This window comes from Necator americanus, chromosome II (genome assembly GCF_031761385.1).
Source record: "Necator americanus strain Aroian chromosome II, whole genome shotgun sequence".
NCBI lineage: Eukaryota > Metazoa > Nematoda > Chromadorea > Rhabditida > Ancylostomatidae > Necator > Necator americanus.
Window position 1 is genome coordinate 27,618,481 of NC_087372.1, and position 283,984 is coordinate 27,902,464.

The 283,984-nt window shown below is 40.7% G+C and overlaps 32 protein-coding genes across 53 annotated transcripts; 18 read left to right on the top strand and 14 right to left on the bottom strand.

Annotated features, from left to right (window-relative positions):
* Positions 1-6,676: 6,676 nt before the first annotated feature.
* Positions 6,677-37,705, top strand: RB195_019666 (uncharacterized protein; the record flags this gene model as incomplete). Of its 3 annotated transcripts, none has more annotated exons than XM_064187619.1 (16): positions 6,677-6,723; positions 7,000-7,137; positions 9,212-9,295; positions 9,351-9,410; positions 21,042-21,135; positions 21,427-21,529; positions 21,583-21,659; positions 23,625-23,765; positions 24,563-24,733; positions 25,879-25,983; positions 26,146-26,289; positions 26,350-26,449; positions 26,935-27,089; positions 35,746-35,868; positions 35,950-36,132; positions 37,544-37,705. In XM_064187619.1, 16 exons carry the CDS (start codon positions 6,677-6,679, stop codon positions 37,703-37,705), a joined length of 1,887 nt encoding a protein of 628 aa, XP_064043500.1. The 3 variants fall into 3 exon arrangements, with proteins under 3 accessions (XP_064043500.1, XP_064043501.1, XP_064043502.1); XM_064187621.1 differs by having other exon boundaries at positions 9,251-9,295; XM_064187620.1 differs by lacking the exons at positions 9,212-9,295; positions 9,351-9,410.
* Positions 37,706-39,085: 1,380 nt separating this feature from the next.
* RB195_019667 (uncharacterized protein) lies at positions 39,086-39,439 on the bottom strand (the record flags this gene model as incomplete). Its single annotated transcript, XM_064187622.1, has 2 exons — positions 39,086-39,271; positions 39,326-39,439. The coding sequence occupies 2 exons, from the start codon at positions 39,437-39,439 to the stop codon at positions 39,086-39,088; spliced, it is 300 nt and encodes a 99-aa protein (XP_064043503.1).
* Positions 39,440-40,647: 1,208 nt separating this feature from the next.
* Positions 40,648-50,768, bottom strand: RB195_019668 (uncharacterized protein; the record flags this gene model as incomplete). Its single annotated transcript, XM_064187623.1, has 18 exons — positions 40,648-40,768; positions 40,834-40,928; positions 41,001-41,090; positions 44,295-44,381; positions 44,433-44,535; positions 44,647-44,750; positions 44,804-44,870; positions 45,422-45,502; positions 45,566-45,676; positions 45,757-45,926; positions 47,303-47,406; positions 49,230-49,361; positions 49,422-49,493; positions 49,542-49,599; positions 49,679-49,796; positions 50,372-50,444; positions 50,496-50,605; positions 50,668-50,768. The coding sequence occupies 18 exons, from the start codon at positions 50,766-50,768 to the stop codon at positions 40,648-40,650; spliced, it is 1,797 nt and encodes a 598-aa protein (XP_064043504.1).
* An 8,868-nt stretch (positions 50,769-59,636) lies between these two features.
* On the bottom strand, positions 59,637-60,965 carry RB195_019669 (uncharacterized protein; the record flags this gene model as incomplete). Of its 2 annotated transcripts, none has more annotated exons than XM_064187624.1 (1): positions 59,637-60,965. In XM_064187624.1, one exon carries the CDS (start codon positions 60,963-60,965, stop codon positions 59,637-59,639), a length of 1,329 nt encoding a protein of 442 aa, XP_064043505.1. The 2 variants fall into 2 exon arrangements, with proteins under 2 accessions (XP_064043505.1, XP_064043506.1); XM_064187625.1 differs by having other exon boundaries at positions 59,637-60,872.
* Positions 60,966-61,015: 50 nt separating this feature from the next.
* On the bottom strand, positions 61,016-61,327 carry RB195_019670 (uncharacterized protein; the record flags this gene model as incomplete). Its single annotated transcript, XM_064187626.1, has 1 exon — positions 61,016-61,327. The coding sequence occupies one exon, from the start codon at positions 61,325-61,327 to the stop codon at positions 61,016-61,018; it is 312 nt and encodes a 103-aa protein (XP_064043507.1).
* Positions 61,328-61,418: 91 nt separating this feature from the next.
* Positions 61,419-62,078, bottom strand: RB195_019671 (uncharacterized protein; the record flags this gene model as incomplete). The annotated part of the gene is made up of 1 exon (XM_064187627.1): positions 61,419-62,078. One exon carries the CDS (start codon positions 62,076-62,078, stop codon positions 61,419-61,421), a length of 660 nt encoding a protein of 219 aa, XP_064043508.1.
* Positions 62,079-65,200: 3,122 nt separating this feature from the next.
* RB195_019672 (uncharacterized protein) lies at positions 65,201-74,316 on the top strand (the record flags this gene model as incomplete). 4 transcript variants are annotated; one of them, XM_064187631.1, is made up of 15 exons in its annotated part: positions 65,201-65,220; positions 66,540-66,555; positions 66,614-66,734; positions 66,960-67,099; positions 67,161-67,264; positions 68,600-68,615; positions 68,702-68,731; positions 68,804-68,873; positions 68,930-69,059; positions 69,119-69,265; positions 69,336-69,410; positions 72,766-72,900; positions 72,954-73,030; positions 73,082-73,263; positions 74,179-74,316. In XM_064187631.1, 15 exons carry the CDS (start codon positions 65,201-65,203, stop codon positions 74,314-74,316), a joined length of 1,401 nt encoding a protein of 466 aa, XP_064043510.1. The 4 variants fall into 4 exon arrangements, with proteins under 4 accessions (XP_064043510.1, XP_064043509.1, XP_064043511.1 ...); XM_064187630.1 differs by having other exon boundaries at positions 68,600-68,726; XM_064187629.1 differs by lacking the exon at positions 74,179-74,316 and having other exon boundaries at positions 68,600-68,726; positions 73,099-73,190.
* Positions 74,317-79,495: 5,179 nt separating this feature from the next.
* Positions 79,496-84,157, top strand: RB195_019673 (uncharacterized protein; the record flags this gene model as incomplete). The annotated part of the gene is made up of 11 exons (XM_064187632.1): positions 79,496-79,586; positions 79,651-79,793; positions 79,897-80,000; positions 80,848-80,974; positions 81,386-81,585; positions 81,847-81,993; positions 82,047-82,118; positions 82,176-82,310; positions 82,440-82,516; positions 83,761-83,942; positions 84,002-84,157. The coding sequence occupies 11 exons, from the start codon at positions 79,496-79,498 to the stop codon at positions 84,155-84,157; spliced, it is 1,434 nt and encodes a 477-aa protein (XP_064043513.1).
* Positions 84,158-85,646: 1,489 nt separating this feature from the next.
* RB195_019674 (uncharacterized protein) lies at positions 85,647-91,758 on the top strand (the record flags this gene model as incomplete). 4 transcript variants are annotated; one of them, XM_064187636.1, is made up of 13 exons in its annotated part: positions 85,647-85,687; positions 85,760-85,816; positions 85,895-85,985; positions 87,282-87,354; positions 87,445-87,505; positions 87,588-87,648; positions 87,762-87,848; positions 87,912-87,980; positions 89,882-89,971; positions 90,109-90,180; positions 90,231-90,302; positions 91,473-91,553; positions 91,687-91,758. In XM_064187636.1, 13 exons carry the CDS (start codon positions 85,647-85,649, stop codon positions 91,756-91,758), a joined length of 927 nt encoding a protein of 308 aa, XP_064043514.1. The 4 variants fall into 4 exon arrangements, with proteins under 4 accessions (XP_064043514.1, XP_064043515.1, XP_064043516.1 ...); XM_064187635.1 differs by lacking the exon at positions 87,912-87,980; XM_064187634.1 differs by lacking the exon at positions 87,912-87,980 and having other exon boundaries at positions 85,760-85,804.
* A 6,251-nt stretch (positions 91,759-98,009) lies between these two features.
* RB195_019675 (uncharacterized protein) lies at positions 98,010-98,330 on the top strand (the record flags this gene model as incomplete). Its single annotated transcript, XM_064187637.1, has 1 exon — positions 98,010-98,330. The coding sequence occupies one exon, from the start codon at positions 98,010-98,012 to the stop codon at positions 98,328-98,330; it is 321 nt and encodes a 106-aa protein (XP_064043518.1).
* Positions 98,331-101,294: 2,964 nt separating this feature from the next.
* RB195_019676 (uncharacterized protein) lies at positions 101,295-107,251 on the top strand (the record flags this gene model as incomplete). 3 transcript variants are annotated; one of them, XM_064187640.1, is made up of 17 exons in its annotated part: positions 101,295-101,310; positions 101,386-101,401; positions 101,460-101,641; positions 101,723-101,804; positions 102,260-102,368; positions 102,707-102,831; positions 103,389-103,486; positions 103,560-103,688; positions 104,172-104,269; positions 104,323-104,447; positions 104,504-104,621; positions 105,103-105,236; positions 105,307-105,433; positions 105,557-105,652; positions 105,728-105,804; positions 105,860-106,012; positions 107,116-107,251. In XM_064187640.1, 17 exons carry the CDS (start codon positions 101,295-101,297, stop codon positions 107,249-107,251), a joined length of 1,821 nt encoding a protein of 606 aa, XP_064043519.1. The 3 variants fall into 3 exon arrangements, with proteins under 3 accessions (XP_064043519.1, XP_064043520.1, XP_064043521.1); XM_064187639.1 differs by having other exon boundaries at positions 105,866-106,012; XM_064187638.1 differs by lacking the exons at positions 101,295-101,310; positions 101,386-101,401; positions 107,116-107,251 and having other exon boundaries at positions 101,470-101,641; positions 105,860-106,079.
* A 6,233-nt stretch (positions 107,252-113,484) lies between these two features.
* On the top strand, positions 113,485-120,751 carry RB195_019677 (uncharacterized protein; the record flags this gene model as incomplete). Of its 3 annotated transcripts, XM_064187643.1 has the most annotated exons (14): positions 113,867-114,035; positions 114,116-114,197; positions 116,595-116,703; positions 116,835-116,959; positions 117,642-117,739; positions 117,805-117,858; positions 118,599-118,631; positions 118,689-118,693; positions 118,749-118,873; positions 118,930-118,986; positions 119,037-119,058; positions 120,267-120,400; positions 120,471-120,597; positions 120,659-120,751. In XM_064187643.1, the coding sequence occupies 14 exons, from the start codon at positions 113,867-113,869 to the stop codon at positions 120,749-120,751; spliced, it is 1,233 nt and encodes a 410-aa protein (XP_064043523.1). The 3 variants fall into 3 exon arrangements, with proteins under 3 accessions (XP_064043522.1, XP_064043523.1, XP_064043524.1); XM_064187641.1 differs by lacking the exons at positions 118,689-118,693; positions 118,749-118,873; positions 118,930-118,986; ... (2 more) ...; positions 120,471-120,597; positions 120,659-120,751 and adding an exon at positions 113,485-113,546 and having other exon boundaries at positions 113,857-114,035; positions 117,828-117,858; positions 118,599-118,617; XM_064187642.1 differs by lacking the exons at positions 113,867-114,035; positions 114,116-114,197; positions 116,595-116,703; ... (3 more) ...; positions 118,599-118,631; positions 118,689-118,693 and adding an exon at positions 119,162-119,189 and having other exon boundaries at positions 118,839-118,873; positions 118,930-119,058.
* A 200-nt stretch (positions 120,752-120,951) lies between these two features.
* Positions 120,952-121,291, top strand: RB195_019678 (uncharacterized protein; the record flags this gene model as incomplete). The annotated part of the gene is made up of 2 exons (XM_064187644.1): positions 120,952-121,062; positions 121,136-121,291. The coding sequence occupies 2 exons, from the start codon at positions 120,952-120,954 to the stop codon at positions 121,289-121,291; spliced, it is 267 nt and encodes an 88-aa protein (XP_064043525.1).
* A 2,680-nt stretch (positions 121,292-123,971) lies between these two features.
* Positions 123,972-124,421, bottom strand: RB195_019679 (uncharacterized protein; the record flags this gene model as incomplete). 2 transcript variants are annotated; one of them, XM_064187645.1, is made up of 2 exons in its annotated part: positions 123,972-124,217; positions 124,389-124,421. In XM_064187645.1, 2 exons carry the CDS (start codon positions 124,419-124,421, stop codon positions 123,972-123,974), a joined length of 279 nt encoding a protein of 92 aa, XP_064043526.1. The 2 variants fall into 2 exon arrangements, with proteins under 2 accessions (XP_064043526.1, XP_064043527.1); XM_064187646.1 differs by lacking the exon at positions 124,389-124,421 and adding an exon at positions 124,265-124,276 and having other exon boundaries at positions 123,972-124,193.
* A 4,491-nt stretch (positions 124,422-128,912) lies between these two features.
* RB195_019680 (uncharacterized protein) lies at positions 128,913-145,283 on the top strand (the record flags this gene model as incomplete). The annotated part of the gene is made up of 23 exons (XM_064187647.1): positions 128,913-128,999; positions 129,180-129,304; positions 133,189-133,285; positions 133,337-133,458; positions 133,518-133,643; positions 133,703-133,811; positions 137,246-137,506; positions 137,575-137,662; positions 137,720-137,953; positions 139,015-139,241; positions 141,290-141,471; positions 141,555-141,668; positions 141,726-141,931; positions 142,259-142,352; positions 142,421-142,580; positions 142,674-142,739; positions 142,994-143,341; positions 143,474-143,574; positions 143,671-143,755; positions 144,556-144,720; positions 144,806-144,886; positions 144,941-145,068; positions 145,127-145,283. 23 exons carry the CDS (start codon positions 128,913-128,915, stop codon positions 145,281-145,283), a joined length of 3,363 nt encoding a protein of 1,120 aa, XP_064043528.1.
* A 4,527-nt stretch (positions 145,284-149,810) lies between these two features.
* Positions 149,811-150,086, bottom strand: RB195_019681 (uncharacterized protein; the record flags this gene model as incomplete). Its single annotated transcript, XM_064187648.1, has 1 exon — positions 149,811-150,086. The coding sequence occupies one exon, from the start codon at positions 150,084-150,086 to the stop codon at positions 149,811-149,813; it is 276 nt and encodes a 91-aa protein (XP_064043529.1).
* Positions 150,087-152,082: 1,996 nt separating this feature from the next.
* On the bottom strand, positions 152,083-154,128 carry RB195_019682 (uncharacterized protein; the record flags this gene model as incomplete). The annotated part of the gene is made up of 9 exons (XM_064187649.1): positions 152,083-152,151; positions 152,218-152,334; positions 152,390-152,590; positions 152,643-152,744; positions 152,888-153,028; positions 153,088-153,206; positions 153,671-153,785; positions 153,853-154,007; positions 154,092-154,128. The coding sequence occupies 9 exons, from the start codon at positions 154,126-154,128 to the stop codon at positions 152,083-152,085; spliced, it is 1,056 nt and encodes a 351-aa protein (XP_064043530.1).
* A 1,551-nt stretch (positions 154,129-155,679) lies between these two features.
* Positions 155,680-156,081, top strand: RB195_019683 (uncharacterized protein; the record flags this gene model as incomplete). Its single annotated transcript, XM_064187650.1, has 1 exon — positions 155,680-156,081. The coding sequence occupies one exon, from the start codon at positions 155,680-155,682 to the stop codon at positions 156,079-156,081; it is 402 nt and encodes a 133-aa protein (XP_064043531.1).
* A 159-nt stretch (positions 156,082-156,240) lies between these two features.
* Positions 156,241-157,797, bottom strand: RB195_019684 (uncharacterized protein; the record flags this gene model as incomplete). 2 transcript variants are annotated; one of them, XM_064187652.1, is made up of 3 exons in its annotated part: positions 156,241-156,732; positions 156,788-157,561; positions 157,606-157,797. In XM_064187652.1, the coding sequence occupies 3 exons, from the start codon at positions 157,795-157,797 to the stop codon at positions 156,241-156,243; spliced, it is 1,458 nt and encodes a 485-aa protein (XP_064043532.1). The 2 variants fall into 2 exon arrangements, with proteins under 2 accessions (XP_064043532.1, XP_064043533.1); XM_064187651.1 differs by lacking the exon at positions 157,606-157,797 and having other exon boundaries at positions 156,241-156,671; positions 156,730-157,531.
* Positions 157,798-163,652: 5,855 nt separating this feature from the next.
* RB195_019685 (uncharacterized protein) lies at positions 163,653-183,215 on the top strand (the record flags this gene model as incomplete). Of its 2 annotated transcripts, XM_064187654.1 has the most annotated exons (27): positions 163,653-163,783; positions 163,842-163,899; positions 165,360-165,491; positions 165,781-165,880; positions 166,348-166,397; positions 166,456-166,617; positions 168,185-168,306; positions 168,386-168,529; positions 168,632-168,713; positions 168,766-168,891; positions 169,643-169,729; positions 169,794-169,924; positions 170,030-170,087; positions 170,144-170,284; positions 170,343-170,489; positions 170,542-170,703; positions 171,436-171,546; positions 171,600-171,748; positions 172,956-173,037; positions 174,873-175,013; positions 179,282-179,397; positions 179,549-179,771; positions 181,770-181,863; positions 181,923-182,089; positions 182,771-182,882; positions 182,941-183,038; positions 183,096-183,215. In XM_064187654.1, the coding sequence occupies 27 exons, from the start codon at positions 163,653-163,655 to the stop codon at positions 183,213-183,215; spliced, it is 3,246 nt and encodes a 1,081-aa protein (XP_064043534.1). The 2 variants fall into 2 exon arrangements, with proteins under 2 accessions (XP_064043534.1, XP_064043535.1); XM_064187653.1 differs by lacking the exon at positions 179,282-179,397 and having other exon boundaries at positions 179,565-179,771.
* Positions 183,216-190,580: 7,365 nt separating this feature from the next.
* On the top strand, positions 190,581-196,754 carry RB195_019686 (uncharacterized protein; the record flags this gene model as incomplete). Of its 2 annotated transcripts, XM_064187655.1 has the most annotated exons (5): positions 190,581-190,601; positions 190,670-190,800; positions 194,202-194,305; positions 196,442-196,542; positions 196,704-196,754. In XM_064187655.1, the coding sequence occupies 5 exons, from the start codon at positions 190,581-190,583 to the stop codon at positions 196,752-196,754; spliced, it is 408 nt and encodes a 135-aa protein (XP_064043536.1). The 2 variants fall into 2 exon arrangements, with proteins under 2 accessions (XP_064043536.1, XP_064043537.1); XM_064187656.1 differs by lacking the exons at positions 194,202-194,305; positions 196,442-196,542; positions 196,704-196,754 and adding an exon at positions 191,860-192,013.
* Positions 196,755-200,226: 3,472 nt separating this feature from the next.
* On the top strand, positions 200,227-202,604 carry RB195_019687 (uncharacterized protein; the record flags this gene model as incomplete). Of its 2 annotated transcripts, XM_064187657.1 has the most annotated exons (4): positions 200,227-200,264; positions 201,968-202,198; positions 202,278-202,444; positions 202,510-202,604. In XM_064187657.1, the coding sequence occupies 4 exons, from the start codon at positions 200,227-200,229 to the stop codon at positions 202,602-202,604; spliced, it is 531 nt and encodes a 176-aa protein (XP_064043538.1). The 2 variants fall into 2 exon arrangements, with proteins under 2 accessions (XP_064043538.1, XP_013294963.1); XM_013439509.1 differs by lacking the exon at positions 200,227-200,264 and having other exon boundaries at positions 201,969-202,198.
* Positions 202,605-203,080: 476 nt separating this feature from the next.
* On the bottom strand, positions 203,081-203,458 carry RB195_019688 (uncharacterized protein; the record flags this gene model as incomplete). The annotated part of the gene is made up of 1 exon (XM_064187658.1): positions 203,081-203,458. The coding sequence occupies one exon, from the start codon at positions 203,456-203,458 to the stop codon at positions 203,081-203,083; it is 378 nt and encodes a 125-aa protein (XP_064043539.1).
* Positions 203,459-204,778: 1,320 nt separating this feature from the next.
* On the top strand, positions 204,779-205,045 carry RB195_019689 (uncharacterized protein; the record flags this gene model as incomplete). The annotated part of the gene is made up of 1 exon (XM_064187659.1): positions 204,779-205,045. One exon carries the CDS (start codon positions 204,779-204,781, stop codon positions 205,043-205,045), a length of 267 nt encoding a protein of 88 aa, XP_064043540.1.
* A 5,187-nt stretch (positions 205,046-210,232) lies between these two features.
* On the top strand, positions 210,233-217,650 carry RB195_019690 (uncharacterized protein; the record flags this gene model as incomplete). Of its 2 annotated transcripts, XM_064187660.1 has the most annotated exons (8): positions 210,233-210,304; positions 210,382-210,510; positions 210,599-210,738; positions 210,800-210,870; positions 213,497-213,602; positions 213,671-213,776; positions 213,840-213,870; positions 217,586-217,650. In XM_064187660.1, the coding sequence occupies 8 exons, from the start codon at positions 210,233-210,235 to the stop codon at positions 217,648-217,650; spliced, it is 720 nt and encodes a 239-aa protein (XP_064043541.1). The 2 variants fall into 2 exon arrangements, with proteins under 2 accessions (XP_064043541.1, XP_013294962.1); XM_013439508.2 differs by lacking the exons at positions 213,840-213,870; positions 217,586-217,650 and having other exon boundaries at positions 213,671-213,839.
* A 4,958-nt stretch (positions 217,651-222,608) lies between these two features.
* RB195_019691 (uncharacterized protein) lies at positions 222,609-226,137 on the bottom strand (the record flags this gene model as incomplete). Its single annotated transcript, XM_064187661.1, has 8 exons — positions 222,609-222,702; positions 222,778-222,875; positions 223,032-223,214; positions 224,405-224,590; positions 225,498-225,656; positions 225,716-225,811; positions 225,863-225,940; positions 226,000-226,137. The coding sequence occupies 8 exons, from the start codon at positions 226,135-226,137 to the stop codon at positions 222,609-222,611; spliced, it is 1,032 nt and encodes a 343-aa protein (XP_064043542.1).
* A 3,141-nt stretch (positions 226,138-229,278) lies between these two features.
* RB195_019692 (uncharacterized protein) lies at positions 229,279-233,402 on the bottom strand (the record flags this gene model as incomplete). The annotated part of the gene is made up of 10 exons (XM_064187662.1): positions 229,279-229,434; positions 229,570-229,710; positions 229,792-229,878; positions 229,934-230,090; positions 230,147-230,265; positions 230,830-230,922; positions 230,996-231,118; positions 231,187-231,340; positions 231,884-232,062; positions 233,319-233,402. The coding sequence occupies 10 exons, from the start codon at positions 233,400-233,402 to the stop codon at positions 229,279-229,281; spliced, it is 1,293 nt and encodes a 430-aa protein (XP_064043543.1).
* Positions 233,403-237,545: 4,143 nt separating this feature from the next.
* Positions 237,546-237,767, bottom strand: RB195_019693 (uncharacterized protein; the record flags this gene model as incomplete). Its single annotated transcript, XM_064187663.1, has 1 exon — positions 237,546-237,767. The coding sequence occupies one exon, from the start codon at positions 237,765-237,767 to the stop codon at positions 237,546-237,548; it is 222 nt and encodes a 73-aa protein (XP_064043544.1).
* Positions 237,768-241,019: 3,252 nt separating this feature from the next.
* Positions 241,020-241,295, top strand: RB195_019694 (uncharacterized protein; the record flags this gene model as incomplete). The annotated part of the gene is made up of 1 exon (XM_064187664.1): positions 241,020-241,295. One exon carries the CDS (start codon positions 241,020-241,022, stop codon positions 241,293-241,295), a length of 276 nt encoding a protein of 91 aa, XP_064043545.1.
* A 434-nt stretch (positions 241,296-241,729) lies between these two features.
* RB195_019695 (uncharacterized protein) lies at positions 241,730-262,347 on the top strand (the record flags this gene model as incomplete). Of its 3 annotated transcripts, XM_064187665.1 has the most annotated exons (45): positions 241,730-242,152; positions 243,194-243,280; positions 243,653-243,773; positions 243,890-244,073; positions 244,141-244,242; positions 246,552-246,622; positions 248,721-248,812; positions 248,888-248,963; positions 249,035-249,198; positions 249,257-249,338; positions 249,400-249,542; positions 249,602-249,729; positions 249,796-249,900; positions 250,495-250,622; positions 250,678-250,730; positions 250,886-250,981; positions 251,157-251,276; positions 251,363-251,491; positions 252,093-252,247; positions 253,704-253,797; positions 253,882-254,009; positions 254,071-254,224; positions 254,288-254,421; positions 254,476-254,629; positions 254,683-254,748; positions 254,931-255,083; positions 255,536-255,678; positions 255,738-255,833; positions 256,063-256,227; positions 256,283-256,466; positions 256,527-256,660; positions 256,752-256,878; positions 256,935-257,042; positions 257,121-257,207; positions 258,589-258,674; positions 258,862-258,925; positions 259,130-259,221; positions 259,658-259,793; positions 259,845-259,991; positions 260,046-260,129; positions 261,047-261,235; positions 261,293-261,396; positions 261,465-261,609; positions 261,673-261,797; positions 262,296-262,347. In XM_064187665.1, 45 exons carry the CDS (start codon positions 241,730-241,732, stop codon positions 262,345-262,347), a joined length of 5,610 nt encoding a protein of 1,869 aa, XP_064043546.1. The 3 variants fall into 3 exon arrangements, with proteins under 3 accessions (XP_064043546.1, XP_064043547.1, XP_064043548.1); XM_064187667.1 differs by lacking the exons at positions 241,730-242,152; positions 243,653-243,773; positions 243,890-244,073; positions 244,141-244,242 and having other exon boundaries at positions 243,228-243,280; XM_064187666.1 differs by lacking the exons at positions 243,194-243,280; positions 243,653-243,773; positions 243,890-244,073; ... (39 more) ...; positions 261,673-261,797; positions 262,296-262,347 and having other exon boundaries at positions 241,730-242,221.
* A 5,740-nt stretch (positions 262,348-268,087) lies between these two features.
* On the top strand, positions 268,088-277,336 carry RB195_019696 (uncharacterized protein; the record flags this gene model as incomplete). Its single annotated transcript, XM_064187668.1, has 10 exons — positions 268,088-268,155; positions 268,898-268,987; positions 270,683-270,775; positions 270,839-270,958; positions 271,370-271,445; positions 271,504-271,650; positions 276,270-276,364; positions 276,423-276,549; positions 277,033-277,146; positions 277,205-277,336. The coding sequence occupies 10 exons, from the start codon at positions 268,088-268,090 to the stop codon at positions 277,334-277,336; spliced, it is 1,062 nt and encodes a 353-aa protein (XP_064043549.1).
* A 374-nt stretch (positions 277,337-277,710) lies between these two features.
* On the bottom strand, positions 277,711-279,880 carry RB195_019697 (uncharacterized protein; the record flags this gene model as incomplete). Its single annotated transcript, XM_064187669.1, has 8 exons — positions 277,711-277,821; positions 277,882-278,016; positions 278,075-278,143; positions 278,201-278,275; positions 279,146-279,244; positions 279,297-279,423; positions 279,515-279,605; positions 279,850-279,880. The coding sequence occupies 8 exons, from the start codon at positions 279,878-279,880 to the stop codon at positions 277,711-277,713; spliced, it is 738 nt and encodes a 245-aa protein (XP_064043550.1).
* Between the last annotated feature and the right edge of the window lie 4,104 nt (positions 279,881-283,984).

Genomic DNA, 283,984 nt, shown 5'->3' on the forward strand with positions numbered 1-283,984 from the left:
ACCTAAACCCAGATTATTAAATACAAACTGCAGCTTTGAACGAAAATAATGTATCACAACAATATTGAATGCAACCATGAGTACAGCATTTCAGCTAAAATGGTAGTTCGATTGAAAAGTAATTTGTATTTGTGACCACAAAAAGACTTATACAGTTCAATTATTTTAAGATTAGGGGATAGGCCAAAATCACTCCAGGAAGAAATCGGTGAAGTATGTAGCTGATTTTATCCCGGTTACGCATGATTTTTATAGCTACCATCTTCGTCTTCATTCTTTGTGTAAAGGATTCCTTTTTGTAAGTAGATTCTGGTGTTTTTATTGTTCGCTCTAAAAGTACATATTTTTCGAACTAGAAGTTGCTTCAGTGAAGGTGAATGTCAAACTCACTTCTTTTTCAACTCTTTTTCCTTTCCCAACGTGTATTTATGTACTTAGTCCCGGAAATTCTTTCGTTGCGTCGTGTTCCGTCTGCCGTCCTCAATAGTAGCTGTATAACTTCAATGCTTTCTACGACTTCCTCTGTGAGTTTGTGTGTTATGAATTCAAAATGTGTTGAGCGATTTCTCGAAGCAACTTTTCTTCTCAAATCAATCAATGCAAGTCAAAGCCATGTATAAATAACGTATATTATAGAATAGTGTCATGTTATAGTAGATTTATTGATAACAGTTAATATTTACTGTATAATTGTTTCCTTGATGGTTATGTTCCTCTTCATTATAGAATGAACACGGATTGAGGGCTGAAGTAGTCGAAAATGTATAAGTTCGTGAATGTGTGCTGCTTCATACTTGCACTGGTTTATACTTGACGTGCAGTGATAGGAAGTTTCCACGCCGTTCCCACGGTATATGGTTCGGCAACGCGCAAGGCCAACCAAGTTTTCTTCATCTTCCTGGGGTCAACAACTTGACACTTGTTCAGTTTTGGAGGATAAGGTGACTAAGTGGTTTCAGCTGTTGATCTTCGCGACTCCTCATTCTGACCGTCATTTCATTCCGCGTTCGATTTAAACGATTACTTGGCAAGTTTAATCACGGTTCAACTTTCTAGAATTCAGAAAAAAAAAGACTTTGGGTGCTGTTTTTAGTTTGTTTTGTTGTTCTTGTTGTTTGTTCTTTTTTCGTTTTGCGTTGTGCCAACCTTTCAACTCGTAATTATAACACGGTGACATCAGTTTAGTCAAAACACTCTTGAAAATCGAAATGGACTCCTTCAAATTATTTTAATATGTATTTGTCCACCTCTAAAAAAGGGGGAGTCCATTGAAAATACGGCTCTTCATTCATTCCATGAAAGACTAATGGATAACACGCAAACATTCTTTTTTCTTTCTTCCTAAATTTCCCGAGAAACTACAGCGCAATTTCAACGAATCCAAGTTTTGGTATCTAGACAATGAAATTTCTGTTTTGTTTAGCGTTAAAACCGAGAAGCAGAGCAACGTGAATGGAGTTCCGCCTTGGTGTAGCTTGTACGGTACTGAGGGGGGACACGTAGGGACCTATTTTCTACGCTTCGTTTTCGTTTTCAAAAGTTTAACTTCTATTTTGGCATATGGAACTCTAAACGAATCCCAATATCAATGAAATAAAAAATAATAGAATACGAATATCATGCAAAGAAGATCAAATTGCGAAAATCCACGTTTCATATCGTATTGGAAATCTGTTCTCAAACTCTAAATATTGCTCGATTTTGGAATATCTAATTGCAGTGTAACCGCTGGGGTTGCCCCATAACCTTTTATCCTTCTTTCGTCTTCTTCAGCCTTTTTTTTTACATATTTCTCTATTCAACAACAAAGATGTTTCAAACAATAATGAAGTTCGCATGATATCAGTCAAAGTCCTTAGTTCTTCGATGGAGTAAACAGATCCTTTTGGCCTGAAACTCAGGCTACTGCGAGTTAAAGAGGATAATCATATTTCTGAACTGCACGCTGGATGCTCTAGAGTTTCGTAGCTCAGTTCTTCTAACTTTTAACGAGCAATAGAAGATAAACGGGTGTGCCATAAACTAGTTTGCCTCAGCTTATTTTCAGCACTTTTCTTCACTTTTTTTCAAAAGATTGTCCGCCGCATACCCAAGCTATAGAAAGTTCTGTGATCCCCTACATCGTAGTCGACCGTTTTCACCGAATCTGATTACAGTGTCGTATCTTTAAGAAGAAAAACTCGGACGCTACAGTCCGTAAGCTATTTGAGGAGGTTTTCTATGCGATTATAGGATAAGTAACTGATATCAGCTACTAGAAAATGTTGACATAGAGTTATTTAACCATTCCTAAAAAAATCTTCATTAATAATATATAATAATGTAATATTCGACTATAATAATGTAATATTCGACTATAATAATATAATGTTCGACTCGATATCTTAAATTCGTCTTGTTTTTACGCCTGTTCAAGGAGTAGAAGGAAATAAAAAATTTAGTTGGCCAATTTATTTGATATTTAAGATAAGTGTATAAGACAGTTTGAATAAATATAGACTATGTGGATGTAAAGAGAATATTTTTTAAAAGCTTTTCCTCTTAATATAATGTGGCAAGAATGTAAAACTTGTGCGTTAATTGTTTTGCTTTGCCCTATAGAGAACGTTTTTATCTACCGTTTGTCTCTGACATTTGGATAACTTTTCGATTCGTTTTTATCTAAAACTAGGACAGCTGCGAATCGAACAACTGAACGACTTCCTTCTCTCGATTGTAACCGATAGCCCGCTTGTCGAAGAGTTCTTTTTAGCAGGTTGCTGCTTGGACCCAAATCTAGGAATCGAGTTTAAATACTTAATACTCGCGGTCTCCTGCTACGAGTATAAACATACATGCGTAGCGTAAAAAGGTGAAAGTTATCAGCAACTATGTAGGCTGCGGCGTTAGAGACCGAGTTCTTTCTCATACTCAATTTCCGCCCATTTCCCAGCATACTATGTCTTACCGTAGCGTACCTGTTAGAAAAGGAATTCAGGTACTGCGAAGTGTTATTGTCGTTGCTTTTTATTCTTCACTCTTTTCATTTTTCTACAAAACCACTCATTAAGGTAGTTGCTGGTCTCCCAACGAAACGGCTGGGATCTTCAGGTTTATTTTGAGTCTCTAAAGACCCTGTTGGAGGTTCAATCAAACGCACAAATAACTTTCAAATTCAAACATATCGCTACTTTTCTTTGAAAAACACTGCTGGTTCGAAAACATGCGCGGAAAAAAATGTAAAGATACAGGTGACAGGGGCTTTGTGCTGGATATCAGGTTAGATACTTTTTTACACACACGTACCCATTCCAATTTTATATTTCCCAATCACACATTGATGATCGTTCTTGGATGTGTTCTCCGTGAGTGTTTGCCACAGTGCTCCTTATTTCTGGGAGGCTTAGGACTTCTCCGCGTCCAAAACATGGGAGGGAGGGGAGTTGCTGGGACCCAAAGAACAATTCGATAGCGGATTTGAGGTCGCTGGAAGAATTCAGCGGTTTTGTGAGCAAGCGACCTGAGGCCATCCTACATGAGCCTCTCGCCGCTAACGTGGGGTCCTTGGTTGGGAAACGGTCACCCATCAGTATATTTCCCAAGCTTCGTTTAATGAGACTGGCATTTGTTTCGGGCTCTTGAGCAAATTCCCTGAAGCAAATTGACATCAAATTCACTTTCACTGACCCTGAATCTGCTATTGATTTCCTTTTTGAGTCTCACCCCCTCAGATTCGCGGTAATTGCGACCCTCACTTAAAGATAGAACATAGCTATAGACACTCAGTAATAATAATACATCAACAAATGATTGACGTCAAAAAAAACGTCACTGGCGTATCAATCCACTTGGGATGCCCAACGCGTTTTACTGGAAATCGTAATCGTTGAGGTTTTGGAACGCGTTCTGTCCTATACAATGACTTTCGGGGCCAGCCGATGATCAAGTCAGTGTTTTTATCCTCCCAGACAAGTCCGGTACCAATTTATCGACCCCGGAGGGATGAAAGGCTTGGTGAGCACTAGGGCGGATTCGAACCCTCGACCGTGTGGCTACAACGGACCTCTAACTGACTGCGCCACACCCGCCCCTTAAAAAATGCCTAATAGTGTGTAAATTAAAAACTACGGATTTGTAAAGGGAATGCGTATGAAAAAGTCAACATACAAACTGATAAGAGGTATGTATTGAGACGAGCGAGTTTCGGAGGGATTCGGCAACTTTTGCTCTCTTTATGACATTCGTGCAGTTGATTTATCGTCACACTTCAACTACCTCTGGAGCCTTTGGGCGAAAGTGAAGCTTCGAAGACTTTTCGATTTTTTTTTTGAATGCTTTCTATAAATGTATGAAAAGTATGCTTATTTTAGGTAATACAGTACTGTTTTTTCACATTATAAACTGAGCGCTTGAAACAGTACAGTAACTGGTACTCCTTACGCAGTACCCAATGCTTTATGTAAAGAGCGCTTATCTCTCACGGCCTCGATGGGGTGAGGTCTGAGTAGAAAAACAAAAAAAGCTCACCTAAGCTAAAGCACATGTTGAATAGCGTTTCCGGTAATTATCTATCTGTTTTTCCACGTTCGAACAAGGTAGAACAAAGAAATGGGATTTTAACTTGGTGCACGTTCTAAATAGCGGAAAAGTTCTAGAATTTGAAAAAAAAAGCTCAAGCTCAAAAAGCTGCTCTTCGGTCATCTCAGTCATCGATTGTGTTGTGAATGGCAAAAGACCGCATCACGCACGAGAGAGTGCTCATTAAGTACGCAACTACACAGAAAATAACCGACACCTAATTAACTGAGGACCACTATCAAATTAATTTTCTTTCACGTAGACGCATACGCGATGCAAAGCAATTATGTTGATATACATAAATAGTAGTTATGTTGCTTGAAGTTCTAAATTTGTAACTAAGGTAACTGTTCATTTTTCTTATTATATGTTATCAAATCTTATTTTTCTATGTAATCATACTGTAAATAAATATTACCATATTATATCAGATAAGCTACATTTATAATCGAAAGTTATGCAGTTTTTTCTATCAATGAAAAAACCAACACAACGTCCAGTTATAAATAAATAAATAAATAAATAAATATATATATATATATATATGATACATTATACATAAAGTAGTTTGTGAGCAAATCGAGTGAACAGAGAGAATAAGCTTGAACCTCCTCGAAAACTTATTCTTTTTTACCTCAAAGTTTATTGTCAACATTTGTCAACAAGCATAAATTTCTATAAATAGCGAAAAGCTTTCAGGAATTTTCCTATAATAAGGCGTATATTCTCTTGCACAGCTCGACAAGAGCTATTTGGCGGTATTTTTCCTTTTTCTAATAATTGTCCTTTAGGAAGTTTAAAAAAGAACGACGTTGAGTGACGGTGACGTCTACAGACATCTTTTTTACTTAGTCTGTGCGCAGTATTGTAGGCGTTCTCCTCCTAGACGTTTGAAACACAATTCACTTCCGCCTATTGAGATCATTTTACATTTCGCCCTTCAATTTGTTGATCTATGATGTTGTTCTATTCGTGGGAAAAATGAGCACAACATAAAAGTATCGGAAACTAGTAGTAATAAAAAAATAAGGGTAGTGAGAGTGCGAACTGAGATGTTTTCCTCATTTTTTTTTGCGTTTATTACGTTATCACTGTTTGTTTATTGTTTTTTTGGGCTCATTATGTTTATCTTTAATATTTTGTTATTTTTTGTTGTTGTATTAATATGTATGTTTCTTACACTGACAAATGTTGTAGATTTTAGTTCAGACTTCATTAACTCTAGTGATGTTCACCACTCTTCATGTGAAAAAGCGTGTACTCACATCATCTGCTTTATATCATCTTTATCATCATGAACAGAAATTCCCTCTCTCATTCACATTTCCCCCATTTCCTCTTTTTAGTTCCTCATATCATTATTATTAAGTATTGAATATTGTATTTGAGCAGGAGTCAGCGTTATTCACTGAAGAGATCGTAAAGAGTTTCACCCTCATAAACATTCGTATTCAGCGTAGTCAACGCTGGAATTTATACGATCTCCGTTTACGTAGGCATCTGCCTAATACACATTTCCTGAGTTATGCGTGTTCTGATATCATCCACTCATCGGAAACCGCTTGTCTTTTTTTTATAGACATGACATACATGGGACGCAAAACATTTTTTCAAATAGTACCAGCTACTTCCATCTCGCTTCCTCTAGACACCAAAAAAATTTATTATTTTTTTGGTTTTTTCAAAAAATTTTTCATGTAGTTTATTTTAATTCTGCACGGTCTTTCAACTCTGCTGCAACCTGCACCTGCCCTAAATAATTCGAGTTTACTTAAAAACGTTTCGTCCAACTCAAAGTTCATTTGTTCCTCCATTTTTTGTTACATTTCTTCTTTTACTCTGTCTCCTGCACATCTTATTCCTCGTTTTCATGAACATCCTCGTTTTCGATAGCCTCGCTTTCTTTGAGTTCACGCACTTGACGTCAATCTTTTTTTGTCCACTTGATCTCAGTTTAAACTTCTTTTGCTCAAACATGAGTTCATTTGACTTTTTTCTCCACCTTTTTTTGACGGCTGTTCATCGTTCTGCTGTGAACTGAGGTGTAATGAGGGTGTGACAAAGAAAGAGGTATATCTTTTAGAAACACCAAGAGGAGGTCGCAACCTGTTGTAGGACCATGACATCTCGGCGACACACCGTTTGGTTCGTCCCCGGCTCGAGAAGGTGGGTCAGCAGAGAGCTTCAGGCGGTACGAGCTCGGGCGAGGAGAGAGTGGGTGTGCCCTAGGGCGATCAGTACGAGTATTGAGAGGGTAGAGAGGATGCAGTGAGGCAGGGATAGAGAGGAAGCCGAGAGCAGTATGCCGCGCCGTCGTGGCGGGTTTGGGCTGGCCAGCCTGCGACGGGAGCTGCACCTCCACAATCTATTCCGTGATTCGCCGCGACGCGACGATTCCGCGTCGCAGCGTGAGATTAGCTTGCCTGTAAGCGCGACGTTTAGCGCGCATCTGACGCCTTCGTCAGCGACGTCGGTGCACGCGCGTCGTGAATCCTTCCTGTACCGGCCGTCAGAAGACACACGCGATGTCGTTCCACGGCCGGTCAGTCGCGCCAGCTCCATCGCCTCCAACGACCACGGGTACGTTTCAATACTTTGTTTGTTCTCTGTTTTATTTGTTTACTTGTAACTTCGACAGGTTCAGTCCTATATATTAGTAAACAAAAGGGAGCAGCATTAAATTTCCAAATTCCTGCAGCCGCGCCGAAATCCGCGTGGAGCTAGCTGCTCAACTTAATGTCTTTTTCTTCACTGACTGTGAACGAAAATAAGAGGCTCTTCAAGAGTCGCGGGATTACTAGTGCACTTCTTTTGCCTCTCAATCATATGAGACGAGGTTATCCAGTTTCCTAGGAAATTTCGTGGACTATCGGCTAGATACCTCAGAAATGGCTTGCTTTTGATTCACATGGAAAAGTGATAATGCCTTAAACTGATAAACTATCCATGTTTGTACAAATTTTTTCTCTGGATTTTTTTCTCTTCTCAACTGATTTACTGACCAATGCAATGTCAAGAACAACGTTTTGACAAGTGTTCCGAAAAAATTAGCCCAACGCCAGACAGCTTCCGTATGTACACAAAGGGTTAGGAAGTGGCGAGAAAGGATCTCAGCGAAGGATGGCATTTTGATTAATATAGCTCGGCCAGCAGCAGTTGTTTCCATCGATTCAACTCCAAACGATACATCTTTGTTCGTGGCCAGGATCTCTCTGTCCGAAATCTTTTCTCGACCGAAAGCGAGCGCAAACGACTCTCATCATTCGGGTCATTCAGCCTTTCGCATTTACTCAGAGAAAGGTTAATGTTTTGAAATTGCTGTATACGTTAGTATCTGCGCTTGAAAGCTTGAATTGAAAGCTCGTTTACACCTTATTGCCGGAAACATAGGAACATTGTCGTCCGTCAATGTTAACGGATGAGGAGAATTCATAAGGGGCATTATAAGGGGCATTATATAAGCTTAAGAACGCCGAATGACTGGACGAAATCACAATGGAGAGAGCGGTGAGTCCCATATGGGACCACGGTTGCATGACGTGGTGACGCAAACGCATGACGTCAGTTGACTGCCAGCGGCTCTGCCCGCCAAATGTCGATTACGCTTCTTCGTTCACATGTGTCTCATAGAAACACCATCAGACAAAGAGAAAAGTGAACAACGTAAAGAATGAATACCGAACAGTAATGGAGTGAAAATGTTTTTTGATGACAATTTGCCCAGCAAGATCGCTCCGACCCGTAAACTTCCTTATGTGCAGTCATTTGCGCGCAAGAAATGAACAACACAAAGAATGAGGTGCTACCGTGTTGTGAAGTGCACGCTACTTTTGAAAGTAATTCTTCCAGTCGCTTGCTAGAATGTCGCTTGTCTGCCTGGTTTTATGTGCTGGTGCTGCAACGCAAGCGCGGTTCCGCATGAGTTAATGCCCTGCACATTTAATTACTTTCGGTGCAGAAAATGCAAACCAAGTCGTCAAGACAGTCAATTACCGGTCTATGATGCTTCACAATATTTCTAGTTATTAATTTCTCAGAGAAGTAGCCTTTTTTCTCTGTTCTTGAAGGATGAACAGCCGAAAAGTCTGTTAGCATACAAGCGAAGGACATGCGGGTTTGGTAAGCAATCCGCTTTTCTCTGGTTTTTCTCCATTTTTGGAAAAAGTGATATTGAAACCTATCCACTTCCTCGGGACACATTACTGGTTTGCTGCGCATGTTTTGAGGATTACGACCAGATAATCCATCAATGAGGTGTCCACCTGTCAACCTGCACAGCGAATTTTTTACTGCGGGGCAGCAAGTTGGTCTTCCATGAGAAGGAATATCAGCTCTGAATCAGTAAGCTGAGGCAGCTATGCCCGCCGTTGTTCCCGAAAAGCTGAGTCATTCGGATATGTCGACTTCTGCGGATTTCGTGAGCGAGAAAATCTTGCACTTGTTTTTGGACACGTCGGCCTTTCGGGCACTGCATCATATTCTCATGGATTTGCGCCGCTGTTCGAATACCTTCCTTCGTTCGTGCATTTTTCGGTCATTGCTGACACGTCGACTGTCTTTGTGACGCCGCTTTATCGCGAATTCAGCTTATCACTTTCATTGTTCGTCTTGCCCGCTTTGTGCTTGCTTTTCTTTCTGTTTAACTAAAGTGCAGAATGATACGGAGAACGCAAAGCTCTAATGTCCACTCCAGTATGAATGTTGATCGGCAACATTCGTATCCTCCTCGCTCCTCGGAGTGAGTTTTTCTTATTCTAAATATTCTATCAGTTCCTTTTCACACATATGTTCAGGCTTTCAAAGAGACGTCACAGCTTTTTTCAAATTGCCGAAGAGAGCGACATCGCGCCGAGGTAAATCCATGAATGTTCGCTGCAGTTTTCGCTACTGTCTTAAAAGCTCTAGAACGATGTTGCTTTTGCACGAGTCGACCGACGTTTCACGGCGCAGCGGGCGCTGGATAATGAGATCCGAAGGCGATGCTGCTATGTAGACGCAATTGACCACTCGGCCGCGTAGGGGCTTCATGTAACTTGAGCGCTAGTGTTCCAGAACGACGGCCATCCTTCGAGAATGACATCACGCATGTGCGTGCTGCGACAGCGACAAGAAAGAATTAAAAAGCGAATCCATACGAGATTGTTATCTTCTTTTACCGGCCATTAAAAAGCACCGAATCATTCCCTCAGTGGTGGAGTGATTTTGAGCGTTCATGGCATTGAATTTTGGTGTTGGGTATCCATTCTTTTGATGAACTTACTGATAATTCTTCGTTAGCGCCGCTGCTCCTCAAATTATGACCGCTAATTTTGTTGTTTTTCCCATAGGATGGGATCTTGCCAACAAGTCGATACTGCTAGGAGCAGAGACGTATGTAGATGTGCTATTGTGTTGCAGAAGCTCGATTTTCTTTGCGAAAAAAAATTCGCCTCATTTCAATAAAGGCTGCTCTGCTCTGATGAGTGGTTGAACAATCTATATCTAACTTATAGTCCTATCTGAAGAATGGGAATTCAACAAATTGAGGCTAACCCTATTTTTCAAAGTTAACTGAGAGGTCTGAGACAAGAAAAGCCTAGCGGATAGAATTACAGAAGCACAATTACCAGGACCTCTGGAACTTCATTACTTATTTATTTCAATTAACAAAATGTGCGCAGTAAAAACGGAAATCGATCGCAATTTCGACTGTCTAAGTTTTTGTACCCGTTCTATAAATTTATTTTTCCAAATAAAAAAATTTCACTTTTTTCTATGAAAGTCTTCCATGACATTTCCTTCTTCTTTTTCTTTCGAATCGAGGGAATCCGGAATTTTTGGCTACCAAAGAAAGGGTTTCTGAAAAAGTGAAGTTGTTTCACGCGGTGCTATTACGTACATAGTTCATATGGAGATTATTTTTCGTTACTTTATCGAATCTAGTTGGATAAATATAGATAACCAAAAATATGTAGCTATATTCTTTTCGGTACTTCCTCTACCGAGATGTTGGTGTTGGACGGGTAATAATTCAAGAGGACCACCTGCTTTTTTCGTTTCGAGCAGTGATTTGACAATATTTATTTTAGCTACATGAGGGTTTGTAGTGTCTTTATATGGTATTAAGCGAATCTGCAGAATCTTTTATGGAAATTGCAAACAAAAACATGGACACTACGCCTTGAAACTCCAGCATTTCCTGTGCAACGCACTCCTTTTGCAATCAATCCATGGATGAACGACGTTTGGCGATTTTTTGGAGAACTTATCAGCATGCTCAGCGCACAGCGCATTGCTTGCAGCCCGTGAATTACGCATGCCCGATCGTGCAGCTGTTTTCGAGCGTGCCAAGGAAATGGAATCAGCAGAATATCCGAAGCTATTTCTTTGATGGGACCTCGAAGACTCGTTTTCGTTTTTTGGGGAACAATAAGACATTAAATTTAGATTCACAAATACTTGTTAGAAAAGACTTGTTGAAGTTTGTGAAACGATGCATGCGAATGCAGAGCAGAAACACTACCAGTCAGTTGGTGAAATCCGCGAAGAAATTTTGCCTGCAGCTGCTAACCATCACAAAGAATCGACGAATCACAAAACCGTTTGAAGAAAGGCGTCCACTCTCAATTACTGTAATCGAATGATGAAGTTGTCCTTCAAAAAATCCCATCATGAATTCGCTCAGAAAAGCGATTTATCCGTATAACTATGAATATATTGTGCCTGTTGTATAACCTTACTTCAAATACTAAATATACTTCAAATTTTGGGCCCAAAGAAGAATTAGAAGAGTTAACTGCCATCCCTGTGGAAATTCGATCCAGCCTTGGTTTAGAAGCAACATTCAAAATTTTCGACATCGGCTCCTTTTTAAAAATGTAAAGTTTAAAACGTAGTTGTTAGGAATTCCAGCAAAAACGCGAAGTGTTCTCGAAGAAACAAATAACAGAGGCTTCGCGAACACCAAAGACTTCAGTTTATCCTACGGGGCAACTCTTTATTCGGATTGGAGTAACGAAACGAAAGCACTAAAATGAATCACTGGCCAATTACAGGAAGAAAAACATCCTAATCCAAATGTAGATTCTAAAGCCGGATAGACGAACAAGAAGAAACAGGAGCAGAGTGATTATTTTCTTTGACGAAGTAACTCTTTACACCCGTACAAGTGACCTAATCACTTCATAAGCCTTTATCACATACACGGATGTGAAATATTGTGTTGTTTTATAAACTGCAGCCTCCAAGAGCATCCTCAGGTCCTGTTATGCCATGATTTGTAGGGGTATTTTGAGTTTTCGCTGTCTTTCTTGCAACCTGCATCCCAAACCCGAAGAGTTCCATAGAACATGGAAGAAGATAATAAACATAGAGAATCTGATTATGATTGAGGTTATCGTCGAAGAACGTATTATTTTTTCTCTGGGCCTCCATTTCACAACTTGGTATGCGCATCAACATTTATTAATTAATTCGAGAAGGCAGCGGGCTGCCAGTTCAGTAAGGTTAGGTCGAACTGAAACTGTCGTTACGAACTTTCGTCCTGAATGTTCGCACTTCTTTTAGCGAACTCCGATTTTGTAAATTCCACAAAACCGCTAAAGACCCGTAACAGAAGTCAGTTATATGAAAATCTTATTTCACATCCTATTAGTTCCCTAAAATGTTACCAAGCGGAAACGGTACACTTGAGCGCTTTTGCGAAAACGCTCCCGACGACGTATGTCGTCAGTGTGAAGCAAAAACCTTAGACAGCTCTTATATGACTCCTTCCTATTTGTTTATGAAAATGTCACGCAATCTTCGTTATATATGTTGGTTAAGGGGTGGAATTGGTAGCATACGTGTCGAAAATGTCGCGTATGTGCATGCGGAATCGGCCGTCACTTATTCTCATTCTTCATGACGTCGTAAACGGACGCAATTTACATTTATTTGTTCTGTTCTGTTTCTGCGTAATCTCATTGGCTCAGGCCAGAAACGCGCAGATGCATAGCACAATCGCTTCGGATATCAGGATTCGCTGTCCTAGCTGCCTTTCTCTAGAATATTTCCACCAACCAGCTTCTTTCTAACAGCAGAATTTCTCCAATCAAACACACCTAACCTAACCTTTACAGCGCTTAACAGTTTCCCTCTATCTTTCAGGAGCTATTTTTCTGTTCTCTGAATAACAGCTGTTCATATTATTGTGCTTAGCCTAGTCATTTTTACACATACATAGATGTGGCCTTACAAGAACTGCCGAACTTCATCTTTCAAGAAAATCTCCACAACGTTCCCGAGCACTTATTTGCTTTACCAGTCATGCTATAGCTTGCCGTGAGCTGAGCAGTTTTTTCAATCGAAAAAGTGAGCTCCCTTTGAACTTTAGTACAGCATTGAGGTCTTCGGGAGAGATCGAATTTGAGCAGCTCTAAAATTTGAGCAAAATTTACCTGTCATCATTTTTTTCTCTAGAATTTTGTGCTCATCTCTTTCCGCGAATAATGTTTGCTCTATTCATTACCTCAAAAGCGAATTTGGTTTTTTGTTATATTATTTCCATCAGTCACTTCAAGATATACAGTTCTTCTCCTAATAGTTATATAGAAAGAATCAGACCAAGAACATATATTGGGAAATTTTTTCGGACGATTTTCGATGTAAGGAAATGATGCTAACCTTTGCACTCTTTCTTTCATATTCGAAATCACTCAAATGCTTCATTCGTTCACCACAATCCGTAGCAGAAGGCTCCAGCGCACACTCGTCAACCACTCGCCACCAGCATTTTCAGAAACGTGTGAAATGGGATGTGACTTGCTGGACGTACTTGACATAATCGTGGGTCTGACGTTATCGCCTGAAGCAGCTCCCAAATCTTCTCCGAGGCGTATCGTCCTTGAACATAGCTCCGTTTAACCTCGTTCCTCCATCGATAGCGAGCTCGCGCAGAATCCATCCATTCGTCACTGTTTCGCGCAGTGCAAGATTTGGGGTTACGCGTGTACTACCTGTCCACATCGAATGACCCGAGTACCTTAGGTCGAGTTTCAGGGAGTTCAGCGGTGAAAAACGGAGGGATGTCACCAAAGATTCCACGGTCCATCAAAGCAATTGACCTGTTTGGATTGGCATTTGGGAATGTGTTGGAAAACAGCACATTCTTGCAATATGTGGTAACTTCCACAGTATAAGTACGAGTAGTACAGCTCGTGCGTGCCCAGAGCGAATACTCAAGCGTCTGAGCGCATTTAGTGCACTGCCGCAGCAAGCAGGTAGAGTCGTTCACGCGATGTAAAACAACAGGGAGGAGACATCACACCTTGCTGAAAAGTGAAATACAATACTAAAATACTTAAAAATGCGTAATACGTAAAATACTTAAAATGTACCACGAATTTGAAATTGTCTCTCCTCGAATAGAGACGTTTAGGGATGCAATTGGTGAGTTTGAGCGCGATCAAAGGTAAAGTTGGACTTCGGACTTTTTTTTGATGATTACCACAAATAATTTAGAAAAACGCGTTGTCTACGAGGCACCTGATAACGTACCATGTCCGCCGCAAACGGGAGCATTCCATTGATTGTCCGCACGCTCGCGAAGGGGGCACGCATAGCTGCTCCCGCGTAGTTAGCAGTTGTGGGGTTTGCATCGCAGGAATTTTGGTCAAGATGGCTGTTTTGCACGCCGTTTCTCAGGATAGTTAGGGGGAATTGATAGATCGCTCCCATACTCGTGAACTGCACCCCTAACCCTATCTATTCGTGGAGAGGACCCAACACACTCGATTTCTGGCTATGGTACCCTCATGAAATTAACAGGATTTTCGGACTACCTTTTTACTATTAGTTTCGAGAAGGAGAAGGAATCATGAGTCGATTGAAGTGAGAAATGACCATAAATGTTAGGAATGAAATCCCTGGATGCGTGAAAAGCATGGCTATTTTTGCAAACTAACTCCGGAATTCTCTCGTTTTCACCGTTACGGATAAAGGTGAATAATGTGTTTTTTTACGATTGTCAACATTGCTTAGTGCTAGTCAGGTGATTTCCTACGCCAACGTTAAAAACGCCAGAATATTTTTTTGGAAGTGACTTCGTTACTCCTTCTCTTCTCTACCTGCTTGCGATGCTTTGCAGATCAATTTGATTTTTATAATATTCTTTCTTTAAATATCAAATTGAAACCATGATTATCTAGAATTGGACATTACAGTTTATTAAAGTTCCGAGAGGGTGGAATTGTGAGGCCTATCCGAATATTTGATGTCTTCGAATGAAAGAAGTGATTCCCAGGTTTAAATCGCATAATTTTGTTTCTTCTGATTTAACAAATAGAAGGAAGAGACGGTGTTACTTGACAGTATCCCTAATATTTATTATTCGTCGTCTATTATAGTATTTATGGAAAACTGAGTAAAAACGGACTAGACAAGGTTAGCTATAATCAGCATTATTAATCAATTAATCTTAGTTCGTTTTCCAAATAAAAATCTCTGCTACGAAATAGCATTCTTATTGGGATCTTTTGAAGAAATGTAAGAATTCCCATTTAGTTTGTACTAATTTAAATTTGTCATGATTGTTACATGATTTGCAGTAAATAACTCTAATTACTTTCATTGCTGCTAAAACCTCTTGAAATCAAGCTAAACTGGAAGTCATTAGTGGTACCTCATTCCCCCCAACCTAATCCGATTAGGTGGTAATCTTCAAATACGGGAATGTTAAAATCTTCTCCTCTTCTACCAACTTCAAAGACAAATTTTTCTTAAAGATAGCTCTCTGGGAAATTTTTGATAGTGAGCTCACTTCACTTATAGACCAAGTTCAGGATGTAATCTGCCAAGGAGCAGGGGAAAGGGAGAAAGGAACTCCGCATGAATCTAGAATAAGATGGCGAGAAGAACTAGATGATATTAGTTCACCCAACGAAGCAACTTTTCACTCCGACATTGGAATCGAATTGTGGATTGATAGTTCGGAACCAAAGTCACGGCGATTGAGCGGTTCTGGAGTTGATTTCTTATGAAATTTGGCGCGTTTTGCATTCGTTGTAAGATGCCTTGATTTTATCATTCCAATAGCTTAAACGGTTGCCTTGTCGGACAATCTGATGTCTCTGAGTCCTTTCTACCCTGGGATTTTCGGATATGCGCAGAGATCCTTCGTCTTACCTGCAGTCTTCGCAAATTACGTCACAATTTTTGGTCACCTCTTGGAGAAGTCAACATTCGAAATTTCCGCGAAACCCCTTTAATAAATCTCTTTATTACTAGCTTTCGAAACCGCTTTTCACCATTCCGGGATGATTTCTGTCTTTCGATGTTTGCAACTCATCGTCAGCTAAGATTTTTGCTCTATGTCCATCATAAATATTAATTTCTGGCCACTATTACTGCTTATCCTTTGATCGCTTACCACTTTTTTTCTGACTGCTTCTAGCAACAAACCTCTTCATTCTTTTTCTATTGCTATGTCTTAGACTTGATTAATTGTCAACAAAACGGGAAAAAAGGAACTGAGGAAGTTTTGCCTCCAGCACCAGTTTCGCACCACTTCTCAAGATTTACCTAGGGATTATTCCTGGCTATGGTAGATTATTTTATACTATCTTCGTAGCGTTCCTGCTGCTAAGAATGAAAAAAGAAGAAGTGCAGTCCTTTTCTGGAGGAATTCCCGAATTTCTGAGAAATCGTAGCAAATCATTCATCCTTTTCTTTCAAAAAGAGAAAAACAATCATCGTCATTCAGCCATACAACATTCATTTTTTGTTGCACCATGATCTCTGTCTTAATTTTCATTGAGTTACAAACATCTCATCCTACATGAAAACGTGTTCCTCTCATTGAATGTGGTCGTCAATTTGTTTTGTATGAAAGTTTCAAGAGTGAGTAACAGCTGTGCTGGTGGTGCTGGTAGAAGTAGAGGAGGAAGCACCTGCTACCTCGGTTTTACTTTGTGAGTACATGACGTCAGTCGAGGCATAGTTACAGTAGGAGATTTCTTGTTGATCGACACGAATGTTCCATTACACGGCTAAAGGACAGATTTTCTAGTTTTTCTCATCGCTTTACACTTGTTTCCCTTCGACATAACAATTGGCAGGTTTTTTTTTTCTGGAGCGTTCTGTCTTTGGAAAAAAAATGTCGCTCGGATACACAGATGTTATTATTAACATAAGGGATAACTCAGAAAAGGTTGTGGAACCTCGAAAAATTCTTTGGAAGACGTCCTGTACAACACAATGGCACAAAACCCTTTTGTTTGAGGTCCCCATATCGTTCTCAAAGGGTCCCTAACGGACTCGTTTATGCTTGGCTGTGTTGGTCATCGAGAAATTGGAAGCTGTGGTCCTATTACGGCATTTTGGAATAATGAAAAGGTTCCGTTTGGAGTATTCATCGTCTTCTGAAGAAAGAGAATTACCTGTTGACAAACCATAAAAAATCTGCCAGAGAAAATATCATATATTTGCTGTGTAAACTTTTGATGGGATTGTAATTGCTCCTGCCTAGTTTTGATTCTATTTATGATAGACCAGTGGTTTTTTTGAAATGCATGAATAAATAAGTAAGTGAAGAAACGTCGATTCCCCACACCTTAACCCCTAACAGCAAACATTTCTGTGCCACACATTCAGGTTAACTCTGTCAGGTGTGCGAGCGAGCGTATGTCACCAGGATTGATCCAAGCTACATAATAACAAACAATAAACCTTCAACCAAACATTTGTGGTGGAATTAGCAAATGAAATTAAAAACCTATCTTTTAAACGTGGTTAATGGCGTTAGAATACGTTTCTCTTTCTTCAATAATTTTTAATGATTATTTCCCTTATTCAGTGTTTTTGCCTCTTCTTTCTGGAACTTTTCGCATAATTGGTCGTCTTGTTCGCAATCATTTCAGTTTGTCATGTTATTCTTTGGCAGTTTCCTGTTAGTCACAATTTTAGATGTTTACGTGAAGAACACATATCCATCCATACCATATCCCTAAGATGTAATTTGTTCCGAAATTACAAAAAATTAATTAATTAATTAGATTTCCTTACGAAAAATCTTCATCCGTTTTACACTGATTGTATCTGTTCCTTGCCATTTTTTGAAAATTTTTAAGACGAACTGGTTAAAAATCAAAATTAGGCAGAGCACTCCTATCTTCTTGTTTCAAGTATTTCTGTCTGCTTCCTCGGAAGCATACAAACAAATTAAAACGAGTTGAATAAGAATTAGGCAATTAACTAATTGTGCTATGATTATTGGTAGAGAGAAAGGTTTTCAAAGAAGCAACATTTTTGACTTATTAAGTTGATGCTTAGGTAATTGCTTTGTTCTCTTTTAAATCTAAGGCACAAAAAAAGTTTAGCGCTATGTAACTCGTCATTTTGAAGAGCATTTCTTTCACTACAACATAGTTTTTTTTCTGGTTCTGGTTCACGCAGAATGTATACTCAAATGCTTGATTGCATTTCGCAGAAGCAGGGCCATCGTGACCAGCATCCAGAAGGTAGCAATCATACTCGCGGCCTATTGGAATCATTTCTCCTCCTACCGAGGTTGATTGCAACCCAACAATGCTAAATTGCACTTGTAACTGGGGTAGTAACACAATTTTCCGCGCTTAAGCACGCAAAAGCTTCGTACATTTTTGATGTAGCCACGTATATCTTGAATTCCCCACTTTTCCCTACTCTGAAATTTCCACGGAATGGCCATGCAAAATAAACGAGAAGAGAGGATCTTTTTTTCTTGAAATCATTTGTGCATTTATTACCAAGAATTCTCACACATCTTCTAACTCGTCTACTTTTCAATCTGTTTTTTAATTGTTGATGCAGCTATCATATCTCGGTTATTTTCTTCTTTAATTTCTTCCCAATTTTTTCCCACAAAATTTTGATTCAGAGAGGGAGAGGGTGAATGTTGAGTTGTGCGCGGTAATGCAAGTGTTTTGCTGAGGAGCGTTGCTAAACATTACCAGTTTATGTTTACTTTACTTTACCACTTACGGCGATTGCGGCAACACCGTTTTTATTCTTTGCGTTCTACGCTGAAGTACTCCTCCATAGGTTTATGAGGGCTATTTTGACCCATTTAATATCATTCCGAATCAATACTCCTATTTAAAGCAGGAAATATCCAAACGTAACAAACCTATCTCTCTTCTCTCGTTGAACAAAATTAACAAGTAGATAAATGTGGAAGAAGTCAGGCGCACTCTGCCAGGAACCGTATGACCACAGTATTTCAACAGCTGAGCGACGATGATCATTAAACCTTTTCTAAGTAAACAACGGAATATTCTTCTGAAGTGTGCGCCTTCAGTTGCCAATACGATGAATTTGTGAATCCATCAAATACTGTTCGAAAAAGCCGACGCGAGAAAAAGCGATAGGATCTCGAATCTTGACCTTCCATCACGGAAGAATTGGTTGAGGAGTACTGGTCAACGTGACATCCTCTCCATGGACCACGGAGGTGCTGGACACGGAAATGCTGTCTCTGCCGGGGCGTGCGCAACGGAAAGGGAAATCACTCGTTGAACTGTGCATTTGTTCTCTGATTGTCCGTATCTAATAACCACACATCATCGCGAAATCTGTAGTCGTTCTGAGTCGCTGGTAATTGGCTGTTTTTTTTTCTTTGCGGAGCGTTAATGGGAACAGAACCGCGGCGTATAACACCGGAAACGGCGATTGATAGGGGTAGATTGCAAAGCGAGCGCTTGTAACACAAGAAATGACCTTGACTGTGAATCCGTTCTTCAAAATCATGTACCCGTCGCCTGACACTGATCCGTTGAACAGGTAGGAGTGCGAGCTATGTGGACCAAGAACCCTCCAGCCCTCCTCATCCCCTCCTCTGCATCTCTAGCCCCGGTGCCTGTTCGTGTGCAACATTAGAAATTTAGTCCGTTTGCGAGTGTTTGCTTGTGCGGATTGTCGCACACGCATATGTCATTCCTCTCAAAGACGCCCAAGTAAGTCTTATTGATACTTCTGATGAGTTTTTCGGATAACTTCTTCCTCCCAGCGTTCTCCCCATCTATTTTCTTCCACGCAGTCGTTCGACCGTTGTTGTTCGGTAGGCTCAGTAAAAAAATAAACGAACTCTGGATAGCTCTTAATCAACAGCGATGAGATTACTCGCTGCTTTGAGCATTTCTTCAGCCTCGCTGGTCAACTCAGATGAGGCTTGGTGCTTTGTTTCCGCCGTAGGAAAACAGCAGTAGGTTCTTTTATGTGCTGATTTATTGCTGAAGAAGTAATTTGGTCGGTGAGGCTGGCGACGACTTCACTCGCAGTGTGTATGGCTCGGAGTCTGCCGCCAAGCGCAAACACTCGACAACGATACATCCACACTATGCTTGGAAGCGTCATCCGACCATTCTCGGCGATTTCGTGCTGATTCGCCTCTTTGCCAACAACTGCGCCCTCGGGCAGACAAAGGAATGCACTTCGAAACGGCTGAATTTATCGATTGCAACAAGTTTTACCTCAGTAGTATTCTGACGTACTTTGGTCATTCAGTCTTTTCAATGATCATCTGCTCGTTAATGCTTCGAAGGCTTGTTTGTCCTGTCACGCGATCCTCTGCTTTTTTCCTACTAACTGAAGCTTATTCACAACGATTTTTTGAAACCAATTTCTGCTCCTTTTCTGTATTTGTATGGTTTACGCAAAGGTTTTTATTGATGAAATGAAAACACTTTCTGGATTTTGGATTTCACTACGTAAAATTTTAAATTTGATGTGTTTCCAAAGAAATTCATTTGAACATGTTGCGTTGTATGTCCAAAATTGTTTTGAGTTGCGAGGGGTTACCGTATTCCTGTAACTTTCGGCAAATCGGGATATTTGTACTTACTTCGCGATTATTCGACACCTCACCAGCGATAGGAAAAAACTACAAACTTACAGTTTTGCTGTGACTGAAGCAGGAACGACTTTCTTTAAATAATTCCAAGTGCATTTAGCACTTTCGCACTAGCTTTTGATAAGTTTCCGGCAATTATTTGACAGTCACGATTGACCACAGCAACAAAGGCGTGAGTGCATCCGGATTGCTACTCCATTAACTTCCAGTTTCCCCCTTCTTACCTTATTTATGATTCCAAGAGTCAGAAGCATGTCACACTCCTAAAATCCCCCTTAGACGCATTAAAGAGGAATGGATACGGCCTAATGGAGGCGGAGATTTCCTCATATGAACCTCACTGGAGGGCGGGTCTTTTATGCGATTGCCGTTCCTAGTGCATGCGGCTTGACCCTCTCTTACGTTTCCATCGCTGTTCTCTTTTCCGTACACTTCTTTTTTTTGGAAAACACCTGAAAAGGTGCGTCTTGCCATCCTGTCAACCATATGCTCCGAAGAAAATACGGACATGCTGGATTTAGGTAATTTCATGGCTATCGTTTGTGGCTAGTGATAGTGCAGGAAGTGGACGGGGAGGGTAGGGGAGGGGTTGACCGTGGGAAGATGACGGAGCTGTGTTCGTGATGCAGACTTTGTTTAGACATGGCGATGACCTCATCGTAACCCCATTCGCTCAGCTCCTAGCCAGCCTCCGCAATGTTCGCGCCAACCTCATATCCATCGCGAACATTCAGGTGAGTTATTCTTCTTGTATGTTTTTAACAACTTTAACCACTCTTTTCTGGCTAAGCTTGGTAATCCTGCCTATATTTAGAGGGATGAAAAACAAATACCGCACACAGCGATTCTGGTGATAAATATCCGTAGGCAATTCGTACTGCAGTGGTTTCGCAAACATTGTTAGCATGGTGCAGAAAACTTTCCGCTTTGAAGGCACCGGGCACTTTTGCGGAGATTTCAAAAAATGCCTAGGCAGCGCGGTGCTTCAATCTGCTATTTTCTTTGCTTGAATAAAGATGTTGAAGACAGCGGAGGACGGTCGTCACGCCAATAGAACCACGAAGCGCCCTCCACTCCACAATACACCGTTGCCTGAGAACGTCGTCACATGCGCTCAGGAAACGCTCGGTAATTAACAAGACTAATTAGGTGATGCCTTACTCACTTCCACTAAATTTCAGAGGAGTTGGACTGGTGTTTGGATCAGCTGGAAACCATTCAAACCCACCGCTCCGTATCAGAAATGGCTTCCAGCAAGGTAAGACATCTTTCTTGTTGAAGAGATTACTTGAGAGATCTTTCACAATCTTGACGAGGGCAATTTGCAGCAATCTCGGGAAAACTGCGAGTATTTTTCAAAACAAGCAGCATTAGGTGAAGTAAAGCTTTCTCGGCTAAGCCCATGCCGCCCTAAACAGCCTTTTATGTGCGATTGCTCGGTTATAGAAGTAATTCGAGCTCTCAGAACCACATAAATCCACTACTTCCCAACGAGGATCCAAGTTTTATGCTCTCGTCAATCTAGCTATGTGGTAGAGAATAGATCAAGCAATTACCTCAATTCGGGGAAGAAGCGTTCGCTCACCAACGTTTTGCTTAAGGAAGGGCTTGCATTACAAATGACATTAAGGTCTCCAATTCACGAATTCAAGGGCTCTGCGGCTTGCCTGGGCGCAGCTCAAAGTGGTCGCGAACTAAATGAAATTAACGCTGTTTAGTTTGCATTAACCGTTTCCATAATAAGTGAGATTTCAACGGGCACCTTCTTGTTTCAATGAGAAACGTTGAATTCCATTGTGACATTCAGAAGCAAGCATCGCATTCCGCTGAAGCATAAAAAACTGAATTCTTCTCTTCTTCAGCCATTAAAGAGATGAAAGAAGCTGAGCCAAAAAATGAGTGCCTCGTATGAGTCAGTAAATAACCGGATGCTCACATCAAAATTAGGAAAATGTCACGGATAATCACGGATAAAGACTGCTTGGCATTGCTTAATAAATCCCCAACTCTTAACATTATTATCTACCTTCTTTCGAAAATTTTAGTTGCAATCACTGTATAGCTTGGAAAACAGTTCATACTCTGCTTTTTTTCTCGCCGCATTTGTTCCTGAACGCTTCAAATTTTCGTCATTTCTGCACATAAAGTGGTAAGGATTTACATTCATGCGAGACTGAATATTTGGGTTCTAAGAGCACATACTCAAGGGATTCTTGTTTGTTTTTTTTTTTTTGCATTTTTTTTTCGTTTTTATTGTAAAATCAAATGAAATTCTTCGGAAATTTCTGCATAATTGAGAAACATCCAAGACTCTTACGTGAGTTAAGGAGGAACCATGAGTGAACGTGCCGAATGTTTCTACGAACGAAACAGCTGCTATCGGCATTGTCGTTAAAAGCGCGAGCGACGAACCGAAAATTCACGCCGGTATCTTCTGTCTGTTGGTGAGTGCGCGCGGGTGCGCAGGCGGCGCCGAGATGACATTGATCTATGAAAACCTTGACGTACGACCCGGAAACGAAAATCTCATCATCGTCGTGGTTGTCGTCGGATTCTGTGACATTCTGATCGCACACCGCTATTGCAGCGTTGCGCTCGTCACAGGATCCCCCTTTGCAGCAGCGCATCTGCAACGGCTGCGGCCAGTTACTGTAGATCACCTTTAAGAGTGGCGATGGTCGCGCGCACATGATTGCAACTTCCGGCGAATGATGAATCGTCGCCGTGATCCACGAAGGCGACACATTGATCGCGTCGCGACAAGCCTATGTCAGCAGTATTCAATATCGTCCTCACGTTGAATACCTTCTCTTTTCGTCTATGCCAATTCCGTCTGGAAGGCGAGAATAAAACAAAGCTTTTTTCTGAGCCGTTCTTCCTCCGAATCAACCGGAAGTGTTCCCTTTTCGTTGTGTTCAGAAGCTTTCAACCAGAATCTAAAACAGCATAGATGGGAAACACTGCATTTTTTTCCGACGAAAGTTTGTCCTAGACATTTCGTGGCGGGGGTTAGTACAAGACAAGAGGATATCATCAGTTTTACTCTTTTTTCAGTTGGATTAGTTACATTTACATTACTGTGCGTGGCCCGATTATGCCATTGGCAGCTTCAATCCCCGTTCTACGTATCTTTCTTCCCCTTTTACCTCGTTAAACAAATCTTTCCTCTATGATAGAGCAGCTCCAGCTTTCACATGTCACTTTTGATGATCGATGCTTCCAGTTCCGAAAGATGCTCAACAAAGAGCTCAGCCATTTTGCTGAGTCCTCAAAATCCGGTACTCAAGTGTCAAAATTCCTCATTACCACTTATATGGACAAGGATGACGACGATCCAACTATAGAGATTGAAGTGCCCGGAGAGGTATGCTCATAGTATTTTTTTTTCGCTGACAGAGATTCAATTTTTAAAAAAAATTCTTCCTTCTCATTCTAAGATAGATTGATTGTTCCTTAGCGAAAATCAAACATCCATACAAAGAAAAAAATAATAATTTGACAGTTGCCTTAGCTTTTTGAGTACGGTTAGTGATAAGAAAGCTTTCGTTGTTGTCGTTATCTGGACCTATTCCCATTAACAACACCGTCTCTGGACAACTCTCCTCCTACGCAGCTTTTGCTAACCATTTCATAATTTACTTGTCTTTCTCTATGGAAGTTTGGATTTCATCGCATACTTTCTTACAAGTTCTTAATCCACTTAATGTTTATTTTTACAACGATCTCAAAAAAAAATTTGAAATAAATATCTAATCTGGAGTTTATGTTTATTTTGCGATTTTGAAATATGAGGAAAAATAATGAACAAAGTGAGTATTTATTCTTTCGACCAGCATATTTGCGTTTAATTGGGATTGTTTTTGAACACGGTTTTCATTTTTTTTTCGAACATTAAACACGAGAAAATATGGAACAAGCTTTAGTTTCTTTCTTGGATCAACCACTCGATTTAAGCGCAAGCATTTTGCTTTGATGGCAGTTAAAACGACGACTCTTCAAGCCCATCGCAGTTTTTGCATCACAACAACGCCCTCAGCCCCAAACCACTTAAGAAACGACGCTAATTCATACGCAATCGAACGGATGTGCGAATAGTTAGCGTAGCTAACGATTCCTTTGGGATTAAAAACGCTGACGCATCATAAACAAATGTCCTTTTAGGGTCCATCAACGTCATCACCACCGCTATCGATGGGTCTTCTGAAGAAGGCGCAAACAGCGGCAATGAACCGTATTTCGGGAGTTCGAAAACTTCGTGCACCATCACACGAAGGCCACCTACCTGAATACGGAGTACCATGTGCCATGGAGGTTGCCGTCTATATGCAACAGGTTTGTGAGCCTCACATTCTTATAGTTTCAAAGAGACGTGTGGGTTGAGGAATTAATAAATCCTTATAGCACTCAGGGTCCGTAAATAATAACTATCAGGGGATTTTTGAGTACCAATTCATTTGATCAACAAGAATAGTACATAGTTTTTGCTTTTCCCCTCAAAATGTTGGCTTGATTTTCAATGTAATTTTTTGTTGACATTGGCAACTGCGGCTTTATCAGGTTGACGTTTTTCTTTCATAAGGACTTTTAAAGAGAAGTAATAGGCTTTTTTTAGACCAAAGTTAATCAGTGAGGTGTTAACTACATCCTGGATACTGTAGGCAGCAAATCAATCTTATGAGGAGATAATTGTGACATCATACATGCAATTAATTACGTGACAACCGTACTGCTCGGTCGACGGCAGCTACCAGGAAGCATGCATCTTCTGCGGTGCGATTAGAACTGTGTCGAACTTGTGACGGTCTCAAGGTGCAACATAAGTGCAACCATGTCCACGATGCGCATGTGATTGCGATGATACGAGGTGCGGGAGCACGCAGCAAAAAGTGAAGAAGGCGCGTGCGTCGCGGCAAATGCGTCACGGTTATCCGGTTAGACAAAAGTGCAGGGGACCACATTTATTTCGACATCTTAAGAAATTTTTTTTCCTCTTCATCAAGGTTTCTCTTGCAGTCATTATTTTCACTGGATTTGTATTGAGAGTTTGGAAGAAGAACCAGCTCAGATTTCAAGCCTATGGTGCGCGTGACTTACGCGGCATGCGTCAAGCGTCTACAACGACGCATGTGTCACGCAACCAGCGACTCGTAGTTCTTGGTTTCCTATTTCAAACCTCATTCGATGTATTACGATGTGGTGTTCGGCTTTAATCTCGTCAGTGCCTTCGCACTATATGTTTGCGACGTGCACGTCATCTTCGACGAACCACTCGATGCTGGTTTTCAGAGCTGCATACTAATTCAGAGGAAGGCAGAAGGAAAGCTGGCTAGCAAGCCCGCAGCGACAACGTATTGATTCATGTTCGCGAATTACGCTGTGCTGAAAACAACCTTTTCTTTGAGATAGCTGGGGACTGAACGATTCTGCACACCAGTGGGTACACGATTCCACACGAAAAAATCCGTTTTTCCTTACAGCTGAACGACTGGGGACCGGATGTGTTCAAGATCGACGAGCTCTCCAAGAACCATGCACTTACAGCGATCACCTATGCACTGTTCAGGGAAAGAGGATTGATTAAGGTTGGTTCCTCGTGGTATTCTCCTAACTACTTAGTCTATTAAGAAAAAGTCGAAAAAGCGCCTCCGCAGGAGCGATTTTGCTGCGCTTCCGCAACGAACTGCACACTATTCTCTGATACTGCATTCTTCTACAGTACGGTTGTCATAACCGGATCATTTAAGACGTTCGAAATTCCGTCATCCGTGTTCGTCACGTATCTGCTGAACCTCGAACATCATTACCGAACCAATCCCTACCACAACCATATACATGCCGCCGACGTTGCTCAGTCAATGCATGTCTTGCTCACTTCTCCAGTGCTCACCGTACGTTTAGTATTCACTAGACTCTACTTGACATCAGCTCCATGAATCCTTGATTTTCAGGAAGTCTTCTCCGATCTCGAAGTTATGGCGGCAATATTTGCGGGTGCAATTCATGATGTGGACCACCCGGGCTTCACCAATCAGTACCTTATCAATTCTAGTAGGTTTTCTTCGCATACCTGTAGCGAACCGACTCAATTTTCTTTTTGATTCCTTTCGTCTTTTCTTTCGGAAATTTGTCTTCTTTCCTTGTATCCTCTCGCGCAAAATTCCTTTATTCACTTGTAAAATTCTCTTTCTTCTTGTTACCTTCCAAATCTTACTGAGGACAGCTTCGTTACCTCCTAATACATATTTCTCATTCTTAAACCTTTATGATCTCTATCTTTTTATGTAACCATAGAGACAGTGGTGCGCTTTTTCGTTTCAATTTACCGCCACATCAACCTAAACGCGAATCGAAAAAGCCCTTCATCTGCCTTTGTTAATTCCATTTGCTTGCTTCAACTTCAGCTTTGAAGTTAACTCGTTTTTCAAGCAAAGCTTCTATGTTTTCGTGTCGTTTAATTTCGTTTAGTTTTAGATCTTTAATTTTTGCTAAAAACTAAAGTGCCTCTTCAGGTATCAGAAGTTGCATTATTGCAGATAATGAGTTGGCCATTATGTATAATGACGAAAGTGTGCTCGAACAGCACCATTTGGCTGTAGCATTCAAGCTTCTGCAGGACTCCAACTGCGATTTCCTATGCAGTCTCTCGAAAAAACAACGGTTACAGTTCCGCAAAATTGTTATTGATATGGTACGTTTTTGTGAACTCACGGTTTCGTTTCCGTTTTTTTTTTAATTGTTTGGTTTGTTGATGCAAAGAAACTCTGTTTATATGAAGAAATTGCATCTGAAAACTCAGTAGTTTTTCTTCTGTTCCACGTTAAACCATTTTCTTTGCCATATTATATGGACATCAACGGACTCTTCTCAGTCTTACTCTTTCCTTTTTCCCCTTTTAATAACTCTTAAGCATCGGTTTTTTTATTCTAACAAGTTTTGGGTTCTTTTTGCTGAGGTTTCCACTCTGGACAGAGCAGAGCTGATTGTTTACTTCCTGGATATTGAGTCGCTAGCGATTTTTTAATGTATTTGAACTGTGTGAGAGGATTTCTCCGTTCCAACAGCGCTCTTTCTGGGCATCTCCCAGGCTCGTTTCGAACTCGAATGCGCTTTGCAGCCAGCGTAAAAAAAACGCTGCAAATCCACCGCGACCACCTCGTCAGCCATCTGCATTACTGCATGGCTTTTACACAGCCGTGACGTCAGTCTACGAACCTCACTCTGCTCGCACTCTGACGTCTTGACGGTTAGCAGCCACTCGTCTACACGTAAGGGGCTTCCGCTGAGGAGGTCTTCCACGGTACGAGCGCGCACGATCGTGAAACTCGTTACCGTCGACAACTGGTCGCTGCAAACGGCCGGAAGCAATCCATCATTGTCGCGCGCGACTCGTTCTTTATGATTTGGTGAACGATTCTGTGTTTAATTGTACTGAGGCCAGAAGGTGGTCCTGACCTTCAATGAACCTCGACATCGATTTGCTTATCATCGTCTGTTCACATATCGATATGACATGTATGCCAAACTGAGTCATTTCCGGTCCTAATTCAATAGTAGGTCCACGAGTGCTGGCGTCTCTTTGGCGCGAGAAAAGAAAAGGGGTGAATGTAAATACGATCCTGTCGAAATTTTGTGAACACTATCGATGTGCAGGGGATTGTTATCATGTTCGGTGACTCTTGTAACAATAATGGAGCGAATTGTGCTTCAAAATTTTGTTGGGATCACATTAACCAGGCGTATTTTATTGAAATGTTTTTTGGAATGATGTTTAAAACGAAACCGATCTGAGCAGAAAAAAAAACAAAGTCGAGTATTCGCAGGTGCTTCCTGGAAAGAGTTTCGAAAGTGTCCGAGTGGCTGAGCGCTTGTTAGAAGTAGAGCAGGAAGACGTAAGCTGCCAGATGCTGACATGCTAGTCTTCATTTGAAAAGGGTTTTCCAGATGCCGAGCCCTTAAAATGTCCATTATCCGGAGATTAGAATTAGAGAATAATTCGAAAGATATGGAACACATGCACATTTCTGTTGCCTTATAAAATGAAAAAGTAGATTCAAAATCTCATTATTTTTCATCTCACCTGTATTTTGTGCATTTAGCTTCCTTTTTTTCACACAGACTTCTAGTGTATTTAAAACAGTATTGAAGCCTGGAATTGCCGTAAAGTTCCAGATACATTCAGAAAATATTTGCAAGAGTTGTTCAGTTCCAATCTCTGAGAAATTAATTGAGGTAATTATGTGGAAAATTTTGAGCATAATTCACTGCCTTTTTTTCAACAAGATCAATCTCTCATTTCTCAGGATCTTATGCTATAACGAGAAATTGAAGGATAGGAAAATATTATTATATATTAGATTAGTAGGTAGTATTATTTATTGTTACATAAGGGCTGATTAATGCTTAAGACTAGAATCCTGTGATTCTTTATGGAGGGTGAAAGCGTGCAGTTAATTTGTTTGACTGGTTGTTGGTCATCTATTTTCGACAAAATTTCAAACACTCACAGCGTGCATTATAGTAAAGCCATTCGAATATCATTTGAAATCTCTTTTTGATCGTAATAAAGAAAGAGGGATAAATTGTCTGACCTTAGTCAGTCCGCTTGGGATGCGCCACCACTTTCACTTCAATTCAGAATCGTCTGAGGTTTACGAACGTGTAACTGGTCTTTGCAATCACTTACAGGGGCTAGCCGATGTTTTTATCCTCCCAGACAAGTCTGGTACCAATTTAGTCGGTCCCGGAGGGATGAAAGGCTTAGTGAGCACAAGAGCGGATTCGGACATCCGATCGATCGTGCTGGTAGCGGAATCTCTAATCGCGCCCACAGACCGTTATATTAGGATTATATTCGAGAAAACGGCATATGCAAAAAAAAAGAATGAGGAAGGAATGAGGAAATTTTCACAGCAGTTTTGAATTAACTTTTTTGTTCTATTACGACATAGAGATACCAAATCTTTGTCCCAGCGAGGAACGCCTGGATCGATAAGGGAGAGCGATTTTAGTCAAACTTCCGACGAACACCCTCCACAAAAAGAACATTGAATCGAATCTTCCATTCTTTCTTCGGTCACTTCTTCGAAAAATTTCGGAGAGCACGACATGCAGTGAATTCACTATCAAAGACGAATATTAGCGTGATAATAGGAACAAAAACACCTTCACTTCTCAATAGATCCACTCGCATCTCCGCGCTCAAGTGATAAATAAACTTTTCTAGCAACTTTCTTAATAACCATTCTTGAAAATGTGTATTCCGAAGTTAAGAAAATTTCTGTGAACTCGTCTTTTCACCTTTGAATATCAAAAATTCAAATCCGAGACCACTGTTCACGATATTCCATCCTCTTTGCAACACTTGCTATTTTCACTCGTCATTCTTATCCGACAAAACAAAACACGTTCTAGGTGCTCTACAAAGGTACTGTAATATATTAAGCAAGTAGGCTTCATCAACCATTGTTTCCACCTGTATTTAGCACCAGATATACCCTGCTGTACATATTTGGTAACGTCCCATTCTCTGCCCTCCACTTCTTCACAAATCCATTCATATCTCCGCCTTCCGCTGATAACAAAGCATTTCTGGCAATTTTCCTAATAACCATTTTTGGAAATGCATTACATTGATTACCTTGACTCTCGTTGATCTTCGAACTGATCGAGCGGGCGCCAGCAATTCTCCCATTTGTCCCGATCGCGTACCAGAGTCACCCAATGATTCCTCCCTTCGCGTGGGACACGAAGAGCATCATAATTTTCTTTGAAGGACTTCGTGAAGAAATCTGACCATCGGGTCGGCGGTGTTCCTGTTGTGCGTTTAATATCGCGGGGAACTCAGTCGCTCATGGCTCTGGTAAAACGGTTGTCGTTAAAGAGTATCACGTGTCCGACCCACCTTATTTTACTTTCCTTGGCAAACGCGGCGGCGTCTCTAATTTTTGATCGCTGACTTAGGAGAGGACTTCGAATCCCGTCCCTCTCTTGCGTGAAGCGGGATAATGCTAGCATCACTCTCTCATTTGCGCGTCCAATACGCTCATCGCGTTTTCTTCGTGCTTGCGAGATGCCCAGGTTTTCAAAGCATAGGTCAAATCAGGAAGTCGTGTCCTCGTGCCCACCTCGGGGGCCAGGTTGTTCTTTATGTTCAATTACCGACCCAGATGAACGTACCTAGTGCATTCGAACATGTTCCTTCCGTTGAGCGTGAATGGGGCACCCGAGACCCATCCGTTACGCATGAACATCGTCTTTTGCAGTTTCAGCACAAGACCGATGCTACCACCTGTTTCGCCGAATTCGCTCAGCATTCGATGTCATCAGCAAAGCGCAAATGGTGAAGCTGCATCATCAACCTTCACTCCCATGTCGTCCCATTCCAACTCTATCGCATTGTGTTCTTGTGAGTGGATGTAAATATACTGCTGTAAAGTCGTGAAGTTGTTCTACAACTTTCGAAGTACCTTAGTGTACTAAGTAGAGACGCCTTGGTTGTCCAACGCATCCATGACCGCTTCTGTCTCAACTGAGACGACCGCCTTCTTCAAGTCGATGAAGATGAGAAAGCGGCATCTTGTACTCTCGTGATACCCCGATGAGTTTCGAAACAGTGTGAATGTGAACAATCGTGCTCAACCCTTTTCGAAACCTGCTTGCTCGCATGGGTGTCCTTCATCCAATACTTTTTCAATCCTATTAAAGACCACTCTTGTAAAGAGTTTGTAGATGACCGACAGTAAGCAGATTGGGCGAAAGATGCCGATGTCATGTGGATCTCCCTTTTCGTACAACATGGTCTTGCTGGTCTTTCACTTTCCGCCAGGTTATGTGTAAAGAGCCTCGCCAGTGTGTTGATGAGGACTGGCGGAATGTTCTTCAGGTGTTCTGGTCTTATTCTGTCGGGACCGGCTGCCGTATGATTTTTTACCGACATGATAGCCTGTCGTACTTCGGGCGAGAGAACCTCTGGAATGACATGTCCGTCTTCCCTCAGATGTTGAGGACGCAAGTGGACATGATTGTCGAAGAGATCAGAGTAGAAGTTGTAGATGATTTTCCCCATTCTCCTTCTCGATGCAATGGTTGTTCCCTTTGGGTTTTTCGACGAGCATGGCGAATGCTTTTTCTTGCCTCTGCAGCTTCAGCCAGCACTTCTGCTCTTCTCTCTTCAAGGTTTTCTTTTATCGCCTCTCTACAAAGTTTTGCGAGCTCGAACGTGAGTTTGGAAATGCATATTACCTGGCAAATCCTAGCAGAAAATATGCAAACCAGTCTTTTGTCTCTGAACCTGCGTCTTCTTCCTTTGAAAAATATGCATTTAGATGAAAAATCTACTTCAGCACTGGCTAGATCCAGTACACTCGTCGCTAGATGTAACTCACTTTGAAAGGTGCAGCTGTGGGTGTCCGCTAATAATCATAACGCGAATAAAAGCGAGGTTCTCGAGTTTTGTGGATGATAACTCGTAAGTACGTAATAGAAATTATCCATAACTCCTCCTCTCCATGGAAATTCGCCTCTTCTTCATTTTTCACGTTTAGCTCCTGTAACGAAAAAAAGAATAGATGTAAATTTTCCACAGGGCTATGACCAACTAATGTCACATTATCAAATGCTATTAGAATTCCCGCAAATCCTATTTGCTATGAATTTCATTGAATATTGAGCTAAATAACGTCATGCAAAAAGTTCCTTGCGCCACATACATTTCTGCTATTGACTTTACACCTTTTGCAAATAATTTATTCGCTACCACAAGGCAAAACTCATGAGTCCACTTGTAAGGCACATAAGAACGCTCAAATTACTGCAAGGCTACGAATCCTTCAGTTGGAAACCTAGAATGCTCGCTCACTTCTCACTGTCCGTAGACCGACCTCAGTCGATCTCAGGACTTTTGGGTTGATCAGATCTCTCTTTGAGGTACATGCTACAACACACCAACGTATACTAACCACTGTTCATCCCATCTTGATGACTTTGAACTTGTTGGCGCGGAACTTCGTCGAATGTCATAGCGCAAGGCGTGTAGAAGTGAAGAGTTAGAAGCAAAATACTCAAAAACGTGAGACATCCCCCGCTCCCTGTGGTGATGCTTCCGACGGCTCTACAGTAGATTTCCGCGTGGTGGGACCATCTTTTGAAGCATCTGATGCTCGGAAACCAACCATCCGCTGCATTACAATTATGTGTTGGTGGGCAATTGAACAACCCGTAACAGCTAACGCGATTTTACACCACAAATAATATTTTTTCGGCTGAACTCTATAAGAGCGACTAAAGTAAACAAAATTGCAAAAATGGCTTCTTAACTATCACTAGAGTATTTATGACGTAACGGGCATTTTTTCTTCACTTGGCGATAAAACTAACCGCTTTTGCAGGTCTTTTCTGTCATCGAAGACAGACACTTTAGACACTTCGTCCTTTTATCAGCTTTGTGAAGAGGTTTCGAGAATTTTCGAACGGAACAAGAACGAAAACTACGTAGAACGTTTATCTAATATCTTGTAGTTCATTATCGATGTTGGATTTGCTCAGACGGATGAGCGCACCTTTGATTTGAGCAGGACAGAAACAAGGGGGAAGGCCGAACAGAGAAGGAGCGTCCATTTTGCGAGACGGTTCGCTCCGTCTCGGTCGAGCAGATCCAGCGCCGTCTTTTCATCCATTCCTTCCTCCTAATAACATCACCAATGCAAGAACTGCACGGACAACGACAAATTTTGCCAGACTGTGAGATTGGTTCAGATAAAACCATAAACAAAATTCAGATAAACTTGACCTAGATTTTATTTATACTATTCTTTTGGTTTTTTAAATAACTTTTTCACTTAGATAAACCTAACATAAATTTGGATAAAAATTCAGTGACGCAGTGACACAAAACAGCTAAGGACATATAGAACGTGTGAGAACTTTAAAAACAGCTGAGATTCTGTAGTTGACATCAGCAAAAAATACAAAAAAATAAATTTAGTAAATGCAGAATATAAGTTGCTGAAATACGATTTCTGAATTTCTATTTCAAAATCAAGACGTAGAAAGTTTGATATGGTGAGAATAATAGCCTGCGGACAATCAGTTGTGATCTGTCAGCCCGAACTAATGATGCGATACTCGCAGACGTACTCTCCAACAACGAAGTTTTGTTTAGAATCTACCGTAGTCGGCTGAACTTCACTTTCTGCTGTGGAATACGAGTGCAAAGTGAATAGTGGGATGAAATGCTCTGCTGTTTCTTTAGTGTATCTAGAAGTGCTCATTTCTTCGAAAAAGATCTTTGATTTCTCAGTTTTGTTTCGTTTGAATCGTTCAAATATCAGTTACATACAAAAATACTCCTTCTAGAGATCAAAGAGGAACTCACTGACTTTTCAATGTTTTTTCAGTTTATTCAATGCTTTTTGTCATTTTGCCTATAGTTTCGGAGGTTCGTTCCAACAAATCTCATCCCTCTAGTTGGGGGCCTTCTCAGGTGTAATTTTGCTGTTCTTCTTTTCAGGTGAATAGAAATCAGGTGTTCAATTTATTTCTACATTTTGCTCTAGAATAAATGTGCATGCAACTCGTGGACACTAGCAAAGAACTAAATTACGCCGTTCTCATAAAAACGTGCAGCGGCGCTTGCTTGCTTGCAATTTCCAATTCCTTTGCTCTTCTCTTCAATATGTCGACGTTGACCTGTCAATTTTTTCATTATGAGATGGCTTTTGAATATTTGATTCACGAACGTCTCCGAATTAATTCAGTTTCACTGAAATTCCCAATTATATGGTAAGAGATAAACTGTCTAGCGTTAATAAACCCGACTGGATTGCGCCACCACGTTCACTTAAATCCAGAATCATGATCAAGGTTCATGAACAGTTGTCTAATCTACAAAATGGCGAGAAAAACGCCCTAAAAATTGCCCTAAGAAATTAATTTTTGCTAAAATTTTCCATACGCATTTTTCTAATAGTCATTGAAATCATTTTCCATTTTTCAATTTAGCACACATTCTTTCTCACAACTTTCGTTTAAAAAACTCTCGACGAGCTGGCAAAAGAGCGAAATATCTGTATTTCCACTTTTAGCAAGTATTTTTCTATTAGAACGTAATTAACGTAACGTGATTTCCAAAAAGTTGCGAGCTTGAACATATTTCGGAACAGACTTTTTCCTCTAACGAGAGAGAAAGGAACGCAGCTTTGCACCAGTTCTACATTGGATAACAACGTGTTCAAACCACCGCACACTAAAATTTCACTTTTTTTACCGACTGAACATTTTCTCAGCCATAAATTTGTATTCCATTGTATTTGTCCCGTATTTCTTCCTCGCACAGAACCAAACAACTTTGCGACTTTAGAGTAAAAACATAGTAAAGAGAAGGGAACAATACTCAAAGCCCAAATTTAGTAAGGGATTCTTAGATAGATTCGAAAAGAGAAATTAGAGTGGATCAGATAATCCGGAGTATATCGCGAACTTGGGCGATTGGACTCACGACTGTGGTTGCTGACGCTCAAACACCTTGCTGTCGATCAGAATCACAAAAAAAAACAAGCAGGCATTACTTAGTCAGTAATCTTTTCATAAAATATCGTAGTGTTCTGACTCAACTATAAATTAAAGATGAAGTGAGCTTTTTTTCCATTCTAGTACCCAAAAAAAAAATAAAGCGGAGATGGGGGAGGGAAAGGGTGCTAGTTTTGTGTAGAACACGTTTTAAAGTTGTCACTAGGAGACCTTGAAACACCGTATTTATTTTTTTTTCCACAGTCCTGACCGAGGCTAGGGCAACCATTTTTTTTCATTTTTCTTCGCACTTTTTTGTACTATTCAGAACTTCTACTCTTGTAGAAGTGTCAAATACTGTTTGGCACGATTTGCAAGTGTTTTTGTCACCAGAGAATTTTAAGGCCAGCCAACCATGTGTTGCATACACGCTTTATTTGACTACCGTGTAAGATCGAAAACAACGTAATCTTATCGTTGCGTATTGCAAATAAGATGTTAGAGTTCTGTCAACAAACCGGTGAAATTGAAAATTTGAAGGGTTAAGTTCATAAATTCCAATTCAAAATTCAGGAGTTTGTAATTTTAAGGAGTAACATATGTAGCTGTCATTTTTTTTCAATTACTTCCATATATTATAATTGTATGTGTACAGCTGCAATGCATACACACATGCAATACATAACTATACGTCATAATATACATATTTAACTTTCTAAGTAGAATTATGCATTTCTGAATCCAAGGAAGTTCTCGAAAATTCGAAAAAGCTGTCTACGTAATCTACGTACACAATTTGATGCCAGCATTGATTCAGCAAAAGATTCCGCTTTATTTAGGTGCTTGCCACGGATATGTCGAAGCATATGTCCCTGTTGGCCGACCTGAAAACAATGGTTGAAGCGAAAAAAGTCGCCGGGAATAACGTGATCGTCCTGGACAAGTACAACGACAAAATACAGGTACCCGCGTAGCGCTTCACGCGCGTTGTTGTTCACGGTGCTGTCGCTGTGTCGCCACTACGATCCTCCACCTCAATTCAGGTCCTGCAATCCATGATCCATTTGGCGGATTTGTCCAATCCTACGAAACCTATTGAACTGTACCGACAGTGGAATTCACGAATTTTGGAGGAGTACTGGAGACAAGGTGACCGCGAAAAGGAGTTGGGCATTGAGGTGTCGCCGATGTGCGACAGAGGGAATGTGACTATTGAAAAATCTCAGGTATGTATGTCAAACATTCATGTTCAACGGATTTCTTTTCGCATAAGAAAAATGTTTGTTCGTGAAACTCTGACTGTTAGGATAGTACTCAACAATTCAGCAATTTTAATCCACAGCCTATTAATCCTGGAAGAAAAATCCAAACGTTACAAAAAGTACGATGTTCTTCATCTGTTAGGTATTTACGCAAAAATGTGACATTTAATGTAAGTTTTAAAGAAACGCTTGTACTCTTCCAGAATCAAAGAAAAAATACAAATTAGAAGTAGATTAAAACAGATGAAAGCAAACTTTACATCTGTTTTCTCTTCACAAAAAATCCGAGCATCCCCTCTGTGGTCCTCTTGTAGCGTTTCCAATTTCCTATCATTTTTAACCTACACTTTTTTCTATAAAAAGAATAACGGTCAGCGAATCGCACATTCCGCTCTTCATCGTCACTCATTCGAGGCGTTCTTACAATAAGCCTTTATTGAAAACAGAAGCTCTCACCTTTCCTTTACGTGAATTTTTTGGAAGTTTCCAATCATGTCCAGCTGCCGACTTCAATACTTTTTTACTTTTCGCTCTTTTCTAAATTTATTATTTCGTAACGTTTATGTGCTCCTGCGTTAGTGTGCCCATTTTCTTGGGAAAATGTTGCTGTAATCCTTTCGACCGGACCAAAACAAAGGATTTCTTGTGGATTTTCGGTTTAAACATTTTCTACAGCTAATTACCTCCTCTTTTTCCTCTCTCATTACTTTTTATTTGACAATTATGGCTTTCCACCACAAATCAAACAATTAATATCCCAAAGAATACGTCCCTGCCAAAATAAAAAGACGATGACAGAATTACTATCCAATCATTGTTGGCATCATTATTGGTATTCTTATATATTCAAATGTTTCATTTTTCAAACTATTCTTCATCTGAAGTGAAATATTTACTACTTTGAAAAATCTTAAATTCGCACTCTGCTTCATTTCAGTACTTCGTACGATTTGACTCGATCTGTTTGAATATCTTCATCAATCACATTTCATCCTTATACTTTATATCCTCGTATATTCTTTCATTTTGTTGTTATATTTTGGTTTTATACCACTCTACACATAGAAAACAGAAAAGCTGCATTTAGTAACTACATAACACACGACGGCAACTCGTATTTGTTTTTCTTACCTACTGCTACCCTTGCGATGTTTTGTTTTTGTGTTGGGGCAATTTTCAAATTGAATTTACTACTACACGATACTTTATTTTGGTGAGGTCACGTCAACAAAATCGAGCAATGATTTGTTTGAGGATACCCAGAATACAGAATTCCTAGTGGTACAGAAATAAGTAAAAGAAAACTTAGGCATGAAGTGAAATTACCGAAAAATTGAAGGAATATTTGGAGTGTCTCTCAAAGCTATTAATTTAGGTTGGCTTCATTGATTATATAGTGCATCCGTTGTACGAGACATGGGCAGACCTCGTGTATCCGGATGCGCAGAATATTCTCGATCAACTCGAGGAAAACCGTGAGTGGTATCAGTCGCGGATCCCTGAGGAGCCGGAATCGGCTCGTTCAGAGAACTCGTAGTCACCAATTATTACTTGCCTGCTGTCTGTCGGGTCGTTTTGTTCACGCTTAGCTCTGTTTTCACATCTCTTTCACATCCTTATATTCGCATATTAGTTGTTCATTGCCGGGTGTCTCTGCAACCTGCGGTCTCTGCGTCTCCAAACTTCCTCCTCGTACTACGTTCTTCCTAGGATCGATGCCTGATTGTTTACATTAGATTCTCATGTAGGTGCTTCACGTCTCTCACATTCTTCGTTTTTTTCCTCACTGGGTCGCACTCAGTCTAGTCGTTCCCATCTGTGTGTTGACGTTCTACCGCGCTTTACTCGGCCAGTCCTGCCAAGGTTCTCGTTTAGCAGCCGCTGAGTTGCCATTTGTATTCCTGTATGTTCTAGCGTTAATTCATTCTCTGACAGCCTGTTTTGTGATAATTGTTAATCTACTTATCCTCCTTTCTCGCAGAAGAAAAGGTGTTGCATAAGACGAAGCTTTAATTGAAGTACCAATGCCATGCACTTAATAAATTTCTATTAAATAAAGTCTCATGTATAAGTTGTTGATTGGAACATGTTATACTACAGTATACACATTAATATCCAATAGAGTAGCGAGAAAGAAGTATAAACAAGGTACAAACATCCTATCAGAATGTTTTGAGTTATGAAGAGAAGTCACGATAGCGATAACCTGGAAGGCGAAGTTCGTTGTGGGTCCCAGAGGGCAAACGCAGTAGATCCCACACAAACACATCACAAATTACTATGAAGGTAGTCCTCGTGATCATAGAGAGGACAGCACAAGAAAACAACTGAGAACTGTTCTTCTTTTTATTTTGCTCAGGCAACAACTTACATGTCTATAGAGCAAATTACATGCATGCGGACCTTGCGTAGAATTACTGTGTTCCATCTGCCAGCTCTTGAGATCGTTGAATGTTTTCCAGTCCACGGATGAACCCTAGTTTTCCAACGATGAAAAAAGATCCATTATTAAAAGCCACACAAATTAGAGGATTCAATGCATAGCATTAACGTTCCTGAATAGCTTATATTATGGAGTGCATTTTTCCCGAGCAAGATACAAAGCTGTTGTGAAGTTCGGGAAAGCTAGAAAAATTTCCTCAATTCAGAAAAATTCAGCAGTTACCTACGCAATCTTTTTTCACAAAACAAGTTTTCAAAAACAACAAAAATTTGGCTTCAATATCAAAACAGCTGACTTATGCGTAAATACCGATGCGGAGGAGAAAACTCTGGTAGTAAAAAAAGGACAAAGGATAAGTCTCTGAGGTATCAATCCACTCGGGATGCGCCAATGTGTTTTACTGCAATTCGGCGTCGTTGAGAATTTTGAACACGTATTCGCCTATGCAATGTCTTTCGGGGACCAGCCGATGTATCAAGTCACTGTTTTTATCCTCCCATGATAAATAAGTCTAGACGTGAAGTATTTCATAGTAGCTCGACTCCTAAGAAATGAAAGGTGCTGTTTGGAGATGTGGTCCCTCCACGAATAGGTAGGATGAACGGCGTAGTTCACAAGGACGAGAGCGATTACGCTCGGTCCTCCACCCCCCAAATTATCCTGAAAAATAGGGCAGGAAAGTTCCTTATCGCAGTGAAACCCTTTACAACGCACCTGATATCTTCGAGAGCAGACATATGCGCCGTGTCTGCAACCGATAAACTGACGACACTGTCTTGCCTGTTCGCCGACAGATGCAACGTAACAATCGCCTAACAGACGTGGCATGTTAAAAATTGTCTCGTAGGAGGGATTCGCTGTGCCAACCCAAACAACCTCAATTTTGTACCGCCTTCAAAACATCTGAAGGCGCAGTTTTTGGATTCTAATTATAATCGCGACGCGCTGCTACTTTCCTTTTCATTATTCCTTCACTTTCTACTCACTGGTTAGGTTTTCTGGGTCCCATCCTCATTGAGTATCGCTAAATGATTAAGGGCATCACCCCACGAATCTGGATGGTACGGATTTCCGGTGGAGTATTCGTATTCCGGATGGTAGATTATTGAGAGAAGAGTGATTCCGTCCATTTCTTCCTAATTGCCGTAGAAAACGGCCCGGAAGATACGGCTTCGAGCGTTCCGGCGCACAATTTTCTACAAGGAGTTCGATTGGAGCGCGCCGGCCCTGTGCACGCGCCGCATCTTCCGGGCCGTTTTTTACGGCAATTAGAAAGAAATGGACGGAATCACCCCCTCTCCATAATCTACTATCCCGTGTACAAATACTCCACCTGAAATCCGCGCCACCTCAGACTCGTGGGGTGATGCCTTTAAACTTTTTTGTTCTGTTTCCGAGTGGGCAGTGTCCTGACTTCTTCAGTTTCCATCAACATGGCATTACACCGTAGGTGGATTTTTCTCATAAATTCAAATCGGGAAGGAAAAAATAAGCCTGGCTAGTGTTTAGTCTGAGCAACAGCTCCAAACTCACCCTCTCATGAGGACCAGTCCCATTATTGACGCTGGCGAACGCCACGCGTCCGCTGCAACTATGGGACACGATTGTGTAGAGGGCCGGGATGTAGTGCACCTAATGTGTTTAATGCAGGGCATCTACAACTTAACAGTATTAAAATAGTTTATGTATATTCACTTACAATAATGCATATTTAACATAATATCTATTAATTACTTCGAGTTGAAAGGCTACCATGAATTACAAGCTTTTAGCTTAACAATAACCTGAGATCTGTTGTCGTTCATCGTTGATTGCATAGAGATGTTATGAAAGGTTCTAAAAATTTCCGGATACCTCTACAGAAATCAACTAAATGCTAACAATCTTACAAGACCCTCCGAATACTGAGGACTAATTTTTTTAATGCAGAAAAGATCACGCAGAAGTTACTGAAATGGCTCTTTTAGCATCGTTGAAAAGGTCTACCATGTGATTTTGTAAAAATCGCGAAATTAAATAAAAATATCTGATCGAAATTAAATGAAAACATCCGGAGGGCAGTACAAAGTAGAGTTGTGGTGGCCCATCCTAAGCGAGCATAACAAGTCTCTTTTACAATCCGACGAACAAACGGGATCCTTTACCCGATAAGCGTTCCTGGAAATGAATGCTGCAGGTATTGAAAATCGTGAGAAAATCTGTAAAATCATTGTACTATGCACCTAAAGAATTTCTTCGAAACTCTTTCGTTACGATATATGGAATCCAGCAATTTATTCCAGCTCTTGGGTGATAAATCCAATAAATCGTACTCCTCCTTAAAGCAGAATCATTCTAAGTTATTTTGTACAGAATAAAATTTATTCCTTTAACAACAAAAAAGAATAACCTTTGCTGAATACAGCAATTTCCATTTAGGAGGACGATTTTCGTTTGTTTTGTCCAGGTTCGCATAGTAGTTTTTGATATTCGCTACCTTCTGTAATAGCATATTACTTTTAAAGAGATATTACAAATTTCACACAGCTTAGAATAAAAGAAGGATAAAAATGATGGGTTGGAAATAAAATTTAGTTTTGAAAGTTGCAAAGCCTGAATTATACCAGCAGCAGCCGTACAACTGGACACTTTTTTGCATTAAAAAAAGAGGAAGCTGCTTGACACAAGGTTAACAACGAACTAGCTAGAGAACAATAAAGATGAGAGGCATCTGCAACATCATGGATCCGTAGACTGTAAGAATTCGGTCAAATGTACGTGGAACGCCCAAAAGAAAAAGTGCTGCAATCTGGAAAAGTGTCAGGAGACGGATGCACTGCTTCCTAACTTTTTTAAAGCAACTAACATATTAACGTCAATACTATCTACGGATGGATGCATTTGGGCGTACGGACTATACGTAATTTGATATCTTATTTATACGCTATTATACGAAAAAAATGAGAAACCACTGGAGAAAAGAAAAAAGATCAAACACAGAAATACCATTACTGGAGACAGCAAGTCCAATAGCTGCTCGTTTGTCAGAGATCAAAAATAGTACTCTAGTCCAACGTGTCCGAAGAACAATGTGTTTCATCAACATTTTGTCACCTTTTCACTGAATTCTGCGCTCCGCGAGGATTTATTACTCAGAGGATAAAGGGGAGTTAATCAATACGCTCGAGATATCGATTCACTATCATTTCACTTCGATTCAATATCGTTCAAGGTTTACGAAGCGTGTCAGCCCTACACGAGGACTTGGAGGGATGAGCCGATGTCTTAAATCGGTGTTCTGTCCTCGCAGACACGTCTGGTGCTAGTTGTTGACCCCCGGAAGAATGAAAGGTTTGGTTGGCACTAGGACGAGTTCGAACCATCGACCGACCGATGATTTTCGATGCTCCAATGATAAAAGAATGCTGATGCTCGAATTCTATTTGCAAAGCATGTTACTGACATGTTTCATTCCAAAACTATCAGTGCCAAAAGTATGTTCAACTGGTTGAGCGCCGCGCATCTGCACGCGCACGCTTTTTTCTGACTAACACCTATTTTCTTCTTTCTGTCCTCAATCTCTTCGCCAATCAAGCTCGCATCATGTTCACACGAAAACTTTATTCTTTCAGTGTAGGTGTTTTTGTTTACAGTTTACCCAGAAGAATAAGGAAAATTTTTATTTCAATTTGCTCAATTTAGCTTCCTCGCAGTATGTTTTCTGCAAACTTCCATTTTGTTCTTTCACTTGCTGAAAAGATGTGAATTTTTCCCACAATTTAATCGGAAAAAATAAACACCCTGAGCTGGAAACTAAACTGAAAAGAATCGCGAAAAGTAATGCTTCTCTGTTAGAATCCGAGAATTCGTCACTAAGGCCGCAATTTGACTCTTAGTCACCTTACCAGCACAGGATTGATCAGAGCCAAGATTTTTTTCCTTTTTATAACTGCCTTGCGCACAACCAATCTGTTTGTCGAGAGGTTTTTGTTGACTAACGAGATTGATAACGATATAAATGTTCATTGGTGTTTGTAGAGCTGAACGTGTCGAATGTGTGTTAACTTTTTAGAAATAACTAAAAAAAAAGCCGGAAACTGTTCCTTCACTTCTCGTGGTTTCCTTTAACACGTGACTCGTCATCACGTTTTCCAAAGTGGTGGAGAACAAACAACGGAAAAACGTACGATAATTCATGAAAGCATGATTCCTATGTTTAGCGTTGCTAACCTTCACACCTCTCGAACAACAAGCTAATTTGAGAAAACAGAAAAAGCGCTTTTTCTCTTTCAAGGTGTATTTTCCTAATAACTATCTATTTGCTCATCGTTATGTGTACGGATCCAGGGTCTTCATTGACAGCCAAAAAAAATTGGAGAGATATGGGAATTTTCGGGTGCACTTTAATACACTAAGTGCTGTTTGGATGAAGAAAAAAACGTTCAAATAACCTCTGAGGGCAATATGCTATACTGTACTAGCTATAGTTTGCCAAAGGGCGCAAATAACTGCAACGGTAGCGGAAGACCGCGACCTCTGTGCCGCCTACGGTTCGAAACCGCCTCAAGCCAAACAAGCGTCTATGACGTTGCTTTAGGTCGCGTGCAATGATAACTACTGTAACTTGGAAGGATTTTCGGCCATTATGCAGGTAATGCACACGTGCGTTGCTCTACACATCTGAAGATCCGATGCTCTACTTCGATCAGTTTCAGCTCGTCAGAATTTTTTTAAAGGAATTGCACTTTCTCTTTTCAACACATTTCCGTGAGGTTATCCATGTGCCTCCATACCATGAACAATGAGAATGGCAAGTGTTAGCCGAAGTGGACTAATTTATACCGTATGTAGCTCTTTTAAAGGCATCACCCCACGAATCTGAGGTGGTGCAGATTTACGGTGGAGTATTCGTATACGGGATAGTAGATTATGGAGAGAGGGGTGATTCCGTCCATTTCTTCCTAATTGCCGTAAAAAACGGCCCGGAAGATGCGGCGCCGCACAAGGCTGGCGCGCTCCAGTCGAACTCCCTGTAGAAAATAGCGCGCCAGAACGCTTGAAGCCATATCTTCGGGGCAGTTTTTACGGCAATTAAGAAGAAATGGACGGAATCACCCTCCTCTCCATAGTCTCCCATCCGAACACTTCACCTGAAATCCGTACCACCTCAGATTCGTGGAGTGATGCCTTTAAGACTATCTATGGCGTGCATATATTCAGCGCATTTAAGTAGAAATCGCAAAGTAATACAAATAACATTCCTGAAAAGGTGCCTTTGAAGAGCCTCACACAGTAGCGATGGAATTAACAACAGGTAATACGCATTTTCATTTTTTCCTTACTTCGGACGCATATTTCAACTGTGAGCCGTCAACCTTCACAAGAGGTTCTACGTCACTGTGTGCACAAACAACTATGTAAAGGTGCTCGTCGACTTCTTGAACGTTGAGGTCAGCACAAAAATTTGAAACATCTTTGATGAATCGGCAAAAAAGCCTTGAGGAATACCCCAGATGTTCCTATTTTAGCGATGAATCAATTTTTTTTATACCCGATGAATAGCAAGTGGAGTGATGAGATGAGTGTAGGTAGTGAATGAGGTGAATGTCATGTCACTCACAATGTTGCAAAAACTTGCCTCGTGGGGTAACCTTAGGACGCTGAGTTTTTAAAATCTTTAGCTTAAAGCAACAGAAACACTCACAAACTGGTCAGTGTAGTCCACATCATAGATACGATACGCAGGATTCATGTAAGCGAATGTTGTAGCGCTAGGAGTTGCGTACAGAACCTTAAAACAGAAAGTTTTCCTAGGTCAACTCTGAGCTCATCCAGCACTCACTCCAATCGGGTCAGATGAGGTATTATGCATGTCCTCGTAGAATAAAGTGAAATAGTCCGCATGAATATGACCGAAAAACTGAGCCGCTATTGTGTCTGAGAATCTGGAATTTTTGAAATCTGAATCCGAAAAATAAATAAAAAAGAAAAAAGAATTTGAAGTTTGGAATCTTTGGAATCGGAAAGTTATGAAAGTATCATGATGGTTTTATTACCTCTGTATGATACGATAATAATTCCGAGCCCAACCTTCCAGACATTCTCCATCTCCCGGAGGGATATGTGACAAAACGTGCACAGATTCGCCTAGTATTTCCGCCTGGAAACGCTTCCTTTAAAGACCGTAAACCTACATCACAAACGGAATTTCACCTCAAATAATTCCTTGGCGAACCAAGACATCGTTTGATCAGGATCGCTTTGGTTTAAATAAAGGAAACTAGAACAGATATTATTACTGATCTGGTCCCAACACTGCTTCAAGAGGGTGAGTGAGGGTGCTTTCAGGAAAAAATACAACCATTTTCTGCCAATATAGCGAAATCTTTCATTTTATTTCATTTTAAAATTCCTGCTTCATTTCGTTTGCTGGAAAGGCTTTTTACTTCCCTCACAGTATATATTTTTTAAAATTTCTCCACACTTTTTCGAACTGTTCTGGTTGCTTTTAATTCGTGAAGTACCCCAAGCATCTAAATAGATGGAATAAATAAACTACAGAATCTGACGACTGAAAATGAATAATTGAAACCTGGAAGGAATAGAAGATAAATGGAACAAAATAATAACAAAAAATTAACAAGAAAAATCAGTGGCTTTCACTTCACTTCACGCTCACTTAATTCAGGTTAGCAAAAAAGAGTATCTTAGATTAACTCAAACGCTAGATTAACAAAATTCTGCAAAGTTCATGAAAATCTCATACCACCTCCTTCCATCTCATCAAACTGTTTTACTGCTAAACTTAAAAGAATCCAAAAAAAGACATACAAGTTTGTAGTTTCGCAGAATCCAGAGTTAAGCGAGATCAGACGAAGACCGTCAGCTACTCTTACTGAGTAAGATCCACGACTGAAAAACATTACGTGTAGGAAATCGGAGGTTTAGCCCAAAACGTCCAGACCAGAAATTCACTAGAGCACTGTTTTCGACGAGTCAGACGAGAGCCACGGGGTACTCATATCCACAAACTCCTGGTACAGCCATGTCGGCCAGAATCGCTTCTCCACTGTGTGCGGCGCGAAGCTGAAATCCATGCTATAATCATCTGTAAAAGAACGTAAAGAGAGTAGGACTATACGAATCCGCAAATATTAGGCACAAACCTGTTTACAGGCACACCTTCGTGGTTTCCGATAGCCCAGTAGGTGGGTGTGGTCGGGAAATACAGGCGTACGAGTGAGCTTATGTTTCTAAGCGTTGAGACATGCTCGTCAATAGTGTATGACCAGTCGAAGTGATTGATGAAATCTCCGGATAACATTATGTAGTCGATCTGAGAATCTCGATGAATTCAGTATAAGATTAAGTCTCAATAGTTATTCCCCTTATTACCCATACCTCCTTCAATTATAAATAATTTATTTAATCAACAGCACCAATAACTAATTATGATGATACAAATGATAATTATAACCAATATGTAAGTAATCTGCCACTCCTAAATTCTGCTTTTTAAAATCAAACTAAAGCAGATACGAAAAGTTCTATAAATCTAGAATCTATTTTTTTTTTTCGAATTTAAAAGTCTAAAACATATTATCTTTCATTTTCAGCACTTCTTTGCCATGTTTCTGATGATTGCTTTAATTCTCTCAAATTCTCCCTTCCAAAATTAACCTGTTTTTTTCGCCGCTTATTACGTATGAGCTGAATCTGTTGGATTAGAGGTGTCTCGTAGACTTTGTAGATGCCTTGCACCATTTTCTGGTCCTTTCTACATTCAGCAGATGTGAAATTTTATTTTTTTGTCGAATTCAATTTGAGGCTCCAACTCGTCAAAGCTGACGACGGCCACGTTGAATTGTGTTATCTCTTTGCCTATTTTTTGAACTGACTTTGCATGAATAACCCGTGGAATAATTTTTTCTTCCTACGAATTCACGTTGTTCAGACTGATTAAATCTTTCAAATCTTCTGGATTTACCGAATCGTTATTGTTCTGGAACGCCACATGCGTTCATAATTTCGAAAAGCAACCCAGAAACCGTGTTAAGTGCAAACAAAGGTATAGGAAATTATTTTCACCCTTATCACTTCGCTTGAAACCATGCAAAGCGTTTTGCAATCTTCTGGAATAGCATGCTTTCCGACAATTAAAGGCAGTATACCACGAATCTGGGGTGGTAAATCGTGAGTGGGGGAGCGTTTTCTCCTTATGTTAAAGGAATCACCCCACGAATCTGAGGTGGTACGGATTTCAGGGTGGAGTATCCGTATACGGAGTCGTAGATTATAGAGACCGAGGTGGTTGCGCTCATCTCTCCCTGAATCACTGCAAGCAGCCGGCCCCTGAATGCTGTTTTGTGCGATGCCTCCTATTGCAGCGCGCCACCTTTGCACACGTAGCGTCCCTTACTGCCTATCGGGGCAGTCCGAATTGATTTTCGACGAATCGCAGGGCGGAGGCGGCGCAAGGGGTGGATGTAGATATAAATAATAATAGATGGCGTCGTACTAAACACCATTCTGGACGTGGCTGTTTGCAGTGATGCAGGGAGAGATGACCGGAACTACCCCCGCTCCATATTCTACGCCACCTTACGCACCACCTCAGATTTGTGGTATGCTGTCTTTATGATCGATTCGAATATTCGAATCATTTTAATAAATTCCACAAACATATGCACCCACGTGTATATCTATAACTACCTCATGAGTGGCGTTGATATGTTCCAGCATGTTCTTGAAAGTCCAGTAGGGAATATCGCACTTTCCTACAGTTCCCCAGTAACCGGCTGCTCTATTTGGAGCTTCTGGAAAACATTATCGGGCAATCAGAATGAAAATACCTTTGATGGGGAATTTGTAAAAATTTCATTTCTCATCAGAATCTGTGCCATCGATAACGCTCAATGTCACAAAGGTCAATGTAATATTCATAGGATTGGTCCCAAAAATCTCGGTAGGTGAGGATCGCTGTGGATGAAGCATACATTAACGCATGTCATTGAGGAAGTACGATTCATTGACCTCAGAGACTGACAATTCCACCTCAGAGAGGGCTAGTTCTTTCACGAGAACAAAACCAAAAACCTTAGGAATAGTACGGGAATAAGCATGATTATTCAAAGGCTCTGCTCGCTACTAGAACTGATGCAGGATCGAGAATTTTATTGGAATCACATGAATTTTTGCAGCAATGGGAGTGAATTTTCTGACTGAGCGCACACAAATTGTCACATTTGTCCAAATTCTTGAGTTTTTGTGGAAAGTCTTGGATTGTAAGATTTCTGAAAATCGTATCAGTAAAGGCGTTGTCACGATAACTTCTATGCTTTTCAATATTTATTCGATTTTTGCGCAGTAGAGGGCACTAAATATGTAAACATTCTTCAAATACTAATTTCTCTGAATATGGATTTCTTTGAAAATCACTCATTCCTCCTCAACTTCTTTTTTATCCAAACTATCGCACACATTCGGAACGTCATCCTCTTGAACGAAATGAATTTCAAGAGAGTTCTTCAAGACCTCTTTTCCATTACAACCACGTGCTTTGTGCGGTGGTGGCTAAGCAAAAGAATGAACTCTTCTTAAAATAACACCCCTCAGCTTAGGGATTTTCTGAAAAGAGCCTTCTTTCAGTAGTTTACAACCAAGGAGTATACAGGGCTCAACCAAAACAAACGAACCGACGTAACCTCATTGTCGGCACACGTGACCATGCACAGCTGCGTCGCTCCATGAAGCTCCACGCTTTAATCCTCGTATGTTGAGAGGCATTGCAGAACTACATATTTTGCAAGAATGCGCAGAGCTTATTATAGAGGTAATAAGATATCAGATTCATGCATTTAACCCTATTTCTCCAAAATCATTAGATGGTTATGCCAAATGTTCGGAAATGTAACGATATCTAGGGTTCCCTATAAGTCCTTGCGTTTATTCAAATGAAAGCTTTTTGAAAAAAAAAATTTGACGATGCCTTTTAAGTAATTCGGTTTCTTTGAACGAATATACTATGTAATTTCTGTTTTTTTCACGTAATTAAAATGGAGTGTAAAATTGAGAAAGAAGAGCTTTTCGCTTTTAACAGAGGTGCCAAAGCCACACGAGGACTGTAAGTAGCAAGTAGGAAGTGTGTAACAACGAAGCGATGCTTCTTTGGACGTTCAATAATGAAGTGGAATTGAAGGCTTGACTGGATAGTTTCTCTTGAGCGGAAACCAGGCGATTCCTACCGTTGACGCATTGTACAGCTTTTTGACCGTTGGGGAGAAGTTGTAAACCACAACGGAAGTACATCACTTATCGGTTTTTGGTTCATTTCTTGTTTGTTTTAGTAGAACACTAAATCTAAATCTAAGAAAAAGCTAGAGCTTTTGGGCCAACTCACAGTGCATTCGCTGTGGACGTTCGTTAAAGGAATAATTATGATTTGGCTGAGACTAAATTCTCACCAAACGAGTTCAGTAGCCAATTTTGTTGGCAAAAAAAGGATAAGAGATTAAGGAGCATAAGAAATCATTCAATATGTAAGGTAGTGTTTTAATGATCAACAACGATTTTTGAACACGCTGCTAACGATGCGCTGTTTCATTTGTGTGAGAAAGAGAAATAAATGTAAATAACCTACGGATCTCCTCTCTACAACAGACAGGCAAACTACAATCAGCCTCCGATCCTGGCTTATAATCAAAATCCACATGCAAATCCGATAGTTGCAGCACCCGTAGATTTCTGTTCCATGCTCCTCTTGAATGGGAAACTGGAAATATCATCATAGTTAACACTATACAAAAACTAGAAAAAAAAATAAATTCTATACACTTAGATCTCTTCTTCTGCAACAATTTTTTCGTAGCCACATCTGGTTTCGGTGGAAGTTCGACGGTCCATCCTGACTCTGTTATATCATCAGGATCAGCACACTCGTTAAACAACAAACCACAGATTTTCGAAGGACTTTCATCTGATAGTCGCCGGAACACGTAAAAAAATTCGTCCTACAAAACACACAATCAATTGCAAAAAAAATAACAGCGCACATATAACCCCATGGTTTCAGAGTTCTATTAAAGTTACTCGAAATTGTCCAGAAATCCCATCGCATACGACCCAACTTTGTTTTGCAACGAGCTTGCAAATAATAGTGGCGAACTCCAAGATGACCGGCTCTGTTTTATCCCACTTCACAACAACGCTGCAAAAAAATTATGAAGAAACTTCAGGATAAATGGTTTCCAAATTACTGGTTGATTTTTTCATTAATCAATAAATAAATTTTGATGAATAATTAAATTAGACAAAACTAGATAAAGACTAAAATCAGATAAATTTTGATTATAGATATTTGTGGGTACAGTCCAGCTCCAACGTCTTAATTATTGGTCCCAACAATCCTGTGAGCGGTTCCTTCCGGCACGGTGTTTAACGAAAACAGCAAAATTTGACTGGGATATCGTCGTTTGAGAGCCAGAGGTTTCTAAAGCGGATTAACTGAGTCCTGGATGCCTCAGAGAACTGAATTTACAGGGTTCGTTCCTTCCTGGATTTCTTTTAATTCCTCTTGGATCTAAAGGGTTATTTTTAGATGGCATTTTTGAAGAATACACTGCAAATCCTACTACAGGAAAAAATCTGGGATCTTAAACATTTGCAGATGCTGCTTTTGAAGCATCTTCATTTTTGAAGTTCGAAAGTTTGTTTGACTCAACTGTTTAACTCTGATAAGGCTTTAATAAATCACAAACAGTGAAAAATCCAGAAAAACCACACCTCATAGCCGCAATTGCTGCGGTGCATGAGACACACAATGGAGAAAACTGCACGGCATTCGTTTGTAGATTTTCTGGAAAGACTCTCACCAATTACTGAAAATCTAGTGACTCGTGCAACTCACTTGACTTTGCTTCTCCTGAGTTCTTGCCCCTAATCGAGTAGGATTGCGAACGAAATGTAATGAGTGCCAGAACGCTAACTGTGCGGATCCACCAGAACATTCTGACGTTACTGCAATTCAAATACCAATGTAAATCCGTCCATCAAAGAGTGAAATCATTTTATGCGCCCACGGAACGCAAAGTATGTCCAGTCGGCGTCGAGCATGTTCATCCGAGTAAGCGGTGCGCCGCCGTGTCGGGTAGGATACAGGGAGGTGGAAAGCATGAAGCATAGAAAAATGGGAGATGTTTGCTCTGTGCAGCGCTCACCTGGTTGAAATCATTCAAAACCGAATGTAAAGTAACTATCTTTCACTCTTATAGAACAAAAAAAGGAACGAAGAGTATGAACGAATACTTATGCACGAATTGGAAGCTATTTCTTCTAAGTTCCACAACAATAAAGATTACACAGAAATAGCTGGACTTTTTTTGAGAAAAAAGTAGAAATTTGATTGAGTTTTTTCCACGTCATGTCATTGCGTGGATACTCAGACTATTATTTCACTTACCGCACAGACTATTTTTTCTTTAGCGGTGAGCACTCAGGATCTAATCCTCGGTGCATTCATGAGTTCACTTTCATTGAGTGTCTCAGTTGCGTGCGCTGTGTTGTGTACCAAATGTGGTCAGTCGAGTAAACATGAAGAGCCTGCTACAATGCACAGACCCTCTTAGTTCTGCTTCGCCCAATGGAGGGCGCGTCGCGGTCATTCAGCTGAACACATGCGTTGCGTACAATACAACACCGCTTCTAACTTGTGTCCCAAAATCCGTCGCAAACCGTCGGAATTCTCGGAAGTGGGCAAAATTAAGTTTCGAAAATACCATTCAAAAGTAAACGAGCTGCAGATTTCAAACATACTTCAAGAACTTACTTCTGACAAATGTGTGGCCTGAAAACGGGCAGTTTCCTCAAGCCCCGTTAATTACTTTACCACCTCCACGATCCTGCCATTGGCATATCCCTCGGATACATCTCCATGGAAGGAAGGGATGTTCATAGGATTTTCGCTTATTTCTCGGAATTGGACAAAATGTGCGTGTAGTGAGATGCTAATGTTGATAATGGTAATATGAGGGTCAGTGGAGAAAAATCATAGACATTGGCAAATTGTGGGAAAGTAGACGAGTTACGAACATGGACAAGAATTATTCTCAAATGACACATTGATCCTAACTTCACCTGCTCAAATATGTACTAGAGAGCCTTACGCAGAGTCTTCTCTTCTTGCGCCCATTCATCTTTTTATATAAGCAGATTTCTTCTTATTTTCCTTTTTTTGCGACTGATTTGCCAACTTTCCAATTTGAACACTAATAGGAATTACAAAAATGTGATAGAAGGACAAGCGGACTTGGGTTGTGACCAACAATGAAAGAAAAATGCAACGTCGTTTTTACCTACAGCTGTGCGCTTCACGTTTTTACAACTCAGCTACATAATTTCCTCTCGAAGCCCTTGAAGATATTTCTGCAGGTGAGAGTGATTCATTTATTTTCCTTTTACGAACAAATCTCCTTTTTAAAATATCCTTGTCTGAAATGTGAATACCAAAATCAGAAAAGTTTCATATTCGAAACTGTATCCACATCAGTTTCGGTAAAATTTCCGAATTCCAGCAATAAAGGATACAACAAAAGAAAATAAATAAACGTTGACGGATATTTCCCAGTGTTAGAGCCCATAATTATTATTTATGTGCTTTAATTTGACCAAAGAACGCATTACCTTCTACATATAAATTCTGGAATTTCACTGCTCCTATCGCTAGTCTTTAACAAGTTTTTGAGACATTTTAACATCTTTAAAATTACATTCTTCAACATGTCTAGAAAGAATTCTTCGTAAGTTTTGTAATTCTAATTTTAGAAAAAATTCTTTCTTCATCTAGACTGGACTCACGTTAAATTTTGCCAGGTCAGGTCCACTTGGGGAAATGCTATAAAAGTTCTCACCATAGAGATAGAAATTGAGACTTTTTCACATATCGACACCTCGAACCTCAAAAAACGGAAATAATAACTAACACAAAAGAAAAGTGAAGACAAAATGAAAAAAATACGATTCCCTTGATATAAGAGTCCAAGTTTAGTATGAAGGTATAATCAAAAAATCCTGAAGATACAGGAAAACGTGTCTATAGGGGTATTTCCAGCTAAAAACTGCACTCTGCTGGGGTGACCCAGGAGTGATAGAAACGCAAGCCGCCATATGCCAAAATATGCACATATCGCTCAGGTCGCGGCAACAGCAATGACCGATTTGGGAACCGCACTTTGAAATTTCACTCCACAAAATACATGTTTATTGGCTAAAGTGCTCTTCTTTCGAGCTAATCGAGTCTTTTCACTACGCTGCATGATTTCCATCTCCTTAAGAGTTTACGTAGTAGTCTCTAGCGTATCAATCCGCTTCGGATGCGCCAACGCGTTTTCTTTCAGATTGGAATTGTTGAGATTTTAGAATGTATACAGTCTATACAATGACTTGCAGGAGTGAGCCGATGCGGGGTTTATTTTACTAATTTAATTAATTATTTAATAATTATTTATTTATTTTATTAATCAGGCTTTATTAATCAGGGGTTTTTATCCTCCCAAATAAATCTGGCAGAAAGTTATCGACTCCGGAGGGATGAAATGTTTCGTTAGCATCACGGCGGACTCGAACGAGCAACCTTGACACAGCGGACCTCATATAGACCACGCTACACCAGTCCAGCACTTTAGGTTGTAATTTTCCAGAAATCCTCAATGTTTCATAACCTGTCGGAACATCTCTAGCGGAGTCAACTTGTCTTAGATTTTGTTACGCTCCAATTATAATTCTAGTGCATCATTCTATCTTTAATAGCTCTCAGTTACCGAACTAATTATGTGGAAGTTCTGCTGCGATATCCAGTGGTTATGGAAGCAGCGAAATCACCAGCTTCCAGGAATTAATCGTCAATTTATACACAGAATCTGTCTCTTGTCCGTTTTCTTCTGAATAGAGAGATTAGGTGAAACAGAATTCCAATCTCTTGGCTGCTCTACAGCGTCTTAGAGAAGAAAAATCAGGCTTCTCATAATTACTGTAAAAAAGAATAAAATGGTTGATGATGTTGATGAAACGGTGACAAGTTTTTGGGGAAAAAAATTGATTTTTACGAAAACAAATTGAGGATGATGCCGGGTGCAGTTGTATAAAAAAAGTGAAGCGTTAAAAACAAGGCAGTACGACCTTTTATCCTCGCAAATAACAAAAGCTTACGTTTTTGAACTTCAGAATATAATAACTTAACCTATAATCTATCTCTTGCTTATAAGGGTTCCTGCTTGTCTCTTTATCAATAATACTTCAAACACTGGAGAAGTACATATCCTATCCTCAGGTCGCGTTAGCATACTATTTGCAATTCGACCAAAAATCTCGGCCCTCAAAGGAACATCATTATTTATATAATTCGCCTCAGCCATATTTGACAAGCGTCCTTTCTTCTCGTGGAAAGGTTTTCTGTTACAACAGAATCCTAACCACGGCAGTGAAACCACTAACGGAATGTTATCTATGAATAGGCATTAATGGAAGCATCTACGAGAAGAGCAAGATGCGACAGTGCGCAGTCGGTCCAAGGATTCGCGCTCGAAAGCTGGAATCGGCGGCGAACTTGAGCGAAGGTCCCATCACACCTTTGAAGCGCAACAGCACAATTGCACAATGAACAAGTCGTTCTGTTCCAACTGCACGTATTTAGCCAATGTTCAAATACCCTAGTTAATTAATTTGATTTATGAAAACGTTGAGAACCTGGTAAATTTCATTACCAGGTTCCCGAGGTTTCCGTAAATTAAACTTCGTAAATATTCACAGTTCCTTTTTATATCCGAGGAACACTGCACTTTGAACAAGCTACATTACACTACTATTTACTTTCGAAGCAGTTTTATATATGCGATGTGAGTGTTGAGCACAAAATTGAAAGTGCGGAAGAGACAACCAGCTTTCTTCTACCGAAAAGGACTCAAACTCTCATATATACAAGAACCTGCGAGTCGCTCGAACTACGTTGAGTACAGCCGAGAATTTTCTCCGACTTGTTCACTGTTCACGGAAACTGTTACGCTCACAGCGCATTTTCTTCGTTATTATTAGTCTTATCTTATTCCCGTTCCATGTAGGTAGCGGGTATTACAATGACGGGACAGTAAACATTGATAAGAAACACAGATAAGATGTTTGTGGCAAAAAGAAACTTATCTTTTCAACGAATTCTGGCAGACTCACAAACAAATTATCTGATTTGTCCGAGAGAAGACTCAGTTAGTGATGACCTACAGTTATTGTCCTAGTCCCAGCAGCTCATTAAGAATTTGGTTTCCATTATTTATTTTCAGGTAAAGGGATAAAAGAGAGGTGGAAAGTCAATAAGTAGCACTACGAGGAACTTCGATCGGATCATACGACTCAGTCGACTAAACGATGGCGCGTGGTGTGGCGTGTGTCCTAAGCTTCCCAGTTTGATTGGAGTTAGCAAGGGTCCCACCGCTAGTATAATTGCTTACTCAATAGCACCACAAATCACATCGTACAGATCCGACAACAGGCATCTGACTAGCAGAAAAAGAGCAGGAAATGAATCACTGGAGAAAGTTGTTCAGATTTTTGAGTTCAAATAATCTCAGAGTTCAAGTAACTGATAGGAAGAGCGGTCCACTATCACTCAAAATTCCCTCAACATTCAAAATCAAAGGCACTTTCGAAGGAATTTGATTTGAAAAAATATGCATGGAGATTGTAGTCGAATGTCCACATCACAAACTGACACATTATTGAGTTCGAACGCACAAACCCGACCGTGTAGTCAATAAAACGAGCACGCGACGAACAAGAGACTACTTTAAAATCAACAAGACGGGATCGAATGAGCTACACTTTCGAATCGATAATCGAAGAAACTCGATTTCGCAATCGCTATGGATTACACAATCCACGATTTCTCGCCCTTCTTTCGCACCCATTCTTCCTACCCATTTCTATGTGTACATGCTTCGGTTTACAATACTATAAAAATTCTTGGGAACCATTCCAGCTATTGCAAAGATCATGTTTAGTTTCATTTCCCGGAAAGCACTCACTAGTTTTTCGTTACGGTTATTGTGGTCAATGCGGCGAAGTTACTCAGGCACTACTCCACACACTCGTTACTTCCATTTATTTTTTCTACACCTCAGCGAACTAAGCAACTCCATCCATAAAAAAAAAGACGTGTTAGACCTTACGTAGGCGTCTTGACCCACCATAACTGAGAAAACGAACGCTCACGAAACCGACAAAATAAGACGAAACGACGAAAGAAATTTTAGTGCTCCATTTTTATTATTTCGCATTTTTTTGTGAGATCACCCAAGAGCACTCGTAGCTTAACATAGAAGGTATAATTGCATTTTTTTAGCTTTTCAAAATAAACACTGAGCCCCTAATGTATTCAAAGAAGAATCCAAGCTGAAAATGCAATAAAGTGGGTTACAAAAAAAAGAAGAAAAGGCATTAGCTGGAAACTGTGCAGGGAGTCTTCACACAAATACCAGTGCATAGTATAAAAGTGGCTGTTAATGTCACTTATTAGTCAGTGTTAGTAAGGATGAAAAATTCATTTTCCCGTTGAAAAATAAGGTCCGTTGTAAGAATTGAACTAAGCAAACAAAAAAAAATTTTGACGTGATAAGGTAATTACAAAAATAGGAGCTAGGAGTGACACAAGCACAAGTTTCTGATCAGAAGAATTGCTAGAAGAATCCTGGGAATTAGAAGTACGTTGAAAATCGAGAAGAGACAGTCCCAATCCACATAGTTCTACGCTCCGAAACCCAGTTCAGCGAAAATTGCCCTCTATTTTCTTCAAACGAAAGAAAAGTCCAGAAGAAATATTGGAACACATTGGAGCTTTCGACTATGTTTCCTGTAAATTTTTATACGTCTCGCTTCTCGCCCATCCTTGAGAAATGAGCGTGAGTCAGCTGCCTACGCGAAAAATAAAAAGAAAAAACGGTTGAGAAACTGGTAAATGCAGATAAATTATCCGAAAAAACGAGAGAAGTGAGAGCAAAATGAAGATCACCATCTCTCCTTCCTTTAGCTTTCTTCCTCTTTTTTTTAAAAAGTGAAAGAAGGAACACAAACGTAAAAAAATCTATTCAGAAACCTAAGCTTGAACGAATCCCCAACCATTATTCACTGCACTCAGAAATGGACAAAGTTGAAATTTCGGAACTTTTCCATAGTAATTTTAGAACTTCGATTCAAAGCAATGTTTTGCAAAAAAAACATTACTTTGGATCGAAAATTTCTCGAAGTAGATACTAGATCGAAACGGAAATCCCGTACATTTTTTTTGCTAAGGGCACAGATCATTCTATTGAAATATCCGAAAGTTTTGCTGATCGAAATTTGGGAGAAAAATTTAATTTTTAGGGAAGTGATGAAACATAATATTTGTGGAAATCGATGATGTTCAGCACTACATTGTGTCATTTCGAGGTGAATCATTAAGAGCAGAAACGAAAACGAAACTTATGAGTCATTTTTCACCATCGCATTGTATTTTGTACTGTAAATTAAGGAATAATGTCATTGTCAGATAAACAAAATCTCACCACTGTATTTGTATGTGCAGTGGAGATTTAAAGGCATCGCCCCACGGATCTGAGGTGGTACGGATTTCAGGTGGAGTATTCGTATACGGGGTAGGAGATTAGGGAGAGGGTGGCGATTCGGTCCATTTCTTCCTAATTGCCGTAAAAAACGGTCCCTAAAATACGGCTTCGAGCGTTCCGGCGCTCTATTTACGGCTGACGCGCTCCAATCGAACTCGTCGTAGAAAATAGAACAGCGCACCCCTCGAAGCCGTATCTTCTGGGCGGTTTTTTACGGCAATTAGGAATAATGGACGGAATCACCCTCTCTCCATAATCTACATACATGAAACAATGAAGGGTAAATAGCTTGGCATTAATCATACCCTTCAGGATGCGCCCACGAGTTCGTTTCCAACCCAGAATCATAGAGGCTTACGAACCCGTATGCAGCACAAAAAGTATCTGCAAGGCCAGTCGATGCATCAAGTCAGTCCTATTGTCGTCCTGAACAAGCCTGGCACCAATATGCCTATCCTGATGAGATTAAAACCTCGGTTGGGCTGGCACGGTACCGGGCCAACCACCGTTGAAACGTTCAGTGTTCCATTCACTACTGCGCTATATGCACCAGATGAAACATAAACAATGGCATTTTTGTTTGTTCGCAAATGCTTCTTTTCAATATTGTTCAAATCTGTAATTTGTCTACTCCTAATTTTAAGGTGTTATTGAAAACATGAAAAACAAATTACAGAGGATGGGATTCTTTAAATTACGTAAGATTTTAGTGAGAAGATTATTCGGTGTGGAAAAAGTATCTAATTCGAGGAAACGAAACAAATATTAACACAAAGTGTTTGCACGTCACTAAATTCCGAAGTCATGCTACAGCATAGAACGAATTTTATAGCACCAACTTTCACCTTTCTTTCTTTTTATATTTTGTTTTCGATTTTCCATAACTTTTTCCTCGAATCATAGGCGCTTTTAATTGATGATTGAATTGTTCTTTAAATGAAGTTATTTACAGTATTCTCAAGATCCTTGAAACAATAAAGGAATGGAATGTAGTAGGATTTATGTGGATAAATATAGTATAACGAATTAAAATGAATTCAAAAACCTTGAGTTTATGGTATATCATACTAATCGTTGGGATACTCTTTTACATCCTAAAAAAAACTTTAAAACATGCAATGATCGGCACCTTAACGTCAAAATGAAATGGCATTTTACTTAGAAAAAAGCTAAAAGTTGTGTACTGTAACCTCCCATACATCAGTGATAATTGTGGGTGGTTTTTGAATTTGAGTTAACACAAGAGGTGGACGATCCCGCAGTGACACATCATGTTAAACCTTTTAGCAATGTCAGATGACACAGAAGTACGTCATTTTATCGCAGAGCTCAGATAACCACGAAAACCTGCCCATTGATTCCGTACTCTCCATAATTCTACCCTGTGAGGTGATCGTCAGATTCTTTCGCACTCACGATGATCAGGACATCTTGTCAATACTAATATTCTGAGATATGCGCGAATTAAATAGACAAAGAGAAATCATTTCCCTGTATTTTTTCGATACCACTCAAATCGCCTTTCGAACACAAATTTTCCTACCGTCTCACACTCCTAGGTTTATGAAGCTTCGCTCTCAACCACATGAATTTCCTCCTCTGCCAACAGTTGTTTAGCTTTTTCAGTTGCAAATGACAACATAGAATGGAATTGCTGGCTTTCCAGGTTTTATGTATTTCCTTCTATCCACTGTTTCTTGGTTGCCCTATGCAGTTCATTTTTATTTTACAGAGTTATAAGAAATGGAATGTTAGTTAATTATTAAAATTGGAATTTGCGTCACTGACACCGCAATGTAAATGTCATAACGAAAGCGCCATCAACTTCTGTTCCCCCTTCGAGTTTTCCACTCTCTCTTTCTCGAAGAAAGAACAAAAACAAGAAGAAAATCGTTTTTTTCCCCTGGATGAAGGAGGTCTGCATTTCCGAAATTCAAACGTTAGTATATTATTTCTCCATGAACATTAGCATTTGCGAAAATCACATCTTCAAGAAAATATGTGACAGATGTTAGTGGCTCACGCTACTAACATTTGCCACGAGTGTGCAGAACAGGAAGAACAGTTTTTCCGGAAAGAAAATTTTGTTAGCCTATGCACTTTGACTGTGATCTCTTTTTCACTGCCTTTGCAGTCGCAAAACAACGCTTAATATAGGCATAGCAAAAATGTTTTCGATTAGTTGCACGAAACAACTATTTGTCGGAGTCGCAGGAAATAGGGGATATAATTCGAAGTACAGTAATTGAAGGAGCGACTTGAGAAATACCATGTAGCTGTCAATTTTCTAAGCACCACATCAAAATAATACTAGCACATCCGACCAATAAATAAAATAAGCTGCATCACACGAAACTTCAAAGACCTCTCCGGGAAACTCGTTAAGGAATGTACTACCTTGATTACCTTGACTCCCGTTGTTCTTCGAACTGGTCGAGCGGGCGCCAGTAATTCTTCCATTTGTCCCGATCGCGTGCCAGAGTAGCCCAGTGGTTCCTCCTTTCGCGTGGGACACGAAGAGCATCATATTTTTCTTTGAAGGACTTCGTGAAGAAATCTGACCATCGGGTCGGCGGTCTTCCTATAGTGCGCTTAATATCGCGGGGAACCCAGTCGCTCACGGCTCTGGTCCAACGGTTGTCATTAAAGCGCATCACGTGTCCGGCCCACCTTATTTTACTTTCCTTGGCAAACGCGGCGGCGTCTCTAATCTTCGATCGCTGACGTAGGAGAGAACTTCGAATCCCGTCCCTCACTTGCGTGAAACGGGATACTCCTAGCATCACTCTCTCAATTGCGCGTTCAATGACGCTCACCGCGTTTTCTTCCTGCTTGCGAAATGCCCAGGTTTCCGAAGCATAGGTCAAAGCAGGAAGTACAGTGGTGTTGAAGAGGTGAGCATGGAGCCGGGTGTTCCTGGCCTTCTTCACTACATCCTCGATGCTCTTGTACGCTCCCCAAGCCGCTCGTCTCCTCCTGCCCAGCTCGGGGGTCAGGTCGTTCATCATGTTTAGTTCCCGACCCAGATAAACGTAGCTGGTGAATTCGGATATGTTCGTTCCGTTGAGCGTGAATGGGGCATCCGAGACCCATCCGTTCCGCATGAACATCGTCTTTTGTAGATTCAGCTGAAGACCGATGCATCCACATGTTTCGTCGAATTCGGTCAGCATTAGTTCCGCTTGGCTGATGCTAGGTGTTATCAGTACGATGTCATCAGCAAAGCACAAATGGTGTAGCTGCCGACCATCAACCTTCACTCCCATGTCGTCCCATTCCAACTTTCGCACTGCGTTCTCGAGGGTGGCTGTGAATATTTTGGGTGAAATTGTATCACCCTGTCGGACCCCTCTCTTCACGTCAATGATGATGTTCTTGTAGAATGGCGAAATTCCGGTCGTGAAGTTACTATACAACTCTCGAAGTACCTTTATGTACTGAGTAGGGACGCCTTGGTTGTCCAGGACTTCCACGACCGCTTCCTCCCAACTAAGTCGAAGGCCTTTTTCAAGTCGAAGAAGGTGATACAGGGCGGCATCTTGTACTCTCGTGATACCTCGATGAGTTTCGAAACAGTGTGAATGTGAACAATCGTGCTGAATCCTTTTCGAAACCCGCTTGCCGCAGCTGTCCTTCATCCAGGACTTTTTCAATCCTATTAAGGACCACTCTTGTAAAGAGCTTATAGATGACGGACAGTAGGCAGATTGGACGATAGTTGCCGATGTCATGTGGATCTCCCTTTTTATACAACAACACGGTCTTGCTGGTCTTCCACTGTTTAGGAACCTTGCACTCCGACAGATAACGTGTAAAGAGCCTCGCCAGGGTGTTGGTGAGTACTGGCGGAGAGCTCTTCAGGTGTTCTGGTCTTATTCTGTGGACCGGGTGCTGTACGATTTCTTACCGACATGATAGCATGTCGTATTTCGGACGGGAGAACCTCTGGAATGACTTGTCCATCTTCCCTCAGGTGGTGAGGAGGCAAGTGGACATGGCTATCGAAAAGATCAGAGTAGAAGTCGTAGATGATTTTCTCCATCCCCCTTCTCGATGCAATGGCTGTTCCCTTTGGGTTCCGGAGAGCAGTCATCTGCGTCTTGCGACTGGCGAAGTCTCGACGGGCATAGCGGATGCTTTTCCCCGCCTCTGCAGCTTCAGCCAGCACTTCTGCTCTTCTCTCTTTAAGGTCTTCCTTTATCGCCTCTCTGCAAAGCCTTGTGAGCTCGGACGTGAGTGCTTGGTTCTCTGCGGCTCGTGCTGCTCCAAGCTGGCGTATCAGCTCTGTTGGTGGATTTAAAACTCTCAGCCTTCTTCGCGCAGTCGTGAAGGTGTTCAACGAGCCGATCATATTCCTCGTCGATGTTGTCCATTGCGGAATTTTCCCAAAAGCCAGCTGACGTAGCGAAGAGATCCCAGTTGATGATAGTCCTGGGATTTCTCCCTCTGAACTTGGCGGCTTTCTCTGCTCTCCTTGTGAAGGAAAATCTTCCTCGAAGGAGGCGATAGTCCGATCCCGTATTGAACTTTGGTACAACAGCGACGTCCGTCCGACAGAACCTTTTATCGACAATGATGTGGTCTATTTCATTACGGTACCCTCCACCGGGTGACTCCCACGTCCAACGTAGAGACGAGGGCTTCTGGAATTGCGAGTTCCCATGGATGGTCTTAGTCGTCATGATGAACTCGGAGAGCCTCTCCCCCTGGTCATTCCATTGTAGGCCGTGGGTCCCGATGTGAAGTTCCTCCGGCGTTCTTCTTGGGCCAACTTTGGCGTTGAAATCGCCAATTATGACCTTGTAGAAGGCATGATCTTCTCGGTAGAACTTCTCCAGGTCCATGTCTCTGGGTAAGCACAAAGCGACAAGGTCGCTTTGTGCTTGCCCAGAGACGCCAAGCGACAAGGAATGTATATTAAAACGAATTTTCTAAATTTGTTCCAGATTTGCTACCTCTTTTTCGAATGAAAACTCTAACTTTTTTATAGGTTTCGAATTTTTTTAAGAACTATATAGTATCAATTCAAATGTATATATGTATGCAAACCTCTTTTTTAAAAACAAACTCTCAATTCATTTCAAACCTTAGAAACTTTCATTTGGATTTTATTTGCGTCTACACTTTTTCCGATGTACCGATGTAACTCAGCAATCACTAACAAATGGTCGAAGAGTTTTAGGCTTTGGAGAACAACCTACCTAATTGTTGCGACAAATGAAAATCTGACATAATACCTAAATCTGAATTTAATCTAGATTTGCAGCCTATTTTTTTATGCTCATGCTGGATGATCCTACATTATGACCGTCCAGTTCGTTCTCGTTAAATTCCGCCTTTTAGGAGATTACAAAGATTACATGGAGATGTACTCCTAGCGCTTGCTTGGAGATTAACTTAAGAAGCATTTGCTTATTCTCAGCATAAATCTCAACTTTTTTCTCCTGCATTTTACAGCTCAGTTTAAAACCTATTGAAAGTCCCTTCATGAATAAACTGCTCTAGATGGATTCGCGCTACTTCTGCACTTGAAGTGTTGCAATCGTATGGCAATGCTTTCGCCTTCTAAACTCGAATTGTGTAGCCTTCCTAAGTATCGGAAAAATATCAGCATAGAGTGAAATGTACGTTATATGATGCTTTTATTTCACGCTTTTATTTTTTTTGTTTTGCCGAGTCCATCACACTGCAGTACTTAAAACGTTTATTGAAGTATTATCGCCAAGAATTATTTATATTGCTTTAAAAAATTACAAATGTCGGTTCATCCCTCATTAGTCTTATTTTCTTCTTATATAGTTTAAGCGTATATATTTTTAAATAAAGAAGTGTTGTTGTGAATGTTAAGAAAGGTTGAGAATTTAGGCGTTTTATTTTAGGTTAATTTATGCAGTTAAAATGCTTTTCGTTAAAGTTTCGTCAATGTCCTTAAATTTTTTTAAAGGTGTATATTCTAGTTGATTTTTTAAATTTTAAAGGCATCACCCCACGAATCTGAGGTGGTGCAGATTTCAGGTGGAGTATTCACATGCCTGATGGACTATGGAGAGGGGGGTGATTCCGTCTATTTCTTGCCAATTGCCGTAAAAAACCGCCCGGAAGATGCGGCGCCACACAAGGCTGGCGCGCTCCAGTCGAATTCCCTGTGCAAAATAGTGCGCCAAAACGCCTGAAGCCGTATCTTCCGGGCCGTTTTTTACTGCAATTAGGAAGAAATGGACGGAATCACTCCCCTCTCCATAATCTCCCATCCCGTATACGAATACTCCACCTGAAATTCGTACCACCTCAGATTCGTAGAGTGATACCTTTAAATTTTGAGGCCGCAAGCACATACCACTAGTAAAAACAAAGAGCTAGCGATTAGACTGGAAAATATACATAAAATAATGTGCATAAGTGGTCGATTACTGCATTCTACGTAAAAGCCCATTTTTTAAGAAGTTCTTCATTCAACACGGTCCCTTTGATGTTTCATTGTGGCTGGCGCAGGATTCTTGTTAGGCATTCTATTCTTGAGTTATTTCCTTCACAAATCCGTTTCTTGGCTAGCACTTTAGTTGTTTGTTTTGTTTTACTGCTAGGAAAAACTTCGTGTGGCACTTTGATTTTCTAAACAGTTCCTTTATTTCATTCGGAGCTTATAACAGTCGATATTTTTTTGACTCCTACGCAGGTGTCAATTTTCTGAAAAACATGGAAGAATGGTGCTGTTCTCGTAGAGGTAACAAATCGAAAAAAAAAGAGGAGAGGAGAGATAAAGCAAAAAGGCGAGAGAGAACAAGCATAAAAATTATGCGGTGAGTTTTCAAGTGTGTGATTTCTACGTAGTTGAGACTACTCTACGAAATTTGTCATTGGACTTTGAACTCACTCAAAAAAAAATGCTTATATCAAAGGAACTACATCGACCGTATCTCAATTTCAACACGGTAATTTATGCACTTTTCTTTTCGGTCTGTGACTTAAAAAAATTCAAAGCAAAATATGAATATGAAAGGAAAGAAGGGAATTTTCTACCACAATAAAAATTTTCATTAGACAAGTAAAATTCTGCAAAAAAAAGGCGGCTGAAGAAAAACTGCCAAATGAAAACTGCTGATGATTACATCGTTATCAGCATCACACGGTTGTCTCTCTGGCTTTATCATTTCATTTCTGGCCGCTCCTCTGCTGTTTTTTATGAGTTCAATTGATTTTTAATAGAACTAGAATTTCTAATGCTTAGATAAGATTAGATGAAACAGTTTCGTTTAAAGAAAGTTTTAAAAAAAGTTTTAAAGAAAGTATAGAACTTTGTTTATTCAAATACGTTAAAAAATGTCACCACTAACAGAAATATGGGAACCTCTCCTTATTGTGGAATGAGAATGAGCTCAATTTTTATTCGATGGGCTTGATCTTCTCAGAGCACCTTCCATTCGCTCAGCTTGTTTTTTTTATTTAATCCATCAGTCAATGCCGCTAACATATAGTGAAATCCTATTAATTATTAACGAATTGGATGGAAAAGCGCGATTCACTCGAAGTTCAAGCTGAATGTTAGTTAAACCTGAAAAGTATTACCGTCTTTGAAATCGATATTTAGCAAATATTTGATCGTGCGGTCTTTCTCGGTAGCAGTATCTGTTATTAAAATGGAGAGTTTCCCCGATATCAAAGGAATTCAAACTAATAGATAGGTATTTCGTTTGAAATCGTCTTGGTGTAAACCGAGCCATTCATCCCTCAACAGATCGCTGCCAGGCTCGTCTGAGAGGATAAAATACTGACTTGACACATCGGGCAGCCTCCATAACTCACTGTATGGGCTGCACATGTGTTCATAAACCCCGAACAAGCCTGAATTGAAGTGGAATACGCAAGTGCATCCCAGGAATTGATTAAAGCTGTATATTATATCCTTAGTCCTTTCAGCTCGTCCAGAGGTAACGATAGATATAACGATAAACAGCACGGCTGTACAATGTTCGTATCAAGAAGCGCGTAAGTTAAACTATTCAACGCTTTTGACCATCCTAGAATCCAAAGATATGATCAAGGAAATTTTAAAACCAATGCTGAAATTCGAAAGCATCAACACAAAGAACGACGTAGACAAGTTTCAAAACTGAAACAAATTGATAATAGTTCATTCATATTTGTTAACGTGTAGAAGACTTACATTTATTGAATAATATTAATGTACATTGTTGAATAATAATAAAATTGAGTAATTTATTGAACTGAGAAACGTATTTAAACACGTACCACTGCACCACATACTTTTTGTTACGATTAAAATCATCACGTTTTGAATTTTCAAACAGTGTGGTCCAAATCTCCAAGGGTTTAATCTCCGGAATTTCCAGATACCCGCATGGATTTCATTTAAATATCCCAGAGGTTATACAGGGAAAGTTTGAGCACTTGTTGGCAAGAGTAGCTAATTCATAATATTACCCATTTCTAACGAAGGTTCCCGAGAACGTGGTAGGAGATCTGACCCCAGCAAAAATTAAAATGTAGGAAATTTTGTCTAACTTTTATCTACAGCACCAGAGCTCCATCTATATCGTATTTTCAAAGTTCGTCCACCATGTGAACAAAAAGAGAGTATTGACGATGAAGTCAAAATTATAAACCAGTTTGCGCATGCTATTTGTTGTCTTCTCACATCATTGCTGACAACAAAATGATGAATTGACTTGACAGATTTATCATTCACTTATTTCGATCGATCCGCTCTTTTCTCCGTCAAGGTTCACCGCTGGAATCTTCGGTCATCTTGTCGCAGTTCGAATCTTTACTCTCTTACAGTATCCCAGTGAACGGAAGTGCAAGTGAAAAAAGAGGTCTTCGCAGAATTTAGTCTGCAGTCTTGGCCCCACTGGTATTCGCCATTCACGACGACTGTCACACTGTAATAGACCTCGTCGAGTTTTTCTCCCTTGTACGCCGTCATCACAATAGTTCATGCATCTATGCTCACAATTTAGGGATCACTCGGTGTTTCCAGTCTGACAGAACCATGAAACCATGTATCTGAGCCATCCTATCTCATAATCCTCTCTAAATACTCAGCACTTTCTTTGTTGTCAAAAGGCATTCCTCATGATTTGTTTCCAGTAGCACTTCTTCTCTTATCTTCTCCAATGACTCTTTTTAATTGATCTGTTATCCGCAGTAAAAGCTGAATGACAGGTATGTTTCTAGAGGGGAACGCAATAGTTTCATGGCACTGAGAGTCTAAAGAAGTCCTCAGGAAATTATCCGCAACGAACCAGGAAAACCTTTCGCCACATCCAGTTGAATTGAAATTTAAGAAGAAGAGAATTCTCGGTATTGTCGTCCTGCGGTTATCCTCAAGCCAGTTCAAAGAGTGTTGCAAGTTTTTCAGATGACGTTCAAACACGAGAGCGCCGAAAAACTGTCTCAATCTGAAAAGGACTGGGAAGAAGTACAAAATCCACAGTGTACTGACAAGCTAGTCACTCCTGGAGAAATCTTGAACGAACTTGGTATGATGTTGTTTCGAAAAACTTCTGAACTTTTCCATTGCTGTGCTCATGCCTATTTTTGGTTGTTACTTGTATCTATTTTTCTTCGTTCAAATTTCTTAATATGTTATTGTCCTCTTCTCACAATGTTTCCCTGAAATGATTCCCGTTCAGGAATAGCGTCAAAACTCCAAATGATGTTGTGGTTTCGGATTGTGATGATCTCGGAAAATATTGTCTGTTTAGGTCCACGCAACCCATTCCTCCTATCTTCTGTCCTCATCACAGGGCTTACATGGGCAGTGGTTGCAATGAATGGTATGAGCACTGCGTTCATTGTCCAGAGCTGCGTAAACTGTTCAGAAATGGTTTCGCTCGTCGATGAGGTTAATGATATGACGTGTTTTGAATTTTTTAAACTTCTAATTTTAAAATACACAATTTCAGTTTGATCTACGTGAGAATAGGGCGTACATCTCAGATGCAACAACTAGCGCCTTCATGGTGGGAAACGCTATTGGAGCGACGTTTATCTCGAAGGCAGCTGATAGGTAAAAAATTTAACCACTATGATTGATGGTATGGTACTGCTGTTGGGTACGGATTGTCCATACCTAACCGCAGCACACTTTTAGCTACGCCTTGCTTTCATGGCCGCTTACCCTTTTGAGCCACCGTACCTAAGGAGCTGGCGTTATTAGAGAGCAACAAGTCATCAGCTCTTTCTTTTGTTTCATTTCCTGTCCTTCATTTCCCTCTCAAAACACTTGAACAGCAAAACTAACAGCAGCACTCTTTATTCGTCTTTGTATTTTACATGAACCAGTGGTTTTCCAGAGTTTTCCAAAATGCATCAGTAGTTTTTCTGCTGTTTGAACACAGTAAAATCGCTGATTCTTCGACAGAAGACAAGAAAGACGCAGATCCTCCCTTTTTTCAATTTTTTTTTCATAAGAGAAAAATTTTTAAACTAGTAAGCTAGGTCGACCGTTTCTGGAGTTCGAACATGTTACTTTATTAAAATTTTTAATATCCTCAATGGTGTGGGATTATGCATGTGAGGCATAGCAAATCATCCGCAGTAGTATGCAGAGCAGAGCAGCTAATCCGTAGAACCAAGTGATTTTTTCAAAAAGAGTTTTAGTGACAAGTTTTAAGAGTACGAGTTATGATCAATCGATGGAGTTTGCTACTTTGTTTCGAAACATTTCGATTCTGTTACTATCAGCGTCCGCCGTAACTGGTGGTGAGGAAACGACCTCTACGCTCACCACAGTCGCCCAGTACCTCAGATATATGCTGAGTTTGGTTGCACTACTCACAATCTTCTACGCACACGATGCTGATGCGCTCACTTGGAGAAATACTCCAGTCTCTAATTAACCGCCAGTCCATGCATGGAAATTCAAAAACATTTTTTTTTGATTTACATACTCACTAGCGTGGAAAACTTAAGGACGAGATGGGTAAAGTAACATAACGTATCAACAACTCAGTGGAAGTTAATGAAAGTGCGGGAGTATGTTGCCAGAGGTGTACCGGTCCTGCACAGCGACCTCGACCTGACTAGACAAAAAGACTTCTGAAAACATACCTCTGCCCTCTCATTCACTTACACCGAGTTGTCAATTCATTATGTCACTTTACTTATCTCGCCCTCCAGTTTTCCACACTAATGTTTAAACGGGATTTCATGCTGTCTCGAATCGTTTTGTGTTGCCCTTGTATTCTGCTTCATAATAATGGTATTTTTTCACTTACATTTGCATGTAAACTGAATCCTTCACACACACATATTATTGCCTAAATGTCGTTTCTTTTCTCTATCCTAACAAATTTTGAGGAAGCAATTGTTAATGAAAAATATTTGTATTTTTCTTTGCCAGGTACGGACGAAAATATGTTCTTCTGTTTTGTTTTTTAATGATGGCATTTACTGGTGCAATAGCTGCTTTCTCTCCTTCCGTTGTAATTTACGGTGTACTTAGGCTACTGCAAGGGATTTTTTACACAGTGAGGTATTACATACTCGAATATGCTTTTTTTTCCTAGTTTTGAACGTCAACACATCATTGTCCTTATTCTTCAAGGGAGCAGCATTGGTTGGATGGGTCCTTGGTTACGAGTGCACTCCTGTGAAACTTCGCTTTTTCACAACAGGTAGAATTCTCTAAAATGTGTAAACATCAAAATCGCTCAGTACCGCTAAATTCCAGTGTATTTCGGAATAGCATGGGTGGTTGGCTACTGTCTTGTTACCCCCATCGCTATGATTTCGCCAAGCTGGCGATGGCTGATTTTTTTCGTCTCCGTGCCTCACCTTCTCACTGCCACTTTATGCTACTTGCAAGTTGCACTTTCTTCTCACTTCAATGAAACTCAACTTCGAATCTCGACTGGTTAAGGTTCGTGCCCGAAAGTCTTCATTTCTTAGCTCTTGAGCGCAAGGAATACTCAGTAGGAAAGTGGCTTGAAAAGGCAACGAGCAAACAGGGGGACTTAGCGCAGATCGACCCAAAGAATGTCGTGAGCACTTTGGAAGTGCAGCCACAGTACGTTGCATTGGAGTTCTATTGAGATGAATTCTACTGAGAGATCAGTCGTAACGAGTTGAAATTACAGAGCTGAGAACCTGTTCGTCGAATTATGGGCAAATAAAGTATTTCTGCTTTACACACTCGTTTTGATATACTTGTGGTAAGACTAAACATTTTTAAATAAAGATAAAGTTAACATTGAGTCACCAGTTCTATTTCCTAGAGAATATAAGTGCTTCGCTTGAATACTCTAATGCATGACTACATTCCGTTAAGAACCTCCGCCTTCTGACCTCTGCACATCTGCAGTTCGGCGGCCCAATTTACTTTGTAGCTTTGAACCTTCGTATTTCTAACCTTCGCAAAATCCTGATCTCTTAAACTAATATGAAATCTCCGTGTGCGGCTTTCGATAAACCTCGGCATGTTGATGCTTCAATAATTGTTTTCTTTGATAGAGCCGGTTGTTATAATCCTTTATTCGTGGCTAACGTTTCGGCAATATCGGCTTCTTCAGAGCCTGAAAGGGTGAAGTCGAATGTGATTAATCCGGTCAAACGCCTTATCCACCCAACAAATAAAGTCCTACGCTTACTGTTGGGCCTCATAGCTACTAGTAGAAGATAACGACGTACCTTAGGATCAGCTGACTATCCTGCCACTGCTAGATACCTATTGTGAGGTGACTAGCGCAATCAAATATCAGCCTTAAATAGGGCGCGAGTTCCCGCGTAATGCAGAGCTATGAGGCCCAACAGTAAGCGTAGGACTTTCTTTGTTGTGTGGATAAGGCGTTTGATCGGATTAATCACATTCGACTTCATCCTTTCAGGCTCTGAAGAAGGCGATATTGCCGAAACGTTAGCCACGAATAAAGGATTATAACAACCTCGTGTCCGGCTCTATCAAAGAAAACAATGACATTAAATCGCTATTGACGGGTCGTATACTCTGAAAGTTTTAGCTTATTTCTCTACTTTTACGAAGTAACATTTATTTATTTCCCTCTCCTCTTTCTGTCGACATATTGCAAATTGAGAAAGCACTCATGCTACACATGAAACACAACGGCATGAGCCGGTCCGCTCCTAACAACTTCAGTGGTGAGATATGAGGACCTTGGTCCAGAGAGCTCTTACTGCTGAGCCACTATTACGATCTAGTGGGTCAACTAGTATGTTTGTTAGTTGCCCACTAAGGACACAACTAACAAAGATATTGTTCTCGTGCCTGGATCCGCTCCAAGGAATGACGAGATTCAGTGGGTCTGACTCGGACACGACTGCGCCATTCTAGAGGAGCCTACGCTGGGATAAACACTATGCACCTCCGAGAACATGTGGCCAGGATCCCTTTTTCTATCGCGAACTCCTTCCTCGAGAGCTTTGGAACTGCCCTCTCATACCTCAACTTCCAATCCAGGCGTGCCCTTCGCATTCTGTTCAGATTGCACTACTACAGTAGTGGCTCATGGTTTATCCCTAATACACGAACACCACAATGCGCTATATAGCTCAACAACAACGACTGTACGAATCGTTTGAATGGAAGCAGAATACATATACAGCTATTAAGGAAATGTTTAAAGGTAGAGTACCACGAATCTGAGGTGGTGCGGATTTCAGGTGGAGTATCCGTATACGGGGTCGTAGATTATGGAGACTGGGGTGGTTCCTTTCTCCCTGCATCACTGAAAACAGCCACCAGAATGTTCTTTTGTACTACGCCATATATTGTAACGCTCCACCACTTGCGCCGCCTCCGCCCTGCGATTCGTCAAAAACCAATTTGGACTTCCCGTGATAGGCAGTAAGGGAGCCACACGTGCAAGAATGACGCCCTGCAATAGAAGGCATCGTACAAAACAGCATTCAGGGCTCAACTGGCTGCTTGCAGTAATTCATGGAGAGATGGGCGCAACCACCCCGGTTTCCATAATCTACGACCACATATACGGATACTCCACCTGAAATCCGTACCACCCCAGATTGGTGGTATGCTGCCTTTAAGTGGTTACATGAACACATGGTGACACGCGGCTGAGATCCACGCCTTACACGTAATAAAGCGGTATGGCGATTGCTCTTCTGCGTGCGGCCAACCAACGGTTGCGGTTTAAGTGGCTTTCAAATTACTTCCGAAATTACATGAAAACAAGGGTTAAATCCAAACGCAAGTTTAAATCTGAACGCAGGATGTGCAAATTTGAAAGACTTCTTTTCTTTGGATATTGGAAATGGGGTTTCAGATTGAGCGGAATCCTCAAACAAAGAGTCTTTATTCTTGTATGCTAGTCGGCTATGGAGATACTACAGTAGGAAGACGCCAACGGCGATATTCTCGTCGTCGTGCCAACTAAGAGTCGCACGCAGGCATGAGAATGGCAAAACAGCTGTTCTTACGCAACCGATCGAAGCCATCTTAAAGGCATCACTCCGCGAAGCTGGGGTGGTGGGGATTTCAGGTGGGTTATGCCTATACGGAGTCGTAGATTATGGAAAGAAGGGTGATTCTGTCCATTTCTTCCTAATTGCCGTAAAAAAACGGCCCGGAAGATACGGCCTCAAGCGTTCCGGCGCGCTATTTTCTACAACGAGTTCGAGTGGAGCGCGCCAGCCTCGCGCTCGCGTCGCATCTTACGGGCGGTTTTTACGGCAACTAGGAAGAAATGGACGGAATCACCCTCCTCTCCATAATCTACGACCCCGTACAGGAACTCTCCATATGAAATCTGTACCACCCCGTAGATTCGTGGGGTGATGCCTTTAACTGGGTATATTTTTTCGATGTGTAGAGGTCAGAAACGGTTGACAAAGAGGAGCAGATTCTATATGTACGTATAAACATTAGGAAAACAATCAAAGATATAAACGTTCAACCTACTATCACTTCCAGTGATTTTCTCCGGCCTTTCGTACCTAGTCTTAGTGATTTGTGGTAGTTGTGGGTTTTGTTGTTCTGGTTCATTCTCATGCCTTGGCACTGTTTCGACAATGAATGGTGACGCTAAAACCTTAGCAACGAAAATGGAGATTTGTGTGCGCCGCGATTGTTACAAGTACCGCTGGAGCACACAGGTTGGATATCGGTGAGTGCCGGCGATGTGTGGAGTCTTTCGCAAGCCATACCATTCCTTACGGTTCGGCAAAACATTCACGATAGCGGCGTACTGTTCCAATCTGCTTCTGGAGACGTGTGCGCGGTGAACTTCCAAAACAGCCCTCTTTCCGGGCCACCCGTTACCTACTCTGCAATGACTTGATCGCCATCTTCTGTGAACGTAAAAAGCCGCTGCTTACACAACGGTCCACGCAGTCTCGAACTACTAATCGAGACGTCTTCGCTGATTTGCCCCATGTCAGAAGATTTTTTTTTGCTGCTGACCACACCGGAGTTATGCATAATGCGCATCAGTATTGGAGTAACTACTATTGCATGCTTGGAGACAAAAAGAGTATTATATCTTAGCTGGAAAAATTTCTATTGTTATTATTTTCTTTCATTTTCGATTCCAGGAACTGTGATACTTTCATCTACTTCGGTCTCTCACTCTACAGCACTCATTTTGCTGGAAACATCTATTTGAACTACTTTTTAGTGGGATTAGTTGAACTTCCAGCATATATACTTTCACCAATGGCCATGAATAGGTTAGTCTCTCTCCTGTGAAAAACTAAGATGATGAAAAGTTGTTAGGTTTAAGGTACGGAAGAAGGATCGTAGTGGCCTCATCACATTTAGCAGCCGCTGGGACCTTTTTCGCACTTGTTTTTACTCTAGGTTTGATTCCTTCTTTTCTCGTAATTATGCAATAATTCCGTTTTCATCCAGAGAATGCTTGGCTACAGACGGCCCTGTGGGCGTTTGGAAAGTTCGCGATCTCCTGCTCATTCATGAGCCTTTACGTGTATGCGAGCGAAATTTTTCCGACCAATATTAGGAATCTTTCAATAGGATTTTGTGAAACGATGTCACGAATCGGCGGCATTCTTGCCCCGTACGTCATTGCTCTGGTAAGCCCCTCGAAAATTCTAACAATTTTAAGCTGAACCATCTCTCATAAAGGTCGAGCGTAGCATTTCTGGGAATACACGGATTTTAAAACCAATTATAATTCTGTAACCTCGTTATCTATCACGATTCTGACTCATTTTCACTTTATTTCCGCATCTCATAGCTCATGTGTTATAAAAAGTCAATGAGGTAAGATCGAGAACTAGTATGTCACACATAAAGAAACAGTCTTGATCGAATTTTTTCTGGTAGTGAAGGTGTCGAGTGAATCCCTTGATCCCTTGCTGGAAGTTGTCCTAATGCAAAAGATCTAATATCAGCAGGAAAAGAAGACGGAATTGATGAAATCGAGCAGCAGATTGTTAGCTGAGCTTCTGCAGCATAAAAAACGCATGCATAGAAGAACTCAAACTCCAATAGCCAATGACATAACCAATATTGCTTTCTCAAGTAAAATATGTAATTATTTTTATTTTAAGCGACAATGTAATTGGAAAAAAAACGCAGTTGACAGCGTGCCCACCTTCTCTAAACTTCTCTAAACTTTGAAACTGAAGAATGCTTTGTTTTCATGCTGAAGAGCAAATTCCTTTCAAGATTCAGGAATAACCCTCCAAAAATAAAAAGAGCATAACAGCATTATTCTTAGTGGAGTTTGATACTATGATTTCAAGAAAATGCAAGGGATTTTTACATAAACATAGCTACTAAGAACTTCTATTTACTTATTATTTATTTTTTCAATCTTTCAGCTCTATCTTACCGTTGAGTTCTATCTCAGTCGTTCTTACTTGTTACACTGCTTTTGTGACAGAAAACGAGAAAAATGCGATTCCTTGTTTTGGTTACGGTATCTAAGGAGTCCTCTTTGTGAAGCTCTTTGCGAAACGGAATTATACGTACCCTGATTGCAGAGCCGGATTTCTCCCATCGTGCCCATGGTGCTGCTATCATTCATATCATTAGTAGGAGGACTGCTATCGTTCATTCTTCCTGAGACGCTGAACCGACAACTTCCGTCCACCATTCGAGAGTCCTCTCAACGACGATAAGCGGATAAATCCCTATGCTTCCGAATAATGCACAAGGCGACCAGTAACGTTGACTGTTATGCTGGGTGCCATATTCGCATAATAAAGCTTTGCACCAGTTTATTACAGTGTTCATTGTGAACGTTTGATGCTCGCATTGACGGTAGAATGAATATCACATAAATGGCCTTGGTGGTGCCACCACTGCAGACAAGTCTTCTGATTCCCGAACCGATAGTGCAGAACAACTGCGTTCATCACCGCCTCGCAACCTGAAATTGGTTTTCTGACACTCTGCGCCACAAACGGAACTCGCGCTATTGCCAACGCTTTGTTATGCCCTTTTTAAAAAATATCTTCTCCATTCCTTTCATAATAATACGAGGTTACGGAAATTTCTGAGCGTGGCTTCTTTGTTCCTGGATCTTTGAATAAATGCACATTCCGAGAGCGATCTTTGCCCTACGACTGAGTCTCCTCCAGTGCACACATCCGTCTTAGTATCCGAGTGCACTCGCAGCTGTTCTCTGTGCTCTCTGCGCTTTCTTCCCATAACGTTTATTTTCATTTTCTTTCGAGACGAATACATCTTTTCATGATGCACCCCGGAAACATGGATCATTTCCCATAACAAAGTGAATTCTCATTGAAGCCGCGACTCGCCCGCATTCTTTGCACTTTTTGTTCATGAACAATCAAGTATCATCCATTGTGAGTAGCATGACACCAATAATCACATCTGGTTTCTTTTCGGATGAAACAGGTGGTTGATTGAATTTAGAAAAATGATTCTAAAAACGATTTGAGAAAAACAAAATGACAAATATTAATGAAAGAAATGATTGAAAAAGTAATACAGATGTTTATTGAAATGGAATCTCTGACGCGAAAGCGTCGTCCATCGATCACACACGGCGAAGGTCCGTCCATGCCAGCAAACAGCAAATGTTTTGAGGAGCCGAACTGCTGCTTTTTCCTCGCGACGTCGTTTACTGAGAAATCTATTCTCCACAGGATCCTCATGTGTTATGTGTTGCCTCCTCCCATATTATTCGAAGTGCTGATTGAGTAAAGTGGAGTTTTTCATCGAACTATAACATTGATGAATAAATTACGAACCAACAGAGAAACACTTTTAAGTTAGATAAACTGATGAGTTGATCATGTGAAATGAGTAAGTTGATATTGTGGTCTTATAGGCGCTCGAAGACAACACCTCTGCTCTTAAAGGCATCACCCCACGAATCTGAGGTGTTACGGAATTCAGATGGAGTATTCGTATACGGGATAGTAGATTATGGAGAGGAAAGTGATTCCGTACATTTCTTCCTAATTACCGTAAAAGATGATCCGGAAGATGCGGCACAAGGCTGGCGCGCTCCAATCAAACTCGTTGTAGAAAGTAACGCTCTGGATCGCTCGAAGCCGTATCGTCTGGGCCGTTTTTTACGGCAATTAGGAAGAAATGGACGGACTCTTCTCTCCATAATCTATGATCCCGTGTACGAATACTCCATACCACCTCAAATTCGTAGGGTGATGCCTTCAAACTCTGTTATTTCGTTCTGGATGCGTGAAGATAGGAATTGGGCAAAAATGAGTAGATTATGTTAATGCACGTAATCAAGAACATAATTTTATCTTTAAGGCATTCTCACTAAACGACACACACTGCCACAAAGAATGAGGCTGTCAAGGAAACAAAAATTTCCAACAAAAAAATTAGAAATATAAAGAAAGACAGAATTTTGAAAAAAACTTTCTGAAGTTCTCTGGGAGCTCTATCCTCCCAAACTTGTTTACAAAAATACGCAAAAACAACGCATTCGTGCTAGCATCTCGCTCAGCGACTAAACAGTAGGCGTGGTTTTTTTGCATCCACATTTTTTTTTGTTTCAGTCTCATCAGCTTTCTACTTTTCTTCTTTCAAAACTATTGCGAATTTCTTCTCGGGGTCCTCGTCAACAGCGTTGTACAATTTTTCTTTAGGTCCTCTTTTTTTTCTCCACTGTGTTTCATGGCTAATTTTCCTGTTTTTTTTTATCTTTGAATCCTTACATGACACACATTTACCGTCAACATCAGCTACATTACTTCTTTTGAGCGTAGTATTTAGAGCTCCTAAAATTACAAAAAATAAGCAAAGCTATGAAGAGTTTTTTGGTGCAGATTATGTAGTATGTAGTCGTATGAAAGCAAAATAATTTAAAAGTAGAGACAATGAAAAGCATTTCTCGAATCGCGAAGAAATAAAAAAGACCTTCTTTTCTAAGAGATCTATAAGCTTGCTTACTGCCTTAGTAATGATTCTTGAATTTTCGTCGATACTTCTTCCTATTATCGGAATCTAAACTTCTAATCCATAAGTCTCAAGAAGTTTTATCCTGCAATATCTCAAATTTCTTGAAAATGAATGTTTGAGAACCGCATTTAAGAGTTAATACATTTCTATCGGCTAGCGCTTATCATGAGCGATTTGCAATACATTTCCAGTTCAATACATTTCCAGAGTCTAATCTTTACTCCTCTGGCTTTTTTTTTTCTTTTTCTCTTCGATTCTTGATGTAGAGAAGAACATGAACAGAAGAAGTAGACGGTAAAGAACGTGCATTAGAGATAGTTCTTTCAAAGTTGCCTATCGTAGCTACTTATTTCACGTTTGATCCAACCGCAATGGTTTCGAGAATATTGCAAAAGAAACAGGCCAAAATACCTGTTTTTTTCTTTTTCAGCAGTCGTCTTTATTAGTTTCTTCTTTGTACGTTTACTACATGTTTGCAAAGCTTGCTGTAATAGTTTGTTAGCACTCCACTTCACTGTGATGATAGTAACAATTTTAAGGAAACACTGCATAATTTTACCTATGTGTTCTACTTCTACCGCATAAAAGACGTAAAACAGCAATCACAGAAGAGAAGCCCAGTCAAAATGGAAAGTTTTTGTTGAATTGAATTGAATCGAAATTGAAAAAAAATCTAATTTACAAGGCTATTCACTCTCTTTTCCCATCTCTGTAACCCTCCAAGAAAATAAACGGTTGTCTTAAGAGTGTTAGCCTTTTTCTGTTAGATAGGAAGCACATTTGCACCTTATCAAACTCAAGGAAATGTCTATTCTAGTCTCTTCCTGTGATATTCACGCACTTGCTTTTCATGATTATAAAATAGATTCTGTAGTTGGGACGGAATGTTTTTATAGCATTTCGAGATCGTATGGCATAGAGGTTGAAGTTCCGTACTCTTTTTTTGAACAAGCACAGCAATAGTCGTAAGCTTACGGCAGATACTCCGATGCCACTGCCCGTGTTCTCCTCACAATAGTTGTGTCCTGTTATCCTAATTCCCATCTCTTACAGTATCTCCAAAAAACTGATGCTCTTGTACGCCTTTATTCGCTGCATTCGAAACTTCAGTGCGTTCTGTACGACTATGGCAACAAATTAAACTTCCATACGCTTAGATTCAGTCAATTGAGGTTCCGAACGTAACTAAGGGGTGTTTTGAAGATTGTTTTGCAACATTTTTGAGATTTTCGTTTCTGAAATGCAGAGCATCCGAAAAATGAGTTGCAGCGGAGTCATTAGCAACCTCAGGTTATTCGCAGAAAGTTGCTCCGAAGAAAGATTCAACAGTGGAGGTTTTCCTATGTTCTTCTGAGTCGGACAACGAAACAAAATCTGATTTTTGTTGGGTACATAACTGTTCTTGGTGGAGCAACCTAACGATCTCTTCTTCCTCAACTGAGTTCAGAAGAAGTAGCAGCCTGTACGATTATCATCACGAAGAGTCTCGTGCCGTATCCTTGGATTTATCGACTACGGAAGGAGCTCGGTTGGCACTATGGTGGTTTCCAACCACTGGTCGATCGCGCAGTCACAGCGGAACCTCTTGGTGTTCTACTGTTACTTCTACTGTTCCACACCCGCTCCTGAATTCTGTTCCTAGATTCTAACATATGAGTATATACGTAGACAGGTTAACACAAATGCACAAACACAATACTCAAAAAGCATTAACATGGCGAAGAACCTTTTACATTTACGAGTATCAATTTAAAAATGAAGAAGGCGATGGCGGTTCTAATTTAGGATATGGATAGCAAAGCCAAAATTTTTGAGTGAATTTCCCCCAATTCAAACACTCTTTGTAACTTTAGGTTGTAAACAACAAAAACTTGTGTATATAAATGAAAAATTATCTATTGGAAGTTCGTAGAAATACCTTCAAACTCATTAACCTTATCATTTACTCGAATACACCAAATTAAAGGCATCAACCCACGAATCTGGAGTGGTATGAATGTCCGGTGGAGTATTTGTATACTGGGTCATAGATTATGGAGAAGAGGGTGATTCCGTTCATTTCTTCCTAATTGCCGTAGAAGACGGCCCGGAAGATACGGCTTCGAGCGTTCTGGCGCACTATTTTCTACAAGAAGTTTGATTGGAGCGCGCCAGCCTTCTTCACGCGCCGCATCTTCCAGGCCGTTTTTTACGGCAATTAGGAAGAAATGGACGGAATCACACCCCTCTCCATAATCTACGATCCCGTATACGAATACTCCACCTGAAATCCGCACCACCTCAGATTCGTGGGGTGATCCCTTTAACATAAGGAGAAAACGCCACTCACGATTTACAGCGAATATCTCCAGGAAAATAATCGTTGGTACTTTGCACGTTGCACTTTGCCATCAGGTTTTATGGTTGTTCATTCCAGTAGTGTTTTGTGTTTTCGTTCTCACTACGGTGAAATTGATGGGTTTTGTGGGACTCAACACAGCGTATGGCTATTTCTCACATATTGTCTGGTTTCGTACAAACTCTCCTCTCTCTTTGATTTCCTCGCTTTCTCACCTTATTCTCAGAGTTTTCAATCAAATCTTACCTTTGTGTTTATCTCATGGCTGTGGTTCCAAAAAAATTCTAAGGCACACTGATTCAATCAATTGTCAATCACCGGCCATTATCAGCGTAAAGAAAACAAAATGTCAACCAACTCTCAGTTATTCAATGTAGTTTTGATTTCTGATATTCTGATTTCTTTATCATCGAAAATACCGTCTTATACACCGTTCATTGCCCTTGTTTGTCTCAATTAATGGAAAATACATAGATGTGCATGAATTTTATCGCCAGATTTAAATGATTGGTTGAGTTGGTCATTTCATTTCTGAAATATATTCATTGAAGCAACAATAGATGGTCACAACGAGGCTAACTAATGAGGTTCTCGATAACTGCACCGGCTTGGACATTATCCGTAAACCAGAGGATATACTGGACAAGCTAGGTGAATAGTAGAGTAGCTTTGTACAGGAATTGCATTAATTTTTTCGAAACTTTACCATTTTAAGGAACTCGTCATGTGGGTTTAATTGTTGCAATAGTGTCTTGTAGTTTTGTTTGGGGTTTTGGTGCACTTTCAATCATGTCAAGTGCATTCACATCTATCGACTGTGGTAACTGTACAGACACGATGGTCACAGTTGTTAGTGAGGTAAGTTAGAGTAGTTGATTTGTGAAAATTTCAATATTCGGAATTTTTTCTTTTCATTTTCCTTTTCCATTTTCATTTTTTTTTCATTTTCATCATTTTCCAGTTCGATCTTCGCGGTGAAAGGTCGTATTTGATAGAGTGGAGCACGTCGTTCTTCATGATTGGCAACATGATCGGAGGATGCACGCTATCCCATGCTGCTGATCGGTCCGTGTTATCACGTGGACGTTTCAGAACTATTAATTAATCCTCCGGAAACAGCGCGCTTTTCTTGCATATCACGCCTGTACGACAAGCCAATCGAATTTTACGAACTATATTTGTATTAAATTTGAAGATAATCACGCACTCTATGCGAAAAAGTTTTTGAAAAAATTAGGAAATTTTGAAAAATAACCCTTGGCTAGTGTGAGGCTTAGAGGTGAGCCATACTGTCCAAAGTGACTAGAAATAGCACCGCCCACCGTTATGCCGCACATCGAAGGATTGAGGAATTTCAGGAGGCTTGATAAACAGTTTGATCACTGAAAATGTTAGAAAGGATCGGTTTTTACGGAACAAATAGTCGCGTCAAAACGAGCTGAAGCCTGGTGGAGTTGCAGGGACGAAGCGTTGAGGTATCCGTTAGGGTGAGATCATCTCCAGCTACTTGACAGATAAGTGGAACTAGATGCGGTCCCACCTCGATCTCAACCGCTAGCTCCGCCGCTTCGTGTGCATCCGCCTATGCAGCTTCGCCAACCCTCAGGTCGTTTTGACCCGGCAATGCTCCACACCTCCCACCCTTTCCTTCGTTTATTGTAACTTGTCAACAAGGAAAGAGAGTAAGACTGCACCGAATTTGTTGGATCGGGTGTTTGCCCCTGTAGTAACAAAAATGTGTTTGCCTAACTCTGCTCAAGTCGTAAGACCGTCGCGCGTTCGAATAAATCCAGCTATGCCTACTGCTTCAATGTCTTTTTTGGGTCATACTGTAACATTGGGTGTCAGCGAGAGAGACCACTCCCTCACCACAGTATGGATCCTTGTCTTTACTTGACGTTACGTGATTCAGATTTGGAAGACGACCTATAATGCTGCTATGCCTCACATTCCAAGCACTAAGTGCTCTACTGGCTTCATTAAGCACCTCAGTACATATTTTCTCCGTTTGCCGCCTTCTTCAAGGAACATTTTATACGGTGAGAAGTTTCGCTGCGCTGTTGACTGCTAAAAGGCAAGGACAAGAGGGAGTATTAGTGCATCTACAGTGGCCTGGTCAAAACGACATGAAGCACTACAGTAAGCACTCGAAGCTGTGCGGTGGAGCGTAGCTGTTAGGATCGTGGAGGGACCTTTGCTAGCACCATTCATCGCTGCAGTTCGCGATGGTCCTTCCAATGATCCTAACCAATACGTTCATCGTGCCGCTTCGTGCACAACCGCTTACGCAACTGCACTGACCTTCATATCGTTTTGACCCGACTAAATCTCACTACTTAGCTACAGTATACTTAATAAACTTTCTTTGTAAACTTAATGTAACGCTCTATCTGCTGCTTTTCGGCTTTGGAAAGAACTGTCTGATCGAAATGATTGCAGGAATATTGCAGGGAGCCAACCTCGTCGCATGGGTTGCTGCTTATGAGAATACGCATACCGATTCCCGATCCTTCACTACTTTCCTGTTCGGAGCTGCATGGGTAGTTGGTTACTCCGTAACGGCACTGATTGTCTACCTGTCGTATACTTGGAGGCGCCTGATGATTACAACTTCTCTGTCCACGTTGGTTTTCACGGTGTGGTGTTGGAAGTAAGCTTTTCAACATCGGCCCAACAACCCAAAACCGAGTTCCCCACAACATCGTACCTTATTTTTATCTATTTGCATTTACTACATTTCATACATTTTTTACTTTTATTTTTACTTTTATTATTAAAATGTTCTTGAACTATGTTATTATTGTCAATTAAAATGTGTTTATTTTATGCATTTTTGTATACATTGTGTTACATATTTTGAATTCATTTATCTTCTATATTTGAACCTTGTTAGTCACGACATCGTTTCCAGATTTGTTCCAGAGACACTTCATTTTCTTGTTTCGAAGCGTAACACTACGAGAATCCATAAATGGTTTATGGGGATCGACTACTCACCACAGAACACGGATATCGCTAACCTCCTTGATCGGGACAACGATAGCCCATCGTCACAAAGGTAACACGTACGAAACACTGGGTTTTCAATCACACTTCCAAATGCAGCTTTAGGAGCTCGTTCTTCCATGAGATCTGGAATCACAAAATCTTCATTGTGTACTGCTTCATTCAATTGTATTTATGGTCTGGTAATATCATTTTAATAGTATTATCAGTGCAATATTCCTTGTTCTGTTCTAGGACTTGTGACAACTTCATTTATTTCGGACTATCGCTCTACAGTACACAGCTGGCAGGGAATACATACGCAAATTATTTGCTAATGGGTCTCGTTGAGCTGCCTGCATACGTTCTTGGTCCGATATCGTTAGAGAAGTAAATTTTTTTTTTATTTTATCCTTACCACTTTCTGTGTAAAATAGGAGGAGGACAAAATACATTTTTCTACCGTTCAGCCAGAAATAAGCGCAGATTTTTCGGCATAATTACATTCAAGATGTTTAGATTTGGCAGAAAAGTAGTTGTTTCTGGAACACATTTCCTCGCAGCGGTGTGCTTTCTTCTTCCGGTCTTCTCAGAAGGTGAGCTTGTTTGCGCCTTATTTCAATTTCAATATGACAACCAACAACAAACAAAATGAGGAGACGAGAGTAGCATAAGAGAGATCAGAGAATAAAATGTCGTCCCTAATCCATCTTTTCAGGAGGCACTGACGAGTTCGACTTCACTTCAGAATCGCTTTAGGTTTATGAACACGTGTACTGCCTATACGAGGAATTCTACGGCTAACCAATATGTTATAATAGTGCTTCTACCAATACATGTTTGGTACCTCGGAGAAAGAAAGGCTTGGTTGACGGAGTGCGGTTTTGAACCAACAATCGTACAGTCGCAACCTCTAGCCAACTGCGCTACACTCATCCCATTAGACAGACAAACCTCATCAAAAGATTTACCTTGAACGATGTACGAGAAAGAACAAGCATAGGTGTTGGAGCCCGTGCCCTTCCTGTGACTTTTTTGGTGACATCTTTCCAGTAGTTGTGATTGATGTGTACCTTTTCTATACAATATAATAGTACAATATTATTCCACACCATCCACAGTTAACTATTTCTGATAATTCAAGTGAAACGCATGGACCCCAAGAGATCTAACGGAGCATGTTAAGGTTCTTTCTTCATTTTTATTGGCGAAATGAAGATCACTTGATTTATTTTTGAACCAAAGACCATTTATCTATATACTTACACACGTGAAGTGCCAGAGAATTTGAAAAGAAGAACTTCGAGTTTAGCTTTGTTAGAAATCTTAATTATGTAATTTTGTTTTGTACAAGATGCATGTTCTTTTGGAGGAAAAATCTGCTCCACCATTTCTCAATTGGGGTAATTCCTTTAAAGGGTTGAGTAGTAGTTAGTCAAAAATATTTCTAGCCTTAATTTTGAAAATCAGAAATGTTCCACCTAAAATCAGCATACCACGAATCTGACAAAGTGAGGGAAACCACGGGAAGAGCTAGGGATGAGGTTGTAGGTTGCTAGATGGTCTAAAACCACCTCAATGCCAACCAAGCCCCTCATCCATTCGGGATTGATAAATTTGTGCCAGACTTCTCTACGAAGGTAAAACACATCAATTTTTAAGCTAATTTTAATAAACACTTTTGCAAAGCTGTGCGCTATCATAAATCTCAAACGATTCCAAATCAAAGTCGAACGCGAATGTGCATCCTCACAAGAGACTGATCCCCGCAGGGCACTTCACCCTTTTATTCCTTATCATCAATGAAAAATATGTTGGCACAAATGAGAGTTTATTGCAGCCGGTTCTTGGATATCACTGTGTTGTTGGTTGCTGGGGAAGTTCTCGATCAGCTGCTCTTTCATGTCACTGTTTGTTTACGCCAGCGAAATATTTCCAACGCCAATTCGAAACGTATCTGTAGGACTTTGTTCCGTCCTTTCAAGAGGTGGAGCGATAGCAGCTCCATACATACGGCTTCTAGTGAGTCCCTTATGCAACAATTTTGTAGAATTCTACAAATGTTGTGCACTTTTTTGCAGGGTTCGATTTCTGCGACATCGCCAATGTTTCTTCTTGCCGCCCTTTCATTTCTAGCAGGTGCCCTCACCTGTTTGTTGCCAGAAACTCACCGAAAACCTCTACCAGCCAATATCAGCCAGGCTGCACCTGTCTCATCTGATCTACTTCCATCATGATAAACAAATGTAAAGGAGAATACACAACATTCAGAGGATATTTACTCATGTGAGCATGAACAAAAAGGAGGGAACAATTTTAATCTGCTCTCCGTTTAAAAAGTGCACTCAAGCGATACTAATCTTACATATCATACTGACAAGTAGTTTAACAAACTTAAGGTCCACTTCTGAATCGAAGAATTTGTTGGTTTCAGACAGGCAGAATATTATTTCTGCATTTTAGTAACATTTTCACGTTGATTCTGTAGCAGTCGCATCTCTTTTTTGGATTAATTCAAGGCCCCAGACTTAAAACCTACGAAGGGCCAGGTACAGTAAACCTCTGCAACAGTTCCATAACCAGTCACCTCTACATACTTATCCATGAACTTACCCTTTTGCTCCAATGGACGCCAGTAACGTTTCCAGTTGTTTCTAGCGTATGGAAGACTTACGATAGTAAGTACTTGTTGTACAGCTATGACTCTGTCTGGTACTGCACACGTATGTAGATTGAATACTCATTTCATCCAACAGTAATTCGATTGCTCATTCGACGCTACCAAAGACTTTAGTATTTGAGTGTGGAAAAACTATTAACGCCCACGACATTTAAAGGCCGCATCTCATAGAATTGGCTATCTTGTGACTTCTCCACGAAAATATGGGGCTGGGGAGATCATGAGAAAGAGCACGATCGCACAGCGTTCCATAAATGCATCCATAAATGTTGCATGTTGTTAGGTGCCTAGAAATACTCCATCGACAAGATCTATTTCAACGCTGCTTTTCAGGATAATCAGAGGGAACAGGTCGCGATTACGCTCACTCTCCTAATCTACACCCAATTTTTTCGTGGAAAAGTCAGAACATGGACAAGTTCATTTAAGGACCGACTAAACCCAAACAGAGCACTTCAGGAGCTTGCATGAGTTCTTTTTTTTTTGGCAATAAAAGAGAATGCCACTAGTGTTTGGTTCCCTTCGGATACTTAAGCTTTGTCGAGTGCCGAAAACAAATAACTCCCAAAACATAGTTTCCTAAAACGAGTAAGAATATGTATATGCGACGAGAGATAGGTTTTCATGGTGATCGTTGACAAAAGCATGAATGAGAGGGTCCCAATAAATAAATATGACAGGAAAACAAAATAAAAAGGACGTTACAGTTGTATTTGTTCAAGCCCTTCAATGGAAAATGTGATCTTTCTGCCTTCCAAGGCTATAGTGAATGATACGGACGAACGATAACGTGGGCGTGCTCAGGTCAGCCGACAATCAACGGAATGAAGGATGAGAAGTGTTATGTCATTCGTGAACTAATTTTTATTGTCGATGTATGTACATGTACAAGTGATTTCAAAAAAGATGTCTGTTTCTATTGTTCACTTGATGATGATGAATTATCAATGATACCAGACGAATATTCCCGAGTTTATAAACAGGATTACTTTTCAAGAAATAAGGATTGCTGATCAGTGTTTTTTTGTGCCCATTACTCCTTGCAAATGCGTGTGAAAGTCTCAAGTAACACAGACGATGATGCTGTGTCAGTCGTTTAATGAAAACAAGATCACTTAGATAGTCTCGTGCAAACAAAGTATGTTCGACTCTATTGTAGTTTGATCTGTTATCAACGTTCGCGTACAGCTGGTTTGCTGCATCGGTACGCATTTCGGTCAATAACTACACATACGACCTCTTACGTTTCTACTCTCACTACGTTTCAGTCTTCTACATGATTTCTCGTTTTAAGAATGTCTCATCACATTGATACGAAAAAAGTTGGAAATGTGTATTGGATTCGTTTTAATCGTCCTGAAAAGTACAATGCTATTAGTTCGGAGGTGAGTTCCAATTCCTAATCGTAAAATTATTCGTGATTTGCCTCGAACGTTGAGTACTGTAGTGATTGTGATGTTTCTTTCAAACATCTGCTATTGAGACGGGCATCTTCTGTACGTACGTCTTCGTATACGGGATATGTTCTGGAAAATTTCCTTTCTTTTCCTTAAATTTCAAATTTATTTTGGCAACCACAATAATTGCAGTGATAACAAGAGATAAGTCGACGTCAATTTCCTTATCCTCAAGGATGAAAAATTTTCAACTCTAGGAAAACCTTTTCCTTCCTGAAACTAACTTGGATTTGGAGGCCACCCTGCCGCTACTCTGACGACGGAACTCAACCAAATATAACATGGATATTTGCATAAAATCATAACCAAAGTCTTTGGTTTGACCCCTAGTTTGAATATATGACTGTATTGAAGCTGACAAAGCGGCAGCATCACAAGCACCTAGACCCGAACGTGTTCGACCAGGGTCAGCGCAACGCTTCTTCTCTGCTTGGCACTTAGCCCCTCTTCTGACCTCTCTCCTGCCCAAACAGAAATTCGCACTCAATCTGTTTAACACATTAAAGTAGTTACATACCGACATACATATTACATAAGTATCCAAATATAGAAGTGAAGGATAAAGTGCCTGGCGTTAATCAATCCGCTTGGAATGCCCCAACGTGTTCGACTCCAATTCAGAATCGAATGGAAAGAAATGAAAGGCTTTGTTGGCCTTGAGCGATACCGAGTCATCGACCGTGGAAACCCCATAGGGATCTCTTTTGCCCGTGCTTGACCGCTCTACAAACGTATTCATGCACACAACACTTTTAGCAGGAGTAAGAGATGAATTTTTCACTAAAATATTTCTCAATTAAGTGTTTTATGTTGCTTGCATTTTACAGATGTAACAGAATAACACACTAACGTTAATTCCAGAAAAAGATCTTGCAAAGTGTTGTTAAATTTTTCGTCTTACAAGTTTTTCGACGCATCTTTTTGGCCCTCTTCCAAGTACTCTTCTTCCGATTATGTGCACTATTCTTCATGCTCATATTAACTCACGGAAGCAGATTTAAAAATTCGCAGAAGTAGAAATAGTAATTGTAGTAGTAAAAGTAGATGCTACTAAAAGGGAAAATTTATTTTAATAGGACGAAGTTGGTACAAAACCATGCAAATGTAACAAGCATCTGATTTGTGCATTTTACTAAATTGTGTTTCGGTACCAAGCATTTCTTAAAAAATTTGTAGTTCTGATTCTTATTGCCTAAAAACGCGCCTTATCGTGAGTCGTTTCAGATGTACCGTGACCTCATCACTGCCTTTGAGGAAGCAGAGAATGATCAGGAGATACTAATTACGGTGCTCACAGGTACGCAAAAGTGTGGTCTCTGGACTCATACATATGATTCTCTCAAATTTAACCGCAAAACCGTCAAACAACTAATAGTTCATAGCTAAGGAAACGGCAAGTACTACAGTGCTGGATCCGACTTTTCATTTGCTGAGTTGGAACATATGAGGTGAGGAGGTCAAGTTCCTGAATCATATTGGCCAGAAATGACCTCGTCTACATACGAGCGTTCTATAGTTTCACAGTTCCAGAGAGAATGATGAAGAGCCGCTGTACAAGCAATGGGTGGACAAGATTATTCGTCATTCGAAAGTTAGTTTAATCGTTAAGAAAAATTTTCCTTTGGCTGTAAGACGATAAATAACGTATGTCACTTTTCGAATGGAAAAAAAAACATCGCACGTTTCCCTATCTCAACTTTTCAGCTCTTAATGGCGCTGATCAATGGACCCGCCATTGGAGTTGCCTGTACCACACTCGCGCTTTGCGATGTTGTTTTAGCATCTGACCAGGTGATTACCCATTTGCGTTTCTCCGTTTTCAAACCTTCTTACAACGTCTAACGTACTTTGTAGATGTTTCTAATGCCTAAAAAAATTCAACCGCAGTCAGAATTGATCAAGCTGCTCGCGCTCTTTACACAGGTGAAGGCACCACACCAAACGCTCGAAACGACTTGAAATTTTCGAAGGAAGGATTTAACTAGAACAGACTCCCTCCAATAGGTAAAGCATTACATAACATACATTACATATTAAAAAGAAAAGAATAAAGAATATAAAGAAAGTGATTGGTTGGAAAGGACAGACGTAAGACACACATACACAAAAGATGGGACGCAAAAAAGAAAGTTCTAGAAACGTAAGGCAAAAGGGATCGGCCTCACAACAGCACTGGCTTAGAATTTTGTGAATACAAGAAGGCAATTTGTTATGAAGAATGTGAAGAATCTAAACAGAAACACCAATACCACTTCAAAATCACAGAGAGACACGTGCATCTAGATAAGAATCTAAAAGGGTGCAAAATTGCGATTAAGGAAAAGAATTGAGAATAAAGGCCCACTTGGAACAGTAAATTTACAATGTGGTCGGGTTAGGTGCTCCAGAAAAACATTGTCATAGTCCCTTGAACATGTGTATGCAAACGAAGACAAGTAGGAAGGAAATTCTTAACTACCGCGCTTGCTTTGTGGAAGTTGTATAGGCAAAGAACTTATTCATTCCAAATTCTCTCCAAGATTTTCCCTTCCTCTTGAGGGCGCATTGATCCTTATTGATCTCTTCAATGAAAGACCACTAGTGCCACTACACTATGTATATGTGCAAATTATGGGAAGCTAGCTAGAAGTACCTTCACTCTTGGTCAAAACAATTTCTGAAAAGTTCTTTTTTAACCCACTGATAACCGATAACTTTTTTTAATTTTCGTTGAACATTATTTTTTATTGGTTTCTTTAGTTGAGCCCATCTATCGAGCTTGCTAGGAAAATTGTAGTCCGTGACGGCTACATACCTATGCGGCCTATGAGTAAAAGATAACAACTACGAAACAAATCTGGTATGAAGGAAGTACCTTTTTGCGTACCGTTTATTTACGATGAGGTTAGCGCTGCCACCCGGCGGTGTCTGAGGAAAGCTAATCTTGAAAAATCTGTTGCTATCGTGGAGCTTCCCCCTAGTAATCACAAGCAAAGGCTCATTCACAATCGCCTATGATCGTATTTGCACTACGCCTGAGTGCAATATATGTCCGGATAATAACGAGAGTGACTGCATGAGTTCATGTTTTGTTGTTATGTTGTTTATCTGATTTCCTGTGTGCAGTGTGGTGAGGAACACATTGGAGAAACAGCTAGACCACTATGTATACGAATCAAAGAACACCTAGGCGGCAAAAGGAAATCATGTTACTTCACTGAATTAGGTAATCATAAAGTACGGCATCAAAACGGAAAAGAATTTGAAGCTAGGACCAGAGGCTTTCTGGATCCACTCCAAGGCCTCAAAAACGAACCGCAAACAAGAATGCCTCTACATTACTCGAGAACTCGCGTCCCATTTAAGGCTGATATTTGATTGCGCTGGTCACCTCACAACAGGAGTCTAGCAGTGGCAGGATAGTCATCTGATACTAAGGTGTCCTGTTATACTTGTTGCTACGATACCCGATAGTAAACTTAAAACTTCCTTTGTTGGGTAAATAGAGCGTGTGATCGTATAAATTATGTTTGATTTCACCCTTATAGACCCTGAAGGGGGCGATATTTCTGAAACGTTAACCTCGAATAAAGGATAATAACAGCCTCGTGTCCGGCTCAATTAAAGAAACCAATATTGAGGCATCAACATGGTGAGGTTTATTGAAACTCGTACATGGAGATTTCTTTTATTACTTGTTTATTGTGTTACTTTCTTTATTGCGCTCTTACTTGCATTTATGCGTGTTTTTTAGCGCTCAAATACGAACTCTCTGCCTCGTTTTGTCATAAATTCGATAAAGTTCTTCTATTTTCGCTTTTACTTCATATATTTCCTTGTTTCAGGCGTACTTCCACTGCCCGTTCACTGATCTGGGATTGAATCCTGAGGGTGCTAGTAGCTACACTTTTGTACAAATTATGGGATATCAAAAGGTCTGAGTTTGTTTCGTTTGTTTTGAAGTATCCGTTCTCCAAATAGAAAGATACCAGATAATTTTCTATTCGATTCCAAGCCGTTAAAGCGTGAAAAATGAGAATTCACTCCGATCACACTATTTTATAATACTCAGGCTGTTCGCCTTGCTCTTCTGGCAGAAAAAATGTCTGCTCACGAGGCTTGTGATGCCGGACTTGTCACAAAGGTAGGCAAACTCCATAAGTTGCGTTCCTTTCTGCATTCATCCTGCTTTAGGTGATTCCTCAAGCTCGATTCGAAAAAGAAACAATTGAGCTTATTACCAAGTACAGCAAACTTGCTCACCAGGTAACCAACACTTTTTGAGATCTTTTATCGTATCACGCAAAAAAGATGTTGCTCTCTCAGTGTTAGAGTAGTGTGATCTGCGTTTTGGGACGTGTTCTGTCCTTGTTCGCGCACTTCCCACCCACCAAAACCACTACTTCTCACTTCCTCTTGACGTGGAATCCAGATTTTTTGTGTGAGCTGATGATGTATGCACATGCAAAGTGTATATCGGAGTTCAGCCAATTGTTCCATGGATGTTTGATCCGTGATTTACAATCCACATGCCAAATTAAGAGTAGCAACAAGTATTCAGTGTAATAATATGGCATCACACGTTCCTGAATAGAGCCTCCATTTTGCTCATCGATCTAATGATTCGACGCCCATCTATTTTCTCAATCTCTCATTACTTTTTATCTTGCTGTTCAGAAGTATAGAATGTTATTCTGTTTGTGGGCTGGAGTCTGCAGCCACAAATGTTGAAGTTTCCTACACTTCTAGTTCAGTATACTGGCATTTGTTCGGGTCCACTTGGAATGATTCTCGAATAAATTACACACTAAATTTCAATTAATTCGTCCTCCTTCTTGAGGACAATGCCGACGTTGGTATTTACTGTGGATGTTTTTCCCATGTTGCTAGATCCTGATCTGGTTTGTGATTGCATTTGGTTTACGGTTCACGTAACGATACGCAACGAAACGAAAAAGTCGCTGGCTGGCTGGAAAACAAGGTTCTAAGGACATTTCCAAAAAGAGGACGACGTATGTGTGACACTCTGCACTCACCAAGAGCTAGAGTAGTAGCAGCCGAAGGATGTGATTTGGAGTTGTAAACACTTCTGTAGTAAACAGTTACAGACCATTGTCAAGTAGTCATTGCCTTCCCTTAGCACTGCCTGAGAGTGTCAACACTCTCAATCATAGGCATAGTCGTGTTAAAACGATCCGAAGCTCTGTGCAGCTGCGTAAGACCCTGCGCGCGAAGCGGAGCGGTTGGGATCAAGGTGGGACCATCGCGAACTGCAGCGATGCTGCTGGAAAGAGTCCGACTGGCGAGCTTCCTTGCTTCAAGCGCAATGCGACCATATAAGTGCCCGCGTAGTTTCGTAATAATTTTTTTGATCTGGGATTTTTCCTTTACACGATCCCGCGATACCGCGTCAAAGAACTTTGACCAGCTTTGCAGAGTGTTATCGTCTCAAAGCGACTACTACGAACTTCGCACATCGTCGATGATCTACTTACGATAAACAGGAAGGAGTGCGAGGTAAAGTTTATTTTTTTAGCCGTTTCTTGTTTTTTTTTCGTCCATATCTCACTGATCGATTAACCTTCTCCTTCAAAGAAGGGCAGCAAATTCTTCAAGGGTTGTGCAAGAAATTATTTTCATTTTTTTTCAGGTACTTATGAAGCAGTTCACTTCTGACGAGACAATTGAAAGGATGACGTCAAAGTTTCTGTCTAAAATATGATTCTTTTTTATTAAAAGTGGTTTCAATAATCCATTGTTCTGTTTGTGATTCTTAAAAGTGCCGCATTCACATCGTATCCACTATTACATCGGAGAACTGCTTTGATTTGTCATACATGTGTGAAATGATTCATGCTGCATTATGAACTACACTTTCATCATTTCGAACGCGCACCTAACCATAGAGAGGAGAATTTCCGTGAATATAACTTCTGAATTAATATGACTTTTTTCCAAATATGACAGAGTGAGATATGGTTAGATCAAAGCGACCTGAACTTTTGCGCTGTTGCAGTTTCATTCTAAACGTGCGCGGCGGTGACAGCAATTGGTAATGGGATCATTACTAGCTTCTCTCGAACTGCAGCGATCAGCGATGCTAGCGAAATTCCTACCTCGACCTCACTATGATACATCACTGCGCCCATCCTCGCTGCTTGGGCAACTGCAACGAGCTTTTGATCGTTTTGTTCCGACTTCAAAACAACGGAAGAATAAGGTATCAGAAATGAGTGGGCGTAGCGGCTGTAGCGTAGTCGGTAAGATGTTTGGCTGTGACTACACGATCGATCAATTAGAAGAGCTCTAATCCCAAGCAAACCTTTCATCTCCTGAGGTCAATAAACAATTAGGAGACTTGTCCGGACGCCCGGAAACAGTAACTCAATGAGGATGCTTGCCCCCGCAAGTCATTGTTACAGAGTAGTCCACATAGGTGCGGCGCAAAAACTACCAACGACTTTGCAGCAACTTGTCCAGATAAGGATTTTTTTCTATATAATAGTCACAAAATTCTGTGCAAGTTATCACACATCACCGTCTTTAGCTTCAATACGAGCATCCAATCTTTTTCGGAAATTTTTGAGGATGCGCGCGATCATTTCCCGTACCTCACACCTTCTCCAAGGCTCTTTTCAGCGAATTCAGTGACTTATGCTTACAAGACCAGACTTTTTGTTATAGAATCGAACAGGCATAATCCAAAGGATTGAGATCAGGCGAGTTTGACGGACAACACCTTCGTCTAGAAATTCGGAAGATTGATCTCACGCCACTCCAGTGCCTTTTTTTTTGCCATTGGTTGGCGGCCAATCTTGCATCTTGGAAGGCAAATGTCATTAAGGTTCTCTTTGTCCAAAGGAATCGCCGCATCTCTGGATTTTCCATAGCCGGTCACACTTCATATGGACCATCGTATATGCAGCGAATTCATAGATCGAACGATTGTGAATTGACGTCGAACGCGTGGGCGCATCCCCATTGGGATCGATCGATACAGTGCTCTTTATCTTTTATCAGAGATGCACAGAAATATATTTACAAAGCCGAAAAGAAAATAGACTCTGGAACTTACACTACTTTGACTAGTTCAAGCTTATAGACCTCATCCTTGCAAAGCTAAAAGCTGAGCCACCTCTGTTAGAGGTCAAACATTTGAAGGCCTCCACCTATATTTTCGAAATGGAATATTCTCCCAAGTTCTCCAAACGTCCTCCTTCAAAATTCGTGAAACGTCTCCAACGCTATGAGACACACCACAACATTAATCCTTACCTGCATCAATTTCAATGTATACTCTGTGCTGTACTCTTTAGCTCATCTAATCTGTAAGAAGTGAATTTCGTTTTACAACGCTTTAAGTGAAAAAATCTATTGGTGTTAATTCACGTGAGCGTGACGAACAATTTGTGCAATCACTTTTTTTGAACCGAAGCAGTAGAAACGTCTGCTGTGCAGTTGCCTACTGCCTACCCATTAAGGAAAGTGGCTACACTTTGCTGTCACAACCATTCGGCGAAGGTAACTCTGCTTTTGAGTTGTGAACATTCCCATGTTACTAAACGACTTCAAATAATTCGTCGCATCTGCGCTTCCACCAAGGAGAACCGATACAGCTGGGTCACAACGACAAAAAACTCGTCGCAGTTGTGTAATGGTGCGGTTGCGTTCAAAGCGGCACTGGCGAGCGAGCAGTTGGGATTTGCTCGCTGGCTCCACTAATCCTTGTAGACCGAGTAAAGCTAACGACGGTCTCATCTCGATAACAACCACCCCCTTTAAGCGTTTAGATATTTGCGCAACTGCACCGAGCTTTAGGTCGTTTTAGCCTGACTATATGGCAAATTTTTTGGGAAAAAGAAGACGGGCAGGTGTGACGGCTACCTGCTCGCCGTGGCCCTGCCTATACTAGCTGCAGTCAGATATTTGAGTGTACGCTCTGGGCACGTACGACCTACACAACTTGCACAGTTATATGGAAATTCCCCAGGGATTCCCAAAAGCCCAAGTCTGGCAAGTTAAAAAACTGTGACTTGAACGAGTGACTTGGATTGACTGGGGTTCTGTGCAAGAAGAACATTGACGTTGGGTAGAGCTGTGTTCAAGGATGGGACGCCTCGGCGAAGATGTGGGTAACCGAGTCAGACGATAACCCACGTTCGCCTAATGAAGTCAGACTGTGCACTACACAACAACCTTTCTGTTTACTCAGAATACTTTTTATGTGGCACCTTTAAGAAAGTGTATGGTAACGAGGACAAGGTGACAACGCAAGAAATTTGAACCTTTCCTCCAAAGCTTCATTTGTATTACCATGTCATTTCTATACGATTTATGTCCTACAGAGATTTTAGAACAATAAATATTTTGCAGGGTCGAACGGAGATTTTCATTTGAGATTCGAAAACTAAAAATCGTAAAATTGCTTGTCGTAGAACCAGTTATAAAACTTTGTCCCAGATCAAACAGATAAATTCACGGGTTCGAGTTGTTGCACAATTTTGACTTGATCACTGCACAACAACACTGTAATTTTCATGTCTACCTTCAAATCTCTCTCCTTCAAGGAGAAAAATCAGTGAGAAACAGCTTCATTCTGACAACTCCATAAAGATTACTTGGGAGTTCATTATCTGCTGCAAAGAAAAGGGTTTCGACAAAGTCAACCAAACTTTCTTCTGTATTTTCATCAGTTAAAATGCGTGTGTAATGGAAGAATAACGACTCTTCATTCCCTCTGAATCATCGCTCGTCAAACGAGAGAAGGGCGCTGTGGGCAGTATTTATACACGCATTAGAATTCTGCTCGAGACTTACCACCACCACAATCACGAGACCATGCATTTCTATTCTATGTTGTTCCGAAAAAAAAAGACCGTTTCACTGTTTTACTGCGATACTATAAGTGCAATCCGCAGCACTGGTAGGGCCAGAAATCCGTGGTAGTGTTTGCTTCCCATTTTTTGCCCTTTTTTATCACCATGCAATCAATACTCATCATTTTGTCCCTTTTTCTGGACTCCATAGTTAATTTTTTATTTGGCAGATTATCCAGTGTAGTACTTTTTAGTGGCAAAACCTTATTTTTTTTAGCTTCGATGACTAAACCTATTAGGAACTGATGTAGTATGTACGATGCTTCTAAGAAAGCTGGAACTTAGATGGAAGCTTTCTGAGGATTATGTCATCGTGTCGATGAAAAATCCCATTTACTCCACTCGTCCAGTAAAGTAATCGGCAATCGGCTGGCTTTCTGAACGCTTAGGGAGATTGCTGTGAGGTTCACGAGCCCCGGAAAAGCATAATTTTGAGTGCTTTTAGGAGAATCTTCGAATCTTTCTCATGCAGCTCTTTCAATGTTTTCTATTGTGCTCTTTAGCAAATCACTCTTGATGTGAAGAATTCCCCTCATCACTGTGCTAGTTTTCTGTCGTCTAACTTACCAGCAAAATAAATTACGCATGTTGCCCATTGATGGCTTGAAAATGTATCGTGGGTGGACACTTTTATAATTCGCCTCCTTTTAAATACTTACTGGGCATAAGCGCTTACAATTACACTTATCGCTTCTGAAATCTAGGAGTTTATCAGAATACTTAAATTGTCTATCTAGAACGCGTGAATTGTAGATCTTCTCTCTGATAGCGAATACTATCTATGATCTTCTTCAATTATTTTTATGTCGTCTTCTTGCCTTGTTGATTTTTCAACTTTTCATTATGGCCAATGTTTAGAAAACTTGCGCTGATTTGAAGCAGTGTATTCCTTTAGTGTCATCACTTCAAAAATCAAAAATCAAAAACATCATTCTATTCCACATAGTGAAGAGCACGGTAATGATGAATCTCTTTGGGATACGTCAACGCATTCTTCTTCTATTTAGAATCGTTCGATGTTTACAAATGTGTTTGCATCATATGGAATGGATTGCTGGGGCAACCACCATCATCAAGTTACTATATTTAACCACTCAGAAGAGCCTCATACTAAAAGGCATCGCCCCACGAATCTGAGGGGTTGCAGATTTCAGGTGGAGTATTTGTACACGGGATAGTAGATTATGGAGAGGGGAGTAATTCCGTCCACTTCTTCCTAATTGCCGTAAAAAAACGGCCCGGAAGATGCGCGCGTGAACAAGGCAGGCTCCAATCTAACTCCTTGCGGAAAATAGTGCGCCGAAAGCCGTATCTTCCGGGCCGTTTCCCTCGGCAATTAGGAAGAAATGGACGGAATCACCCTTCTCTCAGTAATCTACGACCCCGTACACGAATACTCCACAGCAAATCCGTACCACCCAAGATTCGTGGAGTGATGCCTTTAATGCTCGACCCGAAGAGATGTAAGGCTTGCTTGATTCTAGGACGGTTTCTCCGACTGTTCCATAACGGTGGAACTGCTTATCGGCTACGTTATATCCATCCACATGAACCATAACAAATCGTGCGAGCTACCAATCATATAAAAATTAACGGCTTCTCTGAAATCCTCGGCGTCTCGCCTACGAAGAGAATCTTATCGACCGCATACCTCATAAACCTTCACGACTCCGAACTGAGGTTGCAGTTGTCTGAAGAACGCGGCTCACCAACCCCAACTACTTCTATATTGACTTGCTTCAGCTGTGGCCAGGATTGGTAATGATCTTTACTAATAGCTAAGGTTTCGGCGCTATCGACTTCGTCAGAGCCTGGAAGAGTCAAGGTCATCAAAAATACCAAGATTCAAAGACAGTCTAACGTTGTCAACCACTTTTTCTTTTCTCTCCCTTTCTCTATCTTTTTCATTTGATCCCGCTTGCGGAACGTACCATTTAGTAAAAGAACCACACCTTCCTTCGAGGTTCATTCGCAGAACTTAGAACATTCTCCTATTTCCTAGTTGTGATGTCCTTTTTCTACTTAACTACTGAACCATTATGTTCCTATCTCGGAACATATTGATCTGTAATGTTTATTTTATCATATTTCCCTCTCCTTGTAGGACCATATGGCAAGAAGGCGGTTCGCTTGTGGCAGGAGCTGTCCTTTCGCATTCGCCGGAGAAAACCAGCAATTTTCCATGCATTCATTGCTTCATTTCAATGAACCTTATCCACTGAATCCACTGAACAACTCTTTACTCCATTGAGTAGGGAATCCCATTTATCTCGAGGAACCTTAACTCACGCGCTCAATTTTCTAGTGCATCGGCCAAATTAATGGCAGCAAACCACGAATCTGAGGTGGTGCGGGTTTCAGGTGGAGTATTTGTACACAGGATAGTAGATTATGGAGAGGGGTGTGATTCCGTCCATTTCTTCCTAATTGCCTCAAAAAATGGAACGGAAGGTGCGGCGCGTGCACCAGGCTGGCGCGCTCCAATCGAACTCCTTGTGGAAAATAGTGCACCGGGCTGTTTTCTACGGCAATTAGGAAGAAATGGACGGAATGACCTTTCTCTCAATAAGCTACGATCCCGTATACGAATACTCCACCGGAAATCCGTACCACTCCAGATTCGTGGGGTGATGCCTTTAAGTGCGCCAAAGTGCAGCAGTAAGTAAGCCCCTCAGCTGCCCACATCAAACCCCCTAGTTGTGTGACATCGCTAAAGATTTCTTTGCTTTTCCATGTTAAACCTGTAGCGCATAACGCCAGAACTCTCTTGCTACTTCTGGAAAAGTTCTCATTCTACAAAGAAGAAAGCAACCAAAATGGGCGAGAAGAGGAAAGTTTGAGGAATATTTGACTTCTTTCCACCTAAGAAGTACCTTAACGACTATTAAATAGATCAAAAACTCACTGCAGTCACTGATAGACAAACTGCAGAAGGAATACAAAGATTCCAAAAGAAAAGGCTACAAAAAGGACCTCCAAAAAGAAGCTGACGATATCGAAAGAAAAACAAAATTCACTGATACCATGCAAGGAAACTTTTGAAAGAAACTGAAAGAAAAAGAATGAAATATAAATAAAGAATGATAAATAATAAAGAATGGAAGCAAGAGCCACAGAAGCAGCAAATCAAGCTGAGAAATTTGCACAGAAGTTGGGAATAAAATTACCAGGATACCAACGAATATTCGCGGATCATGAAGATGCAAATAATCGATCGCCACAAACGGGAAGTTCCAGAACGGACACAGATAAAAGTAGTCTCGAAACTCTCAACACAGATGACGCAATATGGCTGTCACAGAATCATTCCGATACTAGCAGAAATCCGCTCGAGGAAGAGTTCATATGCAGAACTATCAAACCAAGTCAAATGAATAGATTTTGGGGAGATGAAGAAGAAGTACTGTACAGTCTATGAAACATTGGCACATCAAAATAAAGTACTCAACACAAGTGAGGAAATGTTTCTTCTTAAGGATAGTCTTCGAGAAAGAGCGGAAATGTCCATCAAAGGGATACAGTTGATTACAGAACTACAGGTAGTTGTCTGACACCATAAAGAAAAAATATTATTTAAAAAAGACTATATATAGATCAAAGATCGTACAGAAGCCAATCTATCTTCCATGTACAAGCAATAATGCATATTCGAAATGCAATAATATATATTCGACAAGATAAGAATGTTGATTAAGCAAATAGTGTTGGCGGGCCAGGATATACCCAATACGTAAGATGTTATGTGGATGGAAAGAATACTGATGAAGTTCCAGTACAATACTGTGAAAAATGTTCCTTTATCAATCCAAGAAATGGAGGATGTAAAAGTAAAAAGCGTTATGAAACAACTCGAAAAAGAGAAACGCTAAAAATTGGTTGAATCAAGGTCGTTTTAAGACCGAAAACGCAGAAATCAAAAGGAATAAAACTCTCCATTTGTCAGAGACAGAGAAACATCGTAGACAGTACATTTTCTGTAACAGCTCTGAGCATTCCGAGGTCAAACCCAACGAGATCTAATTTTGAAGAAAATCACTGAACCACCTACTATTCATTGGAACAATACGCGCCAAGATCTCAAGAGTCTCCGCACCCTACACAATGACTCTGATCTCGCTGGACTCATTCTAACAGATTTGCATTTTGCACATTTTGCTCGCTGTGGTAAGGGTTACAAACTGTCTCTGCCCTAGACAGAAATATTAGATTCCACAACCATCAAGAGCAATTAAGAAGTACATAAAAGATTGTACCATTTGTAAGAGATGCCAAGGTATGCCTTTTGAGCTCCAGAGATGTCACAACTACCATCACATAGGGTGACAATAAGCAAACCGTTTCAAAACGTAGGATGTTATTTTATGGGACTATTTCTATCCAGCAGAAATGAAAAAATGTAGTTTTATCCGATTTGTATCGCGTAGAAGTGTACCTCTTTTAATGAAAATAGATTGCGGATTAAACTTCAAACTTGGTCAGAAAATAACTGAAAAATTATTCGTGAGAGATGAAACAACAGGGAATTCACTAATGAATTACTGCGCTTCTGAAAGCATTAAAATAGATTTTCAAACCTCCACCTTCTCCATCTCCATAGATGGGTGGTGTACGGAAAAAGGCTTGTTGGATTTGTGAAGAGAAATTTCCAAAAATCAATTGGAAGAAACTGTCATTTGAACAGATGGTTACTGTAGTCACCAGTATAGAGGCAATTATAAATACACTTCCACTCACAAAACTCTAAACAACTCATCTTTCTTTCATTCATTCCAGTCAGACCTACTGATTTTCTACAAGGAAATTTCAAATTTTCAATTCCAAACTCAGAATTGTCCGATTTCAGAAACGATCCTATATTTGAGCCAGAGTTTATAGAAACAGCTGCTCAAGCTTACGAAGCGCTTACATTGTCAGAAAACATTTCAAAAAAGTTCTGGGAGAAATGCGCCACTCAATATCTCATTATTCTACGTGATAGCCACAGGTGTCAAATGAATCAAAAACATCATGTGAGTAAAATCTCAGAAATTGGCGAAATTGTATTGGTTGAAAGTAGATAAGCATGGCCCCTGCACAAGGATGACACGCAAATTCGTGAAGCGTTCAAAAATTTTCTGGGATCGTAGTCTTTTTTTTTTGTTTTTGGAAAGTTTCCGAACTAGAAAAGCCATTCCTAGTCGTCTGTCCAACACCAGGAGAAGATATTCATACCAAACAGCGCACTATGACCATCGATGCTGTTATAAAGCACAGATTGGTATTCAAAAAACGACCAAAACCTCTTTTCACAGAATTATCTTCTCCGAAACAGCAATCAACCATCATCATTTGTAAATTAAATTCAAGCAAACAAAAAAAAGAAGATTTAGTAAGAAGCGCAGGTGGCATGATAAGGCCCTCTAAAATTCTAACGCCTGGCCGCAACATTTTGCAAGGGCCAGTCAATAAGATATACCCTCTAGAAATTTGTTCAGTGCCTGACAACCTACGATCGGTTGAACAAAGCTCTGAGATCATGGATAAGGATATCCATATTCCAACTGCAGCTCAATCTAGAAATCATCCAGCCAGAACCTCCAAATATCGCGCTTCAGACGTTATTCGAGAATTTGATCAAACTTCGTCGGATCAATGACATTTACTTCCGCTCGATCAACAAGTATCCTGCCCAATAACGGCAATGTTAGCCTTGTTTATTCTGATAGAGGTATCGTGTTCAACTCCTCCAAGAGGAGAAGTCGAATTGTGCTTTGATCATGAATGCAAGCCATTCAAAAATGTTACGAAATAAATTATGTATACTCTTCCAGTTCCACCGTTGGCCCAACCTGTAACGATAAAATCACGTCTCTACTCGAGAAATGAAGTAATCACGGTAGTAGAAAAACGCGAGTGCCAGAAATTCTGCGCGGCATCTTCAGCAATCTTGAGTAGAGCACTCATAGGAAATCCACATTGCTGGCCGTTTGGCGCGCCATTGGTCTATCTATCCATTTGTTTCTACTCTATTCTCGTAGCAAGGGCTAGTGTGGTGTGGTCCATATCCAAATGCCGAAAACAACGGCGCAAAAGAACTAATGTACAAGTTGAGCGCGAATTGAATACGTTTCAACCATATCCTCCAATCACGAACGCTTTAATATCATATTAACACCATGTTCGCTTTACCATATCCTTATATAAGAAAGGGTAACGCTATGACTACTATGCACTTCAAAATCCCATGCTATGAGCAATGCAAATGTACACAATGTACTGCGCTAGATTACGGCTTCGCTGCTCCAGTTCCAATAAAGAGCGCGCGAATCATCTAATTTCAAACATCGCGCATCTTAATTCAATTGTTTGCATTGGCTTTAATTCCTAGTTTGCGGGATTCCAGATGGCTGTTGAATTAAGTAGTTTCGAGTGATGCCAGTCTACACGAAGAATGTTGTCGACCTAGATTTTGTGGATATGTCTTTTTTGCTCAGGACGTTGCGTTGTTTTGTTTGTAATTTGACTTATTCGTCCTCCGTGAGATATCTCAACGTTCACCTTATTTCAGCGAATTCCAGATGAGCACGCTAAAACGCGATAAGCAATCACAAGAAATTTCCGCTACTTCAACCGGTATCTTTCCTCCCCAGAAACCACCACGTGGTTACCCTAGAAGAGCACCGATTCGAATCGAACCCTTAAGAAATGTCGAAAACGATGAGTACCATCAACAAATGGTCAACTCTCCAGGTGCTATTATCTATAAATTTCCGTATCATGTTTTTGCTCACTGACATTTCACCTGCTCCCAAATTGTTTCTATGGTTCCAGCCACTTCGGAATGCAAGTTTTCAACTACAGAGAAATACCAAAAGATGAAGAACTACTTTCGACAGCAAGTAGAAATGTTAAGGTTAATTGATCAAGCTTATCCTCTATTGGTTTTTTTTTTCTTTCTTCTTTTCTAGAAGGCGTATCCTTCCTATAAGTCCTCACTGTGTGTATGACGATTGTTACGATTCTGGTAGGTGATAAGACTGTGCGTCACTTGGTGACATTATCGTCTTCAGCAGTCAAGGGTTTCAGAAGTGAATGGGACATCATGATCCAATACCGTATTTTAAGTATACTCCAGAATTTAGGGAACTTCTGTGAATTGGTGTCAGTTTTGTAGCCCATTTTATGTAAGGAACAACACCGTTCTGTTCTTCACCCGGAAAATCTACGAGCTGTCCACTCTTAAAGATTCCAGGATTTGAAAAATATGATTTCCCTCGAAATAGCTTTGTATCTTCTCAGCTGTGATGTAGTATTGAGTTTTTACGTTTAGAAAGTATGTAAACATGCCTATTTTATTCGCTCTTACAGCAGCTGCGGATTTTCCGGTCATGAGGCAGTTAACATATTGGACAGCTACCTTCAAGCAAATCGCGAACAATTTTCTGGTCATATTGTGAAGCGAGAGAATGCTATTAGGGTAAGCTCATGGTGGTTGCTTTATTTCTGAATCGTACACAGCTTATGCATGCAGAGGCAAAACAAAAAACATGAGATGCAGAGGCAAAACTTTTTTTTCTATTTCCGCTTGTTTGTGCGTAATATTTTTATTGCATTCCAAGGGTGCTGCCAGAGAGTAGTAAGAAATTACAATTTACAGTACAATTTCCCAGTACTACCGTCCAGATTATAGGAAAAAAAGAAGATTTTAGCAGCGTTTTTTCCTAGTTTCTACTTAAGCGTCGCCTTTGAAGCAAACAAATTTAAATGTCTCCTTTTTTAATCTTTTGCCTTAATCTTACTACTTTATTATTTTAGGTTTTAGAAATGTGGTTACGTGAAAACGTCATCAGCCCCGCGCAAACTACCTGCAAAAGTTCTTCGCCTAATTTTCAGGACAGCAAGAAAGTTATATACATTATGAATCGAGACGAAGACCACAAGTATGTTTCTACTTCAGATACTTCATATGTGTTACTGGATATTGAGAATGATGAGTCTGTATTGTCCTAGATCATTCACTTTCACAAGTACTTCGTAGTTCTCTCATCTCGATATTGCACCGTCGCGAGTTGCGGCAGAACCAAACGGTTGTCCCATTGTCATTAATACTCAAACTAACCTCACGAGAATAACGGAGTTTTTTTTTCAAATAGCAGTTCTAAAGAGACTAAAGAAAAGGATCCTAGGATGTAAAGAATATTTTCCTCAGGTAGCAGATCGTGTTTGATTAGTGAAATATGATTCAGTTTTCGCGAAGTTTGTACAGACATATGTGCGCTATCATCACTCTTGGTAAATCAACACTGAATCGACCGCCATTTCTCTGAGCCTGGTGTTCAATGGGTTCTATGGCTACCCTGTTGATCACAAAACGCTTCCCACATCTGCTCTACCTCCGTCATCATCTAACTACTTCATTGTTATTGTTAACAGAGATTTCACGTCATTTTCTCCAGAATTTTGAAGTTTTCAGATTATTTTTTACCTGTATTTACAGATTATACATTTGCCCTTCTCCTATGAATGCTAACAGCAGTAGTGGTAGACGTCCATCAAGAAGTAGCTCATTCAAACGATTTTTTTCTCCAAGCCGAAGTGGGTTCATATTTGCTGTGTTTGGATTTTTTTCGTGTAATTCAGTGTTCATCACCAATTTTGAAGTGTTAAGATGGAACCTTAAACAGCCGCAATGGTGTTACCCGATCGCCATCGTCAGTTAGTGAACAATCAAGCAAATCATACAGCATTGCTGATTTTCTGCCGATTCGGAAAAACTCGGAAGCTCGGCCATTAGTCGGTAATATCCTTCATATCGAATATATATTAAGTGAATAAGAATATGAATAAATAGTGTCATGAGTGGAGGAAACTCTGATTCGTTATCTATGTTGTTTGAAGTTAGTGCATGCAAGGGTGTCCTCCGGAGAAAATATAGTCGGCGCTCTAACTTACTTTTTTTCTCTTATTAACATTTGCTTACATGTCATAGATCCTCTAAGACTGATGTCTAGGCCCCAGGCCCCCGATTGAGTTAATTATTTATTCAGAGAAATAAGGGCGCCACTGTGTTCCACAGCTACATTTACCCTGCACTTCTAACGAAGAGATCCCTTTTTCCCAAACCACTTATATATATATATATATATATATATATATATATATATATATATATATATATATATATACACATATATATAATATATGCTTTTCGTGACTTCAACTTTTTTATCTTGTACATAATCCTTTTTAAATTTGGCTCTCCATCACTTATCCGATTCAGAGGAAGCTCTCCTGCATGACGCGGCCTTATTTCGTCTTTTAACCATCGTAGAAATTCCTATGCTTGATGATCTAACTACTGTGCGTGGGCAAGAAACGGTTTGTTTTTTTCTATCTTCCGCTGATTGGAAATCTGAGCTTTTTTCTTGCAGAAGAGTATATCGATCTTATCTTCGATTCTCTCAAAAATGGGTCTTGGAAATGTTTCAACGGCTGCACTGCTGTTCAAGGATGAGGAAGAAATGGATGATCTTTTACAGAACACACAGACCATTCGGTACCATAATCTTCCGAATATTTCTCTTGGTCAGCCGTTCTATGCTTTCTCTTTAGTCCTGTTTTGCCATGGTTTCAACTAGCACGTATTTGCGCACCGACTCTTCACATCAAGTCTGGTGGTGGCTGTGGTAAAACAGAAGTGCACAACTGGGCCAAGCAGTCTCTACAAGCTGTATGTTTTCCAGATGATTTACTGTATTAATGATGATGGGATTTACAATGAATACAATTGCGTGCATTTTTTTTTAGAACTAAGATCACGGCTAGAGTTTCATTGGGGCTCAAAGATTTTTGACCATTCCTAGCGATAAGGGCGCTGGAAGCAAAAGTTTTGTTTCCAGAATTTGGGGACAATGTCGATAACTCTAGATTGTAGCTATTGAAAGTTTGATACTGACTGCTGCAACAACATGACGTATTCTTCTTCTTTTGTTTCAATTTCAGTTCTTCAATGTATACATCTACGTGTGCTTGCAGTTGTTTTGTAGTTCTATTTTTTCACTTCCTTTGATTTTGTTTGCATTATTTGATGCTTTGGCGTTTCGAATAGACCTCAATCAAAATAATGGAGTCATTATTTTGATTGAGGTTAGAGCTTTCATTTATTGTTCGTACTTGGTTTTGTCCACACCACTAAAAAAGCTGGTTAACAGGTATCCGACCGCTACTCTTCGATCACTCGCCGCGGCTCATCTCCACTTATACCAACGGAATTCGCTACCGTGTTAGATGCCATTGTCCATCAATTGCTTGGTAGGAAGCGAAAGAAAACAAAACTAGCTTTGCAGTGAGTTCTGCGTGTACGTACCTCAATAGGATTAGTTTTCTGGCATCCTGCTTTCAACTGTTTTGTTCAGGTATCTTTGCTTGATGATTCCGCAGCAGCTTCGTTCGCACCTTATTAACGTGGTCCATTTCCTTGGAAGGACAGTTGGAACAGATGAGTGGATGTCACTCAGGAGTCCTTTCTATTTGGGAAGAAAGGTGATATCTTTAGCATATTTTTGACAGCAGTACTGAACTGCATTTGAAATTTGCCGGCAGTTGTTTCAAAAACTTGTTGGAGTGTTGATTTTCTTTCTTTTTCAAATGCATCGCCTTCGTCAGGGTGACAACGAGAATTTCGAAGTCGTTCTCAATGAGCTGCGTTCTTTTATCTTTCCACAAACTGTTGCTATATCTGATCAGAACAGTATCGTTGAGGTAACTAAATAGTTCCCTTCTCGTTAATTATATTTGTGTAGTCTCATGGATCTCAATCATATTCGAGCTAACCAGGTGCTGATTGAACTACAAAGAGAGGGCGTTTTGGGAAAAGAACCACCAGAACTGATAGTTGATTTAAAATCATTGAGGTATTTTCCTTTTCAAATGATTGTCTAACTAGCTATTTTATAGTTTTTACTATAGTTCCAGGGAGAACGCGGACAAAGCGACAGTTCCTGTTCGATTTTGCGAAAATGAATCCACGTCGAAGGGATTCGATCCAGAAGCAGAACTCGCTCGTGCGCTAACTGCTATTATTGATGATGCTCGTATTCCTCTCGCTGAAAAGCAGAAAAAGTGCGAATTGTTCAAACAACATCATCCAAAAATGTACAGGAAGTATTTTGCCCATCTCTCATGGTAGTACTAAAGTTCGACCACGTTGTTTTCTATACATAAATAATGGATTATTTGGGAGAAGTAAAGTCATTCTAACTCACATTTTTCTCGCGTTCTTCCACTTGTCTTGATCCTTTTTTCGTGTGTAAGGACTTTTTGCACTGTCAGTCCACTTCTCATTACTTGTATACGGAGTTTTTCCCAGTTGCTTGTTGATTATTTTAATAATCTCACTTGTAGCTAAATCTATCCAAATCTCTTCTGAAACATTATTCTTTGCAACTGAGTGCGCTTTCTATTATAATTCATGAGTGCACATATTTATTTTTTCATATCAGTAGTATGGAGCATTTTACAGGAATGGATGAAATGCCAAATCTGGTCCGTTCCTGTAAAATGCTGCATACTACTGATACATTTCACTTTCAAGGGAGCCAAGCATTACAAAGAAGGAGAAGGGTTTTTGTCGGGGTAGTAGTAAAAATTAGGTTCTGACACCGCTTGCGCTCCCAACGTAGCGCTCCACAACCACATATCTACTTGCTCGATGCCTTTCCTTCTAACTCGTATTTTATTCACCTCATGTATTATGATTGTGAAAGTAGTCAAACTTATTGACATTTTAGAACTCGTGCTATGCTGTCCGTTCTCCCCGTAGTATTGTAGTTTGCGCAGAACGTAATTGATCTCTTCCTCAGTAGCATTTTGGTATGATTATGGTGCTATTTCGAGGTCTTGGGGATCATATTAGGAAAAGTTTTGGTACTTAAGAGTGAAGTATTTTATCCTAACAATTAATATAGTATTAATAAATTTTTTTGGATATGTACAATTTGAAAGATCGAAATAATTGTATTCCAAGCAGCTCAAAGAGATGACGAAGAATAGTAGCAGAAGCTTTGCGTAGGAGAGTTCAAATGAGTGGGAAAACGGTACATGAGAGGAATTGAATCACGCTATGTTATCCAATAAATACACTTGAGGAGGATCTGCTGAACGAAAAGAAGGATAATTGCGCAGTTTCTTAGCTAAAAAAAACAAGAAAAGTGACGAAATTTCAGGGGAGTAAAGAAAGAAAGGAAGAAGGATGGCAAAAGAGAATTAGTTGTTCAGTTCCGCATTGATGGAGGTGTAAGATCTTCCCAACTTTTGCCATCACAGAATGTTCAAGGAAATGAGAGCGCAGATGGTGAATAAGTGCTTAAACCATGTGATCACAAACTGCAGTTCAAGTTCCATGTACTGAGTCAACAATTCTTGAACCTTGTTCTATATAAGTTCTATTTCGCTTTGATAACACAAAAGCTGAACCCCTACCTGTTTCAAAGAAGCGTGAGCGGAAAGTTTCTGCTATTTTTTGTTCTTGCGTAATGTAAACTAAATCTACTTTTTAACACCTTTATCCGTAGGTCTAAAATATTACATCGGTTTCAAACCAGCAAATTTCTAAGAAACAAAGAACAAAATACATACATGCATTTCTCCTCCTCCAACGATCCTGCGATAGTTCTGCGTTGCTGCCAATTCAATATTGTTAATATGTTGAGAATTTCAGGAATATGTTGAATAAATATATTAATAATTAATAAATATTCTAATAAATACAAATATTCAATATGTTGAAAATTTCAGAAATTTCGAAAAAGAAAAATCGAATATTATCTGAGGAACGAATGACGAATGGCAAATGAGAGAATAGGTAGCTGACAGTTGACAGGAGCGAAAAAACAACAAGTAATAAACAACAAGTTTTGAAATGTTGCTATTGAAATAATTTAATTTTTATTATATTCTACTTTTATTCTGAAATCTATGAAATATCTCTAAATACTCATTAGAGAACATAATACGGCGAAAAAAAAAAGAGGAGAGACAGGTAAATAGGTCGAATTACAGAGGAACGTCAAAAAAAAGCACGAGAAAATCAACATCTTGTTGCTACAGTATGGCAGTGGGATGACACAGGTTCGACACCCCACTGAGTCTAATCTTTGCAAAAGAGTAGAAACTTGGACCACTTAGAAGTGGTTTCAATTTTCAAACCCTTTTGCAAAAATTTGTCGGGTGTTGAACCTAAGAGATCTCATTGTTACATTGTCAACACGTTGTACATTTTCAAAACAAAGTGCTAGGACTTCCATACTGTCCTACGCCTGGAACTAAATATAATATTTTGTAATTTGTGCAATCATTTGATATTATTTATTGTTTTGCTTTGCTGGTTACTCTTACTCTTATTGTATTGTTTATTTTATAATGTATGTAATTATCTAATACTACGTAATATTTCGTCGTGGTTATCATGCCATCCTCCATTCACTACTGCTCACCGCAGACTCCCTTACGACCTCCATCTGGAACCTCTTCCCTTTACGAACCCCGATGATGGTGAAATCCCACCACACGCTTGACCCTGATTATGGGTTATTCGACACTGAACTGAGCAAGTTCTTCTTTCCTTTAAACGGGTAAAAACTAGTGGGCTTCGAAGTGCAATAAACGTCATAGCAATCATCTCGTTATCGTTCTATGAGTTTGTGATATCACGTGTTTGCCAATGGCGCCTTCATCGTCCGTCTTCTTGCAGAGAATGCAGACGTTGACACTTACTGCGATTATGTGAATGCTTTTCGAATGTTGCGCTGATCTATTTTGCTATTGCATGTGATTTACGCCTTACATAACGACACGAAACGAAACAAGTCACTGGCCATGTAAACATGGTTCTAAGGACATGTACACGAAAAAGAGTACGTATGTCTGTGACACTCTACACTCATTAGGGGCTAGAGTAATAGCAGCTGAAGGATGCGACTTTGCATCTCAGGAGCTCTCTGTAGTAAACGGTTGCTGACCACTTTTAACTAGTCATTGCTTCCCTCACACTGCCTGAGAATGTAAATACTCGCAAGCACTCGAAACAATCATAGGCATAGTCGTGTAAAAACGATCTGAAGCTAGTAAGTTGCGTAAGAGCTGCAAACGAAGCGGAGCGGCTGGTATCGAGGCCCGCGCTTTTCTACTTGTATAATTATAATAATATACAATAACTATAATTGTAGCAAGTGAAGACATGATGTCTGGGTTAAGCTGGCGAACTGACGTTGGCATGAAAGTTTTGATATGGGGTTTTACCCGTATGCGAGAAAGACTTTGAGCAGCTTTACAGAGGATTATCGTTTCAAAGCATCTGTTGCGGATGCTGCAAGTCTCTCTGATAATCCCTTTAATCAGGGTTCCTGAAAACCTATTAGTAGGAAGGAGTGCGAGGTACAGTGAGCTTTATTGTTAACCCATATCTTTGTTCTTGATTCCTTTCAATACTCTTACAGATCTCACTGATCAGAAAGTAAGTTCGCCCAGGATGAGCAGCAATTCATCCAAAAATGGTGCCAAAAATCTTTTTTTTTTTTGGTTTCAGGTACTTATGGAGCAGTTTTCCTCTGAAGAGAACTGAAAGGATGATATTGAAGTTTCTTTCTGAAAGATGACTGTTTTTTATTTGAATAAACATTTAGAAATTCACTGTTATGTCTATAATTCAAAAGCGCCACGCTCCCATTAAATAAAAGTTAGATTCGTCGTTGCATCTAATTCTATTGAGCTGGACACTGTCATTACATCGGATAAGTGTAGTAGTATATCATACATGTGTTAAATGATTCAGGCTCTATTATAAACTACATTTTTATCATTTGAGTGCGTACCTGACTGCAGGAGGAGAGGGCGCTGTTTCCGTGAATATATCTTCTTCTAAGATAATATGACTTTTTCACAAATATGACAGAGTGAGATACAGTTGGACCAAAACGACCTGAACCTTTGTGCTGTTGCAGTTTCACTCTAAACGTGCGCGGTGGTGATAGCAATTGATAGTGGGATCATTGTTAGCTTCCACTGTTCTGTCTGTGATTCTTTGATTCGAACCGCAGCGATGAGCGATGCCAGCGAAATTCCTCCTTGATCTCACCATGATACATCACTGCGCCCATCCACGCTGTTTGGACAACTGCACCGAGCTTCATATGGCTTTGACCCGACAACAAAATAGCGAAAAAACAAGTCAGAAATCAGAAATGCGTGGGCGGCTGTAGTGCAGTCGGCAAGATGTTTGGCTGTGACTACATCGATCGAAACCGTCTTAGTCATGAGCAAACGTTTCTTCCCTCTGAAGTCAATAAAAAATCATGAGAATTGTCTGGGAGGATAGAAACAGTAAGTCGATGACGTTGGCTGCCCCCGCAAATCATTTTATATGCTGCACACGCATTCTGAATTGACGTTGAACGCGTGGGCGCATCCCCATTGGGATTGATCGACGCAGGTAGTGAACTCTATCTTTTATCACAGATTTGCAGAAATACATTTACGAACCCGTAAAGAAAATAGAGAACTAAGGCGACTCTACAACTACTCTGACTGCTCCATACTCATAGACGTTACGCTACCCTGCAAAGTTAAAAGGTGAGCCTCTTCTGTTAGAGGTCAAACATTTGAAGGCCTCCACCTATATTTTCGAAATGGAATATTCTCCCAAGTTCTCCAAACGTCCTCCTTCAAAATTCGTGAAACGTCTCCAACGCTATGAGACACACCACAACATTAATCCTTGCCTGCATCAATTTCAATGTATACTCTGTGTTGTACTCTTTAGCTCATCTAATCTGTAAGAAGTGAATCTTGTTTTTACAACGCTTTAAGTGAAAAAATCTATTGGTGTTAATTCACGCGAGCGTGACGAACAATTTGTGCAATCACTTTTTTTGAACCGAAGCAGTAGAAACGTCTGCTGTGCAGTTGCCCACTGCCTACCCATTAAGGAAAGTTGCTACACCTTGCTGTCACAACCATTCGGCGAAGGTAACTCTGCTTTTGAGCAGCGACTTAAATGAGTGAATGGGATTGACTGGGGTTCTGTGCCAACTTCTCATTGAGGATGGGCAGCGCTGTGTTCAAAGACAGCACGCCTCGCTGAAGATGAGGGCAAGCGCGTCGGACGATAACACCATTTCGCTGATTCACAACAGCTTTTTGTTTACTCAGATTGCTTCTTATGTGGCACCTTCACAAATATATAATATAAGTGTATAATATATGTATATAATATCGAAGACAAGGCGCCAACAGAAGAATTTAGAGCCTCTCCTCCGAAGCTTCCTTTGTATCACTATATCTTTTCTATTCGATTTACGTCCTACAGAGATTTCATACAATACAATTAATTTTTTTGATCGAATAGGATCGAACAAAGATTTTCATTTGAAATACAATAACATCAGATCATAAAATTGCTTGTCATAGAATCATGAGATTAAGAGTCATCAAACTTTGTCCCGGGTCACACAGATAAGTTCACGGATTCGAGTCGTTGTACAATTTTGACTTCGTCACTGCTCAACATCACTGTAGTTTTCATATCTACCTTCAAATCTCTCTCCTTCAAGGAGAAAAATCAGTGAGAAACAGCTTCATTCTGACGACTCCATAAAGATTACTTGGGAGTTCATTATCTGCTGCAAAGAAAAAGGTTTCGACAAAGTCAACCAAACTTTGTTCTGTATTTTCATTAGTTAAAATGCGTGTGTAACGGAAGAGTAACGATTCTTCATTCCCTCTGAATCATCGCTTGTCGAATGAGAGAAGGGCGTTGTGGGCAGTATTTATACACGCATGAGAATTCTGCTCTAGAGTTACCACCACCACCGTCACGAGACCATGTATTTCTTTCTCATGCTGTTTCGAAGAAAAAGACCGTTTCACTGTTCTACTGCGTTACTAATGCAGTCCGCAGTACTTATAGGCAGCACATAGGAGTCAATTGCAATGATGGGAGGAATCCCTGGCAGTGTTTGCTAACCGTATTTCTGCCCTTTTTTGTCACCATCCAATCAACACTCGTCATTGTCCATACTCCATATGATACCGAATACTATCTATGATCTTCTTCAATACTTTTCATGGTCGCCTTCTTGCCTTGTTGATTTTCCAACTTTTCATTATGGCCAATGCTTAGAAAACTTGCGATGATTTGAAGCAATGTATTCCTTTAGTGTCATCACTTTTGTAATTTATTCCGGCGAAATGTTCGCCTACATTATCTAAAAACATCATTCTATTCTACATAGTGAAGAGCACGGTAATGATGAATCTCTTTGGGATACGCCAACGCATTCGTCTTCCATTTAGAATCGTTCGTGCTTATAAATGTGTTTGCATCATATGGAATGGATTGCTGGAGCAAAAACCATCATCAAGTTACTATATTTAACCTTCCAGACAAGCTTCATACCTAGTGCTCAGCCCCGAAGAGGTGTAAGGTTTGCTTGATTCTAGGGCGGTTTCTCCGACTGTTCCATAACGGTGGAACTGCTTATCGGCTACGTTATATCCATCCACATGAACCATAACAAATCGTGCGAGCTACCAATCATATAAAAATTAACGGCTTCTCTGAAATCCTCGGTGTCTCGCCTACGAAGATCGACCGCATTCCCCATAAACCTTTACGACTCCGAACTGAGGTTGCGGTTATCTGAAGAACGCGGCTCACCAACCCCAACTACTTCTATATTGACTTGCTTCAGCTGTGGCCAGGATTGGTAATGATCTTTACTAATAGCTAAGGTTTCGGCGCTATCGCTTTCGTCAGAGCCTGGAAAAGTCAAAGTCATCAGTAATGCCAAGATTGAAAGACAGTCTAACGTTGTCAACCACTTTATCTTTCCTCTCCCTTTCTCTATCTTTTCTATCTGATCCCGTTTGCGGGACGTACCATTTAGTAAAAGAACCACAACTTCCTTCGAGGCTTAGAATTCAGTATTATAGCTCTGTTTTCTGTCCTTTTCCTGATCATTACTTATTTCAACAACTACAATCTAATCAAAGATGCTTGCTTGACCTTATTTTCTCATTTTCGCATCCTAAACAAAATATAAGAATAGATAGTAGTACAGTACTCACGAAATCCTGAGAATTGAGGAACCCACTCCTTTCTAAAGTCGGACCGTAATCCGTAGCATTTAAGCGTAATGTACAATGTTTTGTACGCATTACATATATTACATTACAGTGCGCTAACGATTACGACACGTCAAAATAATACTACGGGTAAAATGTAGTTGGGGGAGCACTCAGGCACCCAGTAGAGCCTTTATTTCCCGAAGTAAATAATTAAATCAATAAGGCTCTAAAGCATTGCCGCAGTATATGGTGTAATTTTCGATGCTGACGACGGGCCGATCTCTCATGTTGTTTGTGTTTCTTGCAGTGCAGCAAAAGGCACACAGAGATATCGCAGAAGTCTGGATAGAGTGGCTTGTTGGAGTTCACTCGACGGTGTTCGGCAGTTTAGTGTGACAAAACGAATGGTTGTTGCCAAAGATTCCATGCTCCCTTCCGGCAGTTGACCTTTCAGGTTGTGGGTTTCAGCAATGTGCTGGACGACGGCACCTTTTTGCAATGTATGGGAAGCTTTCGCCATACAACAGTGCAGGTTACATAGCATGGAACGTTCCCAAATTCCTGTATCAATAACTACTATCTCTATTATCAAGGATTCTTGTTTATCGTTATTTTCTCATTTTCACACTAAACAAAATATTAGAATAGATGGTACTGCAAGACATGCGAAATCTCACGAAATCGTTGGCTTCTTTTTTATAATTCATAGTTTAACGCCTTTCTACGCCTCCCTGTCCCTCAGAAAATCTGCCCATCGAACACAACATTTGCTTTCCGTAGTTTTGTTTGTAATTAACATTACTCGTCTCTTCTGTGATATTTTACCGTTCATCCAACTTTAGGGAATTCCAAATGAGCACGCTAAAACGCGATACGCGATCACAGGACATTTCCGGCACTTCAACGGGTGTCTTTGCTCCCCAGAAACCAAGTGGTTACCCTAGAAGAGCACCGATTCGAATCGAACCATTAGGAAATGTTGAAAACGATGAGTACCATCAACAGATGGTCAATTCTCCAGGTGCTATTATCTATAAATTTCCGTTTCCGTGTTTGCTCACAGACGTTTCACCTGCTCTCGAATTATTTTTATGGTTATAGCCTCTTCGGAATGCAAGTTTTCAACTACAGAGAAATACCAAAAGATGAAAAACTACTTTCGACAGCAAGTAGAAATGTTGAGGTAAATTGATCAAGCTTGTTCTTCATTGGTCTTATTTCTTTCTTCTTTTCTGGAAAGTGTATCTTTCCTATAAGTTCTCACTGAGCCTGTGGCGATTGTTACGGTTCTTGTAAGTGATAAGACTATGCGTCACTTGACATTATCGCCGTCAGCAGCCACGAGTTTCAGAAGTGGGTGGGACGTCATGATCCGATAGTATCGATACCGTATTCTATAGTGGAGCATAGCGGTTGGGATCGTGTGAGGATTCTCGGTACCGCTACCAATTTCTGCAGATGGCCATACTCTCACCCAGGGTCAAGCGTGGTGATGGAACACAACCCTCTCGAATATGACCCCCCTCTACCCTTGTTTCTCCTTTTCCGACGTTCCTGCGGCATTTCTTGGTTGTTGCTAATTCAATGTATAAGTAATTTCATGTGTTTCGAAAAATCGAGAATTAGCCGAGGGACATATGGCAAATGTGAACAGAACCGGAGAAATACCATTCACCTGAAGACACAAATTTGCTGAAATGCTGTTGAAATACTGGTATCGAAATATTTTCATTTTTATTCTATTCTATTCATGCTCTGAAATCTATGAATTAGCTCCTAATTCTGATTAAAGCACATAATGCGATCAAAAATTGGGGTAGAGAGGTGCATAGGTCAAATCACAGAGGGGCGGAGAAAAACAAAACGAAAAAAAAATCAACATTTTGTCCCTGCAATATGACAAGGGCCTCCTAGATTCGACTCCCGGCTGAGGCAAAATTTTGCAAAAGATATAGAAATTTGAAACAACTTTTAGAAAATGAAGAATTTAATTTTACGTAGTATACAACAGTTCAAAAGTGAATTTAACAAAATTTAATGACCAAAAAGCTCAGATTTTGTGCACATTGGTAGGTCTGCGAGATAGCGAATAACTTCGTCAAAAGAAGACCAAAAGAAAAAGTTCAAATAGTTTTTGAGAGAAGAAGGTTTGCCTAAAAAATCAGTCACATCGCTGTTTTTTTCCTACCTTTTAGTTTTTTTTTGGAGTTTTGATGGGACGAAGTTTGAAATTTTCCGACTTTTTTGGATTTGTCCCATCTAAACTTTTGAGACCACACGATCCAGAACGGAGAAATTTTGCACATAGGGGTTCTCTTAGTCTCTCCATTCGAATGCATGGGTGATTTTTTTTAAACGCCGTCCCATTTTTTTAGAGTGGAAAAATCGCCAAAATCCCATTTTCCGCTCACGCGCCGAAAAGTGAGTGATTTTGAATAAAATTCAATAGCCCGAAATAACTCAAAGCAAATCATCTCCAAGTATGTTATAGCCGAGGATTTTCTCTATCAGAAGTTGCATCAACGGACCTCCAGCCTCGTCGTTTTTCCAAATTCTTGATGGGACAAAGATTGGATTTCTCCATCCCATTTTTTTTGGTCATTAAATTTTGTTAAGTTAACATTTAAACTTCTGAACTAAACCACGTAGAAATTAAAATATTCATTCTTTGTTTCAAGTTTCCATCTCTTTTGCAAAAATTTGCTTCAGTGGGGTTTGGAACCTACGCCTAAAACTAAATATAATATTTGTAATTTATGTAATCATTTAATATTATTTATTGTGAAATTTTGTAATGTACGTAATTGTTTAATTACTACGTTATATTTTGTGCTGGGGCGGGTGTGGTGTAGCGGTTAGAGGTTCCGCTTCCTGCACGATCGATCGGAGGTTCGAATCCGCCCCAGTGCTCACCAAGCCTTTCATCCCTCCGGGGTCGATAAATTGGTACCAGGCTTGTCTGGGAGGATAAAAACACTGACTTGACACATCGGTTAGCCACCGCAAGTCATTGTATAGGCCAGTTACTCGTTCGTAAGCCTCAAACGATTCTGAATTGAAGTGAACGTGGGGGCGCATCCCAAGCGGATTGATTAACGCCAGAAACTTTATCCTTTAACTTTTATTTTGTGCTAGTTATCATGCTATCCTCAATTCACAACTGGCCATCTTACACTCCCTTGCGGCCCCCTTCCCTTTACGACCCCTGATGGGAAAATCCTATCACACGCTCGACTTTGGCCCCACCCCGATTCCAGCCGCTGTGTTCACCACACCGCTTCGAGCGCAGCCGTTTGTGTAACTGTCCGCGCTTCATGTCGTTTTGACCCCACTATAAGTAAACTACCGGATTTAGGGAACTTGCATGAATTAGTGTCAGGTTTGTAGCCCATTTTTAACATAAGGAACACCGTTCTGTTCTTCACCCTGAAAAATCAGTGAGTTGTCGACAGTTCTTTTCTGTACAGATTTCAGGACTTGAAAAATATGGCTTAGCTTTGTATTATCTCAACTGTGATGCAGTATTGAGCTTCTGCCTTAAGAAAGTTTTTAAACATGCATGTTTTATTCGCTCTTACAGCAGCTGCGGATTTTCCGGTCATGAGGCAGTTAACATATTGGACGGCTACCTTCAAGCAAATCGCGAACAGTTTTCTGGTCATGTTGTGAAGCGAGAGAATGCTATTAGGGTAAGTTCATAGTGGTTGCTTTATTTCTGAATCGTACACAGCTTCATGTGCAGAGGCAAAACTTTTTTGAACCTTTTAAAATATTTCCTTTTTCAATCGTTTGCATTAGTTTTACTACTCTATTATTTTAGGTTTTAGAAATGTGGTTACGTGAAAACGTTATCAGCCCTGCCCAGTCTACCTGCAAAAGTTCTTCGCCCAATTTTCAGGACAGCAAGAAAGTTATATACATTATGAATCGAGACGAAGACCACAAGTATGTTTCTACTTCAGATACTTCATATGTGTTACTGGATATTGAGAATGATGTGTCTGTATTGTCCTAGATCATTCACTTAATGACCAATTAGGCTTTCTGACCAGCACGAATTGTTGACCATTTCCAATCAATCTAATCTGGTATATGATCGAATACCTTTACTATTGGTATTTCGTGGTTGTTCTTTCAAGTACTCCGTAGTTCCCTCATCTCGATATTGCACCGTCGCGAGTTACGGCAGAACCAAACGGTTGTCCCATTGTCATTAATACTCAAACTAACCTCACGAGAATAACGGGGTTTTTTTTCAAATAGCAGTTCTAAAGAGACTAAAGAGAAGGATCCTAGGATGTAAAGAATATTTTCCTCAGGTAGCAGATCGTGTTTGACTAGTGAAATATGATTCAGTTTTCGCGAAGTTTGTACAGACATATGTGCGCTATCATCACTCTTGGTAAATCAACACTGAATCGACCGCCATTTCTGTGAGCCTGGTGTTCAATGGGTTCTATAGCTACTCTGAGCGCAAACTGAGCACTGATTGATCAAAAAACGCTTCCCAACATCTGCTCCAACTCAGCCATCAACTAACCACTTCATTGTTATTGTTAACAGAGATTTCACGGCATTTTCCCCTGAATTTCGAAGTTTCCAGATTATTTTGTCACTGCATTTACAGATTGTACATTTGTTCTTCTCCTGCGAATGCTAACAGCAGTAGTGATAGACGTCCATCAAGAAGTAGCTCATTCAAACGATTTTTTACCCCAAGCCGATGTGGGTTCATGTTTGCTGAGTGGACTTTTTTCCGTGTGATTCAGTTTTCAAAACAAGTTTTGAAGTGTTAGGATGGAACCTTAAACAGCTGCAATGGTGTTACCTGGTCGCCATCTTCGGTTAGTCAGCAACCAAGTAAATCACACAACATTGTTGATTTTCTGCCGCTTCGTCGCAGCTCGGAAACTCGGCCATTAGTCGGTAGTTTCCTTCATGTCGAACGTATATCACGTCATGAATAGAGGAACCTCTGATTCTTTATGTATGTTGTTTGAAGTTTGTGCATGCAAGACTGTCCTCCGGGAAAAATGTGGTTGGAGGAGGCACTCAGTGGCTCCCTTATTTCTCGGCGCTCTAGCTTACTTTTTTCTCTTAGTAACATTTGCTTATATGTCATAGATCCTCTAAGACTGATGTTCAGGCCCCAGGCCCCCGATTAAGTTAATTATTTATTTGGAGAAATAAGGGCCACTGTGTGTTCCACAACTACATTTACCCTGCACTTCTAACGAAGAGTTCCCTTTTTCCCAACTTATATATATATATATATTTTTCGTGACTTAAAGTTTTTTATCTTGTACTTATAGTAGGGTCAAAACGACATGAAGCATGTACGCAATTGCGTACGCGACTTCTCTCGACGCGCTTCAGTGGAGCGTAGCGACTAGTGGTTTGGTGAAACCCTTGCTGGCACCACTCATCGCTGCAGTTTGCGACGGCCCTACCTCGGTCCAACTGCTGCCTTCACCGCCTTTCGATCATGTACGCAAATGCACCGCAACTGCACTCGTGATTCATGTCGTTTTGAACCGACTATACTCCTTTTTAAATTTGGTTCTCCATCACTTATCCTATTCAGAGGAAGCTCACCTGCATGACGCGGCTCTATTTCGTCTATTAACCATCGTAGAAATCCCATGCTTGATGATCTAACTGCTCTGCAGGCCAGAAACGGTTTGTTTTTTTTTTCTATGTTTCGCTAATTGGAAATCTGAGCTTTTTTTTGCAGAAGAGTATATCGATCTTATCTTCGATTCTCTCAAAAATGGATCTTAAAAATGTTTCAACGGGTGCACTGCTGTTTAAGGATGAGGAAGAAATGGATGATCTTTCCCAGAACACACAAGCTATTCGGTACCATAATTTCACGAATATTTCTCTTGATCAGCCGCTCCATGCTTTCTCTTCAGTCCCGTTTTGCTACGGTCTCAACTAGCGCGTATCTGCGCACCGACTCTTCATACAAAGTCTAGTGGTGGCTGCGGTAAGGCAGAGGTGCACAACTTCTGTTTTCCAGTGCCAAGCAGTCTCCACAAGCTGTATGTTTTCCATATTATTTACTGTATTAATGATAAAGGGACTTTCAATTAATACAATTGTGCGCTTTTTCTTCTTCCTAGCGTTTCTCCCTCGTTGTTGCAGGGTCCGCCTTTCCATCTATCATATAAGGGTATTGAGCTTCACGCAGTCCAACCAGCGAATCCTTGGCCTCCCGCGCATAGACACGAATTGAACCATCCTCTCTTTGGTCCGCACTCCATGTACTCAGTTTTTGATACATTGATTGCTATCTATGTTGCTGCAGCCGATCCTTCCAAGACTGTACTTGGTTTTGAAGATCATCTCGAGACTCCGACGCAGTGGATGTTGTTGGCGATGGCGGACTTACTTCCTTGGCCAGCTCCGTCCTCTAGCCGGCAGCCCTCGCATATTTGCCACATTATCCGGGCGCGGACAATGTGTCTGGGGAACGCCATTGTTTCTGAAGAACACATAGTAGATATTAGCAGTATGAAGCGATGGGGGTGTTGTCTTCGGTCGACTTGTCGCACTAGCACGCTAGCAGCATGGCACCAGAATCGCTTCCTCACCTAGCTAGCTTGTAGCCTCGCCCCTAGGACCGGACACTACTAGCCGGACACGTTTGTGGCATGGTCAAACCTACCGAGACAAAGTCTCGCCACCATAGCTGCCCGAAGACAAGGGCCACCGCTGCGCCGCTTTGAGGCTTGAGGTAGGATTTGCAGCAGAAATACAATTGCATCCATTTTTTGAAAATAAGATCACTGCTAGTGTTTGATTTGGGCGCAAGAATTTTTAGCATTCCTAGTGACAGGTGCGCTGGAAACAAAAGTTTTGTTTCGGAAAAAACGCCGATAACTCTAGAGTGTAACTATTGAAAGTTTGATACTGACTGCTACAACAACATGTTGCATTCTTCTTCGTTTGATCACGGATACCATAGGGTGTGTATAAGTCTTTATTTTCGTACATAAATGTGTGCTTTGTTTCAGTAAGTGAGGGTATGGAATCTTCCATTCCCTCACTTACTGAGACAATTTATACGTCTATGCTTGCAGTTGTTTTGTAGTTCTATTTTTTCACTTCCTTTGATTTTGTTTGCATTATTTGATGCTTTGGCGTTTCGAATAGATCGTAATGTAGTCATACTTTTGATTGAATTTAGACCTTTCATTTATTGCTCGTACTTGGTTTTGTCCACACCACTAAAGAACATGGTTAACAGGTATCCGACCGCTACTCTTCGATCACTCGCCGCGGCTCATCTCCTCTTATGCCAACGGAATTCGCTACCGTGTTAGATGCTATTGTCCATCACTTGCTTGGTAGGAAGCGGAAGAAAACAAAAATAGCTTTGCAGTGAGTTCTGCATGTACTTACCTTAATAGGATTAGTTTCATGGCATCTTGCTTTCCACTATTTTGTTTAGGTATCTTTGCTCGATGATTCCACAGCAGCTTCGTTCGCACCTTATTAACGTGGAACATTTCTTTGGAAGGAGAATTGGAACAGATAACTGGATGTCACTCAGGAGTACTTTTTATTTGGTAGAAAAGGTGACAGCGTCAGCATATTTTCGACACATACTGCTGAACTAAATTTGAAATTTGCTGGCAGTTCTTGAAACACATGCTGGGGGAGTGTTCACTTTTCTTCTTTTTCAAATGCGTCGCCTTCGTCAGGGTGAAAACGAGAATTTCGAAATCGTAGTCAGTGAGCAGCGTTCTTTTATCTTTCCACAAATTGTTGGGATATCAGATCAGAGCAGTATCGCATAATTCGTAGTAATAACTCGTATTTTATTCATCTCATGTATTACGATTGTGAAAGTAGTCAAGCTTATAGACATTTTAGAATTCGTGCTATGTTGTTCGTTCTCCCGGTAGTATTATAATTTGTGCAGAACGTAAATGATCTCTTCCTCTGTAGCATTGTGGTATGGTTATGGTGCTATTTCAAGTTCTTGGAGATCTTATAAGGGAAAGTTTTGGTTCTTAATAGTGAATCATTTTATCCTTAAAGTTGCTATAGTATTAATAAATATGTTTTTTTCGATATGCACAACTTAAAAAATCGAAATAATTGTATTTCAAGCAGCTCAAAGGAATGACGAAGAATAGTAGCAAAAGCTTTGGGCAGGAGAGTACAAATGAGTGGGAAAAGAGGAATTGCCTAACGATATGCTATCCAATAAATACGCTTAACGAGGATCTTCTGAGCGAAGAGAAGGATAATCTTGCAGTTTCTTAGCTGTTGGTGTATAGTTTTTTCGTTGTAGTTATTGTCACGTCAAAACCTGAAACTCTGCATCATTGTGTACGCTGATGTGATTGAAGTGGCAAAAGGCCAATGAGACGTTGCAACCGTTCCATGGTTGCGGGCTCTGGCCGTGTAGCGTTCCAACTCTGTGACTCCTCTGCCTCTCTGTTCCTTACCACGTTTGTCTCACGTTGGTAACATGCCTTTTCAGAAAGTGGAAACACGTATGCCAACGGCTGCTTATGCATTAGAGCTACTAGGGCGGTGCAAAAGAAACTGCCGATGGATATCTCTCGTTTATCAGAAAAACGATGTTATCAGTAAGACGTAGATTGGTGCAGCTACCGACCATCAACCTTCACTTTCACGTCGTCCTATTCAGAAAGGCCGCGATAATTTGAGATGAGACTGCATGACCCTGAAGGACCCACGTCGAAAATGATATTTTTATAGAATGGGGAAATATCTTAATTGCTGCTCGTGCGGCTTCACACTTGTGCATTAGCTCAAGAATTTCCGATAACAGACTTCTTTTCTTGTTTTTAAAAACTTCAGCTTCTTCGTGCCGTTGTACCAAAATGCCTTACCAAAACCCTGCTAGAAGCCAGTTAGCGTAGCGAAAAGATCCCATGCAATGATATTTCTGAGACTTTGCTTTCTGAATTTTGCGGTTATTCTCCTTTCCCTGTGAAGAAAAGTATTTCTCGAAGGAGGCAGTGATCAAGATTTTGAGGACCTTCCACAAAGTCATTGTTATGATTTTTTAGTTGTATAGTGCGAGTGCCGATTTAAGGTTCCTTAGACGTTCTTTTGCGGTCATTTTTCCGTTGAAATCACCAACAGTGACTTTGTAGAAGAAACGATCTTCTCTGTAGAACCTCTTTAGGTCCATAATGAAAGCTTCTTCGTAACTTGATGTTGCTCGTAAGCGACGAAGGTAGTAAAACTGATGTCCAACCACGTTTTCTCATGCGCAGACATTCGGTTCGGAGAAGTAAGGTTTTTTTTTGTCATACTTGTGTTCGGTACGAGTATGGCAAAAAAAACCACCAATTTCACTGGCTTCTCTACTGCCGCATATTCCTCAAAAGTCCTCCTCCAGTTCCATATACTGCGCTCAATGGGCGACGTTTCGTTTAGGTTAGCCCGTTGACGTCGTACTTAATCTTCCTAGCTTGCACATCAGGTCTTTTTTTTCGTTACCGTTTTGGCAGCCTAGGTAACTCCTGCAAACCCATTCTTCTTAGCGCTACGGTGCCAAACGTCTCCCTGCTTTCTACTACCTGCACACTTGAACATACTTACGTATGTTTAAGTGTGCAGGTAGTAGAAAGCAAGCCTCTCCTGATTACTTACGTATGTTTAAGTGTGCAGGTTGCAGTCCTCTGATCCCACCGTTTTTGTGCAAGAACTTCGGACTCTCCCGGAATGGAAAAATGGAGCTTATTTGTTGGAGGTGACTCCAAACCGCTTTCTTCGCATCTCCCATTCACTTGATTGCAAGATTTGGAAAGGCCGACATGAGGAATGGAAAGTGATTCGTTCCTGACAGAACAGAGAAAAAGGAGGGTGGGAACGCACGCTCAATCCACCTCAGGGCAGGCAGAAGGTCGCTGGTCTGCGGTTAACTCCTTATGCCACCTGGAGACGCGCCGTAGCTTCGCGACTAACGTTTGCGACCCCTCTAATAAGAGAAAGTCGTGGCCTATGAAAAAACATAGCTCTCATTAAATCTGGAGAAATACACAAACGATAGAGAGAATGTGGAAGACAGAATAACATTATTCCGCCAATTCGAAAAACAGTATTTGGACTTATTCTTATCTCCACAATCTTTGCGAAGAACTGTATATCTAACGAAAGATGTACCTAGTCATAACTCACTGTTTTTTGACCCAGTTATGACCACGTATCTGCGACTCTTCCAATATTTCTTTTATGTTCGGGATTTCTGAGAAAGACTACGTCGAAGAAATCCTGGACTCCGAGTGAAAGTCGCGTCTCTCAAGCTGTGCAACGGAATCAAGTGTCGGGATGTTTAAACGCTTTCCAATGACTAAATATTGACAGTTGTCCTAGACTTAGGTTTAGTGGGGTTTAAGAGGATCCACACAGAAGAAGATCCCTTCGGTTATCCACTTCGATAGAATGGACGTAACACAGCAATGCTGCTATTTCCAATGCTCACATTATCTTCGTGATGAAGATGAAAATGTTCCTATTAACGATAATAGCCTCTTGCAGTGCATTGGAAGAAAGAAACAAGGATATTAGAACATTGATAGCATCAGGAATTTTGGACAAGAATGGGTGCGTTCGATTAACAGTGTCTTTTTGTAGATACATACCGCAGACCCAATTCAATACTCTTATGATTGAAGGCTTTTGCGATTCACCTGTGTTGTTGTATGTTACGAGTTTACTAAAAGGGTGCTAGTTCTTAGTTACCCGTGGAAAGATTTGAGTTTTCTTACCTCCTTCTTGCCAGTGGCTCTGATGTGCACTGATAAGGATTTAATTGAGTTATTCTAGAAACAGAGAACATAGTTATTTTGCAAAAAGCAGTATTGTGTTTTGCTTAAATTGCTCTTAAATTTTTTAGAACGACTTCAGATAAGCTCTCAAGCACACTAAGTAGAGATTTAAACACAATGGAATCTCCAGCTAGTTTTCAATTCGTATACTTAATTATTGTTTCCTTTCCTTTAATTCTTCTTCTTCTTCTTCTTCCTTCTTCTTCTTCTTCTTCTTCTTCCTTCTTCTTCTTCTTCTTCTTCTTCTTCTTCTTCTTCTTCTTCTTCTTCTTCTTCTTCTTCTTCTTCTTCTTCTTCTTCTTCTTCTTCTTCTTCTTCTTCTTCTTCTTCTTCTTCTTCTTCTTCTCCTTCTTCTTCTTCTTCCGGTAACACTCATTTTTGTTCTGATTGCACGGAGGGCTGCCCAATCCTTCTCTTTTTCAAGTAGTACAGAAAGAGTCATATTTTCAAAGTTTAGGAAGAAATTCGGTCAGTTTTGAATCGGTGGTCCTCTTGTCGTCGTCACGGAGGTCGTGCTTTTTCTATATTATGGATCCTTCTCTTTGCTAACTCACCTTGCCAAACGGCGTATCGCCAGGACGAAACATATGTGCGTGTAAGTGCTTTCAATGATAAGCAGATAATTGATTTTTGAGAAATTATACACTATTAATCCGTGAAATAATATGAAAGATGCAAAAAAGTGGTGTCGGAACTACCTTCTCAAGTTGAAAAATTCTTTTCTTATACATTCTTGTATCTTTGAAGATGATTTCTGCATGTCATCCATGTAAAATACACTGTCCAGACTTTCTGATGATTACAATGGCGAGATCTATTGTTATACCCTATCTGTGATGTTCTGGAGACAGGAACCACCTTGGATCAAATTCCATGTGACAGTTGTATTTTGTGTGCAGAACGCATGGAGCATCTTCTATGATTGGAGCATATCTCTCCATTAATCATGTGTGGGCGAAGAAACCCTCTAATGTCAGCCAGAATTTGAGTGAATGGTGCTGCTATACGTCAGCATCGTAACACTACTGGTTAAACGACAGTTTATTTGTGGATCTCGTCAATTTTTTGCTCGTAACTCATCTCATAGAGGGATTACCTCTTCTATGTGGTTGATGCACGTTACTGGCTTCCACATTTTATACAGTTATAATTATAGCTTATACTTATAGTCGCTATCGACTACTCAACGACTCCTCATTCAACAACTTCTTTTACCTGTTCCTTTGCTGCATCACTGATCCGTACAACTTCTTTTCATCTAATCTACATTAATGAGTTGGTGTTTTGAGTATCTCTTCTTTCTTATAAGACATGTAGTCCGCACTTTGGACGTGTTTGGTGACTAAAAATCGTTTTTTCTATGAAGAAAATGGAAAAATAAAGTAATGTTGAAGATTCGGTATAAATATGTTCAGGAGACTGGAAAAATTCCGAATGATTTCTGATGTCTTAGCGAAAACTGTGGAAGTATTCTTATTGCAGTTCGTGTTCAAATTCGCGTTGTCCTAGGTCGTTCCGAGAATGCTCGTACAGGTTTTGCGCCTCGTTGAAAGAAACTACGCCAGACCATGTTCATCCATCAAAGTTCAAAAAACCTTACTTAACTCGGATTTTTGCTTTTTGATTGCCCACATTAGGGTAGTATGTGAGATCCCGTGCGACCCCATAATTCTCCTTATTAGGGGTAGAAAATAGTGCACTAAGATAAAACATTGCTAACCACCTCACTAGAAAGGTGAAATTCTCAGTGAAGGCAACAATTCAACGACAATACTTGACAAGATTATCTTTTTATCTTTTTATTTTTTGCTTCATGCTTTTTATTCGTTTAGTTCTATATGAAATCTTGGCTGATGTCTATATTTTGTCCTTCATTCCTTTTTTCCAGTTAATAGACTATTCGTTAGTATGCGTAACAGGGTGCATCCACGTATTCTCCACGCCCCCCTTCCAGGATAGGATATTCCAGGATAGAAACTTCTTAAAGTTGAAAGAAGTGTAGCTGATAGCTCACAGACGATTGCTGAGGGTGGAGATGATGTTAGATTGAGATTCAAGCTTTCAAAGTGATCTTTTCACTGAATATTTGGCTACTGATGTCAGAAATCTCCATTTCGAATCTGCCTACTACGTCAAAGTTTTGATATTATCCTTTGAAGGTTAATATTTCGAGTTTAGAAAGAGAGATAGAGAAGAAGAGAGGGGACATAGGAAATGATACGGTTACCCACACACAGGCAAGTGACATAATAGATTCGTAACGAGTAACTTCAGCAAGTTACATATATCTAAAGTGTACAGCCATTCTCTTTGTTTCTATGTGGCTGTCGAAATACATTATTCGTGAAAAGATGTTGAATCTTGCGCATATTTGGCGATGTTAAGGATGAAAATTATTCCATATATGTCTTTGTTATCTGTTATTCCACAAAACTAACAAATCCGGAGAAAATCGTGGAAATAATCATCAGTTGACATCTGCGATTCAGGCGATAAGAGTGATTCATACCCTGTTCTCGGAAGAGATATGTTCAGAAATATTTACATAAATTGAAAAAATGGAATGCACTCGCACCCATATGTTTTATCCTATACCTTGTTTTTTCTTTTTTTTCATTTTTTCACTTTTCGGTTTTTTTAAATGAAATTTTATGGGACGAAAACCGCACCTTAGCCTTTTTCAACGATAAAGTATTGCTTGACAAAAGAGATTTTAAAAAGTCGATACACGTTAGTTTTTGTGTTTGGAATTCCAAAATATACAAACTTTACCACTGCAGCGATGATGTTCATATGCTACTGCATCCTCGCTCCACTCCACCTTTTCATTTTTCAAATTGCACACTGTTTCGAACAACGTGAGCAGTCATAGGTTCAGAATTCCATTTCTTCCAAACATTTATCATCTACTTTTTCATTGGCTTTATGCCTGATTTCTCGTGAGAACAGGTTCAGATACGTTCCCTAAAAAGATCTTCGCCGCAGCCAGTAGACTTCTTTCAAAGTAAATGGACCAGTAAATGTGTAGATATGTATAGTATGATATGAAACCGTTCAAAAAATCATCAGCTTATGATTGTTGCGCTGGAATGAGAAGGTTTCATAGTAATTTACAAAATTGAAGCAAATATTTTCGGCAAAAGTACTCTTTCCGAGTAACCTTGTTCTCTCAATGAAATTCTTCACGAAATTTGTGTAAACATACGTGTGGTGAAGTTTTGAAAGCTAAGATAATTCCTGCACCAAAGGATAGAGGATAAAGTGTGTGTCGTTAATAAATCCGCTTGCTCCACCACGTTCACTTCAATTCAGAATCGTTTGAGGCTTACGAACGAGTAACTGGCCTATACAATGACTTGCGGTGGCTAACCGATGTGTCAAGTCAGTGTTTTTATCCTTCCAGACAAGCCTGGTACCAATTTATCGACCCCGGGGGGATGAAAGGCTTGGTGAGCTCTAGGGCGGACTCAAACCTCCGATCGATCGTGCTGACAGCAGAACAGTACTCTTACCAACTGCACTAAATCCGCCCATTCCTCCACATATGTCAATAGAAATGCTGTTACTTTTCTTCAGCAGAATTTAAAGAAGCAAAAATGAAAATAAGTGGAATACTTCATGTTCTTTTCAAATTGAGGTGATCGTCTAGTTCTTGCAAATTCCTTCTCGTGAATCAGAGTTCGGAAGAATCTTCAGTTCCATGTTCTTCTCAGGAGTAAAAAAGATTTTGGAGATAATTGCCACCTATCAGTGTGAAAGTGCGAAGCACCTGAAACACATTCAGAAATTTGACGAATGGGAGCGCTAGAGCTGTCAGTTCATGCAATGACAGGGCTCTTTACATTGGAACGAATGAGACTTCTACTCATGCATTCTCGGATAACGATTCTTGGATTAGTTTCTGTAGTGGGGTGTCCTTACCACATGTAAGCTAGGTTCCTATAAACTAAGTTACGTTATATATTATTTTTGGAGCTTATTTCAAGAAGCGCTACTTTTAAAGTGGTTGCCGCTGCGTATTTTCACCGCGCTTTTAATACTTTAATTATTTTATAGATCTTAATTATGACTAGCACTGAGCAATAGATATCTCTATTGTATTCGTCACCAAGAAGATTTGAACAGTAGATTTTGCATGGATTACGTGTAAAAGAAATTTTTAAAGGGCCAATAAAGTATAAATATTGATATTTCCAGGTTGAGATGTCAGTTTGCACTAGTTTTATTTTATCATATATTTTTTTGAATTAGATAATATATTAAGCAATTTGCTGTGCGTTAATATACTATGAGCTGCGCTGCAAAGAAAAGAATATAAAAGTTCAGTTCCGGGGTTTTCTGCGGTGTATTAATTACTACATGAAATGATCGCATCAACAGCTCTGAATTTCCGCTTGCGAGCGTGATTTTCAGGGGGACATTGCTGCGTTTGCCGTTTGCTATCTCACACATTTATCTCACCTTTTCCGGTCATCCAGGGCTGAACCAGAGATTACCAGATCGTTCCGCCTTTCAACGCTTTCACTGCTGGCACAAATCTACCGCCTAATGCGATTTGTTTCCTTATCCACTTGAGAAAACTGCAGAAAAAAAACTGGTTTTTCCTTCTCTTTCTAATATATACATCTGTTTATGTATTCGCTGAAACAATTTTTCAAATGATGTGCTCTTTTTCTCCCTAAGAATTCAGTAGATTTTGGTTTTTTCTTCTTGTTTCCGCAATTTTTTTGATGATCTCAGATATAATCCCAGTTTTTGTATTCATCGACGTGGTCGTCAGGAACGACGTCCAACTTAGCGAGATCACAACTTCCAATTCCTAGGCTATTCTTGTACGGGAAACCACGGAAGAAGAAGCTGTTCCTAACCAGTCCTCTGCATTCGTCACCTCACTGTCCAACCCTCCTGCGTCTTTGGTTCTCCTGCGATAACAAACGGTGGGCTGCTCCGGATACTTGTTGGTTTGTTGTCCTCGTTTTGACTCGTACTCTTAGAGGAGAAATACTATTCGCCAATGCATCTTATGCTATTAATTTTTCATAGCCTTTCTTTATAGATAACATGCTCCAGTCCTCGTAATGAATCCTTCAAATCAGAAATTGTACAATAAGATTCTTTTACTGCTTCTCTTCCTTCCTTTTCAGTTCACGAATGCGGTTCAAAAGGTTGGTCTTTACTTTTACACTGGGCTTGTGTAATTTTTCTAGTGAACAGCAGTAATTCGATAAGGAACGATATTTTTGAATATTTGTTGTATTTACGGTACCTCGACGAGATCCATTATGTTTTCTTCAAATGTTTTCTTTTAATTTCGTTGCTACTTGAGACTTAAAGCGTCGATTAAGAGCTCGAGAGTTCTGTGCGCGGATTATCTAAGATGCAGGAACGACGAATTAGAAGAGCGATGGAGATGCAATGAAGCAAGCAGACGAGTGGTTGCCGACGTGTGTCGAGTTGAACGTCATCTCAGGTGTAGACCTTTTTTGGTTACAGTAGTAACTGCTGTTACCCGCTTAAGCTGTAACTACCTGTTTAAGCTGTAATTGCTTCAGCCACATGTTCCCCACAGGTTGACAGCTCCCATAATTTACCGGTACCATGATTATGGGTGCTTGAGGAGTCCTGTCGCAAGCTATCATCATAATTCTTCGTTAAATGTTTTCGATAGTTGCTGTGAATGCTGTAGGCGCTAATTTTTTTTCGCAGTTTTTTCTATTTCTTATGTAGTGAAGCACATACTGGTCCAAGCCTTTTCTCATTCGAAGGAAGAAAGTTTAAAATTCTCAAAGTTGCAGTCTAGATCTTACCACAATCGTATGTGAGATCTTCCGACTTTTTTTGGCGTAATTGCGTCAAGCAGCAACTAACTGTTAATTTTTGCGAACCAAGGCACGAATGAGGCATAATCGAATCCCATGGGATCATCCTACAATGTGGTGTTCTACATTTACTTTATTTCTACCAAGTTATGAGAAGCAAAATTTCTCTCAATGTAAAATATTCTCTAAAGTATTTTTACAACCCTTTTTCGTTTTTTTCCTAACAGACTTGCAATATTCCTCTTCCAGAATCTTCCTCAGACTTTAGCCTTTGTAAGTGAAAAAAACAAGAAAATCATTTATGGGACGATCCTAGAAATTTTAGCAGAGAGCCATTTGGAGCTGAATGCCACAATATCTTGGAAGGTGTTGCAAATCAGTAGAGCACGAACGATTAGAAGACATTCAATCCACAATTCTTTTGTTTGGAAGTCTCATACTACAACTTTTGTTGGTTCAGAATCCATACCTTCAATTGCCAATAAGTCCTAAACATAAAAATTCGGCGGTAATGTCGCGAAAATTCAGATCTACAAGGAGGTTCTATGAAAAATCCATAGACATGGAGATCTGGAAATAGTGTAGTGAAAGGAACGATTTTGACTGTGAGTTCTTGAGAAAAATCGAGAAATCGAAGTGAAACCATCCTAGAGTTTACTGAGGTATTCGTATATTTAATAGCACGACTTGAAATTATTGTATTCTTACTTGTCCATGTGTTAGAACTGTCCTTTGCTAATGGAATCTTCTGGAAACGCTATACTATAATTCTGGGCTTTTGCTGCATCGCTTTATGGAACTGGTTCTCTTTATTATCAGCGTTTCCAGTTTCTAGATTGTTCGTTATCCTTCTTTTGGAATACGTCATATATGCCGAATGCTCTTCTGCGATTCGCGCAAATTTCCCGTGTGGCATGGTCGTAATTCAAAAAAGTGAAGTGTTCGCCCACCTTTGGGTATACATAATGTGGTTGGGACGAAGTATGGCCTGATGCAACTGCTCAAGCTTCTGCGCTCGAAATGGCGCCGTGAAGCTGGACGTTGCGATCAAAGGCGGGACCTTCCACTGCTGCAATCGGATTGCAGGGATGAGTATGGCTCCCAATCTCCACTGCGCCACTTCAACTCCGCTCCACTGTGCAGCAGCTTACGCAATAGGCTCCAGGCCGTTTTGATCCGACCGAGGGAGTCCCGAAAAAAAGTGTTATCACACTCATTGATTGTTTATGAAGTGTTCATTAGATGTCACACAATTCCAGCGTATTTCTTCTGTCTTTACTTCAGATTTTCCCAGTTGGTCATAACTCCACTCTGTATAGACTCCAGGATTCGTAAAATTAGAGAGACATCACTAATGGATCCAAGTTTTGTACTACAAGCTTCTTAAGGGAATTTGGCAGATGGAAGTTCTGTCGTATTCTTGTGACTCTACTAAGTGGATCAGTGTGAAGTTCTCTTCAAAGTCGTCCTTGCACTTCTATCGAGTTTTTGCTCGTCAAGTAGCACTTCAACACGCACTTTACTCCTCCAGAACTCAGTCGGCCATTATTTCTCGATCGTTAGCTTTGCTATGAAAATGATATTCGTCGTTCCACAAGCTAAGAAGCCGTGGCGACATCTTTTTTGTGACCCTGTTCTCAATAACCCACAAAGTTATTCGCACAGTCTCGAAGATTATATGGGAAGAAACCCCTTACAGTACGCAAGTATGGCACCTAGTACCTTTAGTATTTCCATAGTTGCTTCAGCAGATTAGCAAAGTATATTCTAGTCCAAACTCTGCTTGTACCTGCTTAATACCAGCCAAAATGAAAAATGGATAATGAAAAAACCAAAAGAAAAATACGCTCAAAGTTAAACTGAAGTCAAATAAATAATGTGCAAAACAGATGGTTTGAATAAACTTTGGATTTTCTGGGGAAAATCTCATTAAGTTTGCCTCGGAATCACAGGTATGTCATCCCATGATCGAATTATCGTTCTTTGTCGCGTCAAAAACAAAGAATGCGCAATTACGATCGCTTTGGGAAAAGAACAACCATGCCTAAGAAGTTCTTCGTGGATTAATTGAGGAAAAGATCCTACGAACGCCATGAAAGCTGCTTCGTCAGGATCTTAGAATCGCCTAGTGTTGAAGCGATAAGTCTTCGTTATCAAAGATACATTTCAATCCCTGCTTTTGCTCTAAATTTGAATCGTGCTACATACTTCTCTTTTTGAGAGGAGATATGCGTGGGTGTGGCTAAACTGATGTATCTAGATTGCTGAGTTATCGGAACAAGAACCAAAAAACACTCGTGTTACAGCACAAAATTTCATACGGGGTGAATAGATCGAGTGCGCCATTTACAAGGCACATGCTCAGTCAAAATGTAATCCATCTATTTAGAACGACTTTGAGATGAAGGAAAACATTCTCTTGTTCGTTTGTTAAAGTAAGACTTGAATTCGATAAATGCAAGCGCTAGTTTTATCGCTGTCAATTCTGTAAAAACCCATCATAAAGAACAAAAGATAAAGTGTCTTGCGTTGACCAATCCGTTTGGGATGCCAACGCATCCACTTCAATTCAGAACCGTTTGGGGTTTATGATTTTATATGATTGCATGTCTACCCTACACAATTACTTGCGGAGCCTCATCAATGTATCAACTCAGTGTTTTTATCCACCAAAAAAATCTGGTACCAATCTACTCACTACTCTTGGGTTTGGATGGTTCTGAGGCGGTTTCGAACCATTGGGCGGCAATGCAGTCACAGCGGAACCTCTTATCGATTGCTCTACACCCGTACCAAAACACACCACAATTGTAAATTTTTCTAGCGGAGCTCGGAAGTGAAACCTCCGAAACGCAGCAGCATGGTAGACGAGCTTGTATTTGTACATACATTTGTGTATCAAATGAACGGCAAAGCGCAGAAGAAGAACTGCTTGAGTTAAATGTTTGTAAAGTGTGATTTCAAAGCAATTTTCACTCCCATTCTCAACTGAGTAGGAGTTTTGGTATAATGATAGCGCTTTTAATATTTGATTGCAGTGCATCGCCACTTTTATAGCGCTACAAAATCTAGACCTACCGGTGCCCCTGTTTAGACTTCTGACTAAAAAGAACAAAACTAGCTCAGGCTTTTCTAGACTTTTAGAAAGGGTTAAATAGCTCATATAATACAAGTTACTTTTTGTTTGTTTCAGTAGTTGTTCCTCAATTATTATTGCACGCGAATAACTGTTGTAAATAATGTAATCAATGAAATTCAGAGTTGCTCACTATGCATCTATAACAAGCACCATATATTCGCTGTTACAGATTAACTTCCCATTCTTTTTTCTATAAAAAAAACAGGACTTGTTTTTTTGAGTGGATGTGTTTACATTGCAGTCCTTGTCTGGTTTGACTTTTTTTTCTACTTTTTGGAGGTCCTAAACGCAGTTGCGCAGCCAAACGTCTTCACTCGTTTTTTAATTTAGTCTACTAAGTAAGCAAGTCACTTTTGAACACAAATTCATCGTACCATTACGCTTTTTTGGTTTCAGGTCGATCAAGAGACTAACGTTGAAGAGGGAGAGGAACTTCGCTGTGTGCGTAGCTGAAACTGCATCAGAACTTGACGCTTTCAGTGAATTCCCGCTGGTAATCGATACTAGGACATCATTCGAACAACAAAGAAAAAATTACATCCAGGCATCTTGCGAGGACATTACGCGAGAATCTTATAGTCGTAACGATTCGCAGTGCGATTTTCACGATGATCCATATGTTAGCCGTTGTGCTGCTCTTAAGCGCTGTTGCATAGCTGTTTCAAGGTCCTTGATTATCAGCTCATCCTATAAACTTCTTCTTTCCAAAATTGATTTCCATTTAGCTGCGAGAAGCGTGTACAGTACGCAGCGATGTCCTCGATGGTGTCCATGCAGAGAACAGCAGCCGAGACACTTCTTAAAGCTTGCCGCTCAGATATGAACGCCGTCGTCGTGGCTAACGTCACCAAGTAGGCTACAAATGCTGCAAGGCAGTCTTGAAATCATTCTAATACAGCAATCGCTTCAGAAGTGATCAAATCATGGCGGCAACTGCTGTTAATGCGGCTTCGGCTGCACTGGAACTTATCTCAGCATTAGATTCTGGATTCTACTCTGCTTCTCAAAGTCAAATTCAGGTAGGAATGCAGTGGTTGGTTTATGATTGTCATAATAATTTACGATCCACTTCCATGTTCTTGTTCTCTTAAATGAAATTAATTGTGGAAACAGCAGTCCGATTGGTGCCCCTTAACTACCCACTTCTCGACTAGTATGGACTCCTGTTATTAGGGCCAAATTCATCTCTGACAAAGACGCGAAATTTGTAACATTAGGTAAAAGTGGAATAAATCTATCCTCTGTAATAATTAAGCTTAAAAACATCATACCACGAATCTGGGGTGGTACGGATTTCAGGTTTAGTATCTGTATCCGGGTCGTAGATTTTGGAGACCGGGGTGGTTCCGCTCATCTTTCCCTGAATCACTGCAAGTAGCCGGCCCCTGAATGCTGTTTTGTACGATGCCTCCTTTTGCAGCGCGCCACCTTTGCACGCGTAACGTGCCTTACTGCCTATCGGGGCAGTCCGAATTGATTTTCGACGAATCGCAGGGCGAATGCGGCGCAAGGGGTGGAGCGTTGAATAGATGGCATCGTACAAAACAGCATTCTGGAGGCGGGTGTTTGCAGTGATGCAGGGAGAGATGAGCGGAATTCCCCGTCTCCATAATATACGACCTTGTATACGGATACTCCATCTGAAATCCGCACCACCTCAGATTCGTGGTACGTGCAGCATTACTCTGACTTGTGGAGACCAACCGATGTATCAAGTCAACGCTTTTATCTTTCAAGACAAATCTTACCCCAATTTTCGACATAAAAGGTATGAAAAATGTCAAAGGATAGAGGATGGTTCAATTCGTGTCGATGGCACCGAATTAAACAAGGTGAACTGTTTCAAGTACCTTGGATCCCAAGTGACTTCCACAGGCGACATTGATCAAGAAGGTAGAGCACGTGTTAATGCGGCATGGATGAAATGGAAAATGGCAACAGGCGTACTGTGCGGCAAGAAAGTCCCTGTTCGACTGAAGTCGAAGATCTACAGGACGTCGTTGTGCGTCCTGTTGCCCTTTACGGATGCGAGTGCTGGCCGACGACGAAAGCCTTGGAAAGAATGTTGCACGTTATTGAGGTGCGGATGTTAAGGTGGACGATATATGTAACGGTAAAAGAGAAAGTATCCAACGACACTGTGCGCTCCATCTTCGGCGTCGTCCCGATAACTGAGAAGATGAAGGAGGTCCGACTGAGATGGTTCGGTCACGTCTTGCAGCGAGAGGAAGATTCTGTTGCCAAAACCACACTGAAGCTCGACGTTTCAGGAGTGAGGCCGCGTGGGAGGCCGAAGATTCGCTGGTTAGACCGTGTGAAGCTGGATATGATAGATGCGCGTTTATGTGCGACTAATGCAATGGATAGAACCAAATGGAAGACAAGAAGCAGAAAGGCGGACCCTGCAACAACGTGGGACAAACGCTAGGAAGAAGAAGAAGAAGGTATGAAAAACGTCCTTGGCATTTGGACGGTTTCAAACCATCGAATGTATGGTAACAACAGATCTGTTACCAGCTGCGCTGCACCCGAACCGGAACCGGATAACGAAGCTACTCTAGAAACAGACGTATGAAGTTTACAAACATATATCGGTAACCATGTTGACTACATTGGTTACATCTACATCTAAATCTTCAACTCCTTTCATTTCTATTTTGAAAATCCATAAAGTTTAAGCAGTTTAAGTTCTCTTTGCTGCGTGTTATTTACGAGGTATTTTAGCGCATTATCCTGGACCGAGTCATTAAACATCGCGAAGTAACAACGCATGACGAGCAAGCTGGCTTTCGTCCTGGCCGATCTACGATTGACCAGGTGTTCATCGTCAGGAGCGTGATCGAAATCTGCCAGCGGTATTCGAAGCCAATACAACTAGCGTTTCTGGACTTTGAAGCCGCGTTCGACTCTCTTCACCGAGCCCGTCATCTCAACGCGCTCCGCGCCCGATGGAGTACAAGGAAAGTTCGTTCGCTTGCTTGATGACATGAAACAACGAATAACTGCTGCAGTTCGAACACTAGCCGGATGTACAACACCGTTCGAAGTTGTAACTGGAGTAAGACAAGGGGCAGTGACAGGATCCTTCCTGTTCAATTTCGCCATTGACGACATTATGCGAAGAACGGTCGACCAGTGTCCTGCCGACATCATCTTAGCACCATCAGAGAGCCCCTTGACTGATCTCGAGTACGCCGACGTTCTTATATTCACGGAACGCAGTACGAAACTTCAACATGTTGTCAAACTTGTATCGAAGCCGGCTGATAAATGCAAGCAGATGTGGATCTCTTCGAGACCTCGAACGGGAATCAGGGTGGACGGACAACCGATAGAGCTCGTCGATGAGTTTTGATACCTGGCACGTACGCTGAAGAACAACGACAACAGTATTCAGCAAAGATGCGCCAAGGTCATTTCTGCATTTAACTTTTTATAATGCCTGTGGTTGACCCCCATCACCAACGAAGTCAAGCTGCGAGTCTACCTATCCGCTATTCGCCCCATCATGATGTACGGATCGGAGACTTGGGCAGCACCATCGACGGTTATGGAGAGGCTTGATTGCACGGAAAGAAAGCTGCTTAGACGGCTACTTGGCTAATTTTAGCCTAGGGTATGCCACAATGAAGATTTTTACGCAGAAATTGATGTGGTATACCGGTGAATGAGACGTTGAAGATATCAACATCTTGCACCGCCCTCGAAAGTGGCTAAAGTAAATCGTCTTCGCTTCTCTGGTCATTTATTAAGGAGACCGGCAGATCTCCTTGTTCAACGAGTTCTCAGGATTTTGTCTGGTTTGAGCTGGAAGAAGCCACCTGGCCGAAGACGGAAGTTCTGGACTTAGGTGGTGAAAGAGGACCTGAGGGAACTCGGCGTGGATAGGAAGTTCAGGCGAGACGTAAAGTTTCGCAGAATATGGAATAGCGACGAATGGATTGATTCTGTGCGAGCTCTCGCAGAAGATCGAGAAGGTTGGGCAGAGCTGTGTTCAAGGACGGCACACCTCGGCGAAGATGCGGGTAATCGCGTCAAGCGATGACATCAGCCCGCCGATTAAGTCAATAAGTCATTAGTAGTGGCAATCAGACTCGTATACGCGCCCGCTATTCTGAGTAAAATACAATAAAAATCTCAAAGTTCTATTTTTTTATTTTTGGCCTATTTCATTCATTTATTTAAATTAAATTGGTCAACGTGGATAGGGAAGAAGCATTAATGTGTGTGATGCCGAAGCAAGATGCAAGCGAAAATCATTGATACTAGCAAAAAATAGCAAAAGACTGTGTGAGCCATCTAACCACATCCAAAAATTATTATATCATATAATTTACAACTCGAATCTCACTTCGTTTTATAGCTTTTTGTTAGGATCATATAATCTTATTCGAAATCTCTAAACCTTATAGATACTTACTTTGTACACGACTCAAGAATCATGTGATTTTAGGCTCACGATAGACATACTTTGGAAAGCAAACCTTTGAAGACAACAAGAAGACATCCTGATATTCCTGCAACTCCATTATTACCGCTGTCACAGAATTCAACGTTACTACAGCGAATTGATTCCATGTCGCAGAGAACAACGGAGTTAACCGCAAATTCCAATCCACCAAATTTATACCGTAGTCGCTCATACTTACTTTCCAAGCAGCGCTTGAACGGAACTACCGATAATCTTGGCAGATCACGTGCGTATGGATTCCCAGTGAGTTTTAAGATGCTTTTCACCGGTCCCTACCCAGCTCTCTGATTGTCTTTCCTTATTTTCTGCAGACGAAGCAACCCGCTTCTTTTGGAGCCTCTAGTCGTTTAATTGAAGCCGTAGACAGCGAAACAATGAGGAGACCAAAGTCTTCGCTATGTTAGTGATTTACTCAGATCAACAACCATAGATTTTCTTAATACTTCCTATTTTTAGTGCAAGACGGTACGGCAACAGTAAACAAGAAAATGCGAAATCGTGGATCCCTCTTCTCTAAGCATGGACTGCTGGGAAATGCGGACAAAAGCGATAGTTCCAAATCTTCCGTCCAACCATCCTATAATGTCGATGTCATTATCGAAAGGGAAACACACATTCCTATAGATGTGATCATTGACAGATCTCAGAATCCTTCCCCATTTTCACCACACTTCGCAGAGGACTTCGCAAGTTAGTTTTCATTATTTTCTTCATGTCTCAGTTCGACAACAAATCCAAGAGGTAGAGAAACCACTGCAGCTTTCAAAATGAATGTCCTTTTTGGCGAAAAAAAAACTTCTTTCATTCGAAGCCGCATTAGAAAAAGGAAAAGGAAGGGAAAAGAGTAAAGGTGATAAAAAAAATGCACTAAAAATAGGAAGTATCAGGAAAATCAATACAATATGGTTGTTGATCTGAGTAAATCACTAAGAAAAAGAAAGGAAAAGAGTAAACCGCTCCTTTTTGTCTCAGTCATTGACGGCTCGACAAGATTCAAATATTGTGGCCAAAAACATGGTCGATGTCGTCCTACAGTAGAGATGTAATCAAGAATACAATTCATTAACACTCACTTACATTGAATAACCCTAAGGGGAACGACCTCTCTAACTTCTTTTTTTTCTCGAAAAAAATGCTTTAGGTTAAGCCATACAACAACGTCTAAATAGATGGTTCTTTGAAGGCAGCACTCGCGATAAAAATTGTAGTCTATTTTCTCTTATTAATCTTCGCCAAGGATTCGTAAGTAACCGATTCTTAAGACGAAACATCACAGAAAGATTAGACTGATGAAATAAACTTCAGTTTCTTTCTCTCACATGACGTTTGCCGAGAAATAAGGGAGCTGAACAGAGTGTAGCTAACGAAATATCTCTATCAACTCGTTTTCAGCTGACAGTCATTGCAATGGAAGAAAATCAACATCATTTTGCAACCGGATTACTGGTTAAGGAGCGAGTAGCTGGGCGTTTACTTTGGGAAATGTGCATCTTTCGATACTGCAGAAAGAGGAGATAAGAAAGGGAAAAGCCGCTTGAGTGATGCCATTGAAGACCTAATATCAGTTGCCAACGGGTTGTTCTTTTTTGCTGAGAAGAATTCACTGTAGACGTTTTACTTACAAACTTCAGAGTTAAGTTTTACCAGGGTACTTAAAATTCCTGGATAAAGAAAGCCCTCTGATCATAGTGAATCAGGTGTTGGAAAAAAGTGAGAGTTCCTTGGTCGATTGCTACTAAGAATCTGTTCAGAAGGACCTGCACTGCAGCCGCTAAAGAGCGCCGAATCGGAAACAACGTTGCCAACAACTATTTCAACGCTTCCACCTTTGGGATCTTCCTCTCCATCTCTGGGAACATTGAACCCTTTACCTCCTGCCATCTCGCAAAAAAGACCCACTATAAGAAGGCCGTGGTCGAATCGGTACAAGTGGATAAAGCGTGGCAGAAAAATTTGGAAAGGAAGTTCTTTGCCTAAGGTATGTTACAAAACCGTATTTCAGCAGAGAGGGATTGCGGTGCAAAGGAATTAGCGCATTAGGGTGCCCATTCCGTGAGCTCAGGAATGAACCACTGCAGGGGTTAATTAACCTTAATCTAAGCAATTTTTAAAAATAATGTACAGTTTAGAGAAAGCCCTGTTGTTATTGTTGTCACAGCGCGAGTGTATCGCAGTCAGTAATTGACCCGGGCCATTTAACCAACCAAGTCTCTAGCGCTTCTGGGTCAATAAATTGGTAACAGAATTGTTTGGGAGGTTTAAAAAAACTGGCTTCATTTATCAGCTAAGCCCTGCAATTAATTGCATAATACTGCACCCACTTTTACAATTATGAATTCGACTCGAAAGCGTAGGCACATTTCAACTGAACAACGCCGAACACTTCACTCTTAGTCCTCTAGTTCTTGACAAAAAACAGGTAAAAGTTTATTGACCCCTGTAGTGTATCAGACTCTTTAGCCTTGTTTGCGATCTCTTTGAACCAATCAGCAAATCTGGATTTTTTCGTGCGATTTTCATATCTGACAAATCGTGGGATCTTGAGAAACGCGGTAGAAGATGGTGGCGTATACTGCGACCATCCATATACTGTATATTTGGACTATTTTTTTGTAACGATGCGAGATAAACTGACGTTATGCAAGGTGGCAAACAAAAAATTCTTATTTCACAATCACTTACGCCCCCTACAACATTAAGATTAAGAAGATTACTTTTACATGAACTTTTTTGTTTGTAATCTTGACAAAAAAAATGTCGAAATAAGCTTATTTCACCCTATATAATGTTTCTACCATTTAATTAATTTAGATTTAATCTATTAAACCATTTTTTTTGTGCTCTGAGAGTGGGCCGTCGATGCAGCCTAAAGGCAAAAGACAATGAAATGGACAATGTTGAGATTTCTACACAAATTGATGGGGCAGGGGTCGTGGATCACAAGCATAAGCGTGACTACGCTCATTTGTTCTGGACAGGAAGGCAAATGAGCGTAGTCACGCTCAATTGCTCTTTGTTGTCAAGAAAAAAACGTCGTGGTAAAGTCTTTAGCGATCGAATTTTCCTGGGAGATACCAAGTAACCTGCGCGCCGTTTTTCATGGCGATTAGGAGTAAATAGACGTTGTCGCTACCACTCTCGCGACCTACACTAAATTCTATCGATCCTTTACTTGGAGAAATAGCAACTTTACAATTACGTGGTCTACTGCCTTCAGGGATATAGTTAAGGTCGACTCCACATATCAATGGTTTTTGCTGCTTAAAGGCATCACCCCACGAATCTGAGCTGGTGCAGATTTCAGGTGGAGTATTCGTATACAAGATGGAAGACTAAGGAGAGGGAGGTGATTCCGTCCATTTCTTGCTAATTGCCGTAAAAAACGGCCCGGAAGATGCGGCGCCGCACAAGACTGGCGCGCTCCAATCGAACTTCTTGTACGAAATGGTGCGCCAAAACGAATGAAGCAGTATCTTCCAGGCCGTTTTTTACGGCAATTAGGAAGAAATGGACGGAATCACTCCCCTCTCCGTAGTCTCCCATCCTGTATACGAATACTCCACCTAAAATCTGCACCACCTTAGATTCGTGGGGTGATGCCTTTAAACTAGATTTTTGTACTAGACCACACTTTTGGAACCACTTTTGAAAGTCTTCGATTCCACACATTCATCATCAAATGAATCCAAGAAGAAAAAAGGATAGCAACGATGACTATGATTTGTATATGTATGTACTGCTGTTTTTAAAAGGTCGTTGTGCAGTATTGTAAAGAACCCCGATACTTCGCATTCGTTCCAATTCCATGGCGTCCACGGTTGAATTGGTAAAAATATCCATGTTTGAGATGAGAGGAACTTTTCCGCAATCGCAAGCGGTATTCCCCTACTTTGAATTTTTCTTTCGCGCAAGTAAAGGAAAAAAGCGAAGGATCCGTTGCACCTTTCATGCTCATGGCTAATCGTCTGTTTTCCTCTCGTGGATGTGGCTAATCGTCTATTTTCTTATACACTTTGATACTTTTAGTCTGGGAGTTTGAATGTGAGACAGAAGCTTCGTAAGAAACACGGAATAACGAAACGTCGGAGAGTCACGCGAACTAGAGTCCGACCAATCGGAGATTTTTCCGCAAAATTTCCAAACGACACGGACACGTTAACTGACATTGCCGTTCCCATGCAGAATCGTCTCACTAATAGTAAAAAACAGTAAGGGAAATGCTCTATTTATATGTGTTTTCATGTAGTTATCTATATGTAGTCATGCTTAAAAGTCATGAACATTTATTTAGACTCTTAGACTCTTTGAATGAGTTTAATCGAGAATTGATGGCTCTTGGCCGAAACATTAGCAATAATTCGAGGAATGCTAAGCCACTCGCGCGCGTTTTCACCCCACAGCACAGGTGAACCGCGAGTTCTGGCTGAAAATAACCTAATCAAATCCGAAAATTTTTTTCCAGAGCATCGCTCAAGACCGAAGAAGATGCTATCTATGAGGATATTCTTGAACAGGAAAGAAAAGCATTAATTGCGAGGAACATCATTGTTCCACCAGAGGATTTCGACGACGTTTGGGATCCTCCAACGGCTTCCACGACCGCGTCGACACCATCGTTTTTCTTGAACGACAAACAAAGTACAGTTGTGACATCCACGTTCAGCTCAGGTAGAGTGGACCTAATTTTTTGTGCTGCGTGCAGATGTGGGCCTCTTTTACAGGATTTCCTCTTAGATATAGGTTAATTCTAGGTTTCTTTGTTTGCCTTGTTGTGATAAGCATTTTTTTTATTTTCGAAATTTTCAATCCCACGTTGATCGCGCTATAACTGTTGAAGAGATGAAGTGAACTTCATAAATGAAACTGAACAATTTTATCCTTCACTCTATTGCCAACGTGGTTTAACAGCAAATATTTAGAACACAATTAATTAATTAATTCAAATTAATCAGATTAGTTACGGCTTGCCAATTCAAAACTTCTCATATGTTTAAGGCAAAACACGCCCTCACAAGCGGAAAATAAGAAAAAGAATGAGAAAAGTTCTCATTAGTACACCTATTCGAACAACTCCTTCGCCAACAACCAGGTAAGTAAACGCCAAACCAATTTTGAACGAATTCTCAGAATGATAACAGTACGAGTGAGAAATTGCAGGGATGCTGCGTCTTTGCTGACTTCGACCGATGATCCGCTTGATGGACCAATCGTCGAAACATCGTTGAGCAACCAAGAAGGCTCTAAATTAGCCGTAAAAAAAGAGGAACTAGAGCAGGTCATCGATGGCAAACACGAAACATTGGTGGTGTTTGAAAGCGTACGTTTCAGGAAGGATCACGCTCGAAATCCTCCTTAACTTCGTCACAATTTTTTGAGGCAGGAAATGATTTGAAAAAAAAAAAGTTTTTAGGTTGCTACTTCTGAACCTCTTGGTCCAAAGCTCAACTGGAACTTTGATTTTAAGGTGCCGAGTGAGGTAGGAACTGGTTCAGAAGAATTTGTTTCTCAGAGGGATTCACTGAATACTTTCTCCTTTACGGCCTTGGCATCTCATTTACTAATCGACCGCTTATCGTAACTATCTAATCTATCTTCCGATGCGCATGGGTGGAATATTTTATTTTCTACGACATTCTTTTCATTTTTGAATCGAGCAGCATTTCTCTCCTTCACGTAGACGTCCCATCGATTCATTCCCAGTTGCCGAAGTTTGAAGGTGAATACTTGCAGGACCCACTCTTCGCTCCCTCCTTTTCCACCGTGCCATTACCAACAGAGGACAGCTTCGAAGCCACCACCACTGAGACGATTGACATTAGCGCAAAATCAGTGACGGACTTCTCTGCCTCTTCATCTAGGCCTACCAACCCGCCGATGCAATTAGGATCCGTAGATCAAACAGCTACCATCATTCCCACACTGAGGCATGCGGACTGGACCGCGCCACCAAATGACAACAAGTTCAGTGCGGGGATCATTCCTTTAATTGAGATGAACAGTGTTTTCGAAGGCCCTTTTATGGTACTGGACAAGCAGGCTGACAACTCCGAATCTAGTGGGGTTGGCGAAATGCAAACGGTGAGTTATACTAGCCGTGCAACCTTACTGAGAGTTTTTTTTTCTCCAAATGATAATAGAACACATAGATGGAGCAACTATTGCATTAATCTAACGCAGATAATGTATTTCTTCCTAAAATATAAAATTTAGACGGTGTCACCTTCAATCACCACTACACCACAGTTGGTCGCTCAGTTGTTGTCACGGGAAAAGAAGGTGCAGGCTAGAGGAACGAAGCTCACCGAAACAGAGTCAGATTGCATTTCTTACTATTGGAAGTGTAATAGACATCTAAAGAAATTTTCTTTTACGGATTTTTCTGAATACATGTTTGTCGAATATTTCAGGGAACCATTAGAGATATCAATGCCCAACGGCGATTCCTCCAGTAGTGAAAACCAGGCTATTTCTGTCCTAAAGTTACCTGAGACGGTAAGTCGACATGCCACTGCTACCTACTATTTTCCAAACCTTTCAAACAAGACAATCTGAGTATTTTTTTGCTCAGAGTTCTGCCGGTTTTCAAACTTAGTTATATTGTCGGGTTAGAAGGAAATGAAGCACGGTACAGTTGCATAAGCTGCTGCGCTCGAAGCGGTGCGGTAGAGCGTAGCAGTTAGAACCTAAAGAGAATCCTTACTGACACAATTTCTTGCTGTAGTTCGTGACGGCCCTACCTCGATTCCAACCGCTACCTCCATCGCACCGCATTGAGCGTAGCCTGCAAATTCTCTCTTCTCTTATCCAAGCTTCAGTTACTTGTGAGAAGGAAAACTCCGTGACGGGACCTAGTATTTATTAGTAATCTAGTAAGCTATATGGTATCATTCTGAGGAATTGCGTTGAAAATTTTTTGATGGAAGCGTTATAGGAAATTTTCGCCTAATACAATTTGTTGTTAAATAACTACGTAGCCCTCTTGACGTTTATACTTTATAGATAAATACGTTACAGGAGCATTACTGCCTTTTTAAGATGCTTTCAACAATCGTCTGTCATTTTTTATCATTTACATTTCTTGCTGCTCTTTTGCTCTGTTTTTCACCAGTTTCAAAGAGTTTCAGAACGTATGAAGAGTTGTGAAGCAGTACTGATCACTCAAAACATGGTGTGACTCCTGTAAGATAATAAAGAAATGAACTCGCTCGCTATGCGGAACACATTTTTTTACCCTCATTCAAATCGCAACCTTTTAATTAACTCAGATTTCTCGCAGCCCTTAATATTTCTAGACCTTGAGACTCTCACATTGTGAAGTGTACTCGCTATGTTTGGACGAGATGTCGCGTCAAGAAGCTGAATGTCAAAACGAGGATAAGAAAGCAGGGCGTATGATGCCAAATTTTCTTAAGAGAAGAAGAGGTCTTTGCAGTAGGAGGCTGGTCTCCACCTATCAGGTCGGATTTTCAATTTTTCCACAGGTCATCTTGTTCCTCAATTTAGTAATGTAATTTTGACGAGGTTAGAATGTTGCTTATTCAGAACATCGACGTGGAATCAAAAAATCTCGAAGAATCTTATGGTAGCTGCATTAGGAGTCGGCTCGGTCAGAAAATCACTGAGGTAATGTTTATGATGTGAGAACAGTGAGAAACAAAAGATGTTATTCGTATTCAGGTTGAACCATCAAAGTGCAGTGCTAACTCACTTCCTTCTAAACTGGGATCAGAACCATGTCACAGTAAGGTTCATGTGATAAAGAATCACTGTGCCAAGTTGGCGCAATGCTGTCCAGACGCAGAAGTGTAAGCCAGGCTGCTTTGTAGGAGGAAAAATTTTCAACATAATCTTTCTTCAATACAGGTGTAGGAATGAAGTGAACCGCTCGGAGGCAGCCCGCGCTCTTCGGAGACGAAAGGAATCACTTGCTCTAGCAACGTCTAGATGCCAAATTTGGAGCTATAGAGATTATCGCAAACGAGTCAAACAGAGAATGCAACGCCGTGCAATAGTGCACTGAATCATTCGTCTATTTCACTTTAATTATGTCTAATCTTCTCGACTTTGACATTTTGAATTATCGGGTACCTGTGTCTCTTCCACTACTTTCGAATTTTTTGTTGAATATTGGATGCAGCGGTTTCTTAGCTAGCTTCTGTATTAATTTATGTAGTGCACTGTAGAAGTGTTAATAATAGTTGCTAGCCTTGGAGGCTCATTGTTTCGCACTACATGCAATACATTTTATGCAGATGTCAAATTTGTGGCTTTATGGTGAAAACTGATGGAAATGCTGATTCCAACATACACCGACTGGCTTGGCTTGATCCTTGTCTGTTATGAAGGGAAAGAGAATAACTTGAGAATCATTTTTGAGGAGGAAAACAAGACGACTTAAGAATCATTCAAGATCAGTATAAATGTTGTCTTTTATCATTTTTGGGAATATTACAATATTTACAGAGTGTAGATAGATCTTACCTGTTGTTTTTCACGCTAAAGACATTTATCCAGCAATTGTGCTCTGAATCAGAACCGTACTCCAAACCTCTCTATCCGATTTGTGACGAATGCAGTTCGTGATTAAACCATCCAAAGTACAGTCGGTAGTGCTTGTTTCCTGCATGAAATCCTCACTACTTTGCAGATACTTCTAGCGCCTTCTGGCTTTTTTTTTGGCAGCAGTGAAGTTTTATTTTCTCCTTTCGTACAATACAATACAATACTTAACTGGTAATTTGGAATTCTAGCAGATAAATCTTCCAGCAACTTATGCTGCTGCCATTTCATTAAGTTGGACAATCTGCATTATACGCACATTGCTTGCAAGTACCAGACTGCTTTTTCTTTTTTCAAACGTTCTCTTTCAAAGGACATCAGAGGTTTTCCCAATATAGTTTTTTTGCATGTATTTTTGAATTTGAAGAAAGCTCACTTCTCTTTGATTTGAACTGAGGACTTTATTACCATAGCCAAGTGAAAGGGATTTTTCTAAAGTAGTCATCCGATTATTCAGAATAATATTCTAGCGCTGCCCGACACATCTGAAGCGTTTTCAGAAAATCTTCACATTACATAGGTGTCTTCATTGCTTCTTCATAGTGGAACACACAGAGATATGATCTTTCAATAACACGGCTAGCGCGCGTTCCAACAGACTACAAAGTTCGATTTCTGAGCCTAACAAAATCACTACGATCGCAGTAGATCCGCGACGCTAGCGTTGTCGGACACATTTGATGGCGTTTTTGGTCATTCTCCTTTTTTGAAATTGTAGCGTCGCAAGCTGACCAACTTCGTACCTTTGCTAGCCAATCTAACAACGCCATTCATATGGTACAACTCCCATTGCCTTCATTAATGCACCTCAATTTCTTTCGTCTATTTGGATTTTGAAGACTTTAGTAAAGAGGCTACAAATTCTGCACTTTCTGGGCTTGGATACCACGTCCATCCTTGCAGAGCTCAAACTTAACAATTAACTTTCAGAGTAGTGTACAAACATAATAACGTTTTCCTTCTTCTGTAAATTAATAAAGCACTTCAGGTGGAATAAACAGATTTAGTAGGTGGCGCATTTTCTGTTTATTAGAGTTCTGCTTCGCGCATACCTCCGTCAGCGCCGGTTTTGGTCTGCGTAGAACACGACAATTTCCATTCGTTTCTGAAAAAAAAAATCGGATAATTAACGAGAACTACATCCCCAGTGGGTAGTCTGTGATTAGCTATTTGTCTTTGGTGTGTCTCTCGTAGTGAAGTTAAGTACAAAGTCAAGCGTAGTGAGTGTGGTCTCAAATACGACCCCTACTCTCCTTGCCTTCTCTTCCTACGTTCCTACGACTGTTCTCGCTTCCTGACAATTCAATATACTGGAAATTTCATGTTTCTCGAGAAAAAAATTTGAAGATTAGCCAAGGAGCGGATGGTAAATGAGAAAATCGGTAGCTAGCGGAAGCGAAGACTTTTGTTTTATTTTTATTTTAAAATCTGTGAAATATCCCTAAATACTGATTAGAGGACATAATAAGACGCAAAAAGAGAAGAGTCAGGTGTACAGGTCGAATCACAAAGGAATGTCGAAAAAAAAAGAACAAGAGAAAATCAACATTTTGTTCATATACTATGTTTTGACGCAGAGGTGAATTTAATTGGATTTAATGACCAGAAATGCTCAGATTCCATGGATACCATTAGGTCTGGAAGATCGCGAATAACTTCGTCACACGAAGACCAAATGAGAAGTTTTAGGGAGTTCTTCAGAGAAGTTGGCTTGCCCTAAAAACAGTCACATCGCTGTTTTCTCCCAACTCCTAGTCTTTTTGGAATTTTGATGGGATAAATATGGGAAAATCTTTCCGATCTCTGTCCCCATCAAAAGTTTGGAAAATTGGAGAGAAGCCCTGGAAATCGAGTGTCCCAGCATCTGATATGGGTGTTTTCTCTTAACGTATGTGTTTTCTGGGGATTTTCTCTATCGAGAAAATCCCCAGAAAACATGCGTTATGAGAAATCACCCATATATTTGGACGGAGCGATTAACGAAACCCTAATGCGCTAAACTTCTCCTTTCCGTATCGTCTGGTTCTCTTAAAATTTAAATGGGACAAATCCAAAAAAGTCGGAAAACTTTAAATTTTGTCTCACCAAAATTCCAAGAAGACTAGGAGGTGGGAAAAAGCAGCGATATTAGCGGTTTTATGGTGAATCATGTTTTCTTGAAAACTACCGAAAAATTTCATGTACGACTTTAAAAAAAACCTCGGCATGTTGATGTTTGAGTAATTAATTCGGCGTTATAACGGAGAAAATTTTGAAGTTAAGATTACGATTTTGGCGCGCGAACCTAACATTGCTGTGCGCAGGGCTCTGGAGGCTTTTTGTGCCCACTACAAGGGCCCTAAGAAGAATCGCAAAGGGTGGTTTAAGGCTGATACGTAAGCCTTACGTATCAGCCTTAAATAGGGCGCGAGTTCCCGCGTAATGCAGAGACCTTCCTCTTAAGGTCACTTTAAGGCTGGTAAAGTTGAAGCAATGCTGCATTCCAAGACTCTTCTTTGGAAATGGAAATTGAAAAAAATGGAAATGAAGGAATTTTCAAAAGCACCTCCTGATCCAGAAAGAATCCTCGTGTAAACACACCTCGTTTCTCTAAATGCGTTACGATCGGTATAAATTGATCAAGAAGGCGACATTGTCCGAGGAGTGTGTGAGTCTCTGCTCCAGCATTCTCATCCGTAAAAGGTTGTGCTGTGCGCGGCTCGTAACGGTAAACCGTCATACCATCTCGCGTGCTTCCCCACGTAGAGCACTCAATAGATAGCTGAGTTTTTGGGGCCGAGACAGCGGCTGACTATGAACATTTGCTTCAACGAGTGTCCAAAAGTTTGCAAATTTCCAAACCTTTCCAGTAAAAACTGGAATTGGAATAGCTGATAGTATGTTTACCCTGAGATGCACTAGCTGATCAAGAGCTGCATGGACCTTATCAATATACTAATGCAGTTCAGTGCGGTGGTTCAGTGGTTGCTCGCCTGCCACGCAGGCGGCCCGATATCCGGCTGATGCATCATTTGCTGACATTTGAAGTTGAAATACAAGGACAGACTCAGATCGACGGCGATATTCCCCTCGCGCATTTCCTTCCTAGCCGAGAGGGCGGAATAACTTAAGGTCATTTTCAAATTGGAGACGTATTAGAACTCGACTAGACAATGCGCGATCGTGGCGTGAAGGTATTTCTCACACCACGATCGTGCATTGTCTAGTCGAGTTCTAATAATTGCGCTCAACTCCGGTGGCTCGCAGAGTAAGGAGGAGTGATGCCCAAAGCGATGACAATGTAAACAGAATGTCCTATATTTTCGTTAGTTCTGCCCTCTGGTGCTGAACCTTTCCAAACAAAGTTCATAGTCGTCGTTGTCGAACAGAACTTCCCTTCATTGTGACAGTGGACAGTGTGTCACGGTGCAAGAGTCACAGTAATGAGTAAGTAAGAGGTTCACAAAATGCACCCCTCATGAAGCGCTCCTGACTGTATTTCGTCGTTCTGTACTCGTATTTTCTAGAGGACATCTAGGCCGTTGTTCGAGATCCTTAATGATATCCTCGAAGTTGTGCCATGCCTGACGAGTCTCATTGATTATGTTTTCCATTCTGCGTGCGTCTGCTCCTCATCATTGCCTTCGTGATGTGCCCCTTACTGTAGACGCCCTTACGCTTCCAGTTCTGGTGCCACCTCTTCCGCTTCGTCGGCTCCTTAAAATCTTTTCATGAACTCCAGATTCTCCATTACAACATCTTTTTCGTTTTGTGATTCGTCCTGCATTGCGATGCCCTTTCTGCTTATAGCGGATTCTGTCAATTACCATGTAGATGTTGGACGAGTGAAGCTTTGAAGTCATTGACGAAGTGGATGGCTTCTATAAATGATTTCTGTGCTTCCTATTGAAAGCTAAATCTACTTGACTGTTGCTCGCCTTAAAGTGAAACGCGCAAATTATAAAGAGCAGAGCGAAGTGCCCCAAGCACTTCGCTCTGCTCTTTATAATTAGCACCCAAGTGTCTGAAGTTGGTCCATTGTGATTGTTTCGATGGCGACGAACTTCATGATCAGCGGTGTATCTTCTTCCAATTCCTGCTGCTGCTGCACGAGCACATTCCAGATCTCGCGAGTCATTAACCCAATAGCAATCAGAAGAACAGGCAAAATAGTGTGCGTAGTTGCGCTCTTATGGAAGTGGAAGTTGAAGCAGGACCGCGGTATCCTGTCGTAGAAGTTCTTTGGCTCTCGTTTCGTTTCGCGCAATTGTTGTTCCATATCCATGATCGTCTGTCCTTCCGAGACCAGAGTTGCTTTAGCGCACCATCTCCACACTTGGAGATGAAGTCGAACAGATTATTGCACAAACCGAGAATAAATGGAAATCTTCACACTACAAAGGCCTCTTCATAACGACTTTATATAGAGACACATTGAGATATGATCTTTCAATAACACAGCTAGCACGCGTTGCAACAGACTGACAAGATCGATTTCTAAGCCTAGCAAAATCATCACGATCGCCGTCGACGGCGATCGTAGTGATTTCGTTGTTTTTCAGTTGTCGGACACAACTGAAAGCAGTTATTCTCCTTTTGAAATTGTAACTTCGCAAGCTGACCAACTTCGTACCTTTGCTAGCCATGCTAACAATGCCATTCATATGGTACAACTGCCATTGCCTTCATTAATGCGCCTCAATTCCTTTTCCCCATTTGTGTTTTGGAGACTTTAGTGAAGAGGCCACAAGTTCAGCACATTTTGTGCTTAGATACCACGTCCATCACAGAGATTGATATACAGAGCTCAAACTTAACAATTAATTAAAACAATAGTGTGCGAACATAACAAATTGGAATGATGATTAATGAGACGCCTTGTATAAAGGTGAGAGCAAGATAATTATCACGTATACATGGGTATTTATATGATCATTCTGAAAAAATTAAAGTACATGCATATACGTATGCATAACGTATATGTGACAGATGGTACGCGCAGGAATAAACTTCAAAATATCATCAATCAACCGATCAAAAACATAAAAAGAAGCTTACTAATGCCATTCTACATGGAATTTCCGGTATCACTACAAAGTGTAAAACATCAGAGACCTGAAAGGGTTCTGAAAGTCAATATTTTGCAGCAAGTCTAAACTACACCCAGACCGTATTAAAAGAAATATTCTGTATGAGGTGATAATTTCAACTTTTCCGAGTAGAGAAATTAACAACGTATTTAATATAACACAAATACTTTATTGATTACAACAAACCGTTTATATAAAAGACATGTGTGTGCGTGTGTGTGTGTGTGTGTGTGTGTGTGTGTGTGTGTGTGTGTGTGTGTGTGTGTGTGTGTGTGTGTGTGTGTGTGTGTGTGTGTGTGTGTGTGTGTGTGTGTGTGTGTGTGTGTGTGTGTGTGTATTTTTTTTTGTGTGTTTGTTTTTTTATAAATTTTAAAATAAAAAAAGTTTTTTTAAAAATTAAATTTAATTTTAAATTTTAATCCTTTTTTTATTTTTTTTCCCTTGAAAAAGCCCCCTTCCCAAATTTAGTTTTTTCTCTCCTTCCCCCCCCCCCCTTCCCCCAACCCCAAAAAAAAAATAATATTTACGTTATCTTTATCAGTAAGATGATATCTTTCACATCATTTTGTGTTAAAACATCATTCTTTGATAACCGTTGGGTAGAAGACAGGAGGAAAACCCAAATTTCGAGTAATACTTTCGAATTGTGCTTACATTATATTGGTATCGACAGTGTTTGAAGGTGAAGTTTGAATATTCTCCAAATGTAGGACTATGGAATCTTTCTCCTTTCTTCATAATAAAAAAGATGAAGAAAGGTTGTAAGAGGAACACAGGTCTAATTTCACGGAAAAGGGCGCTAATATTGGTTTTCGTTAATCAGTGAAGAGGACCACAGAAAGCCTGAAGTCCGGCTTTAGCCGGACGTTCAGACTGGTATATATATATATATATATATATATATATATATATAATCGAATTTTCGGAACAAACGAATTCAGGCGGGAGAATTTCAAACTACGCTATGGATTGTTGGATGAAGATTTAGTGGAAAAGCACCTGTAGTGAATCAGTTGTGACTTTTAGATTCTGATTTTCACGTCAAATAAAGGATGCTTGCAAAGCGAACTTATCAAAAGAAAAAAAAAACGACTGTGTAACAAACGAGTCATTTTTATTCCAGTTATTCCGTAATATCACAAGTAAAATATCGTATAATTATCTCTATTAATTGTGACAACATGCTTATGTCTACTCTTGTTCCTTGCAAAATGTGTTGTACTCTGTTATAAACTTCTGAACATCCGTTGCGGTGATCACCTGTGGAAATATATTTTAATAAAAACCCTTCGTAACTGTTCGCAAATATTTCTCAACTTAACTAGCCTTCTTGTTTTCAGCCACCGTAAGGAAAATTCGGTGCATATACAGGTATTGCTCATCCGTTTGCACTGAACCATGTCTATCATTTTGAAGGCCACGTACCACACTTTCCAAGGTGGTCTGGATAATAAGCTAAACGTACCAACACATTTTACGTCTACCACGTCGAACTCACCGAAATTCCTTTCTCAAGTTTCGAGTAAAGCAAGTCTATGCCAACAAGTGTGCCAGTTCGTCCAACACCGGCAGAGCAATGCACTACTATGGGAGTAAGCTGTTTTACCATCATCAGAAGACGGAAAGGGAAGAGATTTAGGCAAGGAACACCGCCATCTGGCCAGTCCCTCCATTGAATATGTTCTACCGTATGTTTACTCTAAATGACTTTGCTCATTTTTCACCAGTATTAATATGGAATGCTCCCTCACTTCTTCATTTGTGAACATTTCAACTGTAGTTTGCATAATGTTTTCCTCCACATCCTGAGCTTTCACGTACTTTAGCGTTAATTTGCACCCAGGTAGCACTATCTGTAGGAATAAATACGTACTCTGTTGTTTGCAGTGTCAGTGGTTAATTAATTCTGAGGAATCTATCATCCTTCGATAAGTCAGGCTACTCTTCGCGTCATCTGTTAGAACCACTATAATCGCATCAAGAACAAATAACTTGCCAGAGGATTGTTTGTTTCAGGCCAGTATTGCTCGCATTTCTTCTCCCCATGTTCTGTTATATTGCACAACATTATAATACTTTTGCATTTTTCTTGCCAAATCATTCGCCAAAAGTCTTCAACAGTGTTCTCTTTAGGTCCCTGGAAATATAAGAGGGAGATCCAAGCGCTTACCGAAAAATGATCACAACATAACATGCCTGAGTACAGATGAACTTTTTTGGGGTTTCGCTGCTGGTGATCCAGCTAGCATGGATGTAATCGTTAGTTCCTGGAGGCCAGGTAAGGATCACTCGTGTATCGTCCGTACAGATTACATCTAAAATCTGCTTGAATGGGATCTATTGATTGATTTATTATTGGTTTATTGATTCCCACTTGTGTTATTTGACGACTAGCCTCTTACTTATGCTCCATCCATTCTATCTTTTTCTCAACTCCTCCTTTCCCTTCTACCCCTTTCATGAAATCTAACTGTTATAAAGAATTTCGCTAAGCAATGTGTATAACTACAGTCGGGTCATAACAACATGAATCACGAGTGTAGTTGCGGTGCATTTGCGTACGCGCTCGAAAGGGCGCGGTGGAGGCAGCAGTTGGAACCGATATGGGACCGTCGCTTGCAGCGATGGGAGAAGCCAGCAAGGGTTTCACTACGCTCCCAGCCGCAACGGTCCACCGAAGGAGCTCGAGAGAAGCCGCGTACGCAATTGCGTGCTTCATGCCGTTCTAACCCTACTATACAGTCTCGAGAAATAGGGATCAGGCTGAAAATGAAACCACTTTTAAATCTGTTCTTTTCTGGATTGGCATCAAAAGCAGACTTCTTTTTTGTGCCAATTGTCTCTGCTTGTTTTTTCAGTGCTGCAAATTCAGTGAGTAATCCTTGAACGCCGATCTGGAACTTCCATACATTAAATGAACAATGTCGACTTAGTGTTGTCTTATTGTTCACTGAGGATTACCGTGTTAATGCGCAGACAAAACTCCCTAAGTGCTTTTCGAAGTTCAGGGCTATCAACATGCCCTCGTCGTTGTTGCTTTGGAGCAAAGCGCCCCTTCATTTTTTTTCTTTTCCCTCGGCGGGTGCTGCCTTCCTCGCACGTTTTTAGTATTGTTGCTGAAAGAAAAACATTAGTATTTTTCTAATATTCACCCACTTTAAATTTAATAAACTATTAACTTAAACAGCCAGAAAGTTCACCATTTTTAGCCCTCTTTCGCTTTCGCAACACTTCCATCACAATGGTACCAGCTGCAGAATGGTTAGTAAACAAGTACAGCCGTCCGTGGAGCCTCCACTTGGGCAAATGTGATGCTGACTAGCACCTCAGCCTTTGCAGTTAACGTCAAGAAATGAACCACATTTGTGAGGTTAAATACTCCCTGCTTTGCGCTGGTATCGATTATATAAAAAAACAAGCTTATCGTTATGTTATCTAGTGCTGGATAATAACCTATAATAAGCGAAAATACTACTGTAACAGTGCAAAGAATCCATTGGTCGTAAGTAACGCACACGTCATCGTCACGTTTTCCGCATTTTATGTTTCTCTGAAAGTCAGGAATCACAATGCTGACGTTGGTACAGGGTGAAAATGACAAAAAGTTTGGGGCACTAGCCGCTTGCGCTCCACGATCGAAGGAGATAGTGGTTGGGATCGAGGTAGGACCATCGTGAGCTGCAGTAATATGGGTTAGGATCGTCGCTCGATCCTAACCGCCACGCTCCACCGCACCGCTCCCACTTCGCAGCTGCTTACGCAACTGCACCAAGCTCCAGATCTTTTTCCTTGAACCCCATATCTATATAGTCCCCATATCTCTCAGCAAATTGAAAGGATAGAGGTGAAGCCGAGGGGCGTGGCATCGTCACGCACAGTTCGCACTAGTAATCCTGAGAAAGCTGTGTGACAAAGGACTGTCTGATCCCATCTCCCCAGCAATGCAGCTTATGACAGTCAGCAAAACGTGAGAGCTTGTAGCTCGTTCACAATTATACGAGTGATCTTATTTGAAAAACGAGTGGTGCTTATTTGAAATATATATTGGTTCGACTGTGGATGTTGAACAATGACGACGGAGTTGTCCCGTTTTTATCGCATGATATCTTGCATCGTAAAAGACGGAATCACAAATGGGTCGTTCGCACGTTTTCTGTTGGATTGCAGTGGGAAAGTGACCACACGGCTGTAAGTAAAGTGAAAATTATGATCATGCTATATAATAACGGGCTTAGTCTGTCACGTGTGTATGTGTGTAGTGTGTGGAACGAAATTCCAAAAAAGGGGTTCGACGAGTCCCGCGGCGTCGAACTGGTGCGCTGGCGTCGTAGGGGGATAAAATGGGATGGAACGAGTCGCTGGCCCCGGATTGGTGCGCCGGCGCCAGGTAGCTATGGAAGGGGTGCGACGGGTCCATTGCGGTCAGATCGGTGCGCAGTAACTTTATGTGCATGTCGCAAAAGGTAAATGGGACGCTGCAACCATTTCATACCTGTGGTCACTGCGCGCGTTGCTTTCCACCTCTATTTCTCCTCCGTACGTCCTTTTCCTTCCACGTTTGCCTCAAATTGGTATTATACCTTCCTCAGAAAGTAGAAACTCGAATGAAACCCGCTGCTTAAATGGTACACAACAGTTTACATGATCTGACCAGGAATGTTATCTTTATCAGTACGTTCATGTCGTTCACGTCATGCTATGTTAAACATCATTCTTTGGTAGCTGTTGGTTGAAACAGGAAGAAGACCCGTGATTCACTTGACTTAATCGGCGGGCTGATGTCATCGCATGACGCGATCCGAATCTTCGCCGAGGTATGCCGTCCTTGAATACAGCTCAAACTCAAGAGCCCACCTTCTCGATCTTCTGCGAAAGCTTGCACAGAATCAGTCCATTTGTCCCTCTTCCATATTGTGCAAAACCTTACGTCTCGCCCGAACCGCCTATCCACGCCGAGTATCCTCAGGTCCTCTTTCGCCACCTCAGTCCAAAACTTCTGTTTTCGGCCAAGTGGCTTCTACCAGCTCGAACCCGACAAACTTCTCAGAACTCGTTGAACAAAGCGATCTGCCGGTCTCCTTAATATATGACCAAGGAAGAGAAGACGATTTAGCCACTTTCGATGGCAGTGCAGGATGTTTGTATCTTTCACGTGTCATCCGCCGCTATACCACATCAATCTCTGCGTAAAGGTCTTTACTGGGGCATACCCTAGGTCAAAAGTAGCCGTCTAAGCAGCTTTCGTTCCGTGCAATCAAGCCTCTCCATCACTGTAGATGGTGCTACCCAAGTCTCCGATCCATACATCATGATGGTTCGATTTGCGGAGAGGTAGACGCGCAGCTTGACTTACTTGGTGATGAGGGTCGACCACAAGCATTTCGTTAAGGAGTTGAATGCAGAAGTGGCCAGAGCGCATCTTTGCTGAACATCTCTCCCGTAGCTACCATTGTTCTTCAGCGTACAGCCCAGGTAACAGAACTCATCGACGAGTTCTATCGGTTGTCCGTCCACACTGATTCCTGTTCGAGGTCTCGAAGAGATCCACATCTGCTTGCATTTATCAGGGCGTAGACGTAGTCCATAAGCTGCAGCCAGCTTCGACACAAGGTTGACAACATGTGGAAGTTTCGTACTCCTTTCCGCAATTGTAACAACATCGTCAGCGTACTCGAGATCTGTCAAGGAGGGTCCTGATGGTGCTAGAATGATATCGGCAGGATACAGATCTACTGTTCTTCGCATAATGTAGTCGATGGCGAAATTGAACGTGAAGGGTTCTGCAACAAGGTTGACAACATGTGGAAGTTTCGTACTCCTTTCCGCAACTGTAACAACGTACTCGAGATCGATCAAGGGGGGTCCTGATGGTGCTAGTGCATGCCCTCTGTCTTACTCCAGTTACGACCTCAAACGGTGTTGTACATCCGGCTGATGTTCGAACTGCAGCAATTCGTTGATTCATGTCATCAATCAAGCAAGCAACACATGCAGAATTGTACGTGGATTTTGTTTCTGCAGATGCAAAGGGAAAGTTCTGCGGAAATAGAAGTGGGAGCGTTTCCCTTGCAGCGTCCCGGATGCGCTTCGTGAAGGAATCCGCATCGCTAAGCTTATTCCTGTTCCGTACTCCAACATGAATAGACACACGTTGGCGGAATTTTGTTCTGCATTCATCGTCCTTCAGACCTGCCATGTCGATTTTCGGTTGAAGAGGAACTTCTCGGTTTCTCTTGTGGAACCGTATCTTGAAGCTGAGAAGAACTGGACGGTGGTCAGAGTCGAACGCGACGTCCCAAACAGCTCTAGATTTTCGCATATCTGACTGAGGAATGTTCCTCGTCAGAGTGTAGTCGAGCTGAAGTTTGAGAGTCCACATCTTCCGCTTGCGCTGCTCTTCAGGCGTTAAAAGGGTTGACCCCTGCCACGTGAGCTGATGGCGTCGATGATTCCTCTTAAACGTGGAAGCGGTGATGAGGCCCGTCGGTTCGCACAAGTCGACCAGACGGTCACTGTTGTCCGACGTGCGTTCCGCTGCATAATACCATTTTCCTAGCACATCGGATTGCTGTTCGAGTCCCATCTTCGCATTTGCGTCGATTCCGACGATGACCACCTGCTGGCTTGGTATTTTAGACATCAACGCATTGAGTTCATCATAGAAGGCGTCCTTACTGTTGTCCTAACGGTTTGCCTAGGTGCGTGAGCACTTACGATCCAGAGTTCACGTCCTCGGCGATCCCGCAGTCGCACAAAGGCGCATCTAGACGACGTTGAGCCAAATTCCTCCACCAGGTTGTTGCAATCGTTCCTCACAGCTATTGCGCAGCCATCTACTTTGTTCTCATCAGAATCCCCGCAGTATATGGTGTATTTTTCGATGCTGATGTCGGGCCGATCTCTCATGCATGTTTCCTGCAGTACCTAGTAAGCTCGTACCTTCCCAATGCGTACACTCGAACGCCTGAGTTAGCAATCAGACTCCTATACGCGGCCTCAAGAAAACCCGTATTTCGAGTAATCCTCTATATTGATCTACCAATCTGAATATCCGGCTAAAGCCGGACTTCAGACTTATTGTGGTGTTCGCTTCGCTCCTCTTCACTGATCTATGAAAATTAATAGTAGTTTATCTATTCTCTTTCTCTCTGTAATTTTCTGAAATTAGATTTGTGTTGTTCTAACAACGCTTTCTTTCTCTTTTTTATTATAAATAAAGGCGGAAGGTTTCATAGTTTTCTTTCTAAACGAGTCAGTTCTACACTTGGAGAAAATTCAAACTTTAGCTTCAAACACGCCTTCGTTCCCAACACAGTGTAGATACGATTTGAATGTACAACTCGAAGTATGGGTTTTCTGTTGTTTCTCCTTAACAGTTATCGCAGAATAATGTTTTAACATGAAAAGACGTGGAGGACATCATCGTATTGATGAAGATGGCGTTTCACGTCAGATCATATAAACAGCTTGCTGCTATTTGAGCAAGCGTTTGCACGCATGTTTCCACATTCTGAGGAACGGAGGAGTCGCAGAGGTGGAAACGCGGAAAGTGGATACAACTATGAAACGTTTGCAGCGTCCCATTTACCTTTTTCGACATCCGCACGAAGTTACTGCGCGATACTTCTACACCATGACACAGGAATTCGAACATGTGGGACCCGCCTTACCGCATTTTATAGCTTTACTACCCGGCGCACCAACTCGACGCCCTGGGATCCGTCGCACCCCCTTCCATAGGTATCTGGCGTAGCGCGCCAATTCGACGCCGCTGCACCCGTCGCACCCCATTTTATGGATATCTGGCGCCCGCGAGCCAACCCGTCGCACCTCCCCCCCTTTTTTTTCGAATTTCGTGACTCTCTCTCTCACTCACTCACTCACTCACTCACTCACTCACTCACTCACACACTCACACACACACACACACACGTGACAAAATAAGCCCGTTATTATATATCATGATCATGGCTGTGTTTATATTTGAATCGAAGGAGTGTTTGAAGCTAAAGTTTGACTACTCTCAAAATGTAGAACTAACGGATTTAGAAAGAAAACTATGAGATCTTTTCCTTTGTTTATAATAAAAAAGAAAGAAGAAAACATTGTTAGAAAAACGGAATTCTGATTTTAAAGAAAATGTCACTACCATTAATTTTTGATTAATTTTACTTAAAGGCAGCGTACCACGAATTTGAGGTGGCACGGAGTATTCTTATAGGGATAGTAGATTATGGAGCGGGGTGTGGTTCCGTCCATTTCTTCCTAACTGCCGTAAAAAACGGCCAGGGCTAGCGCGCTCCAATCGAACTCCTTGTAGAAAATGGTGCGCCGGAACGCTCGAAGCCGCATCTTCCGACCCGTTTTCTACTTCAATTAGAAAGTTTTGAACAGAATCATCTCCCTCCCCATAATCTACGACCTCGTATACGAATACTCCACCGGAAATCAGTACCACTCCGGATTCTTGGGGTGATACCTTTAATTGATTAGTGAAGCGAGCGGAGAGAACCACACGAAAAAGTCAGAAGTCCGGCTTTAGCCATACATTCAGACTGGTAAATAATAAAACAGATGGGGACATAGGTGAACAGTCGTTGTAACATTGTATATTGCTTGATCTAATGAAAAAACAATCGGAAACATTTTTCAAACTCTTTTTCTAAAGCAACATCAAAAGCGGCTGAATTCACAGTGAAGTATGCATACACCCAATGTAAAGAGCAAGAGCTTATTTATTGGAAGCGACTTCAAATTGCCTCCTCTGTATCTCACAATCAGTTAAGGTTTTTGGCCGTCTCAATGCACAGAATACTACGAGTCAATTCTTGCACAGCAGAAACGTCCAGTCCACGAATCCAATTGTTTCTAGGTCCTTCAAGGTCGCGTTTGTCTGAGTTTGCCATCTCAGAATGCGCAAAGTAGGTTCGCGATACACGACGAGTATAAACGTGTGTACTCTCATTTCTTACTAACCTTGCTAAAAAAACAGCTTGGGAAAAGGACTTCTCTTACTCTTTTTTCTACGAGACACCTTACAAAGCGCTACGTCTACATACATCTCGCGTCTGCGAGACTATAATCAATGAGGTTTGCTTGTCGTTTAAGCTGCTCGTGTACGAAGATGACATTATAAGGAGGCGTCCCAGAGGAAAATTCGTATTCCCTCGCGTTTTTCAGGACGGTTAGGCGGACTCTTTTTTATTTGAAGAGATCCCAACATCGTCAGTATCGCTAGAAGCTGCCTTTGATTTATCAGCTTCCCATGGTTTGACGCCGGTGCAACCAAAGCTCAAGATCATGAATGTAGCCCACCTTTACCAACCTTTTATTTCTATTTTTTGATGCCAATCTACTGATGCTAATCCGCTTTTCTACATCTGCCCTCCTGTTTTCTGCTCCCATTGTTTCATGTCGTCGCACCACCGCACCCTCATATGAGAGAATTCATTGCCTCTAGAACAGGTCAAACCCTCTTTATCGAAATTGTTTTGTGGGATCCTGAGGAGTATCGTTATGTTGTCCTAGTGAATAAATGAAATGTGAAGTGTCCGATGAGCAGTTCGACCGAGTTTGCCTTCCTGCACCAAGCGCAGTCTCGAAACAGGCTTGAGGTAACCAATTTTACCTTCATATTGATCCACCTCTTCTCAGCTCTTCTGACCGAATGTTTCTGAATTGGTAAATCTTAAATCTGGAAATTCTTGTCCACACCTACAGTACATCTCGAAGTTCTCAGTGCTTGACTTATCACTTCTCAAGATTTCACCAAGCACACTAAGCTAACCACGAGTTCATAAGGAGTTGGTACTGATTATAAACCGTTATAAAACGCGACCGCTTATATTTGAAAAACATTTTTTGAGTTCTTGATAAACTGTGTTGTGAGTAATTGTTAATCACGAATAGCGATCCGATGTATTCATGATTCACAATCAGCCAGGAATACAGATCCCAGTCATCCTTGCTTCGTCAACCTCATCCTCTGATATCCTCCCCTCAACTCTACCTCCTACCGACTGATTATAAGTGGGACTTTGTGAGCGGAAAGGCACTTTATTGTAGACCATTCTAGCTTGCTGTGTTCTCTTCTGTTTTATTCTGTTATATTATAGTTTGTTAAATTGCTTTTATTCTTTAGTACTGTGGTGCGATTTACTCGTCGCTTGCATCATTGTGAAAGTTTATTTTTAGTTTGATAGACAAAACGTAGGGAGAAGGTTCCCGCGAATAAAAACTGTTTTGCGACAAAAAAATTAAATAAGTGCTAGTAATATGACAGGAATTTTGCTTTATTTACTTCATTACTTTGTTTTTCTCATCAATAATGAAGTCCATTTCATCATCCTTAGATTTTCTTGGCTCACACAGTGGAGGCGTTCCTTTAACTTTCTATATAGGTGGTAAGTAAAAGTAGGCAACTTCAGAAGCTACTCTTCTCTCATAGAACAATTGTTTGCTACTGAAAAGACTTCTATTGTTAGATAATTTATAATTGACCAGGCTTTCGATGTGGCACAGTGGAAAAATTACCGCCTGCGCCTTCTGCTGTTGACAATCCGGTTGTGTATTGTTGTTGAGTGCAGCTTGATTCCTCTTATCGATCGTTTACTGTGCTTTCCATTTTCATGCTAGCTTCAGTACTTGCTCAAAAGCTAGTGCAATCCCTTTTTAATTATTTATTTGGTTAATACATGCTGAGTATCCTATGAATAATGCAGCATTTTATTCTGCATTTATTCTTCGACATATTCCCAACAAAACTTTCTTGGGATAAGACATACTCTTTAATTTTGTACAACCATCTTCGGTTTTCCTGGTAGACTTCAAGTGCCCTTTTCGGAAGTTAACTTCTCCGTGATGAGAAATGGTCCTCTACCCCAATAGAAAGAGCCACGGTATGATATGATAAAATATTTCGTTGACTTTGTCTCCATTTATAATATTTATGCTTAACCGTAGTTTTCACTTTAAATCCTCGTTTCACAAGTCGAAAGCATAGCTTGTTCCAAATAAAACTGCAAAAAGATCGCTCAATACCAACTGGAACCCTTCGCTGTTCCTTTAATAAAAGGTCACGCAGCTGCGCCACCCGAATCCCGGCTATTACTCACTGCTGAGATTTTCGGAATGACACTTCGTTTTTATCCTAACTATCTATCGATTGCCCATTACGCGTCAGGCCCCTTTATTTTTGTTACGATTATTTACTGCTCAATACTTATCATTCTAAAGAAAAGCGGCGCACTGGTTTTTTTTACTTCAAGGAACAAAATTTTCAAATTAATAGAGACAATATCCTGACGAAAAGTGAATTTAAATACACACTTAAAAAGTGGCCAAAATTCAGAAAAAATCACTTTCCTGCTTCATTGCAACCAAAGTTGATCTCATCAAGTTAAGAATATTTGAAGTATAACTTATCTTCAATGTTGCAATCAAGACGAGTGCGACTTGAACAATTCATGTGTTTTTCAAATGTTCTCAATGAGTCACCTGAATTTCGATAGTCTGTGCTGAGGAAGAGAAGTCTATGAGAAGTCTACGTAAGCACCGCAAACAAGTACTCAGTAAGCAGCGGAAAATAGCGAAATTGCGTTGGAACCTTTGAAACTGGCCAGAATCAGGTATCGTAATTCAAACAAAACTAAAGTAACAAAGTAATACGCAAAAATAAAGCAAGTATGTTTTTAAACGAAACGAAAGATTTTGAGGGAGAGAAATACTACCAGCGACACATTACTTCCCAATGGGATTAACCGTTCCTATTTTCATCTTTTGTACATCCTTCTTCTTAAACGCTTCTTTACTTCTGCACTTTTTTTTGAAGAAGATTTGAAGATTTACCAAATACATGTGCTTTAAACATTTCAAACATACGGACTTAGACTTCACAGAAACTAGAATCGGTCAACATTAAAGGCATCACTCCACGAATCTGAAGTGGTACGGATTTCAGGTGGAGTATTCGTAGATTATGGAGAGAAGGGTGATTTCGTTCACGGTACGGAAGATACGGCTTTGAACGTTCTGGCGCGCTATTTTCTACAACGGGTTCGATTGGAGCGCGCCAACCTTGTGCATCCGCCGCATTTTCCGGGCCGTTTTTACGCCAATTAGCAAGAAATTGACGGAATCACCCCTCTCTCCATAATCTACTAAGCCGTATACGAATACTTCACCTAAAATCCGTACCACCTTAAATTCGTGGGATGATGCCTTTAAACGTCATCCGTTCTTTTATAACACCATCCTTTTCGGTGTGTTTACACCACATTTATACCGAGATGTTTGCTCCCATTGGAGCATCCAGCCTCGTTAAGTGAAACAAGAGGATTCTTCACCCCAACCTGCCGTAGCTCAGAGACCTTTATTTTCGCAACCACTTGAAAAAGACCACTTATTGCTTTTCTACAAAATTTGATAAGAATATTCAACCAAGAATTTGCAAAATGAAATGGTTTTTGATTTTGCGAAGATCACACCAATATATGTTTCAACGTTTTAATAAGCAAACAAGGAACGTGGCCAGGCTTGAACATTTCGATACTTCTTTGAGTCATTTTTGTATTATGTGATGTAATAGCGATAAACGCAAACATTGTTTGATAAGAACTGCTCCTATGAACAGCTCTTGCGTCTTAATCTCTTTATCGCCAGCCTTACTGGGAGCGTTGCAGACTTGTCTCCTTCGCCCTAGGTCTTTCCCCATTCATTCATTTATTCATTCATTCACTCTATTACTTATTAACTGCTTTCAGATGAAAGCTGGGATAACCTCCATTTGCCTTATATCATTGTCTATCGCTCAAATTCATTTTCCTGGCGAAAAGTACTTTGCAAACGTTCGTCAACTAACATTTCATGGTGTTCACACTGAAGCATATTTCAGGCAAGATTTTATTACTTGAACAAAATCCGTTAAATTCAAATCCACCTGTGTTGTTTAGCTTCGACGACAGTTACTTGACACTACAAGCAACTGGATATGGGCTGAACTGCGATCAGGCAAGACACCGTCTTGGATTTTGTTTTTGAAGTTTAGGATAATGCTCAGCTTAAGACCCCTTCTTTTGGATATCATAAGAGATACACAAAACACATCTCAAGAGATATGAACCTATAGTTACAAGTTAGGCATAGCAACATAAAAAAAGGAAAGGAAAGAAAAGAGGAAGAAGAAAGTACGCTAAATGGGATATTTTGTTCTCAACGTTGAATGACAGTGAAGAATAATTGCCACCTTTGTCACCTAAGCCGAAAGCCGTACCTATCCGGTGTTGTTTAGAGCAAGCTAGCTAGAGAAAATATTAAGGAATGGATATGAAGAAGTAGCTGAACGACAGTCGTTTCACCACGAGCTTCACACTTAAGGTTATCAATACAACAGATATTACGTATCAATAAGTTTGAAATCAGTTGAAGATACCACTCACCAGTTCTTATGGGTATTATCATCGTCTCTCAGTCATTCTTATCTCGTTTCGTTATAAACTACTAATCCATTACCTTATGCTAACTATGCTTCTGTAATATTCAAAACTTGTGTAGAACAGAGTTTTCAAGAAGCACATTCCGATTTATTAGGAGAGATTTAGATTTATTAGGATTAGCAACAAACTTTGTTTTGATGGTGTGTTCGGGAGATTTTCATGTTCTTTTTAGAAGTTAATAATATCGATACACATGTGATTTACTGTGATCATGTGATCTACTATTTACATAAAGGATTACTCAGAACGTGGAATAACCATCCCTATAAATCTTGAAATCGCGCGAACCAAGAGCATCAGACTGTCTAGTTTGTCTAGCGATGCAATTCTTTACAACCGTGCTAAAAATGGAATTAAATGTAATGTAAGTAGACTAATTAAAAATGTGGCGGGAGAAAGAGATTTCCCGTATGCTCGAATTCAGTGTTTGAATCTTCTTCCTGAGCTTTAGTAGTTTCAATGTTCAAGAAATAATGTGTTTCTGGGCAGGAGTAGTGTAGCGGTTAGAGCTTCCTTTTCCTGCACGATCGATCGGAGGTTCGAATCCTAGTGCTCACCAAGTCTTTCATCCCTCAGCAGTCGATAAATTGGTATCAGACTTGTCTGGGAGGACAAAAACATGGGCTAGAAACCGCAAGTCATTGTATAGGCCAGTTACACGTTTGTAGACCTCAAAATATTCTGAATTGAAGTGAACGTGAGGGCGCATCCCAAGCCGATTGATTAATGCCAGAAACGTTATCCTTTTTAATATTCTTCTGCCTTCCTCAAATCACAATTTTCTTGTTATTCCCAAACATCTCTGTTTTCAAATGAACTCTAGTAACGCCAAACCAAAGAGAACAACCAAATTGATTGCTCTATGAGTAAGAATTCATACAAACAAAGAAATTCTGTACCTTTTACAACAAGTAGCAAATTTTCCATTTAAGATAAGATGTCCTGTTACGCAACAAAGTAAACATTCTCTTTCAGATCTATCGTCTAGACTTGAACGCTCCAGGCAATCAAACTCTGAACCGACTTAGCACTGGGATCGGCTCATGCACTTGTTCCTTTTTCTATCCGAACAATAAGGATGTACTATATGCTGGGAATTTTCATAAGGTCCAGATTTACTGAACAGTCTAGCGGAATCACTTGAAGTTAACCAAAATTTCAGTCTAGAATATAACGTAATGTACTCTATATGGAGAGAACCCGTGGGAATCTTGCATAGAAAAATTTTGCCCTCACAAAGAAATCAGTGATGGTATCAAGTAAAGTCTTTCTGGAAAATCACAAGCGATAATGTTCTGGAATATTGTATTTCTTAGTCAACGCATGAATAATCGCAAATTATAGTTCTCAAAGTGTTCAAACCAATGGTAGATCAACGATTATTAAATTGTTGTAGGTGAAAATGGCAGCAAAGAAAGGATCAAGTGATCCAACTTGTCCTCCAAAAAAATGTCAGTCGTCTGAAGCAAAGCACAATCCAGAACTACAGCAACTTTGTAAGTTCTTAACGTTAACGTTCGATAAAGCACTTGACTGATTATGTGAATAAGTGAAAAGTTCAAATCACCTGCAGCAGAAATACTTTGCTCAATGAATGAATGGCAGTAGAGTTTAAATGTGCTATTTCTTTTTTTATGAAGAAAACATTAACGTTTTTATGACATAAGAAATGCAGAATAAAGAAACCAGGATTCTTTTCACTGGAATACCGCACCACTCTGTCGTAAACATCCTTAAACCTTCCTCTCGCATCCCTCACGGAGACCTTTTTTTAACATAATCTAAGATCATTTTGTGAGTCTCGTTGAACTTAGTTGGATCTAATGTGAGATCAGAACATGTCTACATCTTGATAAGAAACTTTTCACTAACTGCTTTTAAGTCATTTTGTCACTAACAAAATACTGACATACAAGTGTAGCAATAAATTAGGTTAATAAAAACAATTACTTATCTGTTCTAGGCAACACTTCCTACACATGGGATATCTACCCGGATTACGATATCTTCAAGGTAGTCGCCGACATCCCAAATAATCAGACGAAACTTCCTCATGTTCGCGTTTTCTCAGGTGAACGAATACGGTAATATCGTAGCTCAGCTCACTAACAACAATGCGTACGACGCGGAAGCGGTGATCAGTCCGGATGGGCAGAAGATTCTGTACACTAGCATGGAGAACGGGGATCTAGACCTCTACATTATGGACATCAATGGGTCGAACAAAAAACAGGTGCTATTTGTATTTCTTATGGGAGGGTTAGAAGGGATTTTCAATGATTCCTTCCAGCTATGAGAGTGGAAAAATGCCTCTGGAGTAACTACTGTTTCTTAAGAGTTAGAAGAAAAAAAGTTAAAAAGAGGGAAACATAGAAAAGCTGAATTTGAGTCGAAATCGCTCAGTAATCAGTAGCAAAAAAATGAGCTATCTCTGATTTCCCATAGCTCTTCCGATGAGATTACAGTAAAGTGCTACTGAGCTGCAATAAACTGCTGCTGGATTGAGCTGACAGAGGAAATAACACGCAGAAGGATTCCTTCATACTGATTCCTTCATAGTTACGTGTTAAATCAGAACATCGTCTCTCAGAAGCCGATCATTCTACATTTTTCAGCGAAATTTCCTCTTATTTCCTGAATTTCCTCCTACGGTGCTCAATAATTGCCGATGATCGGTGACTGCCCGTGGCAAGAAATTATGAAACAACTGGTTTCGTGAGGAAATACTGCTCTTGTTATTGTTATGCAATGATTGCAGGCAAATAGAATTAGTTTTGTCGTGTTTTTATGTTTAAATCACAATTCTGGTCCAGGAATAGTTGCTATAAATGTGACTACCAAAGGAATTCAGAAGAATTGAAAACATTTAAAAGAGAAATATAGTGTGCAGAAATTGAAAGGAAACTACGAAAACGAAGTTTTCCTGATAAAAATGCAGACCTCCGATATTGAGATATTGGCTAAACATTTATGTGAAACTTGCTTGTACGCTCTGCGTCAGAGTTTTGGGTGACTTAATCAGCTCTCGTGTTCTATTTGTTTCAAATTAGTCAACCTTTTCAAATTTCTCAGTTTTTTGTTGAGGTTGCTCTCCGGAAAACGAACAAAGATTCTAACATTAATGTACCACAGCTTTTTCAAAAATTCCACACTTCTACAGTCGAAGTCGAATGTGTTTAGCCGAATGAGGGCGAAGCGTCCACGGGATCCTATTATCTTTTTCTAAGCCTACCATCCTCTCTTCATTCTGCCCCACCCTAATCGAAGGTGCACCGAAAACGTTTGAAAACAGTGAAAACAAAAACAAAAGTAAAAACAGACAACTGTAAATTCACTGGCTAAAATTTCCCCTTCTTAGCATATATTACTCTTGCTTAAATTACTTTTTTTTCTTAATTAATTAAAGGCATAACCTCACGAATCTGAGGTGGTACGGATTTCAGGTGGAGTATTCGTATACGGGATCGTACATTATGGAAAGAAGGGTGATTCCATCTATTTCTTCCTAACTGCCGCAAAAAAAAAACGGCCCGGAAGATACGACTTCGAGCGTTCCGGCGCGCTTTTTTCTACAACGAGTTCGATTGGAGCGCGCCAGCTTTGTGCATGACATCTTTCCGTTTTCTACGGCAATTAGGAAGTTTTGAACGGAATCACCCTCCTCTCCATAATCTACGACCTCGTATAGGAATTCTCCACCTGAAATCCGCACCACCCCAGATTCGTGGAGTGATACCTTTAATCCAAAGAAAACTAAGTCAGGCTAAACTACGTATCATAGGTGTAACCTTTTTTTCCAGTTGACAAACGTCTTGGGATATGATGGCGGAGGATTTTTCTCTCCAGACAGTAAAAGGATAGTGTTCCGCGCAAGTCGACCCACTACGGATGCGGAGAAGAAGAAGTATCAGGCACTGCTAAAGTACGTTATCTACTGTTCCATTTGTTTTCTCCATCGATCTTCAGCGTGACACCAAATACAGAAGCACACATTTTTTCAGATACAATCTTGTTGCTCCCACTGATATGGAGCTCTACGTGATGAACGTGAATGGCAGTGGTCTTCGTCCTGTTTTCCCACATAAATTGGGTGGCGCGAACTGGGCTCCATTTTATCATCCTGACAATGAAAGGATTGTTTTCAGGTTTGCTGGACCTTGTACTATGTCTGAATTTTGTAATTTACAAGTAAAAAAAGTAGAAAAAACTAGAAATTCCCACGCAAATTTCCTAGAACCTCGTTTTAGCTCTAATTTCAACTCCACGGGAGAGGACTACAATTCATTTGACCTATACATCGTAAAAGAAGATGGGACCGGTCTGGAAAAGGTATGTACAGGTTGAGCATCGGAAGAAACCGATAATCCCCTCCATAATTCAGATTACAATGGACGAAGGCAGCTTCGATTCGTTCCCAATGTTTTCTCACAAAGGCGATAAGTTTGTATGGGGTTCATCACGAAATGCGAAGAATCCTAGCGATATCAACATTTTCATTGCAGATTGGGTAAGTGTTGTTCTCAGTAGAATTGATCGAAATATTTTAATAACCTCTGCACAGTGAGGGTTTTTAACAGTCATTTTATTCACAACACATGATCCAAGTAAAAGTGTGTACTTAACTAAGCTGCCCATGCAAGTACGGTTTCGAGTGAAATATGTAAAAGTATGCGCTTCTTGGCACTTCTTTTCACAAGTAGGAGGTATTAAGTTGTCCACAGCCTTTTGTATCATTTATTTACGGACGAAAATGGAGAAAAAATACGGAGGTATTTTCGCTGCACAGAGATATTCTCCCGGTTCTTCTTGGAGATTTGAGGAAAGTCTTCATCAGTCGGGGCTGAATCTCTTTAACTGCTACACCGCTACGCGTTTGCCCTAGCACTCTTCCCCTGCTAGAAATACAACCATTCAGATGTTTTTTTTTAACTTAAGGTAAAAAGAAATTTGCTGATCTTATCCCTTGCACTTTTTGGCCAAGCCAACATTTTAATTTTGACTATAAATTTTAAATTGGGACCCAACGTAAACCTCGTGGGGTTCTGGCAATCGCACACAATTTCTTTCCAAATGATCTCAGCATGAACGTACCCCGTTTGTTTTGTTTTTTACGTTTCGCAAAACTTCAACACGATTCTATGTGACCGTAAAATTTAGAGGAGATAGAAATTCGGAATCTTATAGTTCTCGTTCTCGTCTGCTTGAACCTGATTCCCTTTTGAGGAGCCTGAAGAGTAGTTTATTTTCTGGAATTGAAGGTCAATGATGGACAAAGGGCAAGCGACGATAACAAAGAGGAGGCGCTGAGATCAAATAGGGTATGGAGATCAGCTACCGTAAGTACTGTAAGTTCCAGCAGTTACCGTTCGTAGACGAACTGCTCTGACAAATCGCTTCGAGCGAATTCAGGCTGATACTGTTCCGTGGCAGAACACCACCACCACTCCCTATGATGGCGTTGTACATTTTGAAGGCGAACGACATTTCAAAAACGTGAAGCAGCTCACATTTGGAGGCCAAAATGCTGAAGGATATTTTAGGTTAATTTTTTGGTAACACTGTAATCAAAAATCGAAGGTGGTGGATTTTCACTTCAGTACACAATGGAACTGTTTGCACGAAGATGTTGTAAATTTCTGTTTCAGTTTCGATGACTCAAAGCTGACTCTCCAAGCTACAGGTTACGGTACGGATTGTGATCAGGTAAATGGTAATCCAACAAACTGAAGAAATGCACCACAAAAGTAGCTAGGATTCAGATTTACGAGCTGGACCTCAACATCGATCCCCGTAAACAAATCATGCGAAGAACCAGTACTGGTCTTGGTGGAACCACTTGCTCGTTCTTTTACAAGGAAGACGGGAATGACGACAGGCTTTACGCTGGCGATTTTTGGGCGGTAAGTGCTCGAAGATCTAATTGACCTACTAATCACTGTCACAAATCTCCACGTTCAGTTGAACGTTTCGTCTTTTGCGGATGCAGCCAAAACATGTCCCCAGAAAAAATGCCAGAACGTCTCCGCTATCAAGGATCCAGTGCTCAAAAAGCTCTGCAACACTTCTTATACTTGGGATATTGTGCCCAGTTACGACATTTTCAAGGTCCACAAATTTAGAGCTTTGTTTAACTCACAAGACGTAGATATTGTTTAAGGTGAACAAATATGGAAATATTGTGACGCAGCTGACTGATTCTCCTGGATACGATGCCGAAGCGGTGTTAAGTCCGGATGGAACAAAGATCGCATTCACGTCGATACGTTCCGGTGATCTTGAACTTTGGACAATGAATGTAGACGGCACAAATCTTAATCAGGTTTGTAATCAGAGCTTTTCATTTCTCTTTATATTTATGAATATTCCGGTTACTAAATTGAAGAAAGGAAAAGGAGTTGGATGAATCAGGACTCGTTTCCCACTTTAGCACCTAGAAACCATATTCTTCTCAGAAAAATGATGGAAGTATCTTTCCTCCCACGTCAACGTTCTTCTAATCCCTTTGCTTTTCACTGTATCTTTTCATGTCCTTTTTTCACATCTTTGAAAATAAAAATAAAAGTTTTCATTTTTCTAGTACAAATCAAGGATCAACAACGTAGTTACCATTATTATCAGCAAGATTTACTCACTTAATGGGGAAAGTCATAATGCGGTTCTTCCAGGAGAGGGACCACGAAGATAGAAAGTCGTTAGGAGTTTCTATCTTTTTTTTTGAGAGTTTTTTTTTTCGCGCAGGTGCTGCTTAAGGACACCGAACGGGTGATATTCGGGTGGGAGAAGGTCTGGGCCACAACGGTGAGCCAAGGTCGTCCAACCTAGGCGCTCCAGAAAATTCCGGGTCACCTTTTCCGTGTGAGGTCTCGCGTTGTCATGCAGCAGTGAGAATTCGAGTCGTTTTCGGCATTTTTCCTTTCATGTTGAAATTGGCATTGATTCTTCGGTTGTCCTCTAGCAGCTTTCGAAACAGAAGATCTTGCGAATTCCAGAATAAAAAAATCAAAAGTGGGAAGAAAGATATGCAAAGACCCGACATGCTTGAATGTTTCAGGTCACCTACGAACTTGGTTATGATGGTGGTGCGTTCTTTTCGCCTGACGGTAAACGACTTGTATTCCGAGCGAGCCGACCGAAAACACACGATGAAATTGCGAAATATAAAGTAAAATATTTGCATTCTCTCACATCTTAGCTAAACATAATCCCTGGCTTCAGAAACTACTCGAATATGATCTCGTTGAGCCCGTTGCAATGGAATTATTCGTTGTTGACGTGGATGGTGCGAATCTGAAGCAGATCACCAATCTTGGAGGCGCAAGTTGGGCACCGTATTACCTTAACGATAATAAGCGAATTGTGTTTAGGTAAAGCGACTTTTTTTGCTTCGCTCTCGTAAAATTTCATCATACATTTTGCTAATATTTATATATTATAAATGCTCTAACCTGCAGGTAATTGAATTCTCTAGGCAGGTCTGAGCAGTAACTGCAAAAGATTAGAAAGTTGAATGCAGCAGTGTGAGGTAAGTCTTAGGCCCTTCTCCTGCTCATTGTTTACGAGCATCTACAACTTACACCTACTGGCCATCTAAAATGCGCCAATTTTGATTCATATACCACATCGTCGGTAGATTCGAGCCTTCAAATCATAATAATGGATGATAGTCGTTAAAAGTATACATCAATAAGCACTAATAGTTCTTTTATGTGGTTATTTTCATGGTTTTGGCTCTCGTGACAATCCTTGGGAAGACGTTGTTCTTCCATTGAAAGGTCCACTAGATAATTGCAAGTTGAATAAGTTCGCCGGAACAAAATTCCTCAAACACTCACATTCACTCAAATTAACCCTTCAAAAGATAATATACACCACCACAGTACGGCACGTCTGACGCAAACCCTGTGCTGATCATAGTTTAGAGGTTACAACCGCTTTACTTCTTCTATTATAGCCTTTAAGAATACTGATTTTCGTTGCTTGTTGTTTTTTTACGTAAACGTACGTAAACACATTGTACGTTATGTATCTACGTTCACGTAAAAAAGGTCAAAAAACAATTTTGACTACCACAAGCTTCCATTAAACGATCTCAAGCAAAGCTTAACCGTTTCCCCAGTTGTCCGTTCGCTCCATCAGTCACCTGTACTTGCCAGATGAGTGAAAAATTTTGGAATTTGAGGGTTATAGGAATCCCTCCTTGGTGTTTGTGGAAAAGAAACGCTCTTTCGTCTCTTTCGTGTTTGAGACTATCAGTTTTACTTTTGGCCAAATATGCGACGCATTATAGTAGATGGGTTTCGCAGAGTTGGAATACCTGGACGTTAAAACGTACCTCTTTTCTAAGCAGTGTGGATTAGGATTATTATTATGAAAAATAGTCTACCTTAGGATAAAATACTCTACTCTAGAATAATCTATCTATGTTTCCATTTTTTATAGACTCCTCTGGGACTCGGCAAAAATGTGATCGCTATAAATACGATTGCAATGCATTTGATGAATAATCAAATCGAAGAGGAAATGAAATCCAAGAGTGATAATTGATTTCTCATAAAAATTCTTAAGTTTCAGTTCAAACTACGATGATGCAGACAACGGATTCGGTGCATTCGCCCTGTACGTGATAAACGACGATGGGACAGGATTGGAAAGGGTGAGCGTAGAATTATTTTAGGAATATTACTTACTTACTTAGATACTTAGATGGCCCATCTTCACTGGACGTGCGGGCCCCAGCATCTCTTCCACTCGTTTCGTTTCCTCGTCATTGTCATCCAAGATGTTCTCAAGCTTCGTGAGTGACGTTGACGAAGTCCTTGAGCCGTATCCAGCTGAGCTCTCAGCTGGTCCATCCGTGTAACGAACACGTCACCCCATCTCGTTGGCGGTCGCCCTCGGGGGCGTTTAGCGTCTCTTGGGATCCAGTCTAGCGTTCTTTTAGTCCATCTATCGTCGATTCTTCTCATGATGTGACCGGCGCATCTATGTTTTGCTTTCGATACATATTCCGCTGGGTCGCGAAGACGGGACATTCCTCTTAAGTCGGAGCTGCGAAGACCGGCTAGGTGTTGTGTGCGCAGGTTAAACTTCAGAAGACATTTCTCAAGGGCTCTGTGGGTAGCAAGTAGCTTCCTAGACGTAGCAGCGGTGTCCGCCCACGTCTCCGCTGCGTTCGAGTCGAACAGATGGGCACGAAGATCATGGCCCGTCAGTTGGTCCGTAGCTTCCCTGACGGCTGCGAATGCTGCCCATGCTGCTCCCATTCTTCTATTCAGTTCTTCCTTCAAATCGTTTTCTATGTTCATAGAACGTCCGAGGTATACGTATGACGAAGTTTCCACGATTTGGGAGATTTGAAAGTTGTACTCCTCCGTCCTCGCAGTAGGCGTTCTTTATGAACTGTGTCTTCTTTCTGTTTATTTGTAGTCCAATTCTCTTCCCTGCTTCGTTCAATTCGTTGGGCATCGTTTCTGCTTCATTGGTACTGCTCGAAAAGAGAACGATGTCGTCCGCGGAACGAAGGTTCGAGAGAAATCTTCCATCAACACGTAGGCCCCTTTCTTCCCAGGAGAGCGATTTCATTATCCATTGCAATGCAGCCGTGAACAGCTTCGGCGATGTAGTATCGCCTTATCGTACCCACTTTCCAATGGGTATGGTGAGAGGGCGGTGGAAAAGCTGTATCCTAGTCGTGCATCGTTCGTAGCAATTGGCTAATGTCCTCACATACGACGCGTCCACACCTTGATCGACCAGCGCTGACAGTATTGCATTCGTTTCTACGCTGTCCAAGGCTTTCTCATAGTCGACGAAAGTTAGAACAAGGGGCAGGTGGTATTCCCGGCAAACCTCTATGACCCTCGACACGATCAGGATTTGGTCCAAGCAGCTGAACCCCTGGCGGAATCCAGCTTGTTCTTGAGGCTGGGCTTCATCCAGCGTCCTAGATATGCGCGTGAAGATGATCTTGGTGAATACTTTGTATAACACGCTCAGCAAGCATATCGGACGGTTGTTCTGAAGGTCCTCTCGGTCACCTTTCTTATGGATAAGAACGGTTCGCGAGGTCTTCCACTGGTCTGGGATCCTTTCTTTCTGAAGGTAGGATGTCATGTGCGCTGCTAAGATTACATGAAGCGGATGGCCACCAGCCCGAAGAAAGTCTGCTTATATAAAATCAGGTCCGGGGGCTGTGCCAGGTTTCATGCTCTTGATAGCGACTCAAACTTCCGAAAGGAGAATCCGTGGTGGAGCTTCACCAGTGGGGATGATCGGGCTTGACACAGGAGTTGATGAACGGAAAAGGTTCGAGTAGAACCTCTCCGTAATGATTTCCATCTCACGACGAGAAGACCCTTTTAGGAATATTTCAGGAATCATTTCTGAGTTTATTTGTTAGGGTCTAGTAGTAGGTTTTTTTCTTTCGTGGCATGTAGTAATTTAAAAATCAACAGCGAAGTACTCTCAACATCTGTTCAAGTATTGCAGATCACTTTCGGAGACAAATATCAGTTCAATTCTTTCGCTATGATGAACCATGCTGGTACGAAACTTGTGTGGGGTTCGAGTCGCAATGGGACGACCATGTATGACCTGAACCTGTTCCTAGCAGACTGGACGGATGAACCTGTAGGTAGCAGCGGAGTTTTGTCACTCTTCCTAGTACCACTCGTGATACTTTTTGGCTAAGTGCTGGACCATTTACTTTTCTTTCATGTTTTTGTATAAATACAGGTTATTTACGCCTCGCTCAAAGTAGTTTTTGCCGTCGATTTCGGGCTCAATAATGTACCATCTTTTTCGTGGATAGTCCAGGAAAATGTTTCCTATAGTGGTGAATAAGTTCTTTTTCCTAACTACTGCTGCTCACGATCATGATAATCTCCAAATGAAGAACAACTCCTACCTATGGGTTTCTTCAAGCAATACCGCTTGCCTCATTGCTATGTTAGGACCCTCATTTGTAAGCTCCTTCTTATTGTGACTACTTTACATATTCGTGCTTGTCTTCGCTTTTTTACATCAGGTTCTAAATTCACTTTTGCTCAGTTTTGCACATTGGATAAATTTTTTATTTTGATAGTGTACTCATGGATTTCCACAAGTGTCCAGCATAAGCAATGTGCTTCACACCCTTCCATACTGTGTGATTTCTCAACAAGGTACGGTCGTTGGTTGTAGATAGGCAAGTAAAATAGGGATTAAAAACTTCATCCAGAGAAAATTTTTTCAGTTTTCTGCTATCGCTAAGATTTCTACCAAAGCCCTATTTATTCCGTCCCATTGCTATTTCACTCCTAGTGAGAACAGGTGTTAGTATGAGTTTTATTCGATTTGGCTGGTTTGCATCTAAAAAGCGAAGAAGAGAAAGTCCGTGAGACGTCAAAGATCAGATTGGCAATAAAGGATACTTGACTCTTGCGAAAATAAGACGTTGTTCCCGTCCAAAAGAAACTATCTTTTACGATTGCAGAAGTTGTTTTTTTTTTAAATTACATTAATGTGTGCTGCTTACAACGATTGAAAAAAATTACCCTGTAATTCTAATCAAAAAGATTTCTGATCTTATTGTGCTGAGATTAACTATCCGTTCACCGAAACAATGACTAAGATACGGTAACTTCCTTCACACTTTTTCATTCAATTTCGCATTCTTTTGTTTTAAAACCGCTAAACCGAATCTTCTCCTCGTTTTCTTTTTCGCACCAATTGATTTGATCCCATCAATTCTTCCGCGTCGAGATGAAGATCAAAGTTGGGAATGTCGTACTCTCCCAGCAGGGCTATGCATTGCATCGGATAACTTTAGCGGAAGACCTATATCTGTTAACGAAGGTTTTTTCGATACTTGTAAAACACTGCAATAACCTTGAAAAATTAGCTTTAGCTTTCTTTTCAAAAAAAAACACCTTCCCACTCCTCTCCTTTGAAAGAAAAAATAAAATTAAGAGAAATAAAAAATGAACGATAAAATCAAACAACCTAGTAGTAGTCAAGAAATGAGGGTTGCTCATCGATACCGAATTCCGGCAAAATATTAAGTCTTTTTTGCAGCCAAAAAAGACAAGTTCTAGTGAAAGCCCCCATCAATCAGCTATCGATGTTTGAAAGTGGTTATTTTGCTGGTTGTAACCAGTTTGAATCTGAAATGAAAATTGCGAGAAAAAACCTCGTTGACGAAAACTATTTTTTCTAGTGTTGTCCTCATAATTCCTCGATTTCAACAGCAGGATTCGCAAAAACTGGCAGAAATTTCGAATTTGTCTATCGTACTATCTTTGCAGTTGGGTCACATTTCGCTCTTAAAATTCCCCTCAATATTATATTCTGGATGATCTTCTCTCAGAGTCATGTCTACGATTACATCAGAGCTAGACTAATAAACGGAGCATGGTGCATGGTCACATGCTACCTCATCCTACGCATTCGACAAAACGTCTTTTTTTTTTGAGATCTCCAGGTTTAGGAATGAAGGTGGTGACATATGCACGTATAGGAAAATGAACAAACTGTCTTCCTAAATCTTCAAGAGGAAATTTTAAGAAAATTTTTGCGCAGAACCCCTGTTATCGCCCGTTCTATACACCACGTGGTTCACTTCTCGATAAATCTTCAGTACTTCAGCTTTGCTTCCGTCGTTTCGGAAATTCAATCCACTAAGTCCAGATTATACTATTTGAAGAGGTCTAGCGATAACATAATTAAAAAAAAACTCTATTGCGTCTTCAGAAGTCATGAATAGATTTTGTTTCGTTTTTCCAGCTACGGTGTTTTCTAAATTAGGTCTGCAGAATCTGTTGAATAGAAAAAAGAGCGACTTATTTTTCATGTTGTTCCTCTAGAATATCTCTTCATGTTTATGTCATTTGAAAAGTTTGTTCAAACGCTGCAAAAATTTCGTAAAACATCTTAGGATGCTCTTCACCCAATACAGAAGAAAACCATTTTTCACTAAAAGATGAGCAAAATCCGTCGTAATATGGGACAGATTAAATAGAGCTGGAAGGAAAAGAGGCAAGGCAAAAGCAGTTGTTCAATAACTCAATAATCTCACTAATCAGTTTAAATAATATCGAAAAAAACATTATTACTAAATCAGTTGTCACTTTTAAAATTTCGTGTTTCCTCTGAGCCATGCTTCCGCTGGATGAATTCAGAATTTCTAGTTATGACAACAAAGGAGCTACATGAATTATTCTCAATTGTGAGAATTTAGAATTTTTTGTTATTTTTAGCTTTTAATTTGAAGTGTATCGTTTAATGGGCGAGTGTAGTGTAGCGGTTAGAGGTTTTGCTTCCTGCACGATCGATCGGACGTTCGAATCAGCCCTAGTGCTCACCAAGCCTTTCATCCCTCCGGGGTCGATAAATTGGTACCAGACTTGTCTGGGAGGGTAAAACCACTGACTTGACACATCGGCTAGCCCCCGCAAGTCATTGTATAGACCAGTTACTCGTTCGTGAACCTCAAACAATTCTGAATTGAAGTGAACGTGGGGGCGCATCCCAAGCGGATTGATTAACGCCAGACACTTTATCCTTTATCCTTTTCATCGTTTGACTAGTGAAGTGATGTCTTACCCAACTCTTCGTCTTACCCCCAAGACGATTCATAACAATTCATTCTTTACCGTCGAAAACAAATTTGGACGAATAGGAGGGGCAGGGCGCAAGGGTTGCACATTGCAACAGAAGCCGTCGTAAGAAACAGCTTTCTGGGGTCGTCCGTTTACACCGATACAGGGAGAGATGAACGGAATCACCTCTTTCCCACAATCTACGACCCCGTATAGGCATAACCCGCCTGAAACCCGTACCATCCCAGATTTGTGGGGTGATGCCTCTAACTTGCCTCTCCCGTTTAGTATAGATCAAAATTTGCATAAGATTTTCCTTCCAGGAATAATCCTTACGCAGTCAGGCATGAGTTCTCTGAGAATGTCAAGTAAAATGTTGCATTGTTCGTTTAACTGTCGGGATGTTTTCGTATTTTGTATAATAAATATTACAATTCAATTTTGACTATATGTAGTAAAACTTTTCCTACTAGCTGGGGCTAGCCTCAATGTTTTTTCTTGTTAATCCTCGACCTTCAGGGCCATTAAGAATAGCATATACTTAAAACTGTTATCATTGAAAAACGCTAACCGGTAATAACACAAACCAATGAAATAGCATAAAGGATAGAGGATAAAGTGTCTGGCGACAACCAATCCGCTTTGGATGCGCCCCCACGTTCACTCCAATTCAGAATCGTTTGAGGTTTACACAAGTCTGGTACTAATTCATCGACTCCGGAGGGATCAAAGGCTTGGTGAGCACCAGGATGGATTCGAACCTCCGAGCGTGCAGGAAGCGGAACCTCTAACCGCTACACTGCACGCCGCCGTGAAATAGCACATTGATCGTAAAAAGCCCGACTTATACTTTGTTTATGAATATATGTTGAACTTGTACTCTCACGCTTCTTCTCAAAATTGTTCCATATCGTGCTTTTGTGGAACACAACATAGTATTAGGGTTTTCTGAAAGTATCTGCCGAAATACGGCAAATTTTCAAAACAACACAACTTTTTAACAACATTTTACTATTCGACGAAATAATCTCCAACAACATCGATAACCTTCTGCCAGATTCTCACAAGACCACGGATTCCTTTGGCGCACAACTCCGGCTACTTGGAGGCGAAGAAAGCCCAAAGGTCATTTTCGAGGTGGTCACGATCATCGTAGCGCTTCTCTGCCAGGTGATGCTGAAGCGATCGGAAGTGGTGGTAGTCGCTCGGGGCCAGGTCCGGGCTGTACGGCTGGTGCGGTAGAACTTCCCATCCGAGCTCCACAATTTTCTGGGAAGTCTTCTTCGCGATGTGAGGGGGCGCGTTAGGGCGTTCGTGCAGCAGGCGAATGTTGTCGAGCCTCGGATACTCCTTGCGGATTTTGTCGGCCAGTCTTTGCAATTGAGCGCAGTAGGCCTCCGTAGTAACGGTCGTGTTGTCCGGCAGCAGTTCGAACGGTAGATTCCATGAACTCCCCACCAGACGCTCAGCATGGACCCTTCTTCTCATGGATTTCACTTTTCACAAAAGGATCCGGCATTTCATCGTCAGTGCTTCACGCACATTTGTGGGTGCGGTTGACGTAGAGGACCCATTTTTCATCTCCAGTGGCAATGGTGTCCAGCCAGTCGAATCTACGGATTCTGGAGAGCAGCTGAATGCAGATGTCCAGGCGTCTTTGGCGGTTGCCGTCGCTCAATGCATGTGGGAGCCAGTGACCGAGTTTTCTCACCATTCCGAGAGATCGCAGTTCATTGCTCACGGCGAACAGCCAGACTGGCAGCAAATTACCCCACACCTTCATATGGATGCTGCTCCGCCAGATTCTTCAGTTCGTCGAACGATATTGCAGTCGGTCGACCAGAGCGAGGCTCTTCTTCGAGTTTCTTGTTTCCGGCTTTGAAGCGCTAGAACCAGACGCGCACAGACCGCTCAGAAGAGGCTTCAGTGCGGTACTTGACTTAAATTTCGATAGGCTTCGGCAGCGGGGTGGCCAGATTCGGACTCGTAAAGGAGTACGTGTCGAATATGGGTGGAATGTTCGGCCATTATAGGATGAAATAAGCAAGAGGGAGCCAGATTTGTTGTGTGTATACAAACGGAAGTGTCCCTATATAATATATTTAAAACGGGAACTTCCAGAGCATCTCAAAAAATCTGCGCTACTGCGAAATTTTCGGCAGATACTTTCCGAACACCCTAATACATATGTGCATCTGGTAAACTTTCAGAACCATATTAGCAATAATAAATGAAAACCCTGTTCTAAAGCTAAATTGTTCTATTTAGAAATGCTGTATACGATTTCCAGCTAAAATCTGGGGTGTACGCAACGGCAGCGTCTGATGTGATGGTGAATCCAGTGCAGATAAGAGAACTTTACCCACTTCAAAGGTTTGATCATAGCTAGCGTGAAATCTGTCGATCATTCCCGTTAACGAGTGAGGATGCATGATTAAGGATGCTTCACCAATTTATGCTAATTTATCTCTCAGTTTTCGAAAATTCAACAATCTGAAAAAAGTTGCTGTTGTTTTTAGGACCACGATTCACAGAGTAAAGTGATCTCGTGTTTAATGTTTTGTCGCAGCTGTTGTATTTGTTGGTGAAAAGGTCGTGCAGGTGCGGATTCTCTCAGCCACAATGCTCAGCTCTGGAATAGAAACAGAGTTCGAGGAAATTTTCGATTTTTGCATTGCCGTAGCACCAAACGAGGTTCTACACCACAGTTCACAAATACCGCAAGCTACACAACAATTCAGGAGCTACATATCTCAAGAAAAGCAGTCTGCTCAGTTAACCGGTACGAAACTACTCTTTACACCCTAGCAAGTAATAAAACTGAAGGATTTAACTTGGATTTAATCACTTGTGGAGGTCTGAAGAGTAATTTTGTCAGATAAAAAGATCACTCAGAGTGCTTGTGATCCACTTAGCTTCTGGATTTACATGTGGTGTTCTGCGTTTTTTGTCGTGATAGAGTTGCAAGCTACCCACCTTTTAAATTCCGCTACTACTTGAGAGAATTTAAGGAATCCAATAAATTAGAAAATTTGTATTCCTTCCAAGAACTATCAAGTAATCATGATTTTTTGTTAAACGCAATGCTCTAGACATCAATTGAAGTTGTTTTTGCTTCAGGGACAATCATTGGTTCCAGCTCGTCCGCCGTTTCTGCCACAGCGTAATGATCCTCCAATGATAACCCGTGATAGTTACTTCTGTGTACTGGAACAGCTGATCTTCATTGTTTTTGTTGATCCACAGACATTTATTGTTCCATGTTCATGATCGCGCAATCATTCCCCGTCATTTCTTCTTCTCTCCTCCTGCTTACTCTAAGAAACCGACCAGTATTGAATAGCTTCCCTACATGCCTGAAATGTCTTGCATTGTCCAGTTGCGATTAAGACGGGATATATCCTTTCCTCTTTACTATCTGCGTACCTTTCTCACCACTTTAAAAAAGACTTGAAAAGTCTTGGTTCGATTACTATAAATATCATTATCAGCAATATCTAGCCACTTAATGGGCAAAGTCTTTTCTCATTTTTTCAGGGGTTTCGGTCGTTTTTCGCAGACTGCATTGTCCAGTTTCTGGAGTTGCTTCATGTACATATACGCGTTGATTGTTTGAGTATCCTCCAGCAGCTCTCAGAAGGAGTTACTCTGCGAGTCCCAGAATACAAAAGCGGGAAAATATGCAAACACTCAAAATTATGTACTTCAAAGTATTTCACTATATCTTCCCTTGTGTGTTGCCTAACGTTTGAAGTTTCAAGTAAAATACATAACTTCGGATAGAGTACCTAAGTCCTTTCATGTACAGAACAATATGAATCTCGAGGACGTGATCGACCAGTTTTCCGACGTCGAACCGTTCCTCGTTAGGAAGTGGCACTATGCTTTCTACACCTTCTTCGGTTTGTTGCTTCAAATGTGTTCGATTCGTTCTGGGAAATTCATGCGAATCATGGCACAGATCTGATTGGTAACAATGTGATCGAATGGCGTGACTTCCAACAACTAATCGACGCGATTGGATCTGTTCGAGGAGCAAGTAGCGAGGATCACATCGCCGCCACTCTCTGTCTAACCGATGTTTGGCATTTAATGTGCGATACAATGCATAAAGAGTATTCAGACAAAGTGGGTTTCACCGGCGGTTATGCTACTGATATTTATCTACACACATATTTGTTGTATTTATTATACTTTTATTTTATGCTAAGCTAATTCTCGGCGCAGTACCGTTTATTTCTTCGTTTCATCTCATTTTGTAGACAAGGAGGGAATTTACAGAACACTATAATAAAGCATTTAAAGAAAACGTCAGAAAAAGGATTAAGTTTAGGATCCCCTTTCTCTGAATTTCTGACTACAGCGTGGAAGGAAAAAAAAGAAAGTACTCAATTTTTTTAAGCTACCCTCTACAGAGTAAAATGTTCTGGGCCCCTACTGAAAAATAACCGAGAAAATTTAAATCACAGACGAGTAAGCACTAATTTACATTCAAATAGATCAGTAGATGAAATTTTGTGAAACAACAAGGACGAGTTCGAACTTGCTGGCTTTCTTTGTGATTTTTGCCAAAAAAAAAACTTTTTCATTGTGTATTTTCTATTTCCGTAGATCAAAAGTTGTGAGTTAAATTGAGATAATGAAAATACTGTACTGCTTTCCGGTAGGCATCCCTGCCTCGATAACTGCACCCAAATACAACCCATAATTGAGCAATATAAACCTGTCTCCCCAAAAATCAAAACTGTGTTATTCAGAGGGAATAAAGGAAAATAGAAATCCAATAAATTAAAAATTTCACTGTTGCAGATAACCCTAATAGACTGGATTGGGATGTGGGCAGATTCACTTACAGCCGAAAAAGAGCCAGCGTGGCAGAAGGCATACCTCGACTACATGTTCCGACTGCTCGATGCATCCGGTAGATGACAATTTTCAGATTAATTTAAAAAAGAGGAGAGAAAAATCTCTCTTTCAAGGTGACAAACTCGTCGATCTTTCCGAGTATATCGAAGTGTTAGGTTACTTCAACATTCAACGTGAGGATGCAATTGCTTGTTTCGACAAATTTGCAGTGGTCGGTTCCGTTTACGTACAAAAGAGTACTGTAGGGAGTTGTAGGCTTTTTTTTCAGAATCCTGATGGTGGTCAAAGCAATTCAATTGACTACAAAAGATTTGTAATGTTATGGCAGCAATATTTCCGGTCCACCGACATTAACGATCCTGGTAATCATCTGCTTGGAAGAGCTTAAACAATTCGAAAATATGTGAGACGCATCAGGATACAAGAAGTTTTAGCCTTTTCTCCTCTATTTCATCGCTCACTGATACATACTCTCCACCTAAATGGTGAATTTCTTTTTTATTTTGAATATGGAAGAGCAGAAAATTTTTTATGTTGCAATCATTTCATGATTTTTTTCTCATTTCACTTTTTCTTTCAAAAACTCTCCCGTTTATTTTTTGCCCAGATCCTCTAATAAAATCCTCATTGATTAGTTTAACAGGTGGAATTAATGTGTGGCCCGATAAATACACATGAAACTTGTTTTAATTCAACAGAGACGTGGAAAAATGCTTTATTGAATTTTAAAATAAATCGTTGTACAAGACACAATAGAAGAACACTAAGGAATCAAATGAGGAAAGAATTCATTTTAAAAATCTCGATACATGCTCCTTTTTTTCCTACAGTTGCTCAATTTGAAAACATTATGTTAAATATGCTGCCATTCATCGATGTAAATTCAATTACCAATAAAAATTTCATCTGCACTTCACTCTTTCCGAATATTTTTTAGGTACTGTACTTTTAACTTCATATCAATGACTCACAAATTCAGAATTCACCCACTGTTACAATAACAGATTTCTTTTGTCATTATTAAGACGGAAACGTTTGAGTATCACTTTTGTGGCTGTTCACTAGACTCTGACTGGAAACACATGCACTGTGGCAGACATTAACTTATCAACACTGAGGTAGCAATAAAAATTTGCAAAAAAAAAGAAAAAGAAAAAAAAATTGTGCAGAAATTCATGAGGAAATCATTTTCCGCAGGTAATATACTGCGTATATTGTAGTACACCTGCACGAGATTCTGGATTGTGCAGCAGATCCCTAACATCTCTAAGTGAAAATGTGAAGGTTGCCATTATTTTGAGATTCTTCTCATTTCTCTTTTCTTTTTAAATCTTTTTTTTTTGCTTTTTCTGCTTGGATCCTCCAATAAATTTTTCATGGACTTGTGCTCTCTGCTTTGAGAGAAAAACTTTTTAATCTCGTGAGGTTTCGGCAAGACTCTCTTCACATTAGGACGGAGAATGCACTCTCACCATTAAAGGAACTTGTTTTTGTAAAAGAAACTAACATAAGGAAAAATGGGAACTTCTATCAAAATGTTATCAACAAAATACAAGGAAAACTTTTGTCAAAGGTTTTTCTACTTTCGAGGAGAGTAGAGTTGAGCTGATATTTTTTTACGTTTTTCAACAAATGATATGTTGGAGGCACCGTTTGCACTATCGTGGGTGCGATTAAAGAAGAAATGGATTATTTGAGATTTTTTAAGCGATTGTGTTGATAAAGTGTACTACAGCAACTAGGAAATATCAAGCTATAATGTTACACTTACAGGTTTCTTTGAATGAATGACGTAGTCTTTTGCGCACCAGATCATTATTTAAACTCCTTTATTTCCTCACCTTTTACGTAAAATCTGCTTCTTACTCACCTGTTCATCAGAAGAATAACAAGAGCTCCGATTTCTTTCATCCCTTTTTCATCATTTGTCTCGTTGTTTCGAAGGAGCAACAGTTTTCTGTTGCTAACACTACCTAAGCTAAGAATTCAAGAAATAAATAGTGGGAATTTATTTTTGATTTTTTAAAAATTACTTTTAATCCCATTTACTTATACAAGGCGGAATACGGAGCGAAGCTTATATAAGCTTATATAAAGTGGGGTGGGTGTCGTGTAGCGGTTAGAGGTTTCGCTTCCTGCACGATCGATCGGAGGTTTGAGTCCGCTCTAGTGCTCACCAAGCCTTTCACCCCTCCGGGGTCGATAAATTGGTACCACTTGTCTTGTCTGGGAGGATAGAAGCACTGACTTGACACATCGGCTAGCCACCGCAAGTCATTGTATAGGCCAGATACACGTTCGTAAACCTCAAACGATTCTGAATTGAAGTGAACGTGGGGGCGCATCCCAAGCGGATTGATTGACGCCAGAAACTTTAAACTTTTAACTTTTAAAGCGGAGCACAACCTATTTCCCTGAATCTTTTTTGTTCCAAATCCTATGCGATGAGTTTTTCCACGAAGTAGCAGAAAGTGTGGAAGACTGGCTGATCGCGAAGTTGCTGAACTTTCTCCTGCCGCTCTCGAACACCTAACTACGTTGTCACAAAAGTACGCATTTTGAATAGAAACCGTTATGAGAGCCATTAGATAAACACAACATTTCCTCCTATGCTTAAACAGCAATGGAGCTAGGAAATAGAATAAAAATTAAATGTATTCCTACCTTCTTCTGATAAAAAAGCTAGAAAAAAATAGGATTAGAAATAAATTGTTAGACACTCTAAACCAGCAGCGAGTTTTCTAGAAGAAGAAATTTGGCATCAATATTTTGAGACGGCATTCAGTTGAAAAATAAAGACAGAGATATTTGTCTAAGGTGCCCAAGGCTATTAACACTATGCATATCGCCTTAGACACCAGCTCAACATCAACACCAGCCAACCTTGTACTGTGCAGCAACTTTGTACGTGTACGTAGATTCCCCCGTAGAGCAATCATCTCTGCCGGAGATCTCGTGACTGAATTTCACATCGGCATTTCAGCGGAGTTATCTCAGATGTTGCGCGAAATCTCGTCCGATCGACCTCGAAACTACCACTTCAAAGAGTGGAACCGCATCGAAAAACCTACGTGGCTGTCGACTAAAATAGCCACCGTAGCCGCAGACACGGTAGGAGAGCGACCAGCCGAACTACTTTTTCTGATGCTCTCGTGCCTCCTTGAAAAGAGTCACCGCAAGAGCGGACTGAATTGAATGATTGGCAGGCGCTGACCTCGAACAGTAATCACGTTGAGTTGTTTGAATTCGCTGTCGAACTCGGTTCGGTGTTTTAATAACTGTCAGTGGCAAGCAATCAGCGTTCGATCTCCTGCGCTCTTTTTGTGAGTGGCGTCGCCGCTTTGTCGCCGAGACTTTTTTCTTCCGTGTTTCACATTTCACTACCTAGCGAATCTCATGTACCATTACGACAAAAACCCACATCGTTTCTGGATCAAAGCGAAATTGTCTGGCGGTTTTTCCAACCATTATGACCTTGGCGTCAGGTAACAAGCTAGTCACTTTCACGCAATTTGAACACGAACACCTGTGGAAAGATGTGTAAGAACAGCTCGTTCCACACTGCGATTCTGATATGAATCATTGGAAGTGAAATGCAGAGACTGTGTGGGCATCGACGAAAGGCCAATTTCTGGATATTTCGCAACAGCTGCCGAACTGTGGCTACCTCGACGAGGGCATTCCGCTGCCCTTTCTCTGGTTGGCTTCAGAGTTGGAGCGGCCTCGTCAGTGCGGCCGACGGTACCGCTGAACAAAGATATCCATCAGTGATTCTGTCCGTATTTTTCACTTTTTTCATCGCTACCTTCGCGCCTTCGATCATTTCATTCTAGCCACCAGCTTCTTCACTTCAAGCACGTTTTGTGGCATTTTAAAAGAATATTTACTAAATGCAGCCAGCTTTTTTTTCGGAGACAAGGGTGCCTTGGGTACGTGTGGAGGAGAATCATGTACTTCCCGGAAAACTTACCTTTTCTAGGTCTGCCCGACACATTTCCTCATAGTCAGCTCAATAGCAATGTCTTGGAAAACATATCTTGATTTTCATGGGATTTAAGAATTCTTAACGCCTCTTTACCATGCTCATTTCAATGCTACGCATAAAATCAGTCAAAATTTCCACACACGTTTCTCTTCCACTACCATCTTGTGAGGTGAATTACAAACAGCAGATAGAAGCCATCATCTAGAAAATCTTTCTCTTTATTCCCGCAACTTTCAAAAGACATAGTTTTGCAGTTTCTTCAGGAAAACGTCATAGAAGATCCTGTGAACACCACTTTTAAATATGGAAGTATTTTCTCGTAGAAGTAAGCTCTCCTCGTCACTGCGTCTTAATGAGTCATTTGTTTCACAGAATGCTGTGCGGCTGCAAAAAAAAAAAACATTTTCCGATGCGATACATCTGAACAGAAATCGAATACCGAAGCAATGACACATACGTTTAGTATAAAACCATGATTGCTTCGCTTGTTCTCGATTTTTCTGACATTACATTTACAGGTACATTATTTCAAATTAATTTCAAGTAGCTACGTGAGCAAGTCTCCGTATGTTTAATAATTCATTTCAACGAGAAGATATTTTTTCTCCTCTTTCTAATCAGCTCTACAAAAAGCTATAAAAATGTCATATATTAATCCATTTTCGCTTCGTGCAAAGGACAAGAGATGCAGTGCTGTAGCATTCCTGGAATTCATTTATCTCATCCAGAATTTTTTTAAGCACCCAATGTATATCTACATACCATCCTTAGAATCTGCTTGACCTTCAACATATTCAACCTTCAACATACCTTCAGCCGAAACGAACACATCGGAACGAACGAATCCGTATTTACCTACATTATTCAGATCGTCCTAGTTGGTTACGGTAGGTAAACATGTTCGCAGTTCTGCGGAACGGAATTCTGACAAGGTCGTTGTGATGCCGCAACGTGTCGACGTCGATACGCAGGTGTCAGCTCGCATAGGTGGATTCATTGAGAGAAAACTTCATAATCGATAACACTTCTGTCTCCTTCAAAATAATTCTGAATTCTTACGCGCGATTGGAAATTTATGGCTTACGTTGTTTTGCGACACGCATGTCCTAGATTCCACTTCTGGATCAGATTTCTATCCATCTATTATTTATCCGTATTCGTTTGTATTGTTGCGTTAACTAATCTTAGTGTTGGTAATGCGCTGTAGTTGCTCTTATTCTCTTATTCTCGAACTACACAATCACTTTTGGGTGCTATTTTTTGGACGGGATTTTTTTTCAACCCATGTCCCTCCCCCCTCGTGTTGTATTCGAATTGAACGAATCGTTCAGCTGGAAAATGTCCGAATGAGAGCGTGTTGATTTTCTCGGGACAACCACCATACCATCTGTCAGTCTACGTAATTGCGTGCTTTCCTCACCCCACTGTCACCTATACCTCGATCGTTCTTCGTTCGTTCGTGGTTTATGGTAGTTTAATTGCATGTCAACATGTCAGCGCATTCTACCGTAAACATGCCGAATTTGTTGCAGCTGTCATTCAAGAAATCTGATTTCTCAAGAAGTTCTCCATTGTTACTGCGATAACATTGTGTCTACTCTTCAGCGTTATCAGCTTAGTCTGAAGGTTTCCGTCCTAATCAGAAATGAAGTTCCTCTTGAGATAAGCTTTTTCCCGCTCAATCGCAACATTTGCGAACAATCAAATGAATGGTCTGTGAACATTCGTTTTGAAAATTTCCAGTTTTGAAGCGGTGATTCCCGGGCCATATGAACAGATGACGTAAAATTGCTTGGCTTATGCATTCTTCTTACATTTCTTACATTTATAAATTCTTTACCGATTCGTAAACGAAAACGTTGAGGACCATAAAAAGCGCTAGTCCTGGTTGGACGAATCGAAGACTATTCCTAGATGATTTAACGCGATCACATGAGGTTTTTCCAGTCCTGAGCCCACATGCAACATATTTACATTTCTGCGGATAAAAACGATGGAAATAAAACCGTCGCCACATTCGTTTCCCAACCACGCTATCCCCTATGGCTTGTTTAGCTTGGTGGCGAAGACTCGGTTGACAGCTTTTTGTTGCAGGAGTTAGCCGTTTCTGGGAAAAATATATCCTGCTCTAGTCCGATCGGATATGTATATCCACCGATAGTTTCTTCTGCTCGATTGAAGAACATCCAATGCATAGACATTTCAATTTATCTAATAAATCGCATTGGATACGGACCCAATTTTCATTCGCAATTCTGCCGAAAGTTGCTGTGACTCCACATGCCTACTTCAGTGTAGTTATGCTCATCCTGCCGGAGCCACGTCTTCACTTTAGAACAGTGTGGATTCCGGTTAGAAGATTCTGATTTATGGTGTAGTTTGGTATAAACGGTTAAATGTAGTTCTAACCGTACTTCTTCGCAACAATATGCGATTTTTCTATGACTGTACCCGTTTATTTTTTGTTCCCCTATCTCCCTCCAAAATAAGACCATGCCCCAATCGAAATCACAAGTTTTGATCGTTTTCGTTTTCTAGCATATATTGTATTAGTAACACCTTGAAGCTACCCCTTTCACTGTTATCCACGCCTTTTTATTCTTACACGTCCTCGAAGTCAAATTCAGTTTATGAAAACATGAAAGGGGGCTTCCTTTTGTATTTTTCGTACCTTAATGAAGCTAAGATCGGGCACACTACCGTAATGTCTTGTTCCCGAAGAAAAACAGTATCCGGTTGAATCTCCACTGCGTGTAAAATATCAATTCCTCTTACCTTCAAACACTCATTTAAACGAAATCCTGAATATTTTTAATGACATAGGCTTATGTTATGTTCTAGCGATAACATGCTTGAAGGATTATAAACAGTGATTCTAGAAAAATTCCGCTGTTTTCAAGCAAAAAGAAAGGACTTCCTGCGTATTTTCTGACGAATGGTTGTGCCGCTCAGAATGTCTCATCAGCTCAACAGTTTCTCACAAATAGCATCGTCATCGTCGATCGTCAAACTTCCGCACCTTCCGTTTATTACGATTCTACGTGACGGAAGAATCGATCGTTTATGGACATTTTTGTTCATTACGTTTTTCCTACGCACTTTTTTCCTCGTGTTGAACTTTTGTATCGTTGTACAGTACAGATACAACACAATTCTGGACTACTGCCAATAACGTCTTTTTTCCTTAAACTTAGCCAAAAAAAGAATAATCCGGGACGTTATTTGATTTCCACATTGCCCATCACATTCCCCAAAGGACAATAGTGTTTGTTTGTTGGCTTTTCTCTCCATTTAAATGGGTGATTTCACTTCTTCTTTTCCTAACACGAGCAGAAAAAAAATCTGTTGCACATCTATGAGCAAAGGAAATTCAAAGGAAATCATTTTAAAAGGTTTTTTTTTGTTTTTATCCTGTGTCGACATGGCGCCAGTGGACCAGAGATTCACTGATCTAAGTCTAACCGAAGTGTCGCTTCTCGTATCTTATCAAAGTCTTCAGCGATCGCTCGAACTTTATCAGAGGCCGCTGTTTAGGTTCTGGCGCACATTAGGAAGCGATGTTTTCAAAATTCCGGATGATTCGCCTTCCAGAATGAATGACTGATTTCTTGCATTTAATATGCTTTCGGGAATAAAACAACGAAATATGTTTTCACCCAACAGTTCCACAACCTAACTTTCAGGCTCACTGTAAATAGACAGGGTAGGTTATTTTCCTGGAAAAATTATTCACATCTGGTTATATCCGCTTCCAATCCCTACAGAACCATGGTGGGGCAAAAAATCTGGGTGAGTACGTATTTCACTGATCTAATAATCATATTTGCACTTTTGTGAAAATCTGTTGCTGTATTCAGCTTAAGTGCACCGATGGGAACTCCTATTCATATGTGAATTTGTGTCGTCTTCTGTGCAGATGCACCACATTAACACAGCAGATTGAGAAAACAAAGGCAGAACACTCACAATACGTTGAAGTAAACTTGAGGTTGTTTTTTCGGGTACGAAAATAGGCAGAGTCTTGACTGCCAGCGATATTGGAATTTTCTTCACGTTATCACCACTCCTTCATCGAACTATATTCTTGAATCGCTGGTTTTTTTTTTTTCAAGACTTCTTGAAAAGATCCTGAAATTTCGATGTTAAGGTCATCCGTTCTGGATTTGTTGTATTTGGTAAGCAAACTCTCAATCATTGCAAAACTACACAACTTTTTTTCGCTTTTTCTACTATTACAGTTAGTGTCTTTCGTTTTCCGAAAAATCGTGCTCCTTTTCGTAAAACCTTTTGCTACTGCAAAAATTAAATCTTAGTAGATTGCAGTAAAAATCTTCAATTTCCCACCTTCTCCAGGCGTTCAATATTACCATTCACAGTTTTTTTTTAAATAATAAAGTAATGAGTTGACGGTCGACGAAGTGACTGAACACAGGAAAAAATAGAACAAAAAATTGTAGGCCCCTTTAGAAGGTGAAAAACATCACTTAGTCTCCCTTCCGGTGTTTGCACGAAAATTAAATAGTCAAATTCAGTATTCATAGTCATTTCATAGTTATTCATAGTCAGTATTCATTTCCCTTCTTTCTTCTGCAAGCGTTAGGAAAAACACTCATTTTGCTATACGCTAGGATGAGGGAGGAAACTGTGAGTGAATGACATTCAAGGAATGTGCAAAAAGGAAATAGAATATTAACCATGTATGAAGAGAAGTTTATGATGAACCAGCGTATAATATGGATGATTTTCAAAATTACTACTGTAATATCATCTTATATGTGATACATTTCTTTCTTTATTCAATTGTATACTGTAATTTGAATAGCCCAACCGCTAGGAACCGTTGGACTTGTCGGGTGAGCGAAAAAAGATTTCTAGTAGATAGTCGCAAGCAATCGATGAATTTGATCAAAGTCATCAAATCAAATCGAAAAATCAAGTAAGAGGAATATTTGCATGGTAGACAGAGTAGAGTGTTTTCTCGGGAAGAAGAAACGGTAGTAAAAAGTAGGAAGAAGACAACAAAAAATTAACGTCTATTTGTTTCAAGCACTTCTTCGTCTGTAACGAACCTCCGAAGTCTGAAAGGAGATATCACTGTGTCGTTACGATCGTGCAAACGACACAATCCACTATCAATGGGTTTCCGTAATGTTCCAATTCTATTGGAACGTGTTCCACAACAATTTCTTCGTCAAGTATAAGTTGCTTATTCGACTGCACAGAAAGACAAAACCAGTCGATCGCCGTCATCTCTTGTCCAAGGAGATCATTTCTGTCCTGGATTCAGTTTCATGTCTTTCAAGCTTTCACACCTCCACAACAGGCTGCTTTCGTGTGTTCACCTCGGTGTTTTGAAACGAAATTTTACTTAGTGCTGTCTGAGCTCCTACTAATATTGTTTGCCGTTGTGCACTGCTCCAGTGCTGCACTTCGTCAGAAGCTTTTATGTGTCTGTCCCAGCCGAGGGAGGCTATTCACCGTACAGCGACCACTGACAGCCTTTTGTTGTGGAGGCAACCGCTATCGACGTGTATCTAGCCGGTTCTGTTGTCGATTCCTTCCGAAGTCATAACGATAGCATCTTTTCCTGAGATGACCTCCGTTTAAACGCTCGTTCATTCGTTTTACCATCAATCTTCTGCCACCAAATAGCGGCTGCCGATCTGATACGACCAGAAACACTCCCCAGTTCTACGGGATCGCCGCGCCGCGGTCAGCCTACATTTTGTCGCCGCCGCATGGCCTTGTTTCCCTTAGTAAACTACAAATTGTTCTCGACCTTCAACTCTCTCGTTACCTTCTCCACTTTGTTCGAGGTCTAGTGCATTTTTTCCACTGAACACAGAGTTACTAAAGCAACGACTGAGAGAAATGTTTTTGCGGGGTTGATTTCCGTTGTGCAATAAGCGCCAAGTTTGAAAAGCCTTTGATACTACGTCACAGCGTGTAAACGCACATGCTTTTGTTTATTTTAGCACAGATGCTTTTTGTAAAAGCAAATATTCAGAAATTGGACATAATCAAAGCATTCAAATCGAACCTCATTCTACGAAATCTACACTAGATTGTTCTTTGGATTTTCTTCGTGTTTCTTCTGCTATAAGATTGGAGAAAAAGCTGTCCTTAAACATTTTTCAAAAAATTAAGAAGAGGTGAAATACTGCTAAAACTCGACTGGGTGTGTCTGAGAACTTAACGGACAACAAACTGATTATTTCCGCAATTCTTAAAAACTTTGGTCTGCTTCTGAAATGAAACCGAATCATGTTGCCGCAGATTTGAAAAGTATGACGAAAACTGTAAAGGATTAGATGGGTTAAAAAAACTAAGAAATGAAAAATGCTAAAATGCTACATAGCATTTAGAAAGGAAATTCTCAAGAAATATTCACATTTGTTGTTGCTCTCACATAGTTCTATTAGTAATTTTCATAACTATTTTGTTTAGGCTCACCAACTAGATAGATAAGTAGCAATCTCTTTGTAATATAAGAAAACTCTCATCTCAATTTTGAAGTCCTCTCTTCCAAAAAACTGAGCACGGCGAAGAAAATTTTATCTATATCTTTTTATTATATTATTCTTTATTGATTATATTTTTATTATTTTATCTTTTTATTATATTAAAAAGGAAAGAAAAAAAATTTTATTAATTTTAATTTTTTAAATTTTTTACGGTAAAATCTTATCATTGGCCTTTCCGTTAGAGTCGTCTACATCAAAGGCCTCAAAAAGAATCCAGGTTCTCTGATGGTGTTCATATCCCACTTCTTGGCGATCCTTGATACCGTTCTCAGTACAGTTATAGTTCTTACGTACTGTACTTGTGTACTTGGAAAGTTATCGAGGCTTGGCAAGGACAGAGGAAGAGTTCGATGGGATATGCATGGCGTCAACATCCTCGAACCATTTCCAGGCCCTTGTAAGGACAACGTTCTCGAAAGCAAAACAAAAGAAAAAACGAAACAAAATGAAACGAATGCGAAACAAAGCATAAATTTTCATAGCCTTAGAAGCGTTACTTAGCGCGTTAGGTACCCGGTTACTTTAAGAGTACTGTAAACGCAGTTTCTAGCTGGGGGTACGCACCTGCATTACTGCTACACTATACAGATTGGATAGATGGTTGTGTTTTCTCAAACTTTTGCGGAAGAGAAGTTGCACCATCCAAAGAATTTTCAACCTCTTCGATGTCAAACGAAGAACACGAAGATGACCCAAAGATGATCTCTGACATCCAAACGATGCCTGTTAAATATCTATTTGCTATGTAACAGGACCTCTATCGAAAAATTCTAAAGAGGAGGCAGCTGGAAATGTTGTTTGTGTGGCGTTTCTTTGCAAGACTTCTCACCTGCACATTTGCACGATGTTCCAACTAATGATCAAGCATTCATCCAGTAACAACATTGATACCACAAAATAACTACGCAAACGGTGAGTACAATAGTAGTTTCGAATTTGGACGGAATTTTCGTCCAGGTCTAACAATAGGTACATGGAAAATCCTTGACGTTTCCCTTTCTTTGGCTTTCCGTAACTAAACGGGGTTTATTCAGCAGTCAACAAAGCAGTAATTCCCCACTCAAAGAAATTTGGCGAAGAAGTTCATAATAATGTTTAAATCCCACGTGTCTTCACAGTTTCTTAGCTCCTCATCAAATTTTCCGGGAACACAGATCGTTCAGCTTACGCTGTTAGCTTCCTAGAAGATTCCCTTTGTGGCCACAGCTGAAAAAACTTTCGATCTTCTCCGAAATTCTTCACGTAGCTCTAAGCTTTCAAATATTGCGCTAATACACTAGTTTTGTCGCAGCTTGTTCTGCACAAAATCCACCCCGTTACAGTATCTACCGTTTTCATCGAATCACCTCTAAGACACAGCGCATAATCCTTTCTTATTCTTCCATAAACATCAACACCGTCACTTCCAGTTGAGGTGTATCCTTCCAAGACTTTTGATTGAGGTACCTGCTGTGTATGTGATTCATGTGGTGAATGTTTTCGCTTGATAATCTTGTTGTCCGCGTGATTTGTTTGCCTTGTCGCACTACGTTCAAAAATAAGAAGCACTAACTCACTTGCTACTGAAAGATTTTCAAACGTAGTCCTTCCCATTTCGCCATCATACTGTAAAACGCTGTCCATTGAAAATTATGGTTACAGGGTTACAGACTCTTTTATTGGACCACAATGTTTTCAGTGTCATCGACCCCCGCATCAAAAAAACGTGTACTGCATTTTATTCTTATTATTAATACACTACTGCTTTTTAATAAACTAATTGCATCGACGAGTTTTAAGATATTATAGATATATTAAGGATATATTGCCATCAGCGGATTTTCAGATACAGTACGGTATGACTTCTCTGAGTGTTTTCAGTCATTCTACTGTAAAATTAGATAGATTAGATCACTCAGGAATAATTGATTCTATGTATTAAGCTGCTGTTAAAATGAAATTAAATGGATATACTGTCGATAATTTATGCTGTTCAGAGGCATCAGCAAGGTCAAAAAAATTGGACCCATCGAAAAGGAGGATTTACGTTTTCTGGCTTATTTTCTGTTACAGAGCGCTTTCTCTCTTAAAACCAAATAATCCAACAAAATCCTCAACTGACACATTTCTCTTTACGGTAATATCTTGTACTTTAAGAATTTGTCAGCACAGAAAGTAAAACGTGGTATTTGATGTGGTAATAGTTCGTGAGCTTCTTGAAAAAAGCCGTTGGAAGCGGTAGGGAATGTTTGGACGATTCGAGATTATTCAAATTTTAATTGTTCAAGTAAGCAACAATGAGTAACCTAACTCAGTAACAAACTCATCAACCTCATAGTTTGATCTCTGCACTCGAGGACTTTTCTGCACTGGAAAACTTTCATTTCCGACATTTTGGACTCTTCGTAGATATTGGGGATCACATGGATACAAGCGTATTTTTTTGCTGTCGCGCAAACATTGAAATCTGCTCAAATAACAGCGCATAACGCGAATTTTCATTGTGGTTTAAATCGGCGAGAAGGGACATGGAACATCGGGATGGCAGAGGAGACCACAACCGTTTACTAAGTTCAAAATCAGTGCCATTCACCTGTTTAATACTGTCGTACATGTTCTCTCTTGGATTTTTACGCTTCTCGTGGATGGGAATTGCATTTTTTACATTGAAATTGTTAATCCAGTGAATGGAAAATGCCTCCAACGCTCTCGCGCAGAATCAGAGCACTAGCTGGACGGATCCCATGCACTGTGCACATATACACGTTCATATTTCCGAACGAATGGTATAGAATTAAATTACTGCCTCACTCCGCAATATCTCAAGGAGCAATGTGATGGTTGTGATCGCCTGCATGCGCACCTCAGTTCTGATCAGACGATCGGACTTTTTACTGTGTTTCTTAATAAGATTCGAATAGGTTTGGTGAAAATGTAAGTTTTTGTGCTTTCGTTGAGTATAGGAAATAAGATTTGATACCTAGAAACACCTAAAAATTTAATTTAGATTGTAGAAAGAGCATTTTAAAATTAAAATAAGCATTGAACGAAATTACTATGCCTAGGCGATTAAATTCTTGGGTCTTTCTTCTACAGTTATAACTAAAAGGTCTGTTTTTGTTTTAGCAGTGCATGGTTCACTGCAAGACTGGGGAATTTTGACAAAACATCGCCGAAAAGATTCCGCTGCGGCTCTCGTCAAAGCTGGTCTGCAGCTTTCAAAAAAGGTAGGAATGGAATAAGACTAGACAAAGAAGTAGGAAAAAGAAGAGAAATTTGAAGAAGAATGGCAACGGAATTCTAGTCTTGCCGCGAAACTGAGTTTTCTCAGATTTAGCTGAGGAGAACTGGCTTTGATTGCTCATCTTGAACCTGTGAGCTCTTGCAGGTCGACAACAGTCAATATTGTGCTATAGAAAAGTACTACAGTACTGAATAGTGTGAAGTAAACCATGCAACCAAGATTTCTTCTGAAATCACTTTTCAAAGGAACCTTGTGAAGTTCAAAGTTTGGAAGAAGGTGTTATCTTTTGCGCTTCTCTGAGGGAAACTTTAGACCTTATCTTCTCCGAAAATCAAAATAAATTCAAATGTTTGTATAGATGCATTGCAATAGTATAGGAGGAAGATCGGCAAAGTATGGGACTTAGTTGATAAGTTTTCCTGGAGATTTGACATAAATTCATTGGAGATTTGAATTGGATTCATATCTAATTCTCTGCTATATCATTTTCTACTAAACATAGTATATATGTAGAACTCTTATTTTATCCCTATTTTTCAATAACTTTTTTGGAGGAACTGCATTAATTGATTTTTCAGAGCTGCATAGCACCATTGACCGATTGTTTACCTATTTTATGTCTTAGTAAATAAAGGAACTTCATCTTAGATATTCAGTCCAGCAATGTTGCAACCAATAGACTATGTACACAGCCAACTAATGGCCCTGGTAGGGATATTTGGCTTTTTCACTCCAGTGAGGTTTTTATGCAGAAGAAAAATCAGTTTTCTGTCACTTCTAAGTTAGACCTCTTTTTTATTATCTCAAATTTGAATGGATTCATATCCACACTGCGAAAAACGCCAATTCAAACGACAACAATAGTTCGAAAATCACCAGTGTACTATAGTGCAGCCGTGTTACTTTCACAACTAGTACATTGGAGAGGTTACTGTAGGATTTAGCAAAGATACGGAGAAAATTTGGAGAATAGGTCATGCAGCAAAGTAATATATCGCTTTTGGTGCGAATTCCGGTGCCTTCCTTTCATCATTTCGCAATTATACGGTAGTTACCGTCTCCTAAACAAGTGAGCTCCGACTTGTATCTGCATACCGTAGTACCGTTATCTTTAGTAGAATTTTCGTCGCCTATCCTTTTTCTAGCATAACTACACGACATTTTGATTGAATCTCCGAAGATCGCCGATTTCTTCTTATACAGGGGAAACTAACAGTTTTTGAGAGTACAGTAATAAATAGGCACTCGAGTCACCGCGTACGTAGTTCTTTCACAGCAAAACTCCCTTAGAAAATCAGAAAACCTTCTTTGGTGCTCGATATTTTCTTTTACAAATGAGGGACATTTATAAGGTCATGTTCCACTTGTATTCGTCAAAAAAGCATCTGATGTCTTGTCGTCCTATCGCGATAAAGTAGAGGACCGGCTCCATTGCTTCACATCGCCCTTCACAAGAAATTTCTCGACAAGAAGTTTTCTGATGGAAATCACTCGAAACACACTGAACATGCTTTTGAGACTCATAATTTACGAGTATGCATATGTATGTTCCAAATTTCACATCATCTTTCATCTTCTCCTGATTGAAATTTCGTTTATTGTCCATGAAACATCTTGTTTAATGAAATTTTAACTCTTATAAACTGGAATGATACTCTTCAAGCCGAGATTCCTCTGCGAAGCTTTTAGGAAACTTTTTATGGATCGAATACCTGAGTTATCGTTCTTTTAGAAGGGATTTGCACCTACTTTTAATAATTTTCATCTATTTGAGGTTAACTGAAACTCACTGGATGGCATTAACGCATTCTTAGAACGGGTCATTGTCTAACGAGTTGTGAAGTGGGACGCCATAGCTATACGCATATCCCCGTTGAAAGAATTTTCCAGAGTAGTTCCCTATTCCTGAAGGTTATCGAACCTAAGCTTAAGTCAAGTGTTTCCTATTACTTGCACATTTTTACACAGCGAGGTCTCTGAGCAATGCGAAACTATTCTTTCAGCTAGCTAAGAAATACTCTGAACGACCGTTTTTATTTCACAACTTCACATTATCAAATGTCATTTATTCTCAATATCACTCGTTCAAAATTTCCCCTAAAATCGATAGTGAGCATTTCACCCTCGAAATTGTGTCCGAAAATCCGATTACAACGATTTAACCTATCGGAATCTGTTAGGATCTTTGAACATGAATATAACGATATTTTTGAACGGTCAATTCGAAACCACCTCCGCATTAGATTCGAATATTCGTGGATATGATCCTAAAGAACTCGAAATCTTATCTACTTCTGCAGAATTGTTATCCTCCAAACGTCCTTACTGCTGGAAAATTTTGATGCCGATGGCGAGTGATTCCCAAATCGAACGGTTATTTTTAGAATCCGGTTCAAATTATTTTTGAATTTCACGTGTTAAAGCTGTAGAATCAGTTTGACTAGTAGCATGTGAAACAGTGGAAGCACTGAAACTGAAAGGAGCTGAAACCAAGTGCTTTGGAGGGGTCAAATCTGGAATTTCTACATAATTAGACATTTTTTCTGGCGTTTCTTATCTCTACCTTGCATCTTCAGGGGGTTTCACAGTTTTTCAGCTATAAAAACCAAAGAGGATTCAATCAATTCATTCAATTCAATTCATTCAAATACTGGGTTGCCCAACTAGTTCTTTCCTCTTTTTTCCCAACACGGAAGTTCAAGCGGTGAGACTACTACCCGACTTTGCTTGGGACAGGTTAGAAAGATGGTTTGGGATCTTTCTCCAGTATCTTCTTCTTAATTCGAAATGACAGGCTAGGGCGAGGTGAGTCCTGAACCGAGAAAAATTCTTCATCGAAACCTTGGAAACGAAATTAAGAAAACAAATCGAAAAACGTTCAGGATACATATACACACAGGTTCTGCAAAACCATCTCCTCGTATATGCATCGAATGTTTCTCAACCAGCTCCTCACTTTTTTTTTCGAGCGATGTCAAACCAAGAGACATGATATTCGTAAAATGTCCATTCTGATTTCCGACTTCCATCCACTGTGATTTTAAAAACAGGTTGTAATTTCAAACATCATTGATGCGAAGAATGAGATGAAATATTCTTGTTTTTCGTCGATTGATCAAATCTTTGCATTTAGTGTAATCGAAAATCCTTTCATTTATCAGCTTTCAATTGAAGCTGTACGTAAAATGGTGTCCTCTCAAGCGCAGCTGAATCCGCTCATGGAACTGCATATTTATCAGTTCTCACCAAACTACTCCATATAGCTATGGACAGAAATGTTAGAATGACCCGATCTCTTTTAATAACCGCTAGCTTCAAGTCTTAAACTGTCTTTGAGCATACCATAAGGTCCTGGAGCGTCAAAGTTCCAAGAGAACGTCCAAAGAAAAATAGGTGATTTTAAATTTGCGGAAGCTTGGACAGTGAGATCGGAATCATAACTAGTTCTCAGAATTCCAGAAAGGAACCGACATTGCTCGTCACATCTGACCAGAATAACGTTGTTATTCTGCGTAATAATAGAATCGGTTGCCGCCAATCTTGTAGGGTACGTACGGTACGGCCAGCGACTAGAACTGCAATGCGAATGACCTCATCTCAACTGCAACAGAAATTTATTCAAATGAAATGAATTATCAGGAATTAGGCATGAATACAAAACATATGTATGTATTTCTCATTTCATTCAGTCAACTTACGTCATAGGTGGGCTATTAGCGCTTCCTTGAGATTTTCACTACAGTGGCGAAAATCTTCTCCTCCTATCATTTTTATGTCATTTATGCGCACGGTTTCTTTTTTCTTCGCTAAAGTCATCGTCGAATAGTGTGTTCGCGTTTTTCTCACGTTTCTGACACCCGCACAGTTTTTCTCAGGCTTGATTCGAGCTTTTTCTAGCATGGGAACGACGCCTTACATGAATGGGTGGTCTTGTTACGTATTCCAGGAAGACACAATACAGGGACAACGGTGATGATACCGAATCTGTATGATTGTGAATGTCTTGTAGGAAGTTTCATAGGTTGTTTCTTTTCAAAGATCATCATTTTCTGTAATTTCATCCTCCTAACCTTGTCATTCCATCGGTTCCACATCTGTCTAGTGTACTTTTACATAGTGTTCATTTGCTACAAGTAGAAATTTGATTTTCGCGCGAGGTGCAGCTTCAGTGTTTCGCGCCAAAAAAACGAGTTTTCAGCAAAGGTCTTTGTGATATCATCCTCGCGATGTTTACAAGTACACTTAGAACCGGAAAGAGGCCGCGGATGGGTCTCCCCGTATAGCTCGCATACCGGTTCTCGGTCTACTGCAAGTCTGAAAAACAAAATATCTAGGTTCACCGGAGGCAGAAACCCAGACTCAGCACAAGATGGTGCCGGATGCTGAAGTTCGTCTATTTGCTTTCTCTCCTCGACCACCGTTGCGAATCATGAAGCGTCCCTTTTTCCGCTTTTGAACTGTTTTCAAAAGTCATCAGTCTGCAATAACTAGTGCACGACACGTATGAACTGGCAAAAGCCGTCAGTGACACCTCCGCTTCGTAAACATACGCTCACATGACTCATGAAGGTCAGGCCTGCCCGCCTCGGGGCAGCCACCTCGACTGACTTCCTCAAGAGAAGAATTCAGAACATCAATAAGGTACTTACAAGCAGTACTCCTGAAAGCTCTGGAGAGTAAGCGCCCGCCCATCCAGGGGCGGGGTGATTCGTGAGAACCTGGCTCGTTGCCAGCTACCCAGCGTGAGGGGCGTGGTCGGGCGACAGCGGCAGCCGAGCAAGCGTCATTATTGAACAGGCAGCGGCCGCCCAAACAGCCCGTGGTACAGCCGTGGTACTGGAGATCACATTACTGTTTCTGGACAACTTCTGCCACCTTAGCTTCGCTGTACTTCTATTCCCAACCCTTCTATCCTAGCATCTATACGCATCTTTCTCGCGTACGGTGGTTGATTTACATTCTCTCTGTGTGTCTGGCTATTCGGCTTTTACCGTACCGCTGCTGCCAAAGAGCGTGCCCTGTTTCGGTAATCCGATCCGTATTTGTTGACTTGGGGTGGGACTCTGTGACCTCTGGTACCCTTTGTATTGACCCCTCCCTACAATTACGAGTCGGGCATTCGAATATCCGTCCGAAGGCTGCGACTGGCATAATGCGCATATGCATCCATCCACTCACAAAGGTCCTATTTCGGCCGCATTGGACCTTCGAATACCGTCTCCAGACGTAACTGTAACTTGTGTTATCTGAATTGAAACTGTTCTGTAGAATAGAGCGGTCTCCGCCCCATCTAATTTGCATTTCCCTCGAAACGAACTCTCATTTGAATATTCCATTCTCACCATTATCTTGCGCGATCGTTATCGTGACTCATGCCAACTACAAATGCTAGTTGTTTCCGCTTTCAGAATGTCGTCTTCGAGCTCATCAGCCAAGACAAAAAGGTCTGCCCGAAGATGTCTGTTTGGCCGTGCAGATCCTGCTCTCACCCAGCAATGGCTGAACGACAGGCTCGAAGAAATCCGAAGGAGAGAAGAAGCGAAATGGGGCTTCAATTTCTCCTGCGAAGTTCCACTTCCGGGTACTTCCGAGTACGAATTCTCTCCCATTGCTGAAGAGTCTGTGCCGGAGTTCTATAGGTGTGCACTCCTTCATTTGTTGCAATTTTTCCTTTATTTCGTTAGCGTTTTATTCGTCCTCTACAGTACACCTCTTCAGAACTAAGCTGATCTCTTCGGCTGTCACCTCACCAGCTAAGGAGAACCGCACAGAGCTCTCCATCTCGGACGACTCGGATTCATCAATGATGGATATGTCGATGAGTCCCATCACTCCAGCCAAACGCGAGCATGCCACGCCAAAGAAACGCCACGGAAAAGTCACCGGTTCGTCTTCATTCTTATAAGAAGGCTGTATTCTTGATAACGTTTTTTTAGCAACAATATTTCAGATTACATGGTGGTCCGCAAGAAGCGTCTCCAACACTCCCCGAAACGACTGGACATAGTTCTGCCAGAGGGTGGTCGCCTTGCTGCTCGCGTTTGAGGACGTCAGCATCTAGTCTAGGGGACTTGGTCCCTCGTTCCCCTGTGATACCAAAGAGCTCTATCCAAAGCTCCTTCGGGTTTTAACTTTTTAAAACATTTTCTACTTTTCCTCATTCATATATCTTACGGCCTATTTTGATGCCAAATGTATGTAGCTGTGCTCCCCGGCACTGTTCTTTTATGCTCGGTCGTCGCATGTGCAAAGTTGTTAATTGTTGATGTCGAGAACCTGATAAACAGATTTTACGTTTTACTTCGCTTTGTTTTGTAGGCGGCAGTTGAGGTTCGTCACAGTGCTTTAGGTGGGCAGTATGTGACGCAGTTATCAATCTGTAAACAATCCTATCTCCATAATATGCGAGTGATAGCGATCAATAGACGTGAGTGGCCGGATTCGTCATGTCTCACTGGAACTAGACACTGGCTCGTTGCCACCGATGAGTATTCCGTCAGTTGGACGCGATTTTACGAGCGTTAAGCAAAAACAGACCATACTCGAGTTTTTTCCCGTGTCCGAACCAAGCACGAGAGGTCACAGAGGTATGAAATGACGCGAACAGCAAACACGCCACCGAGGAGACGCAAACAATCGTGGTGTTCGATTGGATCGCATCTGGTAGCAGCTTGCAGATCCAAGCTGCGTGTGATCGCAGGATCAGCGTCGGCTGTCCGCTGAGCCGCTTCGGTCGCTGCTGTTCGCGATTTAGCACCGGGTTGCGTATTGCTGGCTGACCTTTGTTGGGGATTATCCATCAAAGGCTGTGGCTGCATCGATCGCGCGACCCGATCATGACGCGTTACGCAATACGATGAGTGCTCACGACCATTAACCACCTCAGAATTACCTAACATGTAGTTATTATATGCACATGCACACGAATGTCACGATTAGCCTCTGAACGCCCATCAATCTGCTCCCGTTCGTTAATGTCCGGTGGTCACGGACATTTCCCCTATGTGAACCTCTCCACTTCGACCGCTAACAATCAGTCCTTTCATCAGTGACACACAGTCTATGCGTGAATTATTCGATAGGCCGCGTCCACTCTACGCTGTCGAATGCCACGCAGCCTGTCCTTTTTAATGCACGAACTGGATTCCACGCGGCCGTCAATTGCCGGAGCTGACCCGATGTGACCGGCACTTTACAACGGCTTCCTCGTACTACGAACTCGGTCAACTGACGGCTTAGCCTTGACAGTGGTTAGGGCTAGGATCAATATACAGAGACTATTGTAGGGATGATGCACTACGGGAGCTGTTTACGAATTGGCCCAAGCAGAAACATGATTCTCAGAAGTCAGACCTTGCTAAAAATTCAGCTCATCAGCCCACCATCTCAAAATATTCTTAGTTGAACCGAAACTTTTGTCACATAGATTTCCTAGCGTTATGAGCCGCACATACACGTATTGTAGAATTCACTACACTCAAATTATAAAGCAGTTTTTTCGAAGGGATAACAACGAGAACGTAGTAGATTTTCGTACGTTACAAAAACGTTGCCCCTTTTTTTGTCTACAAAAACGGCGGTGCTAGAAATTCATTTTTGTATCGAAGCACGCCGAATTACGTAGGTGGTTGATGACGAACGAACGAACAGAATCTCTGGAATTTTCGCTTAGAATTTCGCGTAGCAACGAACAGCGACGTTGTTTTGGTCATGTCGCACAGATGGTGAGCGATGAGAGCAATGATTATTTAGCTGCTGGTTGCTCCCCTCTAGAAAGCTATCAATATAAATAGTGACCTATCTCATACAAACGACTCTTCATTTTTTTCTTTACGTGAGCGTCAATGACGCTGTCCAGTTAGTAGACTTCCACAAATTAACGGTATCTTTGTTACGCCAAGTACCAGGCGCACCAAGACTCTTGTTCAAAGTCGGAAAACTCTGGCCATCTTTGATTAACAAGTCCGCTGGTCCGTTTAGCCTAATCCGAAGGGGTCAACGTCGGCCATATTGCTTTATTAGGGTCCCGAACGCCGCACAGTCACCGAATTCTAATGAGTAAAGCCGCCATTGTAAACAAACAATGGAGCGGTCGCGTCCCCCGGCGCTTACGGCTCGATCCAGTCGGAAGGCGTCTGTCTCTCTCTACGCATAGCATACTATTCCACGCACCTGCTCTTTTGAGGATGCGACACTGCTACATGCTCTGTTAATCAGACATGCCTTTGTCGTTCGCCGATCCAGATCAAGCGGAAATTATGACTGATGGCATGTCGGCTTTGGTGAAAGCCGGACTAATTCTGTCAATAAATCAAGGGCTAGACAAGGTTAAAAGCGGTGGGCAGGAAGAGTCGGGAAAGCCGTTGCGTGGACTGCGCAAACATAGCTGTTCACGTAATGTGGGGGTGATGTTCCTCGCACGTATAGCAGAGCGTGAAATGGTGTGGAGTCAGTGTTTGGAGGGAATATTCAGGATGGCCGGCTAGGCAGGAAGTTCTTCCAAAAGAAAACTTCTAAAAAGACTTCGAGCATTCGCTGTCTGTGCTGTTCTTTTACGAGCTTTCGGCGTTACCTCGCCGAAAAGACTTACGCCGCAATCTCAGTAACTAGAAAAGGCACTAAACGCAGCGAAAATGCGCTCTCAGTGTAGTAATTCGGAACAGAAAAAAAGAAACCATCGGGGTTCTGTCCTTGCTGTAGATGTGGATATTTTGCTTAGGATTCGTAGGGGCTAACATTGGTCTAGGCTTTTCGATTTGTTCGATTGCCCGCAGCTTATCCGAAAATTAAAAATTGCTGCTACCGAAAATGACCGTCGACCTCAATATCACCGAGAGTTTCCGCGTTCCCAGCATCGTTTTCGCCTATTCACAACGATCTCGGCCTAGTGTGCCGAATTCAAATGATCCGTAACGACGACGACAAAATGTGAAAAGCGATCAACTACGACGAATCAAATTTATCGACACACCTTTTTTTTGCGATCGTTATGCGAAATGCGATGGTGGTTCCCTGCGCAAAACTTGGACACCTCCGCCATAACATATGGAAGAGGGGCGCCACCGCTTCGCGCATAAACATGTGGTAGAAGAATGGCGCGAAAGTGAAAGCAAGAAAAATGACACTCACACATACACACACGAACAACGAACCTCAGTCATGATGTACTCTGTCCAGAAAAAACCTTCGCCTACACCTCCACCTCCTTTTCCGTTAGGCGACTATTAACTGTGTTTCCGCCATGTCTTCTGATCCTTATCGATCAAGTTCAAGCTCAGTGTGTGTTCCTTCCGAGATTCATCGAAAGTGCGCATAAACTCTTTGTAAGGATGGGTTTTGCCTGCGCATTTTTCGTAAGCATTTCTTCCTCACACTTTGCATTATTCATGTGTAATTAAAATGCTGTTATAATTATAACATCTGTTTCCGTCATTTTCTAGTATCAGTATTTATATATTTCTATATAAATATACATTTAATTTTAGATTGATTTGCTTGAGCTGTAGCCAAGACTGGTATTGATCTTTCTTTATTAACTAACAGCTAATGTTTCGACCTTATCGCCTTCGTCGGAGCCTGGAAAAATCAAATTTCTAGTATTGTTCAGCATCCAATGGTTCAAGCAAGTCAATGCCTTTTATTAGAAAAAAGTAGGCGCTACACTCCATTGAATTTTGAGAAGGAAGGGAAACTCCAGAATACATAAGAAACGGGACCAAAAAGCGTAAATGTTCATCGTCGTTTTGAGGGTCTTTTTTTCTTTTAGTGTAAAAACAACTTGACACTACTTTGCGGGGACATTCGAAAATCTTTCTGAATTCATGCTTCAATCTTTTAGAAATACGAAGAAGTCTAAGTTGAAAAATCCTGCATGTCAAATTCATCAGATCCAAAAACGACATCTTCCGTTATTCCCCTCGTTCATTCCCTTCTAGCTAAATTATACTTATGCCTGTTTAATTTATATACGTTTTTATATTATATGTGTTTTTTGTCTCGAAAGAGAATTTCCTAACGATGAAAGGTCATAAGAACACTTTTGGGAATGGCTTGATCCTACACACAAATAGCTCTCCTCCTTTTGTCTCGCTCTTCTCTTATCGGTCGTTATTGGCGAAGAACTATCGCTCAGATAACACCCGATACACAGGCAAGATTTAGTCGGTCGAGAAAAGGAACGCCGCTGGCCGCTTTCCAGCTGATAACACACGAACAGCATGGCAACACGAAATTACGGGCGACTCTGCAAAAAGAAGCGTGCAGACAGCATTTGGACAGACAGACATAGTACGCGAGGGTCAGTGAGGCACTTTTAAACCACCACCGAGCAGCGACACTATTCATTGTGCGATCCGCGTCCCATTCACCCCCTGACTGACAGTGTCACTAATAACTCGTCCGTATATGGGAAACCACAGTTGCAGGCCATTGAAAACACTAACAAGATGCAACACTCATGGGAGCCGGTTCGCGAAAAAACGGACGGATCTCATCCTTTTTTGTGGCGACGCGATTCTGGAAGCATTTCACTCGATATGATCAGATGAATGGAACCATTAGAAGGTGTGAAGGCATCCGCTGCTCATTATAGCAGACGTCCCATCATTCACAGCTGTTAGGAGTCAGTGGTTACCGACTGGATAGCAGTTGCAGAGTCCATTCATTTCCGATATATGACTGGGACGAGAAGAACAGCTGGGCTACTTGTTACGCACTAAGAAGGTCACCGTTGTTTCACAGATGCTTAGCTGACACTCCCAGCAAAACAATGGAAACTGGGAAACTCTGCTCACCATAAATCATTGCTCATAGCTGTTTAGACTACCTAAAATTTCTGGAAATTAATTTCCATATTTCTAACGTTACATGATAGAGCTATGGAGACAGATTTCGAGGAGAACTCTTAATGCAGAAGGGTTTCAAAGCAAAAAACCGCTGGGATATCACCAATCCCATAAACAATAATAATTTGCTGCTTGATCTTGAAGTATTCTTTTAACACTTCCTCTTTCTTGTGTTCTTCTAAATAATTTCATGGATTTCACCAACTCACTGGTCAGAGACGTGCATTATTGACCTCACCATCTTTCTATGAACTTACTTCTTATCAACATCGACGTATGCCAGGATCAAAACTGCACTTCTTCGGAAATTCCTAGTAAAAACTGGTCAGGATTTCTAGTTCTTATAGAAGTTGTTGAATTGAGAAATCCGTAGCTAACGCTGTGTAGTGACTAGAACGCTCGTGTAGATCCTAGTTCACTAGGCTAAAGATCACAAAAGAAGCAGTGAACCTTCAAAATATGGTGGATCTAGACTTATTCGAGCCCTCTGAAGAAAGCATTGTGTAAACCTCCGTCATTAGGTTCGCGTCTTTACCAGATGTGCCAATCCAGATTGTATTCCTCGGATAAGTATGTCTTAGGAGGATGAGGAGATTGAGAAATGGTGGGTGACCCGTGGTCAAAGATTCTATGTTTATGTTTCGCATTGATCAAATTTACGAAGTACACAAGTTTTCATGTCTTATTCTACATTAGATACCTACATTAGATATTCGTAACAATTTCATTTTTGTAAAAGTTACACAATTTTTTTTCGAGCTTCACATGCCGTACATATGCAGGGAAATCAAAGATTTTTGACGTCTGATGAAACGATTATTGACTGGAAAATTTCTGAAATGAAGTCGTTTTCAGTAGGCATCAAGTCTTAACATTCATGAATGCAGCGCATCAGTTCGTTTGATTGTGCAAATGCAAAAAACAGCCTTAAATTGCTGGTTCAATTGTATTGTGCTGGTCGCTTTACAACTGCGTGAACTAACTGATTTAAAATTATTTAAAAACTGCGTGAAATGAAACGAAAACGAAATCTAGCATGATTCTGAAATAAGGGTTAGATTCACTTTCAAAGACTATGGCCGGGAATTCGTCCACGTTTTCTTATTTTCACGAAAGAATCGAGACTACAGGACTAGAATATTGGGATAAATCCTGATCAGAAAAGCAAAAGAAGTGCAATTGTATGAAATGTAGTATCGAGAAGCTAAAGGTATCCATTTAATTATGATATCAAAGAAACAACCAAGAAGACTCAGTTGATTTGCCAGTAAGAGGTACTAAATCCTTCCCAACTGTCGCAGAGGGTCATCTTCATGCCGAGTGCTTTTCTCGACAGCTGATTCAATCTTGAGGGTTTACGGCGATCATTTGCATGCCTCGTGGTTCTTCTCCTCCTCGTTCTTGTCCCATTTCGTTGAGAGACGGGACAGATGGCAAGGCTTCAGTGCGCAATTTGTACACGCGATCGTGTGTAGCACATGGCGCCAGACCCTCTCAAGAGGTTACCTAATTTGGGCGTTGATCTGACGTCCACGGAAGTGGTTCAGATTCAGAAAATGGCTGTGTGAATTGTTTGGGACAAAGTCGCTTCGAATTCTTATCATCTATGCTGAAAAAGCTCCAGAAAAAGACAATATTCCTGGATGAAGACGACGTTTCTCGAGTTTTTCAAGCCTTTCTCTCATTTTTCCTCAGATTTAAATCTAAACAAATGGCCAGTCGCAATAAAATAATAGGTGCTGAAATAATGAGGGAAAAACTGCTTGAAATTTTTGCTCCTCATTCACAAAGAATGAATCATGCAGAAAATTCAATTAGAAATGCTTCTTAGTCAATCTATTAGTTAAGATCATAGTCTGCTTGAGTGTGTTGGTATTAGTTATAAGAAAAATTCTGGAAAATTCCAATTTTCTTTCAAGCCTGCGTCAACAAGAAAAAGGAGAAGGAAGAGAACGGGTTTGTAAGACTTAGAAAGTGCAAAGGAAGATCTTTGAATTAAAGATGCGTTAATCAGGAAGACAGCAAGAAATAAAACACCTGCGAGAAGAACTGAGGAGAAGAATGATAAGAATTCCTTAAGTGATACACAACAACAAATAAGCACAGTTGAGAATTTCGGTTGGAAATTGTAATCCCTGATGGAATCATCGAAGTGAAAATATATAGGCTTTATGGGTACCAAATAATGGTATTTGTGACCCCTTGAATGCGACCCTATCCTCACCATCCTCGAATATTGTCGCAGAGTAGTTTGCAGTTAACAATGTCCCATTTTATGCACAGAAATGAGGAGCGCTATGGTATCCTACCCGATCCGACCGAACCCCAACGTCAAAAGCCTCCAAACCAGACCAGAGCGATTCATTGGTCCCATCCACGAAGCTATTAAGATCGTGAATGTGGCAATTCCACGAAACTGCGTAGCCCCACTGTCTCCGTGATCAGACGACGTCATCGTCTCGTCGTGAGATTCTGCGCGGAGATAGCGCGTTTTTTTCGGATCGGCGGCCAGGAAGCACACTGCCCCCCTCTGTTCGTGCACTTCAACGGATGCCACCACGCTTCGAACTTCCACAAAAGAAGACGTTTGCGAGCGGCGACGGCGATTCGGACGTGACGCAACCCGCCGCGCTCTAGTGCCAATCGATCGTTGCCGGCGACACCGACCATTCAAATTCATTGAGACGACGATTGCATTTTTTTTTCCTTCCTTTGATTCTCGTTTGATTTGATTGAAATATGTGTTTTATAATCGATGGCGATTCTTCCATGTTTGTAGGACTTACTCTATGAACTGAACTCTTTTCTAGGCATTTGTTTTTGTTATAAATGGAAAATAACAGTCCTGGCAGAAGGCAACGCGTGAAACGGTGTCTTTTTGGTAAGCCAGACCAAAAGGAGGTGCGTTACCGCTTATATTGCTTTTAGCAGTAAGGAACCTTACCTTTACGGGAATCATCTTCTAGCTTTATTTTTAGGTCGAAAAATGGCTGACCGAAACCTCCAAGAAGCAGTTACGACAAAGTCGGGAAAAATGGAGCTATGACTTCGAATTAGACATTCCAGTAAGTGGTGATGTGGAATATGAAGCCATTCCTGTAAATAAGGTACATCCAAAGTGTTTCTTCTTCATTTTTATTCAACATTTATTTCTGAGCTTATCATACTTCTAGAGTTTATTAATTCTAAGTGTAGGTACCTTCCATATACAAGTCCTGCAGCGTTGGTAGGAGGAAAGGTGGGAGGATTGCTGAATTTGACCCGAATGTTCCTTCTGCATCAAAGGATGAGGGGGTTACCGATGAAGAACCGAGTCACCATCGCCCTCTCACCAGGTTTTTAGAGTTCCCGATTTTTTAGACTGTTCATGACTTATGATTTTTATTTTTTTTTCAGGTCCTGTACTAAACTACGTGATGATAACCACATGTTGCATCACAAGAGTTTGAAGCAAGCAAAACTTACTAGTAAGTTTGTTGGGTCTTGTTCTTTCACATATGTTTCCATTTTCCTTTTATGTGTACTTCCATTCTTCAAACATTGTGTTTGAGAGAATGTTTTCGTATGACGTTGTAGCGCTGCTCTATCGTTACTGTGATCTCATCTTATTTTTCTTTCGCTGAGTCATTCGTACTATTTTGTATATTTTACATGATTCATATTTTGACACAAAGAGACGTACCATTACGCTGCTTCAATTTTATTTGCGCTATGTTTTGGTGGCTCTGATCCTTTTCAACTTTTGATACCTTATTTTAATTTTGGTCGGATTACAAGAGGCGCTTGCTCTTTTGGCAGAACGTTATCTCATTAAGTTCGATTTATCTAGTTCGCTTTCTAAAAAGTGATTTTATGCACACTATGCCGTCATTTACGCTACGAATGGAGTGTTTGTGTTCAATTCTCTGAGGTGTGCCTCCACAGTAGGCAAAGAAAATGTCCGCTCATATGCTGCAATCCTGATAACATGTTGGAATTAATAGTTTAGTTGCCTTACGTTGGTTTAGCTTCCATTCTTCGAAGATTCTTAAGACGGTGTGAGTGCGATTGCCACAGTTGGCAGAGTACCGCTATTCTTACACGGATGGTTGTACATAAGAGATAATTCAGTTTTTAGTGGTCTCGTAAATTTTTGACTGGATCAATCAACATGTAGTCTGGCGAACCATGCCTTTTGTATTGCCCAGAAGCAATTGAACGTTGTTCTCTTGAACACCGAACGGGCGGCCCGTGGGACCCACGGCGAAGTTTTGTGGCTAGAACATTTTTCTCTCGTCTTTGTCTCTTTGGCTTCTTCTTTTATATCTCCTCACTGGTGAGAAAAACTAATCTGTTTTGATCAGTTCTTCGCTACAAACTTAAAGAGTTTTTATGATTATTCTGCTAATTCTCTTCTCATTGTATTGCCTTATTGTATTTCTCTCATTTTCCTCCAGCACTTTTCTCTTACGTTTGTTACCTCCGTTTGCAGAAGAACTTGCTGCTGACGCGTCGAAACCATCCCAGCTAGGTAGATTGGGTTCTAGTTGCACCTTCCAACTCTCGAAACAAATTCAAAGATTGTTTTCGAGCTTAAGAGAAAGATGCTATAGCAAGTGAAAATTTAAAAAGAAAAGATCAATGAAAATATAGAAGCTTTTTTTGTGATGATTGCTTACTGACTTAAATGAAAGGCGTCCAAAACAACACCCATTTTCGAAGAAAAAGAACTCTTGTCATATTTTATTTGCGATCGTAGATTTCTCAGTTGTACCGTAAAGATGTTGTTGTGGGTTTGTGACTCACTTTTGCAAAGTTTTGATTCATATTGAAAAACCCTCGAGCTGGAGCTGAAGCAGATAAGTGGCTGTACAACGATTTCGAATGTATATTTCGAAACTGCTGCAGATTAGTGTTGTTGGTGTTTCGTCTTTCAAATTCCTCCACTTCGTCGTTTATTGAACTTATCGCAAACCCGTTTTGTACACCAGGTGTTTTGCACTCTAATATATCGTAGAGCGTCATAATCCTCATCATATGCATAACGCCTAGTTGTGGAGTACGTGGCATTTATGTCTCGCCTCGTTGACCTCCCTCTGAGTCCTTTGAGTCGAGGTCAGTGGTTATAATAGCGGGGCACGATCTCCAACCAAGGACATGAGTGAAGAGGCACCATAGCACTGTTCGGGCATTATGGGATGTCTTCCCTTTCAAAAAGGAAAGTCTCGGGTTGTGAACATATGCACCACAAATGATGGTAATTTACTGTGGTTATGTAGTAGTACCAGTAGGTTCTAATGTTCTGGGAAGACAACGTACATTGTCGGAAATTCTGGTGTGGAGTAGTGCTAATATTACTGACATTGATGTGTTCATCGGTCAAATTACAGTCTCAAAATTGTTCGTTCGGTGTAATAGTCGTAGAATAATCATCAACGAACTGTTTAAATCATTACGGATCATTAATTGTCGAAGACGACGGATGAAATCGATGAGTCGTATTTCTCACACTGCACGAACACAGATTGGCAAAGTGGTTGGTAATTGGAAGGATTAATCGTTTTCACGCTTTACGTCCTCGAGAATCCTAACAGCTGGGTTCGCATATGCTTCGCTCGTTAACGTTTTTCTTTGTACAGATGGTAGGACGCGTGATGGTACTTTTGCATACAGTCTGCATACCGTACTTGTATAATTTATTACGGTATGTCCTGAATTTTTTTTTCCAGTTGCAAAGTATGAATAACGAGTGGGATGTTTACGGATGACCAAATCTTGAATAAACAAGAAAGTTCACCTTTAGAAAATTAATTCATCTAAATGTAGTTATGGTTCTGATCACTTATCTGATTTTTTTTTGGCTCTGTTAAAAGACATCGTTATGCTTATGGAAGTGTCCTCTCTATGCGAGGTGATCGTTCCTTTAGATTTGCGCAACAACGGTTCAGTCATGCGAAATGCGGCACGTCTTTTTCTCATTATTCATCAGATTTCACGATAAAGATGTGTTTGCCTGATAAGCTCGCTATTTTACGTCTTGATGTACCGCGCAAACAAAAGAAAAGTTCACGATTTTTCACTTTCATGAACAAATTGTGTTGCTTTCCCTTTTAGATTATCTGAAAGTGCGAAAACGTCGTTCTGCCGATTCGCGTAACAATAAAGATGCTGTTACGCCTGTAAAGACAATGAAGTCAGCGGCACCCAACAGCCCATTCCGGTCAGTTTTTCAGAGAGAAAAAAGGAAAGAAACCGTTCCAACGCTCCTGATCAGCTAGTTCTTTTCAGTTTTGTTGAATCTACTTACTCTGAAGAAGCCAGCTGCGGTGAAACATCACCAAGAAGTCTGTCTGCCAGTCCTCCCAAAAGTCCGCGGAAGCGCCATCAACAGCAAGTAGTCCATTCACTTCATTCTCAACTCCCGAAACTGCGCTCTCACGCGGCTGTTCATAATTAGCTGTTCGACTGCTTAAATCCAAGAGATCAAGGTGTGTTGATTTTCATTGTGTACTGTTTCCGTTGAAATCATGGAAATGGTAAGTTTCACTCGAATATCCCAGCAGCAAATGTTCGTAAGCGAAGATTCAGACTTACTGAACGTCCAAGGAGCTATTAAATTGATTGCTTTGCTTTGTTGTCTGCGATGGTTTTCCGTCATAGAGTGTTCTTCCATGCAAAGAAATTGAACTTTGTTTGGGCGCGTTTTTTCCTTGACGTTGTTCTTGTTGCTTTCTTTTGGTGTGCATTTTTTGCGCAGTTTGGACACAAACAACTACTATTCGAATTACTTTTACCTTCCTCAAATATTACCTTACTTCCTACTCAACCTACCTTGCTCAAATATTCAAAATGAATAGTTTGAAATCCATTTATGCCAGTAATTTCAAAATTTTCATTTTGTTTTTGTAAACAAGCGTCTGGTTTCGAATTCTATACAGGATAGTAATCAGCTGTCTGGTGTCAATGGCGGCATCCTGCTGAGGTGCAAACGATTTTCCCATTGTGCCTCATGTCCATGCGCCCATAGACATCCGACGTTTGAACCAGCCGTTGTTGATGGCTACTGCGCTCAGCAATGAATTCAGATTAGGTGTTCTTGATTTATTCGGTTTAGGAAATACTGTCGAGATTGATTTGTAGAGTAAGGCTATCGAAATCATCGTCGAAGACGACAGAAAACGTTAAGAACGACACTTTTGATGTATGACTGTTAAAAGCATGTGTCTGAATAATATTTGAATTACTCCTCATAAATTTTTAGAATGACAAATTTGAGAAAACTGGACTTTCTGCAGTAGATATTTAGAAGACTACCGTGAAATAAAACCGTAAAATAAATTACTTTAAAGTCGGGTACTCCTCTTATGACGTCTCCTAAGGCGGTTGTGTTTTGTCAAACTAACAGAATGAATTCCAGTTCGGTTTAATAAAGGATAATAGCAGATTAACTAGTGATTTCTTAGAGTAGGATCAGATATATGAATTTTGAATTGATCATATAAATCAATTTTGCACTGACACTACATTTTCTCACCATCTTTCCTTGCAAATCGTGGCTTTTGCCTATTTAGGGTTTTTTCCGAAGGGCATCATAACTTCTTCTGTTCACAGTATTTAATATGACTGACTTTATCTCGGGACTGCATTTAACCAAGTGTTTTTCTTAATCTTGATATTTTTAAGCTATAGAAACCGACCTGGATCTCAGATCTTACATCCTAATTTAAGCATTTGCACCGAAGTCTTTGCCTAGGTCTTTGTTTGAGGTGTCAGAAAGACCTGCTACTCGTAGAGATAAAGTGACTGTTCGCGGTTCGGCTTTGAGGTGGGCCGGTTGCTTTGTGCTTCACATTTGTCCAAGAAGAGAAGGCGAAAAGGATATTGATCGATGAGGATGCGGCGTTCACACATCCCTGTGAAACTGGAGGAAATGCGACATTTCCGAGACCAGGAAGTGTCTGAAAAAATTTTTAACGTCCTAAGGAGTCTCCTTTTTGGTGTATCTGCACCAAATACTTCCACCGGTTATTTGTTAGATTGTGGAACGATATGGTTGCTAGTCCATGTTTTGTAAAAATATTGACTCCAGAACATCACAAAATTTCTTTCCTCGTAAACTTATAGTTTTTTTTTCATTTTGCTAGATTTGCAGCTGTTCTATTTTTTTCATGAGTGAAGGCGCGTTATCAAAGTATCACCCTGCTAATCTTCACTGAATCGCCGTTGAAATATCATTATAATATAATATAGGTAATAATATAGATGCGCCTGGTATGGAAACATATTTGATTTATCAGAGTTCTGCAAATAGCTCTAGATATCTCTTTCAGCTCCATAATACTATATACCGTAGTGTGCTCAGGGTTTCTCAAATTAAGAAGAAGTGAGTAGAGAACGTCTCGTTCTTAGCCACGGCTTCTTCACTTAGCTGAGTTTTTTTCCCCGTATTCCAGTTTTCTTCTCAATTCTGCCTCTCATTTCTACTAAAGATGCGCACATCTGGGCACGTGTGCACTTTTTAGGCGCCACTGATTGTGTTTTCGTGTCCAGTTCGTATATTTGGTGAATCGAAGCCGTTTGTACTACCGTTGGGAGCAGAGGAAGTGTCCTCTGCTAAATAAAATTGCACCTAATGGCTGCACAAAGCACAAATTACGAGTAAACCGAGTCAGAAGTGCAAACTAATGGATTTGAGGAATCAGGTGCTGCCGAAGTGCTTTATTTAGGAGAGCTTAGCGTAGAGTACTGAATCAGAAATTCAAATTGTTGCTATGTCAAATTCTTGTGATTGTTTGAAAAACACCAGAGTAATTTACGCTTCACTTAATCCGACGAACAATCTTCTGTTCTAGTGGTCCCGATTCTCGATGGAGATTTTCATAACCCATCCAAGAAATCATATCTAAACTCGTCTGAGTTTATAGGACAAGGAATCTTTTGTCAAAAGTTGCCGTCTTTTGTGAAAAGTTGACTTCACCTTCACCCTACTCCTTCATTTTAAGCTCAGACTTCGTTCCTTCAACAAATCTCTTATTTATTTCGCGTTATAAAACAAGAACAAGAAGCAGTGCCTCACAGGACGGCTCTCAGGCGAAAAGTTGAATCCTTACTATCCCGAAAAAACTTCTCAGTTCTGCCCATAGTTCTGGACTAGGATTTCCTGCATATTGTACGTCCCAAAGGGTCGAACAGCGCGTTTAGAACACGTATATCACCCGAGTAACCGGAAAATTTTAATGGAAAAAACTAGATATTAAAACAGCTACTAAATAGTAAAAATTTTAGTGTTTTTGAATTCTAAAAATTTATAAACAGAAAGGCAACGATAGTTAAAGTGGCGCACGAAAATATTCGAACAAATCTTTGGTCAATGAAATTTTTGTTATTTTATCTCATCTTAGGACTGAGTAATTAAATTGTAATTTGAGTACTCATTTACACAAAATACTTATACTAAATAAACCTGAAATTAAAAAAGTAAATTCCAGCTGGTTCTGTGTATCAGTTTCGTGTTCTCCTCTTCCCCTTTCCTCTGCTCAATTTCGTTGTTCTTGAAATAAAATATGGGTTGCTACCTTATGTTACCGTATGTCTTTCCCTTTTTTTCATGCATTGGTCGCGGCGCTACAGAGGATTCCATTGCGGATTAATACCTACGTCTCGTACACGAACAATGGTCGTTCTGTTTCTTTTAAAAAAGAAAAAAAAACTGCATATAGTCCTTACGTTTTATGATGTGAACACCATGAAAACGTGCAAGAATGTACGCCAAGTGGTGTTGCTTTCTTCGTTTTTCATTTCTAATAGAGCAAGAGTTGGGAATGACGTTGATTTTCTGCATTAAATTACTACACTAATTGTTTCTCGAAGGAAGAGGAGTTTCTCCTCTATTTTTTTAAAACAAAATATTGCAAGAGACTTGGTCACGACCAAAATTATATCTAACCATATGCGCTATCACACTGTTCTGCATCAGGTTCTCTTCGTAAAAAGAAATTTTTTTGAATCGTACTAGTTTGTTTATGGAATAGCTTGCCTCCTTCTGGATTGTTATCAGATTTTTCTTTGGAGCGAGGTCAACAAGTTACGCAATACGGTCGTCACCAAGAGTTACGCAGCATTAGTCATATCGTATCAGCAGCAATATAATGGTTTTATAGAAATTGTAGTGATGGTAGCGAACAATATAATTCTTTCTTTCAGGGATTCGCATTACAACTGTGAGCGTTACTCGTGTAAAGTGCTACGTCATATTTGAAATACCGTGATTTTCCACGGCACGACAGCCGTACTACGATGTTTTATGAAACGAGAATCTGTTCCTATATTTCGTTTAAAGAACGTTTTTCTGAATACGTAGAAAACTGTTACTTATATCTGTGAACATTTTTGAATGTGTATATAGTTCTTATCATCTCAGATGCCTTATTCGTTATGATCATTTAATAAACGTGTTAATGAGAAGATATCAAGCAGTTTGAATCGAAAATGAAACTTCGATGGTTTACTAACAATCAATTCAATTAGTTCTGCTTCTTGGTCTTCTCGAGCATTCTCTCGAGCTTGGTGGTTTTTGAAGATCAAGGCTGCAAAATTCGATCTAATCAACATTGAAATTAATAAAATGGATAGAGTCCACGGCGTTGATAAATTCCTATAGGAATCCGTGCATGCGTTGGACTTTAATTCGGAATCATATGAGGTTTACGAACGCGTGTCTAGGCTATACAATGATCTGCGGGGGCTAGCTGATGCCGAGAGTTATCATAGGGCGGCATCATTAGCGGTTACGAATCAGTAATAGATCGTACAGACAGAGTAGGACCTCGTATTGACAGCGCTACACCTACCGAGGATTGAAATTCATCAAAAAAATTCCTACATGTAGTATTCACGTGTTGTTTTGGTAAGGTGAAGCAGGATACATACAGATTCAATTAAACATTTTCTGTGCATCTAGAACCTGAACCTATAGTTACGTCCTAAATTATGGATAAAATGTGTAGTTCGCCGCACTATTGGGGCGCTCGAGTCCAGTTATTTAAGAGGTGAAATCCTTTTTCAAGTTGTTTCCAGAATATTTCAATGAAACTCTGAAAAGTCATTACAACGATACGAATGGTCTCCTTTGCTCGATCTCTTTTTGTATCTCTCGTATTTACCATAGGAAAATGCTTCTGGGCATCGAGGAACTAGAAGTGCTACGTTACGAAAAAAAATGAGGTGATATTTTTTCGAGACAACAAACACTAGACACTCAAGACAGACTAGTTTTCACACCCAGCAATTCTTCTAATTCTAAGATATCCTACGTCTTTTCGGGAAAACTATAGCGAAAAAATTTGCTTAGCTGCAGGAAGCGCCACATCCTTCAATTTTGGGAGTTATTTACTTAAAAAAAAATCTTCTGAAACGACCGTTGTAAATAAACATCAGAAGGTACAATCTGTGTGTGGCTGTTAACTGGACGCGTACATACGTCTTAGGTGATCTCGGTCCTGTCGATTGGACGAGTCTGATTCTGCTGATCGCACAATCGAGAGGACCGGGGTCACGGAGGACGTATCACATGAAGTCGACCATACTTTGGTTGGGTTTCTTCATTAAAGGCAGGGCATCACGAAACTGACGTATTTTTGGAACCTGTGAGAAAATGTAGAGTTTGAGGTGTAGATTATGAGCACAGACGTGGCCCGCACGATTCCTCATGATCGTGCTGAAAAAGCGGCATAGGAAACGGTGGTTGTTGGTACGTGAAAATGCCCCGTCCTTGTGCACGAGCCACATCCACGGGCGAGCTGTCGGAGATCAATGAAGTCTCTTCACCAGTCTATTCAAGTAAAACCAATGAATAGCTCACTGAGGGGGCTGGAGCGTGCCCAAAGCTGCCCGTTCTAACGTACCTGGTAGGAAAAACGCCGTTCCCATGCCGTTTTGCTGTTAATGCAAACTATAATGTATTCGAACGAATCGTCGCAGCAATAGCATGTATGTATAACAACAGTATGTGTACGCATGCAATAGATTCCTGAGTTACACAGGAGCTCCGTTACCTTCTTCCGCCTGTGCCATTCTCATCTATCTTAACTTTTAGTAGTTTTGTAGGCTGACACTCTGGCGGAATGATGAAATAGTACCTTGGTAAGATTGTGAAGAATGGGAAGGTAACCACTAAATATCGTAATTTGTTTCCGAGGTAACGCGAAGACGCCGGAATGTACACTTGTTTTCAGTTGATTAAATCTTCAAAGAAGAAGTGTTAGTTTTAAATCAACATCTAGGAAACCACTGTATCCCTTTAGTAACTTGTAGGTGCAAAACTACTTTTCCTCACCTCAATCAGATCATGTTACATACACTCAGAGATCAACTGTGAATAACATTGCAGTCCGCAAGAGCATAAGCAACAAAAAGGAACTAGATAATCTTCATTTAAAGGCATCACCCCACGAATGTGAGATGGTACGGATTTCAGGTGGGGTATTCGTGCTGGCACGGAAAAGGCTGGCACGCTCCAATCGAACTCCTTGTGGGAAAAAGCGCCCCGGAACCCCCGAAGCCGTATCCTCCGGACCGTTTTTTGCGGGAATTAAGAATAAATGGGTGGAATCACCCCTCTCTGCATAATCTACGATCCCGTATACGAATAATCCACCTGAAATCCGTACCACTTCGGATTCGTTGGGTGATACCTTTAACATCCAGTAATATGGGTATGGCTTTCTGAGAAGTGCAGTTTTGTAGATTTTACAGTTCAAATGAGTACAATGTAGCACAACTGTAACTGTAGTGTGGGATATTCCAGTGGATTACTGTCGTCTTCATACTGTCCTATCCTACTTCAAAAATTCGTCGGACATAAATGCTAGGCTGAGTGGAACCGTATATGTTTTCAACCAAATTTGGATAATCTAACACGCTTTAAAAAGGAACATTCCGATGAAACACATCTGTAGCCTGAACTGAAACGCCTAGTTCAGTTCTGTCCCAGTTCTACTATTTAATTATACTGAAGCAATTTTATGTAAGCTCTGGAATTTGAGAGAAGTTGGATCCAGTGCTAGATCTCTTTCGCGAAAGACCGGAAAGCGAAGAATATGTCCTTTTCCATCAATTTCTTTATTGACAATGTGTAACAACAACAAAATGAATGTGTACATATTGACGTGTGCAAACAGTGCCGTGAACTCATCCTCGTCCCAAAAGCATCAACTGCCGACAGACGACCATTTGTTGATTTTTCATGATTTTGGATACATGATGCATTGGATTCATGATGCAATTAAGTTTTTTTTAATATTAGGTTGATCAATAAGTTTGTAGCGTTTTTATTTTGGATCTTATTCCATGATTATTTGTGCTGTATTTGTCAAAGTGTATCCAGTATTCGAAAGAGTTCTTTTTGCTGTACGAGACAAGACAATGCATTATAGATGTTTTTTCGAATAAGTTAATTATTCACGATCTTGAGGAGAAATGGAATAACCATGAGACAAAAACTAGCATTTTTGACACTTGCTATTCTTCGGTTTTTATCGAGGCCAAAACGCTACTGAAGTAGCTCGGCACGTTTGCAACACGTGTGTCGTAGGCGAGTCCACTGCTTTGCAAAGTTTAAAAACAGCCAGTTTTAGAATTTGTCGAGAAGTGTCCCAGAGCACTTCTGAAGGAGGACAATCGCCAAACAAGTCGTGAATTGGTCGGAAAAATGAACTGCGCCCATACAACCATCCTCAAACATCTTTATTCGATGGAATTTGCGGAAACATTTGGAGATTAGGTGCTCTGCGACCTTACAGAACCCAACAAAGAAAATCCCCTTCAAATTGCTGCGCAACATCTCGCCAGACATCGAGCAACATGGGATCGCAGACAACGATTTCTGTATAGAATCGACACTGGAGACGAGACGCGGTGTCTCTACGTCACCACGACAAAAGGGAAAAAGTGGGTGCCCCCGCCGAAGATCCTGATTTTTCCTCGTGGATATTCCATTTTTGAGCCTCAAAAATCGTCGATAATCAACTTATTCGAAAAAGTTGTGATAGTCTTGTATAGCAAAAGATCTTTCGAGTAGTGTGTACACTTTGACAAATAATGCAGGACAGTTATAAAATAAAATCCAAAATAAAAACGCTACGAACTTATTGACCAATCTAATATATTATTTCACAAGAACTTATAGAAGTCTTAAGAGCGGACCAGCCACCTTTGATATCCAAGTTCAATGTATTCCACTTATACCGTAAAAAAATTCGTTTGGTGCCAAAGAAATCTCATGCTCATCACAAAATGTCATCCTTCATCCTTTCTTGTTTTTGAATTCGCTTGGCTAGTACTAGTACAGTACTAGAATTTTTCCCTCAAAGTTGAAAAACCAACCAGATTTTGTTTAGACGAATTGTATAAAGACGTATGTCAATGGTTTCTCATCAGAGACCTTCAAAGAATTCCTGAACAAAACCTAACCTAGTCTAACGATCGTTCCCTCGCCATAATCTGTGTCGCAATCTTACGAGTCGTCTCAATTCGACCGCTCCCATCGATGTTCACTCACGCATCAAATCGTAACTGACGCCGCATGTAATTGGATTAAGCGAAACAGTTCACTGTGCTGAACTACGAAATTGTGGGAGTTTCGAATAATTCCTTCTTATCAAGTGGGACGTGCAGGAAAATGCAATAGGATCCTTTCATTTTCACCTTCGTTATGCAGATGAATAAAGTCGACCAGACTACTGAGGAAGTTTTTTTTTATTAGGTAAGAGCTCCTCCAACTTCCAAGTAAAATAAGGTGTGCGAGTTGAATGGTACTGTAGTACAATTAATTGTTGAGGCTCGAACAGTTATGAGTATCGAGTTATTAGAGGACGATGAGGTCATGGTCAAGATAACAAAGAATTCTCATTGAATTCTCAAATTTCTTCGTTTTCTTTGGTTCTTTTTGCGCAAGGTATTGAAGACACAACATTTCCGCTGTGCTTGGAATAGAGTTTGATATTAGGGTATTTTGACGTTCTAACTGAATCCAGTAAAGAAGATGATTCTCAGGTTTGGGATTGATCAGCGCTGGATACAACATGGTTTTTATATCATATATACTCAAATGTAACAAATGCTTCACAAAACTGAAATTGGTTGTAGTCTTTAATGACGACAAATATACAGCAACTCATCGAAACAAAAAAGGTGAGGAAATAGAACTGAACTGAAAGAATCGCTAGCTTTACACAAGGACAGGAGCCTTCAATAAGGATGGGTCACGACATTGAGTAGAATCCAGACGCGTGATCTGCGGCAATAGTCGAATGGCTTTCGCTCTGAGAAAAACCACTTCACTTTTCGAAAAAGTATAGTTTTCAAGATAAAAAAAATCCCTACAAACAGAACCGAACCTGTAGTCTTGAGCCTCCGAGAATGGGTTGTTTTCGAGATAAACGAGATTCAAGTAGGGTAACTCTACCAGTTCATCGAATACCTGCCAGTCTTCCAGCTGCAAACACGTTTTCATAGAAGTGTTTCTAATAAGAAGTCATTGATTACTCCAAAACCTCAGATTGTAATAAGGAGGAAAATGAATGAACATTTACTTGCGGATATGAAAATAATCCCTCCCATTTACATTCTTCTTTGTCAGCTAAGAACTAACCTTATTATTTTTCGCCCAAAAATCAGTGACCTTCTTAAGATGACGTATGCCTTGTACCTTACAGAGACGATTGTAGTTGAAATCGAGGATTTCGAGATTCGTAAGGTTTTCCAGACCAGATGTGCTTTGTATTCCATTTTGAGCGAGGTAAATCTCTCGGAGGGTGCTCAGTGAAGACACACCCTAAATAAAGTCGATGAGGTATTGATGTAGTGACACTTGAGTGTAGGTATGCAATTTAAATTTGTTCTACTTTCTCCGAATTCCACTTGGGATGCGCCAACGCGTTTTACTTCGATTCAGTAACGTTTGAGGTTCACGAACGCGTAACTGGCCTATACAATGAATTGTGGAGGTCAGCCGATGATCAAATCAGTGTTTTTATCCTCTCAGACAAATCTAGTACCAATTTGTCGATCGCGGAGGGATGAAAAGCTTGGTGAGCATTAGGAGTGAGTACGCATGAGTGAAGCGTTACCACGTACCTTGTAGGGAAAAACGTCGTTTCTCACGCCGTTTTCCAGTGAGTAGAATTGTGTGACGCCACACTTATACTCGTAAGCTATACACCGGACTCCATATTTTTCCCCAGATTTCACAACAACATCAGTTTCGTGATACGCTGCCTTTAACGCATACTAGTAAAATTGGGAACGTTTGGAGAAGACTGAATTCTCTGCGTTCTGTAAAACTACATAGTAGGGAGGAATGGTGTAACCAGGACTGTTTCCTGTACCAGTAGACGGAGTTGACGATGGCGTCGCCATGTCCGTGGTCATAAACTACATTCCTGCACCTATTCAATCGTTGAGAGATTTGAATACCATCTATATAGTGATATGCTGCCTTCAAACAATTTTCAAAAGAAAGAGATGTTGAGATATGTAGCTCTAGATTTCCTCACACCATTCATTGCCAACTAAGCGCGAAACTTTGTGGAAATTTAAATTTTCACCTCCAAAAAATTATCCATAAACAATATCAAAAATTCTGCTCGCAACTATGGGTTTCAAGTTCTCCTGCACTGCCGCATGCCTTTTTTTGGTTGCGTTTTTATTCGACAGCAATATGTGTGGTCCATATCCACTGCGGTACGTTATTTTATGCATGAAATCCGTATAGTACTGTTCGGCGTCAGAAAAAGCTCACTATAGACCCAGATATTTTGTTCAATGGATCATATTTTGTGCGAACTATAAAAAATGTATATCAAACCAAATTAGAGTTGCATAATGCAAATGATTTTCGTAGAGTGTAGTATAATTTTAATCTAAAAGTACATCTCCCTCTGCTCTGAAAAAGCTCCCTGTGCGCCTACATGTATACAGTTTCAACGATTCTGACAAATTTACTATTATTTAGGGCACACAAACCTCAACCACCGTTATGGCATTGGCAGGCAAACTCAAAACTTCGATCTTCTTGAGGCTGGTAAGATTTTCGATTTTTCGAATTTGATTGGCACCGAGAAACAATCGCACAATGTTGCAGTTTGAGTCAAGATTTTCAATTTTCTTGATCCTGTTATCGCCGAGCTCGAGGTATTCCAAATTGACAAGCTGAAACATATAGACCGCATGTACAAGAAGCAAAATTCTGCTGCTGCTAGAGCAAATGTACCAAGGTATTATTTCGCTATTTATGGAACGACCACGTATCTCGGGGAATCTCCGATTGCCTACTAACAACAACGATTAAAAACGATATCATTTATACTTGTGTCCTTCATTATCTTCCATGAATACATACAACGTGAGACACCGTTCAGCCTCTAAGAACACTCAAACGAGCACAACTGTAAAGTATTCCGCCGCAAAAAAAAAGAATTTAGATGGAAGTGAGAACGAGGTCAGGATTATTGGAAAAACCTGTCTGAGTTGTTAAGATGTCGTAATTCGTCAAGATTTGTAGTTGCATTTATAGGGGCAATAACATCGACATTAGGCTTCTGATAGGTACAGACGACAAGGATCTCTTGGATCTTGCCATTGCCTGTCAAAAGATTGGTGTTCGCGGATTCACCTCGCTTTGTGCCTCTGCTGGAAGCTCAAGATTTCCTTAAAACATTTTCTAATATGGAGTGATGTGCGAATTACTACTGGTCGACGTCTGATGGACGTTCTAGTATGACCCACATCTCAACGTTTTCGACCTGTCCAATCCAGCTGCGAGGCTGTGTTGTTACCTACCGGGTTCCCGTCAATTGGACCCTTATAACCATAGCAGGATACTGGACGTGGACCCCGATCATTGAAGCAGGAAACTTAGTAATGAAGCAACTTAGTAATGAAGCAGTGTAACTGCTATGACTACCGTTGTTCTCATAATATTTCAAATATTATTATTTTATTATTAACTTTATTCAGATCTGTTTTAATTGCTCTGATAGTTTACGGTATTGAAGCACCATGAGCACATAAATATGTGAATAAATAGATGATTTCATACCAATCCCAATGTTCATACCTCTTCAAGACCCTCAATTTTTGTGATTTTATTGTGAACAAGATAGAGGGTCTTCAGTTTCGTTAGCTTCTCCAGATTTTCGATTTTAGTAATGCGGTTAAAAGAGAGATCCAACGTTTCCAAATTTACTAAGGTTGAAAGGTTTTCGATTTTCTCAATCTAAAACAACAATCGTTACAGAATGTTTTCAAGCTCAAGCGCTATCGTGACAAAACAACCTGATTATCATAAAGGTCCAGATAATTTAATGTTGTCAGAGTATCCAAACCTTCAATTTTCTTCAGCAGATTCCATCTCAAACAGAGAGATTCGATCTGAAATGACTGAGGTATTTTACAGCTGTGGTTTTTTTTAAACAACATTACTTTACGAAGGAACTCGAAGCCTTCAATTTTCATAAGACGAGTGCGAGTCAAATCGAGTGATATAGCATCTCTGTCAACCTGGAAGCGATCCAGCGAAGAGTTTTAGATCATGAAGGCCATATTTGAAGGACAATTACCTCTATAACATTTTCTTCCTTCTCGGCACCATGTTCTTCTGGAGCAGCTCTTTCTTCAGCACCTTCCACTGTCACCGACATGACTAATTGGTTCTCTTCTTCGGCTTCGTATTTTCGATGATAAAGATTATCGAACATGCTGATCAGCACTCGATAACATTACGACATGTTGAAATGCATGTTGTTAAGGAAAGGTATGGTGGGTCAAAACAACATGACGCTCAGTTCAGATGCGTAAGCGGCTGTGTTTGAAGCGGTGAATGTAGGATCGACGTGGGAACATCGCGAGCTGCAGCGATGAGTGGTGCTAGCAAGGGTCCCCCACCGCTTCGATCCTAGAAACTATGCTCCACCGCGCAGCTTCAAGCGCAATCGCTTACGTAACTGTAGCGAGCTGCATGCCGTTTCGACGACATGAAGCGTGACGTACGTGGGGTAGCGGTTTTTATCCGCTTGCAGATGGATGCGGGTGTATCAGTGTAACGCAGGTAATGACTGACTTCTAATCTGAGGAGTGAGTAGGCGAGGATCCCATAGGGTCCCGTAATTATGTGAAAAGCGCAAGAAAATGAACGTGTTCAGCCTTCTCGGTCCACTGCAAAAGATCCCCCAGAATATGTCGATTCGTCACTGTTACATATCCTGCGAGACTTGCCGTCTCTTTAGAACTGCTTCGTCTCTTTAGAATTGTCCAGTACCTCAGGTCGTCCGTTCAGCGCAACGAAACGGAGTGATGTTACCAAAGATTCCATTTCCTTCCCTGAGGTGTTTGACCTATTTCGCTTCGACTTTGAAGGTGTGCTGGACAACAGCACCCTTTTGCAGTATCTAGATAACCTTCGTCGTATAACAGTGCAAGTTATAGAGCTCGTAGAGCTGCAATGTACACCTAAATGCCTGATAGGATTTAGTAAAAGCAAAGCCACAGCAAGTAACAATCGGACTCGTACACGCGGCCCTCACTGGATTTATAGTTGGGTCAAAACGACATGAACCACGGACAGTTGCTTGAGCGGCTGCGCTCAAAGCGGCGTGGTGGAGCGTAGCGGTTGGAGTCGTGTAAGTATCCTCGCTACCGCCACCCATCTCTGCAATTCCCCATGGTCCCACCTCGACTCCAACCGCTGTCTCTACCGCACCGCTTCGAGCGCAGCCGCTTACGCAACTGTCCATGCCTCATGTCTTTCTGACCCGACTATATTTAAAGGCATCACCCCACGAATAATTCCGTCAATTTCTTCCTAATTGCCGTAAAAAACGGCCTGGAAGAAACGGCTTCGGGCGTTCCGGCGCGCTATTTTCTACAAGAAGTTCGACTGGAGCGCGCCAGCCTTGTGCACGCGCCGCACCTTCCGGCCAGTTTTTTACGGCAATTAAGGAGAAGTGGACGGAATCACACCCCTCTCTATAATCTACTATCCCGTATACGAATACTCCACCTGAAATTCGTACCACCTCAGATTCGTGGGATGATGTCCTTAAGCTGCTCGACAGTTTGATGTTGTTGATTGCGATCGTGATAATCTTCACTGAGATCTGTGATACTGAAGTTACCATTGAGCTCACGTTGCTTCACGTTTTTTGATGCGCTCGATATCGACCAGGCGACGTACTGTGTTATCGATGCCAAAATTGAACTAAAATAGTTCTGCAACCAGTCTTTGTCTTATTCAAGTTTCCACCTCAAAAAAGTACTACGACTGCGGTGTGGAGTAGCAGTTGTTTCGCGGTTCATGTATCAAGGATGTTTACTGTATTGTTGTCGGATGTTGTAAATGAAAGTGGAAGAAGGCAAGGTTCGCCTGCACTTGGACGTCGACCAGAGAACTGAGGTTGTTCGACGCCTATTTCGCGGAGCAAGGCCATTTATCAAGTGGGTTGTTGAAGTCTTCGCATTTGCATCAATTCCAACATTGACCGTTTGTCGTGAGGTGAGTTCTTTAGTTGCGCGATCATTTACGATCCAAATGTTGTACTCTTCGCGCAGACGAACAAGGCAATCTAGACGACGTAGAGTCAGTTCCTTCCAGAACATTGTTCTAGTCGTTCCAATTGACTTATCGTACGTCCTTCTACCTCCTCCTCATGAGCATCTCCTTAGCAGTATTCGACAGAGATTGGGACCGGAGCGAAGTTTACAGTAGTGCATAGGACGGGGCACTGAGCTGTAGCAGTAGTCTACAATGTCCGGAATGGTGAGGGAATAATAAGCGGATGTTTGTTTTCAAAGGGTCCATGTTCAGCTTAGAAGCTTGACCTGCTAATTTATATGATCTGAAATTGTGCTGGATGATAAATTTCGTTTGCAGTGTATGAATGCTGCTTAACACAACGGTATAAACCATACGATTAGTGGAATCCCAAATCCTGGAGTATCCGATTGCATTTAGCGAGAACAAGAACACTATCAGTTAGACTCATACTATACTCTTGTTAAGACTACTTCATACTTCACTGACGCCCATCAGCAAGGTGAACGAAAATGAAAATCTCTTACAGATGATACCTTTCACGTCTCCCGCTGCGCGTATTTTATAAATTTAAAGGCATCGCTTACTGTAAGGTGTCAACAGAAAGCGAGAACTGCTGCTGTAGCGTCGCCTATCTCCAAATCCATGATCTCTTCCTCTTCTTTCCACGTGACAGACTTATAGTTAAGATTTGATTGGTTACAGGAAAGTCATGGATAAAGCACTTTAATAACCTCGTTTCCGGCCCAACTAAAGAAAGCAATTGCTAGAAACATCACCATGGGAAGGTCCATTGAAAGTCGTACGTAGGGATTACGGGGAAATAATCAAAAAAAAAAAAAGTTGAACTTTCACTTAAAAAAAAACTTATTTCGATCCTTGCAAAAGTATAGCTATGTTCTGACCACATTTGCGGGTCTGACTGCTACTTGCTCGCAGTGGCTGGGCCTTCTTCTACTTGTAAACTACGCCTTCGGTATGCACTCCGGTCATGCATACGCGAGTTATATAACCTTCACAGATATATGGTGGAAGTTACCCAAATACTGAAAAAAAGTCCACTACTAAAGACTAGAAATAGATAGGTTAAAGGTCTGGTGAAAACGTGGACTCTTCGCAAGAACTCTGTCTGAACTGCAGGAGATTATAGAATCAGTGTGAGTTTTCGCTTTATCGAGAAGGTTGGACAAAGTTATGCATGAGAACGACGTACTTCGGCGAAGAGGTGTACAATCGAACGATAATATCAACCCGCCGAGTAAGTGAAGAAAATGGTGGCTATATTGATATTTATTTCAGCAAGCAGAGATCACATGGCTGATCGCAGTCGCTCAAGACGTTTCTCCAGATTCACTGTTTCATCTTCGTCAAGTTCACAATAACCAACTGTATTTGTTGGAACTTCTGGAAGAGACGGAGCAACATGCTTTCGAGGAGTAGCAACTGGTGGAGATGGAAGCGGTTGCTGAAAACAAATATTGCTTCAATTTCGTAATTTCTAACTTTACATTTCAAAAGTGCGTATATGTATACAATATATATGTAATATAATATAATGTGAAGATATTATGCAAATGGTTACAGCCCGAATATAATAAACCTGTTTTGATATTAAATCGTCCAGTTCCTTCTCAAGGTCCTCTTCGTCGTGCAACTTTGGTGCGATTGGGATGCTGATGGCTTCCTCGATTTCGCGGTAATCTTCTATTGAGTTTGCAACCTCATCCAGAGTTTGGTCAATCTGAAACAATGCAAGGAAAAAACATTGTTATCATCTGATGGATCTCCTAAGAAGCACAAAGAAATCTAACAGTACACTTACCTTGTCAGGCGTTAGACCATGCCGTGCTAGAGTGGCCTTAAAAGCTGCCGTTCCAGCTTTGTATGCATCCAACACTTCTTTGTTATGCTGAAATAAGCATGCCACATTTGCTTCATGCAAAATTGACATATAACCTCATTACCTTGGTGGAGCCAAGTTGCTGAAGCATTGTCAACAATCGCTGGTACTGACCATCTTTGTCGGAGACATCTTTTTGCGCACGTTTCTTTTGCCGTAGTAAATTCGCTGCTTTCGTTTTATCACCACCTCGCAACGCTGTGCGACAATCGATATCTAATCTTGAAAAGAAAAAAATAGAAGAATGTCTCGGATTTAGGTTTAGAAAAATGAGGACTTTTGTATCTTCTTCTCAAGAGAGCCGATCTCCTTTTCCACCTTTGACATAGCTCTTCGAATGTCGTGGACGCTTGCATCTGCTTCGGTGAATCTCACAGGACCATCACTTGTGGTGTCCTGAATTTACAAGAACATTGATAACCTAGAAGGGCAACCTAGAACATTCCGAGAAATTGTTAGTTTGAAATTCGGCGACCCGAAATGAGAACACACACTTGACAACATAGTCACTGATCCTTATTTATGTGGTATACTAATTTAAGAGAAAGTGTCTGAACATACAAGCAGAGAAGTTGCTATAGGGTTAAAATACCAGAACATAACTGCCCCAGCTATCCCAAATACGAGATACAATGAATAAGCGCGACGCCCGGAATTCGGATAAAGATAAGACAAATTCGTCTTTCGATATCCTTAAAGCAAGTTGCTTGAGAGTTAATTTAGCAAATGAGATAAGGCAACGGGTATATCACTACGATGGTGATGAGGATGTGAGAACACAATAGACAGAGTTAAAACGCAGTTTTCTGGAGTTTTTGTTCGTTTTCCTCTTATATTTTTCCATTAATCACGAAATATAGTTAAATGACTGCAGAGGTCACAACAAGAAACAATTTTCACGAACTCTCCGAATTTGTTTCAATGCATGGTTCTTAAATAATAAATTGTAATGTTACCTACTCTAAACTTGAGAATTTGTTCACCGTTGCGACCCTGTCCGACGATAACGTCTCCACGTTCCGAAAGATGGGCCAGTATAACATCAAAATTTTCCTTAACCAAGAAAATGAATGAAGAATCAATGAAGTGATGCGATACTAGCAAATTAATGAGTGGAATCAACTACTTTTGTGTGAACAATGTCTCGGGCGCTGTCGTAGAAGGTGGAGTAAGCAACGACATAACCAGTTCCATCTACTTCAGATTGAAATTCTCTAGAATATAAATCCATCAGCAAATCTGCTTGAACCTGAAACTAGGAGTGATGTGTTGAATGGATTCGAGCACAGATAATGCGAACGGAGAGGGAATTTTCACTTTTATTGTAGGAAGATGAATGTAACGTTCAGCTGCATCCGCCCTCGTTGATCCAAATAACCACTCAGATGTTTTACTCAATTGCGAAAAACTCCAATCTACCCAAGAGGAATGTTGCTCTTTCCATTTTGATAGTGGCAGAAGGACACCACATCTAAATACGAGGGAATTTAGAGCTGAATTAAATGATATTTTCAGTTATAAAACAGTTGCAAAGTGAATGGACAAATATAGAGTACGAGCTCAACAAGTTGACAAGGTTTCGTTCTCTATGAAGATTACAGAATCAATGCACTCAACCATCTAAGATAGTTGTTACATTCGCCATCACGATCACAGTTCTTCGAATGGCACACATGACTCCAGAGTTGTACTGCGAACCTACGCGGCATCAAATGCTAGCCACCACTCGTTGCAAGTCAGACATTACAAGCTGACTTTGCTGCGTGTGACTTATCCTGACGCGCCGTGCAGCGTCTGGAGAAAAAGAGTGAAAACAAGTTGAGATAGTTTTCTGTCCTCTCCATTATTAGAGTACATAAGGTGTTCACCGTTTACAAAGATTGAATGTTTATAGAATTTCAAAGATGAAGATAGGGCACTGCATTCAAAACCAGAACTTTGCTTTTTTTTTGAAAGTAACACTTCCTTAGCAAAAATACTGGTTCCGAATCTGAACGATCAAAATGAGACGTACCTGTTCAGATGGTCTACTACTACATTGAGACTAGCAGGGACCTGATCTCCTCGCCGAAACCTCCTCTTTAGAGCATCTACGCTTATTATTGCATTTCCTTCGACTTCACAGGAGGAGGCAATCAAATCTGTCCAGAATTTCATCTTCCGGTCGTGATCGATGGGGTTCACAGCTCGCGCCTGAAACACACGTTTGAATGGTACCCAATATTTACAGACTCCGTCATTTTGGAACAATAGTCACTGAAGTAGTTCAAACAGAACAAAACGCTGGGTTCGCAGCTGCGGTGATCTCCATCTGTCTGACGCATATCTTCGCTGATCGGTGGCGCCATAGATGTGATAGTCCGAGCCCCTTCTTGGAGGGTTGGCGGGGGACCTACTTCACCTTCGGACGATTGACCAAGAAATCCTCATCACTAGAACTGCATCCCAAGTGCCCGAGTTTGCTGCGGACGTGTCGTGTTAGACTGGTTGAGCGCTTTCAGAACCAACTGTACTATGAAGTACACGCATTTTTTACGTTGAGCATCACTATGTTCAACAAAAAAAAATCTCAGATATTACTTCTCAAAGAGAGAGTCAATGTGGGATAAATCAGCTCGTTTTCATCTCTGGCATTGCATTCATATACGACACCATCTAATTTCTACGCTGCGTTCCGCTGTGGCGCCTTTGTAACCGGCCACACACCATGAAACGCTGCTCTTGATGCAGCAAGTGGGTATTTCTCAATGAAGACATCGCAAACGCTCGACAGCGAGATGCACTGCGGAGATCACTGCCCGTATGCAACACACTTGTCTTTGAAAGGATAGAATATAGTGGGTATGTTTTTCCGCTACGTGATGCACCTGGTAAATTTTAACTCTGGTTGCCAATGTAACTAACGCAGTTCCGTCTATCTTCCAGAGTCTAACCAGTTTAAATGATATTGGATACGAGGTCAGGATCGATTTAAATTACGAAACAAGTTTTCGTTCTCACGCTAATATTAAAGGCATCATCCCACGAATCTGAGGTGGTGCAGATTTCAGGTGGAGTATTCTTGTAAGAGATAGTAGATTATGGAGAGGAGGGTGATCCCGTCCATTTCTTCCTAATTGCCGTAAAAAAAGGCCTGGAAGATGCGGCGCGTGCACAAGGCTGGATCGCTCCAGTCGAAGTCCTTGTAGGAAGTGCGCCAGAATGCCCGAAGCCGTATCTTCCGAGCCGTTTTTTACGGCAATTACGAAGGAATGGACGGAATCACTCTCCTCCCCATAATCTACTAGTATACGAATACTCCACCTGAAATCCGTACCACCTCAGATTCGTGGAGTAATGCCTTTAAATAATGGTGTACAACAACACCAGGAAATAAACTAAATGCCAGTGAGAATAAAATATGAAAAATATATGATATGAAATATGAAAAATCTCTGAGAAAACCTCACCTTAATAACACTCATGTATCCTTGCATTGCATTATCGTCATCCCAGAATGGTGGAAGATACTTCCGCGATCGCTCTCCCGCCATTACCTTCTGCTTTAAGAGTTGTAGTAACCAGAAAGTGAGGAAACGACCAGGAAAACAACTGGAACAATAGATTTCTTACGCTTTAATATGTAGCTTTAGGTATTGGTATGGGATCATGCACTGAACGAGAGACAGAATTAATTCTTGAGGAGGCTCGTTCAGCTTCTCCCTATTTTTAAGAAATAAACAAAGGCATCATTTCATGAAACTATGAAATTTTCCCTGAAAATTAATTTAAAGATTCTCAACACTGGAAATACGGCTGAAGTGATAAATTTCTTATATAATTCATGAGTAACATCCGTTAAAAACAAATAACATGTGTAATACGGAAAAAAGGTGCAACCTACAAGTGCGAAAAAAAGGACATTTACAACTACCAACAAAAAATTACAGAAGAACTTGTGCTGCACTTCTGTGAACAACGCTTCTACCACTATTTCATTTGATATTAGACAGAACTATTCAATTATTCAAGAGAAGAATAATCCAACGAACAGCTTATACTTCTGAGGACAACCGAAGCAAGATAAAAAAACACATGAGAACAAGTCACACAGGAGTGACATTTGAGCGCAGGATTAACCGTGGAGCGCGAAAAGTGACGAATGAACAAAGGAGTCCAGCCAGTCGTTCCGGCTAAGGATAAAGTAGAACAAAATTGACTGAGGAAGTGTAGGTTACCGGTGATCCATCTGTCTTGGATTTTTATGTGTAGCATGGAACCAAATCAATTTTGGACTTTCTGGAAGGCTCTTGTACAATGCATCTGCTTGACTGGTGTTGTGTTATCAATGGTAGTCGCAGTCAGCTAGTAGATTCCCCAAAATGTAGGTTGTGTAGCATAGGTTTCCATTTTTTAGAATGGATTCTTTCAGTTGATACTATCTGTGTTCTTTCCTTTTTCATATGAATAGATGTACAACCAAGGATCGAATGCGTGTGCTCGGTGACGGCGCGCACTTCAGTTAGTACAGTCATCTCAAAGCGACATGAACCTCGGCGCAGTTGCGTATGTCGTTACGCTCGAAGCGGTGTGGTGGAGCGTAGCATTTAGGATCGAGGGGGGATCATCGCGAACTGCACCGATGGGTAGTCCTCGCACACAAAGGCAGGTGAGCGCGCAATATCACTCTACTTTTTTCTATGTATTTTTTTTTTATTTTTGACAGAACTGTGACGCTGCAGTCTTTTAAGCCTGAGAGCGCTTTGAGTCTCCGGAGCAATGATGGGAAATGCTGCAGATTCTGAGATATGGTCGGGTCAAAACGACATGAATCATGAGTGTAGTTGCGGCGCACTCGCGTACGCGCTCGAAACGGCTCGGTGGAGGCAGCAGTTGGAACCGAGTTGGAACCGTCGCGAACTGCGGCGATGGGCTGTGCCAGCAAGAGTTGCACCACGCTTCTAGCCGCTACGCTTCACCGAAGCGCGTCGAGAGAGGCCGCATACGCAATTGCGTACGTGCTTCATGTCGTTTTGACCCTACAACATTACGATGTTGGACTTCCCGAATGTTATTCCTTTTGGCGAAAAATGCAATTTTTCGGGAACTTTAGGAGTAACTACTGATATTTTGTTCATGATAGTAGTGTTTTCAGCTTTCCTAGATGACCAAGTCATGTGTGCACTTTTTTGGAGCTTTTGTATTCGAGATATGGTAGTGGCAGAGCTTTTCCATTCCTTTTCCAAGGTATGGTTGTGGGTTGTCCGAGATCTTTCACTCCTCTCTGTTCAGATACACTATTACTGCTTTCAGAACATATCTTAGAATGTTGTCAGAGATTGCAGTTGATCCCAGGATTACGGGTGCTTCGCGAAGTCTTTTTGTTTCCTTGCTTGAGCAGTCTATGCCTTTCCTCTGTTTTGTAAGCTGTGCATTATTCTTTCAACTTCGATTAGCAACATGGACGGTGTTGTTTTCCAGCTCCCGTCAGTTCCTGTACTCCTGTGTTTGGTGTTTCTCACTCAAGTAATTACGATTTCTGTAATCTGAAAATTTTGGGCCTACTTCGTATCCTCAATCTATCCATGGAAAATAAGATTCCTGAAAATAGATAAAGAAGGTAGAACTTCCATCGTTGGAAATTTTTGGTTATTAAGCTCTTTTCAATTCCCATCCAACTTACAGCAGCGTATCACGAAATCAACAATGTTGGCATCTCTAATGACTTTCAAATCACTCTGTTATGATAGCTACACCAAAATCCTTTGCAAAGCTCCCAATTTGTATTAAAAAAATCGCTAAAACTCGTCCTTCTATCTTTGGTTTCCGATTCTTGCAGGACAGTTTTTATATGCTACTTCCGTAATAAGGAGTCAATGCCTTCACATATGTAAATATTTTCTCGAGTTTTTTTGTTCATACGGTCATTTCAGAAAAAAAACTACTACAAATAATTTGTTTGAAAATACTTCATTGTCGCAATATCGACCCTCATCTCTAATTTATGTTTCTCCGAACTTTTTTTGTTCAGAAAAAAAAGGGTTTGGAAGCCTCATCTGCAAAGGTTCGGCGTGTTCTTGTGATGATCTGATTCACATCAACTCCTACATATATTATTTTTGTTTAGAATTTTGTCTCAGGCTTTACAGGTCATAATGTGATTGTCTTTATCTTGTTAATTTCGATCTTCTCTGGTTCAATCCGAGTGCTTTACCTTTGTTTTCATTAATATACCTCATCACGTTTTTTTCAAATCACTTGTTGCCACCGCGTTCCAGCTATGATAAAATATATTATGTGTCCAGCCTAAATATCACAATGACCATGAAATTTGCGAGTGGACGATCAGGTCACGAAATTCTGCTGAAATTCATTGTGATCCGAGGCGGCGGATATTTCAGGCACATAGCTGTTCTCCGCCGAAAATGAACATCTGCGGGCAAATATGCGAGTTAATGTGCATGAAGTCAGGACAAACAAACCGTTCAGGTTTTCGAGGACATCACCGGAAAATACACACTCGTAACGACTCTTACCCGCCCTTATGAACATTTTCACTTCCATTCAGGAACCCATGCTGTGGACTTTTTTCACTTCCTCATTTTTTTCAGAAATAAACTTTCTGCCAGTCGCGTTGAGATTACCGTATCTGGATTTGATGTCTGACTCAAAGAGAATATGTGCAGTTTCATTTTGGGGCGAGACGTCAACCTTTGATAGAGTCGGGACTTCAGCGGTCGTGGATGTGATGGGTTGCTGTCGTAGCTGTGTTGCTTCACGACGTTAAAGGCAAACAGTGAGGCACACATGAAATCCTGCTGACAGAAAAGCAAAACTCGCATCTCTCGATCTAGGCTAAACACTTCTTTTAATCCTGCTCATGTACCAACTCTGTGTGATTTTCCTAAGTGTTTTTTTCCGCACAACATTTCTTACATAGCAATACATGGATCCCTTGTCTTCGTCAGCGTCAACATTTTCAGAAATTGCTTCCACGTACAGAATCAAAGCGGTCCGGTCCTCTTTTCTTGTATTAAACTCACATTTTTTGAAAGGTGTGGAAGATTTCCCAGAACAAAATAGGAGCACAAAAATAGTGTGCAGCTGAATAGTGACTTCAGTACGCCACATGCTCTTGCAATCCGAAAACTTTTAGTGAAGTGTAAGTCCTTTGACCCGGTACTAGTATCGTACTCTACTATCCTAAACGTGTTCAAAAGGATTGTTTTTGTAGTCTCTCAACACCAAGCGTCTTGATTTTTTCTTTTGAAAGAAGCAAGAAAAAAGAGAGTATCTTTCTTAAAGGTGGGGATGCATTGGTGCTGAAAAGTAACGTTTAGAAGTGAGTTCAAACGAGTGTCATGTTAAGCTCCGACATTCCGATGGTATTTCCTGACTGTTTCTGTAATTATTAGTCTAATTGCTACTAACTTTTTTCTCCTTCAAAATTGTTCTGTGGTGCATTGTTAAATTAGTGAAATTTCCTCCAACAAGAATACTACTCAGAGCAGTCCCTATTTGTAGTGTAACCACTAAAAATAACTCCTTTAAGGGAGTAAGCTCATAGATTAAATTACAAAAATCTTAGTTTCGTACAAAATTATATTTGGCACCAAATTATTTCAACTGTATGAGCGAAAAACTGGCCTCTCACAGTGCACGTTTCTTCGATTATTGGCAGAGAAACTTCTCCCATTTTATCCTTGTCGAAAGCGCAACACGGTCACTCGATTGAGGATATTCTGTAGGGGATGGTGAGGAGGCTCCCCCTGCTCGGGACCAACGGTGATTCTGCTCAGGAGCAACAAATCGCTTTGACAATGCATGGTCACGTTATGCTCGTGAGCCTCTTGAAGACCCATGCACAGCTCCTGCGACGAAGTTCGAGTGTCTCCGGGAGCCTCTTTCCACGCTATCATCCTGTATATCCAAAGCAAGCAACATTTTAGGGCTTGGGGCTGGACTTCGTTTCTCACTTGGGATATCATAGCTGCTACTTCTACCGTTTTTTTTTTCAGTTATATCAATACTATTGCTTGATCAATGTTGGGAACGTCGCTTTTGCTAAAAACCAGTGAAAACTCTTCTGGAAAACAATGCTCGCCGTAGCAGGGGTCATTTGTTCTCCTTTATAATGCACCGCTCAAATTCCTCCTATTTTCCTACTGAAACGAGCAATTTGGTTTTTAGCGCGCGTCTGAAATCCATCTCAGAGAGAATTTGGTGCGAATGAATGTATTCATGATTTGAATTAACAAGCCTACCCAACGTTCACATTTACGTAGATTGTGCTTTTCACAATAAGCAATAAACAAATAATAATAAATGATAGTAGATAAGTAAATAAATGGACGAAATAACACACCTTATTTTTGCATTTTTGCGCCCACTGAAATATCTACAAGGTTATCAGAAAACATCCAAAGACTTCTCCATACACTGGGGGTTCCAGGTGCTAGGAAAGAGGAATTCGATAAATCCTCATAAAAAAGAAATGTAACTCCGCAAATGAGCTATTAGAATCGAATCTAAATAAAAGATCGCTGGTAAGAGATAGAATTTCTGGGAGTCCACTGTTATAAAGATGTAAGGATGACATGAGAAATTTTCAAGCTCTCAATTTTTTTCTGCTAGACCTTCAGCATAGAACCCTTTTTCGTTGTCGATACTGAATCAGAGTTGGCGCATTCTACTACATTATACTCATCTTCATTCTCTTCTTTCAAAATGAAAAAAGAATGTTAGGTTTGCGATAGTATGTAGGTAGTTATAACAGCACTCTTAGAAAATAGGTTACATGAGACTCTTTTTGAATGACCAATCAGTTCATTTCTTTCTTACCCTACGAGGGATGGTTCGATCTTTTGCAATCACATGAATTCCATTTCATTTCGATATATGCATTTCCCATTTCGCTTAGTGGAAGCTTCACTAAATTCACATTTTTTAAAAGTTATTTTGGGAGATGCACATTTAGGGACGGATTCTACGATTGTTTGAGCTCATAATGGGATTGATAGCATTTATTTACTAGTAGTATATATTTGTTGGGTCGGGTGTGGCGGCACTCGCTAAGAGATCCTCTGTGAGTGTTGGATCGATGGTTCGAAACCGTCCTGGTGCCAACGAATCCTTTCATTTCCAACGTAATTTTTAATTGATTTTCTTGAGCTGTAGCCAAGATTGGTATTGCTCCTCTTTATTAAGCAACAGCTAGCGTTTCGGCATTATCGCCTTTGTCAAAGTCTGGAGAAAATCAAAGCCATCAATGATTTATCCTCTCAAGCGCCTCATCACCCTACAGAACGTATTTATGCGATAGGTAAACTAAAACAGCAACACATCAGCTAGTGCTTACCTTATTTACTAGACCTGGTTCCGCAAGACCACCACGTACCACAACTATGAGTCACAAGGGTTTTTTTAATAGCTTTTCTTTTATACCTTCCGTTTCCTTTCCGTGGTCGATAACTTGGCTCCAGACATGCATGGGAGGATAGAAGCACTGAGTGATACATGGGCCGGTCCCCGCAAGTCATTGTATACAACAACACTCGTTCGTAAACCTCAAAGATTTCGAATTGCTACCAAACGCGTTAGCGCATGCCATTACGCCAGAGACTTTGTCCTTTATCCATCATGCATTTGTTTATTTTTAATCGTACTTTGGAGCATATTTGAAAGAATTATTCCTGAAAGTGTGCTGAAAAACTGAACGTGAAAAAACGAAAACAAAGAAAGGAGAAAGGAAAAGTGTTTGGCAAGAAATCCACTGGTGGCCGTTGTTTATGTGATACGGGGTCACAACTAGGAGTCCAATCGTTTCTCCAAGGAAGAGGATGGTGAAGAAATCTCTATCTGAGTTATTTTCCCAAAATCTGGGTGTGTAATGAAGGGGTAATGATAATTTGGTCAACCTGAAGAAGACACACAATTTGCTCAGGAACCTTGGGGTTTAAAACAATTTTGAACAGTTAATTCAGTATCTTTAACAGATTTTCCAAAACGAAGTATCGGAAAAAAATTGTGGGTCGAACATCAAAGAAGGGGAAAACATCATGGAAGATTTAAAAACCCGAGCTGATATTGCTTGCAGTAGGGTCAAATATCTGTAAAGAAAGAACACATTCTTCAGATTAGGGACATCACCCCACGAATCTGGGGTGGTACGGGTTTCAAGCGGATAATGCCTATACGAGGTCGTAGGTTGTGGGGAACAGGGTGATTCCATTAATCTCTCCTTGCATCAGTGTGAACGGACGATCCCGGAATTGTTTCTTACCACGCTTCTGTTGCAACGCCCAATCCTTGCGCCCAACCCCTCCTGCGATTCGTTCGAATTGGTTCTCGACCAATCGCAGGAGGTGCGGGGCGCAACGGACATTGCTGAAGAGAAATTCGAGAAAAACACCAGGTAATTTGACAAAAAAGAGTGCACTGTCGTCAAACTGTTAGAGGTTCTCTTTCCATTAATCTGAAAAAACCAATATTTTTGTTTTTGTTTTGAACGCTGTCACTTTGGGACAACTACATACAAATAGGATCAGGCGAAGTTCTTCTTCATCTTGTCACTCGAAGAAAAATCATGACAATCTGCAAGCTTTTCCTACTCGTTCTACAGTGTATTAAAAATTAACCCGGATTCTCAATGAAATGGTCAAAAGTACAGTTGTGCTCTTTTGACCATTTGGCTCAAGCAGTTGTGCTCCTAGTGGGACTTTCCCTCATACTGCAGAGATAAATTAGGGTCCCATCACGCCAACCGCAAAAGTAATTGCACGGGACTTCAGATTATTTTGATTTTTTCAGCGATTGTTTATTTTTCAAAGTTTCAGTCCGTTTTCTTGCATTTTTATTAGGTTGTTTCAAAAGTTCTCCGACATTGTGGTAGTGATGACTTCTAGAGATCATCACTCAGCAAAGAGCTAAACAACAAGGACGCGTTAGCCACCGTTTGATAGAGTATAAAAGGCTCTTTAAAGTGTGGGTTAACAAATGCACCGAACTAATGCTTTTGTTGCCACCATCCCGCGTAATTTCAAGCCGTCGTCACTCCACCACCGTAACGTCGTACTCTTTCTCCATCTATCTGGCCAAGAACCCGCGGATATCGATAGACGCCTGAAGGGAATTTACAAGGAGTAGGCCCCAGCTAGAAGAACAGTCTACAAATGGCACTCGAAGTTCGTGTCGGGCGACTATTCCATCGAAGATGCAGGCCTTTCGGGACGCTCCAAGGAGTTGGATCTGGACTTGCTCGAAGACAGATGGAAGCCGATCCGTATCAAACCACTTGCGAACTGACAGTCGCTCTTGGGGTGAATCAAACCACAGTTGTTCGCGGAGTGAAGTCAATCGAAAAGGTGCTGAAACTAAGTCGATGGGTACCACATGCTCTGACGCAGTATGGCATGGGCCGCCGCGCTACATGGCACTTTCACTCCTGACGCTCAAAGGCATCACCCCACGAATTTGAGGTGGTGCAGATTTCAGGTGGAGTATTCGTATACGGGATGGGAGACTACGGAGAGGGGGGTGATTCCGTCCATTTCTTCCTAATTGCCGTAAAAAAACGGCCCGGAAGATACGGCTTCAGGCGTTTTGGCGCACTATTTTCTACAGGGAGTTCGACTGGAGCGCGCCAGCCTTGTGCGGCGCCGCATCTTCCGGGCCGTTTTTTACGGCAATTAGGAAGAAATGGACGGAATCATCCCCTCTCCATAATCTACTATCCCGTATACGAGTACTCCACCTGAAATCCGTACAACCTCAGATTCGTGGGGTGATGCCTTCAAGCGTACCCAGAGCACGGTGGCTTGAGCACCTAGTCATCAGGGATGAGAAGTGGAAACCCTATTATTAACATTCACCTACGTTCAGAATGCAGAAAACGTCCCTAAACTCAACGTGCACGCCAAAGAGGTTGTGCTTGCATCTGTTGGAAAGCGTCGAATACTGGGAGCTGCTCGCCGAGGGATGTATAGTGACCGCAGACGTCTGCATTGAGCAACAGAGGAATCTAAAGGCGAATCTCGAAAATGCACGCTCGAAGCAGCACGAAGTCTACTTCCGGCACGACAACGTTCATCCGCACATTGCAAGAAAGACCAAGGCTGAACTGATGAAGTTCGGCTGGACCATTTTACCACACCCACCGTATTTCCCAGACCTGGCTCCCTCGGGATACCACCTTTACCTTTTTTCCTATCTTCAAAGTAATCTGGATGGCCAATACTTCCAATCCCGCGGCGACATCAAAAGGGCACTAGAACATTTCTCCAGTTCCCAGCGTTCTCGACTAGAGGTATATACAATGGCAGAAGACCATCGATCCCAACTGGGCATACGTCAACGGTTCACGGTTATCGTTTAAAAATTGTAAGACAAAATATTGCCAACTTGTCGGAGAACTTTCGACTCAACCTAATACCTTGCTCTCAGGTTTCGAGCTAGAGAAGTTAGCTAGATGAAGAATCAACCCTGAGTCGATCATGAAACAAGACTTAATGCAAAAAAGTATGCAATCAAATATAATCAAATATAGGGGTCCGCATTTTCCTTGGAGAATTTCATTTTTCTTTGCTTTCCTAGAATTTTGTTCCTCTCGGTGCCAAGTCCGTTTTTTTTCTTTTTTTTTCGGTCGGTTGACACCATTTTGTTCATTTTTGAGATAACTGGGAGTGGATGCCAATCAGCTTTATTTCCGAAATACAGATCTTGTTTGCCTGCTGGTGGCGTCGACAACGAGACTTATCCTACCTACAGACGATCGCCTGTGTGAAAAAAGTATTTTCACCGTGGAAGGCGGATTACGCTAAACGTTTGGTTCACTGTAGTCACGCCTCACCTTCCTGAGATACCATAGAATAAGGTCATAAGATTTCTGCCTTTGTAAATTCTGTAAATTTTGCCACCGTTTGATTTTCGCATGCAATTGAATTTTGCTCTTTGAGGTGAACTCTAATTAGGTTTTCGACGATCCTTTGAGCTTTGCGAACGTGTCGAGTATTTGTGTAAGTAGCCAGCTTAGAGGCGTCGGCTTCTTTCACGTTCGGCAAACATGAGAGCGATGAAGGAAGAGTGAGTGTTGCGGAGAGGCGCTTTGTCACTTTACGCGCCATGCTACAGTCATCCATATTGAATTACAGTTAGCATGATTGGTTTTCATTCAGGGTTCGACCCAAACACTAAGTTCAACGAGATCTAGCGTTACACAAGCAATTTTTGGATAAATAGGGCAGCTATGATGTCGAATCCCTTGTGTTCCAATAATTTTGTGGATTACGTTGTAGCATGACCTACACTCCTTGCTACGTTAATTGCATGGAAATGTACTTCTCTTCAGGTGAAAGAAAGTTGTCCGCTTCTGTTGGGAACCGATGTTGAGGCGGGACGAGACGGACGACTCGTCCCGACACTACACTGCAGACGGGTAGGGTGGTTTCCAATGAATTCCAGTTCTCATTGATTCTGCAAATGCCTGAAATCGATATCGATTTTTTCCATGGGATATGAACAACCGTTAATTTTTTTCACGAACAGGTCCTAGGGATATTATAGGCTGTTTAACAAAAAAAAAAGACAACTACTATCGTTCTTTTTGACCACTTGCAACTTTTACCTCAAAAGATTAGCAGCAAAACTGATTTGAAATCAAACAGCTTTGACAATTTGGTCTTAGAATTAAAGCATTCGACAGCAAAGCAGCTTCAAAGAAGTCAGCTGTGTAACCTGGACTCCGGTTTTTCTTCGCACTGGTCGAGCGAACACCAGTAGTTTCTCCATTTGTCCTGATCGCTTGCAGATGTCACCTAGTCGCCCTTTCGCTTGGAACACAAATCTCATCAAATTTTCTTTAAAGGATCTCGTTAAGAAATTTGACCCAGGCGTCAGCACTCCTCCTGTACTGGTTCTGATGTGGAGAGGTACCTCGTGCGGCTCTAGACGAATGATCGTCGTTGAAACTCATCATGTACACGGCTCACTTTATTTTATTTTACTTCGCAAATGCAAAATCTCTAATCTTCGATCGCTGATGTAGGACAGAAGTCAGAGAAGAATCATCTTTCCATTTCTGTGAAAAGGGATGCTCCTAGCATGGTCATATTTTCCTCCCATGCGAAACATCCTGGTTTTCGAAGCAATCAAAGCAGGAAACACGGTGGTGCTACGGAAGTGAACACCGAGTTTAGCGTTTTCGGTTGTATTCATTGCATCCTGCAGTTGTATGTTCCTGAAGTTCGTCGCTTTCCCTTGCGTAGCTCGGAAATCTTTGGTTATTTTCACTTCCAGACCTAGATATGCATTGCTGGAGCATTCGGGTGTATTACTTCCGCTGGCCGAGAGTGGTATAACAAAGACTTATGGTTTCCTCATCAGTATCGTCTCGTCTAGGTTCAGCTGAAGACTGATCTTTCTACACTTTTCATCATTTATCGAAAGCGATATTTTGAAAAATCCTAACAGTTGACTTCGTTTCTTATTTCGAAGGATTTCTGGAATTTTCATTTCTGTACAGCTTCTCCATCTATAAGGTTTCAGCTTCAATTAATTATCTTCGTAGATACTTTTTTCTTTGAGAAAATTTCGAGGTCTTTGAAGTCAGAACCTCTCAGTTGCTTGAAATTCTATGTAGGTTTTTTTTTTCAGCTAAACATGTACCTGTAAGACTCGAAAGAAAAAAATCTACGAGATGGGTAGTTGCTTTTGAAAGTTTGAAGAAACAGAAACAAAATTGAGATTATTCGATCTTAATTGCTAGTAGTACTAGTACGTGAGCTTGGAAGGTTGGTTGCTCTTATCCTGCCACTGGAAAAAAGATTCGCTGAGAAATCTTGTTTCCCTGTATAGACTTCCCCTCAATCGTAAACTGTTCATAACTCACTGGCTATTCCATTTGCTTTCTGACTCATTTTTGACCATAGTACTTCATTCAAAATGATAATTTGACTCTTTTTTGTCCTTGCTTCTTTGCTTTGTAATTGACATCGTGGTCCTGAAGCGCATTTCTACGGTTCGGATTATTTACTTGGATGATCTCTCCTGAAATGCTTTTGTCCCTTGTGCGTTGCTTTGCCTTTCCCCATTTCAAAGTATCCGTTCACACCTTCTCGAATAGGAGCACAGGAACATTTCTGTGGAGCAGGATATTGTCAACATCAGGAAAAGGTTGGCCGAGTGAACTGGCTCCATGAATCAAGCAGTCGCCGGTTTTCAGCGTGCGACTCGCGCTCATCACAGTACGCGCTGCTTCTGTTTACCCTTTTAGCGTGGTCAACGTGGAACAAAACCATCGGTACAAAGCATTTAGTCTAACACAAACATTCCTCACTTTAGAGACAGCAGTTCAGTCCAGCTAACTATGTATCGGCTACGTCGCAATTTATGTGTAGAATAATCCTTAAATTAATCGAACTTTTTCGACGACCAACGATAAAACTCATTCAATAACGCTTTAATTCATGACAAACGGTCTCCCCATAAGTCAGAGGTTTGTTCGGAAACCTGCGCAGTTCTGTGTCAGTTTAGTTCGAAGAAAACGCTGGCTTTTCTCGAGTGGAAAGTTTCCCGCTGATCTGAACTGGTTCGTATGTTCATACGAAACGAAAACTTGTCGACGAAATCCGATAGCAGTTCTTTCAAAATTTGTGGACTCTTGAAAGAGAGTAATATTCTCTTTTCTACTTGCCTACAGCTTAAGAAACATAAGAGAGTTCGGATGGATTTATTGTGTAACGTGTGTCGCTTTCATCTCCACGTTTTCCGTTAATTCTGGAGATTTTCACAGCGCTGGATTTGCGTGCTCATGTCTGGATGTATCTTTCGAAGCAGATGTGTTCCAGAAATGAGAACAAACGAAACCAGTCTCCCTTAATTCTACCTGAGAATACCGCACATCCCTCCCTAATCTGTTGTTCTTATGTGATTCTACCGAGATGACGCTATTCTCGGTAAAGCTCCCGTGAAGAAGAAGCCCCGTAAGCTCCTGTTGCAGTGGTCAACGGGAGCTCCGCCTCTTTTCGGACACTTGAACCGCTCCTCCCGTTCGCCTGATAATCCATCGTTCTGTTTCACTCTTTCACGAAAACGATCTGCTTCCATCTGATTGCAACTTATTACGACTTAATATTTCCTATAGCGGCAGTCTATGCTTTGTCGCCATCTCTTGGAGCGCCTGCTCTAGGATGACCATTTTCTAACGACGACGTATGGAGACATTCGATAAAGATATCGCTTCTAAAGGCGGCTGTTACTATTTTACTACAACTGACGGTTCACGGTCGAGGTCATCATTTGAAGCTGAGGAAACGGCACGTAAGATAAGGACGGACTACTCTTCTGGACAGGATTCAGCTCAGAAACAACAGAAACAGCCAGAATTTTGTAGCTCGTATGTTTTCAAGCGAATACTTCCATCAGAATCTCAACTTATTCCTCTACTGGTTGTACAATATTCAATAAAAAAATATTCAAAAATCACATCCCTCTGTCTTGCTACAGTAGCTCATGCTCAGGCGAATAGTTACATCTCACGCTCTTGTTTCGTCCAGGCGAACCACTGTTGTCCTTAAGGATTACGGCCCTCGAGCAGACGCCTTGTGGCTCACTTCGGTGGCGATTTGAGCCCTCCAACAACGAATTCAATTCAAACAGAGCTTGTTTCGTCTGTGTTGCGCGTGAAATAATTCATTGTATCGTTTCAGGACCCTGGCCGATCACAAAGCATGGGATATCTTCAGGCTGCTGCCTCCGAAACCGGACAAAATCGGTCACGGTGAGAATTCTATGCCAATTGTTCTCGGTGTTTGAAGTTAGGAATGTAGTGTGATTTTTGGGTGGACTTAAGTGAACTGCTCGCTAGCATCGATCACTAAAGCGGTCAGTTGCGATTATTGACATTTGACGATCGATTGAGGCACTCGAAAAAGACATTCACTTTGAGTAGGCACAGCACTTTGTTGTTTCTGGTCCGGGTGGAAACGGAATCGCGGCGGTGTTTGAGTTCTGGAATGTGGAAATCCCATGCAAAAACGTTTTCAGGGAGCTGGTTTTTTCTAGTTTTTGTTGAAATAATCTCCTCATTTCTGGGTTATGAGGTACGACAAGAAGTGGCTGCGTGCTGTGTTATTTATAGCTTTATGTTTCATCAACTAACATATTTTCAAAACTTGTTTCTGTTTCCATTTTCATGCATACATTTACCCTTAAAAGTAAGGCTGTGGTTGGTCGCTCGCTCTGACTCGCGTTTGTTTCTGTTAGCTCAGGGAAATGTTCGTAGTTTGACCGGCTGAACATTTCGGGAATGCTTCTCAGTTGGACAAACATCACTGGCGCGCGCTGACCTCTTTCAAATCTCAACTACCAGTTCTTAGGTAACCTCGAAGTAAACCGTCTTCGCACTAAACGAAACTCCTCTATAAACAAAACAGACCAAGTCAGGCTTAGACCAGCTAAACTAAATATAACTGTCCGGGAAACGTAAACTTTATGACCACACCAAGAACTGAGCTCTGCACTGAACTTCTTCGTAGTTGAAGGGGTCTTTCATATTGTTAAAGAGTAGACAGTAGGAAAGAGTGGTCAAGAGTTCATGAAAATTTAGAAAACATATTGTTACTTTGTTAATTAGTTATTCTTGCTCTGTTTTCGTTTTTGTCCATAGCGTTGTCCTAAAAAAAAGGAAAAGAAAATAGCTGATAAATCTGTTCTTGACAGTTTTCGAGATGTTCACTACTTCTGACGTGGTATTTCGAATAGACTTTATATCGCGAGCTTACTAAGAACCTTAGGTTCTCTAGAGACTCTTGGACTGTTGGATTTGCAGAGGGTGCCTCGCGTTTTCGTTCTTATCCCATTTCATCTCGAACGTTATGTATTTGTTAGTTTGACCAGAATCGAAAACTCCAGCTCCACTATCTCCAGTACGAATAATCTTCGTAGAGGGTGCCTATGAAGAATCGGTATAATCTATACGCAAAACCCAGTCTACAACCTTGTTTCTGAATCGATATACACGTCTTTTTTGCTTCACAGACATTCTCGTTTTATGCAGTTTGCACTTCTACGCATTGCCTAACTTCTCCCTTTCTCTTTCTAAATAAGTTTGTTCAAACTACGGTATCGATGTTTTCAAAATTACCAATATTTTTCTTCAAAATCACCTTACTGAGATTTTTTGCTTCTGCCTTGTGCCTATGTAAATATATCATCGTAAAAACAAAATCGTAATAAAAAAAAACAGCTGCACAATTCCTTGCTCATTCTGTCGTTTACTTTTGATTTCGCATAGTGAACATCGTATTAGCTTCTTTATTTTTTTTAAATTCAAATGTAGGATTCCTCAATTTTCTGATGAAAGGGGCGGACACAACATGGTGTGGTGGTTACCATAACAGCAAGCTGTGAGCAACACTGTTCAAGTTCGGAACAGCCCTCAAAATATTGGGGAATTGATTTTTTTGCGCCAAACGAGCATAGTATTCGGGATCAACAAATTAAACAAATAAAAAGAAAAGGTTCTCTTGCTACTAGGAAGGAATGGCAAATACCAGAGAAATAAATATACTCGACAAACGCGCTTCCGTGTGAAATTTACCCTGTGCTTCTCGTATTGTCGCAAAAAAAATTGTGTGTGATCTCTGAACCATACTGTTTGAACGGGCGAGAACAGTAGACCGATACAAAGCCAAAATGTGCTGTTTTATTTCCTGACACCTCCTCTCTTCCTCTTTTCCTCCAGTTTTCTTTGGAGTTTTAGAACAGATTAAGCAGAAATTAGAAGATCCATTGGGAAAAGAAGATCCATTGAGAAACTGCCTCCTGCATGAACCTCTAGACAAACTCTTCTTGAATTATTATTAATTTGTTTGCAGGATTCTGGCACGACGCCAGCTTACAAGTGCTCAAACTATGTACATTTGTTGTGTTATTCGTGCTCACGCTTAGCTCAGCTGTTGTTGCAAAGGTACGATAACATAAGGGCAAAATCCCTAATTTATCCAATACCTTGATTAATCGGTAATTTTCGGAAACTTTCCAGAGTTCATTTCTGCTAATGACGTCAGCAATCGGGTGGGGTGGTCAAAATATGACGATATGTAGAGATAAGATTCCAGGTGGGTGGTTTCCTGTGTGCAAGATCGATTTGGTCCAAACCGTGAGCGTTACAGTAACCCTGGATATTCAGAATCGCAGCTGAACACTGTTTACATTACAAATCGATTGGTGGTCAAATGGGTATGGGCTACATTCTTGGCGCTTTCTGCTCCGGAAGCTCTATGTTTCGTTCGTTCATTGCATAGAACGTTCTTTAAAAATGTGAAACGACCAACTCTTATGCAATTTGTTGTGGTAATATTTTCTAATTACTTCTTCTATTTTCTTGTATTCATTCCAAAACACTTGTCAGGTGCTTTTCATTGAAACGCTGCACGCAATTGGTGTAGGAATCCTCGTGTTTCGGATATTCCCCGATTTGGATGCCGTAACAGGTACAGTACGGCAAACCAAGATATTTTAGCTAATTTAGTCGTCTAAAATGGATTTATTTAGCCACCCAATTGACGAATGCGATGTGTTTTATTCCGGCGATTCTGTCGCTTTTAAGTCGTCGTCCAAGTCGTGTCGCTTTTCTTTTAGTGATAGTCGATATTATGGCAATTGCAGCGCAAAGCTCTGGATTTTGGGCATTCCCGGTAGGAGTTCTGAAGCTCGTAGTGCAGTTGTTTACAGCCGTTCTTTATCTATTCTGCAGATGTTCATTCCAAGCCTGGAAAAACATTCCGTAGCGATTCCATGGTGTCTGCTCCTCATTTCCTTGGCTTGGTGGCAGAATTTCGTCCACGACGATTCCGTTTTTCCACCTGTTCGAGCACTGGCAAGGTGAGTCGCTTAGAATCGGCTCGTTTTTCTTTTGATTTTCCGTACGATGCACAGTATTCTTTTCAGGTTCGCATCGAGACTTTCAGAGCGAAGATCGAAGACGTACGCAATCGTTTCGCTTTGGAAAATATGCATCTATTTCTTGTGTATGATCGCGTTCATGACATCGAGGTAGGTACGGCTGAAAGTAGGATTTAGCACCCAGAGAATAGTATTTGTCGTATAGCACTCTTCCGTTAAAATCCTAACAAAATGAATTATTTTGCTAATTTGCGCCGTTTTTTTCCTTCTTTTCACGGTTTTAAAATCCCCTCCATGTTGTGGTTAGTCGACCAATAACAGAACTCGTTGGTGAGCCCTTCGACGGAATTATCTTCACCAGCTTACCGAGGGCCAAATGAAAAAAATATATGACAAATTTGTTTACGCCACTTTTTTCTTCTTCCCACTTCCCACTGCAAGGATTGAGCTGACTGCTCGAACTGTTATAAAAAAGTGTAAAGGTATCAAGTAGTAGTCACTTCATCGTAGCTTTCTGAACTTCTTCTAGACTTTCTGAGCTCCCTTCCTTTTCTACTTCCTTCCGAACCTTTTCTTCTCTCACTTTCTGTACTTGGAAAATGAATAACCTGACAACGAAATACAAGAAAACATGAAAACGACGTCGCATTTACCCAAGACATGAGAAATTTAAGTGATTTTGCCTTTTTCGCTTCAATGCACGGTGTAGCTTCGATGTATTCAAGTAAATACTCGAATATTTAGAATGAAACTAGACGATCTTCTACAGCGCGATCCTTTTGGTGAAAAACTGATCACCATCACCGGTCACAATCTGAATCAGACACAGATTGACAAATTCCTCGCTAGAATGAGCAAATACGGAGGCGCCGGTAGGAAACACATCCTTGAACTGAATTCTCTCCTCCATGCAAAATATTACTTCAGATTATGATGAAATAATATCACCTACGACGAAAAAGCCGTTGATAGTTACAGAGGTATGAGATACGGGTTATTTGTGGTCCCCTCGTGAATTTTGTCGTTGACTCGGTTTTTCTCTGACACGCACTCGTCGAGCATTTCCTTTTTTTTTGGATATCCTGGGAAAAAATCCATCTCGATACTAATGATTGCGATGTTTATCCATTTTGAGGGGCCTCAAGTGGTCGATACGGGCGACTATCGTGGAGCTCGGGTGAGGCGACAACCACCGCTCGATGACGACGACGAACTACCATCGGCATTCAATGTTGGCCTTTCACAAGTTTTCCCAATGGATTTTTCTTTTAATCTCCGATTTCTATTCAGCTTAACCTATAGAACGTGCACTCTTCCATGAGACCTCTTATTTGTACAACAATCATACCTAAACCCAGCAAATTCAGCTATAGATGTCTCTTGTGATTCAATGAATTCTTTTCCAGATATACGACACATATGTGGAGCTGAATCAGTTCACTTCTCCTTACGATGCTCTCTGGATCGTCCTGGTACAGGTCTCGGCCGTCTTTCTATGCTATCATAGCAGCAAATTTGCGTGCAAAGTTCGTATACTACCATCACTTGGAGATTTCTCTAGGAATCAATTATTTCTGGAGCAACCAACGTTATAGCCAATACTTTTCCACAGGTAATGATGCAGCGGCTTGGATTCGCGTTACCCATGGCTTTGGCTGTTCCGGCTACGGTACTCGTGCTATCCACTACATGCACGTTCCGGTCGGCGGACTCTTGTCACATGACAAATGCTCTTACAAAGGTAAGATTTCTATGGCGTTGTTTACAGATACGAAGGAAAAACAAACATGCAAACTGAGAGGTAGCTGGATTTGATAGCTCCATCTTTTTGCGCTTTATTTTTGACACAACGTCCTTTGTACAAAGAACTGACGGTCGCCCTGTAATTCGTTAAACCGCGCTGAAGCGATGTGACGAGCCCAAGTCTTCGATGTGGGCACTAGTATCATGATTCTCTGGCGCCCATCCAATAAGACGCACATTTGTTCCGCGGATGGTTCCTTGGTGCGTGCGGATGCAATCCAGTACGTGCGGTAGCGTTGCGTCACACCGGTTCGACACGTTTGGCATCCACTGTACATATCAGTCAAAAAGGCTTTGGCAGAGTAGCTGGCTTAGTTGGCCTTGAAAGAAATAATGGTATTCCCGCAGCACAAGCGAGTTGATACCCCTGAGACTTTACTTTTTGAAGAAAAAAGTTTTGAAAATAGCTTCACTAACTTTTTATGCTTCGCTGTAACTGCTGACTCTGCACCGAAAAAGTGTCCATTCCAGACAATAAATTCTTGTCAGAGAAATCAAGTGTTTTTTTTTCAGGTTTGTTCCAAGAAATATTCGTTTAGGAACTGTTCTGGAAATGTTTTTCATCGTATTCGTCTTTCAAAGTTTTTATTTCTTCCCCGCAAACTTGGATTTGGTTGAGCTGGTTTATTAGCCAATGTTGGATCACCGTTCACCTATGGAAACCAGAACACGAAAGACTAGCTAGAAGTGAAAAGTGAGTTTTATTGTAATTTCAGTGATTTTTTGACTGCTGTGACTTTGGATACTTTTCAAAGATACAACAGCTGAGTTTTTAACGGTTTTTATTCGCTGCGACCTCCCATCGCTTGATGTATTGACAGTGCAGGCTCATTTTTTGAAAGTGAAATACTTGTCTTCTTTATTTTTTTTATCTGCAGAAAAATCGTCAGATTTGCCACTTTTTCTTGAGGATATGAAGCAGCAATGAGAGCAGGCCTATCAAAATTAAAAATCAATTGGCAAAATTTTGTAAAAATGACCAAAAGATAAAAGGTGCCTCCGTTTTTCGCAACATCCCGCTCATCATCAACTATCTTGTGCGCAAGGTGTATAGCTGTGAGCGTGGATACAACGATGTCCAGTGAAGTTACCGGGATAAGTACCTTTTTTCCGTTCTAACATCTGTCCTGACCGGATATCCTGTCGCACGGGTTGTAAATACAAACAAAACAAGGGAATTCCGACGATATTGATATTTGAAGGAGCGATATTGATAGCTTGAAGAAGTTTAAGCAAAATTAAAGGTGTTTCTGTTTTCTGTTTTCTGTAAAACCTATTAATTTGATCTCAAATGACTAACATCTGTTCAACATTACATAGAAAAACAATGTTATCAGCTCCGGAATATCCAGAAATTATTTTGTTTTCAAAATTTTCGACCTTTTCCATGATACATGTGACAAACCATGTGAGTAAAAAAATCTTAATATACGTATCTTAGTAGACGTTCTCTGAATTTTCGATAACATCCTGCTAGAAAGGACATCGAAATAACCTCTCGTCCCCTGAGCAATAAACTACTAGGTGTTGAGGTACTAAGCTGACATACATAATTCTAGTAGGTTGATTTATGTGGAGAAAGGTCACGCGACGGATCCTCACGGTACATAGCTGTAGGTCCTAATATCTTTGATTTATGCAGAGAAAATTTAGGATACGAATGGTGACTAGTTTCTGGCTCTTTTCCCAATAGGAACCCATTCTGAATTTTCCTGAGACCTGATAAAATAAGATTTTGGTCTCCAGATGAGAGATGCGTTAATAGTGTGAAACTGGAAGTTTCATCCGTTTGAAGCTGAGTTTTGGATGAACGAACTCTTCGAACTTTGAAATCGCAAAATCAGATTGTTTTCGAAAAAGTCCATGAAAAGATCTATTGAGCTTTGAAGAAGTTCACAAATAAACGGCTCCGGTTTCGTTCTTATGCTTGTTCCATGGCTTCTCAAACTCCGAATGTGGAGCTACACTTCGGATTTTCTTAATGTGAATGAAATTCACCCACTGTTATCTAGTTCTATTGAATTTCCTTCCATCGATTTCCACATACTATAGGTCTTCAGGATTTTGAAGATAAACCGTAATAAAATCACAAAGCCTCAGAATACATGTTGTGGTACGTAATCTACACGTTTATGTCTGCATAATTTCAGACTTTTCATCTTACCGTATTATGTTGGAGCTTTCGTCGACCAGTCACTCGCTTTCAATCGCAGGAGAGATGACAAAGCAAAAATTAGACCTGAGGTTTGCCTATTTCTCTGGCTTTAAGTACTCGTATAGTAACTCTGAATATAGTAATTTTGCGTTAACTGATGCACTAACCTTTAGGATTTGGAATTTGACCAGGAGGAGAACTCTCTCACATACGAGACCATCCCTGGCATGGTTCCAGGAAGTAAACCACCTCCTTCCGTATGTAGTTTAACTAGTAGCAAATTGGAAAACGGCCTTATCAGGTACGAAAGTTTGCCGCATCCGACTCGGTCTCAAACCGGGTGTGATGCTGTCCGTTTGCAGGGATGCAGCAAGCAGTGCAGATGCGATAACGAAAATTTACGCATGTGCGACCATGTGGCATGAGACACCACATGAGATGACGTGCATGCTGAAGAGCATCTTTCGAATGGACGAAGACCAGTGCGCTCGCCGAAATGCGCAGAAATATCTCAAGGTTGGACCGTGCTCTCATCACATTCCTAGCTTCTTGCGTGAGGATCATGGATTTCTTCCTTAGGTCATTGATCCCGACTACTACGAGTTCGAGGCACACATATTCTTTGATGATGCATTCGACGTGGATGAGTTCGGCGATCCTATCATCAACAAATTCGTCCGTCAGTTGATTGACGTCGTCGACCAGGCAGCAAGGTAACCAACCATCATACTCTGTCCTCCTACTACCTATTCGTGGACACATTTTAGCGCAGTTCATCAAACGCAGATGAGGCTTAAGCCGCCGAAGAAGGTAAAAACCCCTTACGGCGGTCGACTACAGTATATTCTCCCCGGTAAGAACAAATTGACCGTGCATTTGAAAGACAAGAACAAGATTCGACACAGGAAGCGGTGGAGTCAGGTGAGAGAAGGTGGTACATACATCATTCGGAAAAGTTGACATCCACAGTTTAGGTCATGTATCTTTACTATCTTCTTGGATACAGACTAATGATGAAGGTCGACGAGCAGACTCGAAAGGTAAATGTGACATAATCCAGAAAGTTTTTAACATTCTTCAACATTTATTCAGTTTTTAACAATTGAACGTAGGTGCACTTAACTCAGAACAGAGTAGTTCTTTGATAGACCTTGCTCGTAACCAGAACACTTGACAACCGATTTATTTACAACCGAAATATTTCCCGTATATCGAAGTTCAGGAAGTGATCTCCGAGAACACCTTCATTCTGACGCTCGACGGTGACGTCGACTTCACTCCTCAATGTGTGCATTTACTCGTAGATCTTATGAAGAAGAACAGGAGACTGGGGGCTGCTTGTGGTCGCATCCATCCTAGAGGTTCTGGACTGATGGTGAGCTTGAGCATAGATACATGTTACATTCCCGACTCTTTAAATCCACTAAAGCATTTTGAATGTACTAAAAAGTCAGTTGAAAGAGCTTCAACCAGCTTTTTACTATATTTAAAATGTTTTCCTCTGCCCTAAGTGCTACGGTACAACGTGGGTGTAGCTCAGTGGTAAGAGGTCAAAACCACTTCTGCACAGTCGATGGGTCGACACAGCTCAAAACCAGTTAAAGCTTCGATCACTACTTGCTCAATAAATTCATAGCAAATGTGCTCAAAGAGATAAAGACACAAACTACATCGGCTATCCTCCCGTGTCGCTCAGGTTCTACGATTCACAAACCTCTCAGATTTCAATTTCAAGTCGAGCGCATTTTTGCACCCCAAAGAGATTGACCGCCTCCGAGCGCTCCATTGTCTATCCATATATTCCGTTGCAGTAATCAGAGTCTTTAGGTGTGGTATCAGAAATTCGAATACGCTGTTGGACATTGGCTTCAGAAAGCTACAGAACACATGATCGGATGTGTGATGTGCTCACCTGGATGTTTCTCGCTGTTCCGAAGCTACGCTCTTATGGACGACAATGTTGCTCGCAAGTATGTTACAGGATTTCTGTTCAGCCGTGCGATAAAAAAAGTTGTCGATGTTGTTTAAGGTACGCTTCTAAGTCTGAGGAGCCTCTCGACTACATTCAATACGATCAAGGCGAGGACAGATGGCTTTGCACACTCCTCTTACAGAGGGGATACAGGTATTGTTGAGAAATAGAATTGGAAATTTGATGTTCTCGCATGAAAATCGACCTGCGGATCCTAAACCGTCTATAGCGGACGTTCAATTTGTTCTCCTCTACGAGCGTGATGCATAGCCGCAGCAGACGTCCGTCATCTGCTTGAAACCTCCTCTCTCCTCTTTGCACTCCTGGACGCATTGTGCTTATCCTGACAAACGCAATGACCATACGTACCTCACTGTTGCAGGGTAGAGTACTGCGCTGCGTCCGATGCACTAACGTTTGCTCCTGAAGGATTCAACGAGTTTTTCAATCAAAGAAGGCGCTGGATTCCGTCAACAATTGCGAACATCATCGATCTCCTTAAGGACTACAAAAATGTTGTTCGAGTGAACGAGAGCATTTCGATTTGGTAGACCCGTCACCTACTCGATCTCACTGTTCTACCATATCCAAGCTAATTTCAGGTACATTATATACCAAATGGTGATGTTAATATCTTCAATACTCGGACCGGGAACGATTTTTCTTATGGTCGTCGGTGCCATCTCGATCTCGTTCAATATTGATACGAATTGGAGTCTGTTAATTGTTTCTGTGCCTGTCGTCACATTTTGCGTTGTGTGTCTCGTGGCGAAGCCTGAAAAACAGGTATGCTATAGGACGTTCGTGAGGAAATAAGGTGTATGACTAGAGAAATAGCATTTTCAGTTGCTTTTCGCCCAAATTATTAGTGCTCTGTTCGCAATGTTGATGACAGCTGTGTTCGTCGGTACGTCTCTACAGATTCAAAAGGACGGTATCCTCTCTCCGCACTCAATTTTCCTCTTTTCGGTCATGGGAAGGTTCGTTCGTCTCTTACGGACCTTGTACTGAATAGCTATGAAAGTAATTCATTGGAGATTCTCTCCAGAAGAATCTCTCACTTCATTTCAGTTTTGTAACCGCTGCCATTCTACATCCGTTGGAGTTCACGTGCATCATCCCTAGTATTTTGTACTTCCTAGCTATTCCTTCCATGTACATGCTGTTACCGATCTATTCTATTTGTAACCTGAACACTGTATGTGAATCATAATCATGCTATTGGCCAATTTCCAAGAAATACGATATATCCAGGTCTCTTGGGGAACACGCGAAGACCCGAGGCCGCAGGAGAAGAATGACCTTGCGAAGAAGAAGAGCCATCATCACATGGATTTAGTGGAGAAAGGGCGTGAAGGAGAGGTGAACTTATAGTGTACATATCCTCTCATTTCGTCCTAATTAGTGTTCTGCAAAATTCTCGCAAATTGTTTCTCTCAGGTTGACGGTGACTGGTCTCTTGGTTGTGGAAGCGCATGTCGCCTGCTGTGTTGCCTCAAACCTGATAAAATGGAATCATCTCCACAGGTTGGTCTTTACAGGTCGTTTGAGGGGGAGCACGTTTGTTTACTGGGGTCATCTCTATTTTTTTTTTGATAGTATGAGAGGAATTAGCAATATGAAGGCACATAAAACGTTTGTTGTTGTCTGTTGTTGTCAGTTGCCTTTTCCTCAGTTCACGCTTAAACTGACTTTTCCAGAATTCTTATGCTCTGACCGATAGATCTATTCCTGACTCAATTCCGTTTCCTGGAATAAACTTGCACTAAACACCTGTAGCTGTTATAGTTACATAGTTACCAAGCTGGCTTTTATTCCGAAACTTGAGTAATTAATCCCTTGTAGAACAATTACTTAGCATACAACCAATAACTGAACAATGAACAACAAATGTTAATTTCCTCACAAGTCAAGGTGTAATCTCTTCATAAATTTGTATTCCTACAAAAGTAGAATACATCAAGAAGATGAATGAAGAACAGGAAACGTAGCGAGGAATTATAGTGGTAGGGTTTCAGGAAACCAACAATTTTGTGGTCTCTGTGGGCAAAAATAGAGTTTGGAATCTACGACAGAGCATGGTCCCACTCAATTCTCCCTAATTGTCCTGAAAATTGTCGCAGGAAACGGCGTTTGTTCCCAAAAGGTACCTTAAGATGCCCCACACTTGTCTACACTTCAGTTCACTCAGCAATTTATTCTATTCACTCGTTTTAATTGAATAGGTTGCCGAGGAGACCTCATTGATTTTCGACCGCTCGTTCACGGATGCGACGCGTGCACAATAGTGGCGCATTTTTGCGTAACTCGTAGAAACAAACATTGTTTCCCACGCCGTTTTTGGGACGACTATAGGAAAATGAGCGGGGTCACGATCTTACTCTTAATCTACACCTCGAATTCCATTTTTACCCACACAGATCCGAACATATTTAATTTCGTGATACGCTGCCGTTAGAGGAGTCTTCTCTGTTAGACGATGTTTATCCAGGGAACCATTAGATAACAAAGAGTCCCTATCCTGTTTCATTGGAAACGATGATAAAATAACATGTAGTGCCGCGTACCACCATTCCAACATATAGTCGGGTCAAGACGACATGAAACAGTGCAGTTGCCTAAACGGCTGCACTTGAAGCGTGGAAGTAACGGTAATAAGAGTCCTGACTAGATCCTAGCCCCTACGCTCCTCCGCACCGCTTCCAGTCCATCCGTTTACGCAATTGCACCGTGCTTCATGTCGTTTTGACTCTACTATATAGTATGAGAGTATCACATAACAGAAAAAAAGTGGTATGGTTCGTTGTGATTAAGAGATAATTATACGGGATAAAAATCTTTGAATTCATTTCATTAGAGTAAGAAATTTAGTCAGAGGAAATTGTTCCTCATGAAACCACTTGCTTAGGTCTGGCGTATTAACGAAAAACTGACCGAAATTAGCAAGAAGCTTGAACGCATCGAGAGAAAGCAGCAACCAGGATTGACACGCAGGTTCGACAGTTTTTGACTTTGATTAGAACAAGAACCAATCTTGGGAAACTGTGAAACTCATTTTATTTTCCTATGAATCTCCAAGAATTATCATTATCATATGGAAATGCACAACTTTTTAAGGAACTGGTCTTTTTCTTTGTTTGCCTACATTATGACTGCATGTCATTTCCATACTTTCTTCTAGGGCGTCAATTATTTCAACTGGTGGTGCAGCCGACAAACATTCAGAAGTTGATGAAGAAGAACAGGTGCGACAGAGTTCTATATCTGCTTTTCTTTTTAATTCCATTCATTCTTTTTTTTGTTCCACTTATACAGGGCGAAATTAGTTCTACCAGATTTCCTCTCTAGATACCCTGCACATATGGATGGAAATTTCTTATCCTTTTTTCTACGAAGTCCTGTATCCAAACTCAGACCATTCTTACGTAAAGTGCAATTTTTTTTTTCAGATGCAGTCGGATGATGCATCTGCCAATCAAATAGCCCACACAAGGTTGACAAGACCAAGATTTTCGTGGTTGGATGACAAGGCCCTGCGAAGGTGCGCAGCTACGTCAGAAACGTATTAATTCGGGAAAAATGTGTTATCGGTCAACTGAGAGCATGACATCTAAACTCATCTTCTGCGCTGAAGCATGGCATCAGTCCGGTTGCGCGCGTTCGGCAGCGATTAAACGTTTATGGGCAACTTTAAAAAATTAGGTGGTCCCATAAGATTCCTCGTCGTTCCGCTGTCTTCAACGCTTTAATTTACAGCAACCCGAGTCCTAGGCTAAAAGAATCAACAATCTATCACGTCGATGACACGAAGACCCTTGACTGTTCTGCTGACTACACTTTTGATTGAACTATGCTATATTGTTGAACAAAAAATAAAAAAAAAACTCAGAAATTTTTTTTTTCAAATTTTAATTTTAAAAGAATTTAGAAAATTAGGAAATAAACTTGTGTAACAATCTATTACTAGTTCAATTTAGGGCCGAGATTGAGAATATTGATCCAGAAGAGGAGCATTTCTGGCTGGATGTCATCGATAAATACCTCTCACCGCTAACTCTCGATCCTAAGGAACAGGAACGAGTTCGAGCTGCTCTCGTCGAGCTCAGAAATAAGGTCCATTTTGATCTTTTGTTATTCATTTATGGCTCATTACTCAATCTACAGGTGGTATCCACGTTCTTTATGGTCAACGTCGTCTTTATTATCATCATACTTGTGTTACAACTGCAAAAAGACTGTCTGCATATCGAATGGCCCATTGGGCCCAAATACAACCACACGGTGCGTCCGTGCCATGGAGACAGCAAGGAGGTGAGTTCTTTTTAATAGATCGTCTCTGCGGAGAATGGAAAACACCTTTTGCAGGAAATTTGGGTGGTGACGCGACTGCAGTTGGAGCCTCTTGGATTGGTTTTTCTTATATTCTTCATGAGTATTCTGATCATTCAGGTATTTCTACAACATAATAAATCTCAGAGTTACTCATGTGGTTTTGAAGCTGTCTTAAAGACAGCGAACCACGAATCTGGGGTGCTATGGATTTCTAGTGACCAAAAACTATACGGGGTCGTAGATTGCAGAAACGGGAGGAATCCAGCTCATTTCTTCCTAATCGCCGGAAAAAAACGGCTCGAAAGATGTGGCCCGCGCACAAGGATGGCGCGCTCCGATGCAACTTGTCTTAGAAACCAGCGTCTCATAATGGTCGAAGTTCTACGGGAGTACGAGTCGCCGCATCTTCCGGACCATTTTTACGGCGATTAGGAAAAAATGAGCGAGCAGTAAACCACGAAGTTTTTGGGATCTTTTTTTTACGAAAAGATAGAGTTAAAGACGTAGATCGCGAGTATGAGTGTGATCGTACTCTCTCCATCATATTAAAAAAACGGCGTGGGAAACAACGCTCGTGTTCGAATTCCCCTAAGAGACGCCTTGATGCGTCACCTGCATGCTGTGCGACACCCTGGGACCCTTTGCGACCGAGTGAGCGAAAATCAACGCTGTTTCACCGTCAGCCTATTCAAGTGAAGCGAGTGAATTGGCTGCCGAGAAAACTTATGGTGTATCGTAAGAAAATTCGAATGCAAACGTCGTTCCCACGCTGTTTTTCAGGACGATTAGGGACAGACACGAAGTAGAATTCTCAGCAAAATTTGAGTTAAAGTGTCTGCGGCAATTTTCAGCTATTGGCTACAAGAGCGTTGCTAAGTAAATCCTTAGAGCCTAAAAAAGCAAATAAACTGAGTCGATGGCACCGACAAGAATGTGCTTAGCAGTTTCCATCTGCGTTAATTGAGAAGTGTTGAATAAGAACCAAGGATTGTGTCTTGAACGCGTCCATCAACTTCCACATTTCCACTCTGCAGTTCTTCGCGATGTTATGCCATCGATTTGGTACCTTGGCCCACATAATCGCTTCCACCGAATTGTTCTGCTTCCGAAAAACAATCGGTAAACTGAGCGAAGATGAACTGGTGGTACAGAATGCGGTCGAGATAGCTAGGGAACTGCAAGCGATCCGCGGTGTCGATGAATCAAGAGATCACGAACAGATGGTGAGCGTCACTGATACGTTTATGAGAAACATTAGAGGTAATGCCGTATCATTTTAGGGGGAGCAGATCGGTAGGAGGCGTGTCGTACAAAATCTTGAGTCCTCTCGCATTTCTTTAATGAAACGAAAAACTGAAACTCTTGATGCAGCTTTCAAAAAGAGGTCAGTTAAATCACTCCCTGTTTTTGTGTTTGTGGAAAAGTTGTAGAAAAACAATTTTTGCTTTACAGATTCTTCGCGCTCTCCAGCGAAGTCCAGGAACCTGAATTCTCTTCAAGAGATAGCAGAAAACGACTTACCCTTACTAAGGGGACCATCCGTGCTCTGGAAAACAGAAGGGACTCTCTTTTCGGCACTATCGAGAAGAAGGATCAGGTCTGCACTCCGTTGTTTTCTAGGACAGGAAGCGAAATTCCATGGAAACTTCCTCATATTCAGGCTCCCTTCGATTTCGACGGCGGTTCTGCGAATGCGAGCAATAGAGGACCAGCGCAGCGCAGGCTAGAAAGACTGTTCAATAATCCGGCGGAGATTCATCCCAGCGATGGCGGCGGACAACGAAGGTATCAATTATATTTGAATTTGTGTTCTTCTACAAAACGATAATAGTATTTTCACATTTACTTGAGCCAAATTTTAGAAAGAAACCGATGCATTGAATTTTTTGAGGTCCGTAGAGCAGCAGTTCCTAATGAACGTCGCGAGCTATAGAAGAGAAAACGAAAAATTTCTTGTTTTTTTTTTCGAAAAATTCAAGAAATTTCTAATGGAGAATGCTGCTTCGGTTTTGGTGTAATAAAGGTCTTCATTCTTTAAAAGGGAAAGTCCATGAATTCTCACTGAGAGATTGATTTGAATGTGTAGTGAATTCCGTAAAATAATTCATATAAAACGTAATTCTTTTCGGTAAAACTTAAAAAGTTCAAGTAGAAAATTAAATTGTAGGGAAGCAAAATAATTAGTAATACATGATTCTTTCAGATTAAAACCAATTTCTGATATAGTAATCGAGTTCACCCGAATCTGTCACTCAATTGCATAAATGGATTATTCCCTTCCAGATCTGTGCAACAAATATGGGACAAACCAGAAATGGACGGACGACGGTTTTAATTTGGCGCAAATTATTTTTAGCATGCATTACTATTCTTTGTGGAATTTTTTCGACGGTGATTTCTCGTCTTTCATGTGATGTCATCTCAATAGTTCGAGTTTTCTCTCTAGTCCACGTCTTTCGAACGCTCGCTCATCCTCAACGGCACATCTAGATCGCTATCACGGTGCTTCTGAAATGAGTCTTGTGTCTATGCAGATTCGATACAGTGTTGTTGATAATTGATTTTATTTCATATTTATTGTATTTGCGGACGGCCAGAATTGGGGAATGAAGGATTTTGTGACGTTTTATTGTGTGTTTCAGGGTATGAAATGCTTCCATAATATTCAAGGATTATATTATATTCTAGAAAAAACGACTTAAACTTTATGTACATATTTAGAAAGGACATAAAGTTAGTTTCCCATCAAAGTGTTACATTACTTCTATAGAAGTGTTGAAACTGATCGAACGAAAAATCTGAGTTTCTTTCCTCGAATCAGCCACGTATAATTTCGCGGCGCAAGTGTCAGAATAATGTTGTGACGTGCACGCAATGTGTGTTTGTGTGTGTTGACCTGATGATTTGCTAGAGCTTCGAGTTTCGAAACAAAGGCGCTTGTAAACGACCAAGCCGTAAATCAGGTCGGGCGTCGAGCTGGGACCATTTATTGCCCTCGCTCGCATCCAGACGAACAGCCAACGCCAGCGGCACGCCCGCCAAATGCCCACCATCTCGCCGCGATCCGCCGTGACTTTTCCAAACATCACCCTATCAAAACATTCATTCGTTTCTCATCTTCTCTGATGAACTCCCATTTTTTTCTTCATTTTTCTCCCACGAAGTAGATTTTTAGAAATTATACTTGGACATGTTGCTAGTTCTTTTTTTTTTAGTTTTTTTTTTCCTAATTTGTATCCGAAGAAGGAAGCAAGCACTCTGTTGTCTTCTACAGGTGTGGACTTTTCCAGAAAACTGTACCCGATTATGGTTGTTAACTAATCAAAAATCCTTATTCTTTTTATATGACTGTGAAGTAGTATCTGCGTAGGAGTTGAATGTACATAGATAATAGCATAAATTGATTATAGCAGTGCAGAACTTGGAAATACAATATAGTTTTGTAATATAATATATTTACAGTGATGGAATACAACTAAAAAACAATACCAATTAAGCAGAAAAAACGAGATAAGGGTCCAATTGTCAAAAGAAAAAAATTTTGCACATAATTGTCTTCTTTCGTTTGCACTGTTAAACTATGTGACTGTACTAAATGCGGATGCAGAGAAGAGGAAAAAGGAGGCTCGCAGATTTTATTTCTTCCTACAATTCTCCTTTTTAGCGCGCTGAGAAACTCACTCAGTTTTTAGAATTTCACAAAATTCCTATGGAAACGTTATTTCTTCCAGAGTCTCTAGTTTTCTAACGAGAACATTTTTGTTATCGATTAGGTTTCTGCGGTCTCAGGAGAACAATAGGTTTCTAAGTTTCAATTCATATGAACCTGTAACAAGTGGAAATGTCAATGCTAATTAAATACTGTTGAATACCGTTAGTTAATCCGCTTGGGATGCGCCACCGCTTTCATTTCAATTCGGAATCGTTCGAGGTTCACGAACGCGTGTTTAGCTTACATAAATGAATTGCCGATGTAACAGGTCACTGTCTTCATCCTCCCAGACAAGTACAGGACAGTACGAGTTTATCAACCCAGAGGGATGAAGGGCTTAGTTGGCACTGGGGCGGTCTCGAACCATCGATTGATGGTGCAGTCACAGCCGAACCTCTTACCTGTTGCGTTACACCAGTCCTAGCTATCGTTTACATACGTAGGCGCAGCACTGCATTTTTCTCACTAACTGTCAAAACATGATCGAATAGAAAAACTCCTACATCGCAAGCTGCTGGTTTATGAACGGGAAGTTATCCGTAATTAACACGATCGTCGGTTTGTAGAGCAGCAACACCGATCACTTTCTGCTTCTCTTCTTTCTGTCATATCCTTAGAATGACATCTGCAGCAACAATTACGCTAGCCTAATCTCCAGTTTACATTTTCATGCAAACATTCATCTGCACTGAGTCGCATGCGACTTTTGTTTAATTCCAAAAATTCGCGAAAAATTAAAATACTAGAAAATAAGCAAATTGACCTTTCAGCCTCCTTCTCAGAGTAATTACAGACCACTTTTGGACTAGTACCGATGTAAACATTGTTGGTTAAATGTGGGGGAAAGTTTCAACGTTGGGTTTTTTCCTGAAATAAATAAGGTTGGGGCAGTAGTTCTCAAAAATTATGAGGGAAATCTGAAGCACTGCCTGTAGAGGAAGTCTGAGGTACCTGCAGAGAATTTCACTCGGAGGTGCAAGGGAAGTGTCTTCGCTTTAAGGTGTTAACAGTCGCTTCATTAGCAAATTCGATCAAAAATCTATTTTACTTAGTTCATTTCGCTATCTACTGCTGCGTAGCGAGTTGCCTTCTCGGCCAAATTGAGCAGTCAGAGCTACTTATTTGTCTCACAAGTGAAATGGTAGAACGTGCACAGTATTTTCGCTAAATTATTTTGAAACCACGCCCTGATCCATTCTAAAGAATTCAATTTCAATATTTGACATTTAATTTAGTTTTTCATTTCGCGATAACCACCATTTCGCGATAACCGAAAATTTTATCAGCAGAGGTGGACCCTTTCCAAAAATTCTTGTTATGCGTGTAAGGAAAAGGATTCATTGTGGTAAACATGCAAGTATATATCTTTACAAACTGTCCAAGTCTGTCTTTAATCGACAGCTACCTCATCATCGGAATATTACATCCACCTCTTGAAGGAAGCCAAGCATTGCTAGATCCCTTCATCACGCAGTACACTTTCGTGGTCAAATATGTGGCGATAAATAGCGCGGTATTACAAACTGCCTTTGTTTTTCTGGATTTCAATTTTAAAGTTAAAATTCAACTCAACGTTCCCAAATTTGAATCGAACAGAACTTTTTCATATCTATCATGGAAAATATGCTTTCATAGAAAATATGGTTCCTTTTATTTTCCTACAGTTCCCTTCTCTCCATCTTTCTGATGAATTCCAGGAGAAGACTATTGCTCCACAGCCATTGAAAAAAGTGTTATTGATGGGATGACAAAATTCTTGCCGCTATAGAGAAGCCTCTTGAATGAAATTTTAACGGATATCTTCTGCAGATGCCTTTTCATACCACTAAAAACCTGCTTAGTCCTCTGAAACAAATGCGTCGATTTGTGTCACTTGTAACTTTAACTAACTTTTTTACTTTACTTGTAACTGTGAAAATTTGTTTTTTTTTAATTTTCTTAATGAAGTTACTACGTAGCGTATTCTATTCAGGGAGAAGTAGAAAATAGAAATTTAGGAGAAATCAGGAACTATGACTATCGCAAAGTGCACAGCTTGTTTCAGAATAATATGAGCTCCTTGAAGTGCTGTGTCTGCTTCAAGCTCACGTTTACTATAATTTGGTTTGTACTCGTGCACAAAAAAAACCGGTTAATTTGAAAAATTCTCGAGTCCTGTCGACCCTCAATATTCTTCTTTCATTTTATTGTGTTATTGTTATTTCCGACAGTTTTGTTCATCAAACTGTAATATACGTTCTGTCTGAAATGTTCTTACAAACGCCACCGAGAAAGTAACAAAAACAAATGAGAAAGCAGCACAACATGTGCCTTTGAGGTAAAAAGAACTCAAGCTGTGTCTTGGTTGATGATATTGGCCTTCTCCTCCCGCAAACTGCTATACTAATGGATTCTCGTGTTTCATTTATAGCGCATTTGTTGGATTAAGACTGAGCTGCGATTACTACTGGGTACAAAATATTCCTGCTAATGAATTTGTCCGACTTGGAACTATATAGGAATAAGTAGAAAATGTAATGTAGATCATGTGCAGAGTAAAAATATATGTAAATTGTGGAAAATGACTTTTTCTTGAATGCGAAAATAATTATAGCGGGCTCATGGGTTACCTAACCTTATGACTTTACTTACTCCCGTGGTCCCCTCGCCAAGTCCTATGAGTTTATTGAGAAAGTTTTGTTCCGCCATTCAGCCAATCTGCATTTGTAAAGCTCAGGATTCATGCGGGTGATGCAGGTGATTATGTAGGTAGCGGTTCTTCGACGTAGACTGAGGACCTGCTGTACAGTTATTTACATTCGAAATTATACACTTGGCAGTTTCTAATGGTCTACAGATGTCCAGAGGAAGACTTGAGCTTTTTTGTGAGGCTTCTACGTTCAAGAATAACCAGTACCAGCAAAATGTTGCGGTGGTTTTAACATAAAACGAACACCTACCTGCAAGAATCGGAACAGCTCGTCAAGTGTTGCCTCTCTTCTCGAAAAAAGTGGCTCCATTGCAGTAAGATTAAGATATCAAGGGAATAAGAGATGAGTTTATTCATCCTCGTCAGTGATCGCTTCAAAAACCGAGACTGATGGCTGCTTCGTTCCTTATGACTGAAAAACAGGAAGCTTCGCTGATTCATCGGTTTTTTTTTAGTCGGGCGTTTAGAGGGTTATGACTTCCGGAAAAGTGGATAAAGCAAATAAGAAGTTATTTTGCGACCGAATCCCCAGCTAAGAAACGATATACCAAAAATCGACGAGTGAGAAGCGAAGGAGTATAAATTGGCATAGAATTTTGCGATGACATTGGTATGTATTTGAATTTTTGAAAAAGAAGAAGAAAGTTTTTTAAGGGCAAGAGTCTCATTAAAGTTCGACGAGAAATAGTAAGGGGGAAGTTAGTAGAAAGCTTCTCAGGGGAATTTGTGGGGAAAAAAATCCCGAAACGAAACGACTTTGATTTTTTCGGTAAGAAGACGATTTTAGGCCGCAGTTTGATATTTTGACTGAACCTCTTCGTTTCTCTCCATTGCGCAATATTACTGATTGTAGTTATTAATACTTTACATTTTCCTGAGTTTACTTCTTCTTCGTGTTGTTGTAATACTGAGTATCACAAATAAGTTTATTTTGTTAAATCCTTCAAAATTTCTACAAAAAAAAAGATCCAAGAGATCTCTTTGTTCCCAGAATCCCATCCAGCATCTGGAATGAGGTGTAGCTGATCGTTCAATAGCAGGTCGATTTCTCCTAGACATCTATCAAATGATAAATTACTGTAGTCGTGCGAGCGCGTGCCACATTTTTCGCACCGAGCCGTCGGACTCCGCCACTCGTCAGCTGCCGCCGCACCGATACCGTATTCGCAGCCTGGGGGATTCGTTCCGGAGAAGCCTAATTGAAGAATTTTTATTTTAGGACTGGCAGTTTCAACGTCTACTTTTTCAGAAACATTTAGAGACGTTAAGAATATTAAACAACCAGATGGTTGGTCCCAGTGCGAAAAGCCTCGTCTTTCCTGTGTTCCATCGTTCTTAGCTTCAGTTCATTTTCTTCATCCATCCTTTTCGTGTGCATAGTCGTTGCTTTTCTCGTCCTCCTCACCTTCGTTTTCACACTCGTTCCAACATTTTACCTTTATTCAGCTGAATTTTCCTGCCAAAATACTTTTCCTACCTATCATCTTATGTTCATCAGCGCCTCCGTTCTGTCTCGTTTTGATCGAGTGCTTGTCGTACAAATAATCCCTCTAGCGTTCTCAGTTCTTCGCGACCTTCGATATCCGAGGAGCTGGTGCAATTGATTTCCTACGTCCGTTCGTACGTCATTATCCAGGCGCCTATCGCAGCTTACGATGATTTTGTGACGTTGAAATGCGCTTCGGAAGGACTCTACTTCTTTGTATTGTGCTCGTTCGACTGTGTGCGAGCGTTCATTGGCTGTGAGTGCAACGTTTTGAACATTTGACTACAATTTTCGGAAGTAGACGATTTCAGAGAACAAAAACGTCCAGAAGAAACCAGTCGAAACTTATTATGAATTAATTCTTCTGCGATAATTCGGAATTTTTGCAATTTCGTTTTTAAAGTTTCTGCAGCTTAAATGGGTTCTTTTAGAGACCTTCGATTATGAGGTATTTCGTTCAAGGATCAATTTCTGGATCGATCGATTTTTGTTTGTTTCAGAAGCTGTTGAATTCATATGTTTTCATCCAACATACATTCAACTGTAATAGATACAGTACTGTAATTGGCTCAGCTCAGAATTTCGCTATTTATTTCTGGTTCAAAATGTTTCAAGAAAAATTTTAAAAATCAAAGTAAAGTTCTGCTTTTTGGAACTACATCTTGGAAAGACTCTTCTTGATTACCTCTTAGAAAAGGGAAGGGCAACTGGGAGAAATTTAACTAAAAACAATTTTTACGATACATGTTTTCTTTTCAAAAACAAAATAAAATAAGTTCTGCGCAATCCGTGACCAAGGCATTGCCATGGAATAACGCATGAAAGCCGAGGTTTTACAGTAAATGAAGGAATATCACAGGATCCTTGATTCATATGCACTATATTGCAATTGACTCATCTCAGAAATGGCTAAATACTTCTTGTTCAAAAGATCTAGGAAAGCCTTCTAAAAATTACGAGAAATTCCTAAGCATGACAGGTTCACTCGTACAGTTTAGGGCTCTCGGACTTGCCGGGAACCGTCTCGACCGATCACGAATCGCCTACTCATGCAAGAACATGAAAGGACTCACCAAAAAGCAGATAAGGTACTGATTTCGTCACTGAACTCTTTCTTCTCACTTATTTTTACGGCCAGTCATTCATTTCATCTTCACACACTTATTGTCGTTCAAATGCGTAAAGAATGACAAAAATGTGAATCGCAGATATTAAAAACTTTTTGAAAAATTATTTGCTTTTTCAAGTTTTATTGCACGAGACATTTTAGATAAGACTTTGCGTTCGCCAACAGCTTCGGTTTTTTGGTAATTATCTGCACGAACTGCCAAACTACGGCCGATTTCGAGTGTACGATTAATGAATAAAAATTAAAGAGGTTTTGAACTAATTAATCCAAGATTAACTGGCAGATCTTGAAAGATAAAGAATCTGAAAGACTGAGTAGTGTCAGAAGATTCACCATTTTTCTAATTCACTGTAATTAAAGAGTTCCTGAAGCGCTGCTGAAAGGAAGAAAGAACGAGCATCCTGTTCCCGAACAGTACGTAGAAAGAACGTTTTTTTTGTCAACTTTGCATTTTTGTAGGCTTAAATTTTCATGCCTGAATACCTTTTTCAGACAAATGACCGAATTTGTTATCGCAAAGTTTCATTTCTCCTTAATTCATGTTCAACCACATTTGAAGCCGGTAACTCGTGGGCTATCAGTAACCCAGATCTCGTAGTTGGACGGATCCTTCTTGTTAGGAACCTCTTTGAAGTTTGGAAGGACCGGATACTAAACTTCGGAGCTTTAACCAACATCCATTTTTATACAATCCGATCATATCCAGTTTTTAGAAGTTTCTGGGAACTATGGAATTTCAGAAGCAAATTTCTAGGAACTGCGGCTGGATTTATCAATGATATGACTATATCTAGTTATAAATATGTCTGACTGATTATACTTATCAATGATGAATTATATGATTATAATCCAAACAAAACACGATTCTATTGAGTTACAATGCTCAAAAATATTGAGGAACGGTTTTAAGGATCGTTTCTAAGATCCTTTCCCAAATTTAAATCCACTCAAATCTGCACCCTAAGAGCTGACAATTTGAAACTATTTTGATAATGTAACTTCCACTTTGCAAGAGTTTTCTCCATTATCTTATCATGCATAACTGTGCTGTAAATGAAAAAATCGAACGATATATAACATTTTGCTAATACTTTGAATTCAACAACCATTTTGAAAGAGATCACAGCTTATCCGTTTACACAAGAGATCTCGATATACAACCGTTTAGGATGTTGTAATTTTTCTGATATTCCTAATCTAAAAAACGCTACCACTTTTTCGCATTCTCTCTCAAAACTGAGGCTATAGAGTTCAGAGCAATACTCTTAGAATCAAGGATTGACCTCTGCAAGGTATACGACTGTATACAAAAAAAAAACAAAACAATCCTTGACAATATTGCTATTTTACCTTGGAAAGAGGCGTCAGTCTAAACCGATACTTCTGATGATAATATCATTACTGTGGAGTATTAGAACCTGTAAATTACAGATGAATTTTGATACTTTACTGCGATGATGTACTAGAGTAGCTGAGAAAAAAAGCACAAGCAACAAAGCACTACGAGTAAATATTAAGAAAATTCGTGTGCTTAACTGCAACCTGTGTCTTCAAAAAAAAAGTTCAACGTAAATGTACCGTAATAGTATGCAGTTTTATACAAAAGAAACAATTCTATAAAAATAAGAAAAGAATATGTAATAGTGCTGTTCAGATTCTGTCGAAAGAACCCCGACATGATGGATAGTGTGCAATATGGTGCTCAAAACGCCTACGCTGAATGTCAGTATCAGTTCAACAAGAGAAGGTGAGTAGCAAAAAAAATCAAAAGGACAGACGATTTTCGATTTGTTTCCTCATTCGATTCCAGGTGGAACTGCACATTGATCGATCCAGTCACTCTTGAGTTGATCAGCGACGTAATAATGCGAGAAGGCACACGCGAATCCGCCTTCGTTCATGCTGTCTCCGCTGCTGGAGTCGCATATCGGTACGTGACCTAAGCCTAAAGGAGACGTTCTGGGAATTTTGGATTCGAGAACCTGCTTCCCACTAGTGGGTGAAACTCACTGCGTTGTTTTCAAGGATGGCAGCAAAAACAATCATCCCCGTATAAATCCCAAAATTATGAGGCTACTTCAGCACTCAGAGTACTCGGTTTACTCGATGAAGCAACTCTGAACGTTTTCACCGGAACGAAAGCGCGTAAAATGGATTGCCAAAATAAGCAACTTCGATTTTTGACGAACGTTTTACACTTTAAGCTGCTATTCTTGTAAACTACAACAACTCCACCTACTATTGGAAAGAATCCGCAAAGAATCCAACAATCAAAATTCCGTGAACGTTTCCTTTGATAGCCCATATGGCCAAATTTCTGTGCAACTCCATATGCGCTTAGGGTGACGCGAGACTGTGCCCGAGGGCTGAACGAAAGGTGCGGATGCGATCAATCGATGCTCACACTCGATCCGCAGGTGAGGTGGTCACACTAGAGGAGCGTTACGAGAGCGCTCGCACATATTCGTACTTCAGATGCGGAGCTATGACTATCAAGGATGTTCGGATAACGTTCAGTACGGTATAGCGATCTCGAGAGAGTTCGTTGATGCTGCTGAAAGAGGAAAGAACGCTTCTAGTCGAGCGATTTTGAACCTACACAATAATAGAGCGGGCAGACAAGTGAGTCATTCATTCTCATGGAAGTAGAAACCTTTCTTCTCTCAAAAATTGCTCAGATTTCAAAATCACTTATGGAGTCGAGCCTTAGTGCTTTCAATCTATCCAGATACCATTGTATGGTTTTTCAAGGTTGAGTCTTGATTTGAGTTTAACTCGTATCCTCATTTCCTATGATAGGCCTGAATGCGAGATTATCAGGTACATAGAGGAACCGGAGTAGAATTTCGTCATTAATATTTGAAATACCATGATTCGATTCACGTTTTTTCTTCTTTACGGCTAATCGGAAGGGTTATGTGCTGTCAATTGTGAACGAATATGTGAGCAGGAATGCATCCATGAGATTCAGTCAACTTTGAGTTTCACAAACACGGTTTGAAAAAATTGCGTAATACACTCTTTCCTATTATATATATATATATATATATATATATATATTATATTATATTATATCATATTACATAGCACCAAGGTATAGAGTAACCTTTTTTAAAAGTATTGAACTGAAAAAAAAAACTGAAAAATGTGAACAGTCGCGATCATCTCCCATTTGAAGGCATCACTCCACGAATCTGAGGTGGTGCAGATTTCAGGTGGTGTATTCGTATACGGGATAGTAGATTATGGAGAGCAGGGTGATTCCGTCCATTTCTTCCTAATTGCCGTAAAAACGGCCCGGAAGATACTGCTTCGGGCGTTCTGGCGCACTACTTTCTACAAGGAGTTCGACTGGAGCACGCCAGCCGTTACACACGCCGCATTTTCCGGGCCGTTTTTTACGGCAATTAGGAGGAGATGGATGGAATCACCCTCCTCTCCATAATCTACTATACCTTATAAGAATACTCCACCTGAAATCTGCACCAGGATTCGTGGAGTGATGCCTTTAATTAACGCAGCAATCAAATTAAAGTCGTAACAACCCGCTGATTTTCTCATCTATTACATTGTATTTTATTTGTTATTACATTGTATTCATTTTGTATTATATATATTTCATTCTATTAAAAGACATACGGCAAATAATTAGAATTCCCAAGTGTTTACTTCGTAGCTTCACTTGTTGCAGTAGACTGTGGAATACTTACGTGTATCCATATAGACGAACTTTTCCTGTTCTAATACGACGTATGAGAGAGAAAGTTAGCAGCCGAAGCTTCTCTCGTAACCTCTTTCTTCCAAACGAGTATAATTATCATTGTTCTATGTATTTTTCTATCCATTCTTGCCTTCCAACTCTTTCCAAATAACGACATATCTGACAGCCAAGCGGCATATTTCGTAGACGCTAATGCAGCTGTTAGTGAAAAGCTTAAAATCAACGAGCGATGTCACCTGTTCTCAACTGGTAATCCGCTTACGCCGCAATAGCGAGAACAGCATTTTTCCATACCAGGCGTGCTATAATCGCCTGCGTGATTATTTGATTTCGAAGCAGAAAGCTGAAGATGCGCTAGACGAAAATATCTGTGATTGGCTATGAGCTCGTCTGTGATTGGTTGGTTTGATGTAGTTCTAAGAAAATTTTAGGTTTGGTCTTTCTTAAAACCATACCATAAATTTGTGAATAGTGTGACTAATGAGATATTAATGACATATCTGTATTAGTGTTAACTACAGAAATTGTACGTTTTCAATTCACGCCTCCATTCCATTCCTTTATCACATCTACTAAATACAATCAAGAGAGCGTTTTGTTGATAAATAGTGTAGGCCGAAAACAGCATATGTTCCGTTATTGGGAAGCTTTGTTTAGTCGGCTCCAAATATGTTGAACTAGCAGAAAACCTCCTGTATACGCGACGCGTCTCTCGCGTCGCAACAACCCAGTTGAAGAGATTTGGGGTCGGGTATACAGGTTTTCTGCTAGTAGTGTGTAACACCAACGACAGGTCCTTCAGAAGGTCCGATAGTGAGGGAGGGTGGAGTCTCCCACTTGTTTCCTCACTTGTTTCCTTGTTTTAATTTCCTTTATCATTCTCTTTACTTCATTCTGCTGGGACCGATGGTTTTAGCATTGCTCTTCGAGTATGAGTTACGTAACTGCTCTCGAGGAACTATTTTGTGAACTATGAAGCGAGAGTAACATTCCATAACGATCTTTTTTCTTGAAGGTGATAAAATGTAAAAGAAGGAGTTATCTAGTGAAGACGTAATCGATCGTAAAGAAGCGAAGATCGCAACTTTGCAAGAGAAGCAAGTTGCTGTGACTTAAGTGATAATATGGTTGTGATTAAACGACTTAAAGGCATCACCCCACGAATCTGGAGTGGTACGGATTTCCGGTGGAGTATTTGTACACGGCATAGTAGATTATGTAGAGGAGGTAGATTCCGCCCATTTCTTCCTAATTGCCGTAAAAAACGGCCCGGAAGATACGGCTTTGAGCGTTGCGGCGCACTATTTTCTACAAGGAATTCGATTGGAGCGCGCCAGCCTTGTGCATGCGCCGCATCTTCCGGGCCGTTTTTTACGGCAATTAGGAAGAAATGGACGGAATAGCATCCCTCTCCATAATCTACCATCCCGTATAAGAATACTCCAAGTGAAATCCGTACCACCTCAGATTCGTGGGGTGATGCCTTTAAGTACCATTATTAATAGACCTAAGTAAGAACCGAGGACTTTCTTCTTTTTTCTTCTCATAATGCCTCTTAAATTGTACCTCTAAGGAAATAATATGAAGGCTTTCTACACACCAAAAACTTCTTTTCTTACCTTCGTGACTTCAAATTTGATTGGAGCACGTAGTTGAGCGCATTTTTCGAAAACGGTTTTTTTTTGTTGATGTAAATACCTTATCTAAAGATAGCGTTCATCTTAACTGTTCTCCTCCTAGTAACAGGTGGAAGAAATGCTTAAACACAATCACAAGACATATGACCTTGGCGCTAAGAACATAAGAAAAAATCCTAAGCCTGTAAGAATGTAAGCAATCACATAACCATCGCAGTGGTAGAATTTCTGGCGTGAATTATACAGTTAAGATGCTTTTTAGCCCCCAGTGACTGAAAAAGTGTCCACTGGTCAGCTAATCGGTTTGTTGTGCACTAGGTCTGTTCACTTCCGTGGTTACAAACACAGGAAGAAATAGTTTCACGCGAGCACTTTAAGGATTGTTATGCTCACCGAACGTGGTCAGAGTACTTTCGTTGGAATGTTAATGGCGCCGTTGACCGCACGTAAACCGATGTCGCCATAGTCGTTCGTTCTTTGCAATCAATTCTTTGCAGTTTGAGCACTGGGGTTCGAGTCGGTTCAGAAGTTGTTCAACTGTCACCTGCCAACATATTTCAGTAAGAACTGCCGTCATTGTAATCAACTGCCTTTACAGGAAATTTGGTGGAGAACTGTTGTCTGAGCAAAGAACAGAACCTACGTCATAGAGAAGCTTTGTACAATCGCATAATTGCGTTCTCGATGCGCATGAAAGCTCCGTTTGAGATTGGATCTTTACTGATCTCCGCAGCTGGATCGCAGCTAACGAGGGTCCCACCCCGACAACAACCGCGGGGTCAACTGGGCCACTTCGAGCGCAACCACCTACGCAATCGCAGCGGATTACAGATCGTTTGGATTCTTTTATACAATCCGCTGTGGTACCCGTACCACCTTTTTCTTCGAATTCGTCGTTACTGGTACAGTAGACGTGCGAACGTCGTGGAACCTTCGCCTAGCTCCGCCCTAAGGCCGGGAGCAGGGCAGGCACTGAATGTACGCCACTGCGCTTGTAGTACATAATCTTATAATGTGATTTTAAACCATAAACCAAGGACTTTCAAGAGATAGGTTATTCATCTCATGGAGCATCTTTTGAAAGTTCCTATGCAACGACAAGTGGTCTATTTCTAACAACATTCATCCTATAAAAAAGGATTTTGAACCATTAGTTTTCCTTAAGCTAAAATTTGGTGCGGAAATGCAGAAATTATGCAGTGAGAAGTTGCTGGACTCCATCGTTTGAGTTTTTCCATTGTTTGAGGGCTCCAAATATTTACATGAAAACCACAAAATAACTACTGGAAACCAAGAGAAAGAACCATTCCATTAATTTCATATTCAATTTATCTCTAATACCAAAGCAGACAGTGGTCAAAACTGATGCCAAAACATTTAGGAAAGCGGAGCCATGATTTGCAAACTCGTATCACGCTTTCTTCCCAGAATGTTTTGCAAACCCTCTACTTAGAAGTTTTTTTTTTCAATGCAGCCGTATTCTACGTCCTGTGAACATTCTGCAGATTCATCCTTAGTAGTCAAATATGAAACACAGCACCCATATTTTTCGAGGCCTTGATTTCTAGAAATCCTGGAAATTCCAGTCATTTCTCAAAAACGATAAGAATAGAGCTGTCACTCACAGCTCTCGTCTGTGTTTCGCTGTTCTCTTGGCTAGGCAATTCGTCTTTGGGCAAGGTTCGCGACTGATCCTGTTTTCTTATCACCCATGTCCGTCAATCAATGTTTGTCCGGTACATTCGCCATGGAATTCGCATCCCAGCCTTTTTACGACGCGCAAACGACCGTGATATCGTGGAAAACAGCAGAAAATCATGGCTTTTAAGCTAAATTTGGAAGAACCTGCGATGACAGTTCTGAACATACGATGCCATTTTTAGGTACTCGAGAAAAGTCTGCGTCGAGAATGTAAGTGCCATGGAATGAGCGGCTCGTGCGAAATAAAGACGTGTTGGGACACTCTTCCAAGTTTTAGGTATCAGGATCACAATTTCTTCATCTTTAATGTCTTTTCAACATCGCATAACTTGTAGGGAGATAGGAATGATCATAAAAGACAAATTTGATGGAGCGTCTGAAGTTGCAATCGAAGAAGAGGATGAACAACCTCGAATCGTTATGAAGAATTCACAATTCAAGAGACACACCAACGCGGATCTGGTAAGCTTACTCACTTTTTTGCTATTCACCCGAGTTTTAGCTGAGCTTAATGTATGTGATATCAGAAGAAAAGTCTCACATAGATATTTGAGTAATATAGCTCCCTTTGAGAATGGCAAGGACGGTAGTTGTTAGATGTTTATTGTTCTAAGCTGCTTTCAATAACATCCATCACCCTAATACGGTGATGGATACGGTCGATAGTTCGAAACCCCTGCAGACCAACTAAGCTTTCTATCCCACCGATGTCGACGGATTAGTATCAGGTTTGTCTGAGAGGATAAGGGTAGTGATTTGACACGCCAGTTGGGTAAACTCTCAATCTCTTATTTTTTCACCTGAATAATAAGGTTTTTTTACAGAAACATTCATGAGTTACTGACCAGTCACTAGTGTAACAGTGTTCCTTAAAGCTCTCTCCCTCCTTCATTCCAGATTCCCAACCTATGTTTATCTTTACCAATGACCTATGTTGATTTTTAGATCTACATGAGCCCATCTCCCGACTTTTGCGATGCAGATCCGGCTCGGGGTATTTTTGGCACGAAGGGAAGGGAGTGCAATGTTACGTCGCAAGGAGTGGACGGTTGTCAGCTGGTGGGCATTTGCGCTTTTCCACTATCCACGAAACTTCGAAATTTTTCCATCATTGTAGTTGTGTTGTAACCGTGGTTTTGAACGACGGGTCTTCTTCGAGGCGGACCAGTGCAATTGCAAATTCCACTACTGTTGTCGAGTTGAATGTGAGCCATGTGAACGACGCATAGAGAAGAATTTCTGTCTCTGACCTACCTCCACCGAAACTTCAACGCTTTAACGCAAACTATTCTAGTTATTTTTCTCCTGTACTATACATCGAATTTCTGTTGAGTTTTCATTGCTCTTTCTTTCGTGCCCACCCTTTTCTTTCCCTTGCTGATTTGGTGTTGTTGCTCTTGCTCTTGCTGATTACAATGGTCTCATTGTGCATACGAAACTCTCATTACGAATGAATTTTATGCTTACATAACATAATATACAGCAGCAAAAATATACACATAGCGAGACACCTGTATTGTGTATGGCGTAACTGAGAGTGGTGTGTACGCCGAGTGAGTGGACGAGGTAAGACAACAAGGAGAACACGTCTCTGTGGACGACTTCAGCGATTTCGCCGGCTACTCAAATGCTGAACGTGGCTGATTTCCTCAAATCACCCCACGTCACCTTCTTCGTGGGCTTATTGGGCAGCGTCCGTGATCGAACTCTGACCAGTGGCTCTTGTTTCCGTGTCTGGAAAGAATGAGGGTTTCACTTCAGTGCGATGACAAGTAAAACATTCTGGATTGGTACCTCTTTGGTACCCATCACTCGATGAGCGAGAGAGGCGAAATTCCTCGTTTCTTCTGTGAAACTATCCGTTTCGAGTAGTACGGTGAAGAGCATCGGCTCTAAGGATGGTATCCTTTCGTCTACTTGTTGGAGCACCTAAACCTTGACTGGAAATATACGGGAAAATTGTCCCGAATCTAATCTAATAACTCACTTTGCTAAGAACTCGGTCTCGGAATATTGTTAGGATCGTTCGACGAACATCAAAGTTTGGCCGATGGCGCTAAAAATTTCCTTCTCATGAAAGGTTCATTCTTGGCAAGGTAACAGAGTTCCGTACCTTTAGCGGATACAATATGCTCTGAAGAGAGGGCAGTGTTTTGTGATACAGTTGTTGCCAAAGAACCAGCAGTTCCTTAAAACATCGAGGACTAGTATTCCGTGAAGAATTTGTCAACTTCGATCAAATTAGGTTTTTCATACTATATTCGACGGTGAATGTATTCAACGGGTCGACTTAATGCACCTTCTACTAGGCCAGGAAACAACTATGCTTTTGCGGACGCGTTGAGTCCTGCCGGTCGAACACGTTCTGCAGCAACTAAGACTTGCCGTCTATGGCACCTTTAGGCGTTTTTTTTTTGCTCTACAGATATACGAGAAAAGTGCAGAATTATTGAGGAACGTCAAAATCGCTAGGTTAAATTCGTGAGAATATTTGAAAAAAATTCCATTTTTTACTTGAGCATTTGAAAATTGGTAGAGTTCCAATGCCATCAGTCCATTGAAAGCAAACATATTTCTGCTGCTTAATATTCTACCTTGTCGACTAATAATAATATAATAATGGGATCAATGTCTCCTGTGAAAGAAGGTAGGTTTTGTGGAACGTTTAGCTTTTTCAAGAATTCAGCTCAAGAACTTCTTCCCCGAGCTACAGTATCTCTCGGGTGTCAGTTGACCAAGTTCATCAAGCGTCTATGATTTGTGACGTTATGCTCGTGCTAGATAGGGAAACTGCTTCTCCTCGTCTTCTAAAATCAGCCTAAAAAAACTCTGCTCGGGTTTTTCATAGGCACACGTCAGACTTCGAGATGACAGCTACCACTTTTATCACTGGCGAAGTATTTCTTGAGTGCGGATGCAATTTTTTTCCTCTCACGTAACGACTGAAGTCATGCGACATTGCCTAATCGTTTAATAATCCACTATAAGAGACTATTAACGACTCTTTTGTGCAGAAGGATTATGAGCTGAGATAAGATGATGTGAGGGCCGAGCTCACCTGTGGATCCTTGCTTTCGAGAGCAAATTGTAGATCTGTTGTGTTACATAGGAATTGTTTACAAGCGTTGTTCTCAAGGGTTGATGGAGCTACTTCTGTCTGAAAAGAAGAACGATTGGATGCGGATAAAGGCAAAAAAAGAAAGACATACCTCTAAGAACTCGATGAGCGCTTCCTGTTCATCTAAACTCATCTGATCGATGTCATCAACAAGTCTTCTGCGCTCTTCGCTGCTAATTTCATGGCCTTGAAGGGCGGAAACAAGCCAGAGGCACCACCTGCAGAAAATATGAAGTGTTTGCCTTGCAAAACATTGGAAACATTTGGCTGAGATTCGAGCTGAACTTCATCGAGAAAGAAAAAACTTACGATGGTGAGCCTGGCAGTGGTGGTGGCGAGGCTGGAGGTGTTGTATGATTTCGAACCATGTCCGAGAGTTTTCGGAATGGATTCGGATAACCTGAAGAGCATATTCTTTGACTCAACAAAGGTTATCAGTTCTGAACTTGGCGTTTTCTAATCTTTTAGCGTCAGATGGTCGAAAGACCGTATGTGGTTCTGCTGCGAATACGCTAATCTCTAAAACGGGGTACCGCGGCGTGCCAACTACGAACCAATGAATCCGAAATTAATTGCATAGTAGAACATTTTTGCAACCACATAAGATTTAGCTTGGAAAAATGCCAAAGCGCTAAACTGCATACCTGTTGGTGTGGTACTCGGGGCAAAAAGCATAATGCCAGAGGCAACGCGATTGAAAGTGGAGGACGGCAGTTTGTCTGAAAAGTGTAAAGGATCGTCTTGGAAGCGACATTGACACACACATCAAAGAAAGAGACAAACAATCTCAAAAAGAAAACGGTTATTCGGTACCGAAAAAATTGTATAGTATAATTGAACCGAATCTGAATTTGTTGAGCTACGCTGAATCAGTTTAAATGACAGTTCCACCAAAAAAAAGTTTATATTGTGCAAAAAAAAATAGCAATAGAAAAAAGTAAATAATCAAGCTGAAGAGCATCCAGGTAAAGACATGGAATGAAAAATGTTACGTGAATTGCATGCAACAGAAGCTTTAGAAGAACCAAAATCAACGGAACCTCAGCTGGCATTTAGGTGCTATCACCACGTTTTACGGATATCGCGGGATCAAAATAAGCCAGAAATAGACGCTAACGGAAGATCCACTTAGGATCCACAACGTATGCAATAACTCAAGTTCCAGTAAAAACCCGAACAAAATCCTTCCCTTATTTTCTTGTGATTTATCTACTATGACTTCACGCTAAGGGACAGAAACGACGACCTACCGTAGTAGAGTCGTCAAAATAACCACACAGTTTGATAGTAGTACAAAAGCCGCGTATAGTTTGTCTTAACAGTATAACAAAGAATGAAGAGGGAAATAATCGGAGTAGAAGTTGTCCGTGTGTATGCGATGCGTGCGATTTGGGTGCGGGAGTGAAGACGGGTGAAGTGAAAGAGTTCAGATAGCAGGTACGCGTATCAGCAAAGCGTTATCAGCAAAAGGACGAGGTGAAGTTATGTAAGCGAAGTGGCGGCACGTGAAAGATCCATCCTGGTCCTAGAGGCCAATAACGTAAGTACGCACAAAAAACCAAAGGAGCAAACGAAGAACAACTTTCAGAGGTTGCTATCTTTGACTAACAAAGAGGAACAATTTTTGAAGCTTCCGAATCTTCCGCTCGTTTACAGAATGGAAAATATGAAAACATTTCCAGATTTTCGTTAGGCACTGTTTTGATTTATCAAAATATCTTCTCAGAATACTAGAAAGAGAGATTTTTACTAACTTTTCACTCAAAATTCGATTGTTCTTTACTGCTACGTAATCCTGATCAGATACATTACCTCATGACTCGTCATGATGAACGCAAATGTGTGTTTGAGTGGATTTTTTTTTGATTTCCTAATTCTTCTTAGTTGTAGATAGGACTTGGAATGAAGACTGTACGCGACATAGGAAAATATCGCCAGCAAATTCACGAAGCAGGAGCGTCAAGACCACCTGAGGCATCAGTTGCTCAGTGGACAACTACTTCGTACTCATAGAATTGACAAAATGATGCTTCCTGAAGTGGGTTTCGATAATCATTCAGGAAAAAAGAGCTCCCTTCTTGGGTAATTTCGTCAGTAATCCGCCTTGTGCTCTCCATTTCGTGAGTTCTGAAGGTGTTAACAGTTGTTGTTGTCGGGAAATCTGATCTCATAATTTCTCTCCTCTGATTTGTAACCACCATTTCGCGACAGCAATCCGAGCATTTTAATTATTTACCAAAACAGAAATCAAAAAAGAAGGAGCTGATGCAAACTACAACTCTAATTTTGAAGAGTTTTGCCAATTCAAGTTCATCTGCTTCTTTTTTGTATTCGCCTTCGATAAACGTGGATTACGGTGAAATATTCCATGCTCCAAAAGCTATTGTTGTGCTCCTTCGTACAAGGAAAAGACATACTTCAATGAACTGGATATGGGGATTTTGATGGCACTAGGTCCGTTGTGGTGGAAGGAAGATATCGTTTAGCCTTGATTCTGTGAAAATACGTTGTCAACAACTAGGAAGATTAGATTTCTGGGAAAAATCACCAGAAGTATTTCGAACACAGAAAATGGAAAAGAAAAGGAAGTTTGGAATGGTATTGCGCCCTTGCAGGTGATGTACATTGGTTAAACCATAGGAACAATCTGTTATACAGTTACTGACTACTACTACTGTTACTGGCTGTTATAATCAATTACAAATAATCCTGCTAAACAGTTATAAATAACCCAAGCGGAAGAGATGGTTGGCGACAGCGCTCGGAGACGCTGGGCGTGAGAATACGAAGGGTTGAAGGCGGCGCCTCTATCTGGGCGAAGAATGTGGTGCTATTCTTAGCGGCACCTGCGCCCGATTTGTCTCCCCAACGAGCGTGTGACTTCCTTCGACAGCCTCAAAGATTAGGCACAGAGTCAGCCTTAATACTTGCTCTACTAGACGTAGAGTGCTGTTCCCTGAGGACATCCACCAGGGTTCCCCTTTCACAGGGTTTTCCTTGACAGGCTCGACTCCCATCGACAAACATGTGATTCGTGGGGTGCGCGTTTTTACACTGTTAGTTGAAAACTTCCGGCATAAGATGGAAATGGTGAGACTGCGCTGCGTCGCGGTGTTGGTCACAAACCGACACAAATACTGGTTGCGGACATGAACTAATAAGCAAAGTATGTGTGATGAATGAACTGTGATCATATTTATCTATTTCCTCCCGAAATCCGAAAAAAAAACGAAAACGAGGAGAAAAAATTAGATAGAGTAATTTTTGTTGTTCTTCATGTCACCTTCAGTCTGTTTCTTCTCTGAAGTCAGATGAAGAAAAAAGAATAAAATTTTAGCTAGCCATATACGTTACTGTGTTAGACATTTTCAGAGCAAAAAAAAAAGGATTGTAAAAATATTTTTGCAGTGAGTCAGTACATCACGTTGGTGCGTAGAATTTGGATCTTTTCCTGAATTATCCTAATCTTTTTTCTTCGTGTTGTTCGAACGGGTTTGATGAATATAATAGTTATGGGAAAATTTATTTGGCGTACAAAATGGTGGTTTTGACAAATTTACAAAACTTCGAACATGAGCGCTGAAATCCGTGCATTAAAACATTCTGTACTCGATCCAATACATACTGATGGTGGTCATTTTTTTGTCATTTCAAACATATTTTTATTGTATTGTATTAAATTGTATTGTATTGTGTTGTATTGTATTGTATTGTACTGTACTGTATTGTATTGCATTGTATTGTATTTATATTGTACACGAAGAATTTTCAAAAGTTTCATAAAATCATACAATAATTTTGCGGCACCTTCTCTGTGAAATATACTGGAAATGATGCTGATACTCTATTCGGTAATTTTGATGGTGACCAGTTTTATACAGGTGACATTGCTGAACCTCGTCTGACTGAACAGTTGTCCGAAGCGGAACCATATGTGAAAGCGGCAAAAGCTGTAAAAGACGCCAAGGCGCTGTAGTTATTGAAAATAGTTCCTCCATATAGCTAATATAACCCTAACTAGTGTTCCAATTACAGATTTTAGTGAGTTTTACGAATTTCTAAGTGGGAGATCACAAGCATGATTGTCAATTGACGATCAGACGATGTTTTTTTTATCCCATGGTGATGTTGCATGCGATTTTTCCCCTCGTCTCCATTTAATCTCAATAACATACCTCCAATTTTTCCAAAACATTAATGAAAATACGCGCTATCGATTTGTTTGAATTTCTTCGACATCATAGCCTCCGTACACTTCTATGGTTACCGATTCTTCTCCTCCCCAATCAATCCTATCAATGTGATGCACGCATGTTTTACTTCGGGACAAATTCCTTCGTCAACAGTGTTAAACAAATAAAACGTATTGGATAAGCAGCGGCTACAACAGTACAGTAAACGTACATAATACTATTTGAGTAAACAAATACTTTCACCTTATGCTCCGGGTGAAAATTTTGCCACGGTTCCGATTTTATGAATTTGAATGTCAGTCAGGAAAATCACCTTCCACCAGAACTTTGTGGAAGTATTTTGGCTTAAAACTTGAACCTTGATTTTAGGATGTTTTGGAAGTTGAAAATTATAACAATCCAGAGCTATGGTTAGTTCAAATTTGAGAAGGTAGTAATTTTGCTAGCATCTCATTAGAAAAACCCACTTCGAGTTAAAATACAAGAATTCGATATTGTTTTTCCTTTGGAAAATACTGTAAAATGTCATGTCAACGATAGGGATTTAGAAGATGTATGTAAATAAACAGATAAATATGTCGATTAA